We start from the raw sequence: 288,358 nt of genomic DNA on the forward strand, positions 1-288,358 counted from the left end.
GCAGGCGGTTCCTTCTCTCCCCCTGCGGTCCAGCTGCGCTCTGAGGTCTCTCCTTGCCCGTGGCAGACCTTCCTGAGGCTCTGCTGCATATCCCCGACTCCGGGAGCGCTCAGTCGCAGTGGTGGCCGCAATCACTGCTCACAAAGCAAAAACATCCATATGATACACTCCTCCTCCTGAAAGCCACCGGCGGCTCCTTCCTTCCTCGGCTGCAGTCATCAATCCCGTGCTGCTCGAACGCCCTCATCCTACTCCCATTCATGCATCCATTCAGGCTCCTCTCTTTCCCCCTTTTTTTTCAGCACCTCTTTTCTTTTTCGCAACCGGTCCCTCACCTCACGCCCCCTTGCCCGCTTTCTCATTGAGCGAGACACTCTCCCTCGTCTGCGAGCACTGCAGGGCTGCCATATGCTGTCTGATGCTGTGTGCCTCTGCACAGCGTAAACCGCGGTTCTGTTCCTCCCCTCTATCTCACCCCCCTCCCTCCTTTTCCACTCTCTCTCTCTCTCTCTCTCTCACTCCCTCTGTCTTTCTCACACAGTCACTTTCTCTCTCTCTTGCTTTCCCCTTTTTCTTTCTCTCTCTACCACGATCAATCCACAGCCTCTCTGTCTCTCTCTCTCTCTCTCTCTCTCTCTCTCTCTCTCTCTCTCCCTTTACCCCCTTCTCCCTCTCCTCCCCACTCACCACACTGATTAAAATTGCACACAGGCTCTCTGATCTTGCTGGTGCAGAAAGGACATCATCAGAGGCAGGAGCGGTAGAGAGAGAGAAAGACAGAGAGAGAGAGAGAGAGAGAGAGAGAGAGAGACAAACCCAAATCACAAAACGCCGTGCCAGGACCAGCCAGAGGATGAGAGAAAACAGGGGAGCGGAGGGGTAGGGGGGGCGTGCAGGTTCTTCTTCTTTGGAGCCTCACCACCACCACCACCCCCCCCAAACCCCCTCCACACACACCCTCCCCTTTGCACTCTTAAGTGCTTCCAGAGCCCATGCACTCTATGAAAAATTAAATCACAGCCAAGTCATATACCACGGTAAATTATCAGAGGAATTACATCCATGGACTTGTCACTGTACGGTTGGGTTGGGGGGCTGGGGCTGCATGTTAAATGTTAAGTCAGCGAAACGCACTGCGTATACACACACGCACACACACACATACACATACAGTAGCTATCCAGCCCTAATCCTCCCCAAACCCACCTTTATGGCGGAAACCGCCAACATCTGAGTCTCAGCAAGCATAGGGGCTGTGGTATTGTTAAAAATGTGCACTCTCGCGTTTCAGCCATTATCATACATTTCTGCAGCAGCGTATACGTTTCTGATGGCATGAAAGGCGTCTAGTGAAATATTCTAATCCGCTGTTACACATCGATGCATGTGCATGCATGCAGGGCATTATGGAAATACATCAAGGAGGAGTGCAATCACATGCGCTGTCAGCCTGCCTGAACATTACTCACAACCTCATAAGCATGGGTCTCTGCCTGAGATGATATCAGTGCAGCGCGCTGATTAACAGGGACAGCTTTTTGAACTGGTTCACAACTCCAGAGGAGGTAGCACCATCTGAGCTAAACACCTGTGCAACACGCAGTACGCTCTGCTTGCTGCGCGACAAATTAGTTATTGACGCAGCTTTGTAATTAGACGAGTTAAGAGGAAGAGGCGCTGGCGTGCTCGTCTCTAAACGCACATGGGGAAAATGCCTTCCAACTTGTCTTGTTAAAGAAGTAGTCTGTGGAGCCACGTTGTGGTGACCCTGTCTCTTTACTGCAGTGAGATCAAGAAGGAGCGGGCCATTAAACTCAGTCTGTTAAAGCAGCAGTTTGCATGCTCGTGGGCTCCCTAACCCTGGGCTCTCAGCTGGGGAGCAAATTCACTTTAACACCACTGTCATAAATACAAATCGCTCTATAAGCGCCCCCCTTAGAGACAGCTGCACACATGCATTTCTGGACAAGCTGAGACATACAGAACCTGTTTCTGTACTGAAGGTAGAGAAGCCTATGGACTGAGGCGGTAGAGTAATACTACAGGGTTAAGCAGAGTTATACAGCAGTTCTGGAACGAGATCTAATAGTGCAGCTTCAGCAAAGCTCCATAGTGCAGTAGCAGTGTTTCAGCCCAGAGGGGAAATGGCAGAGATGCCGTTCTCCCTACTACAAGTAAGTGAAGCATCAACATGATTCTCAAAATGTTTAATTTAGAGTAAAAGAGCTACATAATGATGCTTAAACCCTGTGTACCCTGTAGCCCATATGTCTTTAATTCATAATTAACATACTGTATGATTAACATCACTTTCATAGGCCCTAATACAGAACCTTGTGGGACTCCACAAGATATGTAAAATCAAATAAATCAAATAATTTGCAATGGTTTCTGCATAAGGAATAATAACCAAAGGGTTCAAGGGGTAAAATGTGGTTGAAGGTACGAAGGTGAAGGCTGAAGGTAAGGTACAAGGCTTATTGCTACTCCTTGGCGAAGATTAAAAGTCTACAAAGTCTCTTAAAAACAACTTGTTTGGTTTTGGACTGAAAATATGAGAGAAATCTTACCTTTCAATGAGGCAAAATAGTTCATTGAGAAAATCCATATAAAACAATTAACATTTGTCAAAATTATTGGTACCCCAAGGACTTCTTTGGTACAAAATCTATGCTGATGGATGGCCGAGAGTGTCTCATCTTTACCAAGCGTGGTAATAGATCTGGAAGGCACTGTGTATTGAGTCTGCATTGGATAATTAAGGTTACACCGAGCTCTTGAGGTCTCTAAAAGTACTGGCCTTCAAGAAAATACAAAAAGCTGAAGTAAACAGAAAAGGCTTCAAGGTATCATCTTTCTGCACTGCCAGACGACTCCTAAACAATAGCCCTCAGATAAACGACCTTTTAGTTATGTGGCCATTCTTACACTGACAAACGTGACAAGCTATAAGCAACAAGGCACTGGCGAGTCCCTTTAATGCCACCAAAATACCTCACGAAACCATTCTGAACACGCAGGGAGTCTCCCATGAGAGTCTGGAGAGCACTAGCTCACAAATAATGACTCACTCAGGTCCCATACTGCTACTGTTCTCTTCTCCAAGACTTTAGGTTGTACTCTAAATAAATGTATCTCTCCCAGGCAAAGCACTTTAAAAATATACTGCTTTCCTCATTTTATTTATAGCTCTCACTTTGGGATCCAGGCAGTGTTAGGGGAAAAAAGGAAACACGTAATTATCAGGAGTCAATGGCAGGACCAGCATTGCTAGGGAAGTGGGTCACTCTCTATCTTGCTTAAATCAGGCCAAAGTGCCCATTGTGTGTCAAATATCAGGTACAAAAATAGTGAGCCGAATTTACAGACAGGAAGTGAGGAGGCAATCAGAGAGTTCTCAAGAGAAAAGTATCAGATATACTTCAGTGATGCGCAAGAAGAAGCTTGTTAATACATTCACAATCACGTGTCCAGAAGGGGATTCAAGTCCAGCATGTAAGTAATAATTGTTTTTTGGTTTCGACTCTACGTCCTTGTCAGTAACAAAGGCCACCGTAAGACATACAAACCTAAATGAACCGAGTCAGAACAGAGATGCATTCAGAACATTACATGTTACAACATTACATTAGCATTTCTTGCTCCTTGGCTCCCTCTTCAGTCAGGAAGTGTAATTTGCCTAAAGGACACGCTTTACACATGCCTTTCTGGACAAGCCGAGAGACTCCGAAGCAGCATCTGAAGTGGATTGAGGCAGTAGTGTAATATTTCTGGATTTTACACAAATATGACTCAGTGTTATGCAGCGTTACACAGTTCTTGCAGGCCTTGTCCCGCCTGCCTCACCAAAGTTCCATAGTGCGATAACCGGCATGCCGAGCCAGGAGTGGCAAAAATAGAGAGACCGTTCTCCTTATTACAATTCAGTGAAGCATCACAGTGATTTTGAAGCCTCTACATAACGTTGCTTTAAGTTAGAAACCACAAGAGGAACTTAAGCAAACCAAATGACCAAAGCTATGCTAATGCTAATGGTGCTAATTTCAACTGGCATGCCCATGTGATTACCAGTGTTATGCTAGCAAGATAACACTAAGCTAACGGTGTTATATGTCCCTTTACCCACATTGGGGCATAATCTCAAATACCACATTGCTTCCTATGTATTGCTCTGTGTAGGTCCTAAAGCAGAGTTAGGCTCCTCTGCTAGTGTAAGTTGTGTTTTGAGTCACCACTGACACTTTACACATGCATTTGTTGACAAGCTAAGAGATACAAAAGCAGAATCTGAAGGTAAAGAAGCATGTGGACTAAGGCTGTTGAGTAATACTACAGGATTTTACACAGGTATGACTCAGGTTACGCAGCATTATGCACTTCTGGAGGGAGGTCTCATAGTGCAGCCCCACGAAACTTCCACAGTGCAGAAGCAGTGCTTCGGCCCAGGGTGGGAATGACAGATACGCCATTCTCCCTGTTACAGTCAGTGGAGCATTAGCATGATTCTGAAGCTGCTGTTTTAGGTAGAATTGCTGCATAATGCTGCTTTAGAATAATGGCTCCTATACACAAACAGTGCGTAACATCTAATAACGAGCCATTTGGGATTCAATCATGTGAGGACAATTCCCTTCTGGACATAGGGTATAGTGCACTATTTGGATGTAGAAGACAAATTTAATATCACACAAACTGCACTATATAGCGCGTTAGTGGCCATTCAGTCTGGGTTTCAAGGCAGATCTAAGTTAAAACAACACCCTTTGGAGAGTGTACAGCATTTAAGTTACATATTCCTTCCTTTTCCACAGTTTTATAGTGAAACATTCAGGAACTACTTCGATTCAAAGTCTTACGCTGAATATTAATGGAGGAGCAGTTTAGCCTGTTAGCAGTCTGTTTAGTCTATTACACTCTCCATCAGTTAAGATGATCTGAACGCTGAGAGACTGGGGCCTGCTGAGTTGATCAGCCTATTTGTAGCTGTTATGATGTTGTCAGCTTCTCAGTCAAAAAAAAAATGGTTTCTTACTTTGTCTATCATCTGTACAGTTAGTAGTTCATGCAGATCATAACAGATATCTACCCCTACATGTCCTTCTAATGAATTTCATTCAGATACTTTATGTTGGATCGATTGCTGACACAGATGTGTGAATGCACACACACACACAAGAACAGCTTGTCTAGCCCCTGTGGAGAAGTATAGAGGAGTATTGCCAATAGAATAGGACTCTCTGAAGCAGATAAACGTGAACCTATTGGCACCATACTGCTGGCTAATGCCAGGCATGGGCTAGAGGAATATAAAGCCCCCCAGCATTGAGCTGTGAGGCAGTGGAGCGGTGTTCTCTGGAGTGTTGGGATTTGGGGATGAGGATCCAATATTCTGACCCCATCAATGCTCTGGTCGCTGAATACAACCAAATTCTCATAGCAGTGCTCCATAATCTAGTAGAAATCCTTCCCCAGACAGTAGAGACAGTAGAGAGATACTCCAAGGAAAGAAGCATATACTCTCTTATTTAATAGCCCTAATTTGGAAGAAACAATGAATGAGCATGTATTCCTATACTTTCGTCCATATAGTGTATGTCAGTAATCAAGGTCAGATAAAGAGATGACCTCTCTTCAAAAGATGCACTGGTAAAGCTCATAAAAGGCCAAGAAATCAAACCAAGAAATTAAAATTCTAAAAAACAAGGCTTTAAGGACAGATGAGATAAGGGTTACATGGTATTTAGGGGTTCTGATTAGCAAGTGCAAATATGCTTCAAAAAACAGTTACCAAATAATTCCTGATGCATAGTTTCTGCATTCGGATTAACAACAGAGCTAGGATTCAGGGGGTTAAAAGGGGAAGAAAATACATTTGTCAAAATGCGATGCCGAACATGCAAACAAGGTGTACTTAAAAAGAACTTGGTGTACGTTGCAGTCAAGAGGAGGTCTATAAGCAACATGCTGACTAGGTGTTGTGATGAGGAAGCAGCACACATCGTACCATAAGACCTCAAACCACAAAAAAACAGGTCATATTGCTGCTAAGTGCTTTAATTTGAGATATACTGCTGACATATCCTGAAGATGCTTGATGGAATAATGAAAAAAAGAAGAATTGCTGCACTGAATCATGGTGGTACTGTCACTTATGGCTTGCCAGTGGAACTCGCTCTCAGCTTTATTGATGGTGTGACTTCCAACAGCAGCAGGAGGATTTCTAAAGTCAACAGACGCATCTTTACCACCCCAATCCAACCAAATGTCTCAAAAACATTGAGGATGGCACTGTACCTTGACCCAAAACTACTACAACAAATGTTCTTGATTGACAAAGTCATTCAACCAACCTGAACCCTAATGAGCCTGCATTTCACCAACTGAACATTAACGCAAAGGCAAAAAAAATCCTAAATAAGCAGCAAATGGCTGCATTATGGGCCTGGCACAGCATCAGCAGGGGATACCCAGCAATGCTGGATACCCCGTGTCTTCAGGCAGTCATCAGCTGCAAAAGATTTACAACTACAAAGTAATAACTGTAAGAATTTTATTTAGGAAAATGTTACAGCGTCCAAATATTATTCCAGAAAAGGAGGGCTGGGCTATGTTGGCTGTGATTCCTGTATGGTTCACTGAGGGTAAGGGTCACTTTACCCTTATCATAGTCATTGTTTCACTGTAAATACATTGTTCTATAGCGTGGAATAACAGAGTTCCATAAAATAGTGTCATTGTCCAATTCCTTACCAACTACTCTGCATTTTCCATTCTATGCTGCACAATGTATTGGTATGGCTGTGCTGACTAATCCTCCCAACAACTGTGGTGAAATGAATTGGCCTACACTTCATCTATGTCAGTGAATGCTGCTCTACTCTTGGTACTGGGGAGAGATCTGAGAGAGTTGGAGGCATTTGCTTTGTCTCTTTGAGGTGTAGCATAGGATTTACCTGTGGATGCTGGCTGATGTTCCTTGGAGAGTTCGATGCCTGCATCAATTAATGTCATGATCTTCTCAATCTGGTGTAGAGAAATAGCAAGGACAGAGTCAGAGATATGCTTTAAAAACAACACCTGTTAAAGACCATTTCACCAATGTTACCATCACTAGCTTTCTTCTTTTTCTTTTTCTTTTTTTAGCTTCCTAAAGCTCTCATCCATGTGTTAGTCAGGACAAGTGACTAATCCTAGATCGTGATAATCAGTTACAAAATGGCTTTGAACACCAACCACCAAAAAACCCTTCTAATTCAAGAGCTGACCCCATTTCGGTTAATATACTGTAGGAGTCGAGAAACGAACAACAAGATTTCCTCAACAGAGCGTTTCATCCCACTTCCCCCACCCCAAAAACGCCAGCTCCACTAACAAAGAACGAGAGCTAGTGTGGACCAGTTAACATGATATCATTTACATAACGCTCGCTGGCACACAGTAGCTTTCAGTCATGATTAGCATTATTAGCGTTTTGGAAGCTTTCTTTTTATCTTAAAATTAAGCTCAATAATCTAAGAAAGAGAGAGCGCTAGGATTCGCGTACTAAGGTGTCTAAACGGCCCAACAGCAGTTCCGCAGCTCCTCAGACGGGAGGAATATTCCACAAATGAGATTACAAAACAGAGACAGGGGTTTCTAGTGTTAGCACTCTTTAGTTAATGCATTGCCACAAATGGATAGGAGCTTGGAGATTACTTGTCTCCAATCAATGGATTTTTACGAGAGGACAAAAATAGAAAAAGGGGAGGTTTTTTGATGTAATATTTAAAGTCTGAAAACTCCTTCTGCTCTGTGCTAGTGGCATCAACATGCCAGCAAGCCCCTGGATTCATTTAGCAGTCAGACGCCAAGGCCCACATGGAAGATCCCCCGAAGCCATACAGCCCTTCACATTTTCCACTCCAAATTAACCTACTTACATTCTATATTGCATCCCCCCACCCCGCCATTCACCGTGGAGTGCACCTTACATCATTGCAGCCTCTGAAGGTAGACCTCAGAGATCTCCAAGCTGCTGCTGCATATGCAAAGCTTCATCCAGAGAAGCCCAGTGCTAAGTCCACTTTTCTGCTTACCTATAGGGCTGGCAATTTCAACCAAAGCCAAAACCAAAAACTGAAGGCGAGGTGCATTTGCTTGAACATGAACATGATTTGCACATGAATAAAAAAATACTACAAGCGATGCACTCATATGGGAATTGGGAATATGGGGATACGGATGAATATGCTTATGCTGACTCATAAACATTTATAAAACGTAGACATTGAGACTACATCGGCCTGAATTAGCAGATACATGTAAGATTTATTTATGTACAGTAAAACGAATTAAATGGAGCCAGATTGGCCTAAAGACTCACCACCAGCTAAACGTTCTGCCCTTCTAGAGTTCAGTTAATGACTGTAGAAAACACGGACAGCGCAATGTGAAGCCACCACAGGTCAAGCAACTCTGCTTGCTGGTGGCAGTATGATGTGCAGCTCTGCCCATCCCCATAAGTTTCCATGACAAAGCAGCCCATGTTCCATCTCCAATGTCTTCAAATTCCAACAGATAGTTTGCCTTGTGCTAATGTTGGCCCATTGTATAGTTTCCCACAAAAATCAGGTATTAAACCCTTATTCTGCTCTATTATAAGAAGGCGGGGCTACACTTAGGAATTAAGTGATTGACAGTCTTGTCTGGAAGAGACCTATCATCTGCTGGACCTGCATTGCACCCTTTCTGGTCATTTTTATAAAGGAGCTGAGTTGTAGTGGAACTTACATAAGCTGGACTTTTCCAGTTCAAACTTCCACTTACTGGACAAACTGGGAATCCAGGGGAAAATCCACTCTGCTTCTGCACTGTAAGCTCAATGAAGGTGGTCTGGGACATGCTTGGTCTGGGAGAAGGGAGCGGGTCTATCAAATGAATAGCCTCTGGTCTCTACTGCACAGACTCTGGTTGCATATTTGACAATATGGTGGACAGTCTTGGCTTCATTTCTACAGAACAGACATGAATGAAACCATGGTTTCTCCAGCCTTTGCGTTAAATACATTTGAAATAATTTCAAATATTAGTAAAATCTAAACATCTGTCTAATAGTAGTATCTGTAATCAACCATAAATCATTTGATTTCAGGGCTGCCAACTCTCACACACTGGATCGGAGACTCAGGCAAGTAGCCCTAATCTCATGATCTTGCACCACACCAGACCACACCACATTTCTCACCTCTCGATCCCCAAAACAACCTCTGGTTAAACATGACAACAGCTGCTGCTGATTATACACACTAGACCGGCAACAACTTCCTTCTGAAAGAGTTAAAGAGAGCACCCCCCCCACCCACCCACTCCAAGACACACTTGATGATAAGGCAGTTAGACCACTGTGCCGCCAGAGCTATGAAATGACATAAAAACACATTTCTGAATCCCAGCAAGTTTGAATCCCATCAACACCACAGACCTTCTCCATGTGAAGGGTGGAGTCCTAACCTGCAGATGGGAACCAGGTGTGGGCTAAAAGGGTATAAAGCCCCCCAGCATTGAGCTGTGGAGCAGTGGAAGAACTGTGTTCTCTGGAATGATGGAATGAATGATGCCTCGTTCAATACTTTTGGGATGAGTTGAGTTGGGGATCAGGTTGGGTGGTAATCATCCAACATCCTGACCTCTTGACACTCTTGATTCTAAATGCAATCAAATCAAAATCTAGTGGAAAGCCTTCTTCCCTGGACAGTTACTTCAACAAAAGCAGGATAAAGCCTTTTTTAATACCCTTGATTTTGGAAGAAACAATGAATGAGCAGGTGTCCCAATACTTTTGTCCATATAGTGCATGTCCATACTGTAACTCCTGAAGTCGTAATAAAAATTTCAAAGAACTGAAAAAGTATTTTTGTATTTTTTGTTGAAATTGCATCAGTAGGAAGAGACTAGGGACCTGCTGTCCACTGACAATTCAAATGGTAAAAGTTCTGACCAATAGACAAAGATGAAATTGTAAGGCTATAAATGAAGTGTACTGCTGGACCTGAAGAGCCAGTCTTCTTCTACATACCCTGACACAAATGATTCGACCCATGAAGGGCTTGATTATTAGCTAATATGGTGAAGAAGGTGCAGATCCCAGCTTTAAGTGGTCTGCATGTGTTTTCAACAACTTCTAGCACTAGAAGCTTCCCACAGTCTTAAAAATAAAGGTGCTACAAAGGCTTCTTTGGGCGATGCCACAAAAGAACCATATTTGGTTCCATAAAAAAACACTTCTGCAAAAGAGGTATGAGTGTGGAAAAACCTATGTCTATGTTTATAGACAAGGATGTTGAGGTTCTTTACCAATTTAATTATTTATGATTATGTAATTTACAAAAAATATTCTTTTTGGAAGCAAACGTGGACCTACTATGGGATCACTCAATGAACCCAATGTAGTATCTTCATTGTTAAGAAGATATGTGTATTTTGGTTAATATCTAGGTAAGACAAATGGGACATCTGAGAAATGAGGCAGTGAAGAATGAAGGCATCTTCATTAATCCATGAGTAGAAAAAAAGGCGAAACCCCCCTCAGTATGGGTTTAGACCTCAGTGCAAGCTTAGTGAGGTGACATTTAAATGGAGTCAGCTTGCACCACTGTAAAACTGTGAACCGCCTCAACCCTGCAGATGTGCACAGTGCGTTTTCAGTGTTTGAGTAAGTCATTGAACTGTGGTCAGAAATCTTCATTATGCTGAAGCCGGGGAGGAAGAGAGAGGGAAAGAGGAGATGAGAGAAAGAGGTAGACAGAGGAGGGGTAGAGACACATCGGTTATTGCAGTCGTAGCCCCAAGCCTCAAAGTTCCAAGGCTTCCAAAAACGGCGCATGAAATGCTAACGTTTCCAATCTGCAGAGCCAGCAATAAGGGGTCGTCACACAAGGTCCACGCTAACGAGTGAAGATGTGAAAGCCAGCAGCTTTAAGAAAATGTGAAGTGCAGAGGTAATAAAGATTTAATACCGGCCCGGCCGCTCCGATGTGCCAGAGTGGTAACAAGATTACAGGCCCCAAAGACTAGCCGCAATATCGAGTAATGGAGTGATGGCATAGAAGGCTGGAAGCGTCAGACAGAAGCAATGTCAAGGCCGGGCAGGAGGAGCATGCAGCAGCATCGGGCTGGGATGTGGTTGGGGGCCATTTTCAGTTCTACTGTGTAGCTTTTGGAATAACAAAACAAACCTAGGCCACTTTTGCCACGTTTGATGACTCACAAGCACCAGAATGGAGACAAGGATGAGACGAAATCTCCCAGAAACTACTTAAGATGCTTCGACGGTGGCTCAGTAAATGCACTGCACTGTGAGCAGGAACTTGCCGGAGAACCTCAGAAGCTTTTCTGACAGGTGAGAGGGTTTTTTTTCCCTCCATCTTTTCCTTCTTGCATCTTTCACTTGCTATCTGAAGATGCACTCCCTAGACATCTTCCGTTTGCCGCATGAATTATGAATGGAGTTATATTGCCATCTGTGCCGAGAATGTTTGACCGCTCACTCGAACGAGAAATTATTATTTTTTAAAAAAAGCTCTCCATAGGAACTACAAAACATTCACACATTGGTTACAAGGTGATGCATATTGTCTTGAAAACCATGCAGGTGGTAAATGTGAGATATTTCTTCCTCCGTACCCAAAGATGAAAGATATGATATGTGCGCTGGGGTTACAACTCGAGTCCTTTTATTATGTATGTACAGTAGACGTTCCTCCGTGGAGTCGTAGCGTTCGAACCCCCCCAGGACGCCTGTGTTAAACTTAGACTCAAAAGCAGCTCAACTTTTTCAGAAGCCATTAGAGAGTGAACCACGTCCTACTCTTTTCTGCTGAAATAATGAGGAAAGGCATGATGGAACCAAACACGTGAAGCTTGGTTTTGGACATCCTACAAAGAAAGGCCCTGGACTCCTGGATTAGCAGCTTTACCTGAGGCGGTTTATACCAGTGCGTTCCAGCCTGTTAGTATTCCTTCACTGTGCGTGCCTGTATAACTGGAGGCTGCAGGGGAGGCAGATTGTTGTTTGCATGATGACGACCTGCACTTAACCCCCAAGCTTTCTCTCTCCCTCTCTTTCGCTTTCTCTCTCTCTCTCTCTCTCTCTCTCTCTTCCAGGCTCACACGTGTCCGAACCTGGAGGGGTAACAGCGCAGAAGCACCGCTGCAAAACAGGATGTCCTTGAGAACAGGACACTCCACCCCTGGCCAGCCAGAGAAAACACAGACCTGCCACTGAATGCTGCATTGTGCCTCTGATTAGGGTCAAATTTCAGCTTTGTTCTGTTTAATTGGCCAACTCTGAGCTTGGGGTAAACTCAGAGGGGAAACCTTGGGGTCTTCTAGAGAAGGCCTAATGATTTTCACACAAGGCCGACAACCACATGTTTTGGTGGGAGGAAAATCTTGGCATGCCCAAAGAAATATTATACAATCAGTTGTTTTTTCCATAGTATCTAAGTCTATGTTCACAGCAGGTACCAGCAGTGGACCAAATCCTATCTATTTATTGTGGCCTATATTTGACAGTTCAGGCTCCTAAACCGACACCATGTGCAAAGTGATGCTTCACGTGAAGTTTTGGTTTCGGTATGATGGAGTTCCCCTGGTTGACAGCTGGGCTTATCACTGAGAATGCATTCAAGCTCATTATTTGGCCACGCCCATTTGTTTCTTTTTTGTCCTTGGTTTCTTTAAACTTTGCTTTTCAGCTTTTTATTTTCCTTTGGCACTGCAGCAGCACCCTCCGGTGGCCGCGTTCAGATATTCTTCAAACACGGAGTGGCTACTATATGTGCTTCTAATTTTGGTTGAACAGAGAAATCACCCCAAATATTATCACCTCCCTTACTACTATCGTTTTTTTTTTCTCCTCAGCACACATTTCGGACAAATTGGAGTTGGACTGTGGAGTTTTGAGTGGCAGACATATCTGCATTTCACTGGCTTCCTGTAGCTGCCTTCACTGGCTTCCTGTAGCTGCTGCCCACATCAGATTCAAAACCCTGACGCTGGTCTACAAAGCCAAGAACGGACCAGCCCCTCCGTACTGGTCAAAAGCCGATCCGCACCTGGAGCCCTTCGAGCTTCAAGTACGGCTCGGCTCGACCCGCCATCCCTCAAAATCCGTGGAAGACAAGCGTCCAGACTTTTTTCTGTCCTGGCACCAAAGTGGTGGAACAAGCTTCCCCTGGGTGTCTGAACGGCCGAGTCACTCGCTGTCTTCAAACCTAGACTAAAGACCCTCCTCTTCAGAGAGTTCTTGGTCAATAGCGAATAGAGTACTATGGTCTCCATATTGACTTGTGCTTAGTAATGTCTAAAGCTTAGAGGGGTCTTTAAACTATTAGTCTATTCTAACTAGTTAAAGTTTTTCTTGGGTAATAGCAAAGCACTTTTGTAAGTCGCTGTGGATAAGAGCGTCTGCTAAGTGCCTTAAATATAAATGTAAATGTAAATGGATATGTCTCAGGTTTCAATATCACATATAAATAGTGTCCCAAACTGCATACCGTTCACACTGCAGCACAGATATCACATCTGTGTCACATACAGTGGGGGAAAAAAGTATTTAGTCAGTCACCAATTGTGCAAGTTCTCCCACTTAAAAAGATGAGAGAGGCTGTAATTGACATCATAGGTAGACCTCAACTATGAGAGACAAAATGAGAAAAGAAAAATCAGAAAATCACATTGTCTGATTTTTAAATAATTATTTATTATTATTATTATTTATTTGCAAATAATGGTGGGAAATAAGTCAATTACAGCCTCTCTCATTTTCTTAAGTGGGAGAACTTGCACAATTGGTGACTGACTAAATACTTTTTTTCCCCACTGTATGACAAAAACCTGAGCCACTTTTAGCTGCTGTATAAACTCAGCCCATGTAATGCAGCTAGGGTATCTGTTCCATCCTATAGGCCTCCAGGAGCTGAACTAGGGGCTTAACGTGCCAGATTAAGGACCAACACAATTAGGAAGTGACAGTGGAATCAATCCATCATGTCTTAATTGCCAATAGCAGTTTAGCATTTTATTGCAGGTTTTTTTGGTGTTGTTTTTTTTGCTTTGTTACATTTATGGCCCAGACTGAAAGCTTAGCTCTAATAGTCACACTCTAGCACTGGCTAAACTTGTACAGGTCCTGAATCAGCTGAATCAGCATTCCTGACAGTTTTACCATTAGCGTCACCCTCACAAGAAGCGAACACCCCTCTAATTGCCACTAGCAACAGCGTCTCGGTCAAAGCCTTAGAAAAAGGAATCTTTTTGCAGAAATAATATCGCAGCTCCAAGTATGCAGGTCTACAGTAATGTGCAAAATGCTTAGGCTACACCAGAATAGGAACTAAAACTTCTGTGTTAAAGTCTTTGTGGGATAATCACACAGGACCATGGTGCTTGGGGTCAGTGGCAACCAATGCCCCTAAAATCTGGACCCTTTATAGTCCAATTTCTGCAATTTTGCATTTATCTGTTTCATTTCATAACATTTCTTTCAACCATTAGCATTAGCGCAACCTGGCTGTCAGTTTTATATATCCATTAAGGTCCAGGGGGGGTCTATTAATTTTCTGCACATATCCACAGCATGTTTTTGTTTACCAGCACCAGCGTAACTTAATTAAGTATTAATTATCTGAACGAGGTATTGGATGGTAATTGCATATAGTTTGTTGTCTTTAAGAGCAGTGTGAACATGGTTAAGCTAACACAGTGTATTGTATTAAAGGTGAAGTACACATACACTATGGGACCTATTTTAGCGATCTTAGGCGAGCTGTCAATCGCGCACAGCACAGCTTGATTTAGGGCGCTAGTGTGTCTTTGCTATCGTAATGATAATTAATCATGGGTGTGTTTTGGGGCGGAATGTGCAATAAACCAATCAGTGTGTTGCTTACCATTCCCTTGGCACATTGCACTCGGTCTGGGAAGACGTGCTGAAGCGGTGGAGTGCTTTGTTCGCAAACTGGCACGCATAACAAGTGGGGGTGTACACTCATTGGGCGAGCAATTCACTGCCAAGATAGCAATGAACGTCTGTAGACGTGAGACTGTTGACGTCTGCCTAGGTTGTTTTAGTCAGTGGTGCTCCTGTGTTTTCCGTTACTGATTTAGCAATACACTTACCTAAACCACCACACTCATCGGCGAGACCACCGCACTCATCGGCGAGACCACCGCACTCATCGGTGTAGATACATTCGCAAGCACTGTCACTATTTAAACGACGCAAAGGCGGAAGGCATGAAAATAGGCAATGAGCATTGTGACGCAAGATAGGGCCCAATATGTCCAAATGCTCTTTAATACTTGAATGGGTCACACCCATTGCTGACACAGATGTGCAAATGCACACACACAGCTTGCCTAGTCCCTGTAGAGAACGTATTGCCAGATGTAGGCTAGAGGGGTATAAAGCATTGAGCTGTGGAGCAGTGGTAGAACTGTGTTCTCTGGAATGATGGATGGTGCTCCATCAGATACTTCTGGGATGAGTTGGAGAGTTGGGGATGAGGTGGGGTGATGATCACATCAACATCCTGACCTCTGTAATGCTCTTGTCGCTGCATATGATCCAATTCTCAGAGCTCTGGTGGTGATTCAAGAAACAGTGAATCACCACCTGCCTAATATTAAGTTGCTCCCCCTTCTGTCACCACAACAGATCTGACCATTCGAGGCATGGAGTCCCAAGACCTCAGAAGGTGTCCTGTGGTATCTGGCTTCAAGACATTACTACCAGATCTCTTTAGTCCTGTAAGTTGGATGTTGAGGCCTCCATGGATTGTTGCTGGTTCACCAGGATGGTTCTTGGATGATGAATAATTAGCTTGTGGTAGATACACACCTCTGAATACCAGAAAACCCCCACTAAGACCTACCTAATCTTTTGGAGATGATAATGCATCACCGTCAAGAACTGACTGTTCACTTGGTGCCTAATATTTCCACACCTTAACAGATCTACATCTACATCTACTACGTTTAGCTGATGCTCCTTAGGTTTCTAATATCACAGAGCTGGGCCAAAGTAGAGTTAGGAGTCTTGCGCAAGAACTCTTGTTGGTGCATCAAGACTAGGGGACGAACATGAGGGTGGTAGTTCACTGGCAGGTAGTGGTGTTATCCGTTGCGCCACACCAACCCCGAAGCCACTGTGCACATGAAGATGTATATATTTAATATTCAACCATTGATCTATGTCTGAATCCATTAAATCCCACTTCTATTTTTTCTCTATTTATTTAAATATTAGCATTTTCCCAAGCATATAAGTGCTTACAGCCCAGATAAACCGCGGCGTAATTTTGTTTTCAGTTAGTCCAAGACATGTGCACAGTGCTGTAGGTATGCAAAAACTGCCCAACAGGTCCAACGTTCATTGTCACTCTCGCTGATGGGAACTGCTGATAAAACAGATTGTGAGGGCAGCAGCCCTGGCTATGACTACGACTAAAGGCTGTTGGAGGAAGCAGGGAGAAGGAGGAGGAGTGGAGGGATAGGGAGGGGATGGGAGGGGAGCTGTTGTGTGCTAAGCGTGGGCTGCTGACCCTTGGGAAGGTGCCTGAGAAGATGTGGAGTGACAGCTAAGGCCCAATTAGCCCCGTGCGCCGTGGCCAGCATGGAAGAGCAGGAGGGACTGATGGGCCCAGCCAAGCGTTCAGCATTCAGCCACAGGCACTCGTACCGCCATGCCTGCTGCTGTCTCTCCCTTCACCCCTCCTCTAGCCTTCGATCCTTCCATGGTGTGCTCCCACCTCCTTCCGTTAACCCTTAGAGGTCTACAGTTCATGTACAGTCATATTTGCAATAAGATAATCAAACTTAATCACATTTGCAAAAACAAAATGGTACTTTTGTTTTTATTTACATAGTACACTACATAGATACATACACTATAGGGACAAAAGTATTGGGACACCTGCTCATTTATTATCGTTATTGTTTCTTCTGAAATTAAGGGTATTAAAAAGAGTTGATCCTGCTTTTGTTGGAGTAACTGAAGTCTCTTCTGTCCAGGGAAGAAGGCTTTCTACTAGACATTTGAGGAGCATTGCTGTGAGAATTTGATTGCATTCAGTGACAAGAGAGGATGGGTCAACTCATCCCAGAAGTAAAGCATTCCAGAGAATGCTTTTTTTCTTGGAGTATCTCTCTACTGTCTCTACTGTCTGGGGAAGGATTTCTACTAGATTATGGAGCACTGCTGTGAGGATTTGGTTGCATTCAGCGACCAGAGCATTGATGAAGTCCGAATATTGGATCCTCATCTCCAAATCCCAACACTCCAGAGAACACAGCTCCACTGATCCATAGCTCAATGCTGGGGGCTTTATAGCCCTCTAGCCCATGCCTGGCATTAGGCAGCATGGTGCCAATGGGTTCATGTTTGTCTGCTCCAGAGAGTCCTCTTCTATTGGCAAAACTTTCTACAGGGACTAGACGAGCTGTGTATGTGCATTTTTGTATGTACAGTGCATCATTGGCAGCAAAAGGTGTACTTTTCAATAACATTCTGTATTAGTGGGATTTGTCAAGAAATGACAAAGCTGTTTGCTGTCCAGTTGTTCAGGTTGGACTGTCTGAATAAAAAATATTAATACTTTCGGCTGAATAACTGGTTTAACTATGTTTTTGCTACTGGGTTTGACTGTCTCTTGCCCCACCTACTAGTAAAATGGAGATTCTGATTGGTTTTGCCACTAGTTTGACTGTCTGTTGTCCCATTCACTGCTGAAATTGAGATTCTGATTGATTCAGCCACTGGGTTTGATTATCTATTGCCCCGCCCCCAGCTAAAATGAGGATCCTGATTAGTTCTGCCATTGTGTTTGAATATTTCGTGCCCCACCCACAGCTGAAATAGACATGTTAACTGGTTTTACCACTGGGTTTGAATGTCTGTTTCCCCACCCACAGCTAAAATGAAGATGCTGATTCTGGCACTGGGTTCCACTCTCTGCTGTCTGTGAATGCTGACTGTTTCTACTGCTGGGTTTGATGAACTAAAATGACTATATTACACTGCATTCAGCCTCTGTCAGACCCAATGAACAGTTTGATGAACAGCACCAGTGATTACTTTGACCCTGTGGGATTCACTGGGTTCTGTTTAGATAGGTAACTTGGTGGCCATCATCTCTGAAGAATATTAAACATTATCATGACAAGGCAGCAGCAAGAAATACCACAACTGAATAAAGTAGATTTCACATAAAAAATGATTTCACATAAGTGACCAAGTGTAAAAACATTAGATTGTTCAGAACAGTAGAACAGGAGTTGTTTACCAGACTAGTGTTCTGCTGCAGTCTCGCTTAACTCGAGGAGGTTTCGGTGTTCGGCTGTCTGTCCCACCCCTCCGCTAAAAGGAGGATTTAGGCTTTGACTCTTTTAAGCATGTGTAATTATGTATTTAACAGTAAAATATTCAAAAATGGTTAAGCTAAATGGCTAGGAAACCCAGCAAAGAATGAAGAGGCACATCCCATTAACATCCCGCTCTGACACTGCAATGATTTCGGGCAGATGCTTGGATTTGATTTGGAAATGTACTAACTGAACTCCAGAGGAGCAGAATGCAGGTAGATTTAGGACCAGCTCTCACATATTAATAAATATTTATGCATTAACAGCAGCATATACAGGACAAATATTGGATATCAACTCACGAATCCCATCCTAAATAGTATTAAATACTCTGGGCAGTAACTGTATTGGTCATATACGTTATTTATGTGGTGGCCATGGGGCAACTAGGAGGGTTGACACTCTCTCTCATGCATATTAACCCACCCCCCTCTTTCTCTCTCGTTAACCCTTTTCTTTCGCCACATCTCCCACGCCTCGCCTCATGCCACATCAAGCACTCACCTCATCCCATTCAGAAGCGAATGAGGGCAGCCGCTCCATTGGCTTCCCCTCCACCTTGCAGTTGGCCAGCGACTCACTCCGTCCACCCAGCGGCCCATCCTCCTCGTAGTAGGGCGACACCAGCAGGTCTGAGTCCGACTTGGAGAGGCTGCGGGTCAGCTTCAGATGCCCAGGTGGTCTTCGCCTGACCTGGCAGGACGGCTCGGGTGAGCCTGCGTCCTGGTCTTCGGCCTGCTCTGGGTCAGGTTTAGGCGGCACTGTGGACATGGCTGCAATAAAGCCGGACTGTGCAGCAGCGATGGCAATGGAGGGGTCTGGCCAGAGGCCCCTGCTGTGTGACCAATCCTCTTTACCTGCGATCGCCAGACAGACGGTCCCCCGGTCCGGTTGTTATCAGCGTAAGCCTGTATTATCTGGGGAATTAAAGAGGGACCATTAAGCCCCTTTACTGCCCTGTTGCAGAGGAGACTCTGAACTGTTGCTAGCTATGTTGTGAATATGGGGAAGTGCGAGGTCACCAGTTTTGACTCTGTTAGCAGGGTCCACCCACAGTTTGCGTCCTGCTGCCCTCCCCCTGGCTGAGAAACTCCAAGAGTTTTTAAACAGTCATTTCCTTCCCCACTCTCTCCCTCATTCTCTACATTGCCAGCCTATCTTAAAAACCCCCAACACAACTAACACCTCCCCTCTTTGTCTTAACTGAAGACAGGATCTCAGAGGCAACACTGCATTCCCCCTTGGAGGAGCTAGTTACACACAGAACAGTTGGTGGCGAGTGGGCTCAGATTAAAGTGTGCTAGTCTGCTACACATACAGTCTCTGCTACAGAAGGCCCCATTGGTTGGATCGCAAACAGAAAAACAGCACATGGAAATAAATACACACAGATGAAATTGCTAGCCTCACCCTGGGAGATACTGTTTGTTGCTGTCTGCTGCTCCTCTCTGGGCTGGTGCTCCTAGACTGCCGTGTCTCCTGTCTGTGCTTGAGGACAGACTGGCTCCTGCTCTGAGAATCCAAGGCCTGGTTTTATTCTTACTGACAGGCCGACTAATCAGGTTACTGAGGCACAGGGAGTCTGTACCCATGCTGGATGGCGGGTCAGACCATTCAGTCTATGTGTGTGTGTGTGTATGTTTACTGTAGTTGGGCTACACTTGTGATAGTTTTCAGAGAGAAACTGGCCTACATTAGCCTGGTCAGCGATTAAGCCACAGTACGTCGACTATAATCATTTTCTGAGAGGAACTGGAAAACGCTTCAGTGCAAAAGCTGCAAAATATGAGCTTTGAAGGATTTTAACCTCTTAACCGGCCATTCATCACTGATACAACTTAGGAATACCTCAGCCTTTACATTGTTTTAAAGATTATTCATAAAAAATAAGCCCTCCTGGATGGCGGCTCACCACCTCAAACTCAACCCCGGCGAGACAGAGCTGCTGTACATCCCGGGAACTGCTGGATCTCCTTTGAGAACTCACTGGTCACTCCATCTACAGAAGCACGAAGCCTTGGTGTAGTCACGGATGATCAGTTATCGTTCTCAAGTCATGTTGCAAACTTGGTCATGCAGATTTCTCCTGTTCAACATGAGGAGAATTCCACCCTTCCTCGCTAGAGAGACGCCCAGGTGCTCGTTCAGTCTCTTGTCACTTCAAGGTTTGACTACTGCAACTCTCTTCTGGCTGGTCTTCCTCTGCGCACCATCAGGCCCCTGCAACTCATCCAGAATGCAGCGGCACGGGTCGTCTTCAACGCTCTACTGCGTTCTCTCTTCACTGGTTTCCTGTAGCTGCTCCCCGCATCAGATTCAGAACCCTGGCGCTGGTCTACAAAGCCAAGACTGGACCAGCCAGCCGCTCCGTACTTGATGGCGATGGTCAAAAGCCAATCCGCACCAAGAACCCTTCCAGCTCCAAGTACAGCTCGGCTCGACCCACCACACCTTTAAGATCCACGGAAGACGAGCGTCCAGACTTTTTACTGTTCTGGCACCGAAGTGGTGGAACGGACTTCCCCCATTTAACCCATCTGTGGTAGTGAACACACACATACACACTAGTGAACGTGAGTACACACACACACACCCAGAGCGGTGGGCAGCCAACTCCAGCGCCCGGGGAGCAGAGAGGGTAAAGAGGGCTCAAGGGCTCAATGCCCAACAGTGGCAGCGATAGCCCAGCGTTCTAACCGCTGAGCCACCACTGCCCATATATAGCTATAGCTATGCGTCATTGTCCAGCTCAGCTTTTTCTGTCTTCAAGTGTCCCAATGGCTCAGATGATTAGTAAAATGGTTTCCCCCTAGGTATCCATAGCTTATTCCCAGAGTCATTCTGCTATTGCTGTATTTGTAAGTGTTGCAGTGTAACATCACTCCAGCAGGGGGCGACACATTTGGGTATTTTTTGCTTTCCAGCAAACAGTTAGAAGGTAATACTGCTTCATCAGAAAACAACTTTCCCACCAGGATGCACCACATAAACATGTCGAAAGCTTAAATCAGACATTTTCGATGCAGCCAGAGACGCTGTAAATGAGGAGACCTGGTTGAAATATGACAGGGAGTTCTCCTAATGCTCAGCTAAAGTCCTGCCTTTCAACAAAAATAACCAATCAGCTTGCTGGTTACGCTGGGAACCCTCACTCAATGTGAAGAGCTGAGCAAGCGCAGTAGCCAGAACATGCTGAAAATCTGGGGTTTTGTGCATTATTGTCAGATTTTATTAGTAAGTTAAAATTGAAAGGGTAGTCTGACCTCCAGATATTCCAGATAGTCCGATATTTTGTTTTTCTCCCTATTCCTAGAGATGGGAGTCTGGTCTTGTATGACTGCTGCCGTTGCAAAGATGGCCGCCGAGTGACAGACTTGCCTATAGGGACTTTAATGCAACATATATAAATATATATAAAACAGAAATACCAAAAAAAGCTCCATGTTTTTTCTCTTTTTTTTACTTTTTACACAAAAAAGTTGGGTGGATGAGTTTTACCACTTAAGAAACTTACTTCCTGACATCACATGATAGCACTAAGGTTAGGTATTTTTACTAGAGCTGTGTCCAAAACTGTGCCCTATTTACTATATAGTGCACTACTTCGAGGTTCCAACAAACCACAATACAAAGTACGCCAAGTTCGGACTGGTGTCCTTGGTGGTTCTGACTTGGCAAATCTGACTCGTAAGCACAAACTCCTGAGGACGGGAATTACGCTGTACGGTAATTTTGCAGTTGAAACAGCAGCGTGGTGCGTAATGCATTCTGGGATATTTGGCTGTGCCAAGGTCACACAAGTCACGTCCGGATGCATCCTTGATAACATGGATGTAACAAGTATCCGGGCGTTCGGACTGTACTTGGCTAGATGTGAGCTTTTGAATGAAGTAGTACTTGGGCTGCAGCTAATGAACCTTGTCCACAGGAGACCACAGGAACACAGACAAGAACGCAGATCAAGAATCAGCCAGTGTAACCTATCGCACATGGAATACCCATAATTCATCACGTTGTTTGGTTTGAAGATCGTGCGCAGCTTTTCGGAGGAAGGCCGATGTTCAGACTATTCATGCAGTGCAATAGTGCTCTACCGAGTGATCTGGACTTTCACACATAGTGAACAGGGCACAGTTTCGGACACAGCTTAGGAACTCCGGAAGCTGAGAAAGGCCCGTCTCCCTCCACCCATCCTCACCCTCTTCTACAGAGGGACCATTGAGAGCAGCCTGAGCAGCTGCATCACTGCCTGGTTCGGGACCTGCACAGCCTCTGACCGCAAGACCCTCCAACGCATTGTGAGGACAGCTGAGAGGATCATCGGAGTCTCTCTCCCCTCCGTCATGGACATTTACACTGCCCGCTGCATCCGCAAAGCAACCAGCATTGTGGATGACTCCACCCACCCTTCACACAGACTGCTCTCCCTCCTGCCATCAGGAAGAAGGTACCGCAGCATCCGGTCCAACACGACCAGACTCTGCAATAGCTTCTTCCCCCAAGCCATCAGACTTCTCAACTCAACTCAACTTCTGACCTGATGTCTTTTCTGTTCCATGCACAAAGACTCTCTCTCTCTCTCTCTCCAACCATTTACTCCAGATAATATGGGAAGCATTTTGCACAAATAACTTTACTACCTCACTGGACTGGAATATTTATTACACACTGCATAATTTGCACACTACCCCCAATTATTTATTATTCTCTGTCTGTACTGTGTTGTGTTGTCTGTATGCACTGTGTCTATGCTGCACCATGGTCCTGGAGGAACGTTGTTTGGTTTCACTGTGTACTCTGTATGTAGTTGAAATGACAATAAAACCCACTTGACTTGACTTGACTTATTACAGTGTTTTAGTTTGAAGGAGTCTGTGTAGCTCAGTACTTTACTGGGGCAACAGATGCATCCAAAATCCAATCCTTAAACATATAGTTTTTCCATTTTTCCATATTCACTATCATTCATTTTTCCCATTATTCCTCCACTGAATCACAGCAGATCACTAAAGTGGGCGGCAGCCTGTAGAAAACACATCACTGTCCCTGAAACATATATTTAAGGTGCTGTAACACACATACAGGTACTTCGTAACTGGATTCACATCAAGATAATACAGTTTATTGTGATAATTGTGATGAAAATAATCATTTGCCTAAATGAACATTTATGCCCGAGCCTAGCTGTATGTAACAATCTTGCTAATATGTTAGATGTGGAAGATGCCATTATACCTACATGATCAGTTTTATTCACTTCACCTGGTCTTAATGTTATGGCTATGAGAGCTGTGTTCTCACCTGCTGTCAAAATCATAAACTACCACACTGGACAATGATTGCTGGTTTGTTTTGGGGTTGGTGAGATTGCTCAGGGATGGATCACTGACCTGGCCAGAGGGACTTATGCCCCAGGACCTCTGACTGTCAGGGGCCTCAAGCCACAAGGCCCAAGGTAGCTCAGAAACTGCAGATTCAGTGGTTGTGATGCTAACAAATACATAATCACAGACATAACCATTTTAAAATTTAAAAAATAATAGTAATTGAAACGCCCCCAATTTGGAAAGGAGTTGAAATCATCAAATAAATATGATTTTGTGGTGGTTGAGGTTAATGTCCACTCAAAAATATATGATATTTGCGACATGACTTGAAGCCAGCGCATGATCCACTATGTGTCAGTCACATGAAGGAAAACGGATCAGAGGACCCAGTGACATTTTGGAGAAAAATGTAGGGCAAGATGTATCAGGTCACTTTTGTTTACTACAGGATGCAACTGCAGCATGTTTCAAAATTCCCATTCATTTCTGTCAGCCTAGGGCCTAGGCCAGAGTTCCCAATATGGGCCTCACAGCTGTTTCAGAATAACGACATGACTTAAGTGGTCTATGGTAAACTCATCTAGTGTTTTCGCTCAGTTTTGAAGTTTAAAAAGTCAGATATTCCCCAATTCCACTTACAGCAGTGCTTCACTGGTCACTCAGAAAATACCCTTAGCTAGTTTGTATTGGCTAGAATCCAAAAGATCCCACTAAGCTCAGATATTACTAAATACAGAAGTCACTACAGAGACCATAATACTCTACACACTCTACACTCTACCTGAGTACTCTTGGAAGAGGAGGGTCTTCAGTCTGGGTTTGAAGACAGTGACACCCAGGGGAACTTCATCCCCCCATTTCGGACAGAAAAAAGCCTGGACGCTCGTCTTCCGTGGATCTTAAAGGATGGCGGGTCGAGCCGAGCCGCACTTGAAGCTCAAAGGGCTCTCGGTGCAGACTGGCTTTTGACCATCGCCATCAAGTACGGAGGGGCTTTTCGGTCCAGTCTTGGCTTTGCAGGCCAGCGTCAGGGGTCTGAATCTGATGCAGGCAGCAGCTACAGGAAGCCAGTGAAGAGAGAGAACGCAGCAGAGGAGGAGCTGAACATGGCCGAACTTAGAAAAGCTACGGACGACCTGTGCCACCTGTGCCTTCTGGATCAACTGCAGCAGCCTGATGGTGCGCAGAGGAAGAAGACCAGCCAGAAGGGAGCTGCAGTGGTCAGGTCTCGAAATGACAAGAGACTGAACGAGCACCTGGGTGGCCTCTTCAGAGAGGTAGGGTCGAATAATTCTTCGGATGTCGAAAAGGAGAAATCTGCATGACCGAGTCCTTCTCCTGAGAAGTTACAAGATACAAGTTCTCTGGAATGACAAACAGCGACAATATGTTATACAATATTATATAATAGACGAATAGAGCATCTCACTATCCCCACGCTTCCTCTGGATAGTCAGTAAGGATCAGATTCGTCAGCTCAGACAGGCTTATGTGGTTTGGGGCGATATGGTCTAATGCTGCTTGTGAGGGAAGAATACGGGTACCATCATGATGACTATGACTATCGAAATCATACAGAGAAATTAAAGGAGATAACCTGAGCTTTCTAAAGAAATGAATCTGTGCCTGGAGTGCGTGTTGACTCATGCTGAATCCCTGCCCTGGCTAAAACAGCCTAACACCCCACACAGCATCCCCAGCATCCCCAGCATCCTCACTCCCTGCACTCCTATCACGCTCTCGCTGAATCGGCGATGACGTTGCGGGGGGAGCACGAAGCAGAAGGCGCACGTCACGTTTTAGGGAGGCGGAAAATAGAGGAGGGTGTGCTATTTTGGAGCCAAACGCTTCGTTCTTTTACCCCCCTCAGAATAGCAACAGCTGACGTGCCCCTCCGCACCCCTCCCCTCCCCTCCCCTCCCCGCACCCCTCCCCGCACCCCTCCTCCGGGTGACGTCACGCGTGGCCCTCAGCCATGCGTACTGAGCTTGTTGTTGACTCGGTTGTTATGAGTGGACGAGGCCTCGGATTAAATTAAAAAACTTCTCCCGTCGCTGCCCCGGGACCCCCGCCGATGGAGGGCATGGACATAGACCTGGACCAGGAGCTCATGCAGAAGTTCAGTTGCATGGGCACCACGGACAAAGATGTCCTCATCTCTGAATTCCAAAGACTGCTGGGCTTCCAGCTCAACCCCGCTGGCTGCGCCTTCTTCCTAGACATGACCAACTGGTGAGCCGCGGGATCCTCACGGGGCCTTTCACACGCTTCTGTCCACATCTCTGTCACTGTTCACTCACAGCCATTTCACGCAAACATTAGCTAAGCTGTCTTGGACCGAGCTGGTGTGTGTGTGTGTGTGTGTGAGAGACAGAGAGAGAGAGAGAGAGAGAGAGAGAGAGAGAGAGACACAGGAGCGAGCAGCACAACCGAAACTTGCCCCTGCTCATGGTTTTGGTTGGCCAGCCTGCCTGCCAGCCTGCCTGCCTGCCTGTGTATGGCTATAGCTGTGTGCTACGCTATGCTATGCTACGCTACCTTATGCTAATTCCTGCTATCAGGGAGCAGTGCTCCGAAGTTATGTAAAACTATACAAAGCGACCCCACCAGTAAAAGAGGTGGACATGTCTATATGTGAACTACACTGAGTAAATATCGTCTGGGTGTCGTTTGAGTTATAAAATTGGGAAGGAACGACGAGCAGAGCTGAAGCTATGCTAAGCTAAGCTATGCTAAGCTAACTGACTGTACTCTGCTCGCCAGTATCTGCCAGGCGCCGCTCAGTCACGATTCAGCACCAGCCCGTACTTTGACACCTGGGTCGAGTCGTGCTGTGTGAAAAGACCTTTCAGGACGTTTGTGCTACTTCGCTTAAAACTTTTCTGGTCGTTTCCCCGCTCGTTATCTAAGAACTAGCACCGCTAAGCTAAGCTAAGCTAAGTTTGTAGGCAGAGACTCTTGCCGTGGGTCAAAGTGTTTGCGCTGGGTTACATAAGCTGCCCTGCGCTCCCTCATATCAGCCTGACTCCGCACAGAGCTTTCGAGAAGTCACAGCCCTTTAGGCTCTCCTGTGCTTTTTATTCTGTTAGTTTATTATATGTTTTTGTGTTTTCTGCTGTAATTCGTTGTATTAAACTGGTATAAAACGTTGAAATCGGTGTAATACTGGATGATACTGTAATACATGGTAAAAATATGTATATTTAGAGACGCTCCCTTAGTTTAATGACATTTTCCTTCATTTTAACTGAAGCATCTTCTCTAAGACAATAATTTCCTTATGTTATTTTCTTGATATTTTACTTTGATACTATAGGGACTTTATTTAGTTAGGTTACTTTGCTGTCTATTTTTTTACAGAGCCCCAAAACTATTATTAAGGTAGAAAAATAATATTTAGAGACGCTCCCTCAGTTTAATGAAATTTTCCTTCATTTTAACTGAAGCATCTTCTCTAAGACAATAATTTCCTTATTTTATTTTCTTGATATTTTACTTTGATACTATAGGGACTTTATTTAGGTTACTTTGCTGTCTATTTTTTTACAGAGCCCCAAAACTTTTAAGGTAGAAAAATAATATTTAGAGACGCTCCCTCAGTTTAATAAAATTTTCCTTCATTTTAACTGAAGCATCTTCTCTAAGACAATAATTTCCTTATTTTATTTTCTTGATATTTTACTTTGATACTATAGGGACTTTATTTAACTAGGTTACTTTGCTGTCTATTTTTTTACAGAGCCCCAAAACTATTATTAAGGTAGAAAAATAATATTTAGAGACACTCCCTCAGTTTAATGAAATTTTCCTTCATTTTAACTGAAGCATCTTCTCTAAGACAATAATTTCCTTATTTTATTTTCTTGATATTTTACTTTGATACTATAGGGACTTTATTTAGCTAGGTTACTTTGCTGTCTATTTATTTACAGAGCCCCAAAACTATTATTAAGGTAGAAAAATAATATTTAGAGACGCTCCCTCAGTTTAATGAAATTTTCCTTCATTTTAACTGATGCATCTTCTCTAAGACAATAATTTCCTTATTTTATTTTCTTGATATTTTATTTTGATACTATAGGGACTTTATTTTGGTTACTTTGCTGTCTATTTTTTTTACAGAGCCCCAAAACTATTAAGGTAGAAAAATAATATTTAGAGACGCTCCCTCAGTTTAATGAAATTTTCCTTCATTTTAACTGATGCATCTTCTCTAAGACAATAATTTCCTTATTTTATTTTCTTGATATTTTACTTTGATACTATAGGGACTTTATTTTGGTTACTTTGCTGTCTATTATTTTACAGAGCCCCAAATCTATTATTAAGGTAGAAAAATAATATTTAGAGACGCTCCCTCAGTTTAATGAAATTTTCCTTCATTTTAACTGAAGCATCTTCTCTAAAATAATAATTTATTAAATTGAGAGGTTTGGATCTCTAAATATTGTTTTCTAATCTTGATATTTTACCATGATACTGTAGGGGCTTTGGTACTTTCTTTATTTTTTTTGTACAGAGCCCCTAAAGTATCATTAAGGTTGAAAAAATATATTTAGAGACGTTCCCTCAATTTAATAAAATCTTTCTTCATTTTAACTGAAACATCTCTTCTAAGGGAATCATTTCTTAAATTGAGGGAACTATTTGTTAAATTTAGGTCTCTAAATACTATTTTTCTAATCTTGATATTTTACTTTGATACTATAGGGGCTTTCTTTATTTTGGTTACTTTGCTGCCTTTTTTTTTTTTTTTTTTACAGAGCCCCAAAACTATTATTAAGGTAGAAAAATAATATTTAGAGACGTTCCCTTCATTTAATGAAATTTTCCTTCATTTTAACTGAAGCAGAATAATTTACTAAATTACGGGGGTTCGGATTTCTAAATATTGTTTTTCTAATTTTGATATTTTACCATGATACTGTAGGGGGTTTGGTATTTATTTATTTATTTTGCAGAGCCCCTAAAGTATTATTAAGGTAGAAAAATAATATTTAGAGACGTTCCCTCAATTTAATAAAATCTTTCTTCATTTTAAATGAAGCATCCCCTCTAAGGGAATCATTTCTTGAATTGAGGGAACATATTGGTAAACTAAGTGAACTTTTTGTTAAATTTAGGTCTCTAAGTATTATTTTTTGAATCTTGATATTTTACTTTGATACTATAGGGATTTTAACTTTCTTTATTTTGGTGGCTTTGTTTTATAGTAGTATTATTAAGGTAGAAAAATAATATTTTGAGACGTTCCCTCCGTTTAATTAAATTTTCTAAGAGAATAATTTATTAAATTGGGGGGTTTGGGTCTCTAAATATTATTTTTCTCATCTCTATATTTTACCTTGATAATATAGGGGCTTCGTAACTTTACTTTATTGTAACTTTTTGTACGGAGCCACTATTATTAATATTTTAATTATTATTAAGGTAAAATACTAATGAAAAATAAAAAATATATAATATTATTAAGGTAGAAAGAAATTATTTAGAGACGTTCCCTCAATTTAATGGAATTTCCCTTCATTTTGCATCTCACTGAAGCATCTCCTCTTAGAGAATACTTTATTAAATTGAGGGAACAGATTGGTAAACTAAGGGAGCAATTTGTTAAATTGAGGGAACAGTTCTATTAAATAAAGGGGTTTAGGTCTTTAAATAAATCTTGATATTTTACCTTGCTATAGGGGCTTTATAACTTTCTCTATTTTGGTTAATTCATTGTCTGTTTTTTGTATGAAGCTTCTACGGAGTATGTCTAAAAATAATGTTTAGAGACATAAACCATTCTCTCAGTTTAGAGGGTAGACATTAGTTACACTGGAGGATCATTGAATCATTTCAGGGCATAATTTATAAAACTTGGGGAACTTTCTATGTCTGTAAATTTAGTTTTTCTGCCTTTATACTTTATTTACTCTGTATTTTTGGATTATCATTTATAATGTATTTTATAACGCTGGTGGAAGAACATATTAAAGTTAGCGTAATACAGTAGAAGTATGACAATATTATCATATTGTGATAAAATTTGTTATCGTGATACACAAACTTCTCAGCGTATCAAGCATACGGTCAGTGCGTATAGAAGACTGCACATTTCATTATAAACAGAGTAATTTAGTCACTAATCACTGTACTAAATATGGAAGAGTGTTTGGATCGTAGATGAAAATCTGTCACTACTGACTTTAAACTTTTTTTTTTTATTATTGGTTCATTATTTTTGTCTGAGATTTTGTAGATGTTTAACTTTGTTTAGAAAATTAAAAACAAGCAGAGACGCATGGTGTTTAAGTTTGTCAGTAGATAATGGGTCCAAAATGCTGTGTGAAATTTGACCAATGTCTTTTCTACCGATGTCGTCTCTTTTTATCAGGAATCTGCAAGCAGCAATTGGAGCCTATTATGACTTTGAGAGTCCAAACATCAACACGCCGTCAATGTCTTTTGTAGAAGATGTGACTATTGGAGAGGGAGAGTCTGTGCCTCCTGACACACAGTTCACAAAGACATGGCGGATACAGAATACAGGTTTGTACTTGCCTTGGTAAAAGCTGCCTCTCCAGTGTCGGTTGGGTGGTCCTGTGGAGTGCGTTTGGTGGGACTTACATTGGGAAGGCATTCCTAATGAAAAAATGAAGGCATTACAAAAGGCATTCAATTGTAATGACATTAATGACACTTTACTGACTTTGTACTGCAGTGCAATGGATTTTAACCCATTTTTGCCAATGAACTCACACACTCACATTCACACTAGAGATTTGGGCAGCCACCTCAGCACCCAGGAAGCAATTAGGGAGTTAGGTGCTTCGCTCAGGTTTACTTCAGCTGTGGATGCCGATTCTGTTCCGATACGGATACAAAATACATGAACTTTGTGCATCGGCCGATACCAGATACTGATCCGATACCATTGTTGAATTATTACATCCTATATCTCACAATGTGGGGGAGACTTAAGGCATCAGGATTGATGTAATCATACTATAACACATAATCACCTATATATAAGTATAATAATTGTGCTTATATACACAGTGTTGTCTGGGCTCAGGACTTCTATTCTGAATTTCCAAGTCTATGAAACTAAAGAGGAGCGAGCAGCTCCTCCCTTCTCGGTTCTCCTTATATGAAGACGAGCTGGATTACTACACTTGCTATTTGCTTTGATCTGTGTATGATGTCGGTATGATGTAGGTTAGTCTGCTTCTGAGTTATGAAGTCTAGAATACCGGCGGTTCCGTAAAAATGGATCGGGCCCTTGGATCAGACTAATTATCCAATACCCGATCCAGAATTTTCTTAGTTTAGGGACCGAGATCCGATCCTAGTATCGAATTGGTGCATTCCTAACAAAAATCTCATACTAATAGTTTTTTACATCTTTAAAAATGCTTTCCTCTCTAACTTATCAGCAGACCGCTGAAATGTGAAATACTATATGCATGTTACATCTTTTGCCAGATCATCTGCCCCATTTTTTTCACGCACCAAATGTTGTATGTCTGTGTGTGTTGCAGGTTCAGAGTCATGGCCCCCAGGCGTGTGTCTGAAGTACATAGGAGGTGACCAGTTTGGTCATGTGAATATGGTGATGGTGCGGTCTTTGGAGCCACAGGAGATCTCAGATGTCAGTGTACAGATGCGCAGTCCGGCTAATCCAGGCATGTACCAGGGCCAGTGGAGAATGTGCACAGCCACCGGACTCTTCTACGGAGGTGAGGCACCACGGAGACACTTGCAATAAAGTGATACAATACAATGATGTGCACAAAACCTCGGCGAAATAGCTTTCGTCTTTACAGTACGTTTGCCTCACAGTATTGCCAAGTTAATCTGTGTGTGTGAGTGAAAGGGACTGCATTGACTAGTTTGCTGGACAGTCTTATATAAGCCAGGCTGTGTTGATAGGCCGATGTATTTGACTGACATGAACAGAACTAATTACAGACCATTTATCACGATACATTCACGTCATAAACAAGCTTGTGGTACACCATTCACCAGATGCCAAGGACATCTCATTTATACTCTGCTAACGGCTTTCATTAATAGCTTTTAAAATGGGACAGAGTTTGGCTGAGTGGCTCAGCAGATACAGGCGCTCACTCTATGGCCGGGAAGTCCGGATTCTGAGCCATGCTGCTTTGCCATCTGCAGCGGGAGCCAAAAGAAGCCCAATCACTCCCATTGTTATTGTGATGCTGGCCGGCAGAGGCGTCTGTTGGTTGATTTTATCAGAGCTGGGCACCCGGCGTATTCCTTCAAGCTTGTTGGCTGCCTAGTGGTGCTGCAGTGGCTGACTTCACATGTATCAGAGGCATGTGTGAATGTTTTCTGTTCACTGACTGTATGCTGTTCTCAAAGGTTTATTAGTATGCAGAGATGACCACTGCTAATTATGAGCATGTAAGACAATGATGGTAATTTATTTATGGAGGACACTAAAGAAAAAAAAGTGCTGTATGCATACAATCCAGTCAGTTGCTCTAGAAAACATGGAAACACACCTGCCACGTTGTCAAATTTACAACCAGACTCTGTGCAGTTAAGACCAGAAGTGGAGCCAGACTTAAATGTCTCATACCGCCTTCATTGAGCTCACAGCGCAGGAAGCAGGGTGGTCTTTGTGCCAATATTGCAAACATCCATGTAACAAAAAAATCTAAAAAAGTCTGTCCTGTTTTAAAAACTGAAACGGAGGCAGAAGTGCAGTGGTACTCTTTTGGCGTTTTGACACTGCAGCTTTTCCTCGGTCACCTTTGAGCTTCAGCTGAAACCGTGGAACAGCCAAGAGTAACTGATCTGAAGACACCTGGAATAGACATGAGGTTTTAGTAACTCTGAGGTCTGCAGCTGGATGGAGGGTGCAGCTCCATTATGGGCCTTAAAAACCTTGAACTGGAACCTGAAATAAATCCTTCAGCTGCCTTTTACTGTAAACGAGCCAATGAAGTCTTGCATAGACACCAATGTGTAGTCCATTACAGTAACCAATCAAGATGTAATTAGGGCATGTATAACCTTCTCCAAATCCTGTTGAAAAAGAAAGGGTTTCATATTGCAATTGTCTAGAGATGGTAAACTTCTTTGGACAACAGAACCATGTCAAGGGTGCATCTTATCTATCAAGGTGTGTGTGTGTGTGTGTGTGTGTGTATATACAGTGAGTCCAAGAAGTATTTGATCCCTTGCTGATTTTCTTCGTTGGCCCACTAATAAAGACATGATCATTCTATACTTTTAATGGTAGATGTATTCTTACATGGAGAGACAGAATATTAAAAAGAAAATCCAGAAAATAAATCTAAGGAATATATATTAATTGATTTGTATTTCATGGAGTGAAATAAGTATTTGATCCCTTAGTATTCATTAGCAGTTCTGGCTTTTACAGACCAGTTAGACACTCCCAATCAACTTGTTACCTGACCTGAAGCCACCTGTTCTCACTAATCACTTGTGTGAAAAACACCTGTCCACAGAATCAGACAGATCACACAGATTTCAAGTCTCCAACATGGGTAAAACCAAAGAGCTGTCACAGGACCTCAGAGTCAGAATTGTTGACCTTCACAAAGCTGGAATGGGCTACAAAAAGATTAGTAAGGTGTTGGATGTGAAAGTAACAACTATTGGTGCAATTATCAGAAAGTTTAAAGAGTATAACATGACAATCAACAGACCTCGGCCCGGTGCTCCAAAGAAGATTTCGCCTCGTGGGGTGGCAATGATGCTGAGAACAGTCAGAAATCGTCCTGCAACCACTCGGCAGGAGTTAGCAAATGACCTGAAGGCAGCTGGGACCACAGTTTGCAAGGAAACAATTGGCAACACTTTGCGCAACAATGGATTCACATCCTGCAGTGCCCGAAAGGTACCCCTGCTGAAGAGAGCACATGTGGAGGCGCGCCTCAAGTATGCCAATGATCATTTGAAAGATGAACCAAGTTATTGGGAGAAGGTTTTGTGGTCAGACGAGACCAAAATTGAACTTTTTGGCCTCAACTCCACCCGCCATGTGTGGAGGAAGAAAAATGCTGCCTATGACCCCAAGAACACTGTGCCCACCGTCAAGCATGGAGGTGGAAGCATAATGTTTTGGGGGTGTTTCTCTGCCAAGGGTACAGGGCTACTTCACCGCATCACTGGGAAGATGGATGGAGCCATGTACCGCACAATCCTGAGGGACAACCTCCTCCCCTCTGCCAGGGATCTGAAAATGGGCCGTGGTTGGGTCTTCCAACATGATAACGACCCTAAACATACAGCAAAGGCAACAAAGGATTGGCTCAAGAAAAATCACATTAAGGTCATGGAGTGGCCCAGCCAGTCGCCAGACCTCAATCCGATCGAAAATCTATGGAGGGAGCTGAAGGTCAGAGTTGCCAAGCGACAGCCCACCAACCTTCATGATTTAGAGAGGATCTGCAAAGAAGAGTGGGCCAAAATTCCCCCTGGTGTGTGTGCTAAACTTGTGGTTAACTACAACAAACGTCTCACCGCTGTGCTTGCAAACAAAGGCTTTGCCACTAAGTATTGAGTGTGTTTGGCAAGAGGGATCAAATACTTATTTTCCTCATTGAAATACAAATTAATTAAAATATATTCTTTAAAATTATATTCTGGATTTTTGTCTTGATATTCTGTCTCTCCATGTTAGAATATATCTACCATTAAAAGTGCAGAAGGATAGTGTCTTTATTAGTGGGCAAACAAAGAAAATCAGCAAGGGATCAAATACTTCTTGGACTCACTGTATATATATATATATATATATTGGACAGCAAGTGAACAGTCAGTTCTTAAAGGTGATGTGTTGTTAAAAGCAGGACAAATGAGCAAGAAAAAAAAGGACAACTGGTGAACCAGCGACAGGGTCCTTGGCACCTAAGGCTCACTGATGGTGGCCCTCGACCTATCATCAACTATTAGCGAGCAATCCAGCTTGTCTTTCATATAAGAAGAATCGAGAAGGGAGGAGCTGCTAGCTCCTCTTTAGTCTCACAGACTAAAGACAGAATTTCAGAATAAAAGTATGAAGTCTGAAGCCCAGACAACACTGTGCCGAGGTCCAGCACAGTTATTGGGTTCATTTATATCTGTGTTCATTTGTTATAGTTTGTTTTAAGTTAGTAAAGTAATGATTACGTCCATCCTGATGCCATCAGTCTCTCCCAGATGATCAGGTATGTGGTTTATTAATTCAGCAATGGTATCGGATCGGCATCGGGTATCAGCCAATACGCAAAGTTAATGTATCGATATCTGTATAGGAACAGAAACAGTATGTGCTTCATACTACGTACTAAAAAACTAGTTACTGTTACTGATTAGTACCAAATTGGACACGCCCCAAGATAAGTGACCCAGGGTTTCACATTGTGTATGAGACTGAATGTATAGGAATACAACAAAACCTCTACTGCAGGGCAAACCTCTCACCACAGAATCTGCCACTAAATTAGCTTGTATTAGCAATGACTGATTGATTTTTTTTTTCTGAATGACTGACTACTCCACTAGTGAAACTTACAACCTCTAGCCTGCGAACATTTCCTGCCTTTGGCTAAATTTCACAGGTGTCAAAACAGGATATGAGCATCATCTTGCACCTTGCAAGGGTTTGTGCTTGCTGTCTGGTGTTCTTAGTATAGTCTTGAATTGTTCTGCAGATGTGATCTGGGTGATCCTGAGCGTGGAGGTCGGTGGTCTCCTTGGGGTCACGCAGCAGCTGTCCTCCTTCGAGACGGAGTTCAACACTCAGCCACACCGCAACGTAGAGGGAGACTTCAACCCCTTCGCTTCACCACAGAAGAACAAGCAAGACCCCAACGAGGATAACCTAAAGGACCCCGGAGGCCCCTGGGTGGCCCCTCTGGACTCCATTCAGCAAGATCAAAATGGACTCTCTCACAGTTCTGTAAATATTACACCAAATGGTCTCCAAAACAACTTATCAGTAGTGACTTACAGCCAGGTATGTACAGAAGAGTTTGATCTTAAATATCGGCCTGATTTCTGTTTTTCATTATTGGTTGACTGTCATGACCAGTCGTCAGTTGCCTTGGTATGGAAACTTGACTGTATATCTACGAGAAGTGACCACCACAAGAAATGCTCATACTCACACACCAATCTAGCTATTACACTTAGTTTGTGGGTATAGATCTGCTGGTATAGAGTTGCTGTGGGTAGTGTGACGCAACAGATAACACCACCACCTGCCATTGCGTTACAACAACAGCATGTGGGACACCAGGGTTCGATTCCCGGTCTGGGTGACTATGCTGCGCTACACCAATAAGAGTCCTAACACTACATTGGCCCACCTCTGTAATACGAGTAACCTTGTAAGTCGCTCTGGATAAGAGCGTCAGCTAAATGCCATAAATGTAAATGACTGTAGCCCATCTGCACCTGTACAGTTATTACCGCCATAGCTGACCAGATTTTGTTTGGGTGTTGGATCATCCTCAATACAGTAACGACACCAGTATAATGGTGTGTGTTGCTCTGTTACAAGTGTATGAGAATGTTTTGAGAATATCCCATTAGAAACATCCAGATTAAAGCTGTCCTGTGGGTAAAAACAGCTGATGAAGCTGGCATAACCAGCAAAGCTCTGATGCACTACACACTACCATCCAACAGCCCTTGTTGTTGTCATTGCTATCCACCACTCAAATGATATCTGGTCCACGGTGGTCCCATGAAGTCCTAGATGTTATATAGGTGGGAAATTGGCATAGAAGTTGTCTAATTTCAGGGCAATTAGGTGCTCTCCTATTGGAACTAACGCTGATTACAACCCCCACACACCTGCATAGTCTCCTATCCCTCATAGGCAGTGTTGGGTTCGTGCAACACCCAGCATTTTGAAAAGGGGGGGGGGGTTGTTTGTTTGTTTGTTTGTTTGTTTTCCCTCTCCGCCTTCAGTGATTTTGCCTCTTTCTAGTCACCCCGTACACACAGGTTAGTTGTAAGCAGAGCCCTTAATACTGCTGACTGGTGCACCCTAACCCCACTCCCAGCCACAGAACTCTGTAGCTCCTTTAAAGTAATTGTTGGCCTCTTTTCAGCTTCATTCACATCCACTTTTTGTTCTGATGCCGAGTTTTCAAGCACAGCCTTGTAGAGACTTAAGTGGAATTTTACAACCTCCATTTCCTCTCAGTTGAAACACTTCTGTATTGTTTCATAGACTTTTTTTGCTTTGCCTTTCCTATTTCCTTTACCATTTTTTTCTTTTTCATAGCGTTTTTTTTATTTAAAACTATTTGCCCTTCACTTAAAAGCCTTTCCTTAAGATTTCCTTCAGTCTGATCAACGGTACTTGAAATAAAGGGGTACCGAGAAGATGATCGCTCTTAATGATTCCATGGGGCAGATTTAATGATTCACCGACGCAAGTGAGTTGCATCCTCTTTAGGTCAATATGCACAAATATATCACAAGAAAATTATATAGTATGTGTATATATATATATATATATATATATATATATATATATATATATATATATATATATATATATATAAAATCACCAATATTTTCTTACATAAAACCAATATCAGTTGAAATGATGAATTTCAAGGGTCAGTCCTTTAAACGTATGCATGATAGCACAAAATATCAAGGGTTACTTGAAGTTTAAGGAGTTGCCGCTCACTTTAAATGTTTACCAGACTAAACAATGGCCAGGTCCTCCCTAATAATGTTTTACTCTATTGTTCCCGGAGATTGTCACACCTGAAAAAAAGCATAGTGATGATTCACAGCATTAGGTTACACCTATCCTCATTCTGTCAAACCAGTTAATACAATACCTTTTTATCATATTTCCAGTCAAAGGTCTCACTCATTCTAGCAGGGTGTAGGTTCTACATTCTTGTCATTCCAGACCTTGTGGAATTACATGCGGTATGATGGCTGTCAATAGAACTGCACTGATGGACTGCACTGATCTGAAGCACCCTTTGGCATGGTCAGTGAACTGAGATACAATGCCAGCTTGGACTCAGACTGTCCTCAGACAGTGAGCCTAGAACACAAAGCACTGAGGGGTTTGACCGAGGCTAGGGACACAAACCATTCAAGAGCCATCACTGTCAATTAATGCACATGAACTGGGTGAGAACACGGCTTCGTTAGTAAGGTGAGCTGTGGAACTGTCGGAGCCAGGAACAGAACTCTGTCTGCTTGCATTAGCTTTACTGTCATGAGGAGTTGGACTGCTTTTGAACTGGTTCATCATGCAGAGCAATAGCTGGATGGTGATATTTGGAAGGCTTTAGATTTTCCATCCTCTGTAAACTCTTGAAATCCCCACGAAAATGTGCCACATATTGAGACGAGAATATTGGCTGTTTAATTGAACTGTGCCTAAAATCACAGCTGGGACTGTAGGTGCAAGTCATTTTGACTGGAAGCCTCTGAAATCCAGCACCACCAAGCAAGTATGGTCTACAGGTTTGTGAATGAGGACGTCATGTCTCTCCAAGGCGAAAGTGACTGAGCTCACTGTGTTCATCAAATCTCATCCTGGAGAGCTGCCTTCCTGGGGTTTCAACTCCAACCCATTTAGCCAATCAGTTTCTTTATAAAGTGGGGATCAAGTGGGGTGGATTACAGTTGGATCCAAAATCCAACTTCTGGTTGTATCTGTCTTCATTCCTACAACACTGGAAATGCTTAATGGGCCTTTCTCACAAAGCGAGAGACTGCTGTCCATTTGACTTCTTTTCCAGAAAGCTACTGTGGAAGTGGCCTGTTCATAAGGCTGCACAATATATCGTTTCAACATCGCCATGCGTGCATGTGAAGTGTTCACATCGCAGGGTATGCAATGTTAAATTAGAATCAAGCATGTTGCTGCTTATACAAAACAAAATTCCTCACTGTTCTCATTTTCCATAACATATTAACCAGAGGCAGGTTATATCTGCTAAATATTGTTTATTTGACGCCAGTCTTTGATGCAGAGTGCGTTGGGTTATTAGTAATATCATGATGTGTTGGGTTCTTGCATTGGCTTCAGTTGACTTATGGTAAAATCTGGTGGAAATAAAATGCATGTATATATTAGGGATGCACCGATACCACTTTTTACTTTCAGATTTGTAAGTATTTGCCGATACAGACTACCAATACCAGCTCTGACTTAAATCCTCGATAGACGGCTAGAAATCCTAATATTTCCATTTTGGTGTTCCATTTTTAATAGGTTATACTTTTTTTTTTTTATATCTTATCCCAAATAAATAACAAGCTCGACCAAACAGCTTTTAATTGATGTTTAAATTCACATTTCAGAGTAGTGAAAAAACACCAGTTTAGAAACAAAGTGCTTCTGCAGCCATTTCACATTCAGGGTCACGTCTCTGTGTAAAAAAAAAAAAAAAAAAAAAAAAAGGTAGTAAACTTCAGTGTTTACTTTTAAACAAGCTGCTAAAACTCAACTATTGATTTCAGAACCAAAAAAACATCCCATTGAAAAAAACATAAAGTGCTAATTAAACTTAATTGGTAGCTTAATCTATTTATTCTGTTAAATCTGTTGATCTGTTTATTGCTAATAATTATTTATGACTGGAGACGTCCAGTATTTGTGCTCTCTGTAGCCGATACAGATACTGTGTGTAAGTGCCAGTATGAGCGCAGACACTGATATGCTATCGGTACACTAACACATAATAATAATAATAATAATAATAATAATAATTTTATATATATATATATATATATATATATATAGATTGATTGATTGATTGATTGATTGATTGCATGGTCATTTTTTCCCCTAATATTGCGGTGCCCCGCAGCCCCACAGAACCTAAACACTAAGGGTCATATTCATCACCAAGTATCATGTTTTAGTCTGTCCGTTCCTGACCAGCAAATCACTAGAAGAACTAGTGGACTCAAGCAAGTCAGAGAGCTGATTTACATTTTAACTCCACTAAAGCAGGACGTTGTGTGTCTGTGGGAGAGTCATGCAGCAGTCGATGCCTGTTGAGGTCCGTCTTCTACCCAGCGAGCTTCAGATATCTCGCTCTGTTGCACCTCATCTGGATAAACCGTGGAAAGCTGCAGTTAGTTTACCAGCCATTAGTAAGAGGTGTCAATCATTTACTGTTTTTACCAGCTGGTTAGGTAGATTTGCTTGGCCAGGTGCTAAATAGCTAGCGGATCATTCTCTACATATCAGCTTATTAATAGCTAACATTACCAGCTCATGTCAGCAATGTTTGGCTCTCGCACACCACAAACACCTGACTGCCGGAAAAACACAGTGTGCTTCTGCTATAGTTGTTTATCGTGGAGTGGAAATGATGTAATGCTGCTAAAGCGTAATTGGAAATAAGCCTGTCTGTCTGTGAGACGGGTCTGTTAGTTCTTTGGTTGGTTCAGATGTGTTGGGAGGAGAGGAACCTTTCAAATGTGGAGGAACCAGATCGTTTCAGATCCACTGATTCTCAGCGATCAGTCTATTTTAGGTGTTCAAGCTTATGGCTGTAAATAATGGATAGCATTTTTCATGAAGTCTTAAGGCTTCTGAAAACACTTCAGGTGAACTTTAGCCTTGTGTTTCCCCACCCAGATGGTCATGAGCAGTCCTGAATGTTACGTATATGAAGAGTCTGGGGCACTAAAGTTAGTGCTGGGCCTGTGGTGTCCACAACCCTCCTCCTGGAGAGCTACCTTTCTGCAGGGTTCAGCTCGAACTTGAGTCTTACACACTCAGACCTTTATATGAATAAGTAAGTTGGGTCAGGTGGGGTGGATTAGGTTTGGAGGCAAAGTCTACAGGAAGGCAGCTCTCCAGGAGCAGGATTGGTGACCAGTGATATTACCAAAGATGGATAATTTGCTGCAAATTCTTAGGCTCTTATGTTGGTTGTGAAGAATTTCTGGCTGTAAGCATCTTCACTTTCACAGCACTGGAATGATTTTGGAGTGAGAGAGGGGAGGGGGGGTAAAATGTGCAAGAAAAAATACTATTTATGTCCAGATGTTTGTGGACACCCCTTCTAATATACACTTTCAACTACTACAGATGTGCAAAGGCATACGCACGGCTTGTCTAGTCCCTGTAGAGACATTGGCCCTCTGGACTCTTTGAGAATTGAGCTGTGGAGCAGTAGAACTGTAACTGTGTTCTCTGGAATGATGATGGATCCATCCAGTACTTTTTGGATGAAGCGTCCTGATCTCATCTCAGATCTGTTGTCGCTGAATGCAATCAGATCCTCACAGCAGTGCTCCAAAATTTAGTAGAAAGTCTACCCTGGACAGTAGGGACAGTTTTGTCTTTGCCCTTGATTTCGGATGAAACAAATGAGCTGGTGTCCCAATACTTTTGTCCATATACTGTAGCTTATTTTGCCAACCCGATAGCGGCCTGGCGCTCTTCTTTAATGTGTGTTGCAGTCCTGAGTGTGAAATGTATTACGTGTATAGCCTGGGTCACTAAATATAGCCTGGGTATCTACCTCCTAGTCATCTTGATAGTGCTGGGTGTGTGGTGTTTAAATGTGCTGCATCACATCGTTCTTTTCGCTCCAAAGCTGTTATTTACTGACACACCCAAACCTGAAGGGCTGAGACATGCTGGAGTTCCTCAAGCATTAATTAGGCTCACTCTTATCTGATCAAATGTAGCCCCGTTCTTACCCCAACAGACGTGTGGGAGGACGACAGTTGCTTTTGGCTTCTTTTTGTTAGTTCTGAAGATGTGCCATTGCGGTTTTAATGGCCACAAGTGTGTGCGCACTCCTAAAAATACAGGTGCTTCAGATAGTTCTCTGAGTGCTGTCATAGAAGATCCAACATTTACATCAAGTGAGCGCTCTTTAGATCTTCTAAAGATTCTATACACTATGGACAAAAGTATTGGGACACCTGCTCATTCATTGTTTTTTTTCTGAAATGAAGGGTGTTGAAAACAAACCAAAAAAAAGAGTATCCTGTTTCCACTGTCCAGGGAAGAAGATGGCTTTCTACTAGATTTTGGAGGAGTATTGCTGTGAGGATTTGATTGTATTCAGTGATGAGTGTTAGTGTAGTATTGGATGGAGAACCATAATGGGTCCATTGCTACACAGCTCAATGCTGGGGGTCTTAATAGCAACCTTGCCCACACCAGGTGTTAGACAGCATGGTGCCAATAGGTTCATCATGTTTATCTGCTTCAGAGCAGAGTCCTATTCTATTGGCAGTACTTATCTGGGAAGCCCATGGTCCTTATGGTGCCTGAAGTGGTTCTTCTATGGCTTCACTTAAAGAAGTGAAGGAGACGGACTGAACGTATTGCTAATCTGCCTCTCTGCCACCAGAGGGAGTGAGCCAAGGTGTGCTCATGCCTTCTGCATTACTTGTTCCTTCTTAAGTGCACACTTGAAGGCCACCGGACGTTATTCTGCTATTATGGGCCCTGCATATTTCTACCAGTGTGTTACTGAATGTGTGCTGTATAACTTTTAACTTATGCTTTTCCTTTTCTCCCCCTTCTTCTCCGCAGGGCTGCCACGGGCCCTACCCTTTTGGACAGTCTTAAGGGACAGAAATCATCACCGTCTGGAATCCCCCCCTTTTCTGTGGGGTTACACAGGGGAGTAACAGATTTATTATAAAGACTTGGCAACCCTCCTCTCTCCCCATGCATCACAACACGACCTAAGATACGGACATGGCTGTTTGGTTCTAAATCAATGTCCAGCCGTTGTCGACACCTGAGTTACGCATGTGTGAATGCTAAATTAAGATGAGTGCTAGAAATCCTCAGTCAGATACACAGGTTGGTTTTTTTGTTTTTTTGTTTTTTTGGTCTGTATTGTCACAAACCGTAGATTCAAGTGAGAGATTTGGAAGTGTGTGTATGAGTGCGTATGGACATGTGTGTGTATGTATGCGCGTGTGGACAATGCACAAACGAGAAGTGAAAAAAAGCCATTGAAAGAATTTTTGCCTGTCAAGTAGTTTTATATTTTACATTGATGTTCTTGATGACTTTTACTTTGCAAACTGAACGATTTTACTGAAAATCCGGCGATCGTCTACATGGAGAAAGGAGCCCTCCTGTACTGCTCAGTAGAAATGTGGAATTGATCCTATTACGTTGTCTTCGTACTCTTCTTCAGATGATTGGCAAGGCTTTCGCCTTCATTAGTCCTAATTTATTATCGCTGATCTTAATCACACTTCACAGACCAGTCTCACGTCAGAATCAGTCCACAAACCCAACAGTAGTGCTTGTTGAAGGCCAGAAGGTGGAACCGCTGAACCTATGAACAGAACACACCCTCACAGCCCTGTTATACTGGAAAGCTTAGAAGCTTAGCAGGCCCTTCGATCGTTCTGGGCTAATATCACGATTGCACTGAGCTACATAGCTCCCACTGGAAAGCCCTGATGATCTTCTCCTTGTCGCAGTCGCTCGTGCAGACAGTTCAAATTTCTTTCGTTTCCAAAACTTTGAAAGCCGATATCTTTTGAGTGTGTGTGTGTGTGTGTGTGTGTGTGTGTGTGTGTGTGTGTGTGTGTGTGTGTGTGTGTGTGTGTGTGGTGGCTTAAGTCCGAGTAGCTCACGCCTGGGGCACAGACGCTTGACTCGAGCGTTCATTTCATTACGGCTTGCTGGTTTCTCCAATGCGAGAGTCCCCAAAGCACCTGATTCTTTGACACTATTAGTCGGCTTGGCCACGTTTTTTGGGGGGAGGTTGGTGTTTTGTTTTTTTTTTGTTTGTTTTTTTTTTTTTTTCTCACGTCCCAAAAGTTGAGGTTTTTGTGGAGGATGTCTTTTGAACTGTCTTTACTCTTGTGATTTTTGAATGTGTTCTTACATAAAACGACACCTTTTTGCTGGAAAACCCCAAAAAGTAAAATGTGTATGAATGCATATTTACCAGAAATGTTTAGCCTAAATTGTGTTTACACATCTTCACCGCCACGTAAAAATCTTGTATCTCTCTGTCTCTCTCTCTTTTCACATTTGAATCTGGCAGATCTATTGTGTGATTATGCCAATAGAAATGCTCCAGAACGACTTGGAATAAAATCTATTTTTTAATTCCTTTTCCTGTAAAGTTGCCGTTTTGGAGGTACAAGGCTTTTGCGTGACCGTGACGACACGGAGGTTATGGTATGTTAAAGACGTGATATATTCAGTATGAGAGGGTGTATATTACATATCTATTTATATTTTTAATTTATAAGGACCTTTAAACTAAAAAAGATTGCCTTGCAGTTTTAATTGGCTTGTATAGTAATAATACGAATCACCCTGGCCGAAATCTCGACCTGTGCAGTATCCCGGTTCAGTGGTCATCGTGTCAAAAAAACAAAACAAAACAAAAAAAAACATTGTGTCCATGCTCACTCTGACATGTGGAAGTAAGTGATCATTGTGATCTCCTCCTTAATGATGTTACAGTAAGATGCCCCCCTTCACTGTGTATCTGGTAACCGATAAAACGCTTGCCATCACTGACAACTGTCTAATGTTATTTTGGGGGAATTTGCTGTGTGTCAAGTTCAAATCGCTGATTATCTATGCAGTGTTTGAGAAGGGTGGGCGGTCTGTTTTTGTCTCTCTGAGAAAACACCACGTGTTAGTTTTGCGACGCGTCAATGCCATACTAGCTAGCAGATACTGTCTTAGTTTGCCATAGAGATTGGACAGGCGAAATTATTACTTCAGTGATTTCTGATTATGAATATTGTGTGCTGCCTACAGCTCAAAGACAATGTCATTGCCTCATGAGTCGAGTCTTCCTTTGAGTTGTATCTGTGAATGTCCTCATCCACAAGAGAATCGATATTCCCATTTTCAAATTACTATTGCTGTCCGAGTTGTGTGTGCGAGAGGCTGAATTTGAGTGAGAAATTGCTAAGTTGTGGTCTTCTCTTTTTCTTTTTCTTCTTTTTTTTCTCTTTAATATTTTTTGACATTTCTTTTGTTTTGTTTGCTGTTGAGTTTTCTGCACGGTGGCATGGTGAATGGATGAGCAGAGTGTTTGCATAGAGTCCTATGGTAGCACATTTAACAGAAAAGAGAAAATACAAAAATGAAGCCCTTTTCCTGTATGTGTAAATGAACATTTGTATGATTAAATCAACACTTAAAAAGAACGGATGTGTCCTGTTTATTCGTGGGTTTTGTTGGCCAGAGTACAGTAGGTGTTCAGTAGGCATCGTGGTTTAAGCGATAGCCCGTAAGTCCTGGGGATTTAGAGACCCCTCTGGTGAGAATGTGTAATTGCACCAAGCTTGTGGAAGAGTACTTCTGAAACGTGTGTTGTGGTGAGACCTCCTTTCAGAGTGGACGAATCTGACCATAGCAAGTTTACCTTCACCCTTATGTCATTCTTATCTGCGTAATAACTGTGTTTTTTAATTGAATTCAATTTTTACTGCAGGTTAATTTACATAAATGTGTTCTGTGTTTTTGAGTGTTTGTTTATGACGACATACGTTTACAATGTTGAGAGCAATTGCGTCCAACACACAGAAAAATGGGGAATATGGAGTCTGAAGGCTTTCTTTTGAGGTGTGGCAATACAGAAATAAACAGAGGCGATCACTGGCTGGTTAGCGTGAGTCCAGTCGCTGTATAAAGCGTCCACTCAGTCAGGTCTCTGTTTAGGTGGTCGTATAGGTTGTGTTTACTAAACAACAGCGAGGATAGCTCTTGATGTCTTGATGTAAGAATAATGACTAGCTGTTTTTTCAAACAACAGAAGCAATAGTGCTAACAGCGTTAGCAAAGCTAACCAGCTATGTTGCTATACAGGTAGCTAATACTACTGTACTACACTGTGACTCCAGTATAATAACACTATCCTACCTGCTCTCAGTTCACAGAGCTCTCGCCACCTTACAAACGCCAAGCCAGTGTTCATCTTGGTTTTAGTGAGGACTTTCTCACGCTCTCTTACGTTGGTTTGTGGAGATGGTCGCACAGCACACTGATACTATTTAGAAGACTATATCAGAAGACTCTTGACACAACTGAGATGTATTTCCATAAAGCAGTGTTTATCCAAACAGTCCTCATGGCATTCAAGATCAGAGCTTCCCAAACTTGGCACTGAAAGACCCCCTGTCCTGCCCATTTTAGCCTAGAGATATACCTGCTGTTTGGCCATGTATTGCATAGACAACTTGCTGCGTCTTGCCTATGTGCTACGTGTGTTACTGGAGGCGTCCACTAGAGGGCAGAACAGAGAACGCTGACCAGGTTTTCACCACCGTCTTTTAAAATAACACCAGCTGTTCTGACCACCATGTTTGTCATTGTGTCATTATCACTGCCTTTTTTTTGCATGGCATGGAAGAGGGGGTCCACCGGGGCCTGGGTTGGGAACGACTGTCCTAGACTTGGAGTGGTTAACCAACCTTAACCAACCACTCCTCAGAGCCTCCAAGACGAGTGGTCCCTAGCCCTGTCCCTGGAGGAACCCCTGCTCTGCACATCTTAGTGTTTACCTCACCCTCAGCACACCTGATCCAGCTCGTCAGCTAATTAGCTCTTAACTAATAGCTCTTCCTGAGTTGAAGGTGGTGTGTTGGTGCAGGAAACCTCTAAAATGTGGATCTTTTAGGACTAGGATTGGGAACAGTGGCTAACCAACCAGTCATTGGGACCTCCTAGATGAGTGGTTCCCAAGTGGTTGCTGGAGGAACCCCTAGTATACATAATACATTAGTATTAGGAACCATTCAAACAGGGCCAGGACCAGGGATGGGGGACCACTCATCTAGGAGGCCCCAAGGACTGAATGGTTAGCCACTGTTTACTCTAGGACAGTGGTTCCCAACCCTGGCCCTGAAGGAACCCCTGCCCTGTACATTCCCAACACACATGATCCAGCTAATCCTGATTAGAAGGTAGTGTGTTAGAAACCATTAAAACATACAGGGCAGGGAATCCTCCAGGGCCAGGTTGGGGAACCACTGTCCTAAACTAGTGGTGGCCAATCCTGGACATCTACCTTTCTGCAGACTTCAGCAGTCTCCAACCCCAACTCCATCGCTGCTTTTGCCCACGCTTTGCGTCTGTTGAGGGATCAGCAAGTGGTCGTGATGGACTGTGATCCCTAGCTTGAGGGTTTACAGTAAAGTCAGCCGTTAAATAAACACTAGTTGTAAACTGTGGGAATCGAACCTTCTGGATCGGGTGCTCACTGCAACGATTCTTTTCTTGGGATAGGACAGGTGTCACATAATTGCCAGATGCAGATAAGAGCTCTCGTAACTGGTGGTTTTCTTTCCAGCACTCAGCTGAGAAGCTCTGTGTTCCATTCCAATGCTAGATTTGGTTTCAGGTAATGAACCAAAGTCTTTCAACAGTTTTCTGGATTACACATAAAGCAGACACTGATCAGCCATTAGAAATAAAACCACTGACCGGTGAAGTAAGAAACATTGAACCACATTACAATGGCATTTGGCAAGGTGTGGATATATTAGGCAGCAAGTAAACAGTCTTGAAATTGAATGAACTAAGAACCAAACTGTGAACGCTAGACGATCAAGTCAGAACATCTCCAGAGCGTCAGGCAGGTTTTGTTGGGGTGTTCCAGGTATGCAGTGGTCAGTACCTACCAAAAGATGGGTGATGGGCACCTAAGGCTCATTGATGTGATCCAAGAAGGCCCCACTTAGCAACTTACAACAGGACTTGCTGTAAGAATCTGCTGCTACCGTCTTGGGAGGCTCAGTGCTGTTTTGGTAATACGAGGGGGACTGCAGACCTTAGGTCTTAATGTTATGGCTGATTAGTGTATACTCTATCAGTTTTCAATTGGGAGCTCCTATGCTCTTAACAAAAATCTCCCAGTGCTCCCAGTGTGGCAGGGCTACATCCCTTCTATACCCTATCTACAGGAAGGCGTTGGGCATGGTGACATGGCTGCTCTAGAACAACTGTTGTATTGGCAGTAATGTCTGTGACAAAGCTGTGCATGCACAACTAGATGGTGCACCGTAAAGGAGCTCAACATAATAGCATATAATACAACTATATATTTATATTTATATTTATAGAAGACCTTCTCCAGAACTGCAAAGACTCTACACACTCCTTCACTCGTCATAACCCTATTTCTGTGTGATTAACCCACGCCCACACCCACCACCTCCTCACTCCTCGTTTCTGTTTATTTTTAGGCCTCAAAGTGGTTTTGGCCCAAAGCCAAACTACGTCTGACTTCTCTCTACATCTTCTTCCCAAGCCTCGACACCTTTTGTTATTTTAATAAAGCATGTCAATTTCTTTTGTTTCGTCATAGTTTGTCCTCCTGTGTTTACCTTTAAGGATTGTACTTATAGGAAAGTCAACAGGAGTTCTAAAAGTTGGCCTTTGCTGCCGTTTCAACTGACAGACAGTGCTTCTTGGTGTGGAACAACAATGTTCTCTTCTGGCTTCTGTCTCCCTTTGCGCACCTTCAGGCCCCTGCAACTTATCCAAAATGCAGCAACACAGGGCGTCTTCAACGTTTCTAAGTTCGGCCATGTTCAGCTCCTCTACTGTGTTCTGTCTTTATTGGCTTCCTGTAGCTGCTGCTCCCCGCATCAGATTCAAACCACTGACTCTGGTCTACAAAGCCAAGAATGGACCAGCCAGCCCCTCCGTATTTGATGGCAATGGTCAAAAGCAGATCGGCACCAAGAGCCCTTCCAGCTTCAAGTACGGCTCGGCTCAACCCACCATCCTTTAAGATCCACGGAAGACGAGCGTCCAGACTTTTTTCTGTCCTGCATTAAAAAGTGATGTAATGAACTTCCCCTGGGTGTCCGAACAGCAGAGTCCAAACCCAGACTGAAGACCCTCCTCTTCCGAGAGTATTTGGGCGAATAGCAGAGTACTAAGGTCACCTTATTGACTTGAGTTTAGTAGAGTCTAAACTTAGAGGATCTTTAAATTTTTAGTCTATTCAAACTAGCTGAGGTTTTTCTTGAGTAAATAGTTAAGCACTTTTGGATAAGAGCGTCTGCGAAATACCGTAAATGTTAATGTAATATTAATGTAAATATTCTCTTATGAAGGTTGAACTATGTGCGAGATGAATGTTACAAAAGTTTTCCAAAAACGTTATGAACATTTCTATTGGTCCATTCATCATGACATTTGGACGCCTATATAAAAAACACCTGATGTCAAAAAGTCAAAATTGAGATACAAGGCTAGAAGACTAAATACGTAGAAAGACGTGTCCAAACTGAACACGCCTCCTTATATCCAGATCAACAATAGGATGCTCGCATTTACATGAATTTCCCTAGAAAAAGGCCAACCTTCAACAAACATTTGACCTCAAGAAACCGTGTCAAGCAGGCGGCTTGATGGCTCTTGACTAAACATTACAGTCCCTGGCTGTGTTGTATGTGTTGTAGCCTCTGCTGCAGGAACGTCACTCCTATCATTCCACATTCCAGCCTTTTTGTGGAAATGTTGGAGTTAGCCTTCTGTCACTCATCAGTGGTGGAAAACCGCATGCAAATATACTGGTGGCCAAAAGTTCCTTTGTCTGCTCTGATCATTCATCAGCTTATAGGACTGTCGAATCAGGATGATGTTAAAACACAGAGAACTGACTTTCATTTACCACTAAGACAAGATGTGGATTTACCCCTTAATGCACCAAGGCTTATCACATACTGAGGTGTATTACTCAGCAACTACAGGGACGTCTGTACAAACTGACAGAGCTATTCTCTAGTGATAGAAGTTTGTAATAACACTTTTGGCCCACCGGTGATCATAGACTTTTTCAAAGTACAAAGTTTTATTCTTTGAAAAGTTTTGTTTGAAAAAAAAAATAGAAAAAGCAAAGCCATTTCTGTTTAGAGGTTTCTGTTGAGGTTAAGATTAGGCTCAGAAATGTCCCATTACATATATGTCCTTACATATAGTGTACAGTACTGGGTTAATATCCACCCTTCGTTTATTTTAAGTCCAGATGATGGCATATGGTTAACTGAAAATATATAAAAGCTAGTTACTTGCATAAGGAAGGAGGAAATGATGGTGAAAAAAACATCTCCAGTAACTCAGCAAAAAAAACTTGTGTGGGCTGCCTTAGGCCTTAGGAACCTTAGGCTAATCATGGGCTACTCTGAGCAGCTGGCGAGGGATCTGAAAGTAAGCTAACTGATGCCAATAAAGCAGTGAAAGAGTCTAAAAAGATATCAATGGGTGTGCAGTTTGCAAATTCCACTGTATGATTTGAACTGGCTGTAAGAAATGACAGTGGACTGAAATGGCCAGAGATTTCAATTATTTAGAGCCTGAACTGTGAGGAAACGCAGGTGCTAATTCTTTAAACAGAAAGACTCCTAGCTGGCAAACTAAAACATTTGCAGACTGTGATATCTGTCAAAGCTAGACTTGCAAAGACCACTTATACTATTTTGTTTTTTTACATTCTTTATGTTTGTCAAATATAATGAAAGTGTGAATAATGAATATAATAAAGTTTGATTGTAATACATATTGACAAAATATGGGTATTTGCATATGAATAATGCATGTGAGGCATATTATAATAATAAGCCTGATTTGCATTATTCCTCTTCTTGTTTTAACTTTTACTGTAATATTCAGAAAAGTCAGTCATGACAGAAATCAAATGTATTGGTTTAGTTCTTTTTACAACTGTTGTTGTCACAGAGCAGTTTTACACAATCAGTAATTAGTAAAATCAACATCATATAAAGATGAGCAGCAAAGACCACCGTGGCAAGGAAAAACTCCCTCAGAGCTGGAGGAAGAAACCTTGGGAGGAACCAAGACTCACAAGGGGGACCCGACCCGTCCTCCTCTGATCAGAACTATTTATTAATTATTGACAAAAGTCACAGAACCACCAAGACTGTTGAACTGCTCAGATGTACAACATATTCATAATCATAATATAATAATCATGGTGTAGTATAACCTAATATAGTCATGGCAGTGGTGGTTAATAGTGGCAGATAGTTAAGAGTCCATTTAGGATTGAACATGGTCATTAGACAGGTAGCAGTGGTAGGAGGGTGTGCAGCTGGTTTGGCATGGGTGGTGGGGGAGCCTGGCTGCGGACTGGTGGGTGGCAGCTGGTCTGACGCTGGTAGAGGGGACCCCAGTGTTCAGTCTTCCAGCAGGTCGGTTGCTAATAAAGCAAAAGAGAGGGATTCATAAGTCAGTTGACTCTGCTATTACGCTCACACTAGAGTACTGATAATATAATAATGAAGATTAATGAAATGATATTTCAAAGGAAAAGATAATGAAGTGAACTGCAGTATTTTCACTCATATGACTGTTTTGCAGATGTCTTGTTGTGTTAAGCCACTGCCAATACCTAGAATGAAGACGACTCTGAAGGGCCCACATTGGCTTAAAGCATATCTAGGCAAATATTTGCCCTTGTCTCCAACCTCTATACATTGTGCAACACACCTTGGATCTGGTCCATGTCAGGGACAGTCCAGCCCACATCTTGGATTGTGGAAGGCCGTTCAATCAAGCGCAACACGCTGTTTTTCTTGGCGCAGTTTCAGTTCTTCTCTTTTGGGAGTCGAGTGGAAGACAATGAACTGCAGTCCCCAGAGAGGTCATGCTAATGAAAATACTGGCACGCTCTTGTTACGGGGTTGTACAGCCAGACAGATGTGTCTTCATAAAGACGGTCACATCCGCCTATCCAGTCTGACTGGGGGGAAAGTCTCCTCTTTCTGTTAACCAGGGAAAGTGCAGGACAGATCCAGATTAGCTTCTCATTTTACTCACAGGGCAAACAGCTTTGTAACAATGGCCAATTAAAAAAAAGAAAAACAAGATGCAACAGTGCTTCAGGCTTTCCCACAGGATTGTCTAAAGAGAACATGTTTTCTTTCAAACCCCCCCCCCCACACACACACACACACTTTTGTAGATATTATCTGCTGGTGTATTTTTATTCATTGCAAGTGCAGTGTAGGAAAGGTAATATAACGCAAGGCTGTTGACACAGGTGCACTGTAAATTTAATCATCACGTCATCACTAAGTGATGTGTTAGCTAATGTCTACGTGAAAGACTGGGAACTGTGGACGTGCAGTTGCTCCCTCTTTACTGCCTCTCATTACTGACATGGACCATCAAGCCAGGTAATAAAAATGTGTTGACCATTAAAAGAATTTCTTCATTTCAAATCGGCTGATGATGTTACGTGAGCTGATAAGACCAGATCAGAACTCACAAGAAAAACAGAATTGTATTTATTTTATTTGATATGTGTCTGATCTTAATGTGGACTATATTTCTGAAAACTACATAAAGGTTCTGGCACAGGTGTTGAGTTGTGCACACAACTAGTTTGTTTCCATAGACGTGCATTGCCAGGTAGAGCATGTTGGAGCAGCCGCAGAAGAGCCTAAGGCCACCAAACCCAATACCAAATGTCAGCTAGAGGGGTATAGTGCCCCGGCATCCAGGAAGGCTCATCCAACATCAGAACCTGGTGCTGGATTCTCAACAGCGTTCCTAAGATAAAACATATGAAGGATCCTAGCATAAACATTAAGAGGTTTATAAGAATGTTTTAAAATGCAGTTCTCCAAAATGTCGTAATAACTTCTCAAATATGCTTTTAAGAAGGTCTCAATTACTTTCTTAAGATTTTTTTTAAGACACTTGTCATTGTATTCTTATTTAGGCCACATGTAACATGTCTTTTATGCTATATTTCATGGCTTATTATAACAATGCAAAATATATATTTTTTCAATGGGGTTATGTAATAACTGAAAGTTTGGGAGAAGGAGCACGCCCAAACTCCTCCCCTCCATTTCTACACACTATAAAACCGTTCCTTCTCACTCTCGTGACGAAAACTTGCACCCCACCACCGCCCCTGCTCCTCCTGATCATCCAATCATACTCAACCTCTACCTGGCAAGGGGGGTCTGGCTTCGGGTCCCATGAGCTCAAAGCCCCCCAGAACTCCAGCCCAAATTTCTCGAGTTCTCCTGCTTGCCTCAGCTAGCATGGTCCACATTCGCAAAATAATTTTTAATATTCAGCTGAATAAGAATAAGTTCTTAAACACTTTAGTGAATCCAGCCTATGATCTTATTAATACTCTAATGGCTGAATTACATTTTACATTTATATTGAAGGCAACTAGCAGACGTTCTTCTCCAGGGCGACTTATAAAAGTGCTTCACTCAGAAAATACCTTATAAATACCCTTAGCTATTTTGTATCAGCTAGAATCCGAAATATCCCTCTAAGCTGAGACACTACTAAATACAGACATCATCCTGGAGACCATTATACTAAACACTACACTCAGCCTAAGTACTCTTGGAAGAGGAGGGTCTACAGTCTGGGTTTGAAGACAGTGAGCGACTCCTGTTCAGACACCCTGGGGAAGTTCGTCCCACAACTTCAGTGCCAGAACAGAAAAAAGCCTGGATGCTTGTCTTTCGTGGATCTTAAAGGAAAGCTTGAAGCTCGAAGGGCTCTTTGTACAGCTCGGCCTTTGACCATTGTTATCAAGTATGGAGGACCATTCCTGGCTTTGTAGGTCAGCATTTGCAAAATCTAGTGTAAAATGTAGGCTACATTTTATCCCACAATGAGTCCATAGGCTGAACTGGACTGAAGATGTTTGCCCTTATGACCTTTCTCTGTATTGGAAATCACACTCACTGAAAAAAAATATGTACAGGCCTTGAGGGACGTCCTTTCTCAGCTCTATCATGACTAATTCAGCTCATCGATGGATTCATAATTAGCATATGAATGAAATTGTGTACTAGAGCAGGCCGAAATGTGCAGTGCTGTCATCTCTGGGACTGTAGCTGCCCAGCCGTGATGTCAGGAAGCAAAAATGAGTGAATTCTGATGTTTCTAGAGCGTTTTTGAGATGTTCATGTACTGTACATTACACTGAGTTAATGTCAGGTCTTTCCTCTTTCTATCAAGGTTGTCGATTTGGACCTCTGCTCACGGAGCAGAAACCCTAACACATCCAGACTCGCTGATAAATATACTGGATCTGAGATGGTAACATACTAGGAGCTTCAATTCAAAGACATCTCTCAGCCTCTATTCTTTTAAGAAGGCATTACACTACATATCGGAACATTGCTGTGAGGATTTGTTGGCATCCAGTCACAGGAGCATTAGTGAGGTCAAGTACTCAAACCCATTTTAAATGTATTGGTTGGAGCTCCATCTCTCGAGAGGATGCAGTTCCAGCTTTTAACCCATGGTGACCTCAGGCCCAAGTGTAGTTGCTCTACAGCATCCCATTCTATAGGCAGAGCTTCTATGGAGCTTATACAACCTATATGTGCACCTGAATTTGGTTTAGACATATAGAGTGGGCTACTTGGCTTCTCTATAGTTATCCAGTCTTAGGAAAGTTAGGAAGAGTGACTGAAGAGTCAAGTTTAAGATTACAAAGGTTAATAAAACATGAGCAATGTGACATTGTGGCCTCCAGTCATCATTCTTTAGCTGCAAGCTAGAAATTCACTGCTGAGGCATGTGTTCACATGCCTGCCTCACAGCTGCACCTGTCACAGAGGAACAGAGGAACATCTACAAAAATAGACAGATTTACAGATAAGTTCACCTGCGACTGATGAAAAAACCACACACAGTCAAACGAGTGAGTTGGTTTGGCATTTTATGAGAACATTTGCATCTACAGTTGTCTACTATCAAGTACATCAGGTAATAGGCCACAGTGGTAAACAAGTACTCAACAAGGCTTGTTAGTTTTACTTGGTATGCTGGTCTTAATTCTGTTTTGGTTGGCCCATTACTATTAAGCACTGGACTGCCCTATGAGACAAACTATATTCACTATTTAGTGTCCAAATATTTGTGGACACCTCTTCATGAATGAATGCATCCAGCTACTTGAAGTTGCATCCATTGCTGACACAGATGTGCACAGGTGTGCATACACACACAGTTTGCACACAGCTTGTCTAGTCCCTGTAAAGAAGTAATGCCAATAGAATAGGACTCTCTGAAACAGATAGACATGAACCTTTTGGCAACATGCTGCCTAATGCAGGGTGTGGTCTAGAGGGCTATAAAGCTCCCCAGCACTCTGGAATGATAGATAATGCTCCATCCAATGTTTTGGGGATTAGATGGGGTGGTGTGATCATCCAACATCCTGACCTCACTAACGCTGTTGTTGCTGAATGCGATCAATCCTTACAGCACTGCTCCAACATCTATTAGAAAGCATAAACATCAAAACTACAAAATGACAATGCTGATTTCTGCTTGCCCCTGCTTAATTAGTATTAGATATTAGTAGTGTGTTAGTGATAAAGTAAAGGCAAAGCACAGGGATATCAATCCCCAATGAAGGGTATTTCTTGGCCGTTCTATATTAAACATAGGCACTAGAAGCTTGTAATAGCCACTGCACATGTTTTCTATGGTGTTGGAACAGACATATTTGACCTCATATTTACTATTTTAATAAAAAGTAATAGTAAAGATAATCCTAAAAATGCTGATGGTTAATTGAAGTCCTGACCAAAAGAAGAGGCCCACGAGAAACAAGATCCTGGATGGATTTTCTATATGGTGGTTCAAAAAACACTTTTGTTGGCAAGCAAAATATACAGGGTGTAAATATAAGCATTGCCATATTGAACACAAATTAACTATCAATTTATTATCAGAATATCAGTTATAAAGCCATTAAAGCAGCATTATGTAACATTTTTGCCTTAAAATAACGGAAATCAAAATCATGTTGATGCTACACTGACCTGTAATAGGGAGAATAGCACTGCTATCATTGCTAATCTGGGCTCAGAACACCAAAAAAACGCAGTATGTAACATTTGGAAAATGCTCATGTGAACTGCACAACTCTGCATAACCTGAGTCATATTCATGTCAAATCTTCATGTCTCGCCTCAGTACACATGCTTATTCACTTCCGATGCCGGTTCTGTATCTCTCAGCTGGTAAAATGTATATGAAAGGCATTTCCTTTAGTGATGGGTCAAGGCATGCCCCTTGACACAATTCCACTTGATGACTATAGAAAGAATCCAGGAGCAAGAAATGCCCATTCTTGCATAATAATGCTTTAAAGATTATATGTACCATTGTAACTTTGGCAGATTTGTAACTGTTGTTTCTGTAGAGTTTCGATGCAGATGTTTTTCACATACACACTCATGGTTGGTGTGGTATGGTAGGTAACACCACCACTACCCTCCCCATAGCAGACTTGGCTTCACACACTGGTGTGGCTGGGCAGGCACACCACGTTACACCAATTAGAGGCCTTGGGACTTGGACTCCTAACTCTACGTTCTCCTACCTGTGTCACATGATCCAAACGTAGGATGAGAGCATCAGCCAAATGGCGTAAATGTAAAAGTGGCTCTAATCATGTGACCAAATACACCATGCTTTTTTCCCAGAGCTGTAAGTACTGCGCTCCTAAACCACAGTGGACACCTCACACCCTCATCTATAAAATCTAATCTAGAACTGAACTGAGCTTCATCACTCATCTCACTGAACCAAACTGGACTTCACTGCGACGCAGTACTGATACATAATGTGCAGAACATTTGCACTAGGATTATTGCACAGCTGTACAGATGTTAACTGTAAATGTTTATATAATTATATCAGAAAAAGGTGTTTTTCCAGCTGTTTATTACGTTTAGTAGTTTTTTAACTTATTATTCTTTATTCTGTTTATTGTTTAGTGTATTTTTCTCTCTTAGTGTAATACTTATTTATTACATGTCATACTTGTGTTGCTCACACCTAGTAAAATTCATTGTATGTGTAACAAATTTGGCGAAATAAAGAGATTCTGATTCTGATTATGTGAAATGGAAACAGCTTATAATGTATTTATGATGTACTGTTTAATAGAAAACTGTAAAATAACGCTTTTAGAGCTTTACAGACTCAATGTGTTCAATTTGTCTCTCTCAGCCGTGGGATCAATGTAATTAAATAGGTTAAATCTTCAATTAGTCACCAAATAGGCAACATTGAGGCACACATTCCAAACAGCATTTCAGAAGCTGTGGGACATAAAGAGATTTGGAAATAAAATGACATTTTCTTGTGATTTTCTAGAGTGCATCAAGAGCTGTGGGGCCTAACCTAATTTCAGTGTTTAGTCACACTAGTCACATGCCTGCCCATTTTTCTAAAATTAGCTCTACATTACATCAATTAGCAATGGCAACTTACAGTATGCAAGACAGTGCAGCATGAGTGCCAGGGAAAAAAAGAATGGAATTCAGTATCGCAAATCAGTGCATACAGACCCTCTTAAGTTCCTGACTATGATTCCAGTACGCAAGCCTTACGTAAGGTTTCGCAAAGTCTCAGGAACCCCTTAGGATTTGATTGCATTCAGCAACAGGCCAGGATGTTGGATAATTACCTCCCCACCTCATCCCCAACTCTTCCAAAAGTACTGGATGGAGCACCACCATCATTCCAGAGAACACATGGGTTCAATGTTGGGGGTGTTATACCCCGCTAGCCCATGTCTGGCAGCATGGTGCCAATAGGTTACTGTTAATGTGGTCCAGAGAGTCCTATTCTATTGGCGGTACTTCTCTACAGGGACAAGACAAGCTATTGGTGTTTGTGCATTTGCACATCTGTGACAGTGTTCTGTATCAGTAACTTAAAGTAGATGAATGCATTCATTAAAAGGGGTGTCCACAAACTTTTGGACATTCAGTGCAGCTCTCTTTACAACAGGCTAGGGATCTTTGCCATTCAGGTTGTCGGGTGTGGAACTCAAGGTGCTCAGACCGTCCAGCTTTGATAGCTAAGCAAACAATAGTGAGTGAAAGGCAGGCCCTCAGAGGCCCTCAGAACTGTGACAACAGCCGGCCAGGTTATTAAATCAAGCAATAAAGTGATAACATCCTATTCATGCTGCCAAAACAGCTCTGACCTGTCGAGGCATGGAAGCCGCAAGACTTCTGAAGGTGTCCTGTGGAATCGGACACCAAGACATTAGCAGCAGATCCTTTAAGTCCTGTAAGTTGTGAAGTGGAACCTCCATGAATCACATCAGTGAGCCTTAGCTGCCCATGACCCTGTCAGTTGTCCTTCCTTGGAGCACTTTTGGTAGGTGCTAATGTTTTGGATGTGTTCTGACCCAGTCGTCTAGCCGTCACAGTTTGGTTCTTGTCAAAGTGGCTCAGATTCTTATGTTCGTCACTTCGCTTGTCTGTAGTTTTACTCCCCTGCTAGTGAGAAAGGTATAAGAGCCAGTTATGTGTGCTAACCCTTCTCTACTTCTCTATTTCATTCATTCATTTTCAGGTATTTTAGCATTTCGAGTGAATTTTACATCTGAATCCATCAACAGGATTGTTAATCATTGTGTGTGTGTGTAAAAAGGAATCAATACGAAGGTAGTCAGTGTTTAAATGTCTGGCTTTCACCAATGTTTACCACTCTGAAGTGTGTACTGGGCTGTGCTTTGGTCCGCTCTGCATCTGTTATATTGAGGAAAGTCAAATAAGGGAGATAGCTCATATCGGATGTAGGTTTAGGAAAGTCAGGAATGCCTCCGTTGGAAAACATTTAAACATTAAAACAATAAAACATTGCGATTCTCCTTGAATCAGCCATTCTTCCCGAGTCCAGTCACTTTTTACCTGCTTAAGACCTCAACTTTTTATCTCAGGTGACATTAGTTTTTTTGATACTTGGCTTGGTCATGGTCAGTTTCTTGCTAGGAGTGGTCCCCAGAGCCACAGCAGACCCATGAATCCAGTCCATGTATCCATGTATTGAATTACACCATATGTCCAAGTGTTTGTGGACACCCCTTCCAATGAATGCACTCAGCCACTTTCAGTTGCACCCATTGCTGACGCTGATGTGCAAATGCACACACACACACACAGATACAGCTTGTCTAGTCCCTGTAGATCTTGCTAATAGAATAGGATTCTGGATTCAGATCAACATGAAGCTATTGGCACCATGCTGCCTAATGCTAGGCGTGGGCTAGAGGGCTGTAATGCCCCCCAGCATTGAGCTGTGGAGCAGTGGAAGAACTGTGTTGTTTGGAATGATGGTTGATCAGTGGAGCAGTGGGGTTGTGATCATCCGACATCCTGACCTGTCTCTGAATGTAATCAAATCCTCACAGCAATGCTACTCCCAAATCTGGTAGAGGCCTTCTTATAAATAAAATAAAATAAAATGAAAGCTGCATAATCTTCTGTCCCTTTGATTTTAGAAGAAACAATGAACAAGTAGGTGTCCCAATACTTTTGTCTGAATGTTGTATCTTTTGAGTTGAATTCATCCAGGTAGTTTAAGTATTGTTTACTATTTTATAGCATTTTTTAATGATTAAAATACATACTGGTATGAATTGCTGTTTACCATTAAGTATTTTATTTTGGGTGGGAGTGATAAACCATTTCTTACAGTTGACCCTGGAAAGGTGAGCCTTTTTGCTCGTCAGTTGCGTGGTCCCACTCGCTATTGACTGGATGTTAGCTAGAATGCAACCTGACACCATTTGTTTCCTCAGAAACCCTAAAAATTGTTCCTGTTTGTGAATGATTGTCTCATTATTATAATTATAGACTTAAAGGAGCTACTGTCATCTAATCCGAGAGTATTCACCACAATTACCTAACTTTCGAGCGTGCCTTCAAAGAAAAAAAGCACTGTAACTGATATGCAAATGTATTCTAATCTTCCAGAGATCTGCTTTGTCCATTTGACTGAAATCACTAAAGGATTTTCTCTGTATGAATCGAAGCACTGCACAGTACAGGTTCTTTCGTGGGGGATTAAACACCTTAATTGTTAGCTGAGCTCAGCTAGACATGCGTTTGATTGATGACCACACCCATTGTCAGCTCGACGATGAATGGGTAGCCTGTCTTTGGGCACGGGGGACGATCACCTTTCTGTCCAAAAAACCTTATCTGTCTCATGAGAATGTTATTTTAGAGCAGGAAAGTCGAAAGACCTCGATCTTTGAGTCCTTGCGGTCGTCTTCTAACTGCCATGCAAATGAACCTGCTCTGAGAAATGCACTGAATAAACAGAGCTCACAAAGGAAACCGAAATAAACCTCTGACTGAGGCGAAGACACAAACCCACAAAAGTGTATCCTCACTGCTGTTCCTCGAATCACACTGGAGTGAACAGTGTCATGCAGTTGTGAATGATGTGCAACAGCTTTTCACAGGACTTCTGTATAGGTCTTGTTTTTGGCTACAGAATATAATGTTGAAGAGACCCCCCCCCCCCACACACACACACACTTACACTCACACAATTCCACCAAGTCTCTTTTCCTAAATCAAGTGTGTGTGTGTGTGTGTGTATGTGTGTGTGTGTGTGTGTGTGTGAGAGAGAGAGAGAGAGAGAGAGAGAGAGAGAGAGAAAGAGCAGTGGTTTGCATTGGTGTGTCTGTTTAACTGTGCAAACACAGCAGCACCATGCTGTTCAATTGCAGGGGCATCATCAACACACTGACGCAAGCAGAACGTCTTTCTCCTTCTTTGTTTTTCTTCAGACACTCAAACTCTCAGTATTCATATTTAGTATAAACAGCATGGGAGAACTGAATATTATTCTAAAAAAATCATATTATAGAGTACCAGTCAAAAGTTTGGACACACCTTCTCATTCAATGTTTTGATATATATATATATATATATATATATATATTTCCTACATTGTAAATTAGTACTGAACTCATCCGGACTATTCACCGTGTACCAACTCTACCTAACTAACTAACTAACTAACTAATCTAACTAACTCTTCACAACACAACGGATGCTCTCAAACACATTAAGAGGGCAAGAAATAATCAAGTAAATAACTCTTGACCAGATACAGCTGTTAACTGAAAGCCATTCCAGGTGACTACCTCATAAAGCTGACTGAGAAAATGCTAAGATGTGCAACGCTGTCATGTAAGCAAGAGGTGGTTACTTTGAAGAATCTAAAAGACAAACATAATCTTTTGTAAGTGTTTGTTTAACACTTTTTTCTTGTTCACTAAATAATTCCACATGTTTTTCTTCATATGTTTGGATCACATTAGTATTTATTCACAATGCAGAACATTTTAAAAGAATGTAAAAAAAAAAGCCCACAGAATTTAAGGTGTGTCCAAACTTTTGACTGGCACTGTATATTATTATATATAGTTACATTTGTAAAATTGCAACATGAAATACTTCTACAGTTAATGAATATCGTCTCTGTCTCACCAAAACCTTGTATCTCCATTCTTTTTTCACCTTTGGACATAATGTGAATTTGGCAGTTGTTCTTTACATTGACTTCCATTAAAATGTAAAAGTTGCTTTTTTGGAGATACAGGTTTTTTGTGTGACAAAACCTTGCTATCATCAGAGTTTAAAGAGAATTCAGCCTGAATTTGTCATAAACTATTATGTATATATCTTTTCTGTCATGCAAAAAAGGAAAACCTTCTTAACTTTCAATGGAAGTCAATGTAAAAAGACTTCATTTGGGGAAATATCTGTTGGTCTATTCATCATATTAACAATATAACAATTCTAATTTTGTCAAAAAGTGCAAAACATCAAAAATGAAGCAATGGTATGCTGACAAAAAATACCAAAGTGCTCCACTATAAAATGAAAATATTTTCACACTGACTTCCATTTAAAAAGTTAAGAAGAACCATTTTTGAGTTGGATTTTTATCCATGACAGCAATGATACACACTTTTTAATCCACCTTAATGATTCCTCTAAGCTATTTTCTATTTCTATTTTTTTTAAATGTGCATAGATTTGTGTACTTTTCCCATTGATGAATGTTCACAGGTTCTTTGAGATCTTTAAGAACGTCCTCATAAAATCAGTTGTCCTCACCGTTCCCTGATTCAACATGTGAGCCTTGAAAAACCAGTACCAGTGAATGTATTCAGCGTGTCTGAATATGAAAAACACTAAAGCAGGCTCTCCAGAGACGTCCAGGACTGTGATTGAGAACCACTGTTTTACATAATGATGTTGAGCTCTCAGAATCGCCTCTGGGTACATCAATACATCACTTTCCTGAGACTGAAAACAGTCTCCAGAGCTATTAAAGAGGAACCTTCCTAATGGTAAAACTGTACAGATTAAGACTTCATTGTATTATATTGTATATTCTACAGGGATGGTCTGCTTAACACTGAACCCAGATGAATACGGATGAATACGGATGACTGACGAGTAGAATGAAAATGAGCCCTGAGAAACATTTTAAGATGTTTGTAAAAAAAAAAAAAATTGTAACTGGTTCCAACTGGTTCCAACAAACCCATCCATTTTCTGCTTCATGGTCAGGGTGGGTCCAAAGCCTACCTTAAAACACTGGGAGCATGGCAAGGCAAGAATATCCCCTGAACAGGAAGCCAGTCCATCAACCATTTACTCCCGTACTCACACCTAGGGGCAATTTAGCACACCTGCCATGTGTTTCTGAGGGTGGAAGGAAACCACAGTACCCCGAGGAAACCCACATAGACATGGGGAGAACACACACTGTACACAAACAGAGACCAGAGCAAGCACTGAACCCACAAACCTTGACCCCTGGAGCTGTGCAGTACTCACACTCCCTGCGACCCCACCACGCTGCCTCCCTGACAAACATTTCATTAGAATGATTATGATCAAGGCAGTTTCGTTGGACTTCATTCAATGTGATAATTGGAGAAGCCACAAGCAATTAATGTTCCTCCCCTCATAACCATAACCGTTCTCAACTCGTCATGCAACTTCGCATCTGAAAAATAACCTCACAACATCCCAATAACAACACAGTTCTTCAGCCAAGTGCTTACTAACTTGGTTATGTTACTCCATTATCACCACACTGGAGCAGGACACTTTTCCAGTTCCTCAATAAAAGACTTTTATTTTTATAGCTCCAAAAAAATTTTGCGAGGACCAGCTATATTCTTCCAAATTTCCTTAATATCAAATATCCTGAAATAATTATCACAGTCTAATCATCATTCAACTCATTCATTGCTTAAATTCCTTCCATTTCTATTTATAAAACAGGTGACTTTTGAGTTTGATTTCGTAGAGTTTTGATAAGTTAATTTTAGTACATATTGTTCTCCTGCTGCACTATATGGACAAAGGTACTGGGACACGTCTCTGAATCACTGAATTCAGGTGTTTTAATCATTGACACAAGTGTATGAAAATCAAGCCCCATGCAGTCTGCCTTTCTTCCACACATTAGTAAAATAATGGGAGGTTCTAAAGAGCTCACTGAACTCCAGCGTGGTTCTGTATGTAATAGGAGACACCGCTGCACAAACAGCAACAAGTCAGCTGGTGATATTTTATAATTTCCTCCCTCCTAGATCTTCCTCCATCAGCTGTGAGTGGTATTATTATTGAACAGTGGAAGAGTTTAGGAGGAACAGCTCACAGAGAGCAGCTCAGCCACCGAGTGTCTGTCAGACCACGTAAAGTCACAGAGCGGGGTCAGGGCCGAGTGCTGAGCTCCTCAGAGTAGAGGTCAGAAAAGTCTCCAACTGTCCCAATAACTGCAGCAGAGCTCCAGACCTGCTACTGCTGTTAGAGCTGCAAAGGGGGACCAGATCCATATTAATGCCTATGGATTTCGAATGGGATGTCATAAAAGCTTCTACGGATGTACGGTGTCCCAATACTTTTGTCCATTTTACTTTACTTTTACTTAATAACATTCTATGGTGCAGCTTTTAATGTCTGGCTCCATTCACCAGCACTATAAACACTTCTGACTGTGTAAGTGTCCCTAAAATGCAGCAGTGGTTTCATAGAAGAACAAAACTGGTTCTTCTGTGGCATCACTTAAGTCCCTTTGTAGCGCCTTTACTTTTAAGAGTGTATGCAAATTTTTTTAAAACCTGGAATTTCCCTTTAATCACACCAATGGAAATAAACTTTAATAAATTAACTGGAAATTTGTGTCAAGTTATCTAAAATCTAAGGTTCTCCAAGTTCGAGTTTTTTAACTCAGTACCTTCTTCATAAGTTCTAACTTCATAACTTCTAACTTACCCAGGTTTACACTGTATTTAAAAAAACTTCTCAAATTAAACAAGTTTCATCTTCATGGAGATTACTTTACACTTTGAGTTCAGTAGAATTTATAACAGTCATTGATTTCCTATCAGATTTCCAAATCTCCAATCCATTGTAGCCTTTCTGTTGAGACGTCCATGGTGCTCACGAAGGAGGACGGGGCTCTGGGCCACTGTTTACTCAGGTTAATAAAGCCTCCCTATAAATGCAAGCTCTGGACTCAATGGAGCAGGCATTCCTGCACACAAACCTCTGACTTGAGGGCTTGGCCACACACCCTCATCAGGTCCACACACACATCCAGTGTGTGCACACACACACACACAGAGCTAGAGAAAGATTGACAGCAACAGTGTTAGTCACTTGGGAGGTTAGTAATGTGGCGATGTGTGCCTGGAGCCTGTCGTGCTGCCTGCTCTCCTGACATCACCCACAGCCTCCAGCCTCATATTCCTCCAGCAGCCAGAGAACACCCTGCATCTCTATAGAGACTTCAGAAGACACAGCCGAGCCAAACTGAATGCCCATCACCCAGAGGGCCGAGACTGGACAGGAAACAAGAGGAGGTTGTCCAACAAGTGCTTCGACGGGCTTTGACAGAAGAGACCAAAGAACATCTGCTGGTGCTTCCTAGGACAGAAGTTGTACCTGCACAGGTAAGGTCAAGTACCTGAGGTGGTGTGGAGCGGTGATGTCTATTCCTGTTAACCTCTTGAACCCTAGGTTTACTATTCAGTTATTAACCTTAGAGTAGAAACTATTAGGAATTATTCGGTAGCCAATAGGTTAGCATACTTTGTGGAGACCCGCAGGGTTCTATTTTAGGGCCAATAAGGTTGTCATTAAAAATGAGAGCAATGTGCTGTGAGAGTAAAGACCTGCTTATAAGGTGTAGGGGTTTGATTTTCAATGACCTGTTGATGGGTTCAGACTAGTTCTTACTTCTTACTGTCAATGTACTGAGACTGTGATGAATCAAACATAAAGTGTTACATTTAATTAGCAATGTTTACTGCACTTAATAATTGGGCACTTTAAAAGGGGCTCAGAAGAAAATCAGGCATTAGGACCTAAAGATTTACTCTAAAACTAATTGCAAGTTTAAATATAGTACCAGGAAAATAAACACAGTAGAAAAGGCAGGAGTGTAGTGGGTAAGAGAGCACCAAGTCAGGCTCTTATCTTCACCAGAGCTTTGTGTGTTCTTTTGATGATTAATTTGTACTGATATGGTATTCAGATCAAGCATTCCTAATACAGGGAGTGCACCTGTTGTGTGACACAATTTTCTGTGCAGTACTTACGTTAGGACCCCGGTGAGTCATCTGAAATGCCAAAAAAAACTTTATTAAAGTTCCTACCTGTTTTTATGCCGTGTCTTGGCTGCATGCCGTGTCACCACCAGTGCAGACCACAAATTTCCCCTTAAGGAAAGATCAAGTAACTTCGTTGGCTGCTGTACAGCATTTGGCAGATGAGCTGAAACTCAAACAGCAAAATTCCCAATAGCTCATATGAATTTCAATAACCCTCGATACAGGGATTTTCGTCTGAATGCAGGCCCTCTGTGTGAATACCTAACAGGTCTAATTCTTCCAGAATCTTCAGGAGATGCATTTACAAAGGAGAGGGAAGATTGGCAGAATGTACTGGGCAGAATTTCCAAGCACAATATCTAATATCAAATCATACCATCTACATTAAAAAGCAAATCTCTGGAACGCATGTGTACTGTATTTGTAAATGTCTATATATGTTTAAAGGGCCCATATCATTACAAACAGGCTTCAAGGTAGTTCTCTCCACGGCCCATGTCCGGAAACTAAGCTGCAACTCTATGTCAACACTCTATGTCCAAATGTTTGTGGACACCCCTCCTAATGAATGCATTCAGTAACTTTAAGATGCATCTAAGTGCACACACACCAAGCTTGTCTGGTCCCTGTAGAGAAGTACTGGCAATAGAATAGAAACATGATCCTATTGGCACCGTGTCTAGTGCCAGGTGTGGGCTAGAAAGGTATAAGGCCTCCCAGCATTAAGCTGTGGAGCAGTGAAACTGTGTTCTCAGGAATGACCTCATTAATGCTTTTGTCACTGATTTCAGTCAAATTCTCACAGCAATGTCCCAAAAGTTAGCAGAAAGCCTTCTTCCCTGGACAGTAGAGACAGTCACTCCAACAAAAGCAGGATCTATCTTTGATTTCAGAAGAAACAGTGAATGAGCAGGTGTCCCAATACTTTTGTCTATTTAGTGCATTTACACCTATATATACCTAAACAGATTACACTTTAAGGATATAGGGTATCCTATAAGGTAGGATTATTTGAGTGATACCATAAAAAACATTTTCATTTCCATAAAGAACCAAGTGAAGAGCCTTTTAAAGGTTTAAAGCGGATGAAGGTTCTTTTCAATTTAAAGGTTCTTCACAAATTTATTTTACGACATTCCAGTTGGGATTGCTCAAAAAGATCCCAGCCAATATGTTCATGTGAGGCTGACTTGAGTGGAATGTGGGCTAAGTGGGTTCCAGGTGGGCATGGGCTCAGAGTTGAGTTTCCCAAATGGGCCCCATCCTTACAGTCCACCTCAAGTCTCACATGGGTCCCAAACTAGGCCTTGTATGCAATGAACAGCTCAGATGATATAGACCATGCCCCACCAGGGTCAGTGATGGGACCAGGAGGGCTTAAACAGGAGGGCCCTATGTTTAAGCCCTCTTGGTCCCATCACTGACCCTGGTGGGCATCCATATGTGGGGCTATTGTGGGACCTGAGGACAAAACTTTCTGGTTCTCAGTTGGGCTACCCATCCAGGTCCCACATGTGGATGGACATGTTAGCTGGGATATGGACCGCCAGTGGGCCGAAAGTGTTATCACAGACTTCTATTACCAAAAAATAGTCCCACCAGTATGTACAGAAGTCTACAAACTGTAGTTACTGAATACTGAAAGGCTTAGCACACACTAAGTATTAGAGGGTTAAATTGTCCATGATTTTTTGGTTCAGAACAATTGTCCTTTTTGTCTGAGGTTCTCTGCTAATGTCCACAGTTATGCAATTTTTGAGGCAAGAATTGACCTAAGGGTATTTGCATAGATTTCAATCCCATCCCATGCATCTTGCCAGAGCCTGACTTCACTGTTTACATATCTGTTCCATGTGATGTTTTGAATCTAGATGGTCTAATTTTACTGATCATTTCGCTTACTGAATGGACAGATGACCCTAACTGAGGTGTTAGAGGAAGTCAGCTCTACAGTCAATAAGGAAGAAATACTGAAATTCTGAAATACACTATATGGCCAAATGTTTGCGGACACCTCTTCTAATAAATGCATTTAGTTACTGCCAAGAAAATAGGACTCTAAACATGAACCTATTGGCATTATGCATAATGCCAGATATAAGATACAAGGGGTATAAAAGAACTGAGCTGTGGAGCAGTGGGACTGTATTCTCTGAAATGATGAATTGCTCCATCCAATACCTTTTGGATGAGCTGGGGAGTTGTCACTGAATGCAATCAAATCCTCACTGCAATGCTCCACCAAGATCAATTAGAAAGCCTTCTTCCCTGGACAGTAGAGACAGTTACTCCAACAAAAACAGGAAAAGCACCATTTATTTTGAAAGAAACAATGAGTGAGCAGGTGTCCCAATATTTTTGTCCACACAACCTATGTAACCTGCTAAAGCCTAAGCAGCACTGGCACACCTGCACCACACGTTGAGTGAATAATACAGTGCTAGAAGGTTGCAAAGACACCAGAACAAACAAGCTGCAATTGCGTATTTGAACCCAGTCAGTCATTCTTATCAGGTGTTGTCATCAACTGCGTGACTTAGCAAGAATGCAATCATTTGCATATCAAGACTTCATGGAAATGTGGCAACAGTTTTGTTTGTGAATTGAATTGAAGCACCTCTATCAGGTAGAGTCTTCCAAAAAAGCTCCTGGTAGAACCTCTGATCTCATTCACTGATTTATCTGGATGGCCCAGTTTAAATCCCTATAGATCAGATGTCCATGTTGTTAACAACCTTTAATTTTACAGTGTGAATTTGGGTTAGAATTAGGGCTGGAATTAGAGTTAGAATTAGGGTTAGGGTTGGAAATAAGGTCTAGGGCTAAGACGAGGGTGAAGTCTAGGTTGAGGATTAGGGTTATGGGACATTACAGTGAATTGATTAGATATTTAGTTGAGCACAAGGTAAAGGTAAGTCAAGTATCTACAAAGTGTTCAGAGTTTCTTGTCCAATTTTATGGTTTTAATGTTATTAAAATCTGAATTTTATAATCACTGTTTTATTCATTTTTACATTTCCAAGTAACACTGGTTAAAGGTTTAACTTTGTATCTCCATTTCTGCAGTTGTTTGACAGTTGTGGAGGTTGTTCTTTACATTGTGTCCAAATTTCATGATGAATGGACCAATAGAAATGCTTCAAAATGACTTCTAATAAATACTTGTCATTTTTACATTGACTTCTATTCAAAAATAAGAAGGTTTTTACCGTCTCATGTAAAATTGCTGTTTTGGAGATACAGGGGTTTTCCATGACAAAACCTTGCTATTGTCAGTCAGAGTTTTAAAAGAATTAAGCCTGAATTTGGTCAAATGTTTCTTCTTTATTATGTTCATATCAATGCGATCATGCAAAAACCTTCATATCTTCAAAATCTCAACTTTTCAGGAGAAGGAAAATCTTTCTTGACTTTGTTCCAAGTCATTTTGGACCATTTCCATTTCTATTGGTCCATTCATTAGAATTAGAATGATTCTAATTATGTTAAAAGTGAAAATCATCAAAAATGATGAAGAGCGATTGTTTGCTGACAGTAAAGACTGCTTACCAACATGAAACTGCATGCAAAAGTAATAGTTTAAACAAATGAAGAAAACTAGTTTAATTTTTAATTTTGCTTTATCTGATCAATAGACAAAAATAAAAATTAATTACGTTAGCAGCAATTAAAACCATGTAGTAACTCTTCCCCAGCTCACAAAAGCAAAGTATGTTAAAAAGCACCTATCCTGAAGTAGAAAAGTACTGCTACTTCACTACGGTAAAGACTTAAGTAAAAATATCAGTATATTTCTAAAAACTACTTGAGTTCAGCCACAAAAATAGCAGCTCAAAAAAACTGCAGAGACCCGCAGTGGAACTTCTTATTACATACAGCGTCTATCAGCACAGGAACTGGAGTTTGTTAGACTGTATTGTTCCTTCTTTTGGTCTAAAATAAGATTAAATAGCTCAAATGTGAGAGGTGTTTTTCACTTTTTCTTACATCCACTCTTACATGTCAAATATTTGTGGACGCCCCTTCTAATGAATGTATTCGGTTTTAACAAATTAAGAAACCAAGTTTAATTTTGCTTTATCTGATCGACTGGAAGCAGTTTTCCTTTTTAAAGGCAGGGAGTAACTGTTCCCCAGCTCACAAAAGCAAAATATGTACATCCTGTAAGTTCGCAATGACAAATGAGAAATATATGCAAATACACTATTGTTATCAGTAATTTGACAGTAATGAATCTTTGAGAAGGAGGCCAGGTCGCAATTACATTCATTAAGAGTGTTGTAAGGGTAATGTTTGGAAACATTGAATAAGACTTTATTCAAATAACACCTGAGCAACAACTTTATCCTCCAGAGTCTATAAATCATTCTTTACGTTATATGTTTTTCTTAATGTAACACAAAAGGCCAGAGCATTATGACCACCCATCAACAAACAGCATTGCGTAAACCTTCTCCTCTCTTAACGAAACAGAGTGGATAATTACCATCAATCTAATTCCCATCAGACTTCAGTTAGAAAGGCAAACCTGCACACCACCAGACTCGTTATATCAACAATAGCATCATTAGTTGGGGCACTATAACTATTTCTGTGACATCTGTCACATCTGAACCTCCCTCAGAAAAGGCTAGTCCTGAGTTATGGTGCTACAGCCCTGTGAGATCCAGTCAGATGGCAGAAAAGCTCATGTGCATTGTGTGTAATCATTACAGCGTTTTATGCCCTGACTATGTGAACAGCACTTATGCTGAGCAGCTGTCAGAGAGAACACTGGGTCAGCTCAGCCTTCGGTGTCTTTGAAATTATGTCTGGACACACAATAATGTTTAATACGCTTCCTTCAACAGGGGAACCTTATTAATGTTTAATCTTTATCTACTGTAAGCACACCAGTTTCTGCAGGTCTGGTCGTTATGCAGCAAGAGAAGCTCAGATTAGCATCACAAATGCAAATTTTAGTTTTTTTATTTATTTATAATTTTTCACTCAGTTTTAGATTCTCAACCCATTTGTCAGTTCTCACATGTCCATCACATGTGATGCTCCCGACACTGGGAAAGTGAAGACAGGCACATGCTTTCTTCGACACATGCGCATGTGCAGTCACCACCACCTCTTTTCGGACTGCCGCCAACACAACATCACCAGGCAGCCAATGTGCTCAGATGAAAGTGCCGGGTACTCTGTTCTGATGCATTGGCTAGCAGATGCTCATGCCAGCCAGCTTCACACTTAAGTGATGTAATGCGAGAAAGAGCCATCAACTCATCTGGAGAGAGCAAGGCCGATTGTGCTCTCTCAGACTCCAGCTGCTGATGCCAGGCAGCATGACCCGGGACTCCAGCGATCCAAGGGTCAAAGTGGCAGTGCCTTAGTCAGCTGGAGGAGGACTGATTAACTGGTGAACTTGATGAAAAATGAAACATTTAGATAATAGCATCAACAAGTGTAAAAAGCCCTTCCTATGTTAAGCTGTGGAGCAGTGGAACTGTGTTCTCTGGAATGATGGTCGTGCTCCATCCAATACTTTTTTGAGATGATATGGGGATGACCTCACTAACGATCCAAAAATGCTCCAAAATCTAATCTAGTAGAAAGCCTTCTTCCCTGGACAGTAGAGACAGTTACTCCAACAAAATGAGTATTTTTAATGCCATTGTTTTCAGAAAAAACAATGAATGAGCAGGTGTCCCAATACTTTTGTCCATATGGTGTCATTTGTTCTTTACATTGTGTCAGAGGTTCATGATGAATGGGCCAATAGAAAAGCTCAAAAATGACCTTTTTTACATTGACTTCCATTGAAAGTTCAGAAGGTTTCTCCTTCTCCTGTAAAATTTGACGTTAATTAAATTATTAGTAAGAGCACTACAATTTCCAATGGCTGCATTTAAACGTGGATGGATAAAAGGTACAAATTTCCCTTTGCTCATGTAAAACTACGTACTATAATTTAAAAAATACTTAAAGTACAGATTTCCTTAAGATAATTACCTTAAGTACATTTAAATACCCAGCTCTGGTCATCAAGTCTTCTGGTCGTTCTGGTTGTCAGTATAATGTGAACAGATGAAGGCACCAAATATAGGTATATTACAATAAACAGACCAACGCTCTGAATGTTTAAGAGTAAGTCGCCAGTAGTGGTGATCCTAAATTTGCAGCTTTTTTAGTTTTATGATCCACAGCCTTCCTCAGTTCCTTGGTTTAGTGTTTCTGTCTTTCAGAATATCACTATCCTCAATCAACAGATTGAGCAATCAGAGCAGCTCAGGCTCTGAGAAAGGCCTAGAAAGACTCCAGCGCTAAACCTATACTCTTAGCCAAATCTATAAACGTTCCTCAGCTCGGCAACAATGAGCACCACTGACCTGGCAAATGGAGCAACTCCTAATTCCCCTGAAATGAATTTTCGAGTCTTTAACCAAACTCATTTAGGGATCAGTCACGGGCTCTAATCCTTTGCCCAGGGAGTGTGTTTGCATCTCCTTCTCTGCTGGGCTGAGTCAATACGGCCAAATGCGGCAGGGTAATGGGCTTAGTGCAAGCTGTTGCTACAGAGAGGGAACGCAAGGCTGTTGAGTGTGTCTAAGCTGACCGTAGATGAAGGAAAAGATGCACCTCCTTTTCCAAGGAGGAGAGAGGGATGAAAGGAGGGAATGTGGGGAGCAGTAGAAGGGGATGAGAGGCAGAGTAGGGTTAAGAGATGAGAGGGGGGCTTCTGTAAAGGAGGATAACTTCATTTCCTTTAGGGTTAACCAGGGGGCAGCTTCAAAGACACTGCCCAGGACCTCCCTTTTGTGTTAGCATAGAGACCAGTAGTAGCAGTGTCTCTGAATAGTCATAAATACGTCGACAGCTTGTCCTTAGTTTAATAGTACCTAATTTCCTCCGCTATCACTGGGTGTGGAGCTATCATCAGATTTTATGAATTCGGGTGTCGCTGTGTCCAAACAAATGGAAGGTGTATCAATGAGCATGTGGCATGCGACGAATTGTCCTGAAGACGTACGAGAACACTGACAGCAGATAATCTACGGCAGCCACTCATTCTCCATCTGTGCCTTATTCAGTTAATCGGAAGACAACTTGCGTAACTAAAATACACAGATATCTATCAAATACCACCACAGGTCTTGTTCACACATACTGAACACATTATAAACACTGATGCTCAACAACAGAACAACAAAGAAAACATGCATTTCACACACTCCAGAAAATAAAGGTGCCAAACTGGGTTCTTTAGAGCAAGGAGACGCTTCTAGTTCCCCAAAAAGAAAACTATAAATGGTTCTTAAAGAGATCTAAATATGATGTAAGAGTGTGAGGAACCTTTCTGAAATTCAAGGAACCTCCAAATAGTGTGAAGGTTTTATTCCAGAGTTTTTTTCCTAGAACTTTTCCAAAAATTATCTAAATGAATTTTGTTTGTTCAGATGCCTGGTATGGACGAAAGCATGAAACTGCAGTAAAGTAACATTTTAATGAATGTTTAAGAGTAAGTCACCAGTATTAGTGATCTTAAATTTTAAAATCTTAAATCAGTATCTTCAATCAACAGATTGAGCAACCAGAGCAGCTCAGGCTCTGAGAAAGGCCTAGAAAGACTCCAGCGCTAAACCTATACTCTTAGCCAAATCTATAAACGTTCCTCAGCTCGGCAACAATGAGCCAAATTGTTGTTTCATTCCAAGGTTTTTTTACTAGAAATTGATTTTGTGTGTTCAGATATCCGATATGGACAAAAGCATGGAACTGCAGTAAAGTAAATTTGACCAGAATACAATAGGAGAGTTGATCTTAAAATCTCCTTAGAAAATCCTAGTGGATGGTTCTTTGGAGAACTATTGTTAATTAACCTCCACATAACGTAGATTCTTGAAAGAACCCTTATATAGATATAGGACCTGTATGAAGGCCATGAAGGTTCTTCAAACCTTTAAAAGTAGGTCTTCCATAGCATCTCTTAAACTAAACACTCAGTGGCACCATTGTTTGAGAGTATTGATCATTGCCCTTTGTTTTTGAATACTGACCAAATCATCTTCTGCCACGCTGAAAACTTGGACATTTCGTGCCTCAACTTCTCAGCACTCTCCTGACTTTCCGTAACTGAGTCCTTTGTCTCCAGTCAGTGACTATTTTGCAGTGTCAAGCTGTCTTCTACTCAATTCCATTTCATTTCGCTTTCATTAAAAACTCACGCTGACACTGGAGACAGGGAACTGCGGGAATGACACCTTGACTACTAGTTATTTACCCAGGCGTCATCTGCCATTCTGTAGTAGTGACCCGTGAGTAAGTTCTTCAGTCAAATCCGTTTTGGCCCCTGGCTTCCCATGCTGCACCGTGACTTGCTTTGGTCCCTCTTTCCCTGCCCTGTGTGTCCTCCAACCTTTAAAGAGACTAGAAGTGACACTAGGACTCACATTTCCCTGAGGGCAAGCTTGGTTTCTGGCTTGGTTTGGCTATGGAACTGGACATTATGATACCTATTAACAACTAGTACCCTGAAATCAGCACCGGAGACGTGATTCAACTTGATGGTTTGTGTTTTTGATAAGGGCTTGTCTGTCTTTGTTGATGTACCTGTGTAATCGTTCTCTCATACATGATTGTATATCTAAGATAAGTCTTGCTTGGGTTATGAATCAGGTCTTGTCTTGGATGTATCTTCTGCCATAAGATAACCTAATGACTCTCTATAACTCTTTTCATAGTCTGAACATTTCATGAATGGGTCAAACAATTTAAGGGACATAGGGGTGGTCTGATTCTGCATGATTTGCTAATGACGCTGATGTCTCTCTTCCCTGTTTTCAGGAGGCCATGGCCAGTCCAGTGCGGGTCCACCCAGACAGTGCCCTGCTTCAGCCTCCCCGCAGTGGCTCTGCCTTTTCCGAGAGTTCCCTGGCTCACCTGAAAAGAGAAGAGGTGGACGTGGAGAACCTGGAGCTGGTGGACAGTAAACCAAGGCTGGACAGCTCAGAGCGAGGGCTGCCAGGACTCTACCTGTCCTGCTTCGACATGCTGTTCACTGAAGATGCTGCCTGGCTGGTGAGGGTGGCGGACTCCTCGGCTTCCGTCAGTGTTGGACCTCGTCTTGATCCCTGTCCAGAACCAGAGCAGTGCCCAGTCATTGATAGCCCTGGGCTGGGAAGTGAACCACTCTCCCCTGGCCTGGAAGACCAGGTAGAGGAGAGGTCTCTGGAGCAAGTGCAAAGTTTGGTGGTGGGAGAAGTGTTAAAGGACATTGAAACAGCCTGCAAGCTGCTGAACATCACACCAGGTTAGAAGCTGGAGTACATTATTTTGGATATTTTGCTTCTCCATTGCATTTTCCCCAGAAATGTCCATAGCATGGAAGGTTTCAGTTCATTGAGGAATGATTTTTGTTGAATTGGTACTTTCTCGTCTGCCTGAATTTGCTTGTTTTGGCAACCATAAACAGCTGGAAAATTCTTAATGTGTACTTTTGCTTTGGACTCTGATCAAGAGCCCACATAAGGTTCAGAGAATCTTTTAGTATAATTAATTTACAGAGAAACTGTCAAAGGTGTTTGACGCAGACAAAACCTGACGTCAAGATAGCTGTGCATACCAGGATGTGCCTAATCCTCAGTCTTGCATGTGGATAACTTTGTTGGAGAAGCTTTGCTTAAGGTCTTTTGGTGTTTATTTAGCAGTAGATGTGTACATTGTCCAACCAAGCCCTTCCCCTGCACCGGTGAGGAACCCTGCCTAACAGAGTAAACGTCAACAGTTGTCCCCCACCGACAGGCAATTCCAACAAGCTCTGCGAGAAAACTGGAAAAGAGTCAAATTTCCAACAGCTCCAAAATATGCAACATCCCATTTGTGTAACGTCTTATTGCAAAACCTCCCAATTGACCTGAAACCCAGTGACACTTGCTATTGATTTTATTGGTGTGTCCTCTTTGGCCTGCAAGCGCTTCTAACCGACATTTGTCACGCCAAATTTCACTCCTTAAAACCAATCCCGCTACACCTCCCTGGGTAAATACCTGTTTCCCCCTGTTCACACTTTTCCTTCTTGCTTTACTTAAATGACTTTCACAAAGGTGCATCAAAACACACAAAGCCCTATGCAAACACCTACTAATCCGCATGTTATGGTCTCAAAGGATAGGGGTGGCTGCTGCAGGCTAATGAGTAAGACAGAGTGAGTCACGCGTATCTCGGATCTTTCAGATCCAGTGGAGTGGAGTTGTGGGAATGTTCAGAAGTGGCTGCTGTGGACAGAGCATCTGTACCGGCTCCCTCAGGTGGGCAAAGCCTTCCAGGACCTGGACGGTAAAGACCTCTGCGCCATGACAGAGGAAGACTTCCGCCAGCGCTCACCACAGTGCGGCGACACACTTCATGCACATCTAGACATATGGAAATCAGGTGCGGGTTCATCATTTGCCAAAGCATGTGCACACATCACACGAAAACACACAAATATGTTTGTTTGCTTGTTTGTTTTCATAAGGGGATCTGCTTTTCTTTGTATGCTCAGCTGCCTGGATGAAGGAGAGGTGTTCGGTCGGAGAGAGCAGGATTACAGGTGAGTCACAATTGCACACCTGGAAGCCAGCAAATAGGACACGCTCAAACTCAAATTTCACATTCAGGTTTTTGGAGATTTATTTTTGCATGTGCGTGTGTGAGTGAGAGAGAGAGAGAGAGAGAGAGAGAGAGAGAGAGAGATAAAGAGCAAAACAGTACCATGCCTAACTGCAATAACAGCCTAGCCTAACTGAATAACACTAATAACACTGAATAACACTAGCTTAACTGTCTAGTAACTGTTTAGTAACTTTCTAGTAACTGTCTAGTAACTTTTTAGTAACTGTTTAGTAACTTTCTAGTAACTTTAGAGTAACTGTCTAGTAACTTTAGAGTAACTGTCTAGTAACTTTCTAGACTGTCTAGTTACTTTTGATTTTAGCATAACTGTCTAGTAACTGTCTAGAGAAACTTTCTAGTAATTGTCAGGTAACTGTCTAGTAATTTTCTAGTAACTGTTTAGTAACTTTACAGTAACTTTCGAGAAACTTTATAGTAACTTTAAAGTAACTGTCTAGTAACTTTATAGTAACTTACTAGAAACATTGCCAATAACCTGTTTAATGTTGGTTTTATTTTAAGGCTGCCTTTGTAGAGACTTCATAACTCATGCAAAAGCAATAATTTACACATTTATAAAAAGTATTTATGAATTTATGACAGTAATTGCCTCACGTCATAGGTTTTATGATGTGAATTACATTGTGTTTAAATTAAGGATCAATTTATTACACTGTCATGAAGCATAATTTCCAAGTAATTTAGGTCAGAAGGCTCAGTGTACATCATATCATATACAATATACACAATATAGGCAAAAGTATTGGGAATGTGTCTGATGTCCAGGGAAGTCTTCCTACTAGATTCTGGTGCGTTGCGATGAGGATTTAATTGCATTCAGAGACAAAAACATTAGTGAGGTCAAGATGTTGGATGATCACCACCCCACCTCAACCCCCAATGTTTATCTGCTCCAGAGAGCCCTATTGTATTGGCAATACTTCTCTACGGGGACTAGGCAAGCTGTGTGTGTCAAATTAATTAAAGACATCTCATGGGTGCAGTTCAAAATCAGTAAATATTGATAAATAAATGTGTTATAAAGCAGGCAGCTATTAAATAAAGTGTTCCCTAATATGTTACCTATATTTGAGAAAACGTTATTGATCACATTTGATTACTTGGTTACTGTTAATTACTGCACAGTAATCAATCATGTTCGATTTTTCAAAAGAACCAAAGATCTACTGAGCTCACACTGCAAAAGAAGGACTTGCTTGTGTTTCAATGCAAAGTATATAAATGTATTACCTAGCATTTGGACTAATGTTGATGGTGGTGTATGTTGTCATCCTGCAGCGGGAGAGGAGCTGTGGTCAGAAGCAGACTCTTCCTGCTCCGGTCAGCCCATCCACTTGTGGCAGTTCCTGAGAGAGCTGCTGCTTAAGCCGCATAGCTATGGACGCTGCATTCGGTGGCTCAACAAAGAGAAAGGTACCGAAGCTTAAAGGACCACATTGCCCCAACAGTGCTAGTGTGGCTAACAGAGAATTTAAGCAAGGGTGGTTTAAATCTCTAATCCCTCATTTTTCCTCCCTAAGGCATCTTTAAAATTGAAGACTCTGCTCATGTAGCGCGACTCTGGGGCCTGAGGAAGAACCGGCCTGCTATGAACTATGACAAGCTTAGCCGCTCCATCCGACAGTACTACAAGAAGGGCATCATCCGCAAACCAGACGTGTCTCAGAGACTGGTCTATCAGTTTGTCCACCCAGTATGAGTCCAGGATTCATACTAGATGAGGCAAGAGGACTGACTGACATCTATGCACTGACAAGCACCCCTAAGAATAACAGGCTACACTTTATTTGCTGGCAAAATATGCTAGCACAAGAGGAACTGCTAAGGAGTCCAGTCATTACAATATTGGTATTTGGTACAATACTTGTGAAACTGAATATTTGGGCTGTAAAGTTTTTACAGTACTGTAAAAGAAATGGTAAATCAAGCTGATATTTCTAATGGTTCTCATTTTGAGATTGTTGTAAGAATTTAACAAGAATATTTAGCCTTTTCTGAATGTTTTATCTAATGGCAGATATTTTTAAAACATGTAAATCAATCAAGCAATTAAACGATTAAATGAGCAATTTCCTCAGATTTCTTAAAAAAGAGGAAAAAACATCTGGAAATGAATAAAAGCTAGAGGATAGTGGTGGTTCTGTAGAAACCAGTAACTGTACATTAAAAAAAAAAACACCTGAAAAATCCCACCCACTACTTTCATCCCCTTCTACCAAAACCACTCCCCCAAAACACACAAATGTGCACATGATCAATGCAGTGGTAGTGGTGTTCTCGTAAACTCATGCTTTGAAGGTATGGAAGTTGAAGAACCATTCTCATAACTACAACTAAACAAAGCTTGATATCTATATCACTTAATTTGATTTTACAGATAGGTATCAAGATAAAAAGAGTATTTCAAGCAATAAAATAAAAAAATTGTCATCACCTGCTCCAATTTTAACTAATATTATATTCCAGGCATGAGCTAGAGGGGTAAAGACGCCCCCCAGCATTGACCTGTGGAGCAGTGGAGAACTCATCCCATATGTATCCAGTACAACCTTAGGGATGAGTTGGGGAGTTGAGGTGGGGGATGATGAGGTGGGGTGGTGATCATCCAACATCCTGACCTCACAAATGTTCTTGTCACTGAATGCAATCAAATGCTCACAGCAATGTTTAGAATTTAGAATCTAAAAAAAGCTTTTTCCCTGGACAGTAGAGACAGTACAGACAGTCACTTCAACAAAAGCAGGATAGACTCTTTTTAATACCCTTGATTTCAGAAGAAATGAGCAGGTGTCCCAATACTTTTGTCCTAATAATGTAAATTAGATCATTTTCTCATATTTATCATGAAAATCTCAAAATGAGAAACATTAGATATGTAGGACTGACTTGAGAAGATTCTTGCAGTATATAAACAAGATTTCTGATGTCTTCACTTGCCAAGAATTTTTTTTTTGCAGTTTTGCAGTTTGTGGACAGTGTCTTTGTTGTCAAGACGAGGAGTCTGGACTGGGCTCTGGCTCTGGACGGGCTCTTATATACATTGCAAGAAATCATCTTAATATGATATTTATGTGTGAAACTAGTTCAGGGGCTTTTACACAAACAGAAGTTACAGAAAATATGTCCGGGTACATTCGCACGGTCTGCCTGCCTTTCCCTATCTCTCTATCCTTCACCCAGCACTCAGCGATAAGGATCGGGACCCCCTGGACTTCTCAGAGTTGCTGGAGTGTTCACCTACGATGAGCTTCTGCCTTTTTGTGATCCTCTTAAGTTCACACGTCTGGGTAGAGAGGACCTGACTAGGGTCCAGTTCTCTGAAACCCTTGATAAATACAGAACCTGGTTTAAAACAAGGAACTGCCTGTTTTGTTTCTGTACACTCACCCATTGTACAATGACATTTATCGAACACACACTCTCCTTGGCCAGCTTTACACTCTGCCATGTGAACGCTCGCGGCGTGTGTTTGAGCAAGCCTCCACTCCCTGCCAGCTCAGGCACACGTTTGGGTTTGGCTCTGGCCTCCGTCCAACACCGGCCTTTTTTTAAGGCCTAATCACACAGCAAACTTATTAACTCTCCCCAAAGGCATTCACAAAGGAGAAAGTCTCCACTTTATTGAGCTCTCATGAATGATCTTCATCTTTAGGACACTTGAACCTTACCTTGCGCTTTCTGCTTTGGGCAGAAGAAGGTGGGATCATTGGCTAACAGTTTTTGTTATGAGTAATTTGCTCTTGGGTTTGTATGTATCGCAAAGTTTAAGCTGTTGTTGGACGGTCAGTAATTGGGTTTTAAAGAATAGCTCTGAGTGAGTTTCTTTTCCTCTTCAGTTCTTGGTATTTTGTGTTTTCAGTCAGGTCATCAGTCACTATTATATCCAAGCCTTACCTGCATGTGTGGCCTTTTTCATTTTTCCCCTTGTTTGTTCTTACTTTCATACAGGATGTTATCTAGCATAAGTTTCCCTGGATATTTTGCTGTGTCTGCCGTTATAATCTCATTGTTAAAAAACACTGAAGTAAAATTTTGAGTTTGAATCTGTGTGAATCTGATCCGCAATTTCATCTGCACAACCTGTGACTGTGGAAAACATGGTCCTATCCTCTTCTGTTATGTAGAAATTAAGCTAAAACTGTCCACCATGTTGTCAAATTTGCAACCAGAGTCTGTGCAGTACAGACCAGATGCAGAGCCAGACTCACCTACTCGTTTAAAAGACTCGCTCCCTTCTCCCAGACCAAGCCACAGTGTCTCAGACCGCCTTCATTGAGCTTACAGCGCAGAATCCCCCTGGAATCCCAGTTTGTCCGGTTGGTGGAAATTTCAACAGTAAAAGTGCAGCAAGTTCCACTACAACTCAGCTCCTCCATTTAAGGAACAGAAAGGGCGCCATGCAGGTTCTACAGACGACCGGCCTTTTCCAGTCAAGGCTGTCAATCACTTCATGCCGTCTTTTTTTTACGATGTATAAAATACTGAAGGTTTAAACACTGATTTCTTGGGTCGATATCAGCACAGGGAAATCCAACTTGGAATTTGAAGACACTGGAGAAGTTTTGAAGAAGGAAAGAGATGGAAAATGGGTTTTGTCATTGAAATGGACGGGGTGGGCGGAGCTACACATCATGCTGCAACCAGCCAGCAGAGGCGCTGGACTACAGTAACAAACCATGAACACTGTTAGGCAACTTGTTTTCACACACTCAGCCCACTAAAGATAGGCTTGCGAGCCCACTGTGGGGACATATAGTACTGTTGATACGCATACTCAGTTTTCAATATGTCCAAATGTTTATGGACACCACTTCTAATGAATGTATGTATGAAATAGACACAGCAATGCTGTGTCCCTGTAGAGAAGTACTGCCAATAGTTCAGGACTCTCTGGAGCAGATAAACATGAACCCACTGTTACCATGCCTAATGTCAGGCGTGGGCTAGTGGGGTATAAAGCACCCCAGCATTGAGCTGTGCAGCAGTGGAACTGTCTTATTTGGAATGATGGTTGGTGCTACTTTTTGGATGAGTTGGGGAGTTGGAGATGAGGAGATGGGGTGGTGATCATAAAATATACTGCTCTCACTAATGCTGTTCTCACTGAATGCAATCAAATCCTTACAGAAATGCTCCCTCTATCTAGTAGAAAGTCTTCATCCCTGGACAGTAGAGACAGTTACTCCACCTTTTTTAATATGCTTGATTTTGGAAGAAGCAATGAGTGAGCAGGTGTCTCAATACTTTTGTCCATACAGTGCATAGCCTACTAAAGCCTACTGCACCACTGTTCAGTAAATAATGCAGCAGCAAAAGCTGGAAAAGACACTAGAATAAACAAGTTTCAACAATGAAACAATGAATAAGCATGTGTCCCAATACTGGTCCATACTGTCCATATAATGTAATGTGGCTTCTGCTTGTAAACCAACCAACAAACGAGCCCAAGGTTAAAGAAAGAAATTGCAGGGCCAAATAACAGGGTGGTAAATAGACCTCAGCATTTTTCACCCCAACAAGAATCACATATTTACTATTTACACAACAAAGAACAACTTTGTAAATCCATTCTTTGGAAACCTTATGTGTTTGTCTGCTGAGCTGAGGTGGTTAGTTCCCCTCACTAAAATGCTTTTGAAAGGATTATAAATAGAAACTAATCCTACATTGACATATGAATATGAATATGAATATGTGTGCATGTGAATATATGAATGTGGTTTAAATGTTCATATAGTATTTTATGGTATTTCTATTTCATTATTTATACAGACTGTAATGTTTTATTTTTTAGTGCTTAACTGTTTTATCATTTTCCATCAGAATAATACAATATCCTCTGGTTATTTATCAGGCAGGAGCGGCTAGTTAAGGAGAACTTGAATTCAATGATCTCTTCTGAGGTAGAGAGCAGGTGCTAGATTGTGCTCAAAAGAGAGTCCAAAATGAATATGGGCCTACAGATCTTTTATATATATATATATATTTTTTTTTAAAAATGCATTAAGAGCATTTAGCTGTTGCTCATATTCTGAGTGACTCAAATATAAATCCTGTTACACAGGTGGGAGAATGTAGAGTTAGGAGTCTTGCCCAAGGACAAACTCCAGCCTGCCACAGGGAAGACGGTTCAGTTACCAACTATGCTACACCAACCACATGTGTAGACACCTTGTGTTCTCAGCTCTAAATAATGTTGAATATTATGCTATTTAACTTTTTTCAGCTTTGTCTAATTTGCAGGCCTATTGATGAATTGGTATTTTATGCTCCTGGGCTCCCCCTACAGTTGGCAGTGGTGGCTTAGCGGTTAGAGCGCTGGGCTATCGATAACAAGGTTGTGGGTTCGGTTCCCGGGCTTGTCAAGCTGCCACTGTTGGGCCCTTGAGCAAGGCCCTTTACCCTCTCTGCTCCCCGGGCACTGGAGTTGGCTGCCCACCGCTCTGGGTGTGTGTGTGTACGTACTCACTGCCCCTAGTTCACTAGTGTGTGTGTGTGTGTTCACTATCACAGATGGGTTAAATGCGGAGGACACATTTCGCTGTACAGTGACAAATATGTGCACCTTTACCTTTTAGTTGGAGAGTGTAATTCGCTTTTACACCACTGTCATAAATGGGAATAATGCTTTGTGCGCCCCCTCATGGACAGCTGTGGACAGGCATTTGTTGACAAGCTGGGAGATCCAGAAGCAGCATCTGAAGGTAGAGAAGCATGTGGGCTGAGGCGGTGGAGTAATACTACAGGGTTTCACACTAATATGACTCGGTTTACGCAGCGTTACACAGTTCTGGAGAGAAGTCTTGGGCAAACAGAGTGTCTTGGTGCAGTAGTAGCTTTCTGGCCTGGAGTAGTAATGACAGAGACGTCCTTCTCCCTGTAACAGTCAGTGGAGCATCGATGTGATTCTGAAGCGGATATTTTAAGGTAAATTGCTGAATAATGTTGCTTTAAACAATGTAGTTTTTGGTGGTTTTGGATGTAGCCACAATGAAAAGACTTGCAGTGTACATGGGATCCAAAATAATCAAACATAATATATAGATATGGATAATACACTTTGTAGGTGGACAGATACTGACTGCAGCTCAGCTGTTGCTGCACAGATTATCTTCAGTAGAAAAAGATCACCACAGGACCACCACTGACCAGATATTATTTGGGTGGAAGACCACTCTCAGCACAGCAGTGCCACTCACATGGTAGTGGCATGGGAGTGTGTGTTGTGTATTATTATCAGTGCAGTAATTCAGCCTGTGAATAAAAGGCCTCTGCTGGCTGCCCTCTAGTGGTTGTTTCAGGTGCTGCCATTTTCCTGTCATGACATTGAATTGGGACCTTTCCTTCAGAGGTATAGGGAATGTACTGAGAAAGTGCTTGCACACTCAAGAGGGACCTCTTATAGTGCTTTGAGGAACCTTCAAGGAACCTTTTCTTGAAGGTTCCTCAAAGCACCTTAAGTTCCTCCACCGGTTTAAACTGAAGAACCACCAAAAGTTCCTCAAAGAACTTTATTACTTTTAACAGTGTAAAAACCTTTCTTGAAGGTTCCTCAAAGCATCTCACAAGGTTCCTCCACAGTTTCAACCTCCAAAAGTTTCTCAAGAACCTTCTACGTTTAACAGTGCACTGATAATGTACAGTACACGTTACTATGCTACTACTATGTCAGTATAACTGCTGTGCTGAGAAAGGCCTACCACCTAAATAACGCCTAGAGGACTTTACTGCAACTCCCTCCTGGCTGATCTTCCCATGCATACCATCAGGCCTTTACAACTCACACAGAGCTTGCAAGCATGACTTGTCTTCAACATTCCTAAGTTCAGCCATGTAACTCCTCTACTGTGTTCTCTTCACTGACTTCCTGCAGCTGCCCACATTAGATTCAAGAACCTGGACTTTGGCCTACAAAACCAAAAATGGACCAGCCCTTCTGTAACTGACAGCAATGGTCAAAGCCTGATCTGTACCAAGAGCACTTTGAGCTTTAAATATGGCTTTGCTTATCCCATCATCCTTTAGGAGCCATTGTGAACGTCTTTTGGGTTTTTGAACAGCAAAGTTACCCACTGTCTTCAAGTGCTGACTGAAGACCATCTCTTTCAATATTTACTTTCTAGGTATTAGTACTGACATTTCACCATAAGAACATCTTACCAACAATCAAGCATGACGGTGGTAGTGCGAGGGTCTGAGGTTGCTTTGCTTCTGATGGACCATAAATTCTGCATGTCACATAGTGACCTAAAGCTCAAGCGCAGTTGGGTTATGCAGCAGGACAGTGACCCCAAGCACACAAGCAAGTCTTCATCTGACCTCATAAAAAAGGAAGGTTTTGTACTGGCCTAGTCAAAGACCTGACTTGAATCCCATTGAGATTCAGTGGCAAGACCTTAAACAGGCAGTTCATGCTCGAAAACCTCCAATGTAGCCGCATTAGAAAAACATTTGCAAAGAAGAGTAGGCCAAAATTCCTCCACAGCAATGTAGAGGACTCCTTGTTATCAAGTTATTACAACCATTTGACTGAAGGTGTTACTGCCAAGTGTGGCATGACCAGTTATTAGGTTTAGGGGGCAGTTACTTTTTTCCCATGGGTGATATAAGTTCAGAGTACATCTACTTTACCTCAATGAATGGATCGACGTTTTGTGCTGAGACTAATGATTACCAATCGGTAACTACACACAAAGCAATGCAAAAGTTATACTAGTGGGGAGAAAAGCCAGAAACCAGTGTTGGTTTCACAGAGTTTAAGAGTTTACGAGGTTAAAAACGGCATGTGTGTTTACTTGTGTTGCCTTTATCTTATATTAAAAGTAGTTACATTATTTGAAACATTCACATGTGACAAATAAGCACAATTAGAAGTTATTGGGAAGGGAGCAAACACTTTTTCACAGCACTTTAAATGTAAATGTGTGAGCTGGCTAGATTACAAAGTGGATGCTGTGCAGAGCACTGATGTCAGGTCTGTTTTATTTTGAAGAATAGTTGAACAGTCACTACACCAGCATTAAGAGTAGATTACATCACATGAGCTTAAACATACAGATGTCATCCTGCTGTTTTCATTCCCATGCCCTCAGCATACATGAAGACAGTTCAGACAGAAGAGAGTTTACAGCATTTTTAGAGAATATTTTACCCCAAATCATTGCTGTCAATAAAAGAAAGCTTGTATGAAGGAGTTAGCATGTAGGTGACATTATACCACTGGCTTTTTGTTAATCATATCGTCCTTGTTTTGGTAAAGTACTCATTATTATTATTATGTATTTTTGGGATTTCATGGCCCAGCACTCATGATGTAGCTCAATTTAAATAAAGGTGAAATACACCAATCAGCCATAACATTAACACCACTGATATATTAGGCAGAAAGTGAACACTCAGGTCTTGAAGGTGATGCTGGTGTTAAAAGCCCTGATATTCTAAGCGACTGGGTCAGAACATCTCCTAAACATCAGGCAGGTCTTGTTGGGTTTTCCTGGTGGTCAGTGGTCAGTACCTACCAAAAGTGGTCCAAGAAAGGAATCACTTTTGAACTGGGGCACTCCAGGCTTATTAATGTGATCTATGGAGGTCCCACCTCGCAACTTACAGGACTTGCTGCTGCCAATGTCTTGGTGCCAGATACCACAGGACACATTCAGGGAGGTCTTGTGGAGCCAATGCTTTGAATGGTCAGATCTGTAGTGGACCTATTCAATATTGAGCAGGTGGTGTGGCTAGGTGGCTAATTTTATAACTGTTTGGTGGACGTCCGTAATGTATGATGATCATAGGCTGAGTGAGGTGAATATAAACAAATTATTTATGACAGTTTTCGTTAATCTGCCTCTGACAAATGATCTGAACAAACACAGGCTAGGCTGTTAACTACTGATGATGCATTCACTGTTACAGATGATTACAGCAGTACAGCTTATGTAATTGTACATGTGTATCTAAAAAGCTGTAACAGGAAAAGCAGCAAATCATATTAACCAAAATTACCCCCTCACTTTATTACACGTGTATAACCACACAAGAGAGAATATGCTGTTACCGATATTAGATACACTTGTGTTAGTCAACCTGTATAACCACTGATACACATGCATTTACATAAGATACAGTAGATAAGAACTACTGTAAATCCAGTGAGTACATCACTAGTAGTTACACTATTATTGCCGGGAATAATAATGTATAACTATTAGTGACACTTAATAGAAATTATTAGGCTATTCTTCAGTCAGAAGTGGAGGTCAGTGTGACACTTTTTCATGACACGTCCAAAAAATTCTGTCTGTAAAAAACAAGTGACCTCAAATACAACCTAGTGTGGCCCAGTTAATATTAAGCATCTGTAATAACTGTGTTATTACACAGTAACAATTCATGTAATAACAACGTAACTACTGGTGGTGCGTTCACTTTTACAGACAGATTACAGCAGTGCATCCTACATAATTACATTACGTTTCAACACCAGTTTTACTTGTGTAATTACACACGTGTATTTAGATAGCTGTAAAGGGATATATTATCACAATAACCCTCATATTATTACACACATATAACCAGAAAAAAGAGTATGTGCTGTTACAGATATTGATAAAAACGTGTAATTAAGTTGATACACATGTATTTACATTAGCTGCACTACTGTAATCCATCTGTAACACTTACGCTGTTAATGCAGCATTTGTTAATGTGTAATTACACAGTAATTAGCGACACAATACAGATTATTACTTTCTTTTCTACAGTTCCTGGAAATCTGTGTCCATAAAGTGAAATGAACACAAACAGGATACAGGTGTGGTCTCACTTAATATCTCCTATTAGCCTCTCTAATAACTGTGTAATTACACATTAACGATCCATGTAATAACAATGCAACTACTGGTAATGCGCTCAGATGGATTACAGTGAGGCATCTTCCGTAATTAAACATGTGTATTAACTCCTGAATTAAGTGCAAGTACACAGGTGTGCCTACACAGCTGTAACAGGTCATAAAAACACAATCACCCTCATTTTATAACACATGTAATAGCAGTGTAACTACTGGTAATTGCACAGGTTTACTTCCATATCGGTAACAGTACATTCTCTCTTATGTGGTTATACATGTGTAATAAGATGAGGTTAACTGTTAATATTGTCTGTTATTTAGCGTGATACACATGTATAATTACATTACAATTAATATATAGTATATTATATATTATAATATATAATAATGTATTATTAATAATAATTATAATGTATTCTATAATAATAATTAATAATAATTAATTACAAGCTGCACTACTGTAATCCTCTGTGACAGTGAGAACACCACCACTATCTACATTGTTATTACATGGTTATTATGTAATTACACAGTTATTAGAGACAATTCATAGAAAGTGGGACTACTATGCCCCCCCCCCCCTCCCCATTAACAATCCATGTAATAACAATGTAACTACTGGTGATGTACATCTGATAGATGTGTACACTTATTAGCAGTACCTAATATAAAGTGGGACCTAGTGTTTACGGGTCAAACAAAATTCTGGAGTTGCTAAGCTCTGCACGAGGCAAAAGCACATCATGGCAGCGCCTGAAAAATACAGGCCAGTCTATCTAAACGGCAGTGCCGGAGGGTCACAGTCCAGTTGCGGTAAGGCGGGCCAAAACCAGCGCAGGCAGCATTCCGAGTGGAGTGTAAACACTGTAGCACATGCCGAAACAATACGCGACTGTGAATAGAGGGAGGTAAAAACATCGCCACGCAGACATATACACCGCTGATCACCAAGGGATGTCCTCAAATCAATAAATAAAAGGTAAGAAAGGAATGAAAATGCATGTCTTAAGCAGGGCCATAACGGGTGCAGTCCTGAGACTGTCACTGCCACACGCAAAAGTCATTAAATATACAGAGTGCATAGCTCATTCTTGCTATGCTAGGCTTCATGGAGTACATTATAATCAATGCTTTTTACAGGAAAACATACTTGCACACAAATGCCAGCTGCACATAGCTTTATACGGATAGAAAGGGACACAAAACTGCCCCCCCACACTGATATGTTAGATAAGTACTGCCTTAAACGCTTCATCTCAGATCACCCAAACCACGTGGATGGACACAGTAGATACAGTATACCGAGGGTATACTCTGTGGGTTGTTTTGTGACGGTGATGTTCTGGTCTTTGAAAGCTTTGAAAGATACAGGAGGAATGTTCATGGTTGCAAGTTCTCAGACAGTCTGTTCAAGGATAGTGTTGTGGAGTCTCTGGTTATGTGCAGTGGACAGTGCAGTCTTTCAGGCCCCTCAAGAAGGAAGGCCATCCTCCAAACAAGGCAACTAAATGGGCTCGACGTAATTGGCTGGGTACAAGCCCAGCTGACCGCTGTCCAGCCGTCCTTTACACCAGCCCTGTTCATCTTCGTCCTCTAGTTTGGTCAGCTCGTCACCTGTAAGAGAAGAGGTGGGATCTCGTTAGCTTTCACCCTCTCAGGTCTCATGGTTATTTATGACGCAGGGAAATACCATACCGATCTGGTGTCAGCATTTAAAGCTCCTAAGCTAACATGGCTCCGTCCCTCTCTTTGAGTCTGAGCAACCTGGAGAGCTAAAGCTAAAGTTGAAGTTAAACCTGGCAAGCTAAAGCTCAAGAACTTGCCATTTCTTTCTAGCACCCAGGTGCTTGTTCAGTCTCTTGTCACTTAAATACTTCAATACTTACTACGCGCACCATCAAACCCCTGCAACTGATCCAGAATGCAGCAGCTCGACTCGTCTTCAATCTTCCGAATGATTGCTATGTTACTCCTTAGCTATGTCTCCTTCACTGGCCTTCTGTAGCAGCCTGCATTAGATATAAAACCCTGATGCTGGCCTAGAAAACCAAAAATGGCCCAGCCCCTCCCTATCTGATGGTAGAAATCCGTAGAAAGAGCCCTTTGAGCTTCAAATACAGCTCGGATTGACCCACCATCTCTCAAGACGCATGGAAGACAAGCATCCAGATCTTCAAATGTCAACTACTAATGTTTTTATGGCATCTGCATGTCTTCTGTTCTTCTCCACAGGTTGCCATAGTAAGGTTGTATATTAATCTCGACATTCAGGGTCTAGGAATAGTTGCATGCTAATTTCTGGCAGGGTCATGGCTTAAAGTATCTGGAATTCGCGGTCTACTGACACTAGCCTCAGATATTCTGAGTGAAGGATTAAGCACTTTTGTAAGTTGCTCTGGATAATAGTGTCTGCTAATTGCTCATACTTGTAAATATAAGCCTATTTCTGGCCAATAAGTACTGTACAAGACCATACCACACCTGCCTCAAACTGTTGTGCTAGTAAGTAACCTCCAACAGATTTGCTCATGTGATTTCCATCACTGCATTACCCATACTGCCAAATTGGTAAAAATAACAGTAGCTGCCATGTTAAACTCTAGAGGAGAAACTAAAGTAAATGGGATTTTGGTCTTTTAACCTGTGATTGGCTTCTCACCTGCTCTGAAGCTGAGTTCGTCCTGCTCTTGTCCTTCGTAGTCGTACAGCGCCCTCACTCGCACCCCTTTGCTCACTTCCTCCTCAAAAGGGTTGTTACCTCCATTGGTCTCAGCAGCCGGCTGGGCTGCAGGCTGGTCTTCATCTGACCACTCTGCTGAGTATCCCTGGTTCTTATCATAACTGCTCACACTGCAAAATCAGAGAAGCAAAGGTTTGTCAAGGTGTCAAAGGTTCTTTTCTGAGTCTGGGTACAAACACATAGACATGATTCACACAGATTCACACCCCAAATGAGCTCCACATTCTCCTTCAAGGACCTGATTTGTCCCCTGATCTTTTAGCACCTTCTAAAATCCTACAGATGCATTGTGTAGCAACAAAGTGATGCTTTGTCCTAAACACTGTGAGAACATTCAGCAGTTCTGATATCTAGATCTATAATGGGACAGTTGAGTGACACTGAGTCAAGAAAGGCATGATATATAAGAAAGAAACAGATCTCTACCTTCCCCGGTCTCCAGTCTGTGGTGTTGCGTGGTCTCCAGAAGGTGTGACATGAGTGAGTGTGACTCCATCATGGTTCTTTTTCACCTTCTCTTTCTTGTTAATGGAGTGGCTCAGGTCGGGGTTATATTCCTAAGAAAGAATTATTCAGGATAAGATATCCATTCATGCATCCATTCATCTATTCATTCATTTGCAATGTCAGAGAGAAGCACATGCAGTCTGGGTGCCGTCTGACGTCCTGAAGCCTCTTGCTTCAATGGACCTCCACCCCAATGTCTACTTTCTGTCCTTCTTAGATCCTCTCGGCCCTCTTATGTTATGTAATGCAGTTATTGCTTTAAAACCTTCAACAAGATTGATTCCAAATACAGAGATAATCTTCTCTGTGATTGATGGGTTTAATCTGGCTTCAGTTCAGAAATATGAAATATGAGAAATATCAGAAATATGTTCCACAGTATGTGTCACAAAATCACAAAACCTCTGCCATTCATAGCAGCCGTTCTTTGGGCAATACTCCCATCGCTACACTCTCCTAACCTGAACCAAATATGAGTAACATGAATAAAATGTAAGACATAAATGTCATAAATGTACACATATCAGCCAAAACATTAAAACCACCCATATAATATTGTTTTAATCCCCCTCGTGCCCCCTGTCGAGACTCCACAAGACCTCTGAAGGTGTCTTGGGGTATCTGGCACCAAGACATTTGCAGCAGATCCTTTAAGTCCTTAAACTTGTGAGGTGGGGCCTTCATGAGCATCAATAAGTCTTGGGCGCCCATGACTCTGTCACCAGTTCAATAGCTGTGCTTCCTTGGAGCACTTTTGGAAGGTACAGACCACTGCATACCAGGAACACCCCACACGACCTGCCTGATGCTTTGGAGATGTTCTGACTCAGTCGTCTAGAACATCACAGTTTGGCTCTTGTCAAAGTGTCTTAGATTCTTATGGTTGCCTTATCACCTACAAAAACTGATCAATGTAATAATTTAATCAATGTTATTCACTTCATTTGTCACCTGGTTTTAATGTTATGGCTGATAACATTAAATGATAACATTAATAACATTGATTTCTGGGCTCTGCAAGTTGCTACTGTTGGGTCCTTGAGCAAGACCCTTCACCCTCTCTGCTCCACGGGCGCTGGAGTTGGCTGCCCACTGTTCTGGGTGTGTGTGTGTGTGTGCTCACTGCCCCTAGTTCACTAGTGTGTGTGTGTTCACTACCACAGATGGGTCAAATGCAGAGGACACGTTTCGCTGTAAATAGTACAGTGACAAATACGTGCACCTTTACCTTTACCTTTATAAGTGTACATTTTTAACTGAAGAGTCATGCTGTAAAGGTGGAGCACTTCACAACTGCATCACCACATCCACAGTGCTTTACCTTTACCTTCTCCCTGTTATATTCACTTTAGAAAAACATCAGCACTTTAAGGAGGAGGTTTGTTTTTTATGGTTGCATCCAGAAACCCACAACTCCCACACATCCATACAAAATCATTAGGAATTAATGAACCTCTAGGCTACAGTAAATACTATACCTCAAACTGTGGCCAGTTCATATGCATTCCTGGGCCGTGGTTGTTGCTAAACCACTTGAGGTCTTCTTGGGCACTGGCGGATGTAATGGTTCGTTCAAGATCCCGGTAGACTGTGGCATAGCTGTGGAAACAAAAGAGGCAGGTTTTGAACTCTGGTCACCTTGATCTCATATTCCTACTATATTCCTATTAAGTTCGAAAAGACAATTTCTATATGTAAAAATCCAAATAACCCGAAATACAGCCCTAAATGACTATATAAGTCCCAAAACTAAGGACTAAATGGACTAAAAAGGACTAATTATATATGTGCAAAAATCCCCAAACAAAGTTATAAAGGACTGATTATATATGTAAAAATCCCTACTTCCCTATAAACACTAAGTTCTAAAAAAATATTTTCTATATGTAAAAATCCCAAAACTAATTTCTAAAGGACTATTTCTATATGTATAAAATGTCCATCTCCATCTAGGTCCTCTAAAACCATTTACTAATGTACAAATCCTAAAACAAACAATATAGTATATTCCACTAATTAGTACATATATTCTCCAGTGAGAGGTTTAAATATTAAATAATTCTAATAAGGGGAAAGGTGAGGATTTCACGATCTATGAAATTGTTTCTTTAAGAATTTTAATCAAATCATATCAGTTAGATTATAAAATCAAGTGTACTGCAGTGAGTTTTGGTCAAAAGCGTAAACTTGCTAAAAAGGAATAACATAGGCAATAGCATATGCTGATAGTGCTTAAAATGTCAGTTAAAGGGGCCAGTTAGCATTATGCAAATGTGAACAGGCTAATTGGGCCCCATTGTCTCACAATCATTGTTAGCTACAATAGTATTAGGCTTGAAGCAGATGGCGAACAGAAGGCAAGCTCCTGGCTGACCTTTGGTTCTCGGTGAGGTTAAGGTGGCGCTTGACGTCCAGCAGCACCTCCCGGAGGAAGCCCAGCCTCTTCTCCTCAAACTGCTGGCACTGCTCAAATACCGTCTCCATGTTCTCCATGTACTGCGGTGTACATTTGCCCAACTCGTCCAAAGCCTTCTCATACTTCTCTTTGGCCTGCCAACCAGAACATGACACACGAATGAGCTCTCTTTAAGAGAAACACTGAGAGGACATTTTTGGATTGTTGGAGACTTCTTTACTGGTCTGCTCTGGGGCTGAACTTAAACTAACCCCCCTCCCAGACTCCACTGCATCTACAAGTTTCTTCCTGAAGGCCTCAGAGAACTCTCTGGATCTGGCCATGATGGTGATCTTCTTCACCACTCACTTCAACCATCAATCAGAAGCAGACCAGACTAAACGTCTGAGGTTTAAATAAGACAGACTCCTCCAGAATAATCCTCTCCAACCATGTTCTGATCATCTGCAGCTGAGGATGCGCCTGATTCTGATTTTAGATATTTTCAGTGGTAATAAATGTGGTAGGGTAGTGTTCTAACTTTTTCCCCCATTTTGTCAGTTGTATGTGTTTAGGTATATATCCAGCATCGCTCAATACTGTGAAAATGAAGATCAAATATCTAGATGTTTCAGACAAATGTTTTCATGGGGTTTGACTGTATTCAAAATTTCCACTTTACTTTCAATTTCTTCAATAACTGTGTAATAACAATGTAATTGCTGGTGATTTATTCACTGTTACACATAATAATTACTTCGGATGCACTGATACCACTTTTTCCTTTCCAATACCAATATCAGATTTTCAAGAATCTGTTGACACAGAGTACCAATATCAAAACCCTGACTATAATCCTCCATAGACAGCTATAAATCCTGACACTTACAGTGTTCCACTTTTTATTGGTTGTATTTTTTTAATATCATATCCCAAATAAGATACTATAAGACTGAAAAAATAGTTTTTACAGGTTGAGAAACTGCACATTTAAAAAGTTTCAGAGCTGTGAAAAAATCTAAATTGCCACAATGCAGAAACACAGGTGCAGGTACGGAAGCATAATCTTGCTAATCTCGACCAAACAGCTTTTAACTGGTGTTTAAACTCACATTTCAGAGTGCTGAAAAAATGCCAAAAAAATGCTTCTGCAGCAATTTCACATTCAGGTTCACGTCTCTAAACTGTACTACTAGGCTACTAAACTTCAGTGTCTGGCCTTTAAACATGCTGCTGAAACTCAACTTTTGGAAACAAAAAGTGCTGTAAATGTAAAAGTTCTATTAAGGGTCTGTTTAATGATAATAACTATTTATGACTGGCTTTTACTGGTTGTTTAAAGGTTTGGTTTCATAAAGTCTGCAAACAAAATGTACATAAAATCTCGTAAAAATAAAGTTTTGGGTGTCAGTAAGCTTCATGGTATCAGTGCTCTCTATTGCCGATCGCGATACTGTGTGTAAGGGCCAGTATCGGTATCAGTGCAACACTAGTAATTACATGTGTATCTCTATAGCCGTCAAATTATATAAATGTGTAATAAGATAAGGTAACGGTATATATATATATATATATATATATATATATATATATATATATAGTAATTATTACATTGTTATTACACTGACTGCAAGTGTGTAACTACACAGTTTTTAGAGAAACAGTCTAAAGTAGGACCAGGCTCATCTTCTCACACTTTTCTTTGCACTAACAGGCTTTGTAAAGATCTACACCCTACTGCTCTCACTGCAGAGGCCTTAGTGATGATAATTATTGCAGACATAATGAATAATTACTTTATTTTCTTTAATTGAATTCATTACTCATACACACTGTGAGCCCACGGGTCAATCGAGACTCATTCGAGTAAGAACAATTTCAGGCCTGGCATGGCTTAGGCCAGGGTTAAGTGGTTATGACTGATGTAAGGAGACTGATGTTAAAGGCTAATGAATTGACCCTGTAGTGCATCCGAGGGCTCGTTATTGAGCGGATCTGCGCTCTTTCACGCTGAGACGGCCCGCGGAGGAGCAGTGATGTCATGGTGCTCTCAGCAGACTTAGAGCTGCCATCTTGATAAATGGTGAGTTAAATGGCTCGGAGGATTCACTTTACAACAGAGTGAACTGTCAGTGTCTAATTGTCTAGCCCACAGTGTGAAGTGCCAAGCAGGATTTTTTCATTTTCTTAATCAACAGCTGGAGTGGAAGATACATGACATTAGAGCTGCATGATATTAACTAACTGGGAACTGGAGCTCCACACTAGTAATGGTTTTATTAGCTTGCTGCTGGTTGATTTATTCTTTGGTCGTGAGCGCTGACGGTATGCACTAAAGGTATTGCTTTGAAAAAGCCGTTTAGGAGCTGCAATTGAAGAAGAGTGCAACAATCATGGATTCAATCAAAGCAGCATACAGCAAATGAGTGGTTTGGGGTTTATACTGCACTACTATGGATGGCTTGAAGGCTCAAACTCCAAAGATCTGGTAAACAAAGTGAGTGGCATTCATAATTTAGCAGTTATTAATGAGCACTATTAAATACTGTTATGTAAAGAAATGAGGACACCCCACGAAAACCTTGGGTTTTTTTTTTTTTTTTTTTTACATATTTTAAACATCTGGACATTTTTTAAACATCTGGTCAGCTTCATGTGAACAATACTGAGAGATGGAGGCAATTTGACTAAATCCATAAACAATCAAAAATCATTTGTAAAATGTAATTAATAGAAATATAATTTTGGTGTGAAGTAACTTTTTATTGCACAATAGCTGGTAGTTCCCCTTTGGCTGAAATAACCTCAAATAGACGTTTCATAAACTAAATTAAACTCTCTGACATGTTTTCCACTCCTCCATGCAGAATTCTTTCAGCTGGGTGTTTCAGCTATATTTTACAAGTGATTTTCAAAGGCATTTCTTTAGTTGCATTGGTCTAGTTATATTATCTCCATTCCTGTGGGGTCAGAGCAAGGAAGTCTATTTGAAGGGAAAACAGCAGACACTGACATTATTGAAATAAGGCAATTAGCGCCCCGTCTGTAAGAAGAAACTGTGCAGCGGTCGTGTTGGATTCAATAGAGTATTGATGTGGGTCTAGTAATTGTGAAAACAGAGCCAAATTTAGGACCAAGGACATTGACTGGGAAAGTTTCTCACTCCTCCATGCTGAAGTCTTTCAGCTGTGATTTTAGTGGTTTTAAAGGCATGTCTTCAGTTGTATGTGTAGCACAGTAATTTAATTGTCTTCCCCAATGGACTACATGGGGTGTGATTTCCTGGCTAAGCACACCACACTACACCAATAAGAGTCCTTGGGCAGAACACCTAACGCTACAATCTCTTACCTGTGATGATTCAAATATGATTCAAATAAGAGTCACTCTGGATAAGAGTTTACGCCAAATGACATAAATGTAAATGTAAAGTATAAATTATGTGATCATAGGAACACACTGATTTATCAAAAATTAATTAAATAAAAAAATCAAAAGGATTAAATAAAGTTGCATCCATTGCTGACACAGATGTGCCAATGCACACACACAGCTTGTCTAATCCCTGTAGAGACATCCTGCCTGGACTCTATGGAGCAGATAAACATGAACCTATTGCCCCCTCTGCCTAATGCCAGGCATGGGCTAGAGGGTAAAATGCTCCCAGCATTGAGCTGTGGAGCAGTGGAGCTCTATTCTCTGGAAATATTTTTGGGATGAGTTGGGGAGTTGGGGATAAGAGCAGGTAGTGATCATCCAAAATCCTGACCTCACTCACTTATCATTGAATGCCAGGAAATCCTCATAGTAATGTTTCAGTAATGCTTCTTGTAGAGACAGTTACTCCAAAAAACTAAAATAAATAATAAATGAGGATGGTGTCCCAAAACTTTTGTCCCTGTGGTGTATCAACATATGGTTCTCCTTCCACTTTGTTTCTTAAGCTTACCTTCTGAACATCATTTTTGCACTTATCCACCTTCTCCTGAAGCTTCTTCTGCTGCTCTGCAGTAGCGGAGGTCTCTCCCTTGCTGTTGGCTTCTCGGGTGGAGGCCAGCTTCTCTTCCTTGCAAGCCATGTGGTATGCTTTCTTTGCTGTTTCCAACTACCAGGAATATTGAGTGCAAAAGGAGAGGTTAATGATTAGAAACATAAGCTAATCAGTAACTCGTTCAACTTCATGCATTCCATCAGAAAGAGCTAAAGGACTGCATTCCTGCGGGGTCAGAGCAGGGAAGCCTATTTGAGGGGAAAACAGCAGACTTCGACATTATTGAAATAAGGCAATTAGCACCCGACTGCAAGCGGAAACTGTGCAGCGGTCGGGTTGGATTCAATAAAGTATTGATGCGGGTCTAAAACTGTGAAAAAAGGGCCAAATTTAGGACCAAGGACAATTCACAATGGTACAAAAGTTCCAGAACAGAACAGAACAGGATGAAAAACAGCAGTAAAAAATATGTGGCCCGGAGTTTCCTAACAGAACATGTAATGAAGACTGAATAATAATTGCTAGGCCAAAGAAACATACTGATCTGCCACTAGTATTAGAGTACCACTGTTACTCCCATCTTTTTTAAATGGCTATTAGGGCTGGACTATATGATATGTCACAACGTTTAAATACATTTCTACTATTTACAATATTTTTCCGCAATTTTTAGCCTGCATACAAAATGTACCAGTTTCTGCAGATGTAAACAAATTGCTATCTGAATACTAACTGACTCCATCCTATTAAACAGGCCCAAATACTCTCTCTGTAATGAACAGTTCAGTTCTTTAAGTATTGGTGATATTGACGATATACTCATAAAAACATACTGTGTTAAATATCAATAAAATATCGGTAAAAAATGTTGCCCACCCCTAATGGCAATCCTGAAAATAATGCTGAAGCAAATCTTTTCATTAATCTATGGATTAGCGATTAACTTCTTGTTACCTCTTTGAGCTTTTTGGCCCATGGTTTCTGTGCCTTTTTAAAGCCTTCCTCAGCCTCTTTGGTCTCCTTGAAGCTTCCCATAATCTGTTTGTGGTAGGAGTCTTTTTGCCAGTTCTTCACCTTCTCCAAATCCTCGTTCAGCAGATTGTTCTTCACCTCCTGGTGAAGCTCGCTCACCTTCTCTGTCTCGATCATCACCGAGATCCATGCTCGCTCTACGGTCCCATACTGAGGCCCTGAAATACAGAGAGAAGATACAAAGTTCAGATAGATCAGACACTTAAAACTTAAAATGATTAAAAAAAAATTACAGACTGGTCAACATCTCACTTTGGTCAACAATACAAATTGAGTTAAGTCTCAAAATCATTAGTAAATGATCTGCAGCTGAATTAAGTTAAATAAAAAAACTGACTAAATACTGTGTAAGATGTTAAGTCTGTGGCTCCTCCCCCCTCTGTTAATTCTTATGTGCAGGTTGGAACTCCTCCTATCACATGGGGGAAGACTTTCCTATTCTCAGACTCCTGACATTAGAGAACTGTGATGTTGATGGGATTTGAACTTATGATCTCCTAAATGTCTCTTGACAAGCAGGCAGTTAGACAGTTGCTCCTCCCTAGAGCCTTGAAGTCATGTACATTTCTGTGTGAGAAAGAAGGGGAGGTAAATTTACTCAGAATTGTGTTTGTATGTAGTGTAGTTTCACAGCTCTAGACCGGCCCTACGATCTAACTGCTGCTCATCATCAAGTCTGAGGAGATCATAATTTGAAATTCCAGCAAGGCCTCAGAGCTCCATTGTCGAAAGCCTCCCAGTCTAGGATGTCATGTGATGACACCTAACCTGCAGATGGGAATAAACAGTAAACAGGTAAACAAGGGGGGGTGGAGCCACATAGTACACATCTTACACAATATTTAATCAATTTTACATGCAGATCACTCACTAATGTTTTGAGGTTTCCTCTCAATATGGATTGCTGACCGAACTGAGATTCAGAGGTGAAAACTAAGTTGACCACACCATCAGCATATTTGGGAGGAGGCAGAAGAGAAGCGAGAGAACTTTTGGGCTGGAGTTCAGGTGGCTCCTGCTTGTGGTAGGAAGCCAACCCCCTTCTTTGATAAGTGGAGCTAGGAGCTAAAAGCTAGGAGAGGTGACAGGGTGGTGGAGGGCTGCGAAGACTTGTCATGGACACGTAAATGGTAAATATGGTATTCATTGGATGTGAGATTTGGAGGAGAACCTTCAGTCTTGTTTCTCCTCCCAATATTTTTATTTCATAACATGGCTTGATGACATTTATTACAGTGCACACTGAACTACAGACCTTTTTACAATTTTACTTGTTACTTGACACAACCTGCTATTTAATAATAAGCTCTATAATAAGCATAATAAGTTCTGCCTTCACAAGCTCCCACTACACTACCAGTCTGTGGAGCAGTGCCATCCTTTTACAGGCTTACTCAATGTGCCCTATTGTGATATTAATTTTTCATATTAACCTTAACCTTAGAATTATCACCTTTTTCCACCAGCTGTCTCCATCTCTTGGCCCAGTCTGTGAGCTGCTGTGAGTAGGCCTTCTCTATTTTGGCACGCTCATGGATACAGTTCATCAGGTCATTGCAGAGCCGGTGACCGTCATCGATCCGCTTCACTGTGCGCTTGTAGTTCCCTACCTGAGAGACAGAAAGAGCCCACTCAGCAAGAGGTAAAACCTGGACACTAAAAACTGAACACAACAAGAAACTCATGAACATTTCATACAAAATGCTATTAAGCTATTAAGTATTAAGCAACGGACAAAAATAGAGCCTAAGGATGACTGCTGCTACTGCTTTTAGTTAGGTGAGGTACCTCTCCTCTGTCCTATAGCTAACGGCAGGTCATGCACTATCACAGTGCACATACATGTGCCAAAGAATGTATTTATTGAGTATTTTAAGTAGTTCTTTGAAGTATAAATAGTATGTATGTGACTTTAGCTAAAAAAAAAAGATGATATTTGTTATTCAGGCCTAATTACCACCCTGTTACTTTACTTTTACTGGCTGGTTTACGACACAATGCCAGAGTCTGCTGTCCTCTCGGTGTGCCCTCTCAATGTGATATGCTGTTAACAAGCTAAAGAGATTATAGCCAGTAAGCTTTTAGCCTTGCCCCCACTCACTTCCCCGGGTGTGGCTTTCACAAGTCTTACCATTAAAAAAACATAAGCCAGAGTTTTCCCTTCTGATGTGTGTTTAGCTCCAGTTTAGTTCAGCTGAGGGAGTCCAGTCCGTGTTGGAGGGAGCAAACGATGGGGAGATATGATGGTAAAACTATAGTTAGCGTTTAGCTTTGCCTCAATCCCCATTTGCATCCCTTAGCTTTTGCTTTATCATGTGCCAAATTTGAGCTCCCCTTCTGCACACACTGGCCACAGTCATAAGGCCTGGTTCTCGTATTCCTATAACTAGCAAGTCCGGTGCTGCTCTCCAGGGTCAGAAACAGCATATTCTCCTGAAGTTGCCGTTTCGTTTTACTGTTTCAACAGCTTTGATTAGGGCTTTCGCTAGTGGGTGGATTGAGTGTATGTGAATTTGGGGGTGTGAATATAACAAGACTGTGATGTAACAGTTTTGGGGGTTTTGGAATCGGCCCGTTTTGCAGCTCTGTTTTGGTTCTGCTGGATTGGCCTCATAGCTCCAACAAGTCTTAGCTGATTGATATTTGAGGTGAGTAACACTTTACTAGCTTAACTCAAATACTGAAACACTATCCGTAAGCTGTGAATGTGTAACTGACCTCCCAGAAGCTGTCTGTGGCCTCATCAGGGCCTGCAGTCTCATCGTAGGCACCAGACATGCTGTGAGGTTTGGCAGAACAGGTTCGAGACTGGAGATGACTGCAGCGGAGCGGACTTCACCATGCACTGCACAAAAAGAAGATAATAAGCTTGTACAAGTGTTTTATAATAAAGCTGTTCATACTAAATTAATAAGAGTGCTTTACTGTACAACATCTTACTTTATGCTGATTAAAAAAAGAATACTCTTTTTCACGCAAGCTATTCGGACCCTCAACCAGGACAATAAGCAAACATATACATACACAATATGGGCAAGGGCATTGGGACACCTGCTCATTTACTGCTTCTTCCAAAACCAAGGGTATTAATAAAAATGTAAGATTTTATTATGTATATATATATTTCTATGTGTATATATTTTTGTCTTCATATATTAATTATCTCTTACTTGTCTTACTTCATCTCTGATATCTCTTACTTCTATTTTATTTATTCATTTATATATATACAGTGAGTCCAAGAAGTATTTGATCCCTTGCTGATTTTCTTCGTTGGCCCACTAATAAAGACATGATCATTCTATACTTTTAATGGTAGATGTATTCTTACATGGAGAGACAGAATATTAAAAAGAAAATCCAGAAAATAAATCTAAGGAATATATATTAATTGATTTGTATTTCATGGAGTGAAATAAGTATTTGATCCCTTAGTATTCATTAGCAGTTCTGGCTTTTACAGACCAGTTAGACACTCCCAATCAACTTGTTACCTGACCTGAAGCCACCTGTTCTCACTAATCACTTGTGTGAAAAACACCTGTCCACAGAATCAGACAGATCACACAGATTTCAAGTCTCCAACATGGGTAAAACCAAAGAGCTGTCACAGGACCTCAGAGTCAGAATTGTTGACCTTCACAAAGCTGGAATGGGCTACAAAAAGATTAGTAAGGTGTTGGATGTGAAAGTAACAACTATTGGTGCAATTATCAGAAAGTTTAAAGAGTATAACATGACAATCAACAGACCTCGGCCCGGTGCTCCAAAGAAGATTTCGCCTCGTGGGGTGGCAATGATGCTGAGAACAGTCAGAAATCGTCCTGCAACCACTCGGCAGGAGTTAGCAAATGACCTGAAGGCAGCTGGGACCACAGTTTGCAAGGAAACAATTGGCAACACTTTGCGCAACAATGGATTCACATCCTGCAGTGCCCGAAAGGTACCCCTGCTGAAGAGAGCACATGTGGAGGCGCGCCTCAAGTATGCCAATGATCATTTGAAAGATGAACCAAGTTATTGGGAGAAGGTTTTGTGGTCAGACGAGACCAAAATTGAACTTTTTGGCCTCAACTCCACCCGCCATGTGTGGAGGAAGAAAAATGCTGCCTATGACCCCAAGAACACTGTGCCCACCGTCAAGCATGGAGGTGGAAGCATAATGTTTTGGGGGTGTTTCTCTGCCAAGGGTACAGGGCTACTTCACCGCATCACTGGGAAGATGGATGGAGCCATGTACCGCACAATCCTGAGGGACAACCTCCTCCCCTCTGCCAGGGATCTGAAAATGGGCCGTGGTTGGGTCTTCCAACATGATAACGACCCTAAACATACAGCAAAGGCAACAAAGGATTGGCTCAAGAAAAATCACATTAAGGTCATGGAGTGGCCCAGCCAGTCGCCAGACCTCAATCCGATCGAAAATCTATGGAGGGAGCTGAAGGTCAGAGTTGCCAAGCGACAGCCCACCAACCTTCATGATTTAGAGAGGATCTGCAAAGAAGAGTGGGCCAAAATTCCCCCTGGTGTGTGTGCTAAACTTGTGGTTAACTACAACAAACGTCTCACCGCTGTGCTTGCAAACAAAGGCTTTGCCACTAAGTATTGAGTGTGTTTGGCAAGAGGGATCAAATACTTATTTTCCTCATTGAAATACAAATTAATTAAAATATATTCTTTAAAATTATATTCTGGATTTTTGTCTTGATATTCTGTCTCTCCATGTTAGAATATATCTACCATTAAAAGTGCAGAAGGATAGTGTCTTTATTAGTGGGCAAACAAAGAAAATCAGCAAGGGATCAAATACTTCTTGGACTCACTGTATATATGTATATTTGTTTTCTTTTTTATATATATAAATTTATTTTTCTATTTTCTTTATATATGTTGGATATTAGAGAGATTACAAAACAGATTTGCATTGAGCTGTGGAGAAGTGGAACTGTGTTCTCCAGAATGATGGATGGTGCTCCACAAGTTAGGGAGTTGGGCATGACCTCACTAATGCTTTTGTCTCTCAGTGCAATCAAATCCTCACAGCAATGCTCCTCAAAAACTTCCCTGGACAGTAGAGACATTTACTCCAACAAAAGCAGGAGAAACTCTTGAATACCCTTGATTATAGAAGAAACAATGAACGAGCGATTTGAGTTGTTTTCCTGATTAGCAGCTAATTAGAGGAGTTGATTAAACAGCTGACACCACCACACACCATCTACACAACTCAACAAACAGGGGGTGATATTAATCTACAGTCTCATATTACACACAGTCCTCCCTTTCATAAAGATTACAGCAGCCATCGCTTTGAGCGCCCTGTTTTCACTGGTGGCATAACATGCAGGCTTTGACTGAGCTCTGCTGTTTAGTCCCATAACTCTGATAATGGCTCATTGATTTCCCTTCCAGACCACTTTAGACAACAGAGTGGATCAATGCACCTGTAAGCACTGGGCTCTGCATACAGTGTTGTTTCAGACACTGTTAAGTAAGCATGGCTGAGATGATCTGACATGAGAGCAAGACCACAAGTTAGTCATGTGAAACAATGCAGTAGGTACAGCGTGGTGGGGTGAGACTACGACCCAAACTGAGTCAGCTACTGGTTACAGATGGCAAATTGGATGGGTATTAATGGGTCAAGAGGATCAAGACGATATCAGCGGAAAATGGTAAATTGGAAATTTAGTTAAAAGTACAAAAAAGAAATTGAATTAAATTAGGGGAAAACAATAATATATATATATATATATATATATATATATATATTTATATATATATGATAGATAGATATATATAGATATATATACAATATCGGAGACATTTCGGATATACATTTGGCTTCCGCCTTTAACCCATCTTTGCAGTGAACACACACACATTCACACCAGTGACACACACATGGTGACTGTGAGCACATGTGCCCGGAGCGGTGGGCACCCGAGAAGCAGAAAGGGAGCCCAGGCATCTAACCCACAACCCTGTCATCAATAGCCTGGAGCTCTAACCGCTGAGTCAGTGAGTGGCTAGAGATCCAAGACCATGTAGCACACAAAACAATCTGGACAATAATAATAATAAATAAATAAATAAATAAATAAATAAATAAGAAGAAGAAGAAGAAGAAGAAGAAGAAGAAAAAAATAAATAAAAAATAATGGGTAAATATGATTAAATCATAAAATACAATAAAGTTTAGTAGTTTTCATACAAATACTAGGTCAATGTCAAAATCTCAACATCGCTATCAGTATTACATCGGAAAATAAAAAGTGTCTTGAGAATAAAAGAAGATCCACTTCTGGGTCCATAAAATTGGCCACTTGTAAAGCACCATCAACTAAATACTCCTTCAAGAACCCCAAAGTGGTCCTCCTATGCCATCACTTGTCTGGCGTCTATATTTCTAAGAGTAAATGCTAATACCTCATGAATAACTCCACAAATAGACTCTTCCTCGCTCCTCCCTAATAAGTCAGTGTCCTTTAAAAGAGACCTTCATCATCATTTTGTCCCAGGTGGCTGTTTCAGATCAATGAAAATGAAAGTGCACGATTAGATCAGATGACGTAATTGAATTATCCAGGACTGCCAACAGACAATGGTTTGTGATTTAAGAGCATAGAGGAGGCGGGGCTCTTGTAAATGACGGGGGGGTGGGTAGTAGAGGGGGAGGGGTAACAGAAGTATTTGGGTCAGTCGAAGCCGACAGGGTAACACACTTTCAAAGAGACAAAAGAACAGAGGGGAAAAACAAAGGACAGAATGAGCCGGGAATGAGCCGGGACCCTGCCTGGGGAAGCGGTGGGATTCTGAAGAAGCTGGATTCACGATACAGGAGAGCCTCTGGCGCGTGCTGAAGTGTAGCACCTTCCCAACCTCATGCTCGGTTAATCCACTCCAGTGGCCCAGGGGAGCTTTTGTTCAGTAACTACATGAGCCTCACTGGTTTGGCAGACAAAAGCATGTAAGCGTGGCTACTAAAACATCCCATCTATTATCTAGCTTAGCTCACAGCAAGTGTTCGCCTCTCAGCTGCTTCTGGCCTGAGGGGGACGCAAATGAACATGGCATGAAGAAAACAAGGGAAACACTGCGTTAACTTGGGTTAGACGGTGATGTTCAAGATGAAGATCGGGGGGCTCATCAGATCTGACTCCGAAATGACTCTTCGGGTGAAAGAATGAATGGAGAACATCCAACAATCACTCCGGACACAGCAGATCTTACCTGCTTAGAACCTATGAAGCTGCAGGCTACTATAGAATCATGCTGGAGTCATTCAGCACATGTATTGTATGCCACGTCTCCTCCAACCCAAGCTTTTCATACCTTTGTTAGCCTTTAGCATGTGGTTAAGTGTGTTGGTGAAGGTACCTTCATGCACAGAAGCATAATAATAAGGAGAACATCATCACACAGATCAGTAGCACACAGCAAAAGCCTGAAACGCCTGCCTGCTGCAGAGGAGCCTGAGCCCGAGTGAGTCACGCGCCCCACAGCCACAGCTTTAGCTTTCACTTCATCACAGACAAAACACAGCCCGCCAGCACACCCAAACAAAGTCCCCCCCACCGTCCTCCCTTCCCATTCAAGGCACATTCACTCTCTGGTCTCAGACGCTGCTGCGAAACCAGCAGCACGGAGGACAAAGAAGAAAAACAAAGCTGAAATGTAAAGTAGCCCCACAAGACAGAGGCACCACCGTGACAATAGACGCTTACCAGCTCTCCTCCATTAGACCAGGACAGGAGCTGCCTGTAGACCCTCGCACATGGGGCTTCCCTCCCAACACCAATCACTAGGTCTCTTCTCCTAAGACGTCTGTAATTGTTCCACTCCTGCTCCTCCTCTCTGACTAATCAGGCACTTGTCCACCTCAAATCATCCACCAGAACCTGCTGGAGTGACCAAGTCCACCCAGGATGGGATGCATTCGGAAAGCAGGGTTCCAAAGCAGGTTTTTTTTTGCGGGTGTTGCTGTGAGATTACGAGTGAGTGTGTGCGAGTGCGTGTGAGGGTGTGTGTGCGCACATCTGTGCATGTGAATGGCAGAGGGGGAACCCAATCACATTCTGCTTGAGCAGTTCTGACAGCTTAGGGCGGTGGGCGAGCGAGGGGCGGGACAGAGAGAGAGAGTATTGATGGATAACTATGTGTTGTACTGGAGTGATATATAAATATATATGTTATGAGTAAATTTATATATCTATATATGTAGATTTTTATCATTATCGCCCGAGGGGCCGTATGTTGGTCCGCCCTCACTAGTGTCGGGACATTGCGTGAGATGGGAGTGAATTTATTCAAAAATAAATAAATACTTATAAATAAATAAATAATTTAAATAATTATAATAATTATTATATTTAGGGCCCTGGGTGGTCCAGCGGACTTAGACGCTGTCACCATGATCAGAGGATCACTGGTTCAAATCCTGGTCATGCTGCTTGCCATCAGCAGCCAAGGGCCAGAGAGAGCACAACTGGCCTTGCTCCTTCCAGGGTGGGTGGAGGGTGCTCTCTCACTGTCACTGGCGTCTGCAGGCTGGTCCATCAAAGCCAGGTATGCAGCGCTTCCGTACTGTCCGGAGATTAAAAATGAGAGAGTTGACTCTGCATGCATCGGAGGGGGCACGTGTTGGTCCGCCCTCACTAGTGACGGGGGCATTGCCTGCAATTGGGGAGTATGCAAGGGCTGGATAATTGGCCATTCAAATTGGGCAAATTATACTTTTAAAAAATTCATAAAAATAAATAAATGAATTAAATAACTGCATTAAATTGACATATAAGGTTTTTGCGTGAGTTGGTAAAATGTACAATATGACAAATGTTTCCTCGATAGAAGTGGAACAGTGATATGACTGATATCAATACTGAGAAGTTTAAGATTATTTAATCCTCAGTTTAAAAGGGAACACATCAGCACTGCGCAGCCTCACTTGACCCGTCACCATGTTTATCTGAGGTTACATCAGGCCTTTACTGCATTCTTCACTGACCTAATATAGCACTGCTTTATAGTTGTGGGCTGTAGATAAAGAGCTGCATTACCTTCTTGCTCTCAGACTTTGAACGTCACCTGAAGAGCATCAGATAAGTTATCTGACAGTGATGTGATGTCCTCACAGTCCTCTGAATATCTGAATGAAATGGTTAGGGATTGCACTTCTTTATTGGATCTGTTCAGAACTGTTTCTGTTCTTGATAACACTTGGATATACGTTACACTCTCCAGTTTTCTCAATAATTCCTATTACTAGGACCACGTCACTTAAATGTAACAGACTGAAGATCTCTCTGAGACTGCCAATTGGTCAGAAAACCGACCAGCACCAATGCCTAATATTGCGTAAGTTCTCTTGTGCTGCCAAAACCTGATCTGACCAGATCTGACCCGTCGAGGCATGGACTCCACAATACCTCTAAAGGTGTCCTGTGGTATCTAGCAATGAGACGTTAGCAGCAGATCCTTTAAGTCCTGTAAGTTGGGAGGTAGGATTGCATTAATGAGCCTTAGGTGTCCATGACCCTGTGGCCATTTCACTGGCTGTCCTTTTTTCAGAGAGCTTTTGGTAGGTACTAACAGAGAGGTTATAAATGAGGAGGTCTCTCCCTGTTCATAAAGATTGAAGCCTGGTCTCGTATGACTGGAAATAATTGCCCGGCGGCGTTGCAAAAATGTCCACCGAGTGAATAGACTTGCCTATTAGGATTTCGGTACTGACCGTTGCATACCAGGAACAACCCACACGACCTGCCTGATGGTTTGGAGAGATTCGGACCCAGTCATCTAGCCATCACTAATTTTGCTCTTGTCGAAGTGGCTCAGATTCTTACGCTTGCCCATTTTTCCTGCTTTTAACATCTTAATCACCACCAAGAACTGACTTTTCACCTGCTGCCTAATATGCAGATCCCACCCCTTGACAGATGAAGCCACTGTAGATGAAGATAATCAATGCTTTTCACTTCCCCTTCTGGTACTAATGTTATGGCGCATCAGTGTATATCGCCACTGTCACATTTTTCCTTTTTGACATAATATGAATCTGGCAGTTGTGCTTCACACTGTGTCAAACATTTCCTGATAAATGAACCAATAGAAACACTCCAAATGACTTGGAATAAAATATTTTTCCATTAAAAGTTCCGAAAGTTTTTTTTCCCTTCTCCTGTAAAGTTGCTATTTTGGAGATGTGAGGTTTTTACATGACAGTGACCATTTCTATTTAGAACGCTGAACACAGAACATCTTCAAGACTGTTGGAAGAGCATCTCATGAGAACTAACTGAGAGTTTGTAAAGCTGCTTCAATGAACAGGGGGTCAACGTTAGCTTAATAATGGCCCTTACCATTATTTAAAAAATGCGGTTGTTGTATTAAAACCTTTGACCGGTACTGTGTGTTGTTTGTCAACCAGTTAAAGAAGAGTGAACAGATGGAGGGAGGTGGGAGAGTGTGCAGTGATTGATCACGCTGGCAGCTTTGGGAAAGCGTAGGCAGTGAGAACAGACACACAGCCCAGAGGCAGCCAGGCCAGCCTCAGTAAAATTCCACTGCACCAGCACAGCGGCTTAAACTCAAGCACGCCTGGAGCACACACACCCCTCCACAAACTCACAGCACTCAAAGTTTGAGCACATCCTCGAAGAGAGAACGGCTCTCCACATACAAGGACTGCTAGCGCTTCGCCAGTTTCTACATACACACGGATGCTGCATACACCCTGTACTGCTACAATGCTAGACGTGCAGTTTATTAAAGCAGATGAATAAAAATCAGCTGAGGGCTGAGAGCCAGGATCAAGCTACTTTGCTTAACACTAAACACATCGGTACAGTATCGTACTCTGCAGAGAATTGTCACCATCTACACATACTTTTTATTGAAGTTCAAAAACCGAGTTTACAAAATGTAAAAACGCACAGAACACACTTCAAGTTCAACCAGAAAGAAAGTTGTCAAAGTGTATGGGGTAGTTGCTAAACGGTTGCTATACTATCCCAGGTAGTTGCTAGGGGGTTGCTTAGTGATTGATATGGTGTTGCATGGCCGTCTGTTTCACTGATATCCCAGGTGTTTGCTGTGATCTTGCTGGGTGGTTGCTAAAGTGTAGCCAGGCTATTGTGACAGTACCCATGGTGCTTGCTAAGCTGTTGCTCAACAGTTGCTATGGTGTTGCTAGGCAGTTACTATGGTATCCAAGGTGGTTGCTGAGGTGTTGTTAGGTGTTTGCTACGGTCTCCAAAGTGGTTGCTAAGGTGTTTGCAAATGGTTGCTGTGGTGTCGCTGTACTGTTGAGACGGTATCCCAGGTGGTTGATAAGGTGTTAATAGGCAGCTGCTATTGTATCCCATGTGCTTGATAAGGTTTTGCTAAGTGCTTGCTAGATGGTTGCTGTGGTATTCCAGGCAGTTGCTAAGGTTTTGCTTAGCAGTTGCTAGGTGGTTGCTAAGGTGTTGCTAAACCTCCCCCCCCCCCGGCCCCCTGGCTAGCTCTCACTGTTAGTTCTTCTAAACTGTGCTCTATTACAACCACCAAGAGGGACATTCATATAATATACGAGTGAACTCTATGACTTCTACACTCACCTATGATGAAAAGAATGACCCTGAATATATAAAAACAGACCATTGGGTGAATTTAGAGCCTGGAATATGTGGGCACTGTGCTGTGCTGTCTCTTAAACATTAGCCACTGAATATTAAATGACTCTGACTGGGGCTAGAACATATTAGGCAATCAAGAACACCTCGGAAGTCCCACCTAATGTATACGACTTGACACACAGAAATCTATAATGACTGGATCCATATTCTAACCTCTGACTCGCTAAACTGCTGCATCACTGCAGCACCCCCCTCCACTGCAGCATTCATGTTGCTGCAGATCAATGCACCCAAGGTCACCAAAGCTGCTGCTACTGCATGCATCTACTCTGACAGCAAAACGAGACCTGCCCCAGCTCACGGGCTGCACAGCCAGCTCATCTCACTCTCCTCTGGGTATCGCATTCGCCATTCTCCGACCCGGCCAGGCTTGCTGCTAACACTCACAACCCTGGTCCTGTTTCACAGTGAGACTGCTGGAACACAGAATCCCCAACATTGGATTTCACTCAAGTCACAAGTTGCAGGTGCTAGAAGCTAAAGGGGGTTAAATGCAGGGCTCTCGCTTCAATGAGAATTGCTGAACTTCAAAGCCCACCCCTTCAGACCAGACGACAGACGGCCACTTTTCCTTGAGAGTCAAATACTGCAGCCCATGTCATATCCTCTCCTCTAAATATAGCCCTGGCTGCCGATCAATTATTCAGGCTTTTCTGTTACCCGATAACTGTATCAACCAACTCTGGCCTGCCTGGAGACACACGAGAGGTCAGAGTTCAGTCCATTTGAGCCATGGGAGCCATCTTTGCTTCCCTATTCTGAATATCTGATAATCACCCAACTGAGTTCTCTAAAGTGCTCTAAGGCTCTAATGAGATTTAGCAAATTGGAGTTAATTAATGAGATGCAACAGTGCAGAGATTACAATCACACTCAGCAGATGACTCTGTGGATGACTCAATTTTGGGCCACATTTGTATTCTCTAGATGTCTTGCCAATCATTTCAAGCAGGCACAAAAGCAACAGCCTTCTGAAACAGCTGCAGATCACAGAGGAATAGATCCTACGAACCCCAGAACGACTTCCAGACTACTTTAACTGCCTGGTTCACCTCAGTTCTCTTTAATTAGCTTCAAGGAACATCTACTATATAGCCAAATGTTTGTGTCTAGTCCCTGTAGAGAAGTACTGCCAATAGATTAGGACTCCCTGGAGCAGATCAACATGAACCTTTTGGCACCATGCTGTCTAATGCCAGGCGTGAGCTAGCTAGAGGAATATGAAGCCCTCCAGGATTGAGCTGTGGAGCAGTGGAAGAACTATGTTCTCTCTACATTCAGTACTTTTGGGATGTGACAGGAAGTTGGGAATGAGGTGAGGTGGTGATCATCATCCAACAATCATACTGACCTGAATAACGCACTAATGTTGCTGAATGCAATCAAATCCTTGCAGCAATGTTCCTCCAAAATCTAGTAGAAAGCCTTCTTTCATGGACAGTAGAGACAGTTTCTCCAACGAAAGCAGGATTAACTCTTTTTAATATGCTTGATTTCAGAAGAAGCAATGAATGAGCAGGTGTCCCAATACTTTTGTCCATGTAGTGTATCTCAAAAGAGATTCAATTGTCCGGGAAAAAATAATATTTAAGATTATGTCAGGGTATGAAAACCATTTTGGTGCTGGAAAATTACTGACATTTAAACCGTGAGTGATGCCACAGGAGAACCACTATTGGTTCCTTAGAGAACTATTTTATATATCTATTTTACTATAAGCGTGTGAGTGTGTGAAGAACCTTTCAAAGGTTTCAAGGAATCTTCATGTTATGTAAAGGTTCTTCATCAGTTCGAAGGTTCTTCACACTCACACATCATCTCTATTTCCAAATGGTTATTTAGAGAACCTAGATCTAAAACCTAGCTGGCCACCAACATCGATAAACTGTATTAGGTGCCCAAATGAAGGCCGTGACGTCAGGTGACCACAATTCAGCGTCCAAACAACGTCTAATGCCAACATCGATTTGACGTAGAATATGAGAATAGTGACGACTAGCTGACGTTTGTATTTCGTCGGTTTAAAGTTGTGTTAAATAATTAAAATCCCACGTCTTCCAAATGTCACGTCAACGTCATACTGAAGTAAAACGCCAACTTTTAGTGGTGAGGTACGGACACCAAAACTCAACGTCTGCTAAACTTAATTAATGTAAAAATGTTAGCGTAACGTTAACGCCCACATAACGTGAAATTCTGATGCTGTTGAGACACTCATTGGTGGATTTAAGTCATGGGGTTAGGTAAACAAAATCCCAACATCTGTGTAACGTTGGAGATTTAAAGGTAAAGGTGCACGTATTTGTCACTGTACAGCAAAATGTGTCCTCCACATTTAACCCAGCTGTGGTAGTGACACACACACACACGTGAACTAGGGGCAGGGAATACACACACCCCCAGAGCGGTGGGCAGCCAACTCCAGCGCCCGGATAGTAGAGAGGGTAAAGGGCCTTACTCAAGGGCCCAACATTAGCAGCTTGAACTGCTGAATTGGGTCCAAGCCCAGGAATTGAACCCACAACCCTGTTATCAACAGCCCGGCACTCTAACCGCTGAGCCACCACTGCCCCATAAACACCACTGTCCCATTTGACGGATTTGACAGATATGTGACTTGTTGTCGTGCAGAGAAGAAGAAAGGGAGCTGGAGACGTAGGGGTGCAGAAATGAAGTCCTTCAATTCGTCTTGCTCTTACTTCACAATACGTTCTGCAGGCAGCTCAACCCCAAGTCCCCTCAAGTTCCCTTCAGGTCACCTTGTGACCGATCTTGCCAAAGCTTTTTAAAACGACATGGGAATTACAAAGAAGAAACATTCAGCGCTTGCTGTCAGCTTTGGAACAAAATGTAATGAATGCTTCTACCAAATTACTGGGTTTCTACTAGATGACACAGACGGAAAAAGGACAGCGTTAGATACGAGTGTAATCAATATGGAATGCAGTCATGTGCATTGATCAACCGCTCAATATGTTCAGCTCAATATGAACGTGAGTAGTCAGTCCTGAGTTGTGAATGGGATTCTGCAATGGGTCTATGCAAAAACGAATGGACAGATGTAAGGGCTACACAAATAAGCGCCACCAGTACGATACCGAGTGTGATTTATTTACGACTGCAGCTTCTGTAGAACCAATGGAAGTGAAGCCAATGATAGTCTAGTTAGATGATGATAAGCATGATCAGTACTGCCAGCATGAAATGTGGATCTGCTGATACTTCAGTATGTCAGTATAGCAGGTTTGTAAGTTATAGACTGAAAACTCAAGCGGGGGTTTCTATGGGATAATAGAGGGATATAAGAAAACACAGCCTGTTTGTCTAAATAAACATTTCAGTTTCATTCTTTGAATCAACACCTAAACCTTCAGACCAAGCTCTAACTCTCACTTGACGATCTGAGAATAATAAAAATAACTGTTGTCTGTAAAATGACCCATCCTCAATATCAGCAGGTATACCAACAGTATGAAAGCTCATGGTTATGATACTGTGTAGATTTACTTAATCATTGAAAAAAAAGCCCCCAAACAGAAAATCCCACCGATTTGTTACTATTTTTGTTTAAAAAAATTAATCAATTGATTAATGGAGAATTCTTGTAGATTTCATATTCATTTTTAAAAGTAGATATTTTACATGTACTTTCATTAATACATTATTTCAATACCGATACCGTGAAAACGAATATTGACATCGAGTGGGGATGTCAATATCCAGAAGGGCACAGCCCCCCACTATGTAACAGAGGGGGGAATCCTCAATCCTCATATTTAATCATCAATTGAGGCTGAGGTACATTCTCTGCAGCAAAACTGAATTTTCAACCACTAGGGGCGCACTACTCAGACCCTTTTTCCCTCAAAATCCATGAAAGACAGGCGTCCAGGCTTTTTTCTGTCCTGCACCGAAGTGGTGGAACAAACTTCCCCTGGGTGTCCGAACGGCAGAGTCCAACACTCGCTGTCTTCAAACCCAGACTGAAGACCCTCCTCTTCTGAGAATACTTGGGCAAATAGTAGAGTATTATGGTCTCCATACTGACTTGTGTTTAGTCTGAGAGAGTCTGAGATTAGAGTATCTTTGAATTATTAGTCTATTCAAACTAGCTGAAGTTATTCTTGAGTAAACAGTGAAGCACTTTTGTAAGTCGCTCTGGATAAGAGCGTCTGCTAAATGCCTTAAATACAATGTAAATGTAAGTGTCAAGCTGCTAAAAAAGGAGGATATCTGTCAAATCTGTCTGTAGATGAAACAAAAGTGCGCTTTAAAATATGATCTGAATCTATGGGAAGAACATACATGTATTAAAAAAGGGGATAAGGAAGGGATTGAGGTTTTAAAATCTGATATTTGCATCATCATTCAGAACCACACAGGAAATCTGAAAGTATAATCCTGAAAGTTGGTAAAATCCAAGATCTACTGGAGGGAAACTGGACAAGTAGATGAATGAAAAAGAGCGGATAAAATGAGTTATCATTCCTAATGAACAACAACAACAAAGGAATGTGAGCAGGTGCATATGAAGGTTTTGTGGAAGCTTAGTGGTTCTGCCTCAGAAACTCTGAAGGACAAATTATGGGGAAGCCTAATAACAAGAAGACGTAGCCTGTAGCGGATCAGGTTAAAAAAACACATAAGAGCCAAACCAGTCGTTTCCTTTCTGTATCACATTTGCCAAACATTTCATTTACATTCAAATTTCTCTCAAAATATTCTTCTCCATTGATTTATTATCACTCTAAAGATCCCCACCAGCTGTTTAAGGTGTTCTCTCCCAATTAAAAGCTAATGGCAACTGAATAAAGCCATCATATTAGCCACAGCCCCATCAGCTCAGTGTCAGCAAAGCCTGAACAGATGATGCTTGACCTTCCCTGACTCTCTTCATCTGATCATGATGTAATGTCCCTGGTCGCCCCGATACCAACAGCAGACTCCAGCTATAAATAAACAGTGTGCCACAAGACACCGAAACACAACACGTTAAAACCCTAATTCCCTAAAATCTGCCCACAGTCCTGCAAAACACAGCACAAGACCCAACACAGAGGCCATTTTCAACGATCCCCAGGCAGAGTTATTACCCCAGCTGCCCACTCAATCAATACGGAATTGATTAAAGCAAACCTGAAAGGTGACAGCGGAGTAATAAGCAGGGAACCAATTTCCAGACCAGCAGATGAAACCTCACCACACGCCAGGGAGAAATGCTCAAATGTCAGAGTGAAAGTTTCACATCGAGTGCAGGAGAAGTAAAGTCCTGATTCCAACAGAACCAGGTGGCAACAAGCAACAAGGTTATTTGCTTAATATGGAAAACATGTGAAATACTGCAAACCACTATTTTCATACATGACACCTGACCCTAAAGTATCTCCATTCATCCAAAGCTTCTGGAAATTCTGCTTCTACTTGTTTGGCATTAAAAGCACAACATCTTAATATCACTTTCAACGGACCAAGAAAACGGTATCTCTAAAATTTTAACTAACCTAGAAATATTCCTAACTTAAGACATTTAATTCCACGTCATTTTGGAGCATTTCTATTGGTCCACTTATTATGAAATGTCCACACAATGTAAAAACCAACTGGTATTTTCAAATAATTGTCATGGCATGCAAGGCCAGACACAGAGGGATGAACACTCGCAGAGATGGAGTCAAAGCAAGCTGTTTATTAAGAAGAGCCAAGGATACAAAAAAGGGCAAAACGAGGCAAATGATGCAGCAACTAAGGGGTACAAACATAAACACAACACAAACGTGACAAACAAGAGGGCGAAACAAAACGAGCGTGGGACTGGGAGCTGAGCTGGTGCGAGTGGCTAGCGCTGGGGGGAAAACCAAAAGAGCCTGGGCTAAACAGGGGTTAACGTTAAAATGCGCTGGAACGGTGCTATAACAACAAAGGGGGTAGAGCTGGGGGACCAGCTACTGAGCAAAAACGGCTAGGCCAACCAAACCTGGAACCGCAGCGTGCTTAGCAGCCTATCCGGGACGTGGGTAGCCAGTGAATCCTGACAGTGAGTAACCGAGCCTCATAGAAAACACAGATAGCAGGATGACCTGCTTCTGAATAAGGACACCGAGCAGAAGCTGGCCAAACACATCTCTAATAGTATGGAGAACCTCTCGGGCGACCTCAAGGTCCCAAACGATACATTTCTTGGCGTCAAACCATTGGGTTAAGGCTCCCTAAGTACCCCCAGTCCCAGGTGAAACATATGAACTCAACAATGAATGATTACAACAGAACCAAAACACACATGAACACAAATGAACTGAACCAAACACACATTACACGACCGTGCCGTAACTAAGGCGGAAGTCCTTGTTTGGGCCTGTGGGCGGCGGCTCGGGATCGCCCCGGGGGAGGCCGTGATAACGAGGGCCTGACAATAATAAAGAAAAATAAATCCAGATAAATCAAATGAAGATCCATGCTGCAACTATACAATATATATCATGATACTGCCTCTTTCTAAAGTTGAATGCAATAGTAGTGTCAAATTTTATTACAATGCAATCAAATCTATATATTTTTTATTCAACATGTAGCGCAGCACGCTCAGGCATCATGAGTTCAAATCCCAAGGCATGCCACTTTGTCATCCGAGAGAACACAGCTGGCCATGCTCTCTCAGGTGGGTAGATGGCACTCGCTATCTCCTCATCCCTCAGTCTGTTAGCTGGTGCAGCTGAGCGAAAACTGGCTCCCCAGTCCCCTTGCTTCACATGTATCGGAGGAGTTACCCACCTAGTGTCAGGAGCACTGCTGGTTTCAGTACCATATTGGGAGATACATAGTAGTAGTGCCAGTGAACCCTTTTTTATACCCAACCTTTCACCAACAGCACATTCAGAGTCTTCTAAACCCGTCTTAAGAGTGGTCACTGAATATTATGTTGACCACAGCAAACTACCTTTGACTGTACCAGTAAAAACAAGCCCCATGCTGCCTTTAGTGTTGGTTAGTTGTGTTTGTGTAAGCAGGGCAATAGGGTGACCTCGATACTTAACCCAGGAACTGGAACTGAAGCCTTCTGGGTGAGTTACGCTAAAGTCCCAACAACAATTTTACAGGACAGGTCAATGTAAAAGATTTTATTAATTATTATTAAGACATTATGAAGCATTACTATTGGTCCATTTATCTAAAGAACAACCATCTAATTCAAAATATGCCAAAAAATGAAAAACAGCAAACCTGGATCGACAGTATGACACTGTGACAGCGACAGTATGAAAGTAAATGCACAGAGAGGACTGAGCATGCAGTTATTATCAGAAGTGTCAATAAGCTGCCTCTTTGCAGTTCACTTTCGGGTAAATGGTATGTCAAGCAGCTGATTTTCATTTACATTTATTGAATTTAGCAGCTGCTCTTATCCAGAGCGACTTACAAGGTTACTCGTATTACAGAGGAGGGCCAATGTGGTGTTAGGAGTCTTGCCCAAGGACTCTTATTTGTGCAGCACAGCAAAGTCACCCAGACCGGGAACCGAACCCCAGTCTCCCACGTGGTGTGGTAGCTCACTGGCAGGTAGTGGTGTTATCTGTTGCACCACATCAAGCTGATCTATGACCACATTCAAGAAGACATGATGATCCCCATGATATGATCAGGAAAGCTTACTGTGCTGTAATTAGCGTAGGTGTAGTGTAATAGGTCACACTGCCTTCCTCGTGGCAAACCAGCTAGACAAACACACCACAATGCACCAATGGGAGTCCTTGGGCAAAACTCCTACCACTGCATTCTTAACCATAAAGCAAAGGGTTATTTGAGCACTGCTATAGAAGAACCACCTTTGGTTCCATAAAGAACCATGTTTGTAATAGAGGTGTAGGAGTGTGAAGAACCTTTCAGGTGGAGGTTCTTTAGACCTTCAACAGATCCTTCAACCTCAAACATCCCTTATGGTTCTTCATGGAACCATTAATGAAACCACAAAGCCAATCCAATATAACAGCCTGGAATTATGCAAAATAAAGGTGACTGATTATGAAATTATGATTATGAAAAAATCTCACCTGAGAATCCCAGACTTAGTGAAGATCTACAGTTCTGGCTGGTGAGTCTTACTCCTCACAGTGCAAATGTTTTAGCAGACCTATGCCAGAACACTGTATGCCACACCCTGCTTCCAATGCCACACACACATAGGCACACCTAAACACATATCCAGACTGGACTTTGACAACCCTCCCAGGGACATGCCAGTCCATCAGTAATTAACAGACTGATGACAGGCCCCTCCTAGCCATAAACACAATGCCAGTGTCTTAAGAGGACAGGGCTGAAGTAAAACACCACCTCACCTCGACCAACCTGAATATAACACATACACTCTTAAAGATAAAGGTGCTACAAAGGGTTCTTTAAGTGATTCCACAGGAGAACCAATTGTGTTTCCATAAAGAACTAATTCTGTAAAAGAGATTATACTACACACTACACACACTCTATGCCCAAAAGTTTGTGGACACCTCTCCTAATGAATGCAATCAACTATGTTAAGTTGCACACATTGCTGACAAAGACATGTAAATGCACACATATACAGCTTGTCTAGTCCATGTAGAGAAGTACTGCCAATAGAATAGGACTCTCTGGAGCAGATAAACATAAACCTATTGACACCATGCTGTCTAATACCAGGTGTGGGCTATAGAGGGGTATAAAGCAGTGGAAGCAGTGGAATATACATACTGACACTGATGTGCATCCCTATATTTTATGTTGTGATGATATGTTGTACCTCCACTGAATCTGAGGTACATCTGTGTATCTCGCTACTGCTTATTATAACAAGCATTTCTCATTTCTCATCAAGCTCGGAGAGAGCTGTCTTTCGTTAAGCAGCTGTCTTTCATTAATAGTTAGCGCCTGGAGTCAGACCACGCTGGTGTTCTCACACTGATACGCGGCTTCTGAGATTCACTTTGACGGACAGCTCGTCTTCGATCACAGGAGGAATCAGACTCACTTCATGCTGACAACAGCTTTTCTGCACCTTCTGTGGTGTAATATTTTCACCACTGCCCCGAGGGACATGCAGAGGATGTGTTGTTTTCAGTACTTCAATAACCATTTTATTTATCTTTGGCTTCATCAGGTTGCATATTAAAAATGTTATTAAAAAACAAGTATGTACATACAAATGACAAATACAGGTGTATTTAGCTGTGTTTTCATCAAATAAACTGTGACTGAGAGGTCATTAGAAAAAATCCATAAGGAATAAATTAACTCATTAAATTAAGTTTAGCCATGTCGCTCTACTGCGTTCTCTCTTCACTGGCTTCCTGTAGCTGCTGCCCTCATCAGATTCAGAACCCTGACACTGGCCTACAAAGCCAAGACTGGACCAGGCAGCCCCTCAGTATTTGATGGCAATGGTCAAAAGCAGATCTGCACCAAGAGCCCTTTCAGCTTTACGTACGGCTCGGCTCGACCCGCCATCCTTTAAGATCCACGGAAGACGAGCGTCCAGGATTTTTTCTGTCCTGCACCAAAGTGGTGGAGCGAACTTCCCCTGGGTGTCCGAACAGCAGAGTCCAACGCTCGCTGTCTTCAAACCCAGACTGAAGACCCTCCTCTTCTGAGAGTACGTAGGCAGTGTGTAGAGTATTGTGGTCTCCATATTGACTCCTGTATGTAGTATCTAAGCTTAGACGGCTTTCCAGAAGGGAGCAGACCACAAACAGAGGATGAGTCCTCACAGTTTCCTGGGCTTTATTATCTCGAATAACTGTTTTTGTGGTTTACGTATGACATCAGACTAAAGCAACCCCACTGCTGTGTGTCCTACACAGAGGAACCGACGGTACTTTTTTATGTTGGAATCACAGGAGTAGTGGTTTAGAGTGTACTCTGCAGCTCAGCACTACTCCCATTCAGTTTTAATTGAGACAGAAGAATCTAACAGTATAAAGAAACAGCCAATACACAACAATTATTGGGCCAAGGGCTTCCAGGCCTTGTGTGCTAGGGATCAGGCATTAACACTATGACCACCTGTCTAATATGCTCTTGGTCTTTTCCATGTGCCACCAAAACAGCTCACTCTACAAAACATCTGAAGGTGCCCTGTGGTATCTGGCACCAAGACATTCCAGCAGATCTGCCACAGATCAAACTTCTTGTTCCAGCACGACCTACTGGTAAACAGTGCACATGCACCAGGCTGTCCATGTAATGGAAAGGAAAAGAGGACCAGGCGTTCTTCCTTTGCTCCGAAGTCCAGTTCTGATGCTTACATGTCCACTGTAGGAGTTTTTGACGATAGACAGAAGTTAGAGTGGGCACTCAGACCCTCCTGTAACCATTGTTAGGGATGCACCGATCCGATATTAGGATCGGGTATCAGTCCCGATATTAAGAAAATTAATAATAGGCTTAATTTGTTGGTGTGAGGTTGTGCAAATGTGCAAATAAATAAATGACAAATGGCAGTTTAGTACATTTATATCTGTGTGTTAATTTCTTATATTATATAAAGTAATGTTTAAGTCAATCCTGATGCCTTAAGTCTCTCCCATATGGTTTATTAATTCATCAAACTTTGTGTATCGACCGATATACAAAGTTTATGTATCAGTATCAGAACTGAAAAAGCCGGATCGGTGCATCCCTAATCATCATCAAACATTTGTGTGACTGTTGCCTTTCTGTCGATTTGGCCTAGACAGGATGGCCTTCATTGCCCTCATGTATAGAGGAGACTTGCTGGTGCCCAACATTCTGTTGCCAGTTGGCTGTTTGTCCTTCTTTGGACTGTTGTCGGTGGGTCCTCACCACTGTTGACACCCACATGCCTAAGCGTTTCAGAGATGCTCTGACCCAGTTGTCTGATTATAACCATTTGGCACTTGTCGCTCAGGTCTTCACGCCTGCCAGTTTCTCCTGTGTCTACACAAATCCCAGACCTTGACATGCATCATATATACATGTACATGTATATGGTACTGTACTTTTTTGTTTATTTCTCCAGTAAAACACTAATATTAGAATAAAAAACTATAATATTCACCAAATATCTAGTCTAGTATTATTTAGAGTTCTCCTCAGATCAACACCTGGTTTGGTGGTAAATCAGGGCTTAATGATGGTAAATCAGGTGAGCTGCTGCTGCTGCTGCTGATGATGATGATGATGGAGTTGAACACATCCTCCACGCTGTGCTGGCTGGACTGGGGGGCGTCCAGGAGAAACCTGGAGGAACCGAGCTCTGTTCTTCAGACTATCTCACCGACAAGATCTCACTACTTTCTCCAGAATGAGAAATTCTCTTATTGCTGAGATAAATGGCTTTAATAATGGGCTTAGGTGCCTAAAGCCTCTGCACAGTACTGGGCCTGATAATGGGTCACACTGTCAAATGTCACTACTAACGTCTGATAAAACACTTTCACTGAGAAAAAATAATTGGAGAAATGACATTTGGCAGCTCAACTGACACCTTTCCCACCATCCCACCTTTCACTGAACTGTAAATGTCAAAAGTGCTCTCAAACAGGCAGCAGATGACAACCGTTATCAACTTCACAATGATAGTCTTTTTCATGTTGGAGGTTATTTTTAGTTGTTTCACATTCCCAGGTTTGGATACACACACACACACACAATCATTTGGTCTTGCTCATGGCCACTGGTTTTGATAAATGAAGTCTAGGCAGCATCTTGAATCCCCCTCCTCCCTCTCTTATAGCTCAGTTACGCTGAAGTCACAGCAGGGCTCTTTCAGTCATTACAGCAAGAAGTGTTCAGATGTGGTTTCACACAGAGCAGGCTAATGTGCTGACCACCACAGAACTGATGCAGGCCAGCAATGCAGCCGGAAGGAATGCGCCAATACCCTGTATATATTTAACACTTCATAAACTACCACTGCTGTCTGCCTAACGACTATGTTCAAATTTACATGGACTCTAACTCTAATATCTGCCACTATTATTATTATTATTACTACCACCATTAACCATCAATACTCTCATTACTCTTACCATCACTACTATGATTATATTAGTTATAGTATATTATGATTATATCAGTACACCTGAGCAGTGGAACAGTCTTGGTGGTGCAGTGGCGACTTTTATCAATAATTTATACATATTTCTGAGGATGGGTCCCCCTTGTGAGTCATGGTTTTTCCTAGGATTTCTTCCTCCAGCTTGTCTTTGTCATTGTAGCCTTTGGATTTCTCACCCATAGGTTTGTGTTGTAGGTTTTGTTGATCTTTAGTCTTCTTACTGATTCCTGTAAAGCTGTAAAAAGCACTTTAATAATAGAGCTGGGCAATATGACGATATTTTATTGTATTGTGATACATTTTTCTAAGCATATGGATGATACTGTTAGTGATCAGCTGCAGGTTTCATTAACAACAGTGTAATTAGACTGGTTTAATAAGATGAAGAGCCGCAGATGTTGAGTATAAATCACTGTATTCAGTACGGGAGAGGATCTGAACAGTAGATTTTAAGGATCTGTCGCTACAGATGTTTTTTGGTCTATGATTGCATGTATCGTGATAAATAGTCTTTAAATATCATGATACAGTATTTTTACCATATCGCCCAGCCCTATATAGTAATCCATTAAATTTCATTTGATTTGATATTTGCTTATTCAATCTTAGCCAAGCTTTACCTTTTGCTTCACTATCAAGCCTCACATCAAGACACTTAAAAATAAAAGGTTTTCTGTTCATCAAAGGTTTCTGTTGTCTCTTTAAAGAACCATCAATTGACAGGTTCTTTACATTTTCAATGGGAAAAAGGTTTAGGTCTCCAACTGCAGCTCACACATTACCAGCCCCATGCTTCACTTCCATTCAGAGGAAAGCGGCTGCTAAAAACATCCCAGTGCCTGACACTGATACTGTACATTACTAACCGTAGCTGCTCTGATTTATTCATGTTAAAACCTTGCTGAGTAACAGCTCTGCGGAGGGTGAGGGTTACTACCAAGAGAGTCTGACTCATGGATTAAATGAGTAGCCTGGCAGGCTGCTCTGAAGCAGTGAGGGCTCTTCTCCCTAAAGCAAGCATGCTGTAGTAGGTTGTTACATAACTCCAGGTAGTGTTGATTACGGCCTAAAACACACACACAAACAGCAGCCAGCAGAACAATATTCATAAATTCATAACCCCTCTGCCTTTGTCTCTGAGGACATGGTCGATGCATAAATAACTTATCTGAATGCAGTGTGTATCTGCAGCTTTGCCTGAAGCTTGGCCAGAATCAATATGTCAGACTGTCCTCTTTCAAGTGTCCTCTCCGTCTCTTTGATAAGCTCAGGCACACAGAAGCCAGAAATCAATGGAAAGATTGCAAGATTGTAGTAAAGCTAGATCAAACATACACTATATGGACCAAAGTATTGGGACACCTGCTCATTCATTGCTTCTTCTGAAATCAAGGGTGTTAAAAAGAGCTTATCCTGCTTTTGCTGGAGTAACTGTCCCTACTGTCCAGGGCTCCAAGGCTTTCTACTAGATTTGGGAGGCGCATTGCTGTGAGGATTTGATTGACACAAGATTTAGCAACAAAAGTCAGTATGTTGGATGATCACCACTCCACATCATCCCCAACTCCCCAAGTCAAAGGTATTGGATGATCCATCCTTCCAGAGGACAGTAGGACTAAAATCAAGCAAGTGAAGCAACAACCACAGCAATCAACTAAGATTCCATAGCAACCGCCTAGCAACGCTATAGCAACCATCCAAAATACCATAGATACTACCTAGCAACACTATAGCATCTATCTACCAACCGCATCTCAGCACCATAGCAACCAGCTAAGATTCCATAAAAAAAACAACACATAACAATCGCTAAGAAACACCATTGCAACCATCTAGGATACTGTAGCTATACCTAGCTGTACCTAGCACCCTCATGGAATACAATGGCAACCACCCAGCAACACCTCAGCAACCACTTAGCAAACATCATAGAGACCACATAGCAACAGCCTAGCACATGCCTTATGCTGTGCAACCATCCTGCATTTTCTTCAGTGAATCTGCTTTTCTATGGATACAGGATAATCCTGCAGGAGATGCCGAAGCTGAAATCTCATTCTGTGATGACTCACCAAAATCCATAATGTATTCTGCGTGCACCGACTGCATGATAAACAAAGCACTTGTCCCCGATAAGCATGCCTCATCTGCTCCAACCTCAGCTCAATCTGCTACCAGTCATCAAAATACCCAGCCATTCAGCGATAATCAAATGCAGCTCAGAGGGGCAGGTTGCTAAAGAATGGACGTGTACTCAGCTGAACCCAAAGAGCTCAAAATACCAGGGAATCCAGATGTTTAACAGCTGTCATCATTTAATGTCATTATTCTGTCATTATTTTGTCATTATATAGAAGGAGAACTTAGGAGCCTGTTTCACCAGCATTTTGCCGCAGGTTAGCTTGGGTAAGGCATTGCCCACAATTCATTAAGGCTCATAGCTGAGTCAGATGAAGAGGTTATTAATGGTCAATGTCGAGGAAAAAACATAAAGGTTAAAAGGGCAAATGCACTAGATGAGAGATGCACAATATGGACAAAAGTATTGGGACACCTGCACATTCATCGTTTCTTCTTAAATCAAGGCTATTAAGGCCCTGCTTTTGTTGGAGTAACTGTCTCTAATGTCCAGGGCTCCAAGGCTTTCTACTAGATTTCGGAGAAACACTGCTGTGAGGATTTGATTGAAACAAGATCCAGCAACAAAAGTGTTAGTGAGGTCAGGATGTTGGAGGATCAACATCCTACCTCATCCCCAACTCCTTAACTCTTTCAAAAAGTACTGGATGGAGCACCATCCATTAATTAACAATTAACAGTTTTGGCTTACATTTTAAAATGTGATATATATGTTATCGTTATATATATAGATGTTATAGATATAGATGTTAACATGTAAATAAGAAGCGTTTTGTTGTGAAATTGTATGGACTTTGATTTCTGGTGATAATAAGAAACCAGGGGTCATGGTGTCTACAAAATAAACAACGCCATTCAGTTCATTCAATTGCTATCCAAAATGACCAAAGCACCTAGACATCTCATCCCCAACTCTTCAACTCATCTCAAAAGTACTGGATGGAGCACCATCCATCATTCCAGAGAACACAGTTCTTCCACTGCTCCACAGCTCAATGCTGGGGGGCTTTATACCCCTCTAGCCCACGACTGGCATTAGGCAGAATGGTGCCAATAGGTTTATGTTTACTATCTGCTCCTGAGAGTCCTATTCTATTGGCAGTACTTCTCTACAGGGACTAGACACACTGTAAGTGTGTGTGTGTGTGCATTTGCAATGGGTGCAACGTAAAATAGTTGAAAACATTCATTAGAAGCGGTGTCCACAAACATTTGGACATGCAGTGTATCTCGTTCATTCATTCCAGCACAGCTCTTTGTTTGCATCGTTTCCCACATTATTAGATTTTAGAGTGGTGTGTGTACACTGATTGATTCAAAAGCCTTCAAGGGCATCCACTCCTCAGACCTAACCACTTAGTGAGGTCTGTTAAGATAAGACACATTAAACACACAAGGGAGTCTACTGGTTTAACTGCATGTTAGCTTGAGTAAGGCACTGCCCACAATTCATTAGGCCTCAAAATTGAGTCAGATGAAGAGGTTGTTAATGGTACAATGTTCAGAAACGCCACCAAAACATGAAGTTTTGGTGTGAAATGGTTCCTTGTAGAGAAACCTATTAACTTAAAACCAGGAGTCATGATCTCCAAATTGACCAATGAACCTACATGTGTCTTCTGAGCTTTACATGTAATGTTGGTGGTAACATGGAGAAGGTTCTGGGAGGTAAAAGCTCATTTCAAGCAGGTTGTCAAGTTACAGGTTATCTCTAGGTACTATTTTGCCTCAGAACACCCCAAGCATAGGCCTACCTCTCCACCATTAAAGTCTCAGACTTCATTTACATTTAGATTAAATGCATTTAGAGTCAAAAAGAGTTAAAGACAAAACCTTTAACTGTGACTTCAGCACAACACATTTAAAGGACACTATTTGGGCAAAAGTATTGGGACACCTGTTTATTCATTGTGTCCTCTGCAATCAAGGATATTTAAAAAAGTGTATCCTGCTTTTGTTGGAGTAACTATCTAGACTGACCAGAGAAGGCTTTCTACTAGATTCTGAAGTGTTAGTGAGGTCAGGATGTTGAAGTTGGTGATCGCCACACCACCTCACCTAAAGCCCACGCCTGGCATTAGGCATGGTGCCAATAGGGTCATGTTTATCTGCTCCAGAGAGTCCTATTCTATTGGCAGTACTTCTCTTTAGGGACTAGACAAGCTATATATATGTGTGTGTGTGTGTGTGTGTGTGTGTGTGTGTGTGAATTTGTACATCTATGTCAGAAATGGGTGCAACTTAAAGTAGCTGAATAGATTCATTAGAAGGGGTGTCCACAAACTATTGGACATATAGTGTATTCATAGCAGATGCTCTTATCCAGAGCCACTCTCTGAAGGAGATATTCGTACAGACAACATATTAGTCCCCATTTCAGGTGACAGCTTCCTTTGGTTCCCTCATTAGACTCAAAATGACCCTCAATGATTTATTTCTGGAGACATTTTCAAAATCCATAGAATTCCCCTTCAACAGTTCCACAAACCTGTACAGGCCAGGGGTTCCCAATGCCAGTTCTGGGAACCCCACTCTATGGACATTTTTGTGGTTCCCCTCATCAAGCACACCTGATCCCACCAACTGCTAAGCTCCTTGTGTGCTGAGTCAGGTGTATGAAAGCAGAGAGCACCCAGAAATGTGTAGCACTGGGACAAGCAACTTACCAGCTGGCTCCAACCCACCTAAACCCAGGCCTTGCTTCATCCTAACCTAAGAAAACAAGGCTGTTTCCAAAGAGCCAGCACACCAGTCAGCAGTCATCTTCATCTAATTTCATAAGTGTACCTAGGCTCACAGATGGCTTGGAGGCCGGGGGTTCATGGGGGTGACTGGTAGGTTACTGGTTCAAGTCCCAAGAGGAGCACTAAGAGCTAGATAAATTAGTAGTCTGGGAGTCCAAATCTTGTAGAAAAGCACTACTGCTGTGCCCTTGAGCCCGACACTTAACCCAAGATCACCTCTACAGAAACGATGACATGGCATTTTCCCAGCCTTAGAAACGTGTCCTTTGCATGAGCAACTCCAGCCTGAATGCTACTCTCAAGCACTATTCGGACGGTATTAAGAGGTGGGTAATGGAATTGTTACCATCAAGACAATCCAAACTAGTAAATATCCAGTGAAGAGAGTGTAAACTGCATAGTAACAGGCCGATGCTTTCAGATGTCAGCTAGGAATTGAACCAAGAACTTTCTGAGCAGGAAGGTTTTGCTGGGTACAGACAGGTGGTGCACTATTCCACTGTGCAGCATTGCTTGCACACAGATAACCTTCATGGAAGAAACCTTTAACTGTGACTTCAGCACAAAACATTTGAAGGACATTATTTGGACAAAAGTATTGGGACACCTGTTTATTCCTTGTGTCCTCTGCCATCAAGGATATTTAAAAAAGTGCATCCTGCTTTTGTTGAAGTCACTATCTAGACTGTCCAGAGAAGGCTTTCTACTAGATTCTGAAGTGTTAGTGAGGTCAGGATGTTGAAGTTGGTGATCGCCACACCACCTCACCTAAAGCCCATGCCTGGCATTAGGCATGGTGCCAATAGGGTCATGTTTATCTGCTCCAGAGAGTCCTATTCTATTGGCAGTACCTTTCTACAGGGACTAGACAAGCTATATATGTGTGTGTGTTTGTGTGTGAATTTGCACATCTATGTCAGAAATGGGTGCAACTTAAAGTAGCTGAATACATTCATCAGAAGGGGTGTCCACAAACTATTGGACATATAGTGTATTCATCCCAGCACAGCTCCTGTTGGCAGATACTCCTCTCTCAGAGTCATTTTCCACATTATTAGATTTTAGAGTGGTGTGTGTACACTGCTTGATTCAAAAGCCTTGAAGGGCATCCACTCCTTAGACCTAACCACTTAGTGAGGTCTGTTAAGATAAGACACATTAAACACACAAGGGAGTCTACTGGTTTGAGCCAGTCTATCTCTGCCGTTCACACAGAAGGCCAGGGTTCAATTCCCTGACGGAAAGAACAAATGTTTTTCGAGGTAGTGGTGGCTCAGTGGTTGAAGTGCTGGGTTATTGATCACAGGGTTGTGGGTTCAATAGCCGGGTCAGCTAAGCTGCCACTATTGGGCCTTTGAGCTGGCCGCTTAACACTCTTTGCTCCAGGAGCATCGTATCATAGCTGACCCTGTGCTCTGACCCGGCATTCCAATATGTTCAAATGTTAGTGGACGCTAAATCGCACCCATTGCTTACAAACGTCTAGTCCCTGTACGTCTAGTCCCTGTAGAGACGTACTGCCAATAGAATAGGACTCGCTGGAGCAGGTAAACATGAACCTATTGGCACCATGTCTAATGCGAGGCTGGGCTAGAGCGGTATAAAGCCCCCCAGCATTGAGCTGTGGAACAGTGGAAGAACTCTGTTCTGTGCTCCATTCAATACTTTTGGGATGGGCTGGGGAGTTTGGGGGAGAGGTGGGATGGGTAATCAATCAATATCCTGACCTCACTAACACTCTTGTCGCTGAGTGAAATCAAATCCTCACAGCAATGCTCTGCTCCAAAATCTAGAGACAGTCACTACAACAAAAGCAGGATCAATGAATCAGCAGGTGTCCCAATACTTTTGTCCATATGGTGTGTGTATATATAGGATGATGATAAAAAGGTATCTTATCTTTATGCCATCATCATGCAATGCCATTATTCATTAGAAAACAGGGGAAAGGGAAACGCAGATAGGACTGTGGCACAGCAACATGTTCCTGTTCCACATGATCAGATCATTTGTATGGTTCACTATTTTCTACTAGCATAGTACCTTATAAACAGGCCATAACAGATATGGTTATAACTCAAGTGTTGACGCACTCTCAGCTGAAACAGCAGATGGCTGTTGCAGTTTAATTAAATAAGTCAAAGCACGAGCAATGACTTCATTCTCATTCATTCTCGTCCTGGTGACAATCCTATTTACAAGTCAATCAGAACTGCTGCAAAACCGAAAGCAATTAACAAAGCCGGGACCCTGTTGACGACCCCCCAGCATAATGGAATCAAAGATGTCAGACCCTTTCCCCCGTAGTGTCCATTTCATTAGTGCATACAATGGCAAGGCCTCAAGCAGTCACACAGCAGTCTAGCAGGTGGGCTAGACACGAGGAATAAGAAACGGTCAGGACCCTGGACAGTTCTCTGGTCCATTTGGGATTGAAGATTGATGGAAATTCCAAAATTAGGTTTATACACACCTGCTCACCCAGTGTTCTGAAATGAAGGGTATTAATAGAGGGTTTGTCTCCCCTCTACTCCTCTGTGAAGGCTTTCTAGTAGCTGTAAGGATTTGCTTGCATTCAGCCATGCATTCATCAGCATTAGTAAGGTCAGGAACCGATGTTGGATGATTCGTTCTGGATCACAAACACCACTCCAACTAATACCAAAAGTACTAGTCAAGCACCATCTCCCAAAAGTATATAGTTCCACTGCTCCACAGCCCAATACATGGCATTACACCCCTCAAGCCAAAGCTTCATGTGCATCTGCTCCACAGCAGACACTGGCTTTCTCTCTGACTGTCCATAGGTGCTAAGACCGTCACCAATTCTTGTCTAGTTTGATGATTTCCTGGCTCTGACACCACAACCAAGCCTGGTAATTAACTGACACTATTTGGACAAAAGTATTGGGACACCTGTTTATTCATTGTGTCCTCTGCAATCAAGGGTATTAATAGAGTGTATCCTGCTTTTGTTGGAGTAAAGCTGAACAGCAAGCAGTTTGGTGATTTCCCAGCTCAACCAAGCCTGGTAATTTACAGATGAGTTGATGAGGTCTTAAACCAGGACGATTACCAAATTGTGATTCAGCCCTCCAGGAGTGCAATCAGGTCCTCACAGCAAGGTTCCACAATCTAGTAAAAAGCCTTCTTCTTCCCTGGACAATAGAGACAGTTACTCCAAGAAAAGCTGGATAAACTCTTTTAACACCCTTGATTTCAGAAGAAACAATGAATGAGCAGGTGTCCCAATACTTTTGTCCATTTGGTGTATTTTTAAGAAATAATGTTTTGTAGTTTCCTAAATATTTTATAATCTGTAAAATATTAAGCCTGGGTTGTTATTATTCATTTAATTTATTTTTGCTTGTCTTGGCATTTTGCTCTTATTTACAAACTCTAATTAATGGTCACATTAATCAATCATTAGATTACTCAATTACTAATACAATTGATAGATCCGCCCTACAGCCAACAAACAGAAGAATCAACACCAGTGCAGTGGTGAAATCTCATACATTTCAGTGGTTATTGCATAATTGCATATTTACATTACTTACAATTGCCCTTCTGATTACCTGCCAGGAAGGTCATCAGACTGGACATTAAGGTTAACAACACAAGGGCATTCTGAATCTATGCGGGAAGCGCCTGAGACGTCCATCTGAGAACACAACTTCTGACCGTCTCGTCCACAGTGTGCCACGAAAACCTTTAACCCCTATAACCTTTAACATGCCGGTGATTATTACACACTAAGGTGCATTACTCACTAAGCGGCTGCAGGGACGCCTGTACACACTGCTGGGTCTATTCTCTGGTAACAGAGGTGTGTAAGAACACTTTTTGGTCCAGAAGCCTCTTTTTTTTGCCTTTTGACCTCATTTGAATCGTAATTTTAATGGACCAATAGAAATGCTCCAAAATCACCTGGAATAAAATAATTTTACATCGACTTCCATTAAAAGTGTTTCCTCCTACTGTAAAGTTGAGATATTGGACACTACAAGGACACAGCCTGATCTAATGACACCTATAGCTGATATTTTCAATTCAAAACAGTGCATTTAAATAACTATATATAAATATATAAATTGACAAAAGTATTGGGACACCTGCTCACTTTCTAGTTCATCTCAAGGATATTGATAAAAAAAGAGTTGATCCTTGAGAGTTGATGCTTTTGTTGGAGCAATTGTCTCTACTGTCTCTGCTAGATTTTGGAGCAGAGCATTGCTGTGAGGATTTGATTGCATTCAGCAACAAGAGCATTAGTGAGGTCAAGATGGATCACCACCCACCTCACCTCATCCCCAACTTCTCTACTCATCCCAAACAAACTGGATGGAGCACCACCATCCATCATTCCAGAGAACACAGTTCTTCCACTGCTCTACAGCTCAATGCTGGGGGGCTTTATACCCCTCTAGCCCACGCCTGGCATTAGGCAGCATGGTGCCAGTAGGTTCATGATGTTTATCTGCTCCAGAGAGTCCTGTTCTATAGGCAGTTGTGTGTGTGTGTGTGTGCATTTGCACATCTGTACCAGCAATGGGTGCAAGTAGATGAATGCATTAATTTGAAGGGGGGTCCCACTGATCATTAAAATAATCTGTATAATCAGCACTGGAAAATCAAGTCTATCATAAGTGTATATATAATTCCATACATACCCATTTTAATGAAATTAGCTTCATTCATTAGGCTAAATGTTGTCTCATAAATGGACACCGTGTCTCAAAGCCGTCAGGATTTTGGTTCGAGCCCATCACTAATGTATGAGCAGGATCCTCTTACAGCTCAGCCACACGAGCCCTGCAGCTCTGAACACACTGGTGCGAATGGAAAAGCTGAAAGCACGAGCCCTGCGTTTCTCAACACAGGCAGAGAGAGACCCCCTTCATACAGACCCCTTCAACACAAAGCCCGTTAACTGGCCTGTCCTCATCCCACTGCGCTACCCTATAGCCCGGACAGCCTCTCAGATATCACATGCTCCGCCATGCAGCGCCTGAGCCTCCACTGCATCTCCGCAGCAGCAGCAGCAGCAGCAGTTCAGCAGCAGCAGCCCAAACATACCCGAGACAGAATGGCGAGGATCCAGATCCCTGTTCCGGTGAGCCCGTTTTATTCCAGCTCCTTGGAAAAGCCCCAGGTCTTGGTGGAGAGCACATCGGCTGGAAGTGATGTGCTAAGGCTGGAGGCGCAGCAGCAGATGGGGGATGGTCCAGCAGGAGGCTCTTACATATTCATGACTTTCACCCTGGAGACTATCTAAACTCCAAGATGGAGGAAACCATTAACGTTCATATGTTGTGCAGAGTCAGTGAACATACTGAGCACAATATGCTAGTGTTAAAAACACACACACACACACACACACAATAAAAAAAAAAATAAAAAAAAAAAATATATATATATATATATTTACATATATAACAGAATAGAAAATATAGAAACAAATCATATATAAATATACAGATATATAAATTTGTAACTATATACACATACACATATATATTACATATATTATTATTATACTATTTATTAAGTTTTTTGAATAAGACCATTTTTAAATAACACACACACAAAGAATTATATATATATATATATATATATACCATAAATATATAATACCATACATTTAAAAATGGTCTTAACATAATAGAAAAATAGAAAAATAATAGAAAAAAAATAAAAATATATAATATAATATAATAATAGTATAATATACATATACATTCATGTAAAAATCTATATTTATATAACATAGAATAGAAACAATTAAAAACATAATATATATATATATGTTTGTAATTATACACACACAAACATTTACATTTACATATATATATAATGTATTAATATGTAGTAATGTAGTAATAATGTTTTGATAAATTATGTATGTTAAGAGGATGATGTGCAAACTCAACTATTTTAAATTGCTTGTATTCCTTTTTTATAAACAGTTAATTCACTAGGCCCCTCTGAACAAAAAAATAGATTACTAAGGCTTTTAAAGCATCACAATTTGATAGAATAATCTGAATAGATGTTATGATAGGTTTGTTTGGTGTTTTCTATGTTTTCATATGCTGTGATGGTTTGGAAAATATTAATTTAAGGGTATAATAGTTTATTATTATAAATGTTTTCATTTTTCATTTATTCATTTTTATTATTTATTATCTGTCTGTTTCTATTTTTATCTTCTTGTAGTTCTTTGGTGTATTTATGTCTGACTGTTGGTTCTCTTGTTGTTTTCTGTTTTCACACTAATTGATTTATATTCTTTATTGTTATAGATTCAATTATTTATTTCTTTTCTGGGGACTTTTATTCCTCTTAACATATATAAACGTCATTTAGTCTTCCCATGATACATTTCAGTTCAAAGTATTTGTTGTCAGTATGGCAAAACATATATCTCATGGCCTCAATTTAAGATTTACATCATGTAAGTTGTGTCCTCGCTTTTTTTTAAATAACCACCATCCTTCAAGAGGCTCCAAAGTCAAAGCCCACCTGAGGTCTCTGGCAGTTAGAAGCCCCTTAGTACAGGCTCCACAGGCCTGGTCAGCAATCCATCCCTGATTAGAAGGCAAAGCTGTCAGGATTTAATCTTAATGGTTTTACTGGTTGTTGTTGTTGTTGTTGTTGTTTTCCCAGCAAGACTGTAGCTCAAAATTGGGAACACAAATCATGCCTTGGCTGATTAAGTAAATTGAGAAAAGTGTACTTACTTACTTATTATTTATTTATTTAATTTTGATAGTAGTACTCATTTATTTATTTATTTAATTCTGATAGTAGTGCTCTACTTATTTATTTATTTATTTATTTATTTATTTCTCATAGTAGTACTCTATGTATTTATTTATTTATTTAATTCTGATAGTAGTACTCTATTTATTTCTTTATTTAATTCTGATAGTAGTGCTCTACTTATTTATTTATTTATTTCTCATAGTAGTACTCTATGTATTTATTTATTTATTTAATTCTGATAGTAGTACTCTATTTATTTATTTATTTATTTATTTATTTTTCATAGTAGTACTCTATGTATTTATTTATTTATTTAATTCTGATAGCAGTGCTCTATTTATTTATTTATTTATTTCTGATAGCAGTACTCTATTTATTTATTTATTTATTTCTGATAGCAGTACTCTATTTATTTATTTATTTAATTCTGATAGCAGTGCTCTATTTATTTATTTATTTATTTCTGATAGCAGTACTCTATTTATTTATTTATTTATTTCTGATAGCAGTACTCTATTTATTTATTTATTTATTTCTGATAGCAGTACTCTATTTATTTATTTATTTATTTCTGATAGCAGTACTCTATTTATTTCTTTAAATAATTCCGATAGTAGTACTCTACTTATTATTTATTTATTTATTTATTTATTTATTTATTTATGTGTTAGTTATGATAGCAGTGCTCTATTTATTTATTTATTTATTTATTTAGTTAGTTAGTTAGTTAGTTATGATAGCAGTACTCTATTTATTTATTTATTTAGTTAGTTAGTTATGATAGCAGTACTCTATTTATTTATTAATTTAGTTAGTTAGTTATGATAGCAGTGCTCTACCCGAGTTTAACCAGCATAAAGCTCCGGAGCAGGAGGGGGCGCTACCGCCTCCGCGACCCGCGCCACTCAACAGTACCGGGCGAGTGAGCTCAGCGGTCCTTTCCGACTCCGGTCTCTCAGCAAGTCTAAAGGTAGGCCGAACCCAAGGCCCCAAATCCATCAAAAATCTCCATAATCTCTCTCTCTATTTCATCTTTTTCGCTTTATTTCGTGCACAGACACTCTTATGCGTCTGTAAATTGCGCTCTTTCTCGAAATGGTTTTGCTTTAATGTGATATTTGGGGGTAGGTGTCTGAGTGTGCTGAGGGGGCTCGCGCGGCTGCTGTCAGTGTTTCCTCGGTGCAGCGAGTTCAGGAGTTCGCAGGATTCACCGCTGCTAGTTAGCTGACTTCAGTGATGTTTCACTGTTTTAGCCAGTATAGTCAGTCTGAAAGGGTATAATAAGGAGCTGCAGCGTTTGGCAGTTCTGTTAAATGAGGGGCTAATGTTAGCATGCTAGCTAGCTCACCTATGTGAGATCCACAGTGCAGCCAGACCCAGAAGCACGTCGAAATTAGGAGATATGGGCTGTTTTAGGAGGCTGAGTTATATTTTTATTATTTCCTGAGGTTTAATGATGTGTTTTGTAAGCAGATGAACTTGAAGAAAGGGTGCTAACAGTGAATGGCAGTGATCTTCAGTGATCTTCAGTGATCTTCAGCATCTTCATCCAGTTTTCTCCTGTAAATAAATGTTAATGTGCCCAAAGCATGGCATTTTCTGGGGTATTAATTAAAGCCTCATTGATATTTCCTGTATATTAACTAACTGCTGTATGAATAGATTTAATCTTAGTGTACAGCTCATGTCCAAAAACTTATGGACATCTCCTCCTTTTGCATTTTTGTTAAGGGGGTTTAATCCTCCCTGTCCTACCCCAGATATTGCCATGTGTCTGCATTCAGTCCTGAGAGCACTCCTGAGGTCAGATACTGATGCTGGATGGTCAGTTATAGGTCACAGATGTCTAAATAGGCCAGTGCTTGGGTTTGGGCGAGTGCTTCATCTTCTCTATAGTGCCCTGTTTTATTTTCCTTAACCGTGAACTGACTAGAGGTAGTGTAGATGAAGCCTCTGGGCCAGAGTACTAAGCAGATCCGTCTTCGACTGTGAAATGTGCCCCTTGTGATGTTCTTCTAATTGCAGGTGGTCCGTGTCCTGCTAAACGTCTGTGAAGACGAGTACGCAGATCACTGAAACGTTCTTGTTCTGTTCCTCTTTAGATGTTGATGCCCAAGAAGAATCGCATTGCCATCTATGAGCTCCTCTTCAAGGAGGGCGTCATGGTGGCCAAGAAAGATGTCCACCTGGCAAAGCACCCGGAGCTCGCTGACAAGAATGTGCCCAACCTTCACGTTATGAAGGCCATGCAGGTGAGTCCTGGGCGAGCTAGGTCTGGTCAGCTCTCCTGCTTGGGCATGAATGCCTTTGTTTGAGAATTGTGGTCGTCATTAAGAAATAGTGCATGTAGACACAGCATCACACTGCAGGTTACTTCAATGTGATCGTCTGAGGGGAAAAAACAGATGGACGCAGCACTGATGGAAATATCAGGCTTGATTTAGTCATTGTTTTGTAAGCTGATGAACTTGAAGCAAGCATGCTATCAGTGAACGGCGCTGGTGATCTTCAGCATCAACTATTGTTCTGTGTTTTTAGTGAATAAATTATTATTATTAATGTACCAAAGTCATGCAATTTGTAGGAGTAAACATTTAAAGCCTTATTGGCATTTCCTGTGTACCAACTGCTGCGTAACTGGACTACGTAATTGTAACGTACACTTTATGTCCAAACAGTTATATCAGGATATCTCCTCTTTGATTTTATTTAGCCTTGGTCGTTCATGTGAAATTGTAGTGATAGTTTGTTGATGTTATTACTCATAATATTAAATTAGTAAATTAATAGTGGCTGTGGAATCATTTAGATGGACAAGACAATACAGAACACAATTATATGCAGTACTGCTACTTGCGTTACAGAAAACCAGTCTGGTACTATGTTAGCAGGTTCTTGTTTGCAGTAGTTAGTCTGTTGTGCCAGCATGTGGTACTTTGGACTAAGTATATTAGTAAATTAGTATAGTATATTAGTATTCTGTAAATATCAGCTCTTTATTACCTTTAGTACTTCTTACTTTTTTAATTTATCCCCTACCCTATTTATTGTTTAGTGTCATTTTTCCTTTAGTTTAAGACTGTGTTCTGTGTTTTTTTTGTTACTTGTCATACGTGTTGCTCTCACCAAGACAAATTCCTTGTATGTGCAACATACTTGGTGAAATAAAGAGATTCTGATTCTGATACACCATAAACTATCATGGATTGTAATCAGTTCTTGGTACAAAAAGTAAAAAAAAAAAAAAAAAAGCACCTTTTATTTTGTACTTCAGTGAAATCTTTGGTCTCTTGCCTTCAGTGGTTCGGTGCTGTAAACCCATTTCAAGCTTTAGTTAACTCTACAGCTCATGCATATAACACCATAGTCATGCAGTTCATTTCCTAAGCTGCTAAAACTGGTACAAAGAGCACCTCTAGGAAATGCTGTGTTTTAGAGTGTTGCTTTGTGTTGAGAGGCAACTTTGCCGCCTGTTTTAGTTGGTGTGTGTGTATATGTGCTTGTTTTAAAAAAAAAAAAATGTGCGGCAAATGGTTCTTTAAGCAGTGCCATCGCTGAACCAGAAAGAAAGGGTGCAAACTTTTTTTTTTTTTTTTTTACATAATTTTTTAAAGCATTTAAAAGGTTCTCTATTACAGACATGATTCTGTCTGGACCTGAATGTGCTTTGTCTGGGAAACCGTTTATTTTATTAAGTGACTTCCTTTGTGTAGTGTGTTAAAGTACTGTTTGTTAAAGGGCTTTATCTCTGGCATGCTAGGTAGTGACACGGGTTGGGTGTAATTATATAATTTGCAAAACTAGCTTCAATTAAGGCTAAAATAACCCTAAAACAATCCGATTTGTTTTCCTACAGTCTCTAAAGTCCTGTGGGTACGTCAAAGAGCAGTTTGCCTGGCGCCACTTCTACTGGTACCTGACCAATGAGGGCATCCAGTACCTGAGGGATTTCTTGCACCTGCCACCCGAGATCGTGCCCGCAACCCTCCGCCGCCAGACCCGCCCTGAGACAGCCAGACCCCGCCCCAAGGGTATGACCTGCTCTGTTCATGATGCGTTTTGTAGTTGTTTAAATTCCTTTTGTTAAAATGTTCTGTTTATACGTCAGATAAGACGTACAATAAGTGTTGCACTAAATGTGTGGAAAACTAATCAGTTATGTGTGTGTTTTTTTTAAGGTCTGGAGGGAGAGAGACCAGCTCGTCTTGCCCGCGGAGAGGGAGACAGAGATGCATACAGGCGGTCTGCAGCTCCGCGTAAGTACTTGCTGCTGTCAGTGGGCTGAGCAGGTCAGCAAATCATTTGCCTGCAGGGGGGGATGCTGGCAGCCAACTCGGAGATTGGAACACTGAGTACTAATGAACTGTGTTCTTTCGGTTGCTTTTCACCTCCTTGCTCTAGAGGTTAAGACTACCTTTGTAGAGTTTCTTGAAGTATTCTAGTATTCCTATAATTCCTATATATAGTAACTAGTATTCCTATAATAATAATATTATTATTATTATTATTATATTTTTTTTATGTGAAACTAATACATGTTTTGTGTTTCTGTAGCTGGAGCAGACAAGAAGGCTGAAGCAGGTGCAGGAGCTGCTACAGAATTCCAGTTTGTGAGTACTTTTGAGATTGAGTTTAGTGGGCTTCTATAATCTAAAGCCCATTTCACACCAGAAGTGGTGCAGCTTTTTTTATGTTGGCTAGCTCTACGAGTAAACTCAGTTGGCACATGTCTTATTGTCAGAGTACACCATATGGACAAAGTATTGGGAAACCTAATCATTGAATCCAATTGTTTTTATAAAATCAAACCATGCGGTCTGCCTTTACACACTAAAGAGCTCACTGAACTCCAGCGTGGTTCTGTAATAGAAGCCACCGCTGCAACAAGTCAGCTGGTGAAATTTCCCCCGTCTTAGATCTTCCACCATCAGCTGTGAGTGGTATTATTGAACAGTGGAGGCATTTAGAGGAACCACAGAGAGCAGCTCAGCCACAGAGTGTCTGTCAGACCACGTAAAGTCACAGAGCGGGGTCAGGGCCGAGTGCTGAGCTCAGAGCATAGCGCAGAAAAGTCTCCAACTGACTCAATAACTGCAGAGCTCCAGACCTGCTGCTGCTGTTAGAGCTGCAAAGGGGGACTGGCTCCATATTAATGGATCTAGAATGTCCCAGAAGCTTGTGTAGGTGTCCCAGTACTTATGTCCATGTAGTGCAGCTTTTTGTTTATTTGCGCTCCTATACGAACATGGATGTTTTGGGATGTCTAGTGATGCGTTTGCCACAGCTGGTGTGAAATGGGCTTAACTGGCCACTACTAAAGATTAAGATGAAATGATGGTGCTGAATTATGATTCTACCTTTTCTTTTTCTCACACAGAGAGGTGGCTTTGGGCGTGGCCGAGGACAGCAGCCACAGTAATTTTCCACATTGTCTGTATAATAAAGCGTCAAAACAAATCTGTTGTAGCATCTTTTTTCTTTTCTATTGCAAACAGTAATCTAGCAACCACTCTTGTAAAGTGTTACTGTACATGTTAGTTATTTGCATAAAACCACACACAGGATGTTTAACAAAATGAACATTGATGCTGAATGGGCTGTGATGCCTTTCAATTACACAAATGAGGCTAGGCAAAGGATAGTACTAAGAGTAAGAGTTGCAGGTGAGGTGTTAATGATATTCCCAGCATGTTTGCTGGAGATGATCACTCTAGGCTAAATACTTGAATCCATGCTTGAGGGTATTTGATGTATGGACTCCCTGGACAGGATTGGAGTAGTCTACATAATGATGGGTGGGTGTGTACAAGTAAACCATTTCACAACAAACTTTAGTGCTTATAATTAATATGATACATTTCATTTAGGGCAGTGGTGGCTCAGCGGTTAGAGCTCAAGCTGCCACTGTTGGGCCCTTGAGCAAGGCCCTTTACCCTTTCTGCTCCCCAGGCGCTGGAGTTGGCTGTGTGAGTGTGTTCTCACTACCAGATGGGTTAAATGCGGAGGACACATTTCACTGTACAGTGACTAATACATGCACTTTTACCTTTATTTCATTCAGTGAAAGATGTCTAGGGTTTGGTAAGATGAGTCTGTTCACAGCAGGTTGCTTTAATGTTTAGCTTAATATTAAATTGCTGTGAATCTGGCATCTGGTTCTTTACACTGTAAAAAAAACAATTATGATGAATGGACCAATAGAAATGATCCAAAATGAAGAAGAAAATCTCATCAACCCCACTTTCCACAGAAAAGCACTGTGTAGTAATAATTCCAGACTATCCATCTGTTTCTTTGCATATTTTGTCCTTCTTTCTCCCTGTTCAATGCTCCAGACCCCACAGGACTGACCACCACAGAGCAGAGCGTAGTACTGTCTGTGGGTCATTCTCAGCATGGCAGTGACACTGACTGACCTGGTGGTACAAGTGGCTCAGACACAGCAGTGCTGCTGGAGTGTTTAAACACTCAGTCCACTCTATTAGACACTCCTACCTCGCTGGTCCATCTTACAGATGTAAAGTCGGAGATGGAAACTCTGATCTGTTGCTGCTGCTCATCCTCTCGTCCTTCATCAGGGCTCAAAGGAGCCACCTGATCAAAAGAGGCTTGGACTCTGAACTGGATCTGCTTGCAATATTTTGTGAATTTTCAAAGTTGGGAAATTTGAATCTAAAGGTAAGAAACTTGCACATAGTTGGTAAATATATACTAAAGCATAAACTTGCATAAAATAATTGGATATACCAAATGATCTGGACATATGCTGTACATGTGATGGAGGAATGAACAGGGAATGCAGGGGGTGTGGTCTCACAAGCCCTTCAGTGAGGATATGATTTAGATATGATTCCAAAACGGTTAAATAGCAATTATTTTAGCCAAACTTATGCTTCAGTATATTTTCTACCAACTATATGTAAGTTTCTCTCATTTAGCTTTGAGTATTTCCATAATTACCCATTTATTCCCATGGTAAATTTATTTGTATTGTTATGCCTTCATGTCTGCTGTTGACAAAAACAAAACAGTACATTGATAGTGTATGATATAGTTCCCTTAAGTGATCCAATGTTTCCTATTAATTTCAATAAACTCTCATAATTTTCATTAAAAGTTTATATTTTGGAATATTTCCAAAGATCCCTGTAATTTACTCCAACCCTAGTTGTATGCACCTCATAAATAATTTTGAATGGAAAACAGTTATATCTGTCGCTTAAGAGATATTATACAATACATCTGTAAACAAAGACTCACTGAAATGTTCATGTGAAATACTGATGTTTATTTGTTGGCACATTTATATTACATTCTCATACTGGTATATTCCACAATCCCAAAAATCACAAAGCAAAATGTTCCAGTGAAGGGTATGCTTGTTCAACTGAAAAGGGTCACAGCTTTAAGGGACTGGACAAGCGGCATCTCATTTTCATGTTCTCCATGTTGTTGGTTCCTATAGGCCATCTCTTCAATACACACATTTCCAACGTGATTTAATCGGGACAAAATCTATTTAAATCTAATCAAATTTTTTTTTTGTTTGTTTTATTTTTGGATGCAACTTGAAAAAGTTTACATTCAGGGTCTAATGCGATATGCCGGGCTAAGTAAGGTGCAATAGAGGGTGAGAGACTGAGCATAGTCAATTTTACAGCTCGACTTGGGTCTGCGAATTACTTTGTGGAATATAGACTTTAGCGTCGGATCTGAACAGGGTCGGAGGATTGCTACAACGGTGTCTATTCCACATGCATCTCCAGCTACTCTTAAGAAGAGATTTAGTTTTGAAAGGAGTCAGAAATTCATCACAGGACATTTGGGATGTTTCTAGAGGTGATTTGGGCTTCGGACAAATATATATATATAAAGAAAAAGCAACCACTTTCTAGGAAATGAAAGGCTCAAAGTCACACCAGCTAATAAAGGTGCTCGGAAGGGAGAAGGGGGACGTTGATCAACCTTGCTACCTTGTGATTTTAGTGTTTGATGGAAAGACATTAATTAGGCTAGTCATGTAAACAAAATCATGTATTACACAACCGATTAATCAAACTTTGGGAATTCCCTGAATCAACTGCATTATCGTGGCCTTTTTTTTTTTATTAAACTCGTGGTTGAATGAATAATGGGCGCTTTGCTCACTAATTTCCACACCCATACAGTCTGCTTCCCAGACAGGGATTAAGCCTAGTCCTGGACTACACAGAATCTCCATTCACAAATGTTGTGTGGTCCAGGATTAGGCTTACGGTCAACGAAACCAGCCATCAAAGTCCTAATCAGGATGTTTTGCAGTGGCAGAGCGGATAGCAGTGGTCAGTGGAATCAATCGCTTTTGGAGATTAAGATTTATTGATCATGCTTAAATCTATTAGAAACAATTCAAATCAGAAGTGCCACTGCTTTAGCTGCCAATCATCTTAAACAGCTCAAAAAGAGAAAAACTGATTTGCAGACATCCTGCTTGGGACTTTTTCATCATCTATGGGCAGAAATTCACGTGTATCACACCCAACATCAAACCACACGTACTGGACTCTGTATTTTTGCATGTTTGACCTATACAGAAAGGAAATGAGAAAGAAACATGGCTAACTACAGTGGCTCCAGATTCACAGTATCGCGCCAACTGCTGCTTGCCGTCTTAAGGGCAGGTAAGCAGCCAGGCTAAGACGACTTACTAGACGACTCAAGAGAGGAAAGGGGGGCGGGGCTTTTTTTTTATGTTAAAACAACGTCTCATCTGTACAAGCCTTGTTTAGCTCTGCATCGTGTTACAAACAGCGTATTCGTTTTTGCCGTCAAGCAGGTATGGAGCACTTCAACACTTCTCTGAGGAGATGAAGAAAAATGGACTACTGAGAAGATCACGTAGAGATATAAATAAGGGCTATGTAACACCTTCATCTGCCCAAATCAACACGGCATGAGATACAACTCTTCCATTGAGAACCACAGTTAACAAGAGGCAGCATTAAATACTTGTGCCTTCATGCAGCTGACATGAGCCTTTTTACAAGCTTAAAAGAATTTGAGGGACAACTTAGGCGTGTGGGGATTTCTGCTGGAAACATGAACATTCAAAGGGAGGTTTACCTTGGACCAAAATTAAAAGTGCCCTCAGCGTTTTGAACTTAAAATTACCCAGTGTGCTTTGACGCAGAACTTCTCAGGCTAGTGTCTTGGACATACAGTATGTTCTGCCTGATTTAGGGTCTCAACAAATAAATAATAAAAAAGGTGGGCCCATTTACAGTCTTCACTTCACTGCTCTGGGACTAGTCTTCCAACGGACACAAGAACACCTCCATCAAGGTGAACTGCTTGATACTAAGAAATTGAGAAAACAGGAGATACAAATGGGGTTCTAGTTGATATATGCCTATCTGGGGTTCTTCTCCATTAAACCTTCAGGTTACATCCAGCTCGGTCAACAGACTTCTCAACACCTCAACCCCAAAAGAAATCTGCTTTCAAGTGGTTCTGTCTTTGAAAACTTAGGAACTGGTGAGTTTTCTATCCTTCATTGCTTGCTGGCATGCTTTCACCCTCTAAGCACTGAATTGAACAAAAGCTTGCATGAGAGATTACCAACAGCAAGCCAAACCTCAAGGACCTTCTCAAATCAAACCATAATGAACATCTAGGTCTTGCTGCTGGCCAGGCAACACACAGGCATGCTCCTATAGCCTTTGGATTGAGGTTTGATTGAGGTTTCAACTCAGATGGGTTGTCTGGCTAAGAAATGTTAACATGGGTACCAATGGATGGACATCAAGAAGGGCATCAACTATGTCTGGTAACGGCTGGCTTTCCCTACATGTCTGATTGCTGACTTTAACCATCCTTTAAAAAGGGATCAGCATCCTCAAGGACTCAGGCTCCACTTACTAGCCAGGGAACAGGCCTAATTAAGCCTCCTGTGTGTAGTTCGTCAGCCCACAAGATATTTACAAAAATGCCAAAAGGGGCAAATAAATGGGAGAAAGAAGAGTACTGAAAAGACCTACTGACACCAAATACAGGCTGAACATTCATCATCAGACCACCCAAACTCATAAGACAAATAAATATCAGTGCTCATGCAAAATGACCGACCTCTCACATTTCCATCCGTTCAGGCAGCTAAGCATTTCCTTCTCACTGTGGGGTGGTTCGGAGAACAAACACGTACATAACACCGGCACTCTCACACCAATACGTGCTCACTCACGCTCACATACAGGAAAATGAACGCGTAGAAATATTGAAAGCCTCAAGCGTAAGCACTAGGCTATGTGTATTTACATCACAACAGTAAAAAGTAGTTCTTGCATTCATTTAACCTCACACATGGGCCACACAGAGGGCACTAAGGGGCAGGGAAGCAGGGGAGAGGGCAGAGGCGAGGCCTGGGGAAGGGGGGGGGGGAGAGAGGGAAGGGGCATTTCATGCAACTGTCCGTTTGTAAGGTGGGGAAGAAATCAGAGTAAAGACAAACATTAAATTTACATTTACAAAAACGTGTTTTTGAATATTTACCCAACACTTGTCAAGTTTGTGCCACTTTCCTGGCACTCAAAGAGGGTTGGCAAGGCAAACCATTTTTAGAGAGAAAAGGAAAAGAGAGAGAAAAAGAGAGAGAGAGAGAGAGACAAAACATAAAGAAAACAAAAGAAAGAATACTGAAAGAATAAGAGCGAGAGTGGTGGTGGCGGAAGCATCCGGAGTGTCAGTGTTGTGTATTAGTTATCTGATATCAGAGACAGAGCTCTGATTAATGTTGTAGGTGGGCGAAAGGTCTCCGCCTATCGTGGCCACTAGGGGCGTCCCGTTACTGGTCAGGCAGCCCTCCTGTAGAGCCTCGAAGTAGGTGGCCTGAACTGGCTTGTGACACTGCAACACTTGTATGGCATCGTCTATTTTAAACCATTCCCTTTTTCTCCCTGTCAACAGAAGAGGAGGCAGAGTGCTCTCAGTGAGGTTGGTTAATGCTACACCGTAGTAGTAGTAGTAGTAGTAGTAGTGCTGGCCATTCACCGGTGTACTGTGGTACTGACCAAGCTTGACGCTGCTTTTCAACTTTAGCGATGCCAGTGAAAGCGTTAGATCCATGAAACAATGCCTATGTTACCAAGCAATATCTGTTCAACTCTATTTTGTGCACTTTACTCCCAGGATCTGACCATTAACTGCAGTGAACACAATTTCTACTGCACGCTTCCAAACAGCTTATTGAAATAGGTACTGTTTACTTTCTATAAATGCTCAATTTTTTCAGCACCGTCCAAAGCTTTCTTTTGAGAAACTTTGACTAAGAACGAGACTATCCAATCAATGAAGCTACAGCAGGGGCTGGATTCACACATAGGAATACAACCCTTATGAAAAACCTTAAGAAAAGCATTAAGAAGTTGATCAAATAGGGCCTCCTTCACCAATATCTCCCTAAAAATGTTCTTAAGAAAAGTTCTAACAAATAGTCTGTCATATTTTTAAGCGTTATTTTTTGTCAAGATTTTCACTTTTTCAAAATTCAGGTCTCCTCGGACGCATGCAAAGCCAGGCACCTCTTCTTGTCAAAGTGCCACCAATGCAGTGACACTCGGAAGACAGCGCCGGGGCCCCAGCTCTGCCGAACCAGCTAACAGAGGCTTACGCTGGCAAACATCGTCTAAGAGTGATGAGGGGACAATTGTGCTCTCTGAGACCCTGGTTGCTGATGGCAAAGCAGCATTGCCTCAGGGTTCTAACTCGTGACCCCTGGGCCACAGTGGCAGCACTTTAGACGGCTAAGGCCAATTGGAGCCCATAAGCTCTGCTCTTACAGTGATGGATCCCACTGTACTCGTAAACTGAACAAATCCCACATAAGAAAACAGGTGAAAATTTCTTATTAGGAACGGTTGGTGAATAAGGCCCAATGTTCTTAAATAAAAGTTTTTTTTATAATATATGTATATATTCACTTAGGAAAGTCTTTAGTATTTACATTACATTTTAACAGAATCTTCATTGTTTTCTTCTGTAGACATTTTCAATTTTCCATTATTCAGTTAAATCCATGCAGTGGACAGCAAGAGGGAGAAAAACAATCAAACTAAGCACTAAAACATTCTGTAAATAGGAACTAGACGAGACTGTGGAGGAAAACAGGAAAATAAATACTCCTTGGAAGATACGAGTACTGCAGCATGATATCGGAAAGCCATTATTTTTTAGAGTCGTAAATATTATAGTTTCATTGGTGGACCGACTGCTCTGGGAGAAGATCCGGAACTAAAGATTGAATTATAAACACCACAGACTACAGGACAATCTGTGAAGATCATTATTAACCATCACCCTGAAATCGGGAGACTTTCGGCATTCAACAAGAAGAGCAAATCTGCCTCAAAATAGACCCGATTTTCCTGTAGTGTGGGCCAGGCATTACTCTACATTCTCTTACCTGTGTAGCATGATTTACACGCAAGATGCTGTGGGTCAGAGCCTCAGACAAATGCCGTAAAAGCAAATAAGATACTAAACTGTCAATATTGCCCAAATCTACCAGATAGTCCTGCATTCACTTAGACACAGTCCATAAGTCTGATATAAAACAGTTCAATATTTGTATTAAAATGAATCAATAATATGGGCCTATTCTCTGAATTACACTTAGGTACTCACCAATGTTTACAGAGTCCTCCCAGTCTTCCAGTACTTCTTTTACAATGAGGACATACACATACGTCCTGTGTTTCCTATCTTGATTCTGAACAGGAAGAAAAGTCGTTCAAAACCTCAAATGTTAAAAGTCACAAATATTAAGGTAATTAATTACACATTTAATTAAACACGAGCAGCAGCGTGTTCCTATATTGTGAATACTTTTAACACGACACCAATTACTTAGCAGCTGTATATTATTTATCTATATCTCCTGTACTGAGACACTGCAGATCCCCTAGGGTTTGAGCTCAACCAAGAAACACAAGGAACATCAGGAACTGTAATTTTAATTTCTTAGTTTAATTTGGTCACAAAAGCTATGCTATTAGTGCTCTCTGCTATTAGTGTAACTCACCTCAAATATTCCTACTAGTCTTCCTAAAGTGCCCTTCACACCAGCCTGTTAAAACAGAACAGAAACACACGCACACAGTTTTAACAGCATGAAAAGCAAAGCTGAATGCTGGAGAACTCCTACATGCCCCTTGATTATGCAAGTAAAAGAGGCCATCAACTCAGAAATCCCACAAACAGTTTAATTCAGTCTGAACCGGGTTTAATCCAGTCCTGAAAAAGTGGCAACTTGTACTAAAACCTTGAAAAATATTCTAGGAATTCTGAGTCCCATACCACTCATGCTAAACAGTGTAGTTTCTCATGTTGTATTAAAATCTATATATATATTTTTTGCAATCTCATCACTTTCATTATTCCATGTCACTTCACCCTTTATACTCTGCCACACTGTTACTTTGACACAATTCAAGTTAGGACCAGAACAAATTAATTATATATTAGTAAGCCAATTAATACACATACAGACTTGTTTGATTTTAGTGATTAAATTAGCAAAACATTGCATTTAATACAAGTACATAAATATTTGTCCCCATTAAGGCTGCTGTCATTTTTAACCAGACAGCTCAGCAATAAATCGTCTGTATCTGCACCCAAGCAAATCTGTATTTTGATCATTGGTACAAACACAAAAATATCTAGGGTTGAGGCGGTATACTGGTTTTAGGCATAGCATGGTAACTTTGCAACCCAAAAGAGAATCCCACCAATTTCTTACTATTTTCAGAGTTTTGAAAACCAAACAGTCAACTTATTATTGGGAATATAATGAGCAGATTAGGCTTTAAGGTAAATAATCACTTGCTAGATGCAAAGTAGTTCAAAAACTTTATTTAGTTATTTATTCAATTTTTATTGTGTATAATTTTTATTTATGTTTTCAAATCTGAGGTCAAGATTTGATTCAGTATTTTGTGATTCTAAAAACATAATTATTTACTGCCAAGCACTAATAAAGACCAATAAACTGATTACAAAATGCAGTCATTATCAATTAGTTACTCCAACAACGTTTCTGCTTCCCTAATGCTTCCTAAATGTCACATCACGTAATGAAACCGATATTGGAGACTGCAGGACAATTATAGCCCAAAAACCTATAGGAATGTAATGAATGAATCTAATCTAGCGCCCCCTTGTGGAGATTCTTCAGCCAGCTAAACATGCCAGGTCCATGAGGTGTCTCACCTGTAATGGTATGGCAACATTTCACTTTAATTTACTATATGGACAAAATTATTTGGACACCTGCACATTCATTTGTTTCTACCACAATCAATGTTAGTGAAAAAAAAAAGGTTTCTATCTGGCTTTTGTTTGTTTGGAGGAGCATTGACTGTTCTTAACATCACACCGAAACTACAGGTAACTACAGGTCAAGAGTTCTATCCCTAAGTTAAGTGATATCAATATTTAATGACATATCACAGACACTGTGACCACCAGCATTACAGGGAGTATCATCCGCAAAGCCTCTCTCTCACTTCCAAGTTTCCACCACGATTAATAACTAGAAAGGGCGTGATTTAGCAAATGGCGACCGCGGGTGGTCTGGACGTCTGAACAGGTCAATGGAATATTGGTGTAAACACTGACAATACCGAAGGACAAACTCTACCAGCTCTATTCCCAGCACATTACGCCAACATCTTGAGCCCACAAAGAGCAAAAGTCTACATTTTGAGAGGCCCAAGGAGGCTTTGCCTGGTGTTGCTGCTGGACTTCTGCCTAACTGGAGCACAGCCAGGGTGTAGAGTAATGAGCAGTGCTTAATCTGAGTTTAACGCCCTTTAACACTCCACTGTAACGTGATCTCCCTCTCCACATGAGTGATGCGTATCACTGCCCATCACAAGAATCTAAGAGCAGAAGATCAGGGTTAGCTCAGAACAGCTACAAGGATATAACAGAGTCCCACTATTCAGTAGCACAGAACTCTAAACGCAGGGTTTCCATCGATATACAGGGTGGCTTAGAGGGTACAGAACAAGGTTTTTCACAGCATTAAGATCGTGTTTCAATTCCCAGCCCCATCAAACATGCCTGTCTATGATCTTATACTTTTAACACAGTTGTACACTACACTCCAGCTGAACCGCCTGAACCTCCTGTCCCTCCTGTCTGCGTTGATGCTGATGTAAGACTGACGCTGAAGACCCTCTAGACCATCTCCTGGATCACCACCTAGGATGTGCCATTCACCCACCAGTGGCAACTCAGAGTTTCTCTTTCTGATTTTATGCCATAGTGGCAATCATAGATCTAGTACCCACTCCCCCTGATAAGACTTTTGGCTAATATTTGGTTTCAGTAGTCATCAATTAGTCATTTCCGTATTTCATTGTTTTGCTGTTTTTACTTCCGATCCATTGTCGGTCAACGGAGAACGGGACCCCCTTTTGAGTCTCTGTGGGAGTCTCTCCTTGCCACTGTTGCTACTGGCTTACTTAACACTTGGGGCTCGGGCACGCACCTCTGTACACCCCCTTTCCGTCTGCTGTCAAAAACGCCAATAAATAAATAAATGTGGACTTGAACTGTAACGTTTTAAGGCCGTGTCATGACTCAGCGTCCGAAGTCCACTGCTGATTTGTACTGCATTAGTAATTAGTGCAATAAATGGACTGAAATTCGATGTTCAACATCAGGAACGACCGGCCTGACCTCTTCACAAACTTCTCGGACAGCAGCAACATTGGGCTCTTCCTCTGGCTCCATTCCCCCTCCTGGGACGATCCACTTGTCTGGATGTCGACTGCTGCTCACCAGCAACACCTGAATCAACACACAGCAGCAGACTGACATTACAGCTGACCCAGCAGGATCTGATACAGCCAGTCTTGCAGCTAACCAGCTTACATATAATATATAGCACTATATAACAAAGAAATAGGCTAAAATGAGATCTAAACTTATATAACATGGCAAGTTTGCTCAACTTGCTGTTCAGCCATAATAAACAAACAAGGAGGACACAAACATGGAGTTTTGCTGGGCTAGCTATTAAAGCCCCAGAGTTAAAGCACTGTACTTTTTAAATATTATAAATATTATAAATATTATAAATAACAACATGGGTTAATATAGCTAGATACTTTAAAACACGACGTTCAATATTAGCCTATTTGGTATAACGTAGTGCCATGGTCAGCTAGGTTAGCTAGCTCGCTCAGTGCTACCCAGCTAGCATAGCCGTCTTTTCGTTTTGCGCAACCACCGCTCACAAACGGGGTCAGCAAAACGAGGGACATTTTCAAACCGCAGTGACCCTGGTCTCAAAAATATATACGGTACCGTCTAACATTTCTGAGCTGGGCAGAAGTTCGCTAGCGGTCCGCCTGCCCGCGCTATCCGCCCGGGTACGCGAGCAGACGGCTGCTCAGGCTGACAAACCGCACTAGCTAACAAAGGTGGTACATCCGGGTCCAGAAGGTTACGAATCCAGCCCAGGATTTCGTTCCAACCGCGTCACCGCTGCTGGAACTGCGCCGGGGAGAAATCCCGGGGTGGATTCCTACGCTCTGGACCTGGATCTGCTACCTCTGCCAGCTAAGATACCGCTCGCTTACTCCATTATACAGACAGTCGTTCAATCTCTGCACTTGGCTCCTTCTTAATAAACTCAAAACGCGTATCTGCAACTAAAGTGCAGCCGAGATTTGTGAACATTTTATTCACATTTTATGAGTCAGACACAGTATGTCGTCTTGATCACGGCCCATTCAATCCCTCCATCCCCGGCCTCACCTCCTCCTCGGTCTCGCTCCTGAAGCACAGGCAAGCGGCCCTTTTCTTATACCCATCTCCATCATACGTGCGAGTTTGGTTAGACTTGAGCTTCATCATCTCGGTACGACAGGGACTAAAATCACAGCTCGAACCTCCAGGAGATGACACAGCCTTCCGACGCAAAGTTCACTAAAGGAAACCCCGCGTTTTCAATAAAAGAAATAAGTTCTTCTACGCTTCATTTTTCCAAAGCCAAGCGCATCTCAGCCATAGACGCCATTGCTGAAACTGCTACGCCGTGAGCGTAGCTGGAACCTTTGTGAGTGGCTCCTCGCTCGAAAACGTGCGTAGCCGGCTTTGCAGAATCGAGAATCGAGCCTAAGCAGCACGTCTATGGGAGCCTCTCATAATACACTGCCATACTATTCCACTTCCACCCCCACAGGCATGTACACACACAGCTGTGATGAAAAAAAGTTAGAAATTATGAGGATTTCTACATTTCTACAAGGCCTCATGCCTTCATCAAGGCATAAAAAATGATCATTTAACAAGCAAAGCAGTGGTGGCTCAGTGGATAGAGCACTGGGTTATTGATGATGGTTGTGGGTTCAATACCCGGGTTCGCTAAGCTGCCACCGTTGGGCCCTTAATCCTCTCTGCTCCAACCGGTTGCCCACCCACCGCTCTGGGCACATGTGCTAACAGTCTGGCTGTGTATGTGTGTGGTCAAACTCCATCTGTGTCCAACACAAACGGTGATTGTGGTTGTCACTGGAGCAAAGCAATCCCACTAGCATATGCTGTATGGAGAATGGTCAAGCTGGTTGACCATCTTCGCTCTGGACCAGGATAGGTGATTTAGCTATCAATTATGGCCTGTATTCTTAATCCTTGTCATGTTATGACACTTCCAGACCCTAAGCAGTAGGGCATCTTCACACCATGATACTACCGCCTCTGTGTTTCACATTTTGGTGTTGGAAATTCAGATTTTTGCTTTCCTCAAACATAGTGTGGCCCATCCATCCATCCCATCCATCCATCATCTTATCCACTTCTTCCTCAGTGTCAGTGTTGCAGTGGGTCCGGGGCTTACTTGGAATCAATGGGCCTCATTCACCAAAATCCTCATACGAATTTTATAGAAATATGTTCTTGAGAAAAGTCATAATAATAAATTTACATCAAACGTTAAACCACCCTCCCCCCCATCTCAGTCCACTCCCTACTCACTGGGCTGTCCCAGATGAATTATTGTGGAGGGGGAGTGGGCTATAAAACCACCAACAGTGAGTGACCAGAGCACACCACACCAATGAAGGAAACACCCCACAAATTTAGTTTCAGCTTTTCAGCAAATTGTTATATTTGGTTATTCTAATCAGACTTTGGGCAATTTTTAGGCCCAGTCTCTTTAGAGAACAGTTTCAACCCAAACCCTGTGAACAAAAAACACATTTTCATTTTGCAGCTGAGAAGACCGAAATACTGCCAAAGAGGCCTGGAAGTGAGGCATCACTCTAGCCTATATTCATTTCTATGCATTAATTGATTAATTGATTAATTGATTAATTAATTCATTCATTCATTTATTCATTCCTCTGCCTGAAAGCAAAGAGGGCGTCCCTTGAATTTATACCTTGACCCTTAACTGGAAGCACAGAGAGTGACTTCATATGGAACAGTGGAGCGTTAGTGAGTGTTACTCCTACCTTGGAGGCAATTTAGCGCAGTCAGGTCATCTACCATGTGTGTTCTTCTTGGCTGGTGGGAGGAAACTGGATGACCCAGAGGGACCCACACAAACATGGGGTGGGGGGGCGGGGGGGACACTAACACTTTTATTTCCTTCATTGTTTTCATTTACATCTTCATAGTTCTCATTACAAATCTTCAAGATCAGATATTTCTCTTTTTGTCTAGACAATCAGTTGTATTTGACTTCTCTTTATTTTTAAGGCCTCAAATCAAATTCATGTTAGTATAAAACAGGGGTAAGGAGCTGAGGGCTGGAGTCTGGGATAGTTTGGGGATTTCTCTGCTCTAGCACACCAACTGAACCTGGCCATTAACTGATAGAGTAGTGATAAAGGCAGTGGTGTGTAAATTAGCATAAAAATCACTAAACTGCTCTAATACATACATTTGTGCGCAGGGACTAGTCTCTGCACCACACACACCTCCACACACTCTTAAGTGTATCGCCATACCGCCACTTTTAACTAAGGAGGACTTAATTATAATTATATTTCACAAATAATTGTGCACACCCTTTATCATTCAGTAAATACACCAATCAGCCATAACATTAGTACCACCGACAGGTGTAGTGAACAGTATTGATTATCTTTATCTGACAAGGGGTGGATATATTAGGCAGCAAGTGAACAGTCCGTCCTTAAAGGTGATGTGTTGGAAGCAGGAAAAATGGGCAAGCGTAAGAATCTGATCCACTTCGACAAGGCCCAAACTGGGACGGCCAGAGGACTGGGTCAGAACATCTCCAAAACATCAGACAGGTCTTGTGGAGTTTTCTTAGTATGCAGTGGTCAGAAGCTACCACAAGTGGTTCAAGAAAGGACAACCGGTGAACTGGAGACAGGGTCATGGGCACCTGAGGCTCATTGATGAGATCCATGGAGGCTCCACCCACCTCACAACTTACAGGGCTTAAAGGATTTGCTGCTATCGTTAGTAGTCTTGGTGCCAGATAGCACAGGATGCCTTCAGAGGTCTTGTGGAGTCCATGCCTCGAGTGGTCAGATCTGTAGTGGGGGATTCCCTCAGTATTAGACATGTGGTGCTCATGTAAAATGTGGAATGTCAATTTACACTGGCCAGTCCAGTTGATGAGTCCAGATCACAAACTTCTCCCTAACGTCCATAAAGAAACTAACAAGACCTCGAAATGAGAAAATGTATTTTATTAACAACACAACATGCTACACAGGTACAATTTAATTCTTAATAATTAAACGTGAAATAAATATATGTATCCTGCCGCTGCATCAACAAAACGTGGTATAAGCCTAAAAAAGTTTGTAGACAATTCCTCAGCTGCATCAAAAATAGGTGCAGGGCGAAGGCTATATCCAAGTGAAAAGACAGTAACATATTCTATACAGAAGTCATCAGTGCTATCTGAACACTACCTTGGTCTTTTGCTGCCTTTCTGTACACTGTAATTCCTGAGGTGGCTAATGCATATTGTTGCAATGGTTCAGGAAATGGGGACGGATGAGACGTGATGTGAGTTCAGAGTAAAAACAGTCACTATCGCAACGGAAATGTGGACTTGTCACAAACACAAGGTGTTTGGGATTGAGGTATGGCTGCTCAGGTGAGCGTTATTTCACAAGTGTTCGTTGTAAACTCCTAGTAGTATTTGGAGGGACAATTGTCCAAGAGACAAGGGACGATTCCAATTGCAACTGTGCTAACCTGGCTTTAGTCGTTATCAATTTTCTCTAGTGTGTTCTTTAGTTTATCCTAGGAAAGTGACCTGTTCAATGAAGCTGAAATGGCTGATCTGCCCATGGATAAATATGGCTGAATATTGCTGTGGTATCCCAGGTGGCTGCTATGGTGTCGAATCTGGTCACAAATATTAATGTGTAATGCTACTGGAATGTTCTTGAAGCGAGAACTATGTTTGTAACATCTCCATCACCTACTCAACGGATCTGAAAGTGGGACTTTTATGATCTAAACTCCATAAACGCAGTATAGCTCACAAACTACACACACTTAACCTTCGACAAATACCCAACACTCTTACTCATAGACATAGGTATAATAAAAGGAAATCTAATAAAAGGATATCTAGTCAGTTTCTGGCGCAGGGGTGTTCAAAGACGGCTGCGGTTAAGCAGAAAGCCCTCCACTAAAACTATAGGACCACTACACGTCACAGTCAAAACATATAGCTTGCTATTTCTAACTCTATGACCCCCCCCACATTAGAAGCCACATAAAATACATAAAAAGCCAACCTGAACAAAAGTAGAAAAGCACCCAGTAAGCACCATTAAATGTACTAAACACCTATATAATCTAATTCACAGGTTTCTAAAATTATTCCAGTTTTTTTACATAACTGATTGTGTTACAGAGAGGGAGAGGATCTTTGATGTATATCAGTCCTGTAAAGAGTTGTTGAGGTTTTTTTGCGCAGATGACATTCCCTTGTTAAACACAGGTTGCAGATTAGTGAGTGGTGCTAGGTGGAGTGTCTTGAGGTAGTACTGAGGACGAGGCAGCTACTGCTCCTCATCTTCGTCCTCCTCGTCTTCCTCTGAGGACTCCTGAGATGCCTGATCTTCCTTTTCCTGTTTCATGCAGCACATAAGGAAAAACACAAAGGCAAGAACAGTGGTCGCTATTATTGATTATTTGTCGATTAGTCGATTAATCGAAATGATTAATTTCCCTCCAAAGAAATTGAGCATTCAAATGTAATAAATAATAAAAGGTTTATATATTAAGTATATATTAAACTCTAGGTTTAAACAAGAGCTTAAGCAGAACAGTCAGCAGTGCAGTGGGGTATTTATACCCCTTATCAAAGTGCATGTGTATCTACTGTATTTATACAAGAAATGTGCTTAAAATAGCGGATGAACAGAATCACTAGATATGGTTTATATAAGCCCAAGATGCACGAAGACACACACTGGCTCCGTCAATCAACGTAAAAGTCCAGATTATAGCCCTAACCTGTCACATAGTCACTGGAAATTCTACTGGTAGCACGAATATAGACGAATATAACATTTTATAAAGCTTTTCTACCAACAGTTAATAAAAGCTGGTTCATACCTACTGTGGACTGCGAAGACAACGTGATGTAACTGCAGACAAAACAGAGTCAATATGAATATTAAGACATGCAGTGCATGTCCACTCTTGGTATGAACCAGCCTTAAACATGTTAAGACAACAGTTACGGCGGTTTTCCTCTTCTGTTGCTGCTGGGTTTTTGCCGGTCCATTGTCTAGATTCTCCTAAGGTGCTTATGGTGCTGTGGTATGCCTTCGAAACTTTACCCAGTGCACAAACCACCTTTTTAATTTTGTGCTCATTTCAGGTTCTCTCATACTTTCAAATCAAATCATGTTTATTGTCACATCGAATTACACAGGTGTAAAAGGGAGTGAAATACCTACGTGCACAGTCTCTCCTAGGCATAGTCCCTTTCGATGCCTTGGGCCTTTGAAAACAGTTAAAGTCCTATTTCGCCAACGAGTGGGACTCTGCTGTTGGAGTCAGAAACGACTGTCCTCGGGAAGCAGTTACGCAGTGGTAATGAGGAAAGTCTTTTAGAGGCGTAAAAAACTACAATCATGAAAAATTAAACCATCACTTAAACCATCATGTCGACCTAAAATATTGAGATTTAGGCATTTTCAGCGGCTGGCAACGTCATCGGGTACCGCGACTAATCTCTGCTTCTGGTGTCCTTCATTATTTGAGGTCACAGTGTATTGACAATTCAGCACCAGCACTCTGGCCAAGTTTGCGTTCACCCAAATGTGGGCTTGGTCATCAGACAACATGGAAGTGACGTGTTCTTGCTCTTATCCCTACCGTCTCGTCCAACATTTGGAAGTTGGAAGATCCTAATGTGTCTAAGCATTCATGGGCCATTCCCACTGGTCAATCGGTCAAATTATGCTTACATAAAAAAACAATAGATTTTGTTCTGTGCAATATGAACAATATGCTCAGTTAAAAAAGACTAAGATGAATGGATTCTGTGTGTCAGGTCCGTTACCTCTTTCTTGGGCTTCCCCTTTAGCTTCTTTCCTGAAGACGACACCGCTCTCTGTGGACGAATATCACGTTAGTCAGTTTTCAGTTTGCTGAGGTGGGATTGAGCACTTAACTCAAGCCCAATTCTGCAGTTATAAAAAACTTGTGATCCCACTTAACTGTCTTAATTTACATAATTATGATGTAGTGAACTAAAGAAAAACCAAAAAAAAAAAAAAAAACCCATCATAGGTCAAGATTAAAGTTTTCCAGTGTTTTGGATACTTGGCTTATTTCTAATGGTAGATGCTGTATTCTCCCCTCAACTGTGGCAATAGCTACCTTGATGATATTTTAGCATTGTAAATAAGGAGACTTCCTTACTTATCTTATGGTCTGCTCTTGGCCTGAACTTGCTAAGACAGCCTGATCTGTCCATGCCGGCAGTCGTTTCCATTATAAATGATTTATCAGACAGTAGAACAGCTGATTCCTCAATGTTCAGAGATCTTCACCACTCACTTCGACCATCAAGAGCAGACCAGACTAAATATCTGAGGTTTCAATAAGACAGACTCTTCCAGAATCCTCTCTAACCATGTTCTGATCATCTGCAGCAGATGTTCTTTGTTGTGATTGTGTCCAGATGTTTAAATATGTTAAAAAAGCACCCTGGTTTTAATGGTGTGTCTATTTTTTTTTGTTGATGAGTGTCTATGTACTGTATCTAGCTGTGCACAAAGTATTGTGCATCTTCCCTATCTAGGTATCAGCTTAGAGGTATCTTGGGACGTCCTCTGAGTGGACACGGAAGCACTTCCGCAAGTCACCCTGCCATAAATATCAATGAGCTTGACTAGGAATATCAACCCCTGAGAGTTATGACATTGCACAAAGAGTAAATAAATAAAAAATGCAATAAATGATGAACCATCTACTGTAAACTAACTAGATTTTTACCAGTGCAGAACAACAGAGGGTGCCATTGCTGAGCTGGAAAGCAGGTGGAGGGGCCAATGAGTTCATTGTGAGCTGTGACGTGGTGGGCGATAGACAGCTAGCACTTAGTAGGCCATCTACTGAAGAGGCCTGAGGATGATCCTTCGGCTGGGAACAACTTACCCTCGTTTACCTTACGTGAGGAAGCATATGGGATGGGCAATGTTGAAAGCACTCACTTTCTTGGCAGGTCCTTTGTTTTTGCTGCCTTTTGGCCTCCCTCTTGGTCTTTTGGGAACTGGGGATCCACTGGATTCCTGAGATTGGGAGATATATCATCACATTTGAGGTTGGATTAAGCTGTGTGGAGCTTAAGTTGGGTTGTTGTTGGAATTGTCCGGTCCACCTTAAATAGTGCAGCAATGTAGCTAACTTCTGCACTATTTAAGGTGGACCGGACAATTCCAACATAAAGCTGGGGAAAAAGGTGATACACAAGTCTTTGACTTAGGGTTTTACATAGGTTATGTGTGCTTTAGGCAAAAGGTGAAAACACAGGCCTAATCCCCTATGCCCAAGCAAACTTGCAAGGAACCTGTTAGCTCCTGAAAGCCTGCCCCATCACTGCATATCTATCCAGCTGGCCTTATCACCGTTACCTTCGGATGTTTCCTCGGTCTTCCCCGTCCCCTTTTCTCCACTCCATCCTTTTCCTTCAGAGAAAGGCTCTGCTTCTCGGAATCGCTCATGTTTTCACCTTACCTTCTCAAAAACCACAATAACACAGCATCAGTAATACAGCAAGCTAGCCGTTTACACCTTAACACGACCAGGCCAAATCGACACGACAGCCTAAACACCCCCCAACATCCTATCACACCAAATTAAACCGGTTTAACCCCAAATCTAGTTTGATACCCCGTTAGACGAGCCCGCTACCGCGCTCCGAGGCGAGGCGAGGCGAGGCGCAACACGCTCTGTATGTGGCCGCGCGTCGGCCACACCGCGCCCGCTACGCTCGTCGCGCAAGACCGCTGAGGGCTGGCTCTGAACCGGCAGACCCGAGCAAAGTAGGGGAGCTTAACTTACATGCACTTGACTCCACACGCCTGATTTCGGGCAGGGCAACCGAAAATAATCGCAGCAATGCGTTGTGTTATGAGCCTCCCTGGAAGCCCCACCTCCGGCGCACAGTGCCTTCTGATTGAGTTAAAGGACAATGCCCACTCCAGCTAGTCCAGCCTGCGAGGAGTCCATGCAAAATGCACCAAAACAAACGTGCTCTGTGCTTTTTGAGGAGACGAACAGGTCTGCCCGATTTAACGTGCTGCTATGATAATAAAACTAAGCCAATGGAAAAGCCAGTGGGAGGCTCAGGATGATGGAAAACAAAGGGGGCGGACCATCTGCTAGGAGGGCTTGTCTGCTTTGGCTGACAGTCCTGCTTTCTTAGTTACACTACAGTGGCCTTTTTATTTATCAGATGTTATTGAATGATTAATTTAATGATTTAAATACATTTACTGACATATTAAATATAAATAGTGCTAACCACCCCACCCCCCACCCCCCTACAAGCAATAAGGCTGTTCACAAGCTATCTCACCTGTATCCTCACACCTCCACCCCATCCAAACACACCTGCACCTGCACCTATTCACTGGAAATCCTCTGCTCAGTCACACAGCACTATTCAGAGACTATTTAGATTATATATATTTATATATTATATATATATGTACAGCAAAATGTGTCCTCTGCATTTAACCCATCTGTGGTAGTGAACACACACACACACACACACTAGTGAACTAGGGGCAGTGAGTACACACACACACCCAGAGTGGTGGGCAGCCGACTCCAGCGCCCGGGGAGCAGAGAGGGTAAAGGGCCTTGCTCAAGGGCCCAACAGTGGCAGCTTGCCAAGACCGAGAATCGAACCCACAAAAATGTTATCAATAGCCCGGCGCTCTAACCGCTACACATATCGTCTGTACATATCGGACCACCTGCACCTGTGTAATAAACATGTTTAGATTGATACTATAATGATTTAATCTAATGATGAAAAGAATATAGTGTAAATTACAATTAATGATTGAAGTACCGTAACCATGACATTTCTATTTAGTTTATTAGTTAGTTTATTAATAGTCAAGTCAGATTTATTTGTATAGCTTTTTACAACTGTTGTCGTCACAAAGCAGCTTTACATAATTAGTAATTAATAAAAGACAGACAGAAAGAAGAAAATAATGTGAGACATGAAGGATCAGAGACCCCCAGTGAGCCCCAACGGCGACAGTAGCAAGGAGAACCTCCCTCAGAGCTGGAGGAAGAAACCTTGGGAGGAACCAAGACTCACAAGGGGGACCCGACCCGTCCTCCTCTGATCAGAACTATTTAAACATTAATGATAAAAATGACCAAACCAGATACAACAGATAGTTATGAGTCCATTTTTTTTTAGGTTTGAACATGGTCATTAAACAGGTAGCAGTGGTAGGAGGGTGTGCCGCTGGTCTGCTATGGGTGGTGGTGGGTGGTTGGACCGGTAGGTGGCAGCTGGTCTGGCGCAGGTAGAGGGGACCTCAGCGGGCAGTCTTCCAGCAAGTCGGGCAGGGTGACCATTTACTCGGAGAAGGTAAAAAGAGAGGGTTAATTCTGAGAGGGATTTTATGGATTAAAAGGAGAGAGCCAGAAGGTAACACAGACACGGGAGCACCCTAAAAACACCAGCATCTATCTGCTCCACCGTCAACAAACCTGAGTGATCGTGTGTAAGCAGCGAGACGACAGCTCCAGCATCTCAGTGTACTACAATTCCCTGGGTCTGCGAACCCCTGGACCTGCAACCTAATACAATTACAATAATATAAATGCCATCACTAATTAAGCTCCTACTTTAAATGTGCCAAAAAATGCATTTATTGTTTATTTTAAGTTGTTATTCATGTATAAATAGGGAGTGTGTGACTCTGGTTGGGGTGGAAAATGCTCAGATGCAGTTTTACAAGTCTATTTACAACCCTGTTATTTCACATGGTGGTTTTATTCTGAAAATAAATATATACAAAGAGCTCTCTGAGATTTTATTGGCAGTTTTAATAGCAATATTATAGCTTTCTTTACCATTGTAACAATTATTATTTTAAATTATTATTCCTGAGTCTGGAATTCTGAGTCGGATACAGTTGCTGTCCTGTCAGCGCAGTGTGCAGTCAGCTAGCTAAAGAAAATCTTGCTCTGATACTTTCATGCTTCCGTAGCTTTAGCCTTCTCTCTTCTGGCCGAGTTTGACTAACCCTTCTACCGACACTGATACATTAAAAGCCATGGTTATGAGGCCTGGTTCGCATAGAAACCCATACTCACATAACTAGCAGAGTCTGGAGGTGATGTGCTGCTTGCTATCTGATACTGACTGAAAGTATCAGCAACACCATATTTTCCCAAAGTCATCACTGCCTTTGTCAGTTTTAGGTGTTAATTGGTTTTCACTAGTGGGCTGGGAGTATGTACATTTTGGGAATGTAAAGAAAATGAGCCAAGACTGTTCAGTAAGAGTTTTCAGAGGGTTTGGAATTGGCCCGTTTTACAGCTTTGCTTTGGTTATGCTGGGTTTTCCTTTTTAATAAAGAGACAAAGGTGTTTAAGGTTCATGGAGTCCTGCTTACAGATGGGAACCAAAAAAATCCTTAATGCATCAGATGTAGAGAGGTTAGCATGAACAGGCTTACATCATTTAATTTATTTATTATTGTTATTTATAAAATTGTTATTTATAGGACATATACATTTTTATAAATCTGTCATGAATGAAAGTTTTTCTGATAAAATCAATGGACAAAAACAGACAATGTAGCCAAAATGTTCTATGTGTCATGCCTGCCTTTGTTTGGTTTTGCCATGTGCTGCCAAGGCCTGTGCCAGGCCTGTCCTTTAGTGTTTCCACCAGTGTCTCCTTTGTAGCCCCGCCTCCTCATTAGTCCCAGGTGTTCCTCATGAGTCTCTTGTTAGTGTCTGTATAAGTACCCCTTTGTTTCGGCCGTCCCTTGTCTGGTCTTGTTCATGTATGTGAGAAGATGTTCATGTTGTGTTCATGGCCATGGCAGTTCAGTGTTTGTAGGTTTGGCCTGTTTATGGGATTTCTGTGTTTATTTAGTAAGCTTTGCTTGTTTGGTTTCTGTTTGTTCTGTGTTCTTGTCTGGCATTAAATTATCTATTACCTGTGAGTATGTCCGCCTCTGTCTTGTGGCAAACTATGACACTTTGTTAAGTCTTTATATTTGAGAGAGAGAGAAAGAGAGAGAGATAACAGTAGAAACAATAACAGTATATAATATTGTAGTAATAATATAGTTAATTATATTTATAGTAATAAGAAAGATACAAAATCTGTCTAATCTAATAGAAAACCTGCAGACATGGGCTACAGTCTTTAAACATATCACTAAAAGTTGTTGTACCACCAAGTGATGTGCATATGATAGTGCCCAGTAAGTCTACACTAACTACCACTAACATAATGTCTGGTCAGCAGTGTTCCTGTAGTGAACCCTTTTTTCTAGTAGTGGACAGACTACTACAGAGTGTGGCTTCAACTGTGTAGCAACAGATGAGCCACAGTCTGTAACTGTATGTCCAAAAAACATGTATTTTCAGTAGTGTTCAGAGGTTTTAGGCCCATAAGCACATTATTTTAAAGCATTTCCCTCCGCAGTTCAGTTTTTACAGTAGAAACTCCAGATGCTGTTAGAACAGATGCAGGTCAACATAGATCCAGTAAATAAAGAAAGTAGTGAGATCTTGTCGGTGAGCTGGTCTGAAGAACACAGCTTGGTTCCTCCAGGTTTCTCCTGGACGCCCCCCAGTCCAGCCAGCACAGCGTGGAGGATGTGTTCAACTCCATCATCATCATCAGCAGCAGCAGCAGCAGCTCAACTGATTTACCATCATTAGGCCTTATTTACCACCAAACCAGGTGTTGATCTGAGGAGAACTCTAAATAATACTAGACTCCATGAGGAGAACTTTGGAGATGTTTTATAATGAACACAATTTGAATGTTATTAGTATTTATTCTAATATTAGTGTTTTACTGAGGAAATAAACTTCAGATACAGTACATGTGATTTGAGCCTTTGCACAGGACTGTGTATGGTAGGCATATGTAATTCAATGGTAAATGAGTGTAACTCAGATATGCCAGCTGACAGTCGGCAACTCGGTAGTGAGTAAGTCGGTAAGTCGGTATAATCCCTTAATAGTATATAATAATATGCAGATATTACACTGGAATCATTATATAGGATTTTATATGTTTTTTTTATTTTTTTATATATGCTTGAGGTAGATTATAGATAATCTACATAGAAGAGTAGGGCTGCTATGTGCCGTTCAGTCTCTGCAAGAGCTGATGGACATGCTTCTCCAAGCAGTCCCACAAAGTAAGGGCCAGGGCTCCTGGGTCCATGTAAAGCCGCTCCTCTTTACCAAAGATGTCGTCCAAAAGGAGCATGGCCTCATCCTGAGAAAGAGCAAGGCTGTAATCAACGGAAAACAGGGAATACCTCCACTGTCACGAATAATTCACACACACTCTTAAAAATGAAGGTGCAGTGAAGAGTCCTTGGAGCAGCGCCCTGAATGTACCACTTTTAGTTCCCTAAAGAACCATTTCTGTGAATGAAATGTGTGAGAACTTTTAGATTCACATATTGTAAAATTTCTACACCTATCTAGAACCTTTATAATATGTGAGAGTGGGAGACAAAAGTATTGGGACACTTGCTCATTCATTGTTTCTTCCAAAATCAAAAGTATTAACAAGAGCTGATCCTGCTTTTGTTGGAGTAATTGTCTCTACTGTCCAGGAAAGAAGGCTTTCTAGTAGATTTTGGAGCATTGCTGTGAGGATTTGATTGTATTCAGCCACAAAAGCATTAATGAGGTCAGGGTAATCACCATTCCACCTTATCCCCAGCTCCCCAACTCATCCCAAACGTATGCCGTCAACGCATGGTGCTAATAGCTTCATCAGAGTTGGACTGATGTTCACACTTGTGGTATGAATAATGTGCACCGGATACCTGGATCAGGAACAAGTACTGTTCAGCTCTGGGCCTGCTCTCTGTGTTGACTGGAGCAAAGGACAGAATGACATTTATCAAGAGCTCAAGAAACCCACCAGGTGTCTGGAACAGCGAGAGAGAGGAAAAACATGAGATGGTCTTTATCTGCAACCGGTGACGTTCTGCAGTCTACTCAACACCACCTAGAGATCTGAGATGATTCTTCTATTCTTCTAATCAACAATACAGTCATTGTGGAGTCTCTTACTGGAGAGATTAGAGGTCTTGCTCCTTGCAGCACTCCCATCAGCACCAGCTCAAAGAGAACATCTATGAGGTTAAAGTGCTGGATCTAAGAGGATAAGAACCATTAGTGTCCAAGCCTAATTCGCTGTAGTAAAACGAGGAACATGTTGTGGAATAGGGTCAAGAGAACATGGACTCACCCCTACTTCTGCCAGCTCTGTGCAGATAGCTTCCTGATGGGAAGCATCTTGAGCAAACTCTATTAGGTGGTTGTATGCCTGCTGGAATACTGGAAGCTCCTGCAAGAAAGAGGCGTGTCTCTTTCATATTGATCAGTTCATTCAGACAATATCAGTCAGATCGGCTTGAGATGAATGTGTTGTGTTACCCTGCCATTTCTAGTGGCCAGTCCACCGAGAATGACCCGGCCTGCTATGCTGATGAACTTCAAATGGTGGCTGTTGTTCAGAACAAGCTATAGAAGGAAACCAATGAAAGAGTTGTTAGAAAAGAACAGTCAGTGAGAATTACGAATAAACCCAGCCAGCATGATCATGTGGGGCTTACATGGGTGGAACGTGGACTAGGTGGGTTTCAGGTGGGTTCCAGGTGGACATGGGGGTGGGCAAGAGTTTTTACCTTCATTACAGCCCCATGGGCCCCATCTCGTCCACATATACAGTGTACAACCCAGATGGGGCCCATGTTTAACCTCTCATAGTCCCATCACTGAACCTGGTGGGCATCCATATGTGGGGCCAACATGGAACCCAAGGACAAAACTTTCTGGTTCCCAGTTCGGCTACCCATACAAGGCCTACATGATCATGTTAGCTGGGAAGGTTAAGTCATCATACTTACGGTGAATGCCTGGCGCAAGGCTGAAAGCCTAAGAGCGAAGTTGGAAATGCTCTTGTTGGTAAAGTAGTTGCTGGTGGAGAAAAATCAAACAATATTTATATATATGAACACTGTGCGGACATTTTTTCAAGTAAACATAACCAGCAGAGCTCATATTGCAGAAAAAGAGTGAAAACTGCAGGACTCACTATAATGTGGGCACCTGATGGGCCTCAGGAGGGACAGTAGGAAGTCCAGCTACCTGTAATGTCAAAAAGGTACCACTTAGTACTTAGTAGAAATACTACTGATGAAAATGTAGTCAGAATTGATGAGGACAGTGTGCATAGCCTTACCTCAGCAGTACTTTGGTCAGAAGGAGGGGGGTGTGGTAGAGGCTGAAGTGCTGGCTGAGGTGGGGTAGGCACCAGTGGAGGAGCCTGAGGAGTCGATGAGGGTTGGTCCAGGTGAGATGTATCATCTCCAGTTTCCTGGAACAGCAGACATGCAGTATGGTAAGTACAGGTAAAAAGGGACAGAGTGTTGGTTAAAGTTTAAAGTTTAGTCAAGACTTAATAAATAAGTTCCTGTTTACTGAATTTACATAAACCCATCATCCTTATTATTACTAATAAATACAGCTGTTACAAATGGCATCATAATTGATGTAAGGGGAATGAGCATAGCCTTACCTCAGGAGCACTCTGGACTGAGCATCCTAGTGGAAGTTCAGGTGCTCGCTGAGGTGGAGAAACTGTCACTGGAGTTGGAGGTGGGGGAAGTGATGTGAGTGGGTTCTGTGGAGATGTGGTATCTCCGATTGCCTGTAATGATAAATATGCAGCACTGATTACTGGTTCAAATAGTTGGAAATGTGGCTAGAACTGATGAATCTGTACAACGTTACCTCAGGAGCACTCTGGACTGAACACACTGGGAGAAGTTCAGGTGCTCGCTGAGGTGGAGAGTTTTCCACAGGTGGAGTTGGGGGACCTGGTGTGAGCTGGCTCTGTGAAGATGTAGTATCTCCTGTGTCCTGTAATGCCAAATATTCAGTCCTCAGATTTAATATTTTGAAAATGTAGTTAAAACCGAGGAGTTGTGAATTCAACGTTACCTCAGGAGTACACAGGCTGGAGCAAACTGGGAGAAGTTCAGCTGCTGGCTGAGGTAGTGGTGGAGTTGGGGGGCGTGGTGTGGGCTGACTCTGTGGAGAGGTGATATCTCCAATCACCTGAAAAGCCAAATATGCAGCAGGTATGAGTAAAAAAGCTGAAGATGAGTTGTCTGAACTTGTCTTTACCTCAGGAGCACTCTGGACTGAACAAACTGTGAGTGCCTGAGGCTTGGTTGGTGGCTGAGATGAAGGCGGTGCCACTGGTGGAGCCTGGGCACGTGGTGTGGGTGGGCTCTGGGGAGATGTAGTATCTCCTATTGCCTGTATTTCCAAATATATGCAGCATTAATGATTTAAATAGTTAAATGTAGTTGAACCTAATGAGCTGGTGGTAGAACGTTACCTCAAGAGCACTCTGGCTTGGACAGTCTGGTGGAAGTTCAGGTGCTCGCTGAGGTGGGGAAATATCCAGCGGTGGAGTTGGGGGATGTGATGTGGGTGGGCTCTGTGGAGAGATAGTATCTCCAGTTGTCTATAATGCCAAAATGCAACAATTATTAATAATGAAACTCTTTTCATTTGTAATTAAAACTGTTGAGTCCTACAGTGACGAACATGCTGTTATTACTTCTACCTAGATTATTACTTCTTACTGATTAATAAAACTATTAAGCCGGAGGTAGAGTTGATATGGGCTAACCTCTGGAGCACTGTGGCTGCAAGAAGGTCTGGGTGGTGGAGGAGGTAGCTGAGAAGTTGGCACTGTTGGACTCTGGAGAGGTGCTTGAATTTCTGTGAGGATTAAAATACAATTAAACTACAAGATGGAGCCACTTCACTAAATCCTGGGAGTTTGATGGTGACTGATATTAGAATTTCAAGAAGGACCAATAAAAATGCTTCAAAAATGTAAGGTTTTTTCCTCTCCTGTAAAGATGCTGTTTTAAAGATAAACGGTTTTTGCCTGACACTGACGATATGGGGATAATCTGAGTGTTTAAAAAACCACAGAAACTAATTTTACGTAACAGTAACTGCATTTTATACAGTTTACAGTTTCTATACATTTATAGTAGAATCTGAATCATTCAAAATAGATACTGGATAATGTATTGTTGATATAGGATCAATTGTAGTAGATACTGAATCATTTATCATTGATAGTGATTTATATTTATATATTCTGAATCATTTAGTGTATAAACTGGATCATTTATAGTAGATAATGAATCATTTACCATTGATAGTGATTTATATTTATATATTCTGAATCATTTAGTGTATAAACTGGATCATTTATAGTAGATATTGAATCATTTATCATTAATAGTGATTTATATATTCTGAATCATTTAGTGTATAAACTGGATCATTTAAAGTAGATATTGAATCATTTAATGTACATACTGAATCTACAGAAACATTTACTATAGATACTGTATAATTTGAGTCACTTATTAGAGATACTGAATCATTTATAGTAGATACTGAATCTTTGATAGTGGATACTGAATCATTTATAATACATACTGAATTCTTTATAGTAGATACTGAATCATTGATAGTAGATACTGAATCATTGATAGTAGATACTGAATCTTTGATAGTGGATACTGAATCATTTATAATACATACTGAATCCTTTATAGTAGATACTGAATCATTGATAGTAGATACTGAATCTTTGATAGTGGATACTGAATCATTTATAATACATACTGAATCCTTTATAGTAGATACTGAATCATTGATAGTAGATACTGAATCTTTGATAGTGGATACTGAATCATTTATAATACATACTGAATCCTTTATAGTAGATACTGAATCATTGATAGTAGATACTGAATCTTTGATAGTGGATACTGAATCATTTATAATACATACTGAATCCTTTATAGTAGATACTGAATCATTGATAGTAGATACTGAATCATTGATAGTAGATACTGAATCTTTGATAGTGGATACTGAATAATTTATAATACATACTGAATCCTTTATAGTAGATACTGAATCATTTATAATACATACTGAATCTTTGATAGTGAATACTGAATCATTTATAATACATACTGAATCTTTGATAGTAGATACTGAATCATTGATAGTAGACACTGAATCATTTACAGTAGACACTGAATCATTGATAGTAGATACTGAATCATTTACAGTAGACACTGAATCATTGATAGTAGATACTGAATCATTTACAGTAGACACTGAATAACAGGTCTTAAAGTTAAAATAAAAATATGCCTGAGGTTCAAGGTTTTAATAGCATTAGCACACAGCAGCTAGCACATTAGCTTTCAGTCTTAAATAACTGTGTGATTTGAGCTGCACCGTTGCTGTTGATGGTACACAGCCTTGATTACAGGGCTGTTAATGTGGCTACCTTTGTTTACAGCGAGCAGGACTTCAGCATCCTCTCTGCTCCTCCGCCGCTGATTCCTCCACCTGTACAAGTAGTAGACGCTCCCCGCGACGACGGCAGCTCCGGCCACGTACAGCAGAGGGCGCTCTCTGGGGGAAATGATGCTGCGCACGGTGAACATCTGTCTGCAGCTGTGCAGATAGCTGAAGCGATATCGGAGCGCAGGAGAACACAGCTGGAGTGTAGAGCGATCGGTGAACGACTGAAGATCAACGCTCTCTCTCTTTATTTAAGAACGTGCACGGAACCGTTCTAGAGCTCCACTGCAGGTGCATCACAATGGACCTTCAGAACGGACCTCCATAATGGACCTCCAGAACGGACCTCCAGAATGGACCTCCAGAATGGACCTTCAGAATGGACCTCCAGAACGGACCTCCAGAAAGGACCTCCAGAACGGACCTCCAGAACGGACCTCCAGAACGGACCTCCATAATGGACCTCCAGAAAGGACCTCCAGAACGGACCTCCAGAACGGACCTCCAGAAAGGACCTCCAGAAAGGACCTCCAGAATGGACCTCCATAATGGACCTTCAGAATAGACCTCAAGAACGGACCCCCAGAATGGACCTCCAGAATGGACCTTCAGAATGGACCTCCAGAACGGACCTCCAGAACGGACCTCCATAATGGACCTTCAGAACGGACCTCCAGAACGGACCTCCAGAACGGACCTTCAGAACGGACCTCCAGAATGGACCTCCAGAACGGACCTTCAGAACGGACCTCCAGAATGGACCTCCAGAACGGACCTCCATAATGGACCTTCAGAACGGACCTCCAGAAGGGACCTCCAGAACGGACCTTCAGAACGGACCTTCAGAACGGACCTCCAGAATGGACCTCCAGAATGGACCTTCATAATGGACCTTCAGAATGGACCTCCATAACGGACCTTCAGAACGGACCTCCAGAAAGGACCTCCAGAATGGACCTCCAGAATGGACCTCCATAATGGACCTTCAGAACGGACCTTCAGAATGGACCTACAGAATAGATCTCCAGAACGGACCTCCAGAACGGACCTCCAGAATGGACCTCCATAATGGACCTTCAGAACGGACCTCCAGAATGGACCTCCAGAACGGACCTCCAAAAACCAGTTAACCTGTTTGCAGGACTCGGTTTCCAGAGTCACAAAATGACAAATAATAATAATAATAATAATAATAATAATAATACATTTTAGTAGTAGTAGTAATATTTGTATAGTTGTTATTATTATTATTGTTTGTTATTGTTGCAGTAATATTAAGTATTGTTCTTATTTATTAAAATATACTGTAAATGCAGAAACATAGATTAAGCTACATACATATCATTTATGATTTATTTATTTATTTTAATTACTACATTTTAGTGAATATTTTGATAATATAAACATATATATTATATATACGTAGGCTTTTCATCATGAACTGTGATCGAGAATCTGCGAGGATTAACTACAATTAATCTATTAGTCTGTTTTGGTGAATCACTCATAAACAATATCTGTATTTTACTGTTAATTAGTGAAATATGGACGTAATATCAGATATACCTTAATATCGCAGTGACGTCATGCTAAACAAACTGCATCAGGCATCTCCTACAGTTCAGTGTTGTTGGGGATGCATCACTGATAATGTGCCTAATTCAGTCCCTGAGATTTGAATGGATCTGATATGAGAATGTGTTGAATTGAGAAACACTCAGCAGAGGGCGCCACTTCATCTCTTCATTGTTCAGACAACCCAAGTGACATCACTTAGCCTTTTGGGTCACAGTGCTGGATCATCTGACAGTGTGTCTTGCTGGTTAGGAAGGTGACCTAAGTTGTGGAGGTCATGTTTTTCATCTTCATTAGATTATGGTCATTATAATTAGGATTTATATCTCTTTATATCTTGAATTAGTATTGAGTATGTATGTTAAAATTAGAAAGAATACAAAAATAATGAGACGATATCTCATAATAATGATGTAGTATCTCAAATTACTGACTTAATATGTCAAAATAATGAGACATTGTCTCACATTGTTGAACTAGTACCTCAAATAATGACTTAATATGTAAGAATAATGATATTTTACCTTAGAATAATGATCTAGTATCTCAAAATAATAATAAATCATCTCAAAATATTGAGATATTAATTCATTTAATAAAAATAAGACTTTTCTCAGCTTCAATCATGTTCAGAAAATCTCCAAAATGTAGCCTGATGCTTGATGTCCTTGCTGGTGTTGTTCTTCATGCCTTCATGAAGTTGTGAATAGCCCATTGTATCCATAACTAGCTGGGCTGCATTGAAGTTAATATGAATACCTGCTAAAATATAAAATAATCATCATAGCCATTAAAAGTACAGACAATTAAATCAGATCTTTAACGTCAACATACATCTGATTTGTATTTTATCGGGCCCTTGGCTCATACAGGCCCTAGGCAACTGCCTTGGCCTGTATGAGTCACCATACAGGCTCAGTGTGGGTAAACTCCACGCCTCATGCCTTTGCTGTGAGAGGTTCTAGGTGTAAGATGCCACACATGTAGAGTATTGGGCTTCAACACCGCCTTCCCTGTGGCAGACTGAGGTTCGATTCTCCAGGCAGGGAACTGTGACTCTAATTTCTGTGACCACAAGAGCCTAAAGCACATAGTGAGGACAGCTGAAGATCATCAGGTCCTCTCTCCCCTCCATCATGGACATTTACACCACATGCTGTTACTGCAAAGCCACTAGCATTGTGGACCCAACCCATCTTTCACACATATTTTTCCAATGATGCCATCTGACAGAAGGTGCCAGAGTGTCTGGGCCTTCAGCCATAAGATTAGTACCACCTGCCTAATGCTGAGTAGACTAGACCCCCCCTTGTGCTACCACAGCAGATCTGTCCATTCAAGCCATTGCCTCTACAAGACCTCTGTAGGTGTCCTGTGGTATCTTGCACCAAGAGGTTAGCAGCAGATCCTTGCTGAGGGTGCTGAGGCCTCCATGGGAGCTTGTTGGAGTAGGTATTGACCACTGCATAGCAGGAATACTCTACAAGACCTGTCTGATGTTTTGGAGATGTTCTGACCCAGTCCTCAAGGCCCAGTCCTCTAGCCGTCACAGTTTGGGCCTTGTTAAAGTGGCTCAGATTTATAAGCTTGTCCATTTGTTCATTCCATTGTCCACATCACCTTCAAGAACGGAGAACGCAGACTGTTTGCTTGCTGCCTAATATATAAATCCACCCCTTGAGAGATGAAGGCACTGTAGATGATGATGGACAATGGTTCTCACAAATATTATGGCCATAATATAACATATATATGAATGATTTCTCATTTTTAAAAAGTAGGTAAAGGTAAAGGTGCACGTATTCGTCACTGTACAGCGAAATGTGTCCTCCGCATTTAACCCATCTGGTAGTGAACACACACTCACACACACACATGTGTTAGGGGCAGTGAGTACACACACACACCCAGAGCGGTGGGCAGCCAACTCCAGCGCCCGGGGAGCAGAGAGGGTAAAGGGCCTTGCTCAAGGGCCCAACAGTGGCAGCTTGCCAAGCCCGGGAATCGAACCCACAACCCTGTTATCGATATCCCGGCGCTCTAACCGCTGAGCCACCACTGCCCAACAGTGTATATCCTATATATGTGAGATGGTTGCAGATTTCTTCTGGACATTTCCAAAAGGGAACTTCATCAAACCTTCATCAAATCAAATCAAATCTTATAAACTGTCCTATTGTACTGTGTGTTGGTCAAGTCAGCGAGTGCTGATGAACCCTATATAAAACCCTATTTATGTGGATACAGATAAGCCACCAGCTGTAGCCAATCATGATCACTGGCAGGGAGTTAAGAGGACTTTGGATTTGTCAGGTTAAAAATACATTTTAGAGCTTAAAATAGCACTAAATTAGTGATCTAGGTAGGCGTATGTCTATTTCTGAGCCTGGGTTGATTTCAAAACCCCCCTAAAAACATCAAATCTTGTGCAATTTATTTTTTCTGTTAATGATGTTGTAACCAGTGCTGGGCGATATGACCTCAAACCAGTATCACGATTAATTCTTGTATATACAGGTCTTTTAATTCTTTTAAAATTCATGATTTTTCTTATTTTAATGTAATAAAGTGTGAAATTAAATGCTAAATCTTCCAGTTCCAATTATTAATATTTATTTAATTTATAATAATATTTATTAAAAGCTAGCTGAGGTGGCTGGATGACATGCCTCCTGCCCTGTGAACCATCCACCAGTTATTGACAGCTGCTAAACCCCTCGGAGGGAGAAGCCCTGTCCAATCACAGCTCAGGAACTGCTTCCCGAGCTCCAATCACGTCGCGGTCCTCACAGTGGGCGTGTCCTGTACCGGAAGAACGCAGGAGTAAATATGGCGCTGCGGACGGATCCTCAGCTAAGCGGGACAGCGGTGTGAACGCGAAACCGGCCGAAACACAGCAATGTCATATTTAAGTACAGTACGTACAGCGCCGTAAGATTATGATCGATGACACCTGGGGCTGCTACGCCAGCTGCGACCATGCTGTGTGAAGTGACAAACTCTTGCATGCTAGCTGCTAGCTATCTGCCCAGCTGGCCGGGTGTGTTTACACTGGAGGTCTGCTCCGAGTCTGAGCTCCGAGTCTGAGCTCCGAGTCTCTGTTCGGGCTGTTATCGGACAGGGCTTCAGATCACAGGCGGTACAGTGCTCGTTAATCAGGGAGGATGGGCGCTCCGTGTCTTTTCTGGGCTGTAACACTGGAGTGAGTTGTTGTGATGAACCGCGTGCTCTCATCAGCGACTTCACTGGATGCAAATACGGCGTAGAGTCACCCACTAATCTGGGTTACCAGCGCCGGGTTACCTGGTGAAGTGTGAGGGTTTGATTTGGAGGAGCAGCGATTTCAGTAGATGTTATGATTCCACTGGGTCTGATTTCAGTAGGTGGGATTTCAGCACATGTTATGATTTCAGTCAGTGTTATAATTCCACTGGGTATGATTGCAGTAGATGTTATGATTTCAACAGGTGGGATTTCAGTAGATGTTATAATTCCACTGGGTCTGATTTCAGTAGGTGGGGTTTCAGTAGATGTTATGATTTCACTGGGTCTGATTTCAGTAGGTGGGGTTTCAGTAGATGTTATGATTCCACTGGGTCTGATTTCAGTAGGTGGGATTTCAGCACATGTTATGATTTCAGTCAGTGTTATAATTCCACTGGGTATGATTGCAGTAGATGTTATGATTTCAACAGGTGGGATTTCAGTAGATGTTATAATTCCACTGGGTCTGATTTCAGTAGGTGGGGTTTCAATCGATGTTATGATTTCAGTAGATGTTATAATTCCACTGGGTTTGATTTCAGTAGGTGGGATTTCAGTAGATGTTATGATTTTAGTAGCTAGGATTTCAGAACATGTTATGATTACAGTCAGTGTTATAATTCCACTGGGTATGATTGCAGTAGATGTTATGATTTCAACAGGTGGGATTTCAGTAGATGTTATAATTCCACTTGGTATGATTTCAGTATGTGGGGTTTCAGTAGATGTTATGATTTTTGAAGATGTTCTAATTCCACTGGGTATGATTTCAACAGGTGGGATTTCAGTAGATGTGATGATTTCAGTAGATGTTATAATTTCACTGTGTATGATTTGTGAAGGTGGAATTTCAGTATATGTGATGATTTCAGTAGATATTATTATTATTATTATTATTATTGCATGGTGCACAGGCCAAAAAGTTACCCCTCCACTATTGGCATCCCTGGGTGCAGTGTTTCTAAATTGAAATATTAGTATTTTAGCACCGTTTGGTGGTTTTCCTTCTCAAACATCTACTTTGAGCTGAGATATAACCAAAGATTCTGAACATCACCAGCCCCCCACGACCAGAAAGGATGACCCCTGCTTTTTAAGGGTTTACTATATAGCATATTACTAAAAACCAAAACTTAAACCTTGTAGCTTAATGTGATCAACCTGTCCGGAAACAAAGGTCGTGAAGGTAGTCAGGGCCTCTGGATCAGATTTATCCTCTAATTCTGGAGACTTTACTCACAGGAGCATATCAGCACTCCTACAGTGAGAGGCTTGCTGGGCCCTGAGTGTTGAATCAGGTAATGGTTTGTCAGCAAATAAAAGTCAGGCTCAGCTGTACTTACACTCGGGCTCTTTAGTGCAGACATGCAGTTTAGTTTTCTTGACGGTTTACTCTGCTTTTCGGTAATGTTCTGCTTAACTGAACCAATTACAGCTGCGGTGGGATGTTTACATACACTTATCGTGGACGTAAATGTCATGGCAGTATTGGGTTTTCAGTGATTTCTTCTAACTGTTCTTTTTCAGGGACAGAATGAGTTACAACACATCTTTTAGAACAAAACAAGGGTGGTGCACAAGTTTGAGAAGTCTGGAGTTTCCTGAAATCAACAACGGGTCATCATGATACATGGCAGGCCTATGCATTGGTCGGTTCCTAGGTTGTTCCTGACCATCTGAACCATGCGGCTAAAGGCAACAGTTGGGGTCTTCTTCCAGACTTTGGCAAAGTGGCTACACCTCCCTGTACTTATGTTAGAACTGATGATCTTGGAATATGCGGTTGTTTAGAAACTGCTCCAGGAGATATTCCTGACTTGTGTAAATCTACGATCATCCTTCTTAGAGCTACACCCAGCTTCTTGGGCGCTCCCATTGTACTGTATGTTGGTCAATTCAGCGAGTGCTGTCGAACAGTTAACCCCTGTTTATGTGGACACAGAGGAGCGATCCACTGTAGCCAATCATGATCACTGACCGTAAGTTAAGAGGACTTGGACTTATACATTTTAGAGCTTGCAGCAGCACTTAATTAGTGATCTAGGTAGGTGTATGTGTATTTCTGAGCCTGGGTTGATTTCAGAACCCCTCTTAAAAACATCAAATCTTGTTCACCATATTGTTTTTCTGTTTACAGTGTATGTTGTAAATAGTATCGGGTGATATAACCTTAAATGAGTATCACAATTAATTTAACATTTTACCTCAGTTAATCAAACAGTTTTTGAGTTCTCCCCCATGTTGTTTCCATGTCGCAGACTGGACGGGACCCTGGACGGGAGTGATGCGACAACACACACGGTAGTATGTTTTTTAAGGGGACAGCACATGAACACAGTGGGGAAAGAATTAATATGCTTTAAAAAGTCTAAAAATTGATGAATTATTCATCAAAATAATAAAAAATTCCATGACATTAATTTCCATTATGAGTGTATGTAAACTTCTGAGCACAACTGTACATCTTTTCAGCATCATGTGGCTATTTTACAGATTCAGCTGGACAAGAAGCTACATTTTGTTGACCAAACAGTGAGATCATGAATCATAGCATTTGTCCTGTAACCTCCTGTTTTACTTAGGCGTGTTAATTCTACCATTTCACCCCCGTACGTTTCCTGTTTGAATGAACAGACCAGGAGACAAGCGTATCATGTTTTCTGTAGCACACCTGCCCCAGCTCGTTAGTGGCTTTATAAATATCTTATAGGAACACACCTGAGGGGTTTCAGAACAGGCGTTCTCGCTGTCTTTGCAGCCAGGGACGCCTTCCTGCGTTGAAACAAATCCAAAGACCCCCCACAGATCCACTTTATGAACACAATCCAACTGTTTTGAGCAAATAAACATCATGTTTACTTGATGGGAGTGTGAGCGCTCGTCCAGTGAAGTGTGGTTTTTGGCTCTTGTCACGCCGCTGAGCTGCCAACAGTGTCTAGGCTCTCTGTTTGTTTCTTCTGAAGGTTGTTGTTCTGCCGTTTTTTCAGTTCTTTTGTTTTGCTGGTGTAATCAGTGTGCCTCGTAAGCAGATGTAGCTTGGCTAGCTTCATGGTCTCATTTACTAGAACCTTCAGACAGATCACAGCGTGCTCTACTCTCACAACAACTGTTCTCACCAAGGGCATTTTCACAACTGAAGGTCCGGGCCAAGGTCCAGACCAGAAGGCCTGTCCTCATCACCTACGTGGGCTGCATCTCCCTATATTTGACGTCGGCATGTTGTCAATTCAGCTGGTCGTCTTTCCTAGGAAAATATTAATGAACAGATTGATTTGGTTCTACTAAACTGCTGATGTTACAGCATCAGTACCAGCAACTTTTAAGCACAGAATTTGAGACTAGTTCCAGTTTGCCAAATGAATGAGCTCATTGTGCAGCAGTTATATTATCCACTGATATTCATTTTCCCTGTGTACTCCCGCTAGGATTTGTGTGTACCGCAGTATTTAAACATTTTGACAGTATCTCAAAATGAGGACGGTATTTCAAAATTACAACGTGTCTGATGTGTCACATGACCTTATAAGCTCATTCCCCCTGTGCTTTTACGGGAGCCACAGGGTGGGGTGCTGTGGGAGCTCACAGATTGCTGATGTCTTGCTTTAAAAGAAGGTGTGTGTGTGGGGGGGGAACAAGCCCACCATAGCTGTGGGTTTACCAACGTGTTCGACTGAAAGGGAGAGCAAGCAAACCTGGATGAACCAGTCCTTTAACCTAGTCTGCCATTCCAAAACACTCCTTTAAGACATTTCACATGACTATGTGCTCTTACATATGAGGCTTTATCCTCTAAACGGGTGGGATTTGAGCCTCAGTTAGCTGGAACATGGTCTGTGCTGAGGTGTTTAGACTGCTAGCTAATGTATCTAAGCCTGGCTGACCACCTACATGTCCAAACACAGCAGAACCGCTCTCTTATTTTGCTCACTTCGCTCTCACCAGCAATTAAGTGAGTAGCAGCTGCTTGGGCTGTCTGATGCTACTGTGGATCTGTAGCTGAGCTAGCTGGTTAAGATAAGGCTAGCTTAGCAAGTGGATTACAGAACCAAAACCACAGGGTGAGTAGATGGCGCTCTCTCCCCACATCGCTTCGCTGCGGTGCTGGCCGTTGGTTGGCACGTTGGTTGGTTGCCCAGTGATGCTACATCAGTGGCAGTGTTGGTCCACCCTCACTAGTGCCAGGGGCTTCACGTGTGATGCAGGGAGAGAGTACATACGGGTTGGGTAATTACTGGTCCAAATTGGGGAGAAAATGGGGGGGAAATTTATATTAAAAAACAAAAGGAATGTGGTTTAATAATAAAGTAAAAAATTATTATAAAATTATAAAATTATAAATGTAAAAAATGCACATATGTCCGTATGATCGCAAAGCAAATCAGGACTATAATCTAACAATGCATCGTTTTCTTGCCTGGTCTGGACCGAGGGAACCGAGTTACAAGTATAAACGCACCCTTCATTTGTTTTTAGTTGATTCTTCTTGCTTGTCCCAGTTTTTACTGGCTGGACTTTACAGATCCCACTTTAAGAACCATGGTGCTGGAGCATGGGACGTGTGTAGTGAGCTTCGGAAACTAGAAGAACCACTGGTTTAGGTTAGCAGAAATACTGGTCTGTGCTTTGTTAACGCTTCACCACATTGCAACGTTCTGTTAGGGGCTATAATGAGCAGCTGCCGCTGTGGTCTCTGGCACTAGCTAAAGAGAACTAGACGAGTCGCAGTAGTGCTTTGAAGCCACACCACAAGCAAGAAACTGCATACAGTATGGTAATATGGTTTACTTTGTAGCTGAACTACAGCATATGCTTTCTTTCTTTCTTTCAGGCCTGAGCATCAGAGATCCCCTGGCCCTGTACCTGTCTGTCCCACTGAATAATGTCCTGTCATTGAAAATGGGAGGCAGTGGATCCAAAGCTAAAGGAGTCTGGCCGTTCTCTGGCTCAGGGGCCAGTGGAGACTCTTCTGGTGAGGTCAGCGAGCAGTCTTTAGCCCGACTCCGTGGCTCCAAAAACGCAACCCCTTTTGTCTTTACGAGGAGAAGGTAAATATATATATATTATCTATTTAACAACTATTTTCACGAACTTGATTGCTTTTAGAAATCACACAGAAGAGGGCGAAGAGGCCTTCTACTCTAATCAGGTCTCAGTTTATAGACACAAATGATACAAATGCAGCATTATTTATGTATTAAATATATTGCATATGCTAAATGCACAATCTAGGCCAATAAATATCTCCACAGACAGCTGCTTTGGAGCCAGAAGTAAGTATTTATTTACACCCATCAGCCATAACATTAGCACCACTAAGAGGTGAAGTGAAAAACATTGATTATCTTCATCTACAGTGGCATCTATCTGTCAAGGGGTGGATATCTTAAGCAGCAAGTAAACAGTCTGTTGAAGGTGATGAAGGTGTTAAAGGCAGGAAAATGGACACCTAAAGCTCATTGGTGGATGCCCCACTACCTCATAACTTACAGGGTCTGTTGCTAATATCTTGGTGCCAGATACTACAGGACACCTTCAGAGGTCTTGTGAAGGTCGTGCCTCGAATGGTTAGATCTCTTGTGTTGCCACTTACTTAATAATAGGCATTAATGTTTTGGCTGATCGGTGTGTAGTCCCAACAATGATGTAACTGTCACCTGATAGCAAGCTAACAAAATCAAAGCATTTAGAGGAGTGACATGTTCTGTTAGCTTAAGAACAGAATTAATTTAAGAAGCTGTGCTAAATTTAGAGTTTAGTTATTTTATTTTATTATAAATTTGTTTGTAAATTTTTGTTCATAGCTCCCCCTAGCACTAGCACTGCGTCCGACACTTATAACACCTGTCTCCTCTGAGACATGTGAAATCAGCCACCACCTCTTTTCCAACTGCTGACACGCTCGGAGGAAAGCGCTAGGTCCCCAGCTTCACCACACCAGCTAACAGACATCTGTACCGGCCAACATTGCTTAAGAGTGATGAGAGGAGAGAGAGCAGGGCCAATTGTGCCCTCTCAAACTCCGGCCGCTGATGGCAAAGCCACACAGCTCAGGATTCAAACTTGTGACCCCCGATCTCTGAACCATATATTTTTCAGACATGCTGTTGATAACGGGTCATGAGTGATTGTAAGTTGCATTGAAATCATACAGGCGTACAGCCTTGGTGGCAACTTTATGGGATATGTGTGCTTTCAGTTCCTTGTACTACGATGAGGATGGTGATCTGGCTCACGAGTTCTACGAGGAGACAGTGGTGACCAAAAATGGACGAAAGAAGGCCAAGCTGAAAAGGATACAAAAGAATCTCATACCTCAGGTAACAAGATTAAAACCTAGCTAATGGATTCAAGCTCGTTCTTAATGCCTTCAGTAACGCTTTCACTTAAAATCATAGAGACAGATCGTGAGCGAGTGTTTCCATCAGCAGATTTGAAGACCTTCAAACTTGAGGTGGTTACTGTTTGGCAACTTGGTCAATCTTCTCAGTCAGGAGGTGATTTTTGTAGTCTTGCATGGTAACTGATGCTGAATGAGGAGAAGATACTCTTTAATGAACAATAAAGTGACATTAGTGAGAAGATCTGTGATCTGTGAAGATCTTGATCTGTGCAGCTTTGTTGATCTACCTAATTGATGAACAGCATGTTGATACTCCAGGATCGATCTCTTACTTACTCTCATTACGTCAACATACAGTGCCCTCCATCAAGTTTGAGACTGGCACTTTTTTCTTTTATTCCTTTTATTTGATAGAATATTTACACTAAATGGACATAAATATTGGGACACATGCTCATTCATTGTTTCTTCTAAAATCAAGTGCAATTTAACAGGAGTTTATCCTGCTTCTGTTGAAGTAACTGTCTCTACTGTCCAGGGAAAAAGGCTTTCTACTAGATTTTAAAGCATTGCTGTGAGGATTTGATTGCATTCAGGGACAATGAAGTTAGATGATTGTTAGGATGTTGGTTGATTACCACCCCACCTCATCCCCAACCCCCCAACTCATCCCAAAAGTATTGGATGGAGCAACAACAATCATTCCAGAGAGCACAGTTCTTCCACTGCTCCACAGCTCAATGCTGCTGGGGGGCTTTATACCCCTCTAGCCCACGCCTGGCATTAAGCAGCATGATGCCTACAGGTTCATGTTTATTTGCTCCAGAGAGTCCTATTCTACTGGCCTATTCTACAGGAACTAGACAAGCTGTGTGTGTGTGTGCATTTGCACATCTGTGTCATTATTTAAAAAGTGTTTAGAGGGTTTTTGCTTGTAGAAGCTCTAGATCTCATCAGAACAGATGCAGGTGAACATTGGAGAATGTTTGAACTTTGGAGATGTTTCAATGAACACCCTAATGTTTTGTGTGTCTTATTGTGAATATTATTTGTATTTATTCTAATATTAGTGCTAAGAGTGCCTAAAACCCCTGCACAGTAGTGTATAATCTAGCTGTCCTAAGTAGTGCTTTACATTTTGCTGTTTTAACAAGCAGATCTCTTGTTTCCAGGGAATCGTGAAACTGGATCATCCACGAATCCATGTTGATTTCCCCGTCATCCTTTGTGAAGTATAAAGACACCGACCATCTGAGTCTAGGAGACGCTGCACCAATCAATGCTTTCACCTCTCTGCTACCATCCTACCTTCCTCGATGGGCCTCAGCTGCTCCGAACTTCATCGTGACCATACGTGTCCCTCTTAGAGGATGCGCCACATTGTCCTCACAGGACTCACTGCACTTTAGCAGGCTTTGCCTAGAGGCGCTCTTACCAGTGCTGTAAAGTGGCATTTGACAAGCAGTGTGGACTGGAGTAAGCGTCTCACTCTTCGGCATACTGATAGACAGTAGACCTACGTTCTCCTGCCTTCTGTGATGTACAGACAAGTCAGAGTGTGTGTTGTCAGAGTGTGCGAACCAGGGAAAGCAAGAGTTCTGAAATGCAGGGACTGTTACGTCCATCCTGCATGGCTGTCTGTTGACCAAGTGTGGCATGTTTTTAATCATTGTATTGTATATAACTATTCTGTTATATCGGAGTCTGCCTCTGTCTGTTGTATTTGAGCCCAGACCTGCACTAGTAATTATTTGATGTATAGTAAATTATGAAGGTTGACATACTTGAATAAAATGGTCTACCCACCAAACGTAACAAGCTGGTGTCATTTGGAGCGTGCAGATCATGAGCTGAGAAGGAATCTGGACAAATAGAAAATAGAGAAAATCTGTACCTGAAGAAGTCTCCTTAGAAATGTTAGGAAACCCAATGAACGCAAATACGCAATCTGTATGCATATTGCAACTTATTAAAACGGGTGTCCAAAAACATTTGGACACATAAAGTATGTGATATTTCTGCTTTTACATGAGGGAAGCTCTTCACTTAAGATGTACAAATCATTTTCTGCTCATTTTCTGCTCATAATGGCTCATTGATACCCAATATCAGTGGCATACCAGACTCTAGATGGGTATATTAGACGTCTCAGTAAGATTTTACACTGATTGGTGCAATGGTTCAGAAGTCATTTGCTCTTCAGGGAATCAATGTTCTCATTCCCACGCTATGCATTTAGGTTATTTGTCTGCCCCAGCTTAATTTCAAGACTCTGTGTTTACGGTCTCTATCCTGGCAAGCTGTGCCGCACTGTTCCCAGGCTGAGGAATGTGGGTGTGGTAAGGTGGAAAGGCCAGAGGTTAAGCTCTTTGTTGTGTTTCCACCCCTCCTTTGAAGCTCACCGCTGGGAGGGCCCTCCACAGGCTTCTGCTTCATCGTCATGGCAATAGACGCATTATCTGAGCCGGGCCAGCACTTGAAGGTACATTCCATTGGAAGCAGCTGCCCGGCCCTGGTGTAAACGACAGGGGGAAAGGCTGCCTGGAGCAACTGGGCAGAGGCCCACACCGGATACTGAGGGGAAAGCACTGAAAGCACCGGAGACGGTGGTCCCACCCATCCACACATGGTGCAAACACGCTAGGACAGGATGCCATGTCTGTGCACAATCACTGACACTGATAGGCCAGCGACCCAGGTTGTGAATGTGAGGGTGAAACCGTTGAGAGGTATGTAAGAGTGTGGAAGACCACAGTCCCCCTACAGGGTGGGTGTGTGTCTTTGGGACGTAGGGTGGTTTGAAGGGTATGGTATAGGCTACGAGGGACAGGGATACGCATCTGCAGTCTTTTCATGACAGGCACTTTCTCTAGGGCCTAGACTAGACAGCATTTTCAACAACAAGCCTCAAAAACTCTCTGACATGTCAAGACTGGTTGTTCCTCGAGAAGGACATGGTGACATGGGACAACAACAAGATGCCCATCTTCAAGACAAGACAACCATATCCACCATTTGTGTTGGACACAGATAAAATTTGGCGTCCACCTTTAAACCATTCACGTGCCCGGGTGGGTGGGCACTGCTAACATTGCTACATTGTTAGATTTAGAGTTACAGTTACAATATTTGGACAAAAGTATTGGGACACCTGCTCATTCATTGTCTCTTCTGAAATCAAGGGCATTCAAAAAGAGCTTCTCCTGCTTTTGTTGGAGTAACTGTCTCTACTGTCCAGGGAAAAAGGCTTTCTACTAGATTTTGGAGGAGCATTGCTGTGCACTATACTGTCCATATAGTGTCTGGGGGAGAGCCGTTAGCATGTCTAGTTGAGCTGGTTATGGTAGCCCTGAGTCTTCTACCAGAGGGGAGTGGTTGGAACAGATGATGTCCAGGGATCAGATATAGATATAGTTATGTCAGCGTATTTCATGACTCTGCTGTTGTAAAAGCATTGGGAGAGTACGTGGTTATGTCCTCTGCTGTCCTCTGCTTAAATACTGGTATCAGAGTTATGAGTTTTAGCACAAGTTCAGAACAGAAAAGCATATTTCTGTATGTCACCATCCCCAGATTTTTAAGCAAGCTCTTTCCTGAACTTTCCAGGTGACGCTGCTTTGGCACTGATTTAGCTGAGTGTCTTTCTATCAAAACAAGCATGAGTATGAGTAAGCGACAGGCTGATATCCCTGTCCTCTTCTATTGTGTTAGGATGGGTGGGTTTGTGTTCCTGGGGTGCGGGTAGCAGAGGGTGTGTGTGAGTTCAGTTCCCCTCACTTTGTTACAGTTTCCTGGCCCGGCCTGCCCGGGAGCAACCGTGATGTAAAGCCTCTTCCAGGGTGAATGGGAAGTGTCATGAGGAAGGAAGCCTCCCTCTCTCTCGCTCTCCCTCCCTCTCTCATTCAGAAGCTCTAGGCGAGTCAGCAGAAATGAGGAGAAATGGCGGAACAGGATCTGGGCAGGTCACTGCTAGCCGGGAATACTACAGGAACAGCGCGGGCCAACGGTGACCTCATGTCCTACCTGTCATGTGCTCCCTTGAGGGTCCCGACTTCCACGCGTCCTCTCGTACAGCACAGTGACCCCCCTAATTAGCTTGTCCCCATTTGTCCACGTGGCAAATTAAATGAACACAATGTACCTTGCAAAAAGAATCGGGGTATGAAGCTATTTGTTGGTTTATTTGCTAAAAAAAAGAAATAAATTGAATTGAATAAATAAACAATACATTGTGATTGTTGAGTGTGTGTGTGTATGTGTGTGTGTGTGCTAGCCTAGCCATTCCCAGAGCTGTCCTGGAGGAAGGCCAGTATTTCCAGTTCCCATCCAACAGCTAGTTTATCTGATCAGTCCTTCATTAAAATAAATCAGGGCATTCATACAGTTCGCAGAGAAGATCAACACCCAAACCTGTGGTCTCCTAACTGTGTTCCTCTAATTTAACTGACCACTGACGTCAATAGATGTTATTATCTGGTTAAATAAAAGTTGTGATGTTGGGTGACCAAAATTCACTGTTCACACACTGTCTAATGCCAATGTCATACATTTACTTGTGGCCCAGATGAAAGAAATATTGAGGTTGTAAGATCTCCTCTTAGATCTTAGTCCCATTATTTCTCCCAGACACAGAATAGTCCTGTTTGAGACCAGTGTAAGACCTCAGCAAGCTCCTTCTGCTTCCGAAATGTAGCTCCTGAGAAACAACCCTTGGGTTTTCTCACTTTGATCAGAATAATGTCTCACAGGTGGCTTAATCTCCGAATCTTCTTTCCCTCAGAGATCTTTCAGCAGTCTATCAGAGCAGGAGGAGATCTCATGCTCTTCTCATTTGTGTCCAAAACCCCTTACAGTTAAGCGCTGTCGTTGATCTCCTCTTTTCTCCTAAGTTTCAGAAACCAGTAAAGCAATATTAAGATCTGCTCTATTTGTCCTCAGACTAAGAGAACAAAAGCCCATTTTCCTTTGGAGGCCAAAACCAAACATTTGCTCAACTTCAGAATGTTCACCAACACACTACGTGAAATACGAACATCGTTAGACGTTGATTTGTTGTTGGTTTTAAGTCACAGTGTGTTAAATAACCAAAACCAAAAACAAGGCCTGACTAATGTTGGAGATGCCAACCCAAAGCTGTTTTTGACAGATATGTGACATTGATTTCCAACCTAAATTCAACATCTGTACAATGTCATGTTTTTATTTTATTTTTTTACATAAAAATGTTCAATTTTTCATTTAAAAATTCAATGTCTGTGACATTAGAGCCAACATATCAGTAACTTTCCTTTGTCTAGCTGGTGACTTTGTACTTACACTAATGTAATAGTTCACCTATATACCTATACCTATATAGTACCTATATGAATACATGTCATTGTATATATTATATGACCGTAGTTTAGTTAAATGAATATAATTGTTGGGAATATGATATTATAGAACAGACTTTGGTGCTTTTTATTTAAAACACCACAGTATTTAGTAGAGTCGTCACCTAAACTAAAAGTAAAGGTACTACAAGCAGTTCTTTGAGTGATGCCATAGAAAACCCCACTTTTGGTTCCATGTTAACATTAAACAACCATATTGACCATTAGTGTTGGACTGGCTTCCGCATTTATCCCATCCATGCAGTGAACACACACACACAGTGGAAAGTGAGCACACATGCCTGGAGTGGTAGGCAGCCATTGCTGTGGTGCCCGGGGAGCAGAGAGGGGGAAGGGTCTTGCTCAAGGGCCCAACAGTGGCAGCTTGCTGAGCCCGGGTATCAAACCCTCAATAGCCCGGCGCTCTAACTGCTGAGCCACCACTACCCAGAGAGTGTGAGTGGTAAGAACCTTTAAAAGACCCAAAACATGTTCTTTTGGTGTAAAGGTTGCTTATCAGTTTATAGGTCACATCTCTATTACACAAATGGTTCTTTATGGGACCAAACATGGATCTTCTATGGCATCGCTCAAAGATCGCTGCTCCTTTTGCAGCATCTTGATTTTTTAGAGTGTTAGCAAATAGTTGAAAAACAATTCTGGCATCTTATCAGTACATGTGTTTACAAATTAAAATAATAATAATAATAATTTATGTTAAAAGTAACAAGAATGTCATAAAGTAGTATATCTATATAGTCTGAGGAACACGGTTCCAGATTTCTCCTCATATTAAATCACACCTGAACCAGGTATTCTTTGATAATTGCAAATAATAAGCGACTTCCTAAAGGAAGAGTCCAGCATATGTCACACCACTAATGATTGTATATCAGTTGTATATAATGTAATCTTGTGTTTTTCTGAGCAAATAATCCCAGTGTTGTTCTGATAAACAGCTTTTAGGTTAAAAGCAGAAATGCTTGGCCACTTTTAATGTGATATTTAATGAGTCTGATGAGTCTGACAAGTTTCTTTCTCTTTCAGTGGATGGTGTTAACTCCTTAAACAGCCTATTGATGTTATTACAAACTTCTACTACCAAAGAACTGTCTCACCAGTCTGTACAGAAGTTCTGTAGTTACTGAATAATAAGTCTTAATGTGTAATAAGCTTTTCTGCATTAAGGGGTTAACCCCTTAAACAGCCTATGCCCCTTCAGCGGGCCGGAACTGTTATTTGGTAATACCAAAGGATAGCCACACCAGAAGGCCCTGTAGTTACTGAGTAACACACCTTAGTGTATTGTAATAAGCCTTTCTGCGGTAATGGGATAATAATTACGACAAGCTCTTCCAGAATCCTCTCTGACCATGTTCTTATTATCTGCAGCTGATGTTCTGCACCTGATTCTAATTTTAGGCATTAAGCGGTAATAAATGTTGGAGGGTGTCCTAACTTTTTTTTTCTCACACCTAAAAAAATGCTTCTATTTCTAGCTTTTTTTTTTAATCAATTACTTTTAAAAAGATGTATTTCCTCCATCTCTCAATATTTTTCACATGATCAATATTTAAATACATAAATATCCATATCTTTTAATATATGAAAAGAGGCTAAGAGGCTTTTGTGGGGTGTCCTATTTTTTCCCATGGCTGACAGCCAGCTTATAACATACACTAAATGGACAAAAGTATTGGTCACCTGCTCATTCACTGTTGATTGTCAGGATTTGATTGCAGTCAGCGATGTTGGATGATCAGCACCCCTCCTCATCATCCTCAACTCCTCATCACAAAAGTACTGGATGGAGCTCCACCAACCATCTTTCCAGAGATCACAGTTCTTCCGCTGATCCACAGCTCAATACTGGGGGGCTCTATACCCCTCTAGCCCACCCCTGGCATTAGGCAGCATGGTGGCAATAGGTTCATGTTTACTATCTGCTCCAGAGAGTCCTATTCTATTGTCAATACCTCTCTACAAGGACTAGACAAGCCATCTTGTCTTAGCAAAGAAGTAGCTGCATGCATTCATTAGAAGGGGTGTCCACTATTATTTGGACATGTAGTGTATATGAATACAGCAGTTACTGAGGTAGATGTATACAGTACTTTTGCAGTAAACCTGACCTGAGAAAGTGTGTGGGGTCAGTTGAGTCTCTCAGTTGAGACATTTGTGATGGTTTTGGAGAAGAAGAGTTTCCACGTGGATGGATTGCTCCTCCAGTTCTCACAGCGCATGCCAAAGGCACACAGGAAAGCCCCACCCTCTCCCTGCAGGACCACGCCCATCTTTAAAATGATTGGTGCTCTGTGAAATCCCCGCCCACTAGCAGCCCTTCATAAAAGCAGTAGGAGCCTGGCCCCGCCCATGCTCACTATCAATGAAGCAGGCGAAGGACTGATGAGCTCTCTCCTACCAGTGCGTTTAACTGGAGGTCTTCAGGTTGTTGTAAGAGAAAGAAGACGTGGATGTTAATTCTCCCTGTTTGCTTTTTAACCAGTAGGTCTTGAGAAATGTCTGAGGTCTCAGAGAGGGTGTGTGGTACATCTACATGTGACCCTCACACAACAGGGGGGCATTATTTACCCGAGCATGTTCTCCCATTCTGATGTCTGTGGTGAGTTGTGCCTCTTTCTTAACTTCTTTCTTCTACTAAGTAAAAGTAGTCATCTGAGGTGCTTAAGAGGTCCTGCCTCATATTTAGGTCTGTATTAGGTTTCATGGGAGTGCTTATTTCAGTTTGTCATATCATCTGTCACTGTCAATCAGGCCGGTTTGCTTTGAGGAGGCTCATACTGGCATGTGCCTTGTGTTTCATGAGCTCTGTATGGGGTAACTGATAGCACTGTGATGTTCTTGCAGTGGGTGAATAGCTTATCTTGGAACAAAATGGATTTAAATAAGATCCAGATCTGTCCTAGAACCTCGAACCTCATGTTTCTGTGTTTATTTGGATCAGGGCGGGTATTTATGGAGGTCTTCCAGTTGAAATACAAGTGTTTGTGGTCTGTAAGTGGACCAGCAGTCGTGCTGAAGATCTTCTCAGCTTCAGTGTGCAATGTTTTCTGTGTTCTTTAACAGAGGCAAAGCTGTTGCTGTGAAAACACAAGGCACGAGCCATGGCTACTTGGTTCCTGTCCAAGTGGAAGGTCTGGCTTCTAGTTCCACTAGTCTTGGACTGTGTTACTGTCGCCCAAGATCTGAAGCCCACAAGATGGCCTTTGTACCCCAATAAACCTTTGCTTCTAGCCTGGAATGCCCCCACCGAGGACTGTGGACCCCGGCACCGCATTCAGTTCCAGCTGGATATGTTCCAGATTGTGGCTTCACCCAATGAGGGTTTCACAAAGCAGAACCTCACCATCTTCTACAGAGACCGCCTGGGCCTGTACCCGTATTTTGAGTCTGGCACTCCAGTTAACGGTGGACTGCCTCAAATCGCGAGCCTCACCCAGCACTTTGAGAAGATGCCTGAAGGCATCAAGAAGTACATCCGTGACCCAAACGCTCAAGGCCTCGCCGTCATAGACTGGGAGGACTGGCGCCCGCTCTGGATTCGGAACTGGGATGCCAAGAACATCTACAGGAACGAGTCACGGCGATTGGTGTCCCAGAAGAACCCAACCTGGGACCAGATCCGGGTCAACAAAGTGGCCCAGCAGGAGTTTGAGATATCGGGGCGTACATTTATGCTGGAGACTCTGCGGCTGGCCAAAAGCCTGCGGCCCAACCAGCTCTGGGGCTTCTACCTGTTCCCTGACTGCTACAATCACAATTACCGTAACAGCCTGGAGAACTATACAGGTCGCTGTCCGGACCCAGAGATGGCACGGAATGACCAGCTAAAGTGGCTGTGGAATGAAAGCACAGCCCTTTTCCCTTCCATCTACATAGGATCAGTGCTGCGCTCGACACCCTTTGCCCGCCAGTTTGTGAGGAACAGGGTGAAGGAGGGAATGAGGCTGGCGTCGGTGGGCGAGGGATTGGCATGTCCGGTTTTTGTCTACACCCGGCCAACGTATGCCAATGAGCTGGAGCTGCTTACGGAGGTGAGGTTGTTAATTACATTGTGGGTCATATTTTTTATTAGGGGTTTGTATTGGCAAGAACCTGACACACGATACGGGGGTTATGATTTAATATAATGCAATACATTGTTATTTTAGGAAAACTGCCTTTTTATCCAATCCGAACAGTGGGTTCAGAAGACACTGCCATCTAGCGGTCGGGTTTAAACAAAACACAAAATGAACCACTGTCTGACAGCAATATTTACATGTAAACTATTAGTTAATAATCAATACTGTGCTTCTGAGAATTAATACAGTATTTGCAAAACATAATCCCATGATACAGCACCTCTTTCACAACTGTCTTTCCAAGATACTTACTTTTCATATTTGACTTTCATTGAGATTCAACCTCCAAACCTACCTAAGTAATGCATCATCAAACCAGCGTCAGTCTGTTTCCCTCACTGTTCAATTTGCTTGTACAGTCTTATGCAATAATTTGGATCACTCCTGCTCAAATTACATGTGATGTTGATTTTTCAATTTTTCTGTTTTTCAATGTTTCTGTCCTCGAGAGAGACACACTTCTGCAGACTGTGAAGTATAATTACTGTTTATTTGCCTAATTTAACAACAAATGGATGGAAAAAGTAATGGCACATGAAATACATGTGCCAAAATGCTACTATATCTTAGTCTGAACATAAATAGGAATTGTATCTAAAATTGATTTTCTGAAGTCATCTACTTCAAAGACACCTTTTGAACATTTTAAAACATTAATTATCGTTTATTTGCTTAATTATTAAATTGCAAAAAAACACAAAAAAACAATAAATATAGCTTGTGGAGAAATGGCTCAAAAATTTATTTTACAGGCAACAAATGGCATATTTAATATGGTTTTCTGTAAAAACAATTCTTTACAGCTTCATGTTCCCTTAGAAATTTAACAAATTGTTTCTTTTAAAAGTATTATTATTTGCACAAGAGTGTATAGTAAACACAAGCCAATGAAAAGATAATGAAATAGAGGGAAAGTACAGGGCACCTAAAAAAGAAAAGACTTGTACAAAAATAAAATAAATCCACTGAATGAATTAACAAACAGCCAAAATGATAAAAAAAAAAACACAAACCAGTAACATTTTAGATTTGAGTTGTGCAGATTGAGAGTAGATGAGTTTTAAGATGAGTTTCAAGTGTAAACTATCTAATTGACGACCTAAAGAAAGCAGCATGAAGGTTATTAGAAAATCTTATGAAACCGTGTGAACTTGAAAGTGGTGACCAGGGATGCCCAAACTTTTGCATAAGCCTGTAGATTGGGATTCTTAAACATTGAACATTTCCTTGGCCAAACATGTTTTACTGAACTCTGGCTTTGTGAATTTTCTAAGTGAGTTAAATTAAGACAATCTTAGTTGGACTGTGTTTAATCAGAATGATCAGATGTCTCTGTTCAATACATCCTCCAGTCTGTCTTACTTTTCCTCTTATTCTCAGTGCTCTCTCAGTGTGAGTTACCTCTTTCCTCCAGGAAACGTAGATATGGTGAAAATAATGTATCATGACATTTCATGAAAGACATTTTCATGGTAAACAATATTTCTCATGATATTTTGACATATTTACACACTCTTAAAAATTACGGTACTTTAAATAGTTCTCCACTGGCACAGAAGAACCTCTTTTGGTTCCATAAAGAACCATTAAGTTTTTAGTAGAGATGTGTGAGTGTGATGTGACTTGGTGTAAAGGTTTTTCACACATACTGTACATTTCTATTACAAACAATGATCTTGTGGTTCTCCTATGACATCCCTTTTAAGGAACCATTTAATAACCTTTTTGCAATTAAACTGTTAGCACTGCTATCAAAAGACTGGTGCAGTGATTTCTATTCAGTCATTGCTGCACTCTGTCCGTTTAAACAGGACTAATCATGAGCTTTGCATTAAAACATGCAGGGAGTTGATGTTCTTTAAGCATTGATATCCACCACATGCTCCGAAAAGCTTACAGTCTATCACAATATGATCAAATATCGACATATCATCCCCCCTCTCTCCTAAAGCTGACTATTCCAAGCTAATGGCTGTATTGGTGAATTTGCCCTATCATCATTTTCTTTTTTCCATTTGATCTTCAGGGCAAGTTTCCATAAAGCTTTGCCTCGCACCCTAACATTAACCTTCACCCCTTATCTCTATCAGCAGCCTTTTCCTGCTCCAACCTGTGTGTGTGTGTGTGTGTACATGTAAGCGTGCATGCAGGAAGGGTGCTGGTCACATTTTTCACCACCACCCACCGTACCAGTCCTCCAGTTATTTCCTTACTAAAATAGGAGCGGATGTGCAAAAATGCAGCCAGCTAAAGTAGCCAGTTAGGATCTTCTGAATGATCTTCAGTCAGATCCAGTGAGAAGGCCAGTGATTGGTTGAAATGTTTGCTAAATGGTTTGCTAATCAGTGATTTCTTTAATTGTTTTTCTATGCAGACGGACCTGATCTCCACCATCGGAGAAAGCGTGGCCCTGGGGGCAGCTGGCATCATTCTCTGGGGGGATGCCAGTTATGCCAGCAGCATGGTAAGATTTACCCATACTAAATGCTAGAGATGGACCACATGTGTATATAATTCTGGCTTTATGACATATTAAATATTGAAAATCAAGTCAAAAACACATTAGAATCCTGCTTTGCCATCAGCGGCCGGAGTCTGAGAGGGCACAGTTGGCCATGCTCCCTCCAGGTAGGGAGATGGCGCTCTCTCCACTATCATCACTCTTAAAAGAAGTTGGCCAGTGTCGTGACACATCCTATCCCCCCAGACACATCCTATTCCATCTGACGTCATCTTACAGAAGGACCATTTAAGACCCAATACGTTAGCCAGTCGTGTAGCTAGCATGCTACTCGTTAGCTAGCCGATGACCAATTTTAATAGCCACTGGACAAAGACACTTGAAAATATGGGCTCAAAAAGGTCTGTGAAGCGACTCAAAGAATATCCAGATATTGTGGCATTGCTGTGAGCATTTGATTGCATTTAGTGAAAAGAGTGATCCCACCCCACCTCACCTCATCCCCAACTCCCCAACTCAGCCCAAAAGTATTGGCTGGAGCTCCACCACCACCACCATCATTCCAGAGAACACAGTTCTTCCACTGCTCATCAGCTCAATGCTGGGGACTTTATACACCTTCTAGCCCACACCTGGAGTCAGACATGATGCGAATATGTTAATGTTTCTCTGCTCCAGAGAGTCCTAAACTGTTGGCAGTACTTCTCTACAAGCACCAGACAAGCTGTGTGTGTGTGTGTGTGTGCATTTACACATCCATATCAGCAATGGGTGCAACTAAAAGTAGCTCAGTGCATTCTTTCGAAGGAGTGTCCACAAACATTTGGACATAGTGTATTTATACGCTATTTCATTTGATTAGTTTGATTCATGACTAAATCTGCCTCTCTCCGTCCAGGCCAGCTGTTCGAATCTGAACCAGTACCTGCGAGGACCGCTGGGCCGCTATCTCCTCAATGTCTCCACAGCAGCGGAGCACTGCAGCCGCTTCGTGTGCAGCTCCCGCGGCCGCTGCCTGCGCAGGAACCCTGACACGGATACCTATCTTCACCTGGACCCTCAGAACCACGCCGTGGTGGCACAGGGCAGCGGCCTGGCCGTGACCGGGCAGCCGGGGCCTGAGGAGCTGCAGCGGATGAAGGAGGACTTCAGGTGCCAGTGCTTTAGTGGCTATCAGGGGGACAGCTGCGAAATGCAAGATCCCCTGTATCATAAAGGAGCAGGACCTACACTGAAGGCACTGTGGGGCCTCTGCCTGCTCCCACTGCTGCTTACCTTACTGGGCTGATTGAGCCTACACTTGTGCAAATAACGGACACTAGGGTTGTAGGGTTGTCTGCATCAGCGGGTCAGTTTGAAGGTGGTGATTCAACAGCATTGATTCTGAGACGTTAGAATGGATTAGAACATGCTAGGCATAAAGGTAGGAGTACTGAGTAAATACACTAAAAGTGGTCAAAAGTTTTGGAACACCCCAGTCTTTTCAGTAGTACACTGGCAGTGCTGCATGGCATGGCGTCTCTTTACCGTTGAACCTGAGACGAGGTCCAATGTAGAGGTGTTGAGATACAAGGTGTTGTCATGTGGGCCGCTTATCACACAAGCTGTAAAACGGCTGAAGAAGCTTGTCTTCTGGTGATGTTGTGGATTTGAGTGTGTCAGACCTCTTCCAGCACCAGACCAGGTTTTTTCTTCAGTTTCCAAGAGTCTTCTGATGGTGTAGGAAACTGTACTCACCACATACTGGCTTTATCTGGAGTTTCTCCACTGATCTGGAAAGATCTCCGCTGATAAGAGTTAGAATGCTGTATCTGTGTTTTTTCTAGTCATTATGAGATCAGTCTAAATGTGCAATACTGTGTAAATACTGCAGTAGAGAGTGCAGTAACTCAGTCTGTACCATCACTGCTTTTATTGACTACGGGCCTGTTTACACACACGCTATTAACATGCATTTTTTAATCCGGAGAGTATCTGGATGCGTCCCCAGTGTGACCAGATGGGATCCGATTTTCCTGTCCCGCATAAAAAGCTGAAAAATGTAAATTATTCCTGTTTTACTCCCTGCAAACAACGATTACTTATCAAAACTGTCCTGCTCCAGGAGACTGAAACAGTGGAGGTTCTACAATGTGGTGGGAAAATAGACGGTTCTTGCATTCCTGTAATGTCTCTCTTAGTAAATGCGACAGACTAAACCACGTGAGAAGAGAGCGAGGGAGCTGGAGGAAGCAAGAGGGAGAGAGAGGCCGACTTACCTTACTGAATCCGATCACAGAAATTAATGTACACTTATATTAAATGTGGATTAGAACCGTCTCTGACCACCTCTGGTTTGAGTGACAACAGGCTGTCTGCCTTTATTTTCCAAGCTTAATTTATTCCATTGCTACAGACCAGCTGTAAATTACTAACCAATGACCTGTTCTCTCAAATGGCCACTTTTCCCAACGTTTTTACAGTTTATTATTTTTCAGTTTAGTTCATATTTCCCCTGCCAGTTTACTGCTTACCTTTGTACCAATTAATGCCACTGGACCTTGCACACAAAACAGGTCATTCACTGAGATTAAACCTTCTTAAATGTCAATCAGACTGGGAAATTATGGATGTTCTAAAACTTTTGACCAGTAGTGTTGGTAAGAATTGCAGCGTAATCAAAGCTCTGTGAGGTCGGCGAGATTTCCGCCCCTACTGGACACTGCTGAAGACTTTTAAACACATAGTTTTTGATGCTGGAGAAGCATTGCCTTATTATTTTAGGTGCTAATGCCCCTTTCACACTTTTTTGTGACTGTCATTTCATTTGTGTAATTTTATGAATTTTCAGGGGTATTTCAGAACTTCCATCAGTGCTGAAGAGTGATTCTAGGAAACACTGCACTCTTAAAATAAACGTACTTAAATAAGTAAGTTCCTTAAATAAAGTCTAACACACTTTGGACCTCTACCAAAGAAGAACCACTAACGATTCCCTAAGGAACCTTTTGATTTAGTGGTTTAAAAACAGCAGCAGAGACACAAAGTGGTTCTTCTTAGAAATTAGGGGCTTTTTAGATTAAGTCATAAAGGAACCACTTCTGATTTCCTGAAGGACCTTTTAATTTTGAGGGGTTTTAATACAGTACCATTCATTCAAATGTTTTTCAGGGACCCAATAGTGTTTTTTATGAGGATAGAATGTTTTTTTTGGTTAAAGTCAATAGAAGAACCAATCCTAATATCCTAAAGAACCTTTTAAATAAGGGATTTCAATACAGTAACACAGACCGGACTTTTGCTTGGTGTGCATTTTTAATTTATCATATTTGGAATTAGTAGGATTTAACAGGAAAGCATTTTTGCAAAAAATCAATGACATCATATGAGGTCAAAGGTTTAAAAACTTAAGTATCATGGTGCAGAGAAGCAGAAATGTAATGTCCCCATATGAGGACTCAGGGTATCAAGTATATATAAGTATATATTTTTGGAAACCCAAAAGTAGTTCTTCTTGGGAAATCATGGGCTTTTTGGATTACATCATAGAAGAACCCGACTTGATTTCCTGAAGAACCTTTAGTTTGAGTGGTTTCAATACAGTACCATCCATTAACATGTTCTTCAGGGACCCCAAAATGATTCTTAACAGAAAAGATGGGCTTTTTGGGTTAGGTAATAGAAGAACCAGTCTTTAATTCCTGAAGAACCTTTAGGTTGAATATAGGACCATTCATTAACATGTTCTTCAGAGATCCAAAAGTGTCTCTTATGAGAAGAGAATGGCTTTATTTTGGATTAAGTCATAGAAGAACCAATCCTAATATCCTAAAGAACCTTTTAAATAATTTATTTAATTACAGCTACATACCTTAAACGTTCTTCAGGGACCCAAAAGTGGTTCTTAATAGAAAAGAAGGGCTTTTTGGATTAGGTCATATATGAATCAGTCTTGGGTTTCCTGAAGAACCTTTTTTTTTTAGTGGTTTCAATACAGGACCATCCATAAACATGTTCTTCAGAGACAAAAAGTGGTTCTTCATAGGAATAAAAGGCTTTTTGGATTATATTTTAGAAGAACCACTTTGATTGAAGGTCCCAAAAGAACCTTTTGTTGTAGTTTCAATACAGTACATCCATTAAAATGCTCTTTAGGGACCCAAAAGTGGTTCTTTATAGAAATTAAGGCTTTTTAGACTAAGTCATAGAACAACCACTTTTGATTCTATGAAGAACCTTTTGATTACATGGTTTCAGTACAGTACCATACCTTCAAATGTTCTTCAGGGACCCCAAAATGATTCCTAACAGAAAAGATGGGCTTTTTGGGTTAGGTAATAGAAGAACTAGTCTTGATTTCCTGAAGAACCTTTAAGTTGAATGGTTTCAATACAGGACTATCCATTAACAGGTTCTTCAGAGACAAAAAGTGGTTCTTCTTAGGAATAAAAGGCTTTTTGGATTACATTTTATGAGAAGCACTTTGATTGAAGATCCCAAAAGAACCTTTTGTTGTAGTTTCAATACAGTACATCCATTAAAATGCTCTTTAGGGACCCAAAAGTGGCTCTTCTACAACTTTCCTCCAAAATGCTCTCCATTACGCCACAAGAGTGTGTGGTGTAAAAGGTGTTCTGGGTGCGGAAATGTAAAGCTTATGTAATGTGAAAGGGACCTAAGTCATGTTCCCAAGTGAGAGTGTTCCAAGATGAAATGCGAGTGTGTAAACACAGGAAGCTCTGAGTCCAGATAAGCACTTTTGTTTGTTGTCACAGATATGAATCCAGTAAGGGCAGATTACAGTCTTCCTTGGGCTGTAATGACAGTCTTACCCCACAATTACTGATAAGTACGGATAAGTGATGTATTCATAGTACATCATTATAGGGTAGTTATGATGTTCTAATGCTGGGTTATGTTTGAAGAAGTGAACCACACGACACACACACACACACACACACATACACACACACACACATACACACACACAAAGACACTTTAGAATTGGTGTGGCTGTAAAGCAGTGGCCTTTAGCCATGGTTCTGGAGGCCTACTGCCCTGCACATTTGGCCTTCCCTTGCTTTGACTTCCCCAATTTAGCCCAGTAAGGACTTGCTAATGGATTGATTAGCTGGGTCAGGTGGGCTGGAAGCATGGTCGCCTCTAAAATGTGCAGGACAGTGGGCCTCCAGATCCAGGGTTGGGGACCGCTGCTGTAAGGTGGTGAGTCTATTGTTAAAAGACTACTATGAGATTGTTATTTGCTGTCATAGTCCTGCCATAGGTTTACATTCTCTCTCTATCACTCTCTCTATCACACACACACACACTCTTACGCACAAGACATGCTGTATGTGTAACTTTATGATCTAATTTGTAATGCTGTGTGTTTTTTTATGGAAAACCAGTTGATTGACATGCCGTATGTATGATGGATGTTTGTGTGTTTAAACAGGGCGAAGCACTTGACTGCAGAGGCAGCATTTACTGTTATTTGATATTTTTATTATTTGCTGTATTTAATAAATGACTGTAAGTGAATCGGAAACTCAGCACATTTCCTTTTGTACTGTGATGTATTTTCAGAAGAAACCAGGTATAAGGGAGGATCTGGACCAGCTAAAGGTTCCCTAGCTATGATAAGTCAGGGTGGTTGGAGAGGAAGGCAGGGCATATTGTTTTATTACATAATATGCACCTACTGGGATATTTAGTAGGAAAAATAGCCTCAAATCTTTTACCATATCCCAAAGAAGCTCTACTGGTTTCAGATAGACAGGGGAGGCCACTGAACAACACTGAACTCATTGTCCTAGTTCATAAAACCAGCTTGAGGCTTCTGCTTTGGGACGTAGTGCATTATCATGCTGGAAGTAGCCGTTAGAGCAGGGATGGGCAAATTCCGGTCCTGGAGGGCCGGGTGCTTTTCCTGCTCAAGCACACCTGATCTAGCTCACCTGTAAATTGGCAGGTTTATGAGGTTTGTCAGAGCAGGGAATTCAGCACCTTGTTCTGGACTCCGGCCCCCGTTGCACACCCCTGCGTTAGAGGATGGTCACAAAGGGAATCACATGGTCAGCAACTATACTCAAACTGGCTGTGATTGGTTTTAACAGTGGGCCCAAAGTGTGGCCCGAAAACAATGGACCAGCTCCTCTGTACTTGATGGCAATGGTCAAAAGCCGATCTGTGCAAAGAGCCCTTCCAGTTTCCAGTATGGCTGGTGCAATGTGACGATATTTTATCGTATTGTGATCCGTTTCGTTATCGTGGTATCCAATATGTTTTTCTAAGCATATCAAGGATATTGCCAGTGCTTAAAGAACACAGATCAACTGCACATTTTATTACAAACAGTGTGCTTGCTCTGGTTTAATGCAGCATATTTTGTATGGGAGAGTATTTGAATAGTAGTTTTTTAAGAATCTGTCACTATCAAAGCATTCTTTCTGGGATCACATGTATCGCAATTAATATCATGTATCCTGGAAATTACTTTTAATAATAATTAAATATCGGGATATAGTATTTTTACCATATCACCCAGCCCTAGCTTGAAGTACGGCTCAACTTGACCCACCATCCTTTAAGATCCACTGAAAACAATCATCCAGGCTTTTTTCTGTTCTGCAACGAAGTGGTGGAACGAACTTCCCCTGGGTGTCCGAACAGCACAGTCCAACACTCACTGTCCTCAAACCCAGACTGAAGACCCTCCTCTTCCAAGAGTACTCAGGTAGAGTGTAGAGTGTGTAGAGTATTATGGTCTCTGTAGTGACTTCTGTATTTAGTAATATCTGAGCTTAGAGTAATCTTTTGGTTTCTAGCCAATACAAACTAGCTAAGGGTATTTTCTGAGTGAACAGTGAAGCATTGCTGTAAGTCACTCTGGAGAAGAACGTCTGCTAAATGCCTTCAATGTAAATGTTTGTAGGTGATCAAATATTCAATGAATTGTATTATACATATCGTTATACAGTATATTAGCAAAATACTGAAATTCTATCTAAAAGCAAGCAAATTTTAATACCAAGAACCTCAACAGCAAGCAAAGTTTAAGAGAATCAAAAGCTAGCAAAATGTAATAGCAATAGCATCAAAAGCAAAAACATCAAAAGCAAGAGCATAAATAGCAAGAGCATTAATAGCAAGAGGATCAAAAGCTAGCAACGTGTAATAGCATCAAAAGGTAGCAAAGATGAATAAATTTAACAAGAATGTCTGCTAAATGCCTTCAATGTAAATATATATATATATAGGTGTAAAAAGTCATTATATTATATATTTTAAATTATATGATCTGATATAATGATTCATGCTTAACATGACCAGGGGTATGATGAACTAACTAAGTAAAAAAGGAACAATTTTCATTTTAAGGTTGACTTTTTGAACATTTTCCTGAAAGACTTTTTTACATTTTATGATCACTAGTAAATTTGAATTTTAAAAAAATATATAAATGTGTGACACAAAGCAAAGATATAAACTGTTGATATTTATTGTATAAAGACAAATCATATTGCTGATTTAACGTGGTGTTACAGAAAAAGAAGTGCATTCACACTGTATGGAACTGTACCACTGGACCTGATTTGCAAAGGGCCGCCATCGGCATCCCGCCAAGCCACAATTACAGGCCTTCACATGCCAAGGAGTTATATTTGCTTCCTCTAGCTGATCTCATTGGGAGTTTTCTTTCTAAGGAAGGTTTTGCAGTTGCAGCAAATGAGCCACGCAGAAAGGGGCGAAGCTGACCTATTGTCATAAACAATGGTGTAGTTCTTTTACACATATTTATATCTGAGAATTGCTCAGGATTAACACTTATACTTTATATTTACTTTATATATTATACTTATTTCTACTGAACTTAGGAACTAAAGTTGGGAGCTGTTTATTCTTTTTGAGGTACTGAGGTCTGAAATAAAATGAGAAATCAGGACAGCATAGCTGAACCACCAAGAAAATCAGAATTTAAGGGCCATGTACTTTAGCTTCTACCTCCTAGTATTAGGACTTCTTATTAGTATTTGGTCACAGCAAGTTACATTCAACACATTTTAAATGTACATCATATTGAGGTCAGATATAAAAGAAATGTACATGTACAAAAACAGTACAAACATGTCATTATACAGTATATAATCAAAAATACAGTATTTTACAAATGTATGAATGCGTAAAATGACATAAAAAGCAATATATTTGTACACATATGTAGACCACAGTCACAAAAAGCTTCACAACAGAATGAAGTATACACTCATACATTAAAAAATATGGAATGCAAAATAGAATATTGTAAAATTATATGTATGACCATTATATATAATCGCCTGCTGAAAAATCCAGTTCAAGATCTCAAATGGCCTGAGCTAGTCTTTTGATGGTCAATGTGGTTGAAAAGCTGCTTATCCAGGTGACATCATACCCTCTACTGGTCAAGAGCTAAGCTGACCAGGCCATTTTTTTGCCATGGTATAATTGAATAAAATACTGTTTAATTATATATATTTGGCAGAATATATACAGTTATTCAGTATTTCTAGAATCAACAGGCACAACAGATATGTAAAGGTATGATGATTAGACATAGCTGCATATTATTGTACAGGATATAAATAAATTACAGTATTTTATTTATGACTGCAAAGCAACAAATAGTTTCTGACACTTTTCCAAACCATATTTACAAAAGGCTTCACAAAAGAATAAAGTATACTTTAAAAATGTAAATATCTGATGACAATGATACTACTACTAATGCTAATACTCTTGCAACTAACACTTTTAATAGCAAGAACATCACAAACAAACAAATTGTAATTTCAAGAGCCTGAAAAGCAAACAAAGTTTAATAGCATCAAAATCTAGCAAACTGTAATAGCAATAGCATCAAAAGTAAGCACATTTTAATAGCGAGAGCATCAAAAGCAAAAGCATCAAAAGCAAGAACATAAATAGCAAGAGGATCAAAAGCAAGAGCATTAATAGCAAGAGGATCAAAAGCTAGCAAAGTGTAAAGTTTAATAACATTAAAAGGTAGCAAGGTTTAATAACATTAAAAGGTAACAAAGTTTAATAACATCAAAAGGTAGCAAGGTTTAATAGCATCAAAAGGTAGCAAGGTTTAATAACATCAAAAGGTAGCAAAGTTTAATAACATTAAAAGGTAGCAAGGTTTAATAACATTAAAAGGTAACAAAGTTTGATAACATCAAAAGGTAGCAAAGTTTAATAACATCAAAAGGTAGCAAGGTTTAATAACATTAAAAGGTAACAAAGTTTAATAACATCAAAAGGTAGCAAGGTTTAATAGCATCAAAAGGTAGCAAGGTTTAATAACATCAAAAGGTAGCAAAGTTTAATAACATCAAAAGGTAGCAAAGTTTAATAACATTAAAAGGTAGCAAAGTTTAATAGCATCAAAAGGTAGCAAAGTTTAATAACATTAAAAGGTAGCAAAGTTTAATAACATCAAAAGGTAGCAAGGTTTAATAACATCAAAAGCTAGCAAGGTTTAATAACATCAAAAGGTAACAAAGTTTAATAGCATTAAAAGGTAGCAAAGTTTAATAACATTAAAAGGTAGCAAAGTTTAATAACATTAAAAGGTAGCAAAGTTTAATAACATCAAAAGCTAGCAAGGTTTAATAACATCAAAAGGTAACAAAGTTTAATAACATCAAAAGCTAGCAAGGTTTAATAACATTAAAAGGTAGCAAGGTTTAATAACATTAAAAGGTAGCAAAGTTTAATAACATCAAAAGGTAGCAAGGTTTGATAGCATCAAAAGGTAGCAAAGTTTAATAACATCAAAAGGTAGCAAGGTTTAATAACATCAAAAGGTAGCAAGGTTTAATAACATTAAAAGGTAGCAAAGTTTAATAACATCAAAAGGTAGCAAAGTTTAATAACATTAAAAGGTAGCAAGGTTTGATAGCATCAAAAGGTAGCAAAGTTTAATAACATCAAAAGGTAGCAAGGTTTAATAACATTAAAAGGTAGCAAGGTTTAATAACATTAAAAGGTAGCAAAGTTTAATAACATCAAAAGGTAGCAAAGTTTAATAACATCAAAAGGTAGCAAAGTTTAATAACATCAAAAGGTAGCAAAGTTTAATAACATTAAAAGGTAGCAAGGTTTGATAGCATCAAAAGGTAGCAAAGTTTAATAACATCAAAAGGTAGCAAGGTTTAATAACATTAAAAGGTAGCAAGGTTTAATAACATTAAAAGGTAGCAAAGTTTAATAACATCAAAAGGTAGCAAAGTTTAATAACATCAAAAGGTAGCAAGGTTTAATAACATCAAAAGGTAGCAAAGTTTAATGACATTAAAAGGTAGCAAAGTTTAATAACATCAAAAGGTAGCAAAGTTTAATAACATTAAAAGGTAGCAAAGTTTAATAACATCAAAAGGTAGCAAAGTTTAATAACATAACGTAGAACTGGATCATTTATATGATCAGAAAAGTCCAACCTTATTAATATGTGTATTATTTGGAAGAGCTCGGTAAGGGCCTACAGGACACGTCACAGCCAGCCCTGCGCGAGAGGCACTGTTCATCTTAAGGGTTTTTAGGAAAACGCTCCATAAAACAGAGACTGCGTCTGACTGTGGTCACCACATGGTGAACAGTCCTCCAAGAACCCTTCATCTTCTTCCTCCTCAGAGTAAACACACTAATCCTGTTCCGGCCTTTTCAGAGCCAAAAGCAGAAGCTGATCCCAGACCAGCCTCTCCCCCTGAGACGCTTGAGAAACACGGGCTCCGGTTGCAGCTCCGCCTCTTTCTCTCCTCAGTCCTTCCTCTCTGCCTCAGGGTGAGGAGCCGGTTCCTCTTTCTGTCTCAAACAGTCTGTCCGTCACGAGTGGTGGCCTAACTAAGCAGAGAGCAGTAGACGATCGGTAAGAGCTCTTTCTTCTCTTGGTGATTTTGTAGATCAGTGGGCACTGTGCCTCTGGGACTGTTGGGAATAACGCTGGGACGTGTTCTCATTCTCCTCCCTTTTCCTTGCTGACACTTCTCTGCCTGGTTCCCCTAAAAGTTGAGATTTAGCGACTAAACGAGTCTGTTTCTCGGTGACAGTGGCAGTTCTGAGCAGGCATGGACTCAGAAACATCCCAGTAGGCTGGATTCTGGTCTCCTTAAAGAAACAAGAAGGCTATGGTGGAGTTGAGTCCAAGCCCAGAAGCACTGTTACCTGGATTATACTGAATGCAGACTAGGAGGTCCAGGAGATCCAAACCTTTCCCAGTCCAGAATTCCACATCAGCTCATCTTGTGGCCCAAAATAAGCTGAGACAATTCCATGGCAAGTGAAGTCCAGCAGAAAAAGCTTACAGCATCAGTTTGACATTGCTGCAAACAGTTTAATCAGGAGAACTGCTGAGTTGTAATGTTTTTTTTTAATTAATATTAATAATACATTTTATTTGTAAGTACTTTAATGTAGTGAAAATGTCTCATTGCATTTTATATCATCTCTATTAAATATGTTTTTTTTTTGTAGGAGAAAAAAATCATTTTCACTAGATAAAACTACCTAAGACGTCCTTAAAGTGGAGGACGGGTGATATGATAAAATATTATATCATGATATTTAAAGACGGTTTGTCTATACACAATATTTATTGTGATATTTATCATCAGAATTGATAATTATGATTATGATCAGAGCAGTTCAACAGTATAGATGGTTTGGTAAGTTTTATCAATAATTAATAAATAGTTCTGATCAGAGGAGGACGTGTCTGGTCCCCCTTGTGAGTCTTGGTTCCTCACAAGGTTTCTACTACACCATGATTATTAATATAATAATCATGGTGTAGTAGAACTTAATATAGAAAGTATGTGAATAGCAAGTTTTAACAATTCTCATGATAAATATCACAATAAATATTGTGTATATACATACTTATACATATATATATATATATATATATATATATATATATATATATATATATATATATATATAAAATGTGTGTGTGTGTGTGTGTGTGTGTGTGTATATACACAATATTTATATATTTATATATATACAAATAACAACATAAAAACATTTGTATATTTTTTTTTCTCACTGTCTGGCATGAAATCAGGATAAACGTTTCCCGTTTTAGGTCACTTAAGATTACCAACATTATTTCTATTTGCTAAATATCAGAATAATGAAAGATTTATTACTTTCTTCAAAGTCAAAAGTCTAAATACACTGAGATTACTGTGCCTTTAAACAATTTGGAACAGCCCATATAATAATGTCATGTCTTTGGAAGCTTCAGATAGGTTTATTGGCAACATCTGAGTTAATTAGAGACACACCTGTGGATGTATATTAAGGCACACCTGAAACGCACTGCTTCTTTGTGTAACATCATGGGAAAGTCAAAAGAAATCAGCCAAGAGGTCAGGAAGAGAACTGTGGGCTTACACAAGTCTAGCTTATCCTTGGGTGCAATTTCCAGATGCCTGAAGGTGCCTCACTCATCTGTACCAACATACTTATGTATGTATGCACACACACAAAACAACAACAACACAAAAGTGAGAAAGAGCTGTTGTGCCATTGACTTTACAAACAAATGAATCAGCAATTCTAGCTTCCTTCTACAAAAGAGAAGAGAAACTAATGTATTTCCTGCCATTTGCAGAAACGCCTGGAATGGAGGCACTGAAATGTGTGAGAGCTCACTGAGTGGTGAAATCACGCTTTGAAAACGGGAGGGGGGGGGGCAAGCAAGCCCACCCTAGTTGTGAATTAAGCGACATGCTAAGTTCAAGTAATAAGGAAAGCAAGTAAACCTCTACTAAATAAGCCTGGAAACACTGCAGAACACTCCTAAGGCCGTTCACTCGACTCTGTGCTCTCAGATATGAGGCTTTAACCTCTAAACAGGTGTGATTTGAGCCTCGGTTAGCTGGACGTTCCATGGCTACACATCGGCGGATCGCTGTTGAGTCCAACTGCCTTTAGCTTCAGCAGATAATGGCTTGCTTCGTTCCTGGTTTGGCCGTTTTCCCTAATAAACACTGCAGCCATGCATGCTATATCCCGGGGGCATAGTCCAGCAGGAATGTGATGCCTATGCATACTGCACTAATTACACTCTCTGTAATGAAATGTGCAGTTGGTCAGTGTTCTTCAAGCACGTGCTCTATTGTATCACAATAAGAGAGAAATAGGCATATTGCCCACCCTTCAGTTGGGGCATGACGATTCCTAAAATACATATAAAAACAAATGTTTTCACTGAACAATTTTGTAAATATAAACAAGTTCACTGCAATTAACTTGCACCTTATCCAGGGTCGATTTCTGCCCTGCGCTCAATGATTCTGAGTAGGCTCTAGACCAGGGGTGGGCAGATTTGGTCCTGAAGAGCCGGATTCCTGCACAGTTTTGCACTTCTCCTGCTCAGACACACCTGATTATACTCACCTGTATAAAGAAGCCAGGTTTGGTAGACCTGTTGGAGCAGGGAAATTAACTAACAGTGCTGGATTCCAGCCTCAATTTCCCACCTCTTCCCTGATCCTGAAAAAGTAGAATAAGGAATAAATGAATGAAGGAAATATAAACATGTCAAATTTGTTTTTTGCAACTCGGAAATTGAGACAGAGGCCTGTTTACCCCTTTGTTACGTCACCTTCCCTATTATATATTTCCTGATAAAATATTTACCCTGTTTTATGTTTCAGTTTATTAGAAATTCAATCTTATAAAATTAGACCATTTCATCATTAAAGCGACAGCCACAAGCCAACATGTCGGTCCAAAGCAAATCTCATGCTCTGTGCTCTTGATTTAAATATAAAGAGGAAGTGATATTATCAGAGGAGCACGAGTTTGCCCTTGGTTTGGGTCTGAGTGTTAAATTTCCATTCTGCTCTGTGCAGTGAAATCAGTATTACATCAGTAAGGATATGCACTGATCTGAGAACGCTTAGGCAGATCCAATACACAGTGGGAACTGACTGACTGGTGATGTGTCCAAATATTGGACCAACCTGGCCTGATTTAAATTGGCCCATTAAAAGATATATGTGTACAGAAAGGATTTCCACCAAAAATAGTCACCTTTCCAGCGCTCCAGAAATTCTCAAAACAGCCCATCTACCACCAACAATCATGCCACTCCCAAAATCACTTCCCCCCCCCCCCCCCCTTTTTATATACAGCTCTGGACAAAATTAATAGACCACACTTCATTATTTCTCTGGGTTTACTATTTATAGGCAGTGTGTTTGAGGAAAATGAACATTTGTGTTGTATTTCATAAACTGTGGACAACATTTTCCCTAAATTCTAAATAACAATATTTGCTATTTAGAGCATTTATTTATTTGCAGAAATGACAACTTCTCAAAACAACTGCTCAATAATTATAATGCAAAGATGTTTTATTAAAATGTAAACATCACAGAATAACATCTGAACTTTGAGAGCATTCAAAAATCACTGTGGTGAAATAACCTCGACTGCCAATTACAGCTTTCCTGTCTTGGCCGGCTCTCCACTAGTCTTTCACATTACTGTTGGGACTTTATGCCATTCATACTCTCCAAATTCAGCTCAGCTTTGTTTGATGAAATGCATGGATTTAAATGGCTACCATTCACGTTAAGATGCAAATTTAGGAAAAAAATTAAGTCTCTTTATTTTTTCCAGAGCTATATATAAATAAATGTTATTTATTTTACCCTCAGTTCAGCTGAACCAATGAACCCACCTACCCCCTTGGACCCTCCCTATCACTTCCAATGCTCCAGACACTAAGAGGGTGGGGACAAGCACATGCCTCCTCTGATACATGTGAAGTCAGCCACTGCCTTTGCCAATGTGCTCAGCCAGCATCCCAACGAGAGTCTTGAAGAAAGAGCATGGCCAGTTGTGCTCTCTCCGGCTCCGGCTGCTGATGGTGAAGAAGCATGACCGGGGATTTGATTCTCGGGCCGTAGTGTAGCATCTTAGTCTTACTGATGGTTGATTACCTGAAGCTGCTGGGATGTATCTGCATGAAACTGTAGTTTTTGAGAAATTGCTCAATGAGGGTATGCAAGTCACTCATGGTGTGGGCGCTGTTGCATCCTTGTACTGCGACAGATGTTACAACTTTTGCTGAGAACGTTCTGGATGGTTGCCCGGTGATGTTGCATCAGCAGCAGTTCGAAAAGAGTCAGTCCTCACCTTCCCAGTGTCAGGAGCAGTACATGTGATGGGGGAGAGTACTAATGAGTGGGTTGGGTAACTGGCTAGCTAATATTGGGGAGGACAATTGCGTATAAAATAAATAAATAAATAAAACCCATACAAAGAGCTTATTAATAGGATTCAGACATTGATATTAGAATATATAAAATGTTTAAATGGTGTAAATAAATAAAACAAATAAAACGAAACCAGTGTTTTTAAATCTTAAGTCACATTAATGTTAATTAATTTTTTATTTAAAAAATCGAGGTCATGTCCACAATTTGTACACAAACCTAGGTGTGGTACTGAGTTTCAGGTTTCATTTGCTGATGCAGCGGCGGACTGTTTTATGTGACAGCAGTTTTCCTGAGTACTCCTGAGCCCATGTGACCATATTTATCACAGTAGCATGACTGTTTCTCATGCAGTGGCATCTGAGGGCTCATAGGTCATGCACATGTGACTGTGGTTTCTGGCCTTTCCCTACACACGGACTGAGATTTCTCTACCTGAATGAATACACTCTGTTGCTTTATGTTGTGCCCATTGCTGACACAGATGTGCAAATGCACACACACACACACACACACACACACACACACACAACTTGTCTTGTCTAGTCCATGTAGATAATGCCAGGCGTTTGCTTGAGGGGTATAAAGACCCCCAGCATTGAGCTGTGGAGCAGTGGAACAGGGAACCATCCGATACATTATAATGACTTGAGGAGTTGGGAATGAGGATTATTAGGAATGGGGTTAGTAATTGGATTAAAATTTCTGATGCCATAACATTAGTACCACCGACAGATGAAATCAACAACAGTACCTACTAAAAGTGCCCTAAGAAAGAACAACTGTTGAAAAGGGATCATGGGGATCACCCCACAACTTACAGGACTTTAATGATAGATATGACGGGACACCTTCAGAGGTCTTGTGAAGTCCATGCCTCAAATGATCAGATCTGTTGTGGTGGCACAAGGGGGGCCTACCCAGTATTAGGCAGGTGGTATTAATGTTATGGCTGGTTGGTGTATGTGTGACATTGCAGCAGAAAGAATTTCCCACTCACTTTGTCTCTCTTGTCTCACATGAAGGCATCCAGTGTTACTTGAAGTGGATGATTATTATGGATAATGGGCTGTTCAGTTTAACATATACCATCATTCAAAAAAAATGCCTCCCATCATTGAAATTACCTTTTGAAATTAGACTTCAAGCCACCTTAATTTACATTTAAATTGAGTCGACTCGTCTAACTGCAGAGCTTCCCTTTGCATGCTGCAGAATTTCCTTTCATGTCCTCATGTTACCTTCCAGGTATGGATGCTGCCTGCCGGACATGTCCTCTGATCCTCCTCTGTGTTTTTATGACCTTCCCGGTCTTGGCCTGGCCACTGAAGTCGCTGCCTCACCTCCCGTACTTCACCGTCTGGAACGCTCCCACCGAGCCATGTGGGTCTCGCTATGGTGTCGACCTTGACTTGAGTGTCTTCGACATTGTGCACAACAAGAACCAGACATTCATTGGTAAGAACATTGCCATCTTCTACTCGGACAAGCTTGGCTTATATCCTCACTATGATCAGCAAAAAAAATCGGTGTACGGAGGGGTTCCTCAGAACGCCAGCCTGAAGAACCACATCTGGCAAGCTGACTCTGACCTACGCAAGGCTATCCCGGATCGAGGCTTCCATGGGCTGGCCGTACTGGACTGGGAGAGTTGGAGACCACTCTGGGAACGGAACTGGGACAGTAAAGAGGTGTACTGGCAAGGCTCTAGGGCATTGGTGAGAAAAAGCCATCCAGACTGGAAGCCAGAGCAGGTAGAGGCGGAGGCTGTGAAAGACTTTGAAGGAGCAGCACAGGCCTTCATGGTGGAGACTCTGAAGCAGTGCCAAAGTGAATGCCCGAAGGGACTGTGGGGCTTCTATGGGTTTCCCTGCTGCTACAACTACCAGTACAAGAAGAATGGGACCTACACAGGAGAGTGCCCAGCACTAGAGATGAAGAGGAACAACGAGCTGTCGTGGTTGTGGAACGTGAGCACTGCTCTGTACCCTGATATTTACCTGGATCTGGGACTGAAGGGGCGCAGCCGTGATATTCTGCTGTACTCCCGGCATCGGATTCTGGAGGGCTTGAGAGTGAGAGAGCTGGTGACGCCCATCAAACCGCCTGTCATCCCCTATGCTCGCATCGTCTTTACCTACTCACTAGAGTTCCTCTCACAGGTAAGCTTCGAAAACTGCAGTACGGTGTTAATAGCGTAGACAGAAGCGTTATACGCAGATCTGTTGAACTTTTCTTTTGTGTGTGTTTTAAAGGAGGAGCTGGTTTATTCCATTGGAGAGAGTGTTGCATTAGGGGCAGCAGGAATTGTGCTCTGGGGAGATGCAAACTTCTCCAAAAGCAAGGTAGGAAAACATGCAATCGCACGAGCACAGTTAATTGTTCATGTAAAATAATGAGTGTATGAACTACTGTTTGAACGGAAGGATTTGGCGGCTCCCCCAATGGCCTGGGGGTCACCAGTTTGATTCCTGAGCTGGTCGCTTTATCATCAGCGGCCGGAGTCCGGGAGAGCACAATCTCCCACTGTTTGCCGCTGTCTCCTCTCATCACTCTAAAAGCGATGTTGGCCGGCACAGACGCCATCCTCCGAATGTGTTGGCTGCCCTGAAATGCCACAGCAGCGGCAGTTCGTAAAGAGACAGCGGCTGGCTTTGCATGTATCAGAGGAGTACTTACCCTAGTGTCAGAGCATTGCTATTGCTAGGGGTGGGTGAGTTAATTGGAAGTACCAAATTGGGAATCAAACCCCAGTTTGCTTTGGTTGGCATTTGTGATTTTTGCATTTATATTTCCATGTAAACAAACTATTTCCCAGTGTTTTTCTTCCTGAGGCTAGGTGAACATAACCCAGACGGTATATATTATCCCCTTTAAATATATGCTTCATTTATATGGACCCCCTATTTACATTTTGTCATATTTTGAGAATGACCAGATATCTCACCCTGAAGTGTAAAAAATAAATGGAATAAAAATGTCCATTTATTTCATTTTATTGACTTTCCATTTGGTGTGTTTCCATTCACATTTCCATATTTCTGTCCACTTTTCATCTAAACATCACAAAAAATTGTCTATAATGTGTTCAGATTGAGGAACAGAGCTGCAGATGATATAAAAAATAACCATGAATGCTAAAAGCAAATCCTGCTGAAGGACAGAACATTTAATGAAATCCCATTGTTCATTTGACATAATTTAGATTTTAGTAAAATTAATGAAGTTTAGATTTTTTAAATAAGGAAAGTGAGTGTTAAATGATTCAATTAGCTAAATGAAAGGCAGGCGTCAATCAGGTATCGAACCTTCCAACAGGACAATGATTCCCAGCATAGGCTTAGTTTCAGAGGAAGTCCTGGAAGATTCTGGAGAGGCTGTCGCAGTCGTCTGACTTGAACCACAAAGAAAATCTTTGGAGGGATTTGAAAAGGCGCATGCAGCAGCAAACCCAAGAATATCAGTGAACTGGAGGCCACTGTGTATGAGGAATGGGCTAAGAACGTCCCCTAGAACGCTGCCAGAAGCTGGTGCCTGGCTGTGCTTCACATTTGCAGCAGGTCAGAACAGCAGAAGGGTTCTCTACTAAGTGCTAAAGATGCTTGATATGAGGGGTTGAGTAATTCTGAGACTGCAGTCGTCATTAAAAGTGGTATTCTGTGTTGAATTTGAAGAAAACTTGTTCTATGAATTGTGTAGATATTTAAATTGGTGTTGTTTGATTGGTTAGTTTCAAACAGCTGAACGTTTGAACGTTTTACTAATAAACCTAATTTGTAATGAGGATGAATAATTTTGATACATTCAGAAAATAATATACAAACATAAAAAATCTACTTTTTAATTTATATTTATTTTGTTTTATTTGATTTAATTGCTGTGTAATGCAATAAAAATCATACTTTTTACATTTGTTTTCAGGGCTTACAATATTAAGGATGTTTTTTCAGTTTGCAATGCAAACCTTATTATTGCCTATAAAATAACTAAAATAACTAAAATATGAATGACAAGTACTTGAACACTTTTTAACACCAAGCAATTACCAGGCAATTAATGTAAGCTATGAAATCCCCCCCCTTCACCACTTTCCTCTTTTTTCCAGGGCACCTGTCAAGCAGTGAAGGACTACCTGGACACCACTCTGGGCCGCTACATAGTCAATGTGACCGTAGCTGCGTCTATGTGCAGCCAGACTCTGTGTTCGTCCCAGGGTCGGTGCCAGAGGCGAGCCCCGGGTTCTGCGGCCTACCTCCATCTAGACCCAGCCGTGTGGAACATTGTCCGGAGAGCTGATCTTCCAGACAGGGCACCAGATGGTCCGTCGTATCTGATAGAGAGGAGGGTGAGGAGTGACGAGAGGGAGAGGAGTAACTTTATAGAGCTGTTTAAGTGCCAGTGTTTCCCGGGCTGGGAAGGAGAACATTGCCAGAATAAGCAGGTTGCTAGATTTGAGAGAACGTGAGCATGAAACATCCTTTAGAAGTTTTATAAACTTGATGATTAAACTGGACGTGTTAATTTGGCAGTGTGTTCAGCCCTACTGAAACCAGACTGGACTGTGGGAGAGGTTTCTGGGACAAGAATTCGAATGTATTGGAATGGAAGGACGTGTAAGCTTCAGTTGAGCTTGAAGAACACCAACCATGGTGAATGTCCTTGCTGTTTTTTTGCATCTAGGTTTAAACCAAATGGGTATCAAGCATACACAGCTTAGTATTCTGCATAAGGGGCTAAAAATTGATGCCATGGCTTGGGTTAGACCTTGTGGGAAGTGTCTCAGTTGACCAATAACAGTGCTTAACAGGTGCTGGGTGCTCACCTAAACTTCCAATATATCTTTTACTTTAGAATCAGTCATTCAAAATGATAATCAAATTACTGTACAATTCTGAGGGAGTGCTTATTATTAATTTGTAGTCATAAGAACTATTCAGCTCGGTCCGTCATACGGTCTAAAAATACCTTTCTTCAGTGATTTAAAAGTAAATATTTATATTTTTGACAGCTTTTAAGTTTACGGACCTCTGTTGCTCTGTACTGTGCTCTTAGACTCATCCACTGCTGCACAGAAAGACTTTGACAGACTATTTATCTCAGCTGTAAACATAATGCAGTAGTCAGAATAGTTACTGATGCACTATGTGGACAAAAATATCAGGACACCTGCATATCCATTGCTTTTTCTAAAATCAGGGGTATTAAAAAAAAAAAAAAAAAAAAAAAAGCTTATCCTGCTTTTGTTGGAGTAACTGTCTCTACTATCCAGGGAAGAAGGCTTTCTACTAGTTTTTGGAGCAGAGCATTGCTGTGAGAATTTGATTGCATTCAGCGACAAGAGCGTTAGTGATGTCAGGATGTTGGATTATCAGCACCCCACCTCAACATACCCAACTCCCGAACTCATCCCAAAAGTATTGGATGGAGCAACGACCATCATTCCAGAGAACACAGTCAGCTCAATGCTAGGGGGCTTTATACCCCTCTAGCCCACGCCTGGCATTAGGCAGCATGTTGCCAGTAGGTTCAATATGTTCATCTACTCCAGAGAGTCCTATTCTATTGTTAATACATTTCTATTGTTAATCTATTGTTAATGCATTTGCACATCTGTGTCAGCAATGGGTGCAACTTAAAGTAGCTGAATGAATTTATTAGAAGGGTTTTCACAGACATTTGGACGTATTCAAATGGTTCTTTGAGCAAACCATAGAAGAACCACATTGTCTATTACAAACATGGGTTATTCTTCTTATTTTTTCTTGTTTTATCTTGTTTTTTTATTTTACTTACACAAATAAATGTTTACTAGATAGCCTGCTTATCAGTTTCTCAGAACCAAGATGTTTGCACTGTATTTGTAAAGAATTAACTTATTGAGAAATTAAAATAATAAATATTTTTTGGGAAAAAAGCTCTGTCATTGCTTTACTGCTATGTACTGCTTTTAGAATGACCTCCTATTTGTCATTAGTGTTAGGGTGGATAAACACTGAATATGCAGACCTACTACAGGGTTTTTAGACTTCCAGACTTCAGCAGCTGCAGAAGGTTCATAGGATAATGCCTCTGGCTTGGCCACGAGATGGCAGTAGAGATGCATGGGAATGTTTGTATTGGCTCCCTTGCCCTTTCTGCAATACCCATTTAAACCATCTACTATGTGCTGTAGGGCACCGGCAATGTTACAGCTGAACATCATTAGACTTCAGTAATGAAGGGGAGGCTGAACTGATCAGAGCCCAAATAAATGGCTCCATAGAAATGCATAGAGTTACTGAATCCAGCTCATCAGCTAATCACAAAAGTCTCGAAGTAGAAATCGGAGCTCAGTTTGATCCCTTCGTGAGGAATTGTCATTTAAACGTGTGTCCAATATCACCTGCCCAGGGCCGGAGAGCCAGGATAAAGAGCACACATGATTAATGGCTTGAAGGCTGAGACCAACTGATTAAATAAGTAGAGTCAGGAATGCTCTGGCTTGTTTGCAATGACAACCTTCAGCCACGCTGGCTCTTTGCAGATAGGACTGGACATCCCTGCTATATCAGACGTCTAGCTAACTGCTGAGGCATGAACCTGGACCAGTTTCTGCTGTTCCTGTCTTGATGAATTCAGATCATGGCCAGGATCAGCTCCCCAAAGGTCTTACGAAATGTCAAAAACGTGCCTTGATCACCTTTAGGTCGTTTAGACAAATAAAGTAGCTATACACTGTATGGACAAAAGTTTTGGGACACCTGCTTATTAGTTGTCTTCTGAAATCAAGGGTATTTTAAAATTTAATGGTTGGTGTAACTGTCCTGGGAAGGCTTTCTATTGGATTTTGGAGCATTGTTGTGAGGATTGGACTGCATTTAGCAACAACAGTGTTTGAATGATCACCATCCCACCTCATCCAAAAGTTTTGGATGGAGCACCCAACTTCACTCCAGAGAACACAGCTCTTCCACAGGGGGGGTTGTACCTTGCTGTTTTGGATTATGGAGCATTGCTGTGAGGATTTGCTTTCCCTCAGCAACAAGAGCATTAGTGAGATCAGGATGTTGGTTGATCACCAATAGGGTCATGTTTATCTGGTCTATTGTGTCAGCAACGAGTACAACAAACTTAAAGTACCTGAATGCGTTCATTAGAGGGGGTGTCCACAAACATTTGGATATATAGTGTAGTTCTTGTCATCCGTATCTTATCTCCAAAATGTCAACTTTATTCCAGGTCATTTTGGAGCATTTCTATTGGTCCATTCATTGAATTTTTAAAGTTGGGCACAATATAAAGACCAATTTCCAGATTCACTTTATGTCATAAAGTGACAAACAGAATTGAAGTGATGTTATGCTTATCTTACCATGTGGTATGCATCTACATGTGCCAAGATGTTTGGTGCCAAGTGTTGGCAGGGACATCTTCTGGCATTTGCACCTGTTTTCATGCAGGAAGGTGTGTTTAATCATTGTCAAGCGTCCAGCTATAGTCTTTAGACCATCAGGTATAATGGCATATAAATCCAATTTGGCATGAAGTGTTTATGCACAGTTTTCTGTTCCCAGGCTGTCTGTAGTTATTGGAAGTGAGATTGTCTTGGTTAGGCAGATTCATTGATTGGAATCTGCTGCCTCAGCTTTTGGCTGAGAAGTCACCGGACCCCTCAGCTCTTTTCTAAAGAGACTTAATTCAATTACAGCAGATCCTGAACTCATGATTATGAATAAGTTCTAAAAGTGGTTGGCCTCTACTCTTGCTCAGAACACAGCTGATGAGCAGTTGTTAGGTTTGAACTGGCATCAGTCCTCAGCACAATGTAAAGTACCTGAATGCATTCATTGAATGGGATGTCCACAAACATTTGGACATATAGTGTAGTAGTTGTTTTTGGAGTGGATGGATTGTTCAGCTCAAAGTGAAATGGCTTGCCCTCTGACACATGTAAAATACTCAGTATTTTCTCTAGTATAGATTTCTGTCCAAATGTAGCCTACGTCATCTTGCATAGTCTGAGTCCTGCTCAAAGCTTTCTATCTAGGCAGTGGATGAGCGCCGGTATTACACAGGTTGCAGGGCTTTAGCTCTGTCAGTTGAGCGTTTTTGGATACTATTTCATGGCCAAGCTGACCGGAACAAATCAGATTGCTCTCCACTCAATTCCACGGTGAATGCAGGTCCAGATGTTCAGACGAGTCCATCAGATCCGAGGCTCAAGAGCAACAAACAAACAATCTTGACATTTCCTGTGCTTCCTCTACTTTTCTGATGAGACTAATTCTGTACTTCTCAACTTTGCAAGGTCATTGAGGTGCTCTAGAGGATGTTACTCATCGTCAGTAGACCTAGATGTGCCATCAGCTAATAAAAGCGAGGGTCACAGGCCAAATTACACGCTACTGTAGAACTGCGGTCACAATTTTGTCCAACAGTTTCTTTGTGGTGGTTTTCAAGCTTAAACACGCCAGATTACTGTGGCAGTTTATCCTATAATTTATGCTGTAGAATTGCAACATTATTGCACAATACAAATTGTTATTGTTATTTAAAATGACTTAGAATTGGCCATTATCAAATACGGGACATATATTTCTATTACAAATACAAATGACATGTATATATATATATATATAGTGTGTGGTTCAGCGGTTAGAGCTATATTTTATTATATATATATATATATATATATATATATAATATAGCTCTAACCGCTGAACCACTACTGCGCCATACACAAACATATCTATATATCTATCTATGTATATGTGTGTGTGTGTGTGTGTGTGTATGTATATATATATATACACACACACACACACACATATATATATATATATATATATATATCCCATATTTGATAATGGCCAATAGTGTAACGCATTTATTTAACAGTACATGACAGAAAAAAAAAACGCCGCTGTCACACAAAAACATTGAATGTCAAAAATGCATTTTTACAGGAAAAAGAAAAAAAAACATATTAACTTTCAATGGAAGTCAATGTAAAAAGATTTAATTTCAAGTCATTTTGGAGCATTTCTATTGGTCTGGTCATCATGAAATTGTTCTACAATGTAAAAAACAACTGCCAGATTTAAATCATGTCAAAAAATAAAAAAAGGCAACAATAAAGGTTTTGGGGGGAATGGCGACAATACATAATTTGATACTTACTTTACAGTTTACTATACACCGATCAGCCAGAACATTAGTACCACCTAAGCCTGAGTAGATCCCCCTTGTGCCGCCACAACAGATCTGACTATTCGAGGCATGGTCTCCACAAGACCTCTGAAGGTGTCCTGTAGTATCTGGCACCAAGACTACTAACAGCAATGAGCAACAATGAGCCTTGGGTGCTCATGTCTGTGTCCCCGGTTTACCAGTGGTCCATTCTTGGAGTGCTTTTTGTAGGTCCTGACCACTGCATATCAGGAACACTCCACAAGACCTGGCTGATGTTTTGGAGATGTTCTGACCCAGTTGTCTAGAACATCACAGTTTGGCTCTTGTCAGAATAGCTCAGATCTTCATGCTTGTCCATTTTTCCTGTTTTTAACACATTCATCACTTCTAAGAACGTTGCCTAAGATATCCACCCGTTGACCGATGTCCACTGTAGATCTGAAGATAATCAATGTTCTTCACTTCACCTGTCAATGGTGTTACTGAGGAATCGTCTTTGGTGATTTAATCATTAATCAGCACTCAGGCACTGTAAATGACCAATGATCTCGATGACCACACAGAAACTGCAGGTCAGTGCTTATTTGCCCCATGAGGGATCTAGTTTTTGGCACTATCCATTTTTGTGTTTTCTCTAATCTCCTGACAACAACTCGCCTCAGAGTGTCCGTCAGCTGGATAATGGGGTCCGAGAGCAGGGAAAAAGCTTGTACTCCTGAGGACTTGGACCTGGAATCCACCATACTAGGGCATCTGGTTCCATTTCATTTCATCGCTGCGGATCCCTTGGTGCATGTCTCCACCAGGGGTGTCTAATCCTATCCGCAAAGGGCCGATGTGGCTGCAGAATTTCATTCCAAGCAAGCTGGAGCACACCTGACTCTGCTTGTTTAATCAGTTGGTCTCAGTCTTTGAACAGCTGATCAGGTGTGCTCCTTCTGTGCTGGAATGAAAACCTTCAACCATGCTGGCCCTTTGTGCATGGGATTGGACTCCCCTGGTGTATATGAAAGTCCCTGGGCAGTGGTCACCATCCCACTTCCCAGATTTACTGTACCTCCCTACAGAGAGAGTTCAGTTCTCACCCCAATCCAACACATTTCAACAGTTTTACTGACTGCAATTCAACACACGCTATATTGACAAAAGTATTGGGACACCTGCTCGTTCATTGCTTCTAATGCAATCAAGAGTATTCAAATGTAGCCTGCTTTTGTTGAAGTAACTGTCTCTACTGTCCAGGGAAGAAGGTTTTCTACTAGATTTTGGAGCAGAGCATTGCCATGAGGATTTGATTGCATTCAGTGACAAGAGCGTTAGTGAGGTCAGTATGTTGGATGACTCACCACCCCACCTCATCACATCCCCAACTTCTCAACTCATCCTAAAAGTATTGGATTAAGCACCATCCATCATTCCAGAGAACACAGTTCTTCCACTGCTCCACAGCATCAATGCTGGGGGGCTTTATACGCCTCTAGCCCATGCCTGGCATCAGTCATGACACAAACAGGCTCATGTTTATCTCCTCCAGGGAGTCTTATTTTGCTGTCATTTGTGTTCAATCAAGTTTTCCACAAACATTTGGACATTTAGTGCATCGGGGGCTGTGAAGAAATAGAAAAGGACAACATCTGTAAGGTGTCCAAGCCTTTTTGCAAATAAACTGGCTACATTAAATCAGACGCAATGTGAGAAAGGGAAATGGAGATGAAATCAGGCAGTAGCTTTTAAGTGGTCCCATGCTGACATGGTTTGTCAGTTAGAGATGAGTGCTCTGGTAAAACAGCATAATGGTCAAATCTGAGCAAAATGGCAAATGTAATAAGGAAATGAAATGAAACATAAATAGTATTTCAGTGACTCCGCTCTTTTTGGCGAGATGGTGAGAGGATCCTCATTCGCTCGCCATGAGATAAGGTAAACAAAGGCCATTAAATTCACTCTCCCTTCCGTACCCTAAGCACCGATTGAATTCGCCCAAAAAGGCACGCCTGGGCTGATAAGCAGAAGCCGGAGCTGATAATAGAAGGGGCCGTTAGGTGCTTTTCCATTCCCCTCCCCACGCCCCCTTTTATCTGTTTCCAAACTGGAACGTCGCTCCCAAGACAGCCTGACCGAGAAACCGCCTCTCTCTCTCCTGTTTGGTTCCTGCCAAGTGTTTTCCCTCTCGGAGATGGTTTCCCCCCTGCAGGCCGGCATCTCCGCGGGCCTTCCTGTTCTTTCTCTGCCGCCGTGACCTCACTTCCGTCCTCGGTCATGCTTTTAATGAGCGCTTCGTCACGCGCGCTCCATGCCCTTCAGAAAGAGCAGGAGCTGCTGATTGCCTTTCTGCGTGGAGAGGCTTCTCCATCTCCTAGTCCTGGCTTTAAGCCTCCACTTTGTCCTTTGATTGTGAAGCTTTGAGATTTGAGACTTTCTTTGGAAGGATTTAAAAGTGTAAAAAGTCACTTCTTCTCATAGTCTGACTAGATAACCCCAAAAACAGGCACTTCCAGGCTTTAGGTAGTGTTAAAAGGCTACTGGAAGAAGTTGGATGGAAGGATCGGATGCTGCAGCGTTTGTCTTATGTGGTTCACACTTAGATTGCATCCAGGATCTTCTGATTAAGAATTAGCAAGACTAATGGCGATGATCCATTTGGACAACTCAGGCATTGGTTGGGACATAAACATCAAAGAGTGTTTGCTTGTGTTTTTCACACTTGTATCACCCAGAGGACCTGCTGATTAAGAATTAGCAAACACTACCATAGTCTATAGCACAGTTAGTAACCAAGCTGTGGTCCAAACTCCAGTGAAAGACAATGTCCAAATAAATTTAGAATTAGGTTAATAGGGAATTTCACTAACTTATGACAAGTAGACTCAGAAAACAAGACTCATCAGTTCAAGCGACCTTCTTCTTTTGCTCCAATGTCCAGTCCAGACCTATTGTCTTTCCCTTGCAGCCACGCTTGACAGTGGACAGGGGTTAGCATGGGCACTCTGACCTCTTTAGACCACTGTCAGTAGCTACCCACCACAGTTTAGCAAGCATACCCCCTCCCACAAGCCTTGCCATGTTGGAGATGCTCTGACCCAGTCATGTGACCCTTTGGCCCATTTAGTCCATACGCCTGACCACATGAAGAACTGACTGCTCAATTGCTGTCTAATGTACGTTTTGGACCCTGATATGCACCACTGTCAAGTGATTAACATCGTGTAATCTCTCAGTGGTCTTAATGTTTTGGCTCATTATTGTTGTTTTATGCCTCTGAAAGCATCACAGAAACATATTACATGAAGATGCACTGCCTGGTTCCTGAGATGCTAGTCTTACACTCTTAAAAATCAAGGTTCTACAAATGGTTCTTTCGGCAGTGCCATAGAAGAACCCCTTTTGGTTCCATAAAGTGGTATCGTCATTATGGATCGTTACTTAACAAGAAAAATAATCCTACCAGTATCTAGTACAGCTTTTCTGTGTAAGTGTGTGTGTGTGTTTCTTTTGTTCTAGGATCTGCTGTCTTGGCTGTAATGTTTTTGATGAGAAATGACCTGACACACTGTCACATGTACCTTATCCTTACATGGACAGCTCTGTGCTGTACCGCCTCCCACCTCTAAACCCCATTTAGGCTTCGAATAAGATGGCCACACACACAAACACACACACAGGCACAGACCTCCTGGAAGACTCCTCACAAAAGACTTGGTCTGACTGGTGGTCATCCAGGAGGAAAATTACTTTGACCAATCAATCACCATCAGAAGGCCTCTCTGCTGTGTGCCGGCCAATCAATGGCTCACAAAGGGCCATATCCTTTCAGCAACGCCCAATCAATTGCTCTAAAAAGGTGTCAGGTCTTGCATTGTTATATGGCAAAGCACAGAGATCTGTTGTTCTCAAGGCATCTGAGGCATTTGGGGATTATACACACATGTATATGTGCACACGCATAACGAGAATGATGAGGTCATAGATTAGGCTTGATTACACAAGTCTGTGGGACTTCAGGATTTTACAAGGTTGTAGCTGTTCTTGGCTAATTTGGTCATATTGAGACCAAAAGTGGTGCCTGTCTATCTGTCTATCTATCTATCTATCTATCTATCTATCTATCTATCTATCTATCTATCTGTCTGTCTGTCTATCTATCTGTCTGTCTGTCTGTCTGTCTATCTGTCTATCTATCTGTCTGTCTATCCGTCTATCCATCTATCAGTCTGTCTGTCTGTCTGTCTGTCTATCTATGTCATATTGAGACCAAATGTGTCTATCTATCTATCTATCTATCTATCTATCTATCTATCTATCTATCTATCTAACTGTCTGTCTGTCTATCTATCTATCTGTCTGTCTGTCTGTCTGTCTGTCTATCTGTCTATCTATCAGTCTGTCTGTCTGTCTGTCTATTTCTGTCATATTGAGACCAAATGTATCTATCTATCTATCTATCTATCTATCTATCTATCTATCTGTCTGTCTATCTATCTGTCTGTCTATCTATCTGTCTACCTGTCTGTCTGTCTGTCTGTCTATCTATCTGTCTACCTGTCTGTCTGTCTGTCTGTCTGTCTATCTATCTATCCATCTATCGGTCTGTTTGTCTATCAATGTCTGTCTCTCTATCTATCTATTTGTCTGTCTATCTATTTGTCTGTCTATCTATTTTTTGTCTGAGTAGAAGACACAGATGGACCATAGGGTGTGAGACAAGAGTCTAGCTCACTGTGTGTGGTGTATACAATAGAGGGGTTCAAATTTATTAGCTCATGGTAGAGCAGTTTTGACAGGCCTCTGCCAGCTGTGCATGGTTGTAGCCCTATCACAGATGCCAGGTGGAGCAGCAAGTGGCCCATTTAATGAGGGCTTAAGTTACTGTCCCACTTCGCCATCATGTGCCAAACCCTCTGTGAACATCACTGCAGCAAAAGGTTCAGAGAGGATGTAGGGCCAAACGTGACTTTCCTTCTGTAATATTGTCACTTAATCATATGATCTGTTCATAGAGACGAGAACTTCCACCTCGTCCATGATCAGGTTTCTACATTTAGATGCCAATGTGTCAGTGTGTTCAAAATCTGCATAAAAGAGGTGGATGGAAAACCCTACTGAGGAAGGTCAGATCTTTCCAAGAAAACATCTAAACAAGCCCTGATGCATTTTGGAAACAAGTCCTGTGGAAAGCAAAGATATGTTTGGATAAATTTCCTGCAGAATTTGAGGAAAAGACAGCAGTGAATCGCTCAGGCTTTGGGCTTATGCTGCAGCCAGTGGCACAGGGAACATTTCACAGGTAGAGGGAAGAATGGATTATTCTAAATACCAGCGAAATCTGGAAGCAAACATCACACCATCTGTATAAAAAAAGCTAAAGATGAGCTTCTACAGCGGCATAAGGATCCTCAACACACCTCAAAATCTACAAGGGACTAACTGAGGTAAGGTTTGCAATGGCCCTTACAGTCCCTGGACCTATACGTCATCCAACATCTGAGGCTAGACCTGAAAAATCTCACAAAACTAGAACAGAAATAGAAGCCATTTGCAGGAAGAATGGGTGAGAATCGCATTTATGAGCTGTGATACCTACCAAAGGGGGTGCTGCTGACCAAGCAGGGTGCCCAGAATTTAGCTTTTAGCTTTTCCCATTTTCATTAGCCCCATTCTGACGGGACTGGTTGAACATGGGTATTCTCAGTGATTTTAGTCCTGTCCGAATGTCAGTAAAGATGCCAGCGTTTTTTACCTTCTGCAAAACGAGCCGTAAAAATAACTTCAGCAATCTTACATGTGGGTGAATACGTTTTTCACAGCTTTTCTTAAGGATGGAGGTGTTTGAGGAGGCCTGTAGTTTTGTTGTGATTGGCACAGATACCTCGGGAACACCCATGTAGCTGCTCATGTAACTAAAATTTCATTAAAGTGGGTTAATGAACGGGGCAGTGGTGGCTCAGCGGTTAGAGACCCAGGCTATTGATAACAGGGTTGTGGGTTCGATTCCTGGGCTCAGCAAGCTGCCACTGTTGGGCCCTTGAGCAAGGCCCTTTACCCTCTCTGCTCCCCGGGTGCTGGAGTTGTGTGTGTGTGTGTGTGTGTGTGTGTGTGTGTGTGTGTGTTCACTACCACAGATGGGTTAAATGCGGAGTGCACATTTTGCTGTACAGTGACAAATACATGCACCTTTACCTTTTATAAGAAGGTGATGACAGCATGTAAATCGGGTAGCCACTCCCATCTCAGTCATGTATGCTGGGATTTCTTATCCCGTGACTAATCCAACAGAGTAGGTCCTTTAACTTTAAGCCTTTAGGAACTTAGGCCATCTTTCACACTCACTTAACTATTCACAGTAACAGAGGACATGGACTCTTTCCTTTCACCAGCTGCGAGAAGGCCTGACGTGACTGGAATACACACTCCTAACAACCTTAATGTCTGACAAAACACATATTGCCATCATATTGCTTTTCAAACCCCCATTGACATGTCTCGTTTTGTCGGCCCGTGTAATCAAGCATTGACATATACAGACGGATTTCACATTATGCATCAATTAATATGCATTTATGTGTGCCACCAACATCAACACCCACGTACCCCTCCACCACCACCACCACTACCACTACCACCCTTTGCAATAACACCCACACCCACGCCCACCCACCCACCCACATACACAGTCAGATTCCCTTTCAGCCACGTTGTTCCTTTCTCTCTATAATTAATTTGAATTCGATTCCTCCAGCGCTTCCGGTAATCCGGTCCGGAGTTTCCAGCTCGCCCCGCTCATTTGTCGCCCCCAGATTTTGAATAAACATTTCTCTCCCTGTGCTAATCTGGCTAATAAATTGGATAGCAGAGGAGAGACGTGTTCGCTATCGGCGTCGAGTCGCTTCAGTGCCTGTGGAGGGAATAGCAGTGACACGGCGGTCACTCAGTTGTGGGTGCGTGCTGATTGCACTTGCGAGACAGGCGTATGAAACCTCCCCTCCTCTTTTTAATGGATTATAATTTATCTGTGGGAAGGAGAGGGTAGGAGAGAGTGTCCAATCAACCCTGGGTGACTCTGTGACTGCAAAGGCATGAGCTGGCCAATTTGACTGTGAGGCAGGCTTTTGACCACAGGCCTCAATAAATGAAGTGTGTGAGTTTGTGTGGGTTTTTTCAATGTCATTGTGTAAAGTCTGGGCTGTATCAGAGCCAGGGCTGTTTCTGAATGTTCGAGGACCCCAAGTGACATCTACTGCGGACACCCCGCCCACGTCAGTCATATCTATTCATATATAACTCATTCTGAGTCGAGAGAAATCAAGAAAATCGCTGGACTCACTGTCCTTTCTCACAAAAGTCTTTGTGCTTGGTACTGGGTTGCCAGGTCTGGGGGTTTCCCACCTAATTTTAGGTAGTCTGAAGATGCAGTCATGAGTGAAAAGTGTCAAATTGAAAGTATAAAACCATCTAACTGCACTGCAGCGTCAAAAAGATTGGATACTTTGAAATATGTATACTATATGGACAAAAGTATTGGGACACCTACACATACACATTACTCCTGGAAGTGGTGGTTCAGCAGTTAGAGACCCAGGCTATCGATAACAGGGTTGTGGGTTCGATTCCCGGGCTCGGCAAGCTGCCACTGTTGGGCCCTTGAGCAAAGCCCTTTACCCTCTCTGCTCCCCGGGCGCTGGAGTTTGCTGCCCACCGCCCACCGCTCATTTACGGCCTCCCATCTAAATCCATTGGCAGAAATATGGAGTTGGTCCCCCTTTGCATCTCTAACAGCATCTCTATGGTTCCTCTAAATGCTAAATCCTCTAAATACTGTTCAATAATAAAACCACTCACAGCTGATGGAGGAAGATCTAGGAGGGAGGAAATTTCACCAGCTGACTTGTTGTTGTTGGTGCAGCGGTGTCTCCTATTACATACAGAACAACGCTGGAGTTCAGTGAGCTCTTTAGAACCTCCCATTCTTTCACTGATGTGTGGAAGAAAGGCAGACTGCAGGACTAGGGGCTTGACTTTATCCACCTGTAGCAATGGAGCAAAATCATTAAGAAGTGTGTCCCAATACTTTTGTCACCTAAATGCGCTTTCATTTTTCGTGTTTCGGTTGAATTATTAATGAATTTTTAGCACTGAAAGTACACTTGAGCAGTCATCCTGGGTGGGGTAAAGCCGTGACTGTTTTTAGAGCCTATAGGATGCAACAGAGACGTTGGTATGCTCTGTTATTTGTGTGGAAACGCCGTCACTGATGTTGAACTTCAGCACATCTGCGGCTCATGTTTAATGAGCTGGAATGAAGTGTAAAAAATTGTACGAGTGGAAAAGACAAGCTCACGTTAACGTGGCTGAGAGAGGAAGAGATTTGCTAATTTCTCGGAACAATTTATGCAGTGGCAGTGGAGATGTAGGCCGGCTTAGCTGATGGCATCTGTAGTTCAGACCTAAAGCAAACCCACACACACACACACACACACACACAAGCACACACACCAGAACTGTAGGAGCGGAAGAGATTAGAGAGCTTCCCATTTCTTCATTTGCATATTTCTCAGCACATCATTTTTGTTATCCTTTTAGTCAAGTAGTGGCTTCCCTCTGCTCTTATCGTTTTCCCCGATTTCCTTCTCAGAGATTCAGCCTGGCTTTCTTTTTTAATGAACTTAGCCTCGAAATTCAGCCCCCTTTTTAATTTAAGGAGCAGCAAGTCTCTGTCTCTGTCCCCTTCTTTCTGTCCAGGACTCTCCACGTCCACTCCTTTACAACAGTGTAAGGCACTTTATCTATAAAAGGTGAGACATTCTGACCTGTTCAGGTAAATGTTGGTGTGGCGCAACACTGAGCCACTACCTGCCACTGAGCTACCACACCATGTGGGAGACTGGGGTTCGATTCCTGGTCTGGGCGACTATGCTGTGCTACACCAATAAGAGTCCTTGGGCAAGACTCCAAACACTACACTGACCCACCTCTGTAATACGAGTTGCTCTGGATAAGAGCATCAGCTAAATGTCATATCATGTAAATGACTATCCCTGTCTTGCTTGCGCACATACAATCATGAGACAGAATAAGGACAACCCATGTAAATCTTTGTATTTTTGAACATATTTAAATATCTGGACCTCTTGATCTTCAAGTAAAGTAAACACATACAGCTGAAAATCATATAATTGATCCATTTTCAATCAGAGTTTTCTGGTTAGGAAAACAGAAGCAATTTGTTTGGGACACATATGAAAATTGGCCACTGCCTTTAACCCATCCATACACACTAGTGAGCAAATACACCCAGTAATACAGTGAGCACACATGCCCAGAGCAGTGGGCAGCCATTGCTGCAGTGCCCATGGAGAAGTGAGGCCCCAACAGTGGCGGCTCAGCAAACCCGGGTATTAAACCCACAATCCTGTCATCTATAACCCAGTGATCTTACTACTGAGCCACCACTGCCCCACTGCCACCATAGTTCAGGCCAAGGTAGCTCTTATCACAGCTGATGTCAAAGTACAGCATCTACCATCAGAATCTGGTGCAGAACATCAGCTGCAGATGTTCAGAACATGGCTAGAGAGGATTCTGGAGGAGTCTGTCTCATTTAAACCTCAGACGTTTAGTCTGGTCTGCTCTTGATGGTTGAAGTGAGTGGTGAAGAAGATCACCATGACCAGATCCAGAGAGCTCTCTGAGGTTGTAGATGCAGAGGAGTCTGGGAAGGGGTTTAAAAAGATCTCAGAACAGTTAGATATCAGCCGTCCCACTGTCCACTAAATCATTTACAAGTTGGAAAAACTGACCAACATGGCCACGTTGGGCAGTCCTAGCAAGTTCAGTCCAGGAGCAGACCTTAAGAAGACTCCAACAGACTCCAACAATCTAAAAATGTCATTACGGTAGCAGGCAGATCTTACCACAATTAATGGCAAAGTAGAGCGTCTACAATCAAAAAGAGGCCGAACAAGTTTCATCAGAGAATTTACATTCTTCCAGAAGTCCTTGTCTTTGTCCAGGGGTCAGTTGTATGTCTTTAGTTGTATTACCTCCGTCTCTCAATATTGTTCACATGAAGATCAAAGGTCCAGATGTTAAAATATGTTTTAAAAATACAAAGGTTTTCTTGGGGTGTCCTCATTTTTTCACACGATTGTATTTTCGCACTCACACAAATGGATGCACACATGTACGCATGCAAAGCAATGATATTAAGGATCTCATAGTTGTCGGGTTTCAGCAGAAATGTCAGGGTGTGTTGTAACCTTTACCCGAGCATGTTATCTGCCTCGATAGCGAGACGGGGGGGACGAGGGAAGGAGGAGACGCGATGAGATTTGAAAGGTCCCCATCGGAGACTGGCCCTGGGGCTATCTCCCCTTCACAGTTCAGCGACATTATTGCTCTGCCACACACACACACACACACACACACACAATTACACACATTTTCTTTTACCTTCTATTTTACCTTTACCTACATGAGCTTCTTGGTAGATCTTCATCTCTTCACTGAGGCCTTGATGGAAGGTCTGCTGAAATATGGACCTCAGCCAGAACACAAGAGAGAACAAGAGAGTGAAATTAGGGAGTGGTATTGATCTTTAGTGAAAAAACTCACCAGCAATTAGAGCGCCTGGTGTGGAAGTGAGGAAACCCAGAACGTGGCTCTAATTGCATAGCACTGTCAGCTCCAAGGGCTCTAAGGAACCCTAGCTTCCTTGAATGAGTGCATGCATGCCTGGGGGTAGCTTGTGCTGCAATTCAGTTGACTTGCCCATGCAACCTAAAACGTTTGTGAATTTGGAACATGTCCACCACCTCATTCATGTAATCTAATCAGCCAATAGTGTGGCAGCAGTGCAATGCATAAAACCATGCAGATATGGCCCAGCAGCTTCAGGTTATGTTCACATCAACCATCAGAATAATGGGGAAAAGAGAAGACAGTCATTTTGAGTGTGGCATGTTTGTTGGTTCCAGATGGGCTGAGACTGGGATTTTCAGCTCAACAGTCTCTAGAGTTACTCAGAGTGATGTAATAAAGAACTGACACTCGCGAAAAGACGAAAAGGCCTTGTTGACGAGAGAGGTCAGGGTATGGTCAGACTGGTTGGAGCTGACAGAAAGGCTACAGTAACTCAGATAACCACTCTGTACAACTGTGGTGAGCAGAAAAGCTTCTCAGTATGTACATGACCCCCAACCTTGACTCAGATGGGCTACAACTGCAGAAGTCCACGCTGGGTTCCACTTCTGCCTGCAAAGAACAGAAAGCTGAGGCTGCAGTGGTCACAGGCTCACCAACACCAGACACCTGAAGACTGAAAAAATGTAGTCTGGTCTCTAGAGGCTCACAGATGGTAGGGTCAGCATTTGTGAACCAAACTTGCCTTGTGTCAATGGTTCGGGATGTAACGGTGAGACATTTCAATGGGCCGTATCAATCACCACCTGAATGCCGCAGCCTATTTGAGTGCTGTTGCTGACTATGTGCATCCCTTCATGGTCACAGGTTATCCATTATCTTCTAACAGCTACTTCCAGCCTGATCACCGTGCACCATGTCGTCTCAACATGACAGTAGGTTCAATGTTCCTCATTGGCTTTCTCACTCACCAGATCTAAATCCAACAGAATACATGTGGAATGAGGTTTCATTGGCATTGGCATTTTTTCTTTTCTTTTTGAGCAGTCAGAATTATGGAGGAGCTACTGCCTTTCAAATGAGTGGCCTAGCCTAGGATGATTGACAGCATTAGTCTTTTGAGTTGAACGCTGAGTGTAAAACCTGTTATGTAGTCCTCTATGGCAGGCGTCCTTGATGCTTTGTACTGAGAGAATGACATGTGGAGTGTAGGTTGTCTTTAAGGGGACAGGTTGATCTAATCTAATTAGGGGAGGGAGGGAGGGAGAGAGGGAGAATATTTATGGAAATGCTGACGAGTGTACCTGTCCTGTTCAGAAGGTCTCAGGAAGCTGCCATCAGCTGTAGTGAAGGATTGTGGTATTGTGGGCAGTAGAAGTAGAAGCATCATCTGTAGCATTTGAACTGCAGACATGTGCAGCATTTGTTTTGAAGTTGAAGCCCCAGGGGTCTGAAGGCATTTTCTTAATTTTTGCATGTCTTCTGAAATTTGCCTTTAAAGGCACTTGCATATCAGATCAATTAAATATCTCTCTGTAATGACAGCCAGTGTGACCTATGACACTGTGTGAAGAGATAATCTGACCCTGAACCTGATTGTCTTTTTTTTTCTTGTGAAAACATCCCTTTACTCATGTGGTCAAATTCTTTTGGTGCTTGAAATGGGATTACCAGATTCTTAGCTTTACTAAAGTAGTAATAATATAGAATAATATAGAGTAATAAATGTGTAGAAATGTGTTTTGTGTAGAAATTATTGTCAGTCCCTCTACCTGAAACAACAGTCATGAACCTGTAATTTGACTGTATATTAATACACACACATGTATATTTTTTCATTTTCATAGCCTAACTCTGGATGTGATGTATGGTCCTGCAATGGAAATATTAATAGAAATATTGAGAAGCATCGAATTTGACATGACGGCACATTTTCCGACTCCATGTGTGTTAAAAGATCTCAGAGTAACCCTACAGTACCAGTTATAACATTTTCCAGTTGTTATCATTGTTAACATTTAAGCAGTTCAGTCCAGTGACCTCAAATGGTACAAAGGTAAGCAGTAAATTGTACACTAAAATAATGTGTCAAAAATAATGGCAAATTATAAAAATAATGGTAAAAAAGGGCATTTTTAGGGAACAAGTCAACAGTGACAGTAAATAAAGCTTTGAAAACTGACGTTTACGAACCCTTAGTCTGTATAAAAGCAGTGTTGCAACACGACCTCAGTGCTTACACAGTACTGCACGTTTAGATTGCTCTCATAATGTCTAGAAGACGACACTTACAGAAACACAGATAAGACGTTCTTAAAAGGAAAGCGCTTTCAGGGCTCAGGCTTGCTCTGCGGTCTAATGCACTGCCACGCTAGTTCAAATCCCGAGCCATGCCGCTTCGCCATCAGAGGCCGGAGTCCAGTTGAGCACAATTGGCCGTGCTCTCTCCGGGTGGGTTGATGGGGTTGCCTCCCCTCAACACTCTTAGAGCTATGTTGGCTATGCGGCAGAGCTGGGGACCCTGAACGTGAAGAGGCTGTGACTGGCTTCACATGTTTCGGAGGAGACATTTGTTAAGTCCTTAACCTCCTAGTGTCGGGAGCATTGGTAGAGCTAGGAGGAGCTACGAAAGGGTGGATTTTCAGGCAATTGTGACTACACCAAATTAAGAGAAAAAGGGGTAACTGGGGAAAGTCTGACAGACCACAACAGCATCAGAAGACATCAAGCGGACCAAGCGGCCTCAGTTTGAACTGTGAAGAGAAGACTTGGAGCTGCAGGTTTGATGGATGGAAAGGCAGTACGTAAGTCATTGCTAAGATGGCAAAGCAAGAAAGCCAGGCTTGCCTGGGCCTCGCAGCACTGCCAGTGGACTACTACTGAAAGTATTGGGGGTGTTCTAAAACTTTTGACCTGTACTGTATAAAGACTCATTCTCTTTTAAAGGTATTGTGTTAGTGCAGTGCACTGCTGCTATCTGCACTGCTGCTCTGTTGCTAAACTAAAGTGTCAAAGTCAGGTTGAGCACTTGAACCTCACCTAATGTGTCCATATAATCACCTTGTCAAATGTCAGGCTAATCAAATAGCAGTCGGAGTTGCTGGGTAGCTTGTCTCTCTGATGATTGGTCACAATCTATTTTGAAGCCATGAATCAACACTGAAGCAAGATGATTTTGCATCTGAACGCCTGATCTGCCATTGTATAATCCATTTCTTTTGGAAAATTGCTTGAAGAAAGGCCCCGCCAGTGTGGTGCGCACTGTGCAACAGTGGTTTCATTAAGTGGAGTAAAATAATGCAGATCATTTTAAAATCTTGGCTGCAGCCTCACTGAGCAGAATAATCACTCTGTTTTGTGCCATCATCACCACTCCTCCCGAACATCACGAATACACCAGCGCGTTAGAAATTCTTTATAAGGAACGCAACACTGCAGACAGCAAGGCTAGCAGCTTATACACATGATGTGTGCATTGTCAAATATGCTTCAACAATCATTCAACATCCTCACTAATGCTCTTGTCACTGAATACAATCAAATCCTCACAGCAATGTTCCTCAAAAATAGTAGAGACAGTTATTCCAACAAAAGCAGGATCAACTTTTGTTTAATACCCTTAATTACAGAAGAATGAATGAGCAGGTGTCCCAATACTTTTGTCCACAGGTATGTTTGTATGTATGTAAATTACCTATCTTTTTATTGGCTGCTTGCTTTCCCCAGCCAATCATAACACTTAGCTAGCTTCATTGGCTTCTCCAGGATGTGTGACCCACCTCTGAGTGGTACGTCACCTGATTGGCTAGCTTTACCGTTTAGCCTTTCGTAGCCTCTCTTTCATATTCTCTTGAAGTAGCCATTGTGTTTGCCCTTGCACTAGGATTTACACTACTAGGTACACTAGTGGGCGGAGTTTATGTAAATATGGGAGTGTAAATTAACAAATCAAGACTATGATGTCATAGTTTCGGGGTTTCTGCCTGCCGTGTCCTGCCAGCAGGACCTGCAAGGGTCCAGATGTTACAAGACCTGGGGGCGGGGCCTATGCCACAGACTTCAAGCGAAGTTACAAAAGTGACATAATTTAATTGTGGAAAATGGTCCATGGCTTAAACTCCTCCCACTCAGCCCTACATAAACCCTTATTCTCACTCCATCATCATGTTAAACAACTTTGCACCCTCCACCTCTCCATCTCCTCCCTTCTCTCACTTTTGAAGGGGGGGGGGGTTGTTTTCATGCACCTACCTAAAAGCCTCTCCAAACTCCAGTCCAACAAATCTTCAGAGTTCACCTCTGTGTTAGTTTTCAAGGGCGTGGGACATACTAGCAAACTTACAATCACCTTGTGAGGCCGGTTGACCAGGAGGTTGGCTCCGCCCCTGCCTTCAAAGTACGGTAGGATCTGTGAGGGTCCACGACGGAGCCTACGCCAAAGACTGTTTGTGGGAGATGCTTAACGGCCCAAACTCCTCCCACTCAGCCCTACATAAACCCTTATTCTCACTTTGCTCCTTCCACCTCCCCGTCTTCTCCCTTCTTCACCTGTTTTTTCCACCTTTGAAAGCCGCTCCGAACTCCAGTTAAGGCTTCCTTAAAGCAAAGATATGTTATCATGTCTAAAATTATTAAAGATTCTCGTACTATGGCCACTGATAAGCCCTAATCATCAGTCCTGTCTTGTCATTCAAAGCTTTGCCAAAATTGCCTCCCTCTGTTCCGCCATCCTCCGTCTCGTCCAGCACCTGCTGAGCGCTTTCTGTCTGCCCTCCTCGGCGCTCCTCCCTCCTCTTTTATCACTCGCTTCTTGTTGGCAACCCATGTGCGTCCAATCCGCCCGTATGGAGGGAAGCAGGCCGGTTCAATCTGGCAACCCATCTTTTATTGCCAGTTCATAATTGAGACGGTTTTTCTGAACAGGTGAAGTCTGCCAAGCGCAACTAATGGGATCTCTCTCTCTCTCTCTCTCTCTCTCTCTCTCTCTATCGCTCTCTCTTTTTCCTTTCTCTCCTCTCCTCTCCTCTGCCTCTCGTCACTAAGCAGCCTCAGCCATTTATTTCACCAAGAAGAAAGAGAGGGGGAGAAAAGTAAATTAATGAAGATGACGCCTTAGGATCACTACGCAGGGACTGATTCATGTGTATGGAGCTAAAATATATTCTGCTTCATTATATGTTTTCTCAGATGTCTAGAACCTCATTTAGTCGGCCTGGTCAGCCGTGAACCCTTTCTCCATCATGCCCTTCACCCTGCGGTCAAGGTCTGACACACGCTCATTCATTTATGCTGTTAGATTCCTGAATTCTGGATGTTTTCAACCACCGACTGTCAGGTCTAATGAATGTCCCGGCTTGAAGGATGTCAACATTTTTGGTCGCTGTAATGACCCTATCACTGGCCAGCTGTGGCTAGTAAACTGTCACCACAAATGAACACTGTTGTTGTTATAGCTTTCTGGAGTCTGACTGTGCTCTACCTCTATCTCTCTCTCTCTCGTCAGGAAGGACGATGGTTTGGCTTTATGAGCTAAAGTATACAGCGATAGACTACTGCTTCAAAAGCAGGGAGAAATCGTTGCTCTCTCTGGGGGCATGGGATGGCCTGCCCTCTCTGCATCACTCATTGTAACGCTAGCCCACTTGGGTGTCTCTTAGCTGAAGTACCAGAACTGGCAGTTAGTGGTCTCCTCCAAGTGTGTTGAGCCCTAGTGATGTTGCATTAGTTGGAAATCATATAGTGGAGCCTCACAGGTGGGCTCTTCCTCACACTTCCACTAACCTAAACTTAACCAATCCCTAGGCCTTATCCTAACCATAACCATACCCTAAAGTTAACCGAACCCTAACCATAACCTTAACCATAAGCTAAACTTAACCAAAGCCTAGCCCTAACTCTAACCTTATACCATAGCCTAAATTTAACCGAACCCTAGGCCTAATCCTAACCATAACCATAACCATAAGGTAAACTTAACCAAAGCCTAACCCTAACTCTAACCTTATACCGTTGCCTAAATTTAACCGAACCCTAGGCCTAATCCTAACCATAACCATAAGGTAAACTTAACCAAAGCCTAACCCTAACTCTAACCTTATACCGTTGCCTAAATTTAACCAAACCCTAGGCCTAATTCTAACTTTAACTACAATTTAAACTTAACCAAACCCTAATCCTTATCCTAATCATACCCGTAAACTAAACTTAAACAAACCCTAGGCCTAATCCTAACTGTAACTATCACTAAACTTAACCAAACCCTAATCCTAACCGTAACTGTAACCCAAATTTACCAAAGCCTAATCCTAATCCTAACCATAACCTAAACTTAACCAAACCCTAACCTTAACCATAGCCTAAATTTAACCAAACCCTAACCCTAATCCTAACCGTAACAATAACCTAAGCTTAACTGAAACCATACTCTAATCCTAACTGTGACCTAAACTTAACCGAACCCACACCATGACCTTAACCATTACCTAAACCTGACCAAACCCTAACCCTAATCCTAAACCTATTTTAAGAATGTCTATATAGGAACATACATACATAGGAATTTCACTACTGTTAGACAAATCTTCTTGACATTGTGCCAGCCGCACAATGAAACTCCTGAAAGAGCTCTGGGAGTGAAACAGTGGGCTAGATGAAAAAAAAGTAGATTTTGATTGTGAAGATGATCCGTCTTCAAAAGAATAAGGAATGAAAAAAGACAGAGCTTAGGTGCGACATTCGGACCTCATCATTATGAGTGTGAGAGTAAGCGGAAAATCCCAAACTGTGTCAAGGTCACTCCGTCAGAAAAGCAGATGCAGACACCTGAAGGACAATCTCTCGTCTGTTCCCCTCACTACCCCTACTTTTGTATCCCACTGTTGTCGTCCCTCTTCTCATTCATTTTTCAATTTCAGTTCATTTTCTTCTCATCTTGTGCATGTTTCTCTCTCGCTCTCGCTCTCTCTCTCTCTCTCTCTGACAGTGTGTAAGTTCTCTAACTGGGAGAAGTCTGTGAGCAGCTCTCTGATTGGCTGCGCTTGGCCAGAGTGTTCACAATCGATTATGGCTCGCCGTTTTCTGTCTAACAGCTTCTGTGTGCGCCACGCTTACCCCTTTCATACCCGCACCCTGCCCGCGCAAATCTCTCACCCTTCTGCCCTCCGCCTCCCTCTCCAACTCTCGCAATCTGCTTTTCTCTCTGTGCCTTCTTTCTTATCCTCCTCCTCCTCTTCTCACAGCTTTACTCTTCTCCCTTGCAGCCAGATTGTTTCTGATTGATCTTCTAACGTCCTTTAGCACATTCAGAGCATCACATCTGTTCCCCTAGTCTTCATTCTTCTCCTGTCTTCGTGTCTCCTGTCTTCTCTTCTCTTCTTATCTGTCCTGTTCTCCTCTCTTCTCTTCTCTTCTCTTCTTCTTGTCTCTTCTCCTCTCCTCTCTTCCCTTCTCTTCTCTTCTCTTCTCCTCTCCTCTCTTCTCTTCTCTTCTCTTCTCCTCTCCTCTCCTCTCCTCTCCTCTCTTCTCTTCTTGTCTCATCTCTTCTCCTCTCCTCTCTTCTCTTCTCTTCTTGTCTCTTCACTTCTCTTCTTCTTGTCTCTTCTCCTCTCCTCTCTTCTCTTCTCTTCTCTTCTCTTCTCCTCTCCTCTTTTCTTCTTGTCTCATCTCTTCTCTTCTCTTCTTGTCTCTTCACTTCTCTTCTTCTTGTCTCTTCTCTTCTCTTCTTCTTGTCTCTTCTCTTCTTGTCTCATCTCTTCTCTTCTTGTCTCTTTACTTCTCTTCTTCTTGTCTCTTCTCTTCTCTTCTTCTTGTCTCTTCTCTTCTTGTCTCTTCTCTTCTCTTCTCTTCTTCTTTTCTCGTCTCATCTCGTCTCTTCTCTTCTTCTCTTCTTTTCTTCTCTTCTCTTCTTCTCTTCTCTTCTCTTCTCTTCTTCTCTTCTCGTCTCTTCTCTTCTCTTCTCTCTTTTTTCCTCTCTATTCTTTTTTTCTTGTCGTCTCTTCTGTTCCTTTTTCTTCTGTACTCTTCTTTTCCTTATCTCTTCTCCTTTGTTCTCATCCCATCTCTAGTCCTCATCTCTTCTCTTGTCTCCTCTTTTCACTTCTCTTGTCTTTTCATCTCTTTTGGTCTCTACTACTTTTATGTCTACTCTTCTTTTCTTATTTTCTTATTAGTTTTCATTTGTTCTCTTTACATCTCTTTTTTTCTCCTCTCATCTCTTCTCTTTTCTCATTTTTTGTTGTCTCTTTTCTGTGTCTCTTTTCTTTGTGTCTCTTCTCTACTGTTCTGTTGTCTTTTCACTTCTCATCCTTTCTCGTCTCGTCTTTTCTCTGTTCTCGTTAGTGCTCTTCCCATCTCTACTCCTCTCATCTCTTCCTTTTTTTTCTCTTGTCTCTTCTTTTCTCTTCTGTTGTCTTCTCATCGCTTCTCTACAGTACTCTTCACTTCTATATTCTCTTCTCGTCTCTTCTGTTCTTTTCTAATCTCTTTATGTCCCTTTTCCACTCTGCTTTTGTTGTCTCTTTTCTATTTGTCTCTTCTTTACTGTTCTGATCTATTTGCTTCTTATCTCTTCTCCTTTGTCTTCTCATACTACTCTTTTCTCTTCTTGTCTCTTCTGTTCTCATCTTTTCTTCTCTATTATTTCCCCTCTCTTCTGTTCTTTCTTCTTCTGTACTTTTCTTCTATTAACTTCTCTTTTTTACTTATCCCATCTCTTCTCTGCATCTCTTTCCTACTGTTATCCTGTCTCTTTTTTATTATCTTCTATTGTCTACTCACCTCTTCTTGTCTCTTCTTTTCTCCATATCTTTTTTCTTGTCTATTTCATTCTCTCTTCTGCTCTTCTCTTCTGTTCTCTGTCTCTTCTCTGTTTTACTGTTCTCTTCTCACCTTGCTTTGTCTTGTCTCTTTTCTTCTCTATTTTCTCTCCTCTACTACTTTTCTCTATCCTTTTCTTTTTTTACTTATCTCTACTGTTCTGTTCTCTTCTCATCTCATTTCATCTCTACTCTTCTCTTCTCACCTTGTCTCATCTCTTCATCTTTCTTCTACTTGTCTCTTCTTGTGTCTTCTCTTCTTGTCTCTTCTTATCTGTTCTCTACTCTTCTTTTCTTGTCTTGTCTCATCTCTTCTTGTCTATTCTTTTCTTCACTTCTAGTTTCTTCTCATCTCTTGTCTTCTCATTTGTTCTCCTTTGTTCTTCCTATTGTTTGTTCTTCCTATCTACTCCTGTCATCTCATGTCTTCTTTTCTCAGCTCTTCTCTTCTGAGCTCTTCTCATCACTTCTCTGCACTTTTCTTCTCAAATCTTGTCTCTTCTTTTCTACTCTCCTCTTCTGTTTTTAGTTGATCTCTTTACTACTCACAACTTCCTGTTTCATTCCTTATTGTCTTATCTGTTCTCTGCCTGTCTCTTCTTCTTTGTTCTCATCTCTACTCTTCTCTTCTCATCTTGTCTCATCTCTTCTTCTTTTCTTCTCTACTCCTTCTCTATTCAACTTGTCTCTTCTCTTCCTGTCTCTCTTTCCCTGTTCTCTACTCTTCTCTACTCTTTTCTTCTCTTCTAGTTTCTTCTCATCTCTTATGTTCTCATCTGTTCTTCCCATCTCTACTCCTCTCATCTCATCTTTCCTCAGCTCTTTTCTTCTCTGTTATTTTCTTCTCATATTGTTTCTTCTTGTCTCTTCTTTTCTCTACTCTTCTGTTTTCTTCTCACCTTTTCTTCTCTTGATCTCGACTCTTCTTGTCTAATCCAGTGTCAGCACAGACTCATTTACAGCCTTTAATAAAGGAGACTTATGATATTATGTTAAGGGTGAAGAAGATACTATATATATATATACTAGAGTAGAGCACACACACACACACACAATGGATGCCCTCCCTAAGCAGGTTAATGTGGTGTGACTAAAGATAAGGATCGTGGAAAACATACACTGCCTATAGCAGCACTCCTCTCCCACTCGTCTAATTTACCAGCTATTAAATTAGCGCTCAGCCATTGGCCTCCAATAACGCCCCCTTCTAGTGCCCACCCGCACCCCTCCTAGTGCCCACCCGTACCCCTCCCACAAAAGGCCGCTTATGTCCATCTGTATTTAGGTAACGGAGAAGCATTGCAACAATAACGCCGCTTTATTGGGATGAAATGTGCCGTGTGCGGCTCGCCTTTCTCCATCATCCCCCTGCTCCTTTTGTGTGTGTGTTGCTGTGTGTGTTCTGTCTCATGGAGGTCAGCGTGGAGTGAGGAGAATTGCCCTGAGAGAGCGACGGAGAGGAGGCTTTTTCCCATTCTTTCTCTTTTGCTTCGCCACGGTTTCTTTTTTTATATTATTGAAAGGCAGTGAAGCGTTCCCACAGAAACAGAGAGATGAGCACGGGGAGAGGGCAATGCCTGTGTGTGTGTGTGTGTGTGCCCAGACACAACCCCCCTCCTCACACACACACACAGAAAAAGATCATTGTCATGTATACTTTCTGAAAATGTGACTGACTGTGTGTGTCACGCATTTCAGGAAAGTCACAGTGTGTTAATGTGAATGTGCATTCAATGCCCTTCTAACTCTCTCTCTCTCACACACTGTCTCGCTCTCTCTCTCTCTCCCCACCTGCTGTCTCTCTCTCTCTCTCTGTCTCTCTCTGTCTGTCTCTTTGTCTGTCTGTTTCTGTCTGTCTCTCTCTATACACACTTTCCTTCCTTTGTCTCTCTGTTTGTGTGTTTCTCTGTCTCGCTGTCTGTCTCTCTCTCTTGTCCTTTGTTTCTGACTCTCTCTGTGTCCCTCTTTCCATTCCTCTCTCTGTCTCTCTCTCTGTCCCTCTGTCTCTGTCTGCCTGCCTGTCTCTCAGTTCAGTTCAGTTCAGTTTGTTTTACCTGCTTGTCTCACTCTGACTCACTCTGTCTTTCTGTCTGTCTTTTTCTCTGTCTCACTGTCTTTCTACCCATCTCTGTCTCGCTGTTGGTCTGTCCCTCTCTTTTTTACACACTTTCTCTTTCAATCTGTCTGTCTCTCTGTCTCTTTTTCCTGTATCTGTCTGTCTGTCTCTCTCTGTCTGTGTGTTTCTCTGTCTTGCTGCATGTCTCTCTCTCTTGTCCTTTGTTTCTGACTCTCTCTGTCCTTTCTTCCATTCCTCTCTCTCTCTATCTCTCTCTGTCCCTCTGTCTCTCTCTGCCTGCCTGTCTCTCAGTTATGTTTAGTTCAGTTTGCTTTATCTGCCTGTCTCACTCTGTCTTTCTCTCTCTCTGTCTGTCTGTCTGTCTGTTTTTCTGTCTCACTGTCTCTCTCCCCATCTCTGTCTCACTGTTGGTCTGTCCCTCTCTTTCCACACACTTTCCTTCCTTTGTCTCTTTCTATCTGTCTGTCTGTCTGTTTGTCTCTCTCTGTCTGTGTGTTTCTCTGTCTTGCTGCATGTCTCTCTCTCTTGTCCTTTGTTCCTGACTCTCTCTGTCCTTTCTTCCATTCCTCTCTCTCTCTCTATCTCTCTCTGTCCCTCTGTCTCTCTCTGCCTGCCTGTCTCTCAGTTATGTTTAGTTCAGTTTGCTTTATCTGCCTGTCTCACTCTGCCTTTCTCTCTCTCTGTCTGTCTGTCTGTCTGTCTTTCTGTTTTTCTGTCTTACTGTCTGTCTTGCTGTTGGTCTGTCTCTCTCTTTCTACATGCTTTCCTTTCTTTGTCTCTGTCTGTCTCTTTGTGTCTCTCTGTCAGTGTAATTTACTGTCTTGCTGTCTGTCTGTCTCTCTCTACCTCTCTCTATCTCTCTCTTGTCATTTGTTTCTGACTCTCTTTCTCTTTCTCTTTCTCATTCCACTTCTATTCCTCTCTCTCTCTCTCTCTCTCTCTCTCTCTCTCTCTCTCTCTTTCTCTGTCTGTCCTGTAATCATCTGCTCATCAGAATGATCAGAGGGCTCTCTGGCCATCTCCTGATGTCCTGATGTGTTTTCTGGCTGCAAATCAAAGCGCTGCAAAAAACAAAAAAAAAACCTCACTTTCCTAACTCGCTCGCCCGACGCACCTACATGCCATTTAACATGTCCTCCCATCTCAAGGTGTTTTTGCCGTGTTCTGGCTCCACCACTTAATCACACACCTGGAGCTACAGGCAACGCTGTGGCCAGTCAAAGCCAGACAGTAAATACATTGAGACAGAGAGCATACACTAGCCAGATTTCTTAAGGGGCTTGGGGATGGCGAGCGGATGGGGATGGGGTCCATTCCCGGAGGACAGCATTATCTCTTCTTTGACTGCAGCAACAGCACATTCCTGGCTAATACTGAGGTCCATGGACAAGGTCATCGAAAAAACTATGTATCTTCAAAATCCTGCACAGCCTAAAGTTAATGTCCCTAAGCTTCCAGGGTCATGGTCTGGACATACAATACCAGCCAAATGTTTGGACACACCTGGTTGAATGTGTGCTGATCATCATCTTAAAAATATGTGATCCAAATGCTAGGATGACCATAGTTTTGTCTTCAAAAAGGAGGACACTGGGGACACACGGGTATCCACAGTAGTTAGGATTGTAGGTTGGTCATATAGGCTATTATAGACTATTAAGGCTATTTATTGGTTTTGCTAAATGAGTAAATGTGTATATATTAATGTACAATAACTTATTGTAGCTGCATGGTTTGAGAGGTATTTCCACCTCACACACGCACATACTTAGGCCTACTTGAACCCCCCCAGCCACGACATCCTAACTACAGTAGATACCTGTGTGTCCCCAGTGTCCTCTTCATTTAGGTCAAATGTTTTAACAATGATGATCAACCCATGACCAACCAAAAGAGTGTCCATACTTTTGACCATACACATCTAGAAATATAATTAATATGCATATTTATTTTAATGGTTATTCACACCATCTTTGCCTAGTGGGACGTTTACAGACACTGTTAGGAATATAAGACCCTTGAGGAATCTTTTGAAGGTTCTTCAGTTTGTAACAGTGGGCGAACCTTCAAGGAACCTTTTTCCAAAGGTTCCTCAAGGATCTTAAAATCATGGCAATATTTGGGTTGGTACACAAATTTAAGTTTTTTGGGGGTCTTCTGTAACTATAACAATAAGAAATACAAGGTCACAAATATACACACACCCACTCAGATTATTAATTTTGTGGGGCTGAAAGTTATAAATGTACTCCCTGCCAGTGATCATGATTGGCTACAGCTGGTAACTGGTACAGCTGGTAGCTCTGTGCCCACATAAGAAGAGTCTGTTTGACAGCACTCACTGGGTTTATCAACACACAGTGAAATGGGGAAGTCCAATGAGTTCAGAGTAGATCTGATCATAGTAAAGGTACATTTATGGACAAAAGTATTGGGACATCTGCACATTCATTGTTTCTTCTAAAAATCAAGTGTATTAAAAAGAGTGTATACTGCTTTTGTTGGAGTAGCTGTGTCTACTGTCCAGGGGAGAAGGCTTGCTAATAGATTATGGAGCAGAGCATTGCTGTGAGGATTTGATTGCATTCAGTGACAAGAGTTTTAGGGAAGTCAGGATGTTCGATGATCAACTCCCCAACTCATCCCAAAAGTATTGGATGGAGCACCATCCAGCATTCCAGAGAACACAGTTCTTCCACTGCTCCACAGCTCAATGCTGAGGGACTTTATACCCTACAAGCCCTACAAGTCTGGCTTTAGGCAGCATGGTGCCAATAGCTTCATGTTGATCTGCTCCAGAGTGTCCTATTTTATTGGCATTACTTCTCTACAGGCTATGTGCATTTGCAATAGGTGCAACTCAAAGTAGCTGAATGCATTCATTAGAAGGGGTGTCCACAAACATTTGGACATGTAGTGTAAGTCTTTGAATAATATCGGTAGGCAACATTAAGTCAATAGTGACCCAGGTCTTTATTAAGGTGGGGCTGAAGGTTTTTTTCAGACTTGTCCAGAAGTCCATACCCAGAACCAATTCTGAGTTTCCAAGAGTCCACTTGAAGGGAACCCTTTCAGTTGCTGAACTCCTTCTTCTCTATGGTGTTAATGGTTCTTTAAAGAACCTTTTAAAACACACCTCAATATAGTACCACAACCTGATCCACTGCGTTCTCTTCACTGGCTTCCTGTAGCTGATGCCTACAAAGCCAAGAATGGACCAGCTTCTATGTACTTCATGGCGATGGTCAAAAGCCGAGCTGTACCCTGAGCCCTTTCAGCTTCAAATATAGCTCGGCTCGTCCCGCCATCCACGGAAGACAAGCGTCCAGGCTTTTTTCTGTCCTGCACCAAAGTGGTGGAACAAACTTCCACTGGGTGTCCGAACAGCGTAGTCCAACGCTCGCTGTCCTCAAACCCAGACTGAAGACCCACCTCTTCCAAGAGTACTCAGGCAGAGTGTAGAGTATGTAGAATATTGTGGTCTCCATACTGACTTCTGCATTTAGGAGTATCTGTGCATAGACTCCAGTCTACACAAACTAGATAAGGGTATTTTCTGAGTGAACAGTGAAGCACTTTTGTAAGTTGTCTGGAGAAGAACATCGGCTAAATGCCTTCAATGTAAAGGTAAAATTGGTTTTGCTGAAGTTTTAAGTAAAGGAACCCATTCTGTTATCAACCTATCTGTACAGAACCCTTTTTGAACAGCATGGGCAGCGCTGAGTGCCAGTGATTATGAAGGACACTGTAGTCAAGGTCAGTCGGAGACAGTCTTTTTGGTCACCCTCATGCCAGACATTGATTTTTTTGTTAAAGGGTTATAAAATGCTGCTTTTTTTTCCCCACGCCCATATGAAAGAAGCATATCGCTGTAGTGATGTTGGGCCTATGAAGTTAGATTACAGTGGTAGCAGCGGTTCTTTCACTGTCAGGAGACACAATGTTCTGCTGTCAGGACTTTATTGCTGATGGTTTGTTAAGCATTGTAGAGCATGTCAGAAAATCTATAGAAAGAGTAAGATTAGGCACTGCGCTGTATGAGTAGTGACGTTTCTGCACCATAAATAGTGCCGTTCTGTGCCTCAGGGGGGTTGGCTTAGGAAGTTGGCCAGGACACTGTGTTTCAGAGGAAGTGTGCTTATGGAGAATTGGGCTTTCTCTGACGATACTGACCTTAATTACAGCGTGCCAAGAGGGAGGAATGATCTAGAAACACGTCTCCGATACAAGCAAAGCTTCAGCCACATTCATGCCAGACACATGTACCGGGGTTTATTAGAGGAGACACCTGTTTTGAGATGTGGCAGATTGCTGCAGACAGCGTAGGACCTCATAACCTCATAAGGGTGCCCATCACTTTCAACTAATGATGCTCTCGCTCTCTCTCTTTCTCCTTCTCTCCCTCTCTCTCTCCATTAGCAGTCAGACAGGCAGACGTCTGTGTAGTAGCACATGAAAGGAGGCCAGCAGGACTGTTATAGACTCGCAATTTCCCTTCTCTCCCTCATTCCCTCTGCACATTAACACTGACACCATTCAGCATGCAGTGCTGTTGACCAGTGAGCACCCACCTCCAGCCTCCAGCTAGAAAGTAATGCATATTCTGTAATACACACACACACACACACACACACACACACACTCACACACACACAGACGTTGTTGAGACCCAGTCTAGATCGGGACACAACATAAAAAGAGAAATTCATGCCCTCTCAGTTCCATAATGTTCACACAGACACAACCTGCTTAATAATCACAACCTAGTGGCTTTGTTGAACCCAGATCAAAGGTATGGCTCACGGTTTTAAAGGGGGATGAAAAATTAATCAAAAAAGGGGGATGAAAAATTAAACAAATCTACACAAATAAAATAGAAAAAAATCTAATGAAATAAATGAAATAAAAATAAAAACAAAATCAAAACAAGCAACAAAAATGCAAATAAAAACAAAAACAAATGAAAACAGAAAAACACAACAAATAAAAACAAAATCTAAACCAATTAAAACAAAACCAAATTGAAAAAAAAATAAATCAAAACAAATCAAAACAACCAACAAAATAAATTCAAATGAAAACAAAAAAAAATTTAAACAAAAACAAATGAAAACAAAAACTAAACAAATCTACACAAACAACACAAAAAAATCAAATGAAATAAAAATAAAAAATTAAAACAAAAATTTAATGAAAACAAACAAAATCAAAACAACCAACAAAAATGCAAATAAAAACAAAAACAAATTAAAACAAAAAACATAAAATAAAAACAAAATCTTTTCAAATGAAAACAGAAAAATACAACAAATTAAAACAAAATCTAAACCAATTAAAACAAAAACAAATCAAAACAACCAACAAAATAAATTTAAATGAAAACAAAAGAACACATAAAATCAAAAACTAAATGTAAACAAACCAAAACAAAAAAAACAAATAAAACTAAACAAAAAGAAAATCAAATTAAAGCATCAAAACAAAAAAAGTCCAAAAGCATTTTCCCAATGTTTAAAAAGGCCAACCAGCCCTCACTCAGTGTGACTTTCAATGGACAAACAAAAGTGCTTTAAAATGAAGAAGATAAAGAATTATATAAATACGAAACATATAAAGTTAAGAGTGCTTTTAGCTGTATGAGGGTTTTTGAGACAGTATGCAAACACACCAAATTAAAACCCCACTTAGTCCTCTGTATGGATCTGGAGCATGTTATTGATGAATAACCCTTAAAGTCTTGTGTAAACGGTATTAGGCTTAATCAATGCCAGAGAGGCAATCAGGAGAGCCGCAGACGTTTCAGCTGATAGCACCGGTTCTCGCTAACAATGGGTTTATAAAAGTTGCAGCACCAGCCTGGCTCTGCTAGAGAACTAAACAGAGTCGGCAAGGCTAGCAGCAAGGCAATGTGAGAAAAAAGTCAATCAGGCTGCTGTATATAAACAAACACTAATTAGATTCAAGTTTATTGTCATGTGCCCAACAGAAACACTTACGCACAGTTACACTGTACAATTAAATTATTTTGCAGTTCCTCCATTTACCAACATAATCTTATAAATATCAATATAAAAAGAGACAGAATAAGTATAAAAAATGGAATAAAAGTATTAAATAATTAAAATAAAATAATATGTATATGTATACACACTAAAGTAGACTAAAGTGACAGAAAAACAATAAGTAAAAAATCTGATGATATAAATAAGATGAATTAAATGACAATATATAAAAATGTATAAATTTAAAACTAAATGTACGGGCTTCAGGACTTTAAGTTCATCATAATGTCATATGTTTCTCCCACAGGAAACAACTACTTGGACCCGGGGTTCATCCAGAAGCTAATGGCAAAGTGTGATGCTTGCAGTGAACACACAGTAACTATAGGTAATGTGCAGCCACGTCTACCTTCACATACCATAAGGGGATTAGGAAGGGTCCCGGTTTCGGGTTGGTCCATTATCCAAAGTAGACAAGCACACACCGTGAGTTTTAAGTCATTTTAGGAAGCCCACTTTGATGACCACTTGAGTAATGGGATGGAAAAAAGTTAGTGGAGAAGGAAAGGCACTAGGGGAAGAGGCCCAAAGGTGCAGGAGAATCAGATATTCTGCAGGTTTTGAGTAAAGGTGATGAAACTCCGCAGCTATGCAGCATAAAACGCTGAGCACAATCCAGATTCACTGTGGCAGTTGTACAATTATGGTAACCGGAGGGACATAACAAACGTGGCATGGCAGCGGTTCAGTGTAATGCGGTATGATTTATTGTTTTTGAAAATTTCATTCCATTTTTATAAGGGCTCGTGCTGGCAATTACATGATGGTGCTGGTGGAGTATCAGGTCTGTGTTGCAGATAGGTCAGGGCCAGAGAACAGCACAGATTAGACACATGCAGGTGTGCACACAGGGAATTACTATAACAGCAGTATAGGATCCAGTCTTGCGAGCTGCAATCGTGTAATACAGAACTGTAGTCTGTGGCAATCTGATTATATTTGGCAACGAGAGCGTTACTGAGGTCAGGATGTTGGATGATGATCACCATCCCACCTCATCATCCTCAACTCCTCAACTCATCCCAAAAGTATTGGGTGGAGCACCACCAGGCAGCATGGAGCCAATAGGTTCATGTTTATCTGCTCCAGAGAGTCCTATTCTATTGGCAGTGCTTCTTTACAGGGACTAGACAAGATGTGTGTGTGTGTGAGAGCAATGAGTGCACTTTAAAGTAGCTGAATTCATTCAATAAAAGGGGTGTCCACAAACATTTGGACATTTAATGTACATAGCTGTGTCCTGATGACTGTTCAAACAATCAAAGTTTATTTATATAGCACTTTTCAGACAAATCGAAAGTTTTACAAGCGTTCAACAAAACATAAAAAAAAAAAAAAGAATATATATATATATATATATATTAATTTTAAAAATTAACTTAATCAGCTAAACAGATAAAAAAAATAATAATAGTAAATTAAAATGACTGAAAACTGAAAGCAGCCTTGGGGATTGTATGGTGGAGGAGGTGTTTATGTTTTTCAGGGGAATGAGATGTTTTGACACTGGTGCTACAATACACCGATCAGCCATAACATTAGTAATCAAGTCAAGTCAAGTCAGATTTATTTGTATAGCTTTTTACAATTGTGGTCGTCACAAAGCAGCTTTACATAATTAGTAATTAATAAAAGACGGAAAAAAGAAATAATGTAAGACATTAAAGATCTAAGACCCCCAGTGAGCCCCAACGGCGACAGTGGCAAGGAAAAACTCCCTCAGAGCTGGAGGAAGAAACCTTGGGAGAAACCAAGACTCACAAGGTGGACCCAACCCGTCCTCCTCTGATCAGAACTATTTATAAATTATTGATAAAAATGACCAAACCAGATACAACAGATATTTAATAATGGTGATTTTAATAGTGGCAGATAGTTATGAGTCCATTTAGGTTTGAACATGGTCATTAAACAGGTAGCAGCAGTAGGAGGGTGTGCCGCTGGTCTGGCATGGGTGGTGGTGGGTGGGGGGCCTGATAGTCGGACTGGTAGGTGGCAGCTGGTCTGACGCAGGTAGAGGGGACCTCAGTGAGCATCTTCCAGCAGGTCGGGCTGGGTGACCATTTACTCTGAGAAGGTAAAAAAGAGAGTACCAGTACCTACTATTGAGGAGGTCCTCATTGTGCCGCTCTGACAGCTCTGACCCATCGAGGCATAGACTTGACCTCTGAAGACCTCTGAAGGTGTCCTATAGTATCTGGTTGTGAGGTGGGGCCTTCATGGGTTGCATCAATGAGCCTTGGATGCCCATGACCCTGTTGCCAGTTCACCGGTTATCCTTCCTTTGACGACCTTCCTTTGGTAGGTACTGACCACTGCATACTGGGAACAGCCCACAAGACCTGCCTGTCATTTTGGAGATGTTCTGACCCAGTCGTCTAGAACATCACAGTTTGGTTTCAGATCCTTCTGCTTGCCCATTTTTCCTGCTTCCAACAGCTTGCCTTTCCCTCACCTTTAAGAGCTGACTGTTCACTTGTTGACTACCATATCCCACCCTTGACAGATGAAGCCACTGTAGATGATAAGCAATGTTTTTCACTTCACCTGTCAGTGGTGCTAATGTTATGGCTGACTGGTGTATGTTTGAGTGGGGGAAGATTGTGGGGACATCAGCTTTATCTCTTTGTACATGACTTTTGTTGCTTGTGTTGCTCTCTCCCTCGTTCCCTCCGTCTCTCTGAGTGGTAATCACAGTGTGTCAGTGTGCCCTGTTCTAATTGGCCTGTCACTCTCCATGTGCTGGCGGGGAGGGGTCGGCCTTTGTGTGGCTGCCATGGCGACCGGCCGAGCTAATGAGAGAGAAAGTGCTGTGACTAATGACATCGCTCCATCCATCTGAAAACGAAGCAGAGCAACACACACACACACACACACACACACATACACAAACACACTGACACCTAAAACGGCACTTCCTCAGCTTGTGTCAACCCCTCTTGCCTTCTGCAGACAGACTGGTGCGTATTCCTACCATATTGTCCCTCGTTTGCTTGTTGAGTTCCTCTTTTCATGTCCCAGCAAGGCCTCAGATTAATGTGGGGACACTTAATCCAGATTAATAATCTCTGACTGCATGGCTAATCCTCATTATGTGCTGCATATAGTCGACAGTAAGTGAGACAGATGGTTTCCTGCTATCTTTACATAAGATCCGCATCAACCATACGGCCTGCAGTCTTTGACACGGAGAATTATGCTCTTAACTGATAATGTTGATATTGGCGCATTATAATTAACAATACAGTTTGCAGTTATTTCGGCCCATATTTTTTCCATTTCTCACCGCTAGATTTGTTTGTGTCTTTATATCCTGATTATGATTACATGGATAGGATTAATGGTCTATGTTAAGATCAAAAGACTAAATAATAATAATTTATTTTAATTCAAATAAAACATTCATTATCCATATTATCCAAATATTTGTGGACACCCATTCTAAGGAATGCATTCAGCTGCTTTAAGTTGCACCCATTGCTGATATAGATGTGCAAATGCACACACACACACACACACACACAGCTTGTCTAGTCACTGTAGAGAAGTATAGCCAATAAAATAGGACTGTCTGGAAGAGATAAACATAAATCTATTGACTAATGCCAGGCGTGGGCTAGAGAGGTACAAAGACCCCCAGCATTGAGCTGTGGAGCAGTGGAAGAACTGTGTTCTCTGGAATGATGGATGGTACTCCATCCAATACTTTTGGGATGAGTTGGGGAATTGGGGTTGTGGCAGGATGGTGATCATTCGCTGAATGCAGGTCTTCTCTGGACAGTAGAGGCAGTTACTCCAACAAAAGCAGTGTAAATTAGTTTTAATACCCATGATTATGTTACGGAAGAAACAATTAATGAGCAGGTGTCCCAATACTTTTGTCCATATGGTATTGGAGATGAATGTCATGGCAAAATTGAGCTTTCAGTGATTTCTTTGAACTCTTCTTTTCAGGTGTACTGGATGACAGCATACATCTGCACAGGTTTTAATTTTTGGGCTCAAACATAAAAATTTACCCAATTAGACGATTAATATTTCAGTGATGGTAAAAGTTTCAAAATGTCTGCAAAACTTGCCATGGCCAACTTCACTTCCTGTTAGTGATCATGATTGGCTACAGCTGGTTATACAGCCCAGTCATATAAAGGGTCTGTCCGACAGAACTCTCTGGAGTGACCTACACACACTACCACAAGACTATTTTCCATTGAGCTCAGTGGAGCAGATCTGAGAAGGATGGTTGTAGATTTACACATGCCAGGAATATCTCTCAGAGCCGTTTCTAAACAACTGCAGATTCCAAGACAATCGTGGAGGTGTCTCCACATTGGCTGTGTCTGGGAAAAGAGTCAAACTGCCACCCTCAGCAGAGAGGAAATTGGTTTAGATGGCCAGGAACAACCCAAGAACCACCAAGGCTCAGGAACTGCCGTGAACTGGAAGCTGCTGGAACAGCAGTGTCACTATCTACTGTCTTTAACAGAATTTTACACTGCTATGGACTGAGAAACCACAAACCACTGTACAAGAAAGAAGCCCATGGCTCATCCCAGTAATCTCATATCTAATGTGGATAGAATATCCATTGCATTGTCCAAAATTTAGGTTTCTGTGTGCTTGCATGTTTGCATATCTTTTTTTCTGGTCCTTAAACCCTTTATTATGACAGAAACTGACATATTGGATTTATAGCATTACTGATTATAGTTATTAGGCGTTGCTAAATAAACCATAGTTACTGGACAAGAGGTCTTAAACTTACACTCTAAGCTCTAAAAAATGTTCTTTGTAGTAATTAAAAAGGGCTCCTTGACTCATAACACTAATGGAACCCGTTTTGGTGCTAAATGGAGTCATTTTCAATGTTTTCAATGTAAAGGACTGCACTGGTAAAGCACCATTCAGGCATTCAGATGATTCATTGAGTGGTCATGGTTCTAAGTAGAGCCTTTGCCTTTACTACACAACCTCTTTTTTAAGTGTAGGGTTCAAGAGGTTATTTAACTAGTTGATGATGGGACCTTTTTTTTAGGGCAGTGACTAAGTCTAGCTCCAAAAGGCTACAATGAGCTCGGAAAAGTTTGTTACCTTTTTATGCCGATCTTCCCACAGAAGTGACGCACTAAACACAACAAGCCTGATCTGCTCTGTGCGCTTGCTTTTCACCCTGAATGTGACTCACATGTGTCACGTTGGTGAAGCAAAGAGGATTTTCTGTCCACATGTGTCTTCTGAGTAATGGGATGATGTCTGTGTTTCACGTATTGCTTTAATACATCTCACAGTTGGTGTATAGCTATTAACCATTAACCGACTAAATGAGGTTTCAATTGGCTGATTCCTCAGTTGTTTCCCTCAATTAGTCCAACAGACTCTAGAACCAATCAGAATACAACTGACTAAATCAATATTAAAATTATTACACTGAATCACATTTCAGGCTGGATGTCTGAGGCCAGCAGAAGGTAGACACTTACAGTATGGCCATATACTCAATTACATGTATTTTACACCTTTCTGGAGACCAATGAGTGGCTGCAGTCTCTGCTGTTTGATCTCCTTTTTTATTTATACTATGATGTCTTACAGATGTTGATTTGTGATACCTGTGAATAGCTAGGTGAGTAAAATACGATCTAATTATAAAAAGGAATGAACTTCTGTAATATTATCTTATTATTTTAAACAATTTTCTATCTTCATTTTTACAGTTTCATCATGAAGCAGAAGTTAGAACGTAGTAACACCTTCTTTGGCAATTATTATAGCTTATAAACACTTTTTGTAGCAGCTAAGAGTCTTTCAGTTCTTGTTCTTCTATGCGAAAGGCTCCTAGTTGTGTGAGATTCGTGGGCCGTCTTGATACAGTGCTCCTTTGAGATGTTTCCAAAATGTCAAAATGCATCAGGCTTGTTTAGATGTTCCTGTGGAAATGTCTGATGCTGGATTTTGTGATGAGGATGCAGGAAAGGTTGTCTTCTGATGGCTCTTTCATGAAGGTCACATTAGTGCAGGTGTCACTGCACAGTAGAACAATGCACCATCATTACAGAGTTTGCTAAATCTTTAGAAAGGACTGTCTTTACAGTCAAATGTGGATTTAGCCATTCTCCTTGGCTCTTGACTCTTAATTCTAACAAATTAAATTCTAGAGATGATAGAAGCTAGGAGGTTTGGTATCACCGTTGTGGGATGGTCCATTGTAGAGGTGTTGTAGATGCTCAACTGACACTCAACTAACATTCAACTGAATAGGTATTAAATTCAACTAAAGTCTAAGCTGAATGTAAATGATTGTCTATTGAATGTAACTATACACCTAACCCTTACCTTACCCATGAATCAACCCTAAATCCTAACCCTTACCTTACCCATGAATCAACCCTAAATCCTAACCCTAACGTTACCCATGAATCCACCCTAAATCCTAACCCGTACCTTACCCATGAATCCACCCTAAATCCTAACCCTAACCTTACCCATGAATCCACCCTAAATCCTAACCCATACCTTACCCATGAATCAACCCTAAATCCTAATCCTAACCTTACCCATGAATCCACCCTAAATCCTAACCCTTACCTTACCCATGAATCAACCCTAAATCCTAACCCTTACCTTACCCATGAATCAACCCTAAATCCTAACCCGTACCTTACCCATGAATCAACCCTAAATCCTAACCCTAACCTTACCCATGAATCAACCCTAAATCCTAATCCTAACCCTTACCCATTAATCAACCCTAAATCCTAACCCTTACCCATTAATCAACCCTAAATCCTAACCCTTACCTTATCCATGAATCAACCCTAAATCCTAATCCTAACCTTATCCATGAATCAACCCTAAATCCTAACCCTTACCCTAACCTTAATCCTAACCTTGACCCTACCTTTGAATCAGCCCTAAATGCTAACCCTTAACTGCAACCATTAGTGATATACTTAAGGTTAGGGTTAAGGTTAGTTTTTAGGGTTGATCCAGGGTAAGAGATGTTATCTGAACGTCAGATGAACATCTAAGTGAAGTGATATCAGACTTTTCCCTGCAGATCTGTGAAGATGATGGTTAGGCTACTCCACACACCTCTACTAAATAGCAAAGTGACCCTATTGTAAAGTGGCATTAGTGGGTATAATGCAGGGCTGCTCAAGGTCATTTACACATACACACACACACATACACACACTCACATGCTCTTGTCTGTGATCACAATGGACACACTTGTATCAATCTTGCCACTGATATATTTGAAAGCAGGTCGGGCGAGACTTAGTTTCCATACAATTACACCCGTTCCTTCTAATTACTGTCTCTGGGAGAGACACGGGGAAAATCAAAGCAGAAATGAATGTGTCTGCAAAACCAGAGCCTGCAGTGACCCAGGACGAGGAGAAACAGCTCTCCTTTACTACTTTTTCACTGTTATAGTCTTCTGAGAACATTTATATATGTCTTGCGATCAGTTCTGTAGTAGGTTCTTTAAAAAGTAATCCATTACAAATGACTAGCCACTTTCATCCAACTGGAATGGAGTTACTTCACTAAAGTAAAGGTTCTAAAGAAAAGCAATCTTGCTGTTCCTTACTTTACTCCTACTTTACAGTACTCTCTAAACCCACATGCATCTGTAATGGAAGATACAAGGGGGAGCTAGACAGATCTTCCAGTATTTTATTAAGAAAGAAATGACCAGCCACTGTAGAGGTCTTTAAAAGAGGCCCGTCCTTCTCCCTGACAGGTACGCTGATTAACCCCTTAATGCAGAAAGGCTTATTACACACTAAGGTGTATTACTCAGTAGCTACAGGGACTTCTGTGCAAACTATTGGGGCTATTCTTTGCTAATAGAAGTTTGTAGGCCCGCTGGCGGGCAATTGGCTGTTTAAGGGCTTAAACTGATGGCTGAGGCTGTCAGTAGGAATAGTTCAAAAAACAACTGGCTTCCAATAAAATCTTCACTGGTAAACTGCAGGTGCAGGGCAATTAGAACACACACCTGGAGCATGCTGGGACCAACTGGGGGCACCTCTCCAGATAACATGCCCATGTGGGGCCTGTATGGGTAACCCAACTGGGCACCAGAAAGGTTTGTCATCAGGTTCCACTTCGGCCCCACATGTGAATGCCCACCAAGGTCAATTGATGGGACCAGGAGGGGTTAAACATTGGCCCCATCTGGATTGTATACACTGCATATGGGGCTTAGATGGGGATCCATGTGAAATTAAGGTGGACTGTAACAATGGGGCCTATTTGGGAAGTAACAACAGCCCATGCCCACCCGAAACCCACCTAGGCCATGTTTCACTCATGTGATCCCCACATGAGCATGTTGGCTGAGTCAGCTATGGATGCCTGCCCAGTGGATTGAACCAGCAACCATTCCAATCCCAATTCTACCTCTCAAACCACAGATCAGACCACAGGGGGAGGGTTAGGGTGATTCTAAGGGCCTGACAGGGGCCCTGAAAAATGAAATGAAAAGAGTTTTTTGGCAGAATTGTTAGGGTTGGGGGGCCCTGTGTGATATCTTTTCATAGAGCCCAAAATTGAAGAAGTGGTGTCAAAAGTATTCACATGCATTACTCAGGTAAAAGTGTAGATACTAGGGTTTAAAGATACTTCTACTTATTTTACTTAAGAAAAAGTGTAACTACTTAAAAACTACTTAAAGTATAACATAAACATCGAGTGTCAGAATGGTATATGTTTATACTTCTCATCCAACCACACTCAAATTCACACTTTCCGGATGGCGCGATTTATCTGGATAGAATTTTTTTTTTTTTTGGAATGATGACAAGCTGGAATGAAAACAAATCTGACCCCTCTGCTTATGAAGTCTATAACTCTAATATAAATGTAATTGCAATGTAATTGTGGGCTGGAGGGTAAATATAGGGTTACCCTAGTTAACAAATTAATTGTATCTAAAACATACTGATATTTGTCTAACTATGTAGTATTTGTATATATATAATGTGTTGCACTACTTTGTTACTGGAAAAGGTGTTGCTAACTCAAACAAGCTATTTATAAATAATATTGAAGAGCTTCATTTTGTGTGGATTTTACCTAAATAATCATTTGGTGGATTAACCACCTGGAAGGTTTGAATGCTTATGTGAGGATACAGTGTTTGCGGTTTGGCATTATTCTCAAAACAGCCCTATTTATGGATGTGTATCATTTCCCTAATAATAGAGCTGGTTAGAATAAAATATATAATCAATAATGTCATCATTCTGATTTCAGGTGAACACGATGTGCCAGGGTAAGTTAGATTAGACCCTCTCTGGAGCACAATGGGCCTTATAGACTGTCATGTGACCTGCTGCCAGCCCTGTTTTTGGAACACCTGATGAGTGCATATGTTTGGACATTGGAAACGATGAGTGAAATCTTCAGAATTGAATGTGTTGGTGCTTAAACCACACCAACAGAATCTTTTTCATGCACTGTGGGATTCTGCCCTGTCATTGAGAAGGACATCACTTCATGTTTCCAGTGTTCATGCTTGACGAACCCTGACACAAATATCCGCGTCAGGAAGTAATCGGTGCATTTCTGAAACATCGAGAGCTTGGGACCGCCATCCTTGACGAGTCCTACACTGAGCCGTGCACGCCGAATGGATCCGAGATTTAAAACTTCACCCTTCGGAGATGGTGGAGACAGAAGGAAATTGTATAGTACATCATGGCTGTCATTTGGGAAATTCCATCCTTCTTTTTATTATTTGTTACTTTATTCCATGTTGAAAAACTCCAGATGAAACAGAAATGGTGCAAAACGAATGCAATACAACGTTGTTTCAGTAACACACATTGAACAATCCCAGGCTTATTACATTCTAAGGCTTGTTTTTCAGTAACTAGATGAACTACAGTGACATTCAAATCACTCTTACTCTGTAACACTTCAAACTATTATGGTTCATAAGACATCTCTAATGTATCATATATTTCATAAAACTGTCAATTTTACAAAGAAAAAAACCTTAACTTATTAATGGAAAACAATGTAATAAGATTTAACTCCAGATAGACAGACTATGTGGACAAAATTATTGGGACACCGGCTCATTCATTGTTATTTCTGAAATCAAGAGTATTAAAAAACAGTCTATCCTGCTCTCATTAGAGTAACTGTCTCTACTGTCCAGGGGAAAAGGCTTTCTGGGAGCTTTGCTGGGAGGATTTGATTGCACTCAGTGTATTCGTGAGGTCAAGATGTTGGATGATCACCACCTCACCTCACCCCCAACTCCTCAACTCATCCCAAACGTTTTGGATGGAGCACCAACCATCATTCCAGAGAACACAGTTCTTCCACTGCTCCACAGCTCAATGCTGGGGGGGGGGTATAGCTTACGCCTGGCATTTGGCAGAATGGTGCCAATAGCTTCATGTTTCAGAGAGTCCTATTCTATTGGCAATACTTCTCTACAGGGACTAGACAAACTGTGTGTATTTGCACATCTGTTGATAAATGCATTTATTAGAAGGGATGTCCAAAAATTTTTGGACAAATGGTGTATATAAAGTGACAGATTCAAAGAAAATGGAGATACTAGGTGTTTGTGCATCAGTGATTGTTTGTTAGTTTGTTTGTACATATGTGTAACATGCCTTTATCTTGCCCTTGGGTTTTCTCTTCCTGGTCTGTGTTCTTGTCTCCGCCCCTAGCCCCGCCTAGTCATTAGTGTTCCCACCTGTGTCTCCTTTGTAGCCGTGCCCTCCCCAGGTGTTCCTGTTTGTGTCTTGTGCTCTTATACCCCATGTATTTGCTCTGTTCCTTGTCCAGCATTGTCAATGTTGCATGTTTACTGTGCTGCATTTTCTATTATGATGTGGTTTACCCCATGATCAAAGCCTAGCCCACAGTTGATGCCATATATATATTTTATATACGAACAATCACTAATATAAGCTTAAATACTGGCTTATATGTATCTCGGAACATGGGCTATTTTGGGGTTAAAAAGATTTTATTTCAGTCTGCTAACATTTTAGATATATGCATTATATCCCACTGGCTACTGATGAATGATCATAAAATGAGTCACCAATATTGAAAAATCATAGTTGCTCTTAGATGTCAAGATCATATTCAAAGAGCTCTTCAAAGTAAAAACCTGAGAACGAGTCCCAAAATGTCACTAATTAGTAGAAATTGGATGTTAGAGTTGGGGAAGAACTTATTGAGTTCATTTGGTCAAAGTGTGCTGAAAGGCCCCCTGAGTTGGTGGCACGAGGGGAGCCGTAGTCGCAGCGAGAGACAGTGCTGTCACCATGACAGCCTGCCATCTGACCGCGGTTGACAGCTTTAGTCAGTGTGTGACAAATTACCTGTCATTAGACCCCCTGCACCAAACAATAAGGCCTCTGCCGGCGCATCGGCCTGCTGGCAAACATGTAAATCTATCCGCCGCAGCAGGATGCAGACATATCTTACTGATAGATGACTGTTTTGTGGAAGTGCTATAGAAACCTGATAACAGAGGCTGTCCGAATAGGCTTATGCCGGCCTCATTTGTTTGCTATATTCTGCATTTTCCGAGGCAAGCAATGCCCTATACACCCTTGTCTCAAAACAAGCCTGATTGGGTGTGCCTGTTGTAGGAATAAACACACACTCACACACACACATACACTCTCCCCACATGCATCCCCATCCACCCTGTGTTCTCTCAGAGGGTGCCTCTAGTATTATGGTCATTACATTCACAGGAAATGGTGCGGTTTTCATAAGAAGCCTATTTCATCGGGGGTTGAGCCCATGATTTTGAGTGATACAGCGCAGTGGGCTCATCTGTGGCCCATGTTGCCTCTTTGAAATCGATAGTGGCTCCGGCAGTCCGCAGGCAGTTTAATGGCGTGTGAAGTGATGGCTGCACAAAAAATTCTAGTTGTTGCTTCTTGAGCAATGTTCGATGTGTGTTTTGCTATGTTTATGTGAACTGACCTTCAACCTCAGTAACACCTCAATAATAATAATGATAATAATAATAATAATAATAATAATAATAACTAGACAAATGCATTTTCTAAAGGAAACAGAATGATTGTGCAGCTTAAGTGGTTCCCAATGTGGATTTGCTAGGTGGTTCCTATGGTATTACTGTATAACTAGAAGTGGTTGCACAATAGATTATATGGATGATGCTATGTGGCTGCTATGGTATCCCAGGTGGTAGCTATGGTATTACTAAGTGGTTGCGCAATAGATGCTATGGTATTGCTATGTGGCTGCTATGGTATCCCAGGTGGTAGCTATGGTATTACTAAGTGGTTGCGCAATAGATTCTATAGTGTTGCTATGTGGCTGCTATGGTATCCCAGGTGGTAGCTATGGTATCACTAAGTGGTTGCGCAATAGATTCTATGGTGTTGCTTTGTGGCTGCTATGGTATTACGAAGTGGTTGCACAATAGATTATATGGTGTTGCTATGTGGCTGCTATGGTATCCCAGGTGGTAGCTATGGTATTACTAAGTGGTTGCGCAATAGATTCTATAGTGTTGCTATGTGGCTGCTATGGTATCCCAGGTGGTAGCTATGGTATCACTAAGAGGTTGCGCAATAGATTCTATGGTGTTGCTTTGTGGCTGCTATGGTATTACGAAGTGGTTGCACAATAGATTATATGGTGTTGCTATATGGCTGCTATGGTATCCCAGGTGGTAGCTATGGTATTACTAAGTGGTTGCACAATAGATTATATGGTGTTGCTATGTGGCTGCTATGGTATCCCAGGTGGTAGCTATGGTATTACTAAGTGGTTGCGCAATAGATTCTATAGTGTTGCTATGTGGCTGCTATGGTATCCCAGGTGGTAGCTATGGTATCACTAAGTGGTTGCGCAATAGATTCTATGGTGTTGCTTTGTGGCTGCTATGGTATTACGAAGTGGTTGCACAATAGATTATATGGTGTTGCTATGTGGCTGCTATGGTATCCCAGGTGGTAGCTATGGTATTACTAAGTGGTTGCGCAATAGATTCTATAGTGTTGCTATGTGGCTGCTATGGTATCCCAGGTGGTAGCTATGGTATCACTAAGTGGTTGCGCAATAGATTCTATGGTGTTGCTTTGTGGCTGCTATGGTATTACGAAGTGGTTGCACAATAGATTATATGGTGTTGCTATGTGGCTGCTATGGTATCCCAGGTGGTAGCTATGGTATTACTAAGTGGTTGCACAATAGATTATATGGTGTTGCTATGTGGCTGCTATGGTATCCCAGGTGGTAGCTATGGTATTACGAAGTGGTTGCACAATAGATTCTATAGTGTTGCTATGTGGCTGCTATGGTATCCCAGGTGGTAGCTATGGTATTACTAAGTGGTTGCGCAATAGATTCTATAGTGTTGCTATGTGGCTGCTATGGTATCCCAGGTGGTAGCTATGGTATTACTAAGTGGTTGCGCAATAGATTCTATGGTGTTGCTTTGTGGCTGCTATGGTATCCCAGGTGGTAGCTATGGTATTACTAAGTGGTTGCGCAATAGATTCTATGGTGTTGCTATGTAGCTGCTATGGGATGGTTGCTAGTTTGTTGCTATGGAGTTGCTAAGTGGTCACTATGATTTACTTCCAGCACATATTGTCTCTCTGCCTGTTGCTTCACCGCAGAATTTAGCAGCTGAGGGCCGAGTTGGATGGGAGGTCCCAATGCAGCACCATAGCCGGGAAGATCCGCTGCCTGCTACCCATCCGCACCAGCACATTGCTAGCCAGCCACTGTAGCAGAGAAGCAGAGAGGCAACGGGCGCTGTATGTATCTGTATCTGGGCGGTAATTCAGTTACAGACATCAGCATCTCAGTAAACCCTGAAGATCTGTCATTAGGGCTGTCAGATAGAGGGCTGTCATCCATGCATGCTCATTAGAATATTAAGACCAGGCCCAGACCGTTCTCAGTGAATGATGAGTGGTCGCTATGTCAACATGTTGATGTAATTTTACTCTATTTTACAGTATCTTTTTACTTATGGTTCTTTTTATATCTCTTCATATTTGATTAATTATTCATTTAGTTTAAATTTTAAACATTGGCTCCTGGTCATCTTTTCACATGTTGAGAGTTTAACAGTTCATAAGACTGGGAGTTCTCACATAGTCTCAAGGTTTATCTTTAATTTCATAGAAAAGAAAAGGCCAATCATCTTTTGCAAAATTACCCAGCACCTCCCCAAAAAAGCAGTGGGTGTCTTCGCCCTTGTCGCCACAGTTGCGTCTGGTTGCTAGGCGACGGCGGTCTGAAGGGATGTGTTTCTGCTTAAAGGGGAAATTTACTGCTATGGATTTTGTGCAGCGACTGTTGCAGTGAATCAGTGTGACCAAGCAGGCGGCCAGCTATTCTCCGAGTGAATTATATGCAGTCACACACTCAATTTAACCCTGAAAACACACTTAACGAGGAACAGGCAGAGTGGGAAAACTGAAAACACACACACACACACACACACACACACACACAGTACACATGCTCGCACGCTCCTTCACATTAGTAGTTATTGGTTCATTTCATAGGCTGCTGCGGACTTAATGCTACATGCAAATTAACTTGACAGGACACCGAACTTACAATTTTACTCTTTTACAATCTCGCTCTCTCTCGCTTATTCACTCACACATGCACACAAAAGACAAATTCTCTCTTTGTGCCCAGGTGGTGGCAGTGAGGTCTCACATTAACCTCTGTTGCTAATAAACAGCAAAATGCAGTGCAGAGTCTTTGAAATCTACATTTCTATGGGGGATGTGTGTTTAAACAGCAACAGCCTGAAAGGGTGTATAAAAAAGGGGGAAATTGCAAACAAGTGAAGGGATGGGTTATTTTACTTTTCACTAAGCAATATTTCCCATTCAGAAATCTGATAAAGGGCAATACATAGACTTTACGTACGGTCATCATCACAAAAAAACTTTACAGGAGCTTTATAGGTGAAGAAACAATCTTCTTTACTTTCAATGGAAGTCAATGTAAAATGAATTTTTCATTTCTGAGCATTTCTATTGGTCCATTCATCATGAAATTCTGCTGGAATGTAAAGAGATCAACTGCCAGATTCCCATTATGTTATGTCAAAAAGTGAAAAAAGGCAAAAATGGAGATTAAAGGTTTTTGCATGACAGTGATAAAATGTGACATATAATTAAATAGTTATAGAATTATATATATGTATATGTGTGTCATTCAATTAGGAACACATTTTGCATCTCACAATTTGTTTTAATTATAATACTAATTACATTAAATGTTCATTATTGATGCCAGGCACTACAGGACACACAGGAGGTCTTGTGGAGTCCATGGCTCGAATGGTCAGATCTGATGTGGCAGCGCAAGGCGGATCTACTCGATGCTAGGTACTAATGTTATGGCTGATTGGTGTATGTACTATAATTGATATTTACTTATATGTTTACTACCAAGCAAAAAATTTATTATCTCTGTCATGTTAAAAGCTTGTATCTCCATTTTTGTCTTTGATATAATGTGAATCTGGCAGTTGGTTTTTATATTGTGTTAGAATTTCCTGTTGACCAATCAAAATGCTCCAAAATGAATTGGAATAAAATATATGTCCACTGACTTCCATTGAAAGTCAAGAGTGTGTTTTCCTTCTCCTGTAAAGTTCTCATTGTGGACATACAAGATTTTGAGTCACTGTGAAAATATTCATATGCGTATTATGTCCAATATATGATATTTACATACAAGTATCAAATTAATACTATATGGGTCATTTTTCTGGACAGGGAATAAGTCCCAGACTACACCTAATTCTCAATGGAGATGTTTTCATTGAAAGCTAAATGTAGTCCAGGTCTAGGCTTAATCCCTGTGTAGGAAACCAACCCAATATGAACAAAGGTTTTTAGACACCCGTTCTTCCAGAGTTGCTTTTGAAATCAAGGGTGATATTTTTTTTTCCTCTACTCTTCTGCAAAAACCTTACACTATATTTTGGAACATTGCTGTGAGGATTTGATGGCAATCTGTGATAGCAATTGGTGAGGTCAGTCAATTAAGTAAAGTGTACATGCACAACTTAATGCCAGTGTCAGTAATGGGTGCACTGTAAAGAAGCTGAACTCACTCAGATGCCAAAACCTTTTTACAGTACTGTATATAATTCCCTATTTAAGTGTTGACCATCTTTTTGTCTTCAAGAAAACAACACTGGGGGCACAGATACCCACCATAGTTAGAATGTTGTGGCTGGAGGGTTTCAATTAGGCCTAAGTCTTCTGTTGAACTGAAAGGAAATGATTTGGTCATATAGGCTATTATAGGCTATTAAGGCTATTTATTGGTTTTGCGTAATGCATAAATAAACATTAATTTACTGTAGCTGCATGGTCTGAGAGGTATTTCCACCCTCACACAACATACACACCGTGGTATGCCTAAAGCATAGGCCAAATTGAATACATGTGTGTCTCCAGTGTCCTCTTTTTTGAAAACACAAATATGGTCACCTTAGCATTTGGATCAAATGTTTTAACATTTTTAACAGCATACACTCAACTAGGTGTGTCCAAACATTTGACTGGTACTGTATCTGGCCATATATCACTAATTAAATTATCATATATCAATGACCTTTAAAAGAAATCTCCCTACATTGGGTGCTAACTAGGCCATAACAGTTTCTTCTATACACAAATAAGCTAAAGCGGCTAAAATAGGCTAAAAAGGGTTCTTCAAGGGCTGTTGAGTAAAGGCAATGGTTCTATACAGCATGATTCTATACAGAACCAGGACAGCTAAAAAGAATGATTGAATGTTTGAATGTTTCAATGTTGTTTTGCCTAAAGGGTTCTTTGGATTGGTGAAAAACCTTTCCTAGATGGGAACAACACCGCCTTTCCAGTGCCAGATTATGGGCAGATCCCCTGGCCAGGCGAGCACACCACTGTACACAACACCCTTCAAACAATGCAAGTCACTCTAGATTAAAGCATCAGACAAATGCTGTATATCTAAATGTAAATATACAGCTGCACCAAAAAGGCTTTCGTTAGAGTTACAAGTGCATTATGTGGGCATAGATCTACATAGTGACCTACATAGGGAATATGGAGTCATTTTGGATTCCTCCTATCATACTATTGCAAGACTGTTAGCTAGCTTTCCATGTATGAACTGCACCAGCCATTCATTGAAAAAAACATTTTTATCACTCCTGCAAAGCTCCAAGGTGATGACCCCCTAAAACTGCACCAGTGAATGTCCCATACTCACACTGTGTGACAGGATATTGTTGGCAGTGTGTAGGCCAATCTAAAGCCCAGTAGTATTTAATAAAACAAAAATGGGTGGTTTTTGGTTGAGTGGTATTGTACACTTTAGGAGTGGGACTTGAAAGTTGGGTCTAGCATCTATAATTTAATGGGTACTGAACCTCTGTGTGAAGGTTCCTCATACTTTGAGAAGATTTGCCACACTTACACACTGTGTGAAGGTTCCTCATACTTTGAGAAGATTTGCCACACTTACACACTGTGTGAAGGTTCCTCATACTTTGAGAAGATTTGCCACACTTACACACTGTGTGAAGGTTCCTCATACTTTGAGAAAATTAACACTCACACATTGTGTGAAGGTTCCTCATACTTTGAGAAGATTTGCCACACTTACACACTGTGTGAAGGTTCCTCATACTTTGAGAATATTTGCCACACTTACACACTGTGTGAAGGTTCCTCATACTTTGAGAATATTTGCCACACTTACACACTGTGTGAAGGTTCCTCATACTTTGAGAATATTTGCCACACTTACACACTGTGTGAAGGTTCCTCATACTTTAAGAAGATTCACACTCAAACACTGTGTAAAGGTTCCTCATACTTTGAGAAGATTAACACTCACATACTGTGTGAAGGTTCGTCACACTTTGAGAAGATTCACACTCAAACACTGTATGAAGGTTCCTCATACTTTTATGAAGATTCACACTCACACACTGTGTGAAGGTTCCTCATACTTTAGAAAATATTCACACTCACACACTGTGTGTAGGTTCCTCATAGTTTGAGAGAATTAACACTCACACACTGTGTGAAGGTTCCTCATACTATAGAAAATATTCACACTCACACACTGTGTGTAGGTTCCTCATACTTTGAGAGAATTAACACTCACACACTGTGTGAAGGTTCCTCATACCTTGAGAAGATGTGCCACACTTACACACTGTGTGAAGGTTCCTCATACTTTGAGAAGATTAACACTCATATACAAAATTGTTTCATTCATCTTCTGATCCGCTTCCTTCCTGGTCATGGTTACAGTGGTTCTGGAGCCCATCATTAGGTGGAAGGCCAAAACACCCCTGGACAGATCGCCAGTCCATCACAAGTTACCACATATACACACTCATTTATTCACACACTCCCACCTAGGGGCAATGTGGCATATCCAATTGACCTACCATGTATATTGGGAAGTGGGAGGAAACCCTGGAAGACCTGAACGAGACCAGAGCAGGGATTGAACCCACAACCCCAGGCCCCAGCAGCTGTAAAGCACACACACTACCTGCAGCAACCATTATGCCACCTGGTATAATGCATGCAGTGACATGCATACACCAGTGTAAAGAGCCAGGCCTTGAAATGTGGTAACACTGTTTAAAATGCCCCCCCTCTTGGCCTTGAGGACCCCCTCTTGTTTATGACGCCTAATTCTGAAGAAGTGTCACTTCAAGTCTCTTCTGTCCATCTGTTTCTAATCAGAGGAAGAAGATTGCTGATACAGCAGCCTTTAGTGACGGAAGGTCCTGATTGGTTAGGCCATTAATGATGATGGCTATTATCTGAGCCCAATTAAGGGGGTCTCAAAGTGCACGAGGCTGCAAATGGCTTCATATAGCCAGTGACTGTGAAGAAAATGCCTGTGATTGTGTGGTCTGCAGCCTAATGCTTGTGTGTCCCTCTTTCTCTACACTGTGTGTGTGTGTGTGTGTGTTCTTCCATCTGCACTGGTTCCTGCTCATGCTAAGCGCTCTCATGTCCCTCTTTAATGCGATCTGCTCGCTATAAAATATTCATCCTCGTCTCCTTGGTCGCAGATCATCAAGGTGTTTCGCCCCGGTCGATCGGTGCTCCTCTCGCATGGCCGGGGGAACAGCTGGTGGAAATTAAGACACCAGATTGTGTTACTTACACCAGCCAGCACAACTGATGCTGATGGCTCCGTAACCCAGAATGCAATCTGTCAGCCGTTGGGGCTCATGGGGAAGTGTGACCAAATAGGGGTGTGGCTGAGCATGTGTGCATATGTGTGTGTGTGTGTGTGGTGTTCTCTCTACTCTGACTCCATGGAAGTCAAAGAGTCCAAAGGCAGAACTGTTGCTGCACTTGAGCCAGTATAATCAACAGCAGTCATTTATCAGGTTTTGAGGGTTTATGTACCAACAACAGTCATTATTCATTTTAATTTTTTAACAATTCATTTTAAACCTCTTTTTAACCCTTAGAATGAAACATGCTGTTGTTCTACCTGTGCTTTTATGGCGGCTAATGTAAATAGCCTCTGTTGTGATTGGTTGTCCAAATTCTGATGCTTTTTGTGCCGATTCAAAAAGCGTGTTGGGTTGAAACACTTTTTTTACCCTTAGAAACATTATAATATATCATAAAACTGAACATGATGTTTGTTCTGGGTATGCAATTATTTTTTTATACATTATGTTACATATTATATCTATAAATAGGAAATAGTAAATGGAAATAGTAATAATGAAAAAGGTAATAATAATAAAGATAATAATAGATAATAAAGATTACTAATAAAATGTGATTAAACATCACATCACATAAAATGTGAGTAAATATCCACAGTGCAGGCTAGAAAACGTAAGTGATCCTCTGTATTAATGGCGGTTCCAAGAGCTAATTGATAAAGAGTGTTTTAATCAAAGAGTTGAGATTGGAAAAGTGGGTTGTACAGGTACTCAGGTACAGGTGCAAATTAAACAAATATGCGAAAAGGCTGGTTACTGACAAATCTGTTATTCTCAGGCACCCAAGGGTAACAGCAAAAGACCTACCAGAAGTGAGTTTGAATCCCGAGCCAATCCACCTGGGAGTCCAAGCGAGCACAATTGGCTGTACACTCTCCTCTGAATGGGTAGATGGAGCTCTCTTCCCTTATCAGTCTTAAGCGATATTGGCCAGCACAGGTGTCTGTTAGCTGGTTAACTTGGCTTAACTTTTTCTCTGCCTAGCTATGCTGTATTGGTGACAATTCGTAAAGAGGCGGTGGCTGGCTTTGCATGTATCTAATGAGATACGTGATAAGTTCATTACTCTCCTAGGGTTGAGAGCACTGCTAGTGCTAGGGGGAGCTACGAATGGGTGGCTTAATTGGAAAAATTTGACAAAAAAAAAGTTCAATCCTTCTAAATCCTTCCTTCTAAGTTCAATCCTTCAAAAAGTCCATCCTTCTGGGAAATGTTATATGGACAGGTAAGACAAAACTGGAACTTTTTAGTATCAACAATATGTTTGTAGGAAAAAGTGGACTGTACACCCATACCACAACCTCATCTCAACTGGGATAAACACTGAAGGACGCATCATGGATTAGGACTGCTTTGCTTCTTTAGGGCCTGGACCCCTTGCGTATCTAACCATTTTACAGGTGAACATAAGGGCAGCAGTCTATGATCTCAAGCTGAATAGGTGTTGGGTAATGCAACAAGACAATGACCCAAAGCCCACAAGTAAACCAAGCAAAGAATGAGTGAAAACAAGGCCCTTCTTTTGACCTCTAAAATACTGATTCAATTGCTTGCATCACACGTCTTTGAACAGTATCTTTTCTGAATGTAACCCTAACTCGACTCCTCTGAGAACGCCTCGACTAGTCCTAAGCCCCAGACGAGGACAGGTGATCAAGAATGTTGCAGAAGTGAGGAATGACCATGTCGCTAGGTGATGGAGCGAGAGGGAGAGCGCTCGTGGGAAATGTCGAGGCCATTCATTCCTCAAGAGGGATCAGCACGGTTTGGAAATTGAGCCGCTCGTCCTACAGCAGCTCGGCCTAATAAATGAGCAATTCTCTGAGCTTGTCAGCTTCTCTCCATTGTCGTCCGGTGGTGTGGCTGCGCCGTGTTAATGCTGCCGGAGAATATGATCTTTAATAACCGCTTCACACAATCAATCAGTTTAAAACATTTTTTTCCAAGTTTAAAAAGGGAAAAAGCGCTTCTCTATGCGAATAGCGAGTCATATTCCAACTGTAGGGACAAATAGGCCGGCTTTGATAGATGACCATTTTCTCAAAAGGAGACAGCGAGAAGATTGTGATTAATTTTCTGACAGCGCGATCTGCTAGAATCGTGGGAAAAAAACATGACTTTTTCCTTTTTTCTTCTCTTTCTTGATGGTTTTTAATGACTCTTTATTGCAAGCGAGGGTTTTTTTTGGGTGAGAAAAGAATTGCCCTCCAATAATGAGTCCAATCTGGAGAAGCTACAGTGAGATGAATGGAAATGACCTCCACTCCACTGAAAATGGATGTCATTCATTGGGCTGCAGTTATGTTTAGCATAGAAATGTACAAGTGACGAAAGGGTTGGAAAAGGCATCTCAAGCAAGCACTAAACATCAGGCATCTCTTCTCACAATTCTGCTGGATTTCCAACATTAAATGTGCTCTAAAGTGGAAAACTGTCTTTCAGGACGTTCAATTGATCGCTGATACAAGACAAGAAGACAAGGCAAGACAAGACAACCATATTCAACATTAGTGTTGGACACAGATGGAATTTGGCCTCTGCCTTTAACCCATCCATGCAGTTAAAACACACACACACACACACACACACACACTAGTGAGCAAACATACACACACAGTGACAGTGAACACACATGCCCAGAGCAGTGGGCACCCAGGGAGCAGAGAGGATTAAGGGCTTTGCTCAAGGACCCAACAGTGGCAGCTTGCTGAGCCCGGTTATACCAGGTATACCAATACGGGGCTGGATGCCACATTCACCTTTGCAGGCAAACTTGGAAAGGCATTGTTATGCAAGGCTTCTGTAATGTCTCTCAAGATAAAATCAAAAATCCACCACACAAAATGCTGCTGAAGTCGTAAGCGTGAGGAAACACAACTGAAGAGGGCTGCTTATTTAACGCTAAGAACTCCATCACTTTAACACAGCCCTTTTAGCCTCCTGTGACATATCTCCCTCCTTTTGAACTGCTGCCGATGCAACGCCACCAGGCAACCAACACGCTCGGCTAGGAGATGGCTGAAGAGAGCGCCATCTAGCCACCTGGAGAAGCAAGGCCAATTGTGCTCTCTCAGGCTCTGGCTGCTGATGGCAGGGAAGTTTTTCTAACTGAAAAGGCTTGTTATTTAAAGCTGTGTTGAACCTGGCAGGTTTTCAGCTGGGGTTCAGTTCAGTACAATGCGATACTTTCAGCTAATTATGACACTCAGCTAAACATCTCTGTCTCTGTCTTAAGACTCTGGACCTGGACTCACATAAACTCCAGCACATTTCTGGCCTGCAGTTGTTTTTGTTGTAGTGTTCGGTCTGATTTTTTGTGCACTCATCTCGGCAGTAACTCAAGCCTCTCGACAAATAAACAAACTGAAGACTGAGACTGAAGGTCTCGAAGGACACACCAACTTTTCTAAGGTTTCTCAGGTTCCTTTAATGTGAAAGCCTTTACATTAAGGAAGTACAGCCTTCCTCTGCTGCATCCTTGGCTTTAGGGCACATCTAGAGTAAAGCTCACTTAATTTAAGCTAAGGGTCCATCAGAAAAATGTCTGTAAAAAAATCTGATTATCTATCAATTGTGTTAGACATGAGAATGTGGTACGCGAGCACTGAAGGCGTCTTTGTGTGGTGATGTTTGGTCTGAATTTTTGCACTCGTCTTTGCTGTAACTCAAGCCGCTCGGCAAATAAACAAACAGCAGCGCGTGCGCATCCGTCGCTGGCAGACGCATTAAAAGCTGCTGCTGCTCTCTGCCAGGTTCGTAATTGCTCTTTTTATGGTGGTAATTATTTCCTCTAAGGTGCGCGCTGTTGCACAATGCAATTATACATGTGCCGCCGTCTCCAAGTGCTGGGAGGGGAGGGGGACTATCATTTGGGCGTTTGTGGGAAATGCAATGTGCCTTTTTGTATGTGTGTGTGTGTGCTTCTATGATGTGGATGTCTCAACAGTAGTGATTTTATGAGTGTGTGTGTGAGAGAGAATGTGAATGTCCTCGGCTGTGGAGAGAGGAGAGGGTGGGAGGGTGAAGTGTTGGCTCTTTGGACCTTTGTCAAAACCTGTGAGTAAAGCTGCAAAGACAGCTATTTCAGACAAGACTCAGCTGTGTTGTGATTGTGACACAGTAGGGTACAAGCATTAGAGCCCAGTAACCCAGTGCCTTATAAAATTCACACACCCACACACACACACACACACTGAGTACCAGTGCAACACCTGCTAACATGCCACTACCACATCGGTATCAGTGCTGATATCACTGCTGATACCAACCACCCAAACAACATCAGGCCTGCTGTGCGGCCTCTTTTAGTTCAGGGACGAAGTTGAGGGCGACTGAGATACTGTGCAGCAACAGATGGGCAACAGTAACTGTACCTGTGCCTGTACTATTAATTAATAACTTATATAATTTGCTGCAATGCCACTACTGATACAAGCCATAATTCAATTTTTACTAGTAACTCAAATCCAACGTCTTTGTAATCTCGTTTTTTCTAGTAGAAATTCGAATTGTCCGGTAGTAACAATGTCAGATCTACAAATCTGTGCTGGAAGCAGGAAAAACGGGCAAGTATGGGAATCTGAGACACTTTGACAAGACCCAAACTGCAGTGGCTAGACGACTGGGTCAGAACATCTCCAAAATGTCAGGCAGGTCTTGCGGGTCTTCTGGTAAGCAGTGGTCAGTACCTATCATAAGTGCTCCAAGGATAGACAACCGACGAGCCAGTGATAGGGTTATGGGTTCCCAAGGCTCATTGATGCTCAGGGAGGTTCCATCTCACAACTTCCAGGCCTTAAAGGATCTGCTGCCAGTGTTAGTCTTGGTGCCAGAGACCACAGGACACTTTTAAAGAGTCCATGCCTCGATGGGTTAGAGATGTTTGGGCAGCACAAGGGGGCCTAATGTTGGCTGAATGGTTGATTGGTATAAGTTACCATCGATATACATGGAAACTCACTTTTCTTTTATCTATAAATACATTTTTACCAGTAAAACCTGTAATGGAATTGCTTTTACACCATTATTGTTCTACCAGTTAAACCTATAATTCCTGATGTCCACGCTGTGATTAAGACTAGTTAAAATCCTAGTATCAGAATTATTATTACCAGGTACCAAGTTTTAGATCTATGCACATATCTTCAATGCAAATGACATCTAGTCAAAACTAAATTGGAGATCTCTTAAACAAACATTTGCACTAGTCATGATTATTTAGGGTCATGAGGATGTGAAAATTTTACTAGTCCGAATTACAGTGTAGAGATAATTGGACTTTTTATGAGAAAGATGAGAAATAATTCGATTTTAGGAGGAGGAACATGCCTGAAGCTCCTCCTCTAATTTACAGTTGTATTGCTGGTGGTGTTTTAGGCTAAAACGGTTTGCCATAAGGGTGGACGTCATCGCAGATGTCTTCAATGTCTTCAAACATTATGAAGCTCACTTTAATGGTTACTTTTTTGTCTGACCTCAAGGGCAAATCTGAGACTTTCTATAGATACACAGCAAGTCAAGTCAAGTGGGTTTTATTGTCATTTCAACTACATACAGAGTACACAGTGAAACGAAACGACGTTCCTCCAGGACCATGGTGCAGCATAGACACAGTGCATCACAATACAAGTGCAGACAGAGAATACAACACATAAATATTGAGTCCAGTGAGGTAGTAAAGTTGTTAGTGCAAAATGCTTCCCATATTATCTGGGGTAAATGGTTGGAGAGAGAGAGAGAGAGAGAGAGAGAGAGAGAGAGAGAGAGAAAGAGAAAGAGAGAGTCTTTGTGCATGGAACAGAAAAGACATCAGGTCAGAAGTTGAGTTGAGTTGAGAAGTCTGATGGCTTGGGGGAAGAAGCTATTGCAGAGTCTGGTCGTGTTGGACCGGATGCTGCGGTACCTTCTTCCTGATGGCAGGAGGGAGAGCAGTCTGTGTGAAGGGTGGGTGGAGTCATCCACAATGCTGGTTGCTTTGCGGATGCAGCGGGCGGTGTAAATGTCCATGACGGAGGGGAGAGAGACTCCGATGATCCTCTCAGCTGTCCTCACAATGCGTTGGAGGGTCTTGCGGTCAGAGGCTGTGCAGGTCCCAAACCAGGCAGTGATGCAGCTGCTCAGGATGCTCTCTATGGTCCCTCTATAGAAGAGGGTGAGGATGGGTGGAGGGAGACGGGCCTTTCTCAGCTTCCGGAGCACAAACTGCTATTATCTGCATGTGGCTGCTCACGTGATGCTCAGTTCTGATATTGGGTATCAACTGAACCCACTGACTGTGGCTTCAGACTAACCGACACTTACCTGAGTCACGTTCCTTATGAGCAATGGAAGAAATATATATGAGCTTCAGCCTGAGAAGAAGAACATGTAAGTATCAGTCCACATCACAATTACCGCTGGAAACATGATGTGATAAGAGAATAATTCAGCAATCAACAGTTCAGGGCATTTTCCTCCTCTTTTGCAGGTGCGGTGCACTTTGCAGAAGCAACAGAGGGAGACTTCCTGTAAGGAAAAGCACAGTAAGTCCTACTTGTCATGCCATTTTCACAAGTGGGTAATCTAAGTTTCCAAGGAGCTCTTGAATGTAGCATGGTTTTCTGGTAATGACACTGTTTGGGCCGCTTTGCATGGAAACTGTTGGTTTCTGGTGTTTCTGTTGAAATCTGGGAGACTTGTGTTTTCATTGCCATCTGGCACTCGTGTAGAACTGCAGGACAGGCCGCTGTTGAGTGCTTGGATTGATTTTGTGATAACTGCAAATTCATGATTATTAAATGCAGGAAGTACTACTTTTATGTTTCATATGTGAGCCATAATCGGCTGGATCAGTGCTAGGCACCTAAAAGACATGGTTTGCCACGATATTAGAAGATCTGGTGATTGTTTTTTTCTCACAGTATAAATCAGGAATTTTCCAAACACATTAATTACTTGTACGCCTTTAAAAATAAAAAGGTGCCATGGGAGGTTGTTTGGAGTAACACCATATAAGACCCATGTTTGCTTTTTTAGAATAATTTTTGTTCATAACATGGAAAACAAATTGTTTCCCCTGACATTTATTTCATATTGTTTTTAAAAGTATAATTAGTATGAAAAATGCTACATTACCGTTCACTTCCCAGTCCATGGGGACCATATTGTCAATGTCCAATGAAAAACATTAAAATTCATTAAAAAGGCAAAAATGGTCTTAACTTTGAATGGAACTGAATGTAAAATAAAAGTTTATTCCAAGTAGTTTAGAGCATTCCTATTGGTTAATTCATCAAGAATTAAGTGAGCTTAAATTAAGTGAGCTTTACTCTAAATGTGCCCCAAAGCCAAGGATGCAGCAGAGGAAGGCTGTACTTCCTTAATGTAAAGGCTTTCACATTAAAGGAACCTGAGAAACCTTAGAAAAGTTGGTGTATCCGTCGAGACCTTCAGTCTCAGTCTTCAGTTTGTTTATTTGTCGAGAGGCTTGAGTTACTGCCGAGATGAGTGCACAAAAAATCAGGCCGAACACTACTACAAAAACAACTGCAGGCCAGAAATGTGCTGGAGTTAATGTGAGTCCAGATCCAGAGTCTTAAGACAGAGACAGAGATGTTTAGCTGAGTGTCATAATTAGCTGAAAGTATCGCATTCTACAAAGACCCCAATTATACCCCAACTGCAAACCTGCCGGGTTCAACACAGCTTTAAATAACAACAACGTCTGAATGTTTAGAGCAGCTACAGGGTTCATATGGAGATACATGGTTTTAATTGGACAGCAGCGATATATAAAAACTAAGCTGCTTTTTTTTTGTGATGTAATGAAAACCCAAATGTTTACATATATCCACCTATTTTCAGCATATAGCAGGCAAGGCCCATGCATTCACACTTATGAGTTTTGGCCTGGACTATTTTGAATGAGGTTCTTCTTATTTGTCATCACAATGGTTCCCCACTTGGTCTAATGTGCCAGCCCAAGTGACCTGGGCAGGTTCTCAATATGCGTTTGTGTGCCCTAATGACACTGGCCCTAATGCCAGTCATCTTCCACTGCCCTGCAAACCGAGGATGCATCGGTTGATGAGGTGCTGATGAGAGCAAACGGGAATACCCAGCATTCATTGTAAATTCAGCTCTGATATGATGGCTGCAGATGCTGGTTCTCGTATTTTAAATTAACAGTGCCGATGGGTGGTGGGAATGCACCTCAAATTGGTCCGCCGACCGCCACTGGCCTAAAAGACGATGACGATGATGAAGAAGAAACGTGCACCTGGTTCGTAAAGCTGTCAAATCCCAGTTTATTCGATACAAACAGCAACTGTTTATCCTGTTATGTGTTGAGGCTCGTGTATCCTCCTGTATTAGCTAGGCTGGTGAGCTGTGGAGTATAGTGGCTAACAGCTGGGCTCACTGTTTTGCGCAATAGCAATAGCAAGTACATAGAACATCTCAATAGGTGTCCTCCATCCTTGTGTTCTTGCCAGTTCGTTCCTTCAAGGTAACTTAAACCCCATTAAAGCAATTCACATGTTTTTTCACGTGTTCAAAATGAAAGGCCTTTATTATTTGCAAATATTTCCCAAAATTTAAAACTGTTGCAGGTCTGGAGGATCTAGAAATGAAACCTTCTAATGCAGCCAATCACCAGCCTCCACCTGCTTTCAAAAGTGACCTCCCCACAGCTGCCCAGGGGTAGACTCCAGAGTCCCGATGTTGCAAGACCTAGGCTGATGACAGAGCCTACGCCAAGGACAATCAATAGTTCAAACTTGCTAACATTTTCCCATCACATTAATTGTCAAGATTAAATTGACGATTTACTGCCCTCCTGTCTCCAGAGTCTTCTGGTAGAACCATCATTAGAACCATCATTTAGACGTCAGTTACAGTAACTGTTGGTTCTTTAAGGCGTTCAACGTGACGGTCATGCTAATGCAGCCGTTAGATTATGTTTATCACACCTGTCCACTGTGTGAGCTGAAACTACGCTGCTAAGCTGTTAGCATCAAAGCCATGTTCTCCTGACCTTTCGGTTCTCTGTGCTTTCCTCCTGCTGCTGCTCTTCGCTCGGTCTCTCTTTTTACCTTGATTGAACTCACGCTGCCTTGCAGATGCTGCACTCAGATTAACACACTCTCAACGTTACTGCAATGTTCTCCTGATGTTTCCCTCTAATGTTTCCTGCACAGCCTGTAGGTGTCGAGGCATCACACAGCGCTAGACATGTAACAGATGTTCAATTGTGTGATCTGGCAAAAAAACAAAAAACCTGCAGGGAGGTGTGTGTTGGGTGTGTGTATGTGTGTGAGAGAGAGAGTGAATGGATGGTGTGTCTTGGTGTGTCTGGATAAGCGGGAGCTGTGGAGGTTGAGGCATTCTTATTTTGCTGGACTTCACAGCTGCTGCATTTGATGCAGTGCATCTTCTTATCCTTGCTGGAGTGCATAAAGCATCTTGTAGGCGTCACTACAGTCATACTTCATCTTGGTTTTAGTGTCAATTGAGTAATTGACAGCAATTTGTGAGAGTCAATGGGGTGCAGGAAGCCCCCATCGGTGTTACCTATGGTGTTCTGCAGGGTTCAGTACTTGGGCCACTCTTGTTTAGTATTTGCATGCTTTCATGATATTACTGTAAAATTCTGACGTGTCTAATGTGGTGTCTATCTAGTTCACAGCCAAATAATCGTATTCCCCCGTGTGCATTTCAAAGACGCTGGGATCACTAAGGAAGCTCACTGATTGATGATCGCTCTCTGAAAACAGGTGGAAAGTCAAGCATGGGCTACTTAGGCAAAAAGCCCCCTAGAAATTGGGATGTGGAGCAAAAGTATTGCAGTGGTGCTCCATCCAGAACTTCTGGGATGGGATTTGGGAGTAGCAGTACTAATCACCAGCTTCAGTACCTGTCCTTATGCCTTACGTGGCTGCCTGCAAACAAATCATCACAGCAATTTACTGACTTTTACATTTTATATCAAAACAATCATCTAAATTCTGACGAGGGGGTTTCCAGGTGGGCTCCGGAACCACTGTTACCCTGACCAGGAAGAAGCGGATAAGAAGATGGCTGTATCATAAAAGACTAAGAATAACAGAGAAAAATCGGCATACATTGTTTGTTTGGTTTTAGTTTTATAGTTTAATTTATTTTATTTATTTTTGATTAATTAAAACATCTGTTTTATTCATTTCTGTGTGGAATTTTATCAGAACACTTCCACTAAAGCAGCTGCATAACCTGTACTGAGTATTATCTTTCCTCCCTTCCTTTTTTTCCACTTCTAATCCAGGCATGTCAGCATGGGGAAGATTGTCTTTTACAATGAAACAAACACCTTATCTCTGCTGCCTGTGTGGAGAAGCTGTCGTGCACTTAATTCGCTATCTCCGGAGTCCGGAGTGGAATCTAGGGTCTAGATAATCGTCTCGTTCCCTATCTGCTATCATAACCTCATTTTGTGAGATATGGTCTCGGAGGGGTGAAGCCGGCCTGTCTCTCCACGTTTACGCCGATGCCTATATTTATCGTCGCAGGCTCCCGTTTTGAACACTTGAAGACTTCGTAATCGTAATTCAACCTGAGATCGCCTCCCAATTAACCCGCCTCGCCTGCCTGCCTGACCTCATCACTAATGGTATTAAACTCGCACAGTCATTGAGGCCTCTTTGGAATGTCTGTGTGTGTGTGTGTGTGTGTGTGTGTGTGTGTGAGTGTGTGTGTGTGTGTGTGTGTAAGGAACATTATTACAGATGCAGTGATAATGTCAGTGAATGTGTCATTTGTGTAAGTGCGTGTGAATGAGGCAGAATACCTACAGAGATTTAGATTCAGGATGACAGTATTGCTTGTTCTCACCAAGCAAGAGGCGACGGACCGGTGATTAAACCCCCTAGACCGGTAGCCAGAAGCACCTGCTGGACATCAGTTCAGTTTAAACATAATAAATAAAATAAAACTAATAAATAGCCTTAATAACCTATGTTGCCAAATCATCTCCTTTCATTTCCAAAAGAAATTTTAATAAAAATTTCCACTGCTTCCAGACCATGGTTGATGTAGATGCAGGTACACATAGATTAATAGTAGTGGTGAGAAGGTGGGACTTAATCAGTTTGACCAATGGTTGATATGGACGCAGGTACCTGAAGATCAATTGTGGCGGTGAGAAGGCGGGACTTAAGCAATTCGACCAATAGTATGAATTAGTATGAATTAGCAATCAAAAAATTATAATTTTACCCCCCTGTTACAAAACATTTTATTTTATTTATTTTATAAAAATTATTAATAAATTCATTAAAAAAAAACAACAAAAAAAACATGCAGGTACACATAAATTAATAGTGGGGGTGAGAAGGCGGGACTTAATTAGTTTAACTAATGGTTCATGTAGAGGCAGGTTAATATAGAGGCAGGTACCTGTAGACCAATCATGGTGGTGAGAAGGTGGGACTTAAGCAGTTTAACTAATAATAAATGTAGATGCAAGTACACATGGATTAATAGTGGGGGTGAGAAGGCGGGGCTTAAGCAGTTTGACCAATGGTTGATACAGAGGCTGGTACCTGTAGACCAATATTAGGGGTGAGAAGGTGGGACTTACGCAGTTTGACCAATGGTTGAAGTAAATGCAGGTACCTGTCGACCAATATTGGCAATGAGTGGGCAGGGCATAAGCAGCTTGACCACTGGTTGATGTAGAGGCAGATACCTGTAGACCAATAGTGGCAGTGAGAAGGTGGAACTTAAGCACCTGCACAAGTCAGCCTTCATTACTAATGGTACTCCCCCAGTCCCCCAGTTACTGATATAAGTTCCGCCCAGTTTAACAGGGTAAAAATGAGAACACCCCATTTAAGCTATTTAAACATCTAAACATTTGTCCTTCACTTAAACAACATTGAGAGATCAGGGAAATGTAAATATACACATCAAATAAACACACATAATAACATCCACCAGCCTCTGACGTCGATTGGGAGAAAGTTTTTCCCACTCCTCTATGCAGGAATCTTTCAGCTGTGTGATGCTGGAAGGGTTTCTTGCTCGCACAGCCATTTCAAATGAAGAATTCTTCCAAACGCCACATTTTTGCCATTTGGGTGACGCTCTCATCCAGACCGACGTACATTTCAACTATTTTACACAGCTATGAAAATATGGAGTTGCCCAAGGACTGCAGTGTGGTCTACTTGCCTGGCCAGGCAATTTAACCCTAATCTGCCACAGGGAAGGTGCTGTGTTGTCTAGCGTTCTAGGCCCAGATTTCTTAAATGGGCTTTTCTTATATTTCTTATGCTGGCTACAAATGAATTCAACCATTTAAAAACACGTCATATTTTACACTTATGAGTGATGACATCATTAAAAAGCATGAGAATACATCTAATAGTATATCTTCACATATAAACGATGCAGTATTCAAAATGCAGAGCAGTGTGTTAAGAAGCTGCCTGTTCTAATGGTATGTTATGAGATGCTGCTCCTACTGTGTGATTTAGATGGTTAGTGTGTGTGTTTGTGTGTGTGTGTGTGTGTGTGTGTGTGTGTGTGTGTGTGTGTGTCTATTCTATTAGCTTTTGCTTCATCGTCTGTTGAGATTGTGAGTTTAACAGCGTGATGATCTTTTCTCACTGTGCTGCCAAAACCCATTTAGTGCAGAAAGAAGAGAACGAGAGAGAGAGAGAGGGACCAGGAGAGGCCACTGTGTGTCTGCCTTGACCTTTCCTCTTACAGCTATGTGTGTTTGGGTTTGTTGTTTGGTCAGTGCTCCACAGGCTTGACGTGTATTTGGTGATTAGCGTCAGCGAGCTGTTATTGTATTAAACTCACTGCAGTATGAATTTCTTTGGCAGGCAGAAACAGTCTAGACGTCCTTATTATACAAGTATTACATGAATTCTGGGCTTCTGCCGTTTAATAAAAACAACTGGTCATTATATGGACAAAAGTATTGGGACACCTGCTCATTCTTTGTTTCTTAAGAAATTTTGTTGGAGTAACTGTCTCTACTGTCCAGCATTGCTGTGAGGATTTGAATGCACTCAGCAACAAGAGTCTTAGTGAGGTCAGGATGTTCAATTGATGATCAACTCCCCAACTCATCCCAAAAGTACTGGATGGAGCACCAACCATCATTCCAGAGAACACAGTTCTTCCACTGCTTCCAGACAAAGGTTGATGTAGATGCAGGTACACATAGATTAATAGTAGTGGTGAGAAGGTGGGACTTAATCAGTTTGACCAATGGTGGATATGGACGCAGGTACCTGAAGATCAATAGTGGTGGTGAGAAGGCGGGACTTAAGCAATTCGACCAATAGTATGAATTAGTATGAATTTCTTTGACAGGCAGAAACAGTCTAGACGTCTTCATTATACAAGTATTACATGAATTCTGAATGCACTCAGCAACAAGAGCGTTAGTGAGGTCAGGATGTTTGATGATCACCACTCCACCTCAGTATCCCCAACTCTCCAACAGTGTGTGTGTGTGTGTGTGTGTGTGGTTATCCCCTTTAATCCCTTTGGATTTGAGAAGTATGTCTATCAAAAAGATAAGAGAGGGTTGGTTTAGAGTCAGTGATGTTTTTGTGTGTGAATAAAGAATTTGGCAAGGCTTATATAAAAGTATATTCTAGGGGTTTATTAAATGTGTTGCTATAATAACAGATTATATCTTTGAGTGTTAAAGAATTAATAACATTAAAAAAGTTAAAAATATATATTATATTGAAATTATACATATATATATATATATATATATATATATATATATATGAATGCACTAAATGTTCATCAACAGATCCACAACAAGAGCATGTGTTATCAGTGTCCATAAACTTTTTGAAATTAATTCATTCAAATTAAAATGACTCAATTCACTGGTTATATCTTAAGAAATATTATAAAATACATTTCTGTACAGAGCAGGTTAGATGAACTAGTGGAATTAACCAACTGTGATTGGTTTGTTGGTCAGATGCACCAACTTAAACCCAGCAATGGAAAACTACAACCAAATTCACTTCATGAAAATGAGCAAACTTTGCATTTGAACTGTGTAAGTAGATCTCTTATACATATTCATAGATGCAACTAAACTCCTTAAGCTGTTCTAGCACAAACCGGCATTAATAACAACGGGGCAACATCCAACCTCACAGCCACCATAAACACAAGGCCTACTCCTTCATACAGTGCAGTAGGCCTAGATTGTGGAAGAGCAGAAACAGCATCTACGCAGGTTCAGTATGCAAGGATTACCTGAATTCCTGGCGTTTTGCTTTGTGTCCTGACCGTTAGGATGACAGTTTAATACGGGAGCTGGTGGTGGTTCTTGTGCTGAGTGTGATGAATATGTTGCCACACTAGTCATAACTCATCTGAACGCCCTTGTGAGAAACTTCGCCTTCAACCTCTGCTGCTTTCTGTTGTATGGAAATGTTCCTGCCCTGTGTGTGAATGAATGTGTGTGTGTGTGTGTGTGTGTGTGTTGTCATGTGTGTTTCTCAGGCGAGGAGAGCGAGATATACAAGGCACATGCAGATCGTATCACCATTGTCATCATCAGTAGCAAGACTTTTTCACTGAGGAGACAAAACACACACTTCTCCATGTTTGTGTATTTATTTATATACAGATCTGCAAAGCTTTTATGCAAAGAATTTTGGACCCCCTGGTTCAACTGTGAAGAATTATTAAATGTGTTTGGTCCTTTTCTGATGGTAGATGCTGAACTTTGGCATCAGCTGTGGTAAGAGCTACCTGCTAGCATTTACTCATCTTGAGGTCTGCTCTTGGGCAGCAACTCTGTGGTAGCAATGCTGGATGAGAACATTAGACAGTGTGCTAACACCAGTGTAGCAACGTTGGACAAGGCCTCTAGCCAGTGTGCTAACACAGAGGTAGCGATGTTGGACAAGGCCGGTAGACGGTGTGTTTCTGGTGCTGTGTTGGTGTATGCTGTCTGTTGGTCCACTGTGTTAAATGATGTACATAATAGGCCGCGCTGTATTTGAATGGGCTCATCATGTAGTGAATATGTACGACTGTGTGCTCGGCGTTGAACACCTCGGCGTTCTGTGTTTGAACACTGTGTTTGAACACTCAATATGCCGAAGATGTTCCAGCATGGCTGAGCTGAGCAGTGATACTGGATAAGGCAGAGATAATGAGAGATTAATAACAGTGCTGTGATTATCACAGTGGTGCCTCAGTCCTCAGAACCCAGCAGGTGGACTCGCCACACTTATCAGCCTGTCCTATTTTCCCCAGTCATCACCCCATCCTTCTACACCTCCTCCTCCTCCTCATCCCCCACCCCCACCCCCCGGGCCCTCCCTACACCAACACGGGCAGATAAGAAAAACAGACAGAGAGAGAGAGAGAGAGAGAGAGAGAGAGAGAGAGAGAGAGAGAGAGAGCGAGAGAGAGAAAGTAAAGAGACACTGAGCGAGAGAGATAGGGAGAGAGAAAAAGAGAAAAAGAGAGAGAGAGAGGGAGAGAGAGAGACATCTCTCTCTCAGTAGGAGAGAGAGATGGGGAGAGAGAAGAGAGAAAAATAATGGGGCGAGAGAGTTGAAAGGGAGGGAGAAATGTGGAAAGACAGAGAGAGAGAGAGAGAGAGAGAGAGAGAGAGAGAGAGAGAAAGAGAGATAGGGAGAGAGAGATGAAGAGGAGAAAGGAAGCTGGAGGGAGGGAGAGGCAGGACAGAGATAAAGAGATAGAGAGCGTTGAAGAGAGAGAGAGAGAGAGAGAGAGAGAGAGATAGACATACAGTAGGAGAGAGAGATGGGGAGAGAGAAGAGAGAAACAGGGGCGAGAGAGTTGAAAGGGAGGGAGAAATGTAGAAGAGAGAGCACGGGAGAGCAAGCGTGAGACAAATAGAGAGAGATCAGGGTTTAGAAAGGCAGGTAGAGAGAGAGAGAGAGAGAGAGAGAGAGAGAGAGAGAGATTGAGTGTATACAGTAAGCAGCTTTGATTCAATTATGGAGGCTGGCCACCATCGTCAGCTCAGTCCTGATAAGATAAGGGTGGAGGACGGTCCAGTTTAAAATGAATCTTTTATAGCTTGTTGTCGCCGTCTCCGCTCCACTGTTCTCCACCTCCGCCCATTCCCCCTCCCCCTCCCCCCTCCACACCTCTGCTGACCACCCCGGACCTCCTTGCTGTTCCAGATAAATGCTGTGACTCTCCAGGGGTGGCGAGGCTTGTGTCTGGCCCCACTGTTGGCCCCGGCTAAGCGGTCAGTTTGTGCAGAGCTGTGATAAGGCCAGTGGCCCTGGCCACTCAGCGGAGAGGAGGGGAGCTGGGGGGGGGATGGGGTGCGTGAAGCTTGCACTACAGCTCTAAAAGATGCTGCTGGGGCTAGTTTACCTGTACAGCTGACACATATTAACACTGCCATCTGTAGGTGGGAGGCACCATCCCAGTCCTCCACCTTCTGTACTACCTGCTACGTTCTTTACTCACATTTACTCGGCATTACACTTCACCCAAGTATTCTTGGAAGAGCTGGGTCTGGACGCTTGTCTTCCGTGGATCTTTAAGGATGGCGGGTCGAGCTGAGCCGTACTTGATACTAATGAGACTGGAGCTGGGAGCTGGGAGGAGCGTGGTGCACCACATGACCCTGCTGCAGTAGGGTGTTGATGGGTGCTGGTTGGTGTTCAAGCAATGCAACTGTGTTGGATAGAGGTAACAAAACAAGGCCTCCTACCTCCCACATGCATATGGTCATGTTTTTGCATGGTGACATCCTGATTTCCAGATGCAGTGTTGCACACAAGTGTCGATCTTAGTGTCGATCATCAGAGTGGGATAAAGTGTCTGATCTGATACTGTATCAGAAAATGACGGATCATTGACCCCAGATGCAGTCAGTCTGCTCAGACCTGCTCAGTATGTGGTTGGTGTGGTGCAACAGATAACACCACTACCTGCCACTGAGCTACCACACCATGTGGAAGACTGGGGTTCGATTCCCGGTCTGGGTGACTGGGTGCTGTGCTACACCAATAAGAGTCCTTGGGCAAGACTCCTAACACTACACTGACCCACCTCTGTAATACGAGTAACCTTGGATAAGAGCGTCAGCTAAATGCCATAAATGTAAATGTGTGCTTCTTTAGTTGAAAACAGGAGATGCTAGGCCAACACTGGACTTGGGCTGCAAATTTATTTACATTTCTGTAAATATTCACTCAAAAATGTAATTGAATTAATTGCAATTTAGTAAAACATCATGAAAAGACCTTGCGTAAACATCAAAGCTCAAATTGGGACACTGTTCAGCATCTGTGGAGCAAATAATAAGTCATATAATATTTTACAGGCTAAAGTTAGTCAGACCACGTTCTAAACAACATCGATTTGTCTGCATAAAGATCTGGATGCTTTTGAGAACATTTCTAAGCTTGTATTTACAGAGCTGCGATTGGTGACAATCCAAGTCCAGTGTAAGTTAGCAATGTTAGCCTAGCAGCGCCTGTTCTGAACTAAACAGGCACGCTTCAGATACCACACACGTCTCTGTGCATTGGCACCATCTGGGATCAGTGATCGATCATGTTAATTAGTTCCCCCACCGAAACAATCTCTCTAACACAGTTAGTTGATACACAGTCATATCAGAACTTTATGACCTTTATTGACCTTTATGGTTTGGAACGAATTCGGCCCAAATCAGCTGCCGAGTGCGAGGAAGAACGGCAGCATGCTCGCTCACGGCTCGATCGCCTGATCTGCTCGTAGTTGAGGCGGCTTCATCGAACCTGGTGACAGCGCCACCTAGAGCTCTGGAGGTGATAAAAGTATTAAACTCATCCAGAATATGTAGTAAAGTAAAAGTGTAGGTAGGAGAAAATAATAATCCTCCAGTAGATACAGATACAGTAATTTAGTATTTAAGTACAGTAGTGAAATACTTCTACGTACTTCCTTACTGTACATATCTGCTCACCCTAAGGGGTTAACATGGGCCAATAGCCCATGTTAGACGCTCCTCCCCGGTCATGACTCAGCACAGCACAGACGCTTACAGAATTTCAGATCTGAGAATGGAGATGAAACCCCAGCCTAAGTGCTGGTGTCATGATGTGATTAGGATTGTTCTTCGCTGCTGACCAGAGAGCGATGTCGTGGCTTTGTTGTCATATTTAATGATGAGGCTTAGAGCTCCCCCATCAGTGCTGTGTCAGACATCTTTTAAAGAGCCTGACTACTGAGCCTCTTCCCCTCTCCAGCGCAAATGACCAAATCACCGCTCGGGATGGCAGTGCATTGTGGGGCATAATTGTAATCCTCGGCACCAATGAAAGAGCTCGTTATGTTTGTTAATTAAAGCTGCAATCAAATTTCTACCCTTCAGCCGGCTGCGGAAAAAGGAGGCCCTCTGTTCAATTCGGTTCAATCAAGCGTCCCTTTTTCCCCCTTCCCCGCCAGGGAGAGAGGTGAAATTGGCTAATGCTGTGTGCTTGTTGATTGCGGCAGCGTTAGCTTTTTTCCCCTTAATTTGGTTAACAGTGGGTGTGTGTGTGTGTGTGCAGTGGAGAGGGGGGATTAAAGACTGTTTTCCTGGTTTTGTTTAGGCACTTGTCGTGCTCTTAATTCGGGGCGGTAGCCTAATTAACTTAGGAAATCTCGTGGCGTTTACAGTGCTGCCGTTCACAGGCTTCTTGGCAGGGGACAGGAGTGTGTGACACTTGTATTATTGGGTGTGTGTATGTGTGTGTGTGTGTGTGTGTGTGTTGGGGGAGGGGGGTTGTGTGTAATGGGAGAGAAGGGAAAACAAAACATGCTTGGCTTTATTGCAGATGTATATTTTTAATGCCACATAAAAACCTTGTATCTCCAAAATAGCAATTTTACAGGAGAGGGAAAAAACTTCTTAACTTTTAATGGAATTCAATGTAAAAAGATTTGAGCCCAAGTCATTTTGTCATGCAATTTTGACACAATGTAAAGAACAACTGCCAGATTCACATTAGGTCAAAAAGTGAAAAAAAACATTGCAGATACAAGGTTTTTGCGTCACAGTGAGGGACAATATTCCTGCTGTAACATCGTCCAAATGTTTGTGGACACCCCTTCTAATGAATGCATATATGCATCTTACTTTACGTTGCACCCATTGCTGACATAGATGTGCAATTGCACACACACACACACACACAGATAAGTTCTGACCATGACTTTCTGGAGCAGATAGACTTAAACTTATTGGCACCATGCTGCCTAATGCCAGCTAAGCGTGGGCTAAAGGGGTATAAAGCCCCCCAGCATTGATCTGTGGAGCAGTGGAAGAACTGTGTTCTCTGGAATGATGGATGGTGGTGCTCCATCCAATACTTTCGGGGTGAGTTGGGGATGTTGAGGATGAGGTAGGGTGGTGATCATCCTACATCCTGACCCCACTAACACTGTTGTTGCTGAATGCAATCAAATCCTCAAAGCAATGTTCCAAAATCCAATCTAGTAGATATCATTTACTGGACAGTAGAGACAGTTACTCCAACAGAAGCAAGATACACTCTTTGTTAATACTTGTGAATTTGGAAAAACAATGAATGAGCAGGTGTCCCAATACTTTTGTCCATATAGTATATTTATATGTATCATGTATTAGAGACTGGGTGGTTGCTGGTTTGATCCCCTGAAACAGCAGATACTTTTGTTCTCAGGTGGCCGGAAACCTCTATGGGTGTGTGTTCTCACTGCCCAATTCACTAGTGTGTGTGTGTGTGTGTGTGTGTGTGTGTGGTCACTGCTATAGCTGTAAAGTGTGTTTCTATTACATCAGCAATTCATTAGATGGGATGGACAAAGCTTCCCAAGTTGTGAGGACACTAGTGTTGATGTTTTTGACAGGTGAGTGTGTTTTGAGAGGTGTGTGTGTGTGTGTGTGTGTGTGTGGTGTTTCTGGTAGCTCTGGAGTAGTTCGGGCAGCGCTGGAACTGTTAAGTGCTGAAGCTAAGCTTTGTGCTTCTGCTGACAGGTGTGTGGAGAGGTTTAAAAAGTGAGCTCTGAGCTGAAAAAAAGCTTGTTAGCAGTTGTAAAAAACCAAACAAACAAAAGAAAAAAACCCAGAATCCCCCAGTGATGGGTTGTGTGTGGCGGTGTGTGTTGTGGTGTGGCTCCACTATAATTGTGTGTGCCTACTAATGCCATGTAGAGCCATTCTCCTCTCCCCGTGCAGCTCGCTCTGGCACATGAAAGCCAAGCCGTGGTACATTTCTGCTCTTTTTGCAGCTCTATGATAAAGACAGAATTACCATTGTGTGTGTGTGTGTGTGTGTGTGTGTGTGTTTGTGACTGTGTGTGTCCATGTCTGTGTGTGTTAATTCCATGCGGACCTCATATGTGTCAACAGCCAAGGCCTTCTTCCTAATGTTAAAATACATAGTACAAACATACCCAGAAGGACGACACATGGGGTGATGGTTAATTTTAATTGGAAGATGAGTGAGTGTGTGTGTGTGTGTGTGTGTGTGTGTATGTGTGGATAGATAGATACCATACGTACCAGAAAAAAACCAACTAGACCTGCCTGATATTTTGGAGATGTTCTGGGCCAGTCGTCCAGTTCCTCAAATCCTCAAAGCAATGTTCCAAAATCTAGTAGATATCATTCACTGGACAGTAGAGACAGTTACTCCGAAGGAAGCAAGATATACAGAGTGTTAATACTTGTGAATTTGGAAAAACAATGAATGAGCAGGTGTCCCAATACTTTTGTCCATATAATATATTTATATGTATCATGTATTAGAGACTGGGTGGTTGCTGGTTTGATCCCTTGGAACAGCAGGTACTTTGGTTCTCAGGTGGCCGACCACCTCTATGGGTGTGTGTTCTCACTGCCCTATTCACTAGTGTGTGTGTGTGTGTGTGTGTGTGTGTGTGTGGTCACTGCTATAGCTGTAAAGTGTGTCGTCCAGTTCTTGCCAAAGTGTCTCAGACTCTCAGATTCTTCTTCTTGCCTATTTTTCCCGCTTTTAACACCTTCATCACCTTGAAGAACTGTTCAACTGTTCACCTGCTGCCTAATGTGTAGATCCCACCCCAGGATAGATGAAGCCACTGTAGATGAAGAAGATCTATGTTTCTCACTTCACCTGCCTTCACCGGTACTAATGTTATGGCTGATTGGTGTAGGTTTTGATGAAATCTTCATCTCCAATAACTGGAATGGTCATTTAAAAGCTGTAGAGTGTGTCCACTCCTATTGTCCTTATATTATATTAAACTTAGTTGGATGATTGGAAAGATTTCAATATGCAAAACTGATGAAATTGGGAGCAAAGACTTTTTATTTATCTATAGCACTTTTCACAATGAATGATCCGAGCTTTTTATTGAGCAAGCCAGCGTCGACAGTGGAAGAAACCTTAAGAAGGCTTTATAAGAGAAAGCTCTTCCCCCAGCGTTGATTTGTCTAGAGTGAGGAACAAACAGAAGGCCAGCGTCCTGCGAGCGAAGTGAACGTGACGGTTGTAGGGTTGTTTAAGAAGTTTCCCAAGATGCCAAAAGAGGTCAAACCGTTGAGTGACATATAAGTCAGGAGTGTATTATAAGGGGCACTGCATAATATGCACAGTGACTGTAAACGAGAACAGGCACACAAGCAGAAAAAGACTTGAGTTTTATTATTTCCATGGTTTTACTGGGAAACTCCAGCTGATACAGTGCTTGAACATGTAAGGAACTTTGCGTTCTGAAGCTCTGCTTTTTTAAAAGTTCTCGAACAAACGGATAAAATGAATAGTCGCATAACGACCATCATTATAATTTCGAGTGCAGGCAGCTGCTGTACAGTTTGGAGTATTAGATCAGTACAGACTTACAAAAGAGGCAATTTGCCCTAAGCGCCCTGAGTCTTTTTTTTTTTTTCATTTCAGTAATGTCCTTCAGGTTCTCTGCTGTAGACCAATTGGTCTCTGTAGACCAGAATGCTGCCACTTGTTTGGGAGAGTAGGACTCAACAGGGAGGTCAGTTTATCCAAATTATTCGCACAACAGTAAACACTGAAAGATAGAGTGTATGCTTTCACACAGGTTTTGGGGTAACGTCATGTGGTGTATTATATTATATTGAAACAGCACTGCCTCTATGCTCTGTCATGACCTATTCCCGCAGGCTAGACACCATTACTGGCAACAGGTGGACTATTTAATGTAAAAAAAACATGCATCCTACAGAGAGAACATGACTACAGAACTCACACTAACCCTAGGAGTGAAGGTGGGGTGGATGGATTCGACATTCTAGCTGAGGTACCTGGAGGTTAGATGATTTTTTATGAAAGGTTACCATGTTGTGTATTTATGGACTGCTCAGAGATTTTGTGCCATTTTGAGAAGCTATGTCAACACAAAGGCTTGATGGCAGAGCCTAGATTAGGTCTTCTGATGGACTGTTGGACTGGAAATGTTCCTTCAGTGGAGAAAAAGTCAGGTCAACTTAATTATAAGGCGACCAGTTCTCCCAGCTTGACTCAATCATCATTAGTCAAAGGTTCTCCTGACATTACCTCACAATATTACTGTGGCTACATCTCTGTTAGGTAATAAATACACTTACACTGAATTAAAGTCAGAATTTACATTGTATACATTCAGTTTTGTACGATTTTCCTCCTCCTGCCAAACCTGTTGCTATTGGCTTAGGGCTGATGGCTCTGAGGCCCTAAGGGTATCTTTACACTACACCCATAAAAATAACAAAAGTTATTCAAATGGTTCTGTGAGTGATGCCATAGAATAAGGATCTTCCTTTGATGTAAAGGTTTCTTACCAATTTGAGTTTTTTTACACTTTCATCTACATCTCTATTACCAACATGCTTCCTTATGGCACCAAACATGGTTCTTCTATGGCATCGCTCAAAGAACCATTTGAAGTACTTTCATTTTTAAGGACGTGGTGTAAATATGCTGAAGTCTGAAGATTCCCCTTGAGGCCTCAGAAGCATCAGTCCTGGTATAGCTTAGAAAGCATATGAACAGAGATGTACTGTATAGTAAGGAAGTAGTCAAGTCAAGTCAAATTTATTTGTATAGCTTTTTACAACGGTTGTCGTCACAAAGCAGCTTTACATAATTAGTAATTAATTAAAGACAGAGACAAAAAATTAAAAATAACCTAAGACATGAAGGATCAAAGACCCCCAGTGAGCAGCTAACGACGACAGTGGCAAGAAAAAACTCCCTCAGAGCTGGAGGAAGAAACCTTGGGAGGAACCAAGACTCACAAGGGGGACCCATCCTCCTCTGATCAGAACTATTTATAAATTATTGATAAAAATGACCAAACCAGATACAGCAGATAGTTAATAATGGTAGAACTCCTATTGTCCTCACATTAAAATTAGTTGGATGATTTGAAAGATTTCAATATGACGATTTCCCTTGAGGCCTCAGAAGTATTAGTCCTGGTATAGCTTAGAAAGCATATGAACAGAGATGTATAGTAAGGAAGTACCTTACTACTGTACTTAAGTACTAAATTACTGTATCTGTATCTACTGGGGCAGTGGGGCTTGGCAAGCTGCCACTGTTGGGCCCTTGAGCAAGGCACTTTACCCTCTCTGCTCCCCGGGCGCTGGGGTTGGCTGCCCACCGCTCTGGGTCTGTGTGTGTACTCACTGCCCCTAGTTCACTAGTGTGTGTGTTCACTACCACAGATGGGTTAAATGCGGAGGACACATTTCGCTGTACAGTGACAAATACATGCACCTTTACCTTATTATTTTCTCCTACTTCCACTTTTACTTCACTCCATTACATTGTTTATGTGCTGCATTGTTACTCGTTACAATTATAAAAATGAACGAATCATTTCAGACCCACATTATCACCTCCAGAGCACTAGATGGCGCCGTCACCGGGTTCAATGAAGCCACCTCAGCATTGATCAGAACAGGTGATCGAGCCGCGAGCGAGCATGCTGCCGTTCCTCCTCTCACTCCTTTGCTGCAGTGAGGACACTAACACTAGAGCTCTGTTAGTTTATCTCCAGGTGGAAGAAGAAGATCCACCAGAAGAAACTCCTCCATTTTCACCTCCTGCAAATACTCGTATGTGTCTGAATGACGTGAGATCTTTCAGCTGTAGTTGAGTTTACAGAGAGTGAAGCTCAGGGGTTTGAGCTGCTCCTCACTGGTTTTACAGATGAAGCTCTTGTATGTGGCGGGTTGAGTCAGGTCTGTTCAGCTCTCTCTCTCTCTTTTGGACGAGTTTGTTTAGAGAGTGAACTGAAGACTCGTGTTCATGAACTCAGTCTTCTACAGTCCTGTCCTTCTACTACAGCCAGATGAACTGAGACAGAGCTTAAGTCTGAGCATCTGAACTAATAGAAACACTGATACTCAAACTTTTGACTGCTCTCTGTAAGAACTACAGAACACAGTACTGTACTTTTACTTTCAGTACTTAAGTAGTAGATTTTAGAATAAAGTACTTGCAATACTTAAGTACAAGAAATGATGAATACTTTAGTACTTCCACTTAAAGACTTAAACTTCTACTTCTATTCAAGTCACTTTTCTGATAGCGCACTCGTACTTTTACTCAAGTCTGGGTCTCCTGTACTTTACACATGTCTGACTATGAATCACCTTTGTTTTTAAGGGTGTAGTAAAGAAAAATTGTATAAATCGATCCGTTACATGGGAAACTTGTATATCCATGTGGTTATTTTTGCCTTTTCTTTTGCATAATAATATATACCCTCATTAAAATGTAATGAGGAATGGGCCACAATGAACAGTCTAGAATTACTTGGAAAGAAATCTATTTACACTGATATCCATTGAAAGTTAAGAAGTTTGCTTGGCTTCTCCTGAAAAGTTACTTTATTTTTGGGAGATGTAAGTTTTTTTTGTTGTTGTTTTTTTTCTCAACAGCAATGAAATAGAATCGTAAGCTGACCTGACCTGACCGTGTACACAGCCGTGATGTGCAGTGATCTAAAGTGCTCATAACATAGGGCTCTTCACTGATTCGGGTTAAATGTCCTTTGGAAAAAAAAGAAACAGTGAGTAAATGCCACTGAAAACAACTGGAAACAGCTGGAAACTATTTTGCTCTGTCAATGACACTGAATCATGACATATTCCTGCTGGCTAGACACCATTACTGGCAACTGGTGGACTATCTAATGTAAAAACATGCAGCCTACAGCGAGAACATGGCTACAGAACTCACACTAACCTGAGGAGTGAAGGTGGGGTGGATGGATTTGACATTCTAGGTGAGGTACCCGGAGGTTAGATGATCTTCAAAAAGGTTATTTTGTTGTGTTTATGGACTGCTCAGAGATTTTGTGCCATTTTCAGAGGCTGCCTGCTGCTGGTGGTCAGAGCAGCTGAGGTTAAGGTCAAACGTCTGAAGGTTTGGCTAGAATCAGTGATGTGATATTGCTGCCACACTGTTTTCTGTTTTAAAGAATGCCAAATATATTAAGACAGGTTTTATCTTAATATTTATTAACTATTAACCAGTTTTATTAACTATTTATTTTCCTTTTTCTGTGCCCTTTTAGCACCTTGACCTCCCACAGTTATGGTCAAGAAAATTCAGAACCTCTCATTCTGAAGAAAGTAGGTGAGATCTTGTGAGCTAGTCTGAGGAACAAGTGGTGGGTTTGCAGTATCATACTCAAGCTGAAATATTTGTAAAATGTGTACAACTAACTCTAACACAGCACAGCTAGCAAACACCGCCAACAATACTCTGAGCTCCACAGTGTATTTCTGTACGGGAATTAACTGACTCCTGCAGTTCATACTTGGAGTTCAAGAGCATTTGGTTGCTTCCATAATGCACGGTACATTTCATGTTGTGCTCAGAACATTACAGAAGCCCTGCATGATGATGCACGATGATGCATTACCAAGTTTGCCTGGGAAGGTTAATATTGCATCCAACCCCACCATCAACTGGTATCGGCGATCGGCTGATCACACTGGAATACGATCGGCGAATCGGAATCGGCCCCAAAGACACTGATCGGTCTATTTCTAGTGTTTATCACTTTGTACAAAACTGAAACAGTGCAGCAGAAAAAAGTCTTAAAGTCTTAAAATGTACCTTTTTTTCGTTCCAGGTTGCAAGGGTAGGGCACAGACTCTGAATGTATTTTTGATATAACATATTAGATATCCCATCTCTCGTCTTCTGTCTCCAGTCATTATCTGCTTTGACAGGCGGCACAGTGCTGGATGGAGAGATCTATCTGCTTGTGCGTCACTCAGGAGTAAAAGGAAATTTGTACAGAGATGAGTGGAAGATTTTCGATCTGCTGAAATGTGGCTGATCTGACAGTTGCTCTAATAGATTTGCGTGATTTGAGATTCATATTGGCTACGCAGAACAAATATATTGGGATATGAAGTGCATACTGGAAGTTTATTGTTGTTTTTGTTACCTTGTATCTTCAAACCTGTCTTCTGAGCCGATCTGAGTAACATAATGCTAAATAGCGGCCAATACTAGAATGATTTATTTAGTTTGGTAGTGACTTTATAGTGTTTAAAATCTTATCAATGAGTCTAAAGGACCTTCCTGACCCTTCAGCTCTCAGTTCTATTAGCTGAAATAAAGCAGCAGCATAAAAAAGTTATTGGATCAGGCAAGTACGAAGACACCTGATAACATTGGGGAGGCATTTGGACAATGGAGAGAACTCCAAACGTTGAAAGCCATGAAAAGCAATTAGGACGATGCTCTTTTCCTGCTTGATTAGTGGGGAACCTTGACTTTCAATTGAATTTAGGGGCGGAGCTTCTGAAGGAGCACTGAAGGGAGAAGGTTTTGCTGATTGCTGCTCTCCTGAATCGTATCTGGTGTATCCAAGTAGTTCTAGATTAAACAAGAAGACTGAGATTTCATACCGCACAAAATAAACCCAAATCCCTGGCGGTTTCCCTGAATGTGGAAACTATCTGACCTGTGTTAGCTCCTAGCTCAGGCTAATTTCTAACTTTCTGACTTAGCTTTGAGAAGAAACTTCTACATCAGCATACTGATGAGCTGATCTGTTGAAGGAGCTG

The 288,358-nt window shown here is 41.7% G+C and overlaps 10 protein-coding genes and 1 long non-coding RNA gene across 21 annotated transcripts in view; 6 read left to right on the forward strand and 5 right to left on the reverse strand.

Moving 5' to 3' along the window:
- anks1ab (ankyrin repeat and sterile alpha motif domain containing 1Ab) overlaps positions 1–20,463 on the reverse strand; it is a 43,922-nt gene extending 23,459 nt beyond the window's left edge. For 4 of the 6 annotated variants that reach the window (XM_072684862.1, XM_072684861.1, XM_072684860.1 and 1 more), the window contains exons 1-2: positions 18,907–19,386; positions 6,954–7,023 (exon numbers count right to left, since the gene is read on the reverse strand). In XM_072684862.1, the coding sequence (XP_072540963.1) occupies positions 6,954–7,023; positions 18,907–19,173 (337 nt within the window). In that variant the 5' untranslated portion in view covers positions 19,174–19,386. Of the gene's footprint in view, positions 135–816; positions 832–6,953; positions 7,024–18,906; positions 19,387–19,812 lie in introns of those variants that run through there. The other 2 variants (XM_072684859.1, XM_072684863.1) reach the window with 2 other exon arrangements.
- Positions 20,464–25,685: 5,222 nt separating this feature from the next.
- Positions 25,686–44,867, forward strand: ilrun (inflammation and lipid regulator with UBA-like and NBR1-like domains). Its single transcript, XM_072684866.1, has 5 exons — positions 25,686–25,961; positions 30,109–30,263; positions 31,256–31,453; positions 35,411–35,715; positions 42,259–44,867. Exons 1-5 carry the CDS (start codon positions 25,804–25,806, stop codon positions 42,292–42,294), a joined length of 852 nt encoding a protein of 283 aa, XP_072540967.1. The 5' UTR covers positions 25,686–25,803; the 3' UTR covers positions 42,295–44,867.
- Positions 44,868–64,079: 19,212 nt separating this feature from the next.
- On the forward strand, positions 64,080–79,855 carry spdef (SAM pointed domain containing ets transcription factor). Its single transcript, XM_072684867.1, has 6 exons — positions 64,080–64,489; positions 73,979–74,444; positions 75,368–75,565; positions 75,678–75,725; positions 77,087–77,221; positions 77,329–79,855. The coding sequence occupies exons 2-6, from the start codon at positions 73,985–73,987 to the stop codon at positions 77,505–77,507; spliced, it is 1,020 nt and encodes a 339-aa protein (XP_072540968.1). The 5' UTR covers positions 64,080–64,489; positions 73,979–73,984; the 3' UTR covers positions 77,508–79,855.
- A 4,903-nt stretch (positions 79,856–84,758) lies between these two features.
- Positions 84,759–131,222, reverse strand: pacsin1b (protein kinase C and casein kinase substrate in neurons 1b). 3 transcript variants are annotated; one of them, XM_072684869.1, is made up of 10 exons: positions 131,012–131,222; positions 100,041–100,167; positions 98,776–98,932; positions 97,245–97,480; positions 96,249–96,404; positions 92,279–92,454; positions 91,383–91,503; positions 89,824–89,954; positions 89,317–89,507; positions 84,759–88,271 (listed from the first exon to the last, which is right to left on the reverse strand). In XM_072684869.1, the coding sequence occupies exons 2-10, from the start codon at positions 100,098–100,100 to the stop codon at positions 88,162–88,164; spliced, it is 1,338 nt and encodes a 445-aa protein (XP_072540970.1). In that variant the 5' UTR covers positions 100,101–100,167; positions 131,012–131,222; the 3' UTR covers positions 84,759–88,161. The 3 variants fall into 3 exon arrangements, with proteins under 3 accessions (XP_072540970.1, XP_072540969.1, XP_072540971.1); XM_072684868.1 differs by lacking the exon at positions 131,012–131,222 and adding an exon at positions 117,046–117,136; XM_072684870.1 differs by lacking the exon at positions 131,012–131,222 and adding an exon at positions 105,050–105,262.
- A 2,365-nt stretch (positions 131,223–133,587) lies between these two features.
- rps10 (ribosomal protein S10) lies at positions 133,588–138,157 on the forward strand. The gene is made up of 6 exons (XM_072683179.1): positions 133,588–133,670; positions 134,803–134,952; positions 136,557–136,731; positions 136,879–136,956; positions 137,255–137,310; positions 138,078–138,157. Exons 2-6 carry the CDS (start codon positions 134,803–134,805, stop codon positions 138,117–138,119), a joined length of 501 nt encoding a protein of 166 aa, XP_072539280.1. The 5' UTR covers positions 133,588–133,670; the 3' UTR covers positions 138,120–138,157.
- Positions 138,158–139,967: 1,810 nt separating this feature from the next.
- On the reverse strand, positions 139,968–149,773 carry nudt3b (nudix (nucleoside diphosphate linked moiety X)-type motif 3b). The gene is made up of 5 exons (XM_072684871.1): positions 149,504–149,773; positions 148,421–148,531; positions 145,755–145,799; positions 145,358–145,442; positions 139,968–143,631 (listed from the first exon to the last, which is right to left on the reverse strand). Exons 1-5 carry the CDS (start codon positions 149,600–149,602, stop codon positions 143,435–143,437), a joined length of 537 nt encoding a protein of 178 aa, XP_072540972.1. The 5' UTR covers positions 149,603–149,773; the 3' UTR covers positions 139,968–143,434.
- A 2,624-nt stretch (positions 149,774–152,397) lies between these two features.
- hmga1b (high mobility group AT-hook 1b) lies at positions 152,398–157,553 on the reverse strand. Of its 3 annotated transcripts, none has more exons than XM_072683181.1 (6): positions 157,268–157,553; positions 156,838–156,943; positions 156,418–156,495; positions 155,262–155,312; positions 154,307–154,338; positions 152,398–153,816 (listed from the first exon to the last, which is right to left on the reverse strand). In XM_072683181.1, the coding sequence occupies exons 2-6, from the start codon at positions 156,925–156,927 to the stop codon at positions 153,708–153,710; spliced, it is 360 nt and encodes a 119-aa protein (XP_072539282.1). In that variant the 5' UTR covers positions 156,928–156,943; positions 157,268–157,553; the 3' UTR covers positions 152,398–153,707. The 3 variants fall into 3 exon arrangements, with proteins under 3 accessions (XP_072539282.1, XP_072539281.1, XP_072539283.1); XM_072683180.1 differs by having other exon boundaries at positions 156,838–156,940; positions 157,268–157,550; XM_072683182.1 differs by lacking the exon at positions 154,307–154,338 and having other exon boundaries at positions 156,838–156,940; positions 157,268–157,548.
- A 6,735-nt stretch (positions 157,554–164,288) lies between these two features.
- LOC140559665 (uncharacterized) lies at positions 164,289–164,915 on the reverse strand. The gene is made up of 3 exons (XR_011979902.1): positions 164,859–164,915; positions 164,456–164,572; positions 164,289–164,374 (listed from the first exon to the last, which is right to left on the reverse strand). It is a non-coding gene; the product is annotated as an uncharacterized lncRNA (long non-coding RNA).
- Positions 164,916–171,256: 6,341 nt separating this feature from the next.
- Positions 171,257–179,867, forward strand: tusc2a (tumor suppressor 2, mitochondrial calcium regulator a). 2 transcript variants are annotated; one of them, XM_072684884.1, is made up of 5 exons: positions 171,257–171,362; positions 173,968–174,010; positions 176,538–176,754; positions 177,906–178,026; positions 179,222–179,867. In XM_072684884.1, the coding sequence occupies exons 3-5, from the start codon at positions 176,606–176,608 to the stop codon at positions 179,285–179,287; spliced, it is 336 nt and encodes a 111-aa protein (XP_072540985.1). In that variant the 5' UTR covers positions 171,257–171,362; positions 173,968–174,010; positions 176,538–176,605; the 3' UTR covers positions 179,288–179,867. The 2 variants fall into 2 exon arrangements, with proteins under 2 accessions (XP_072540985.1, XP_072540984.1); XM_072684883.1 differs by lacking the exon at positions 173,968–174,010.
- A 5,945-nt stretch (positions 179,868–185,812) lies between these two features.
- On the forward strand, positions 185,813–195,554 carry hyal2a (hyaluronidase 2a). Its single transcript, XM_072684873.1, has 4 exons — positions 185,813–186,044; positions 186,509–187,476; positions 189,941–190,030; positions 190,926–195,554. The coding sequence occupies exons 2-4, from the start codon at positions 186,547–186,549 to the stop codon at positions 191,313–191,315; spliced, it is 1,410 nt and encodes a 469-aa protein (XP_072540974.1). The 5' UTR covers positions 185,813–186,044; positions 186,509–186,546; the 3' UTR covers positions 191,316–195,554.
- A 5,277-nt stretch (positions 195,555–200,831) lies between these two features.
- hyal1 (hyaluronidase 1) lies at positions 200,832–211,198 on the forward strand. Its single transcript, XM_072683183.1, has 4 exons — positions 200,832–200,918; positions 206,533–207,446; positions 207,540–207,629; positions 209,390–211,198. The coding sequence occupies exons 2-4, from the start codon at positions 206,535–206,537 to the stop codon at positions 209,747–209,749; spliced, it is 1,362 nt and encodes a 453-aa protein (XP_072539284.1). The 5' UTR covers positions 200,832–200,918; positions 206,533–206,534; the 3' UTR covers positions 209,750–211,198.
- Positions 211,199–288,358: the final 77,160 nt, after the last annotated feature.

This window comes from Salminus brasiliensis, chromosome 7 (genome assembly GCF_030463535.1).
Source record: "Salminus brasiliensis chromosome 7, fSalBra1.hap2, whole genome shotgun sequence".
In the NCBI taxonomy this organism is placed as follows: domain Eukaryota; kingdom Metazoa; phylum Chordata; class Actinopteri; order Characiformes; family Bryconidae; genus Salminus; species Salminus brasiliensis.

What these genes read in the sequence shown, in the direction of transcription:
- ilrun (XM_072684866.1), top strand. Translation starts at nt 25,804, where the DNA reads ATGGAGGGCATGGACATAGACCTGGACCAGGAGCTCATGCAGAAGTTC. An exon ending in CACCGGACTCTTCTACGGAG is followed by an intron (nt 31,454 to 35,410) that starts GTGAGGCACCAC and finishes ATTGTTCTGCAG; the next exon opens with ATGTGATCTGGGTGATCCTG. An exon ending in CAGTAGTGACTTACAGCCAG is followed by an intron (nt 35,716 to 42,258) that starts GTATGTACAGAA and finishes TCTTCTCCGCAG; the next exon opens with GGCTGCCACGGGCCCTACCC.
- nudt3b (XM_072684871.1), bottom strand. Translation starts at nt 149,602, where the DNA reads ATGATGAAGCTCAAGTCTAACCAAACTCGCACGTATGATGGAGATGGG. An exon ending in TCCGAGAAGTTTGTGAAGAG is followed by an intron (nt 145,800 to 148,420) that starts GTCAGGCCGGTC and finishes CTGTTTTAACAG; the next exon opens with GCTGGTGTGAAGGGCACTTT. An exon ending in GGAGGACTCTGTAAACATTG is followed by an intron (nt 143,632 to 145,357) that starts GTGAGTACCTAA and finishes TTCTGTTGACAG; the next exon opens with GGAGAAAAAGGGAATGGTTT.
- hmga1b (XM_072683181.1), bottom strand. Translation starts at nt 156,927, where the DNA reads ATGAGCGATTCCGAGAAGCAGAGCCTTTCTCTGAAGGAAAAGGATGGA. An exon ending in ACAAAGGACCTGCCAAGAAA is followed by an intron (nt 155,313 to 156,417) that starts GTGAGTGCTTTC and finishes ATTCGTCCACAG; the next exon opens with AGAGCGGTGTCGTCTTCAGG. An exon ending in AGGGGAAGCCCAAGAAAGAG is followed by an intron (nt 154,339 to 155,261) that starts GTAACGGACCTG and finishes TTTTGTCTGCAG; the next exon opens with TTACATCACGTTGTCTTCGC.
- tusc2a (XM_072684884.1), top strand. Translation starts at nt 176,606, where the DNA reads ATGGGAGGCAGTGGATCCAAAGCTAAAGGAGTCTGGCCGTTCTCTGGC. An exon ending in TTTGTCTTTACGAGGAGAAG is followed by an intron (nt 176,755 to 177,905) that starts GTAAATATATAT and finishes GTGTGCTTTCAG; the next exon opens with TTCCTTGTACTACGATGAGG. An exon ending in AAAAGAATCTCATACCTCAG is followed by an intron (nt 178,027 to 179,221) that starts GTAACAAGATTA and finishes TCTTGTTTCCAG; the next exon opens with GGAATCGTGAAACTGGATCA.
- rps10 (XM_072683179.1), top strand. Translation starts at nt 134,803, where the DNA reads ATGTTGATGCCCAAGAAGAATCGCATTGCCATCTATGAGCTCCTCTTC. An exon ending in AGCCAGACCCCGCCCCAAGG is followed by an intron (nt 136,732 to 136,878) that starts GTATGACCTGCT and finishes GTTTTTTTTAAG; the next exon opens with GTCTGGAGGGAGAGAGACCA. An exon ending in CTGCTACAGAATTCCAGTTT is followed by an intron (nt 137,311 to 138,077) that starts GTGAGTACTTTT and finishes TTTCTCACACAG; the next exon opens with AGAGGTGGCTTTGGGCGTGG.
- hyal2a (XM_072684873.1), top strand. Translation starts at nt 186,547, where the DNA reads ATGGCTACTTGGTTCCTGTCCAAGTGGAAGGTCTGGCTTCTAGTTCCA. An exon ending in AGCTGGAGCTGCTTACGGAG is followed by an intron (nt 187,477 to 189,940) that starts GTGAGGTTGTTA and finishes TTTTCTATGCAG; the next exon opens with ACGGACCTGATCTCCACCAT. An exon ending in CCAGTTATGCCAGCAGCATG is followed by an intron (nt 190,031 to 190,925) that starts GTAAGATTTACC and finishes CTCTCCGTCCAG; the next exon opens with GCCAGCTGTTCGAATCTGAA.
- pacsin1b (XM_072684869.1), bottom strand. Translation starts at nt 100,100, where the DNA reads ATGTCTGGTGCCTACGATGAGACTGCAGGCCCTGATGAGGCCACAGAC. An exon ending in CCACAGACAGCTTCTGGGAG is followed by an intron (nt 98,933 to 100,040) that starts GTCAGTTACACA and finishes TCTGTCTCTCAG; the next exon opens with GTAGGGAACTACAAGCGCAC. An exon ending in TGAACTGGCCACAGTTTGAG is followed by an intron (nt 89,955 to 91,382) that starts GTATAGTATTTA and finishes ATTCTTTCTTAG; the next exon opens with GAATATAACCCCGACCTGAG.
- hyal1 (XM_072683183.1), top strand. Translation starts at nt 206,535, where the DNA reads ATGGATGCTGCCTGCCGGACATGTCCTCTGATCCTCCTCTGTGTTTTT. An exon ending in CACTAGAGTTCCTCTCACAG is followed by an intron (nt 207,447 to 207,539) that starts GTAAGCTTCGAA and finishes TGTGTTTTAAAG; the next exon opens with GAGGAGCTGGTTTATTCCAT. An exon ending in CAAACTTCTCCAAAAGCAAG is followed by an intron (nt 207,630 to 209,389) that starts GTAGGAAAACAT and finishes TCTTTTTTCCAG; the next exon opens with GGCACCTGTCAAGCAGTGAA.
- spdef (XM_072684867.1), top strand. Translation starts at nt 73,985, where the DNA reads ATGGCCAGTCCAGTGCGGGTCCACCCAGACAGTGCCCTGCTTCAGCCT. An exon ending in GCTGCTGAACATCACACCAG is followed by an intron (nt 74,445 to 75,367) that starts GTTAGAAGCTGG and finishes CGGATCTTTCAG; the next exon opens with ATCCAGTGGAGTGGAGTTGT. An exon ending in CGGAGAGAGCAGGATTACAG is followed by an intron (nt 75,726 to 77,086) that starts GTGAGTCACAAT and finishes GTCATCCTGCAG; the next exon opens with CGGGAGAGGAGCTGTGGTCA.